The sequence below is a fragment of the Cottoperca gobio genome, chromosome 9, assembly GCF_900634415.1.
Source record: "Cottoperca gobio chromosome 9, fCotGob3.1, whole genome shotgun sequence".
NCBI classification, from domain to species: Eukaryota; Metazoa; Chordata; class Actinopteri; order Perciformes; family Bovichtidae; genus Cottoperca; species Cottoperca gobio.
Genome location: NC_041363.1, coordinates 16,645,963 through 16,930,962, shown reverse-complemented (window position 1 = coordinate 16,930,962; position 285,000 = coordinate 16,645,963). Strand labels below are relative to the sequence as shown.

The following is a 285,000-nucleotide window of genomic DNA, read 5'->3' as shown; positions in this document are numbered from 1 at the left end:
GCTATCATGTGGTTTTATAAACAAACATACTGGATACTGCAGTAGGCTTGTGCCAACTGACACATCAACTATGGACGACTGAGAAGATGGTTGCAGATTTCAGATGGCCGAGCCAATTTACTCAATGAAAAATGTTTTTATGAATTGTATAAAAATCTTTAACAGTCTGATGTAGTAATCAACTAGTAACTTCCTACATAAATGTGTGTTTTACATTTTGAACTGGAATATAATACCAAATAGTCTAAGCTCTGATCTCTTGCGGATGGTTTGAACATACAACAGTGGGCTTCTCTGTCACAGCATCAGTTATCACTCCGTTGGGTTTTTTACTATCCAAACAGCTCTGAACTTGAAGAAATATTTTTTTGTGGGGGGGCTAATAAGCATAATGTTAATCAGTGTGAGCCATGCTGCTTTTTGAGTTTTGTTTAATCAATCAATGGAGATGCATGCTTCTAGCAAAAGGCATGTGCTGTGTTATGAGGGAAGTTATGAAAATGCTCAAATTCTGACTATAAGATACATCAACTGCAGATAAACTGAACAAAGCTTCTTGTGGATTTAGTAACATGTCCCATTTCTCACACTTTGAGCAATTAGTGTTACATTGTTTATTGAATTAGTCTATCAATTTTTCCATGCAACTTTCAATTTTGTACTGTGATAGTTTGTTAAATAGATGTTTGAGGAAGCAACACTAACTTAGGTCAGCTGGGACGTCCGATTAGTCGATTGCTATTGACAAGCTTATTAAATGTTCTTGAAGACTATAGACTCCAGCTATATTGTCCATATACCACACAAGCCTATTTTAAAAATATGTCAACAGAAATAGGAGATGCAAGGTTGAGAAACCCTTCCTGTTACTGTTTTCTTTCTTTGAGACTAATAATCTGTCTGGTCTGATCATACTCCAAATGTTTGTAAAGTATGTAGGCTATACACTGGATGCTGTAATATGTCAATTTTTCTCCTCAAAGCAGTAGCACAACCCATCAGAGAGGAAGCTTATCTTAAGGATTTATTGTCCTAGTAATTCTGCAAACAGGAAGTACATGTATATCTACAGATTTATGGGCACAGGATGAGTATCATTGCATTAAAGTCCATATATTTGAAGGCAAAAACAGCCCTGCAGGACAGTAACTCATGTGACCTATATTTGCAGAGCTAAAACGCTGACACAAAGCAGCCATTTACAAACGATAGAAAAATATTCATCAAAATGTGTTATAACTTAAGTGTACAAAAATACAGGCCAGCAAGTGTAAGAGGGACGGGCTAGCTGTTAGCTAACCTAACCGTAGGATGCGCCATTACCTTTAGTTCAGAAATTTAGCAGAAGCATAATTTTTCAAGATACACAGGCATTGTGCTGTAATTAATAAACTAGAAGTCGAAAAGTCATGCCAAAAGCAGAGAGCTGATATTAAACTGTTAAAGTAAGTTATTAACATTTAGCATGCTAATTAACGTTAGCCATTTAATGCTAGCGTTGCAGTTAAAAAAACGCAAAAGCCAATGGAGCATTTTACCCTTACAGTTACAGAACAACGACAGGTTTACTAACCGGGTATAATAGCTCCTGGCCAAATATCAAATGTCCTGTGAGTAAAGATCTGGTCACATCTGTTAACCCGTCTGATGGTGTGAACCCGGCTGCCTGCATGGCACATGTGCTGAACAAGCCCTGTTTGTGCAATAGAATAACGTTACAGTATCCGTTTTTGTGACGCCTTGCCAAATTTTCTTGAACCCAGAAGATCGTTTAACAACACTTACTGCAGTTCGAAGATGTTTCCAGAATCGTAACAGGGTTAAATATTCCGTCCGCCGCTGCACCTTTTTTTTCGTTTGCTTTAATTAACAGTTTCTCAAAATCCAAACAAAGATGGTTACCGGAAGTGACCTATCATCGTGCTGATTTGTACATGTGAAGATTAAACGTTATATTATCAAATATATGTACATGAATTGATGTTGTTTTAAATTACTTTTATATATACTAATACGTTAGTATGTTATATTTATTCTTGTGTGGTATCACTTTACAGAAATTCTACATTGGTCCTCCTGCAGCCCAGCTGCCCTGACTGGGGCATGGCCAAATAGAGTGCACAAATCATTAATAGCCTAAGTGATTCAGAGATGTCACTGATCCAAATACAATAATAAGCAATGAAGCTTTGAAGTTTATTCTTGACCATGAAAATAAGTGTTTGACTAAACAGTCCCAATTCAAGGTCCACTTACAGACTTTTTCCGGTTTCAACCTCTTGGGCTACTAGAATTTCGAGCGCTTTAGACCTTTTTAGTTAACCTTGAAAATTATAGACATATTTAACATACATTTTGCAGACACAGAAAGTTTGTAAAAGGAGGAGAATGTGACTAACATCCTTTGGCATGTGTCCTTCATAATTTCATGTCAATGCAAAATGGTAAAATGTATAAATGTGTTGCCTGCAACTGCCAAAACAGTAAATTAAAAAGAGGAAAAAGTGTTATTGTGACCATTAATACATTGTATTATATGTTTGTTTCCTATCATATACAGAGTTTTGCTCGAAGCTTGTCTTATTAGTATGATCTTTCTCAGATCCCACCATGACTTCCAAAGCCATAAGAACTAAGTGTTAGTCCAACTGAAGCCAGATCTTGTGGACCTTGTATTTGAGCCTATTGTGGAGTTAGGCCACCCACTTGTTTGAGTTGTCTAAAGGAGAGGCTAAAAGAAGAATAGAGCCAGACAGATAAGAGACTCACAGGCAGTCAAATATTTACAAGTGCAGAAGCCATAGAGCTAAGACAATGCAAAACCGTACAGGAAGTTTAGCTGCCAATAAAATGCAATGGATTGTAACTTGATTGAATGGTAAGCCTCAAGATTCCCTTTGCGGATGCATCATGTCTGTAGGGCTGTAGTTTGCATATTACTGAGCCAGTTTAAACAGATGGGGAAATGAAGCGCTGCGTACACTTGATTGTGCAAACAACATCAAGCATTTACTGCATATCTCTCTTTGCTCCATTCCATTAGAAGATACTTGTTTCCCAACACCAGGGGAAGGATTTTCTCCATTGTTGGTGTTTCTATAAGTATTGACCAGGCCTTGAAGGATTTGATATTTATCCAAAGTAATTGTGCTGATTAGTTCTCCCTCCCCAGGTGAAGGTATGTTAATCTAAAAAATCACCTGGGGTGAGCCCAAAAGATCCAAAAATCAATCTTTCTCATCCTTTGATTGTGTGGCTCAGTAAAAGACGAGATAAGAGACGCTGCTGCACAGGTGTTTCCTCCCCAGGGAGACTTAATGGACATACACAACATACTGTATGATACCATTGACAAAACATAATTAACAAAACATTGACAAAATGTAAGAGCAAAACATTTTTTTTACTGTAGTAAAAGCTGTTTATTTCAAATTATTTAGCGCTGTGGAACAAAGAATTGACATATTTTCAACTTTTTAAATTTGTTATTTGGAATGCAATCATTTACCTATTTACACATCAACTAGATGCAGACCCACATTCACATTAATTTGGAGTCATGTCATGTCCACTTCATGAATCTAAATAGAATTATTTAATTAGATTTATTTTTAACTTAATATCCGACCCCTCAGCTAGTCGTTAACTTTGTCTGCCTGCTAATTGGTGCTGGACAAGTAACTAAACTAAATAGTGGGTTCAGAGGTTTTTAGCTGAAAACACCTGCTTGCTGCTGCTGAAAACAAGGTTGATTTGTTAATGACTGTGGGCCAGAAAACCAAAACAATGAGCTAAAAGAGGCAACCAAGATCCATTGAGCTGAGGTAAACTGCTGAGTAAATTGAAAATTCTCTGTGGATTCACATACACATAACAACGTAATCTATTAATTTTATTTTTTTAATTAATTATTAATATGAAAATGTTAGCTTTTGGGCTACGTTACTTATGACAGGGCCACTCCCTCAACAGCAGAATTCCTCTTTTGATTATGGTGTAGTAAACATATATATCCAGATGGCCTCCTCTTAAAAGGGATACCCTTCTCTTTTCCACGTTATTCCTTCTCTTGTCTTTACTATGTAGGAAGAGAGGAGTGGCACTGATGGCAAGGAGAAGCAGTGACAACTGCATCATGCTCTCAGCCCTCCATTGCATGACTACCCAATCCTATTGGAACTGATGATTAGCAATAACATCTAACCACAGAAATAAAGCAAGACCTATATGCTTACGGGTAATTATGTATTTAATAACACATTTATTGTAGGCGTGGAAATTTCACACGGTTTTTTAAGCCAAGTGTTGCGTCTCTCAACCATTTTTTTCTTGCAGACACATCACCGACTGACTCTGACTCACCATATATGCTTTGAATATCTTTAATTGGTATCTATCCCATTTGAGTATTTATCTGCACGTTACACATGATGTCAATAAGGTATTTAGTATCATTTCAGTCAAGCAGAATATTAAAATAATTAGGCATCCACCCACTTACAGGGCACACATGCCTACACTCACTAAAGCCAAACTGGTGCACGATGAGCCTTTTGAAGACGTATCAGAATATATGAGACAAAATTTACTTTGGTACAAACATGCCACAGTCGTCATTACAAGACTCACACATGTACACAAAATAACCTTGATAGCTAGTTACCGGACTCAGGGGTTCATTCCCGCAGTGCACCAGAGTAATATATCCGGTGATGCCATTACGTCAGGGATGACTCTTCAGTTGCATGCTTTGTATTTAATATGGCTGAGCTGAATTACGAGAAAAAAGTGTACGAGTAAAAAAGTATCTGTCTTAATGTGACTGCGTTCTGTGTATGTGAATGAATGAATGTTAAAAACACACACTCACAGGTACCCATATTCACCCAGACATATCCACCGATAGACTCTAAGCCAATTTGTGTTAGCCCTGTGTCATGTTTCATCATTGTTCATTCCATCACTCAGTGGCCACAATGCTTGATAAGCAATTTAAAGAATTTCTCAGCTGTCAATCAGTAACACCCGTCCCTATCAAATTACCCTCTGCTCTCCTGGCTCCCCTCTTGTCTCTGATCACACACTTAGCCGCTTTTGTCATCTGGCACGCAATGACAGCCACAGGAGGAGATCTGCCTTCAACAATCATATACTGCGAGGATCATGCATAAAAACATGAGCACACACACACACACACACACACACACACACACACACACACACACACACACACACACACACACACACACGCACACAAACACTTTTGTCTGTCTGAGACAGCAGGATATACTGTAAGTGCCAAGCTGTGTATTTGACTGTTGTTCTTCTGCTATGCAGTCTGGCTTTAGTGTCCTCAGGTGGCAGGGAAGTGTAACTAGAAAAAGTCTGTCACTTAAGTAAACTGTTTCATTTCACTCTGGCACATAGTTGCATTTATTTAAGTACCTCCTAAAATGTATATAATATAAACTCATGGGCATGAAAAAAAGGGGGGAAAAACATGTTTGAATTAATTAACCAAGTTACCAAGTAACCAAATTACACTGTGTTTGTAATTCTATCAAGGTAACGATAAAAAAGTAGTTTGGTTTCCAACACACACAATTAAAAAACAGGCTGTTTGGGAGTCATTATCTAATAATAGCATAATTAATGATCTCTGAATGATGTGTTGTTGGTAGCCTTGGCCCCCTCCCATAAAAAAAAGTAATTCTTAGATTTCGAATCAAGACTGTTTCTGGTTATTTACAAATGTCATTAAGACCCTTAAGGGGAGGAATTTGATACTGAATATCATTAATTGTTCCTTGTGTGACATCACCCTAAGGGTATTGGTTTCATACTTTTACATTGCTTATAAATATGAATTCATGGAAGAAAAATTCATTTTAAACTACATAAATGTTGTTGTTTAGCTGATAGTTAGTGGGGGTTTTCTGTCTCTACTTTGCAGTGTGTTTCATGGTTAAAAAATGGCTTTGACATTTGACATTCAACATTACCAATTGACTGGCATTGGAACACCGTAAATGCACTTCAACATCCTTGAATAAGTGGTACCCTTTTCTGGAAGATGGTTTACAGAGTGTTATCTACTTGGCAAAGCAAGGCTTACAGGAAATATTTATCTTAAACATCTCAGATGACTTGTCTCAAATGTCTGCCAGCATATGACAGATAGCAAACAAGGGATTCCTCTCTTTGTAGTTGGACTCACATTTCTACCGAAATGTTGCGGAGTGATTGATATCAGAAACACTCAAGAATTATAACAGAATGTGGCTATAAATGCCTGCAGGAAGGAGCTACTTCATCTTCACTCCATTTTATAACTTTTTTCAGGCAATGTCGAATAATCAGAAATGTAACAATACTATATTCAGTGCTGCCTGCACAAAAGTACACACACAAAAATATATGAATGTATTTGCTGGTTGAGTGCTTTATGAGTCGAGAAGACAATACAGGAGACCTTTGAATCTTCTAAAAGAGGTAGAAAAAGATCATCTATTTTGTGTCCAGAGTCGTTTGCCTGCTGGCCTCAATCTTGGTTTTCAAAGTGGACTAAAAAAATATTCCTATAAAACAGTGAAAAGCTTTGAAACCCCTGAAATGATATTCTTAAGTCAACCAAGGATTGAATGTTGAGTCTGTGATAAGAAAGAAATACCTCTTTCTCTTTGCTGTGCTGGATGCTCTCCTCCTGTTAGTCACATGGAGCTCTTCATCCACACTGATGATGAGCGGCCAACCACTGAAATCAGTCACTGTTAGGGCTTCAAAGTGGAGAGGAGAAACAGTGGGACGATGCCAGGAAAATAAGGTCAGCGGCCTCATTTAAATTAAATTTCTTCTTGATGAATGATGTGAGCAGAAACCCACAATCAGCAGTTACTGCATTTATAAAAACCTTTTTTCAAGCTATTCTGTATTTCAAAGAAAAAATCAAACTAGGCTTGAATAATTTCCTTCTACTGTTTAGTTGGGCTTCTGCAAAAGGGCAAATCTGTTAAAGCTTGGAGGAATTATTAATCAAATACAATCAGTTTTTGTTTAAAGATATGGTTCATGTTTATTCTATTTCTCACTGAGAGTTGGATGAGAAGATACCTCTCTCATGTTTGTTTGGTAAATATGAAGCTGAAGCCCAGATTAACATAAAGACAGGAAACAGCTAGCCTGGCTCTGTTAAAGGTAAAATAGTCTGCTTACCCGTACCTCTAAAGCTCACTAATTAACACACTATATTCTGTTTGCTTAATCCCATGAGGAACCAAAGAGTTATCAATACAACAAAACTACAGGAAGTCACTGTTCCTAGCCAAGAACACATAACGGCTGCAAACAAATACACATAAAAGTTCACATGAAGTTCATATATTGAAGGTAAAACATGCTCATGCAGCAGTTTTGTTTTGAGTGCTTTTTGTGAATAAAGCGTAGCCATCCATGGAAAGTGATTTTAAAGCTACATCTAAGTGTAAATCGAACGACACTTTCAGCATTTCATTGAAATAAAATGGTACATCATTCACCTGGTAGAAGTCCTAGACTGCAGACATCAGCAAAAATGGATGCAACATGGTGTCAAAGATGTGTGAACTCTTAACAACCCACTATATTGAAGGAAATGTGCGTTGTGATCATTTGTAATGGAAACTGTGCCTGTCAAGTCAAGTCAATTTTATTTATACAGCCCGATATCAGTATACAACACCATCTGTCCGTTTCGAATATTAAAAAGCTGTAATGGGGAAAAATTATAGAAACCTCAGGAAGAGCATCTGAGAATGGATCCCTCTCTGATGACGGACAGACGCGCAAAAAAATGTTGTGTGTACAGATTTAATGAAATTACATTAAAGACAATCTATACGACAAAATGATATGTAATATAATATATATAATATATAATGTGAACATGAATGGAAAAAGATGGATCCAGGAGAATGTCAAGCAGCTTCCAGGTGTCACCAAACAGCTGGAGCCTGAACCACACAGCTGCCTCTCCTGTTGTGTCCATTACTTAGCCTACTGTACTACTATAGCTCACATCCAGCCAGCACATCCTGTTCTCCTTACTGCGCCAAAAGTGACACACACAAACACACACACACACAAACACACACACACACAAACACACACACGCACGCACACACACACACACACACACACACACACACACACACACACACACACACACACACACACACATACACAAAAAACAGTTTTGCGTAAAAACAGGGGAAATAGATTGATGTTGTAGTAATTACTTGGGATCTATAAATATATTACAGAATATAGAATATAGACTCTATTACGATAGAGTGCTAAAATTGACAGCCAGGAGAATCATCTTTAAACTTGGTCTCTTTTTTGTTTTGTTGTTTTTGTTTTGTTGCTGTCTGCAATGCTGTGTGTGTGTGTGTGTGTGTGTGTGTGTGTGTGTGTGTGTGTGTGTGTGTGTGTGTGTGTGTGTGTGTGTGCTCATGTGACAGAATGTGTGACCATGTACAGTATGTGTGTGTCACTGTTTGTGCAGTTGAGTGTTAGTCATCTGTTTCTCTATTTTAGGCTTGAGTTTTTTTCTCATTGAGTGTATCCTGACTTGGTGTGTTTGTTTGTGTTTGCCTGAGAGTCTGCGCATGTGTGAGGGTATGTACGTGCATATCTGTGTGTCAAAAGGACCTTTGTAACCTTTTCATGATGGCCAGGCTAAATAAAGACACATTCTTTCTCCCCTCTTCATATTGGGCAACCTTGCTTGGAAGTCACACACAACTGCACCAGTAATCCATTTTATTGTGTGTTGATCCGTCAGTACATCAGCTGCAGATTTTCTTTGTTCGTTTCACAGCCTGCGCACAGATTTTTCAATCAGATGATTCAGTTCTGATTTGGATTCTCATCAGAGTTCTGGCTAGGCTTCGATTTTTGTAGGAAACATAGCACTAATAGAGTTATAACAGCAGAGGCTGATGCTGCCCACGATAATAATGGGGCAATTTGGCCTCTTGATTCTTTTCTTTACCAACACCAGGAGGCACAATAAGGCCTCAGCGTTTACACCTGTGAAAAACATGAAAGTAATTGTGTCCACAGGGAAAGCAGAAATGAGGATCATTCCTAATTCAATGGTGAGGCCATACTAGAATATTTCCTAAAAATCATAACACTTCCAGCTGGAACAGCTTATATTTTGACACTTCTTTTTTTTGTCAATTAGTGATCTTTCATTTTGTTTTTGAATCGTCTGTTCTTCCATATTTGTGAGGACTCTCATGGTTGCCTTCTCTAGCCCCTAAACCTCACACATTAAACTGCCTCAACCAAACAGCAATGCAATAAAAGATGTATCTGTGCGTTTGCCATAAACATACTGTATTTGATTTTTGAAGTTATTGAGTTGGAGCAATGATGATATTATAACTCAATTCAGTTCAAGTCAATACAACTTTATTTATCCTTGCAAGGGCATTTGTAGGCAGCTAATGTAAAAAAAAAAACTTTTTATAGCTGTATTGCATTGCTAAAAAAAAACTTCTTCAACATGGAAGTGATTCAACTTCATACAAATGTTACAATATTTCCTTGCATGCCAACGTGCACATTGGCATATATTAACAGTTAAAGCTTGGAGGAATAAATAGTCAAATCGCTCACATAGAAGAAGAGGAGAAAAACAATTAATCACAAAAGTAAAATGATCAAAGACTGCTGTGGATTGGTAATACATACATTAATTAATAATATAAATATTCAATAACACATACAAAGGCATCATAGTAACATCCTCAGGGCAGCAATGAGAATTAACTTGTTAAGATGTGTTCAGGAAGGTTAAATATGTATTATTTACTTATTTACTAGTGAATGTGAAAACCTTTGTTCATTTTGTATTTTCCTGACCCCAATAATAGCAGTTGCTGCCAAGGTAACAGCTAAAGCAGATCTATTAAACAAAAAACAACTACATGCCTAATCCAGAACCCTTTAAAAATGTCCTTATTTTCTCACTTTCAATAGAACTGCAACAACATGCGCACGTTCACACACTCACACACACACACACACACACACACACACACACACACACACACACACACACACACACACACACACACAAACTGACCATTACCACTCCGTGAAACGGCCACTCATACAGCGATTCTAATCATAATTGCCTGTGCCCCCCTAAAAATGACGTTTTTATCACAGATTTCACAAAGAGAAATGCTTTTTAATGTCTCCACCTTCAATAGGGAGAGAGCCTGTGTGTGTTCTGTTCCTTATAATTCATCCTGCCTCTTTGCTGTTTTCAACAGCTAAATTACGGAGTTAGGAAATTATTCTGGCATTATAAAGTGCTGGAGATTGGAAATGGAAAATGCTATGCGCTGGTACGCCCTCCAAACACATACATATTCATACAGGAGAATGCTACATCCATCATATAATTTCAAAACGAGAATAAATGTGTTTGTCTGTGTTTCTATATTTGTGGGTAAGTGTTTGCGTTTACACCTCTCCTTTTATAGGAGCTCGCATGTGCATGTTTCTTCTTCATAAGGCTACTATCGTGTGGGAATAAGAGGCTAATGAGTATGTTGTGTTTTTTGTTAGTCGGACTCTGTCCATCCACTCTCCGGAGGGTCCACTGCCACTAATCAAGCCTGCTTTATATTCCAGCTGAGGCTAGAGAATAAGCAGCTTAGGGACACTCTATCCAACTGGATATACAACACTGTAAACATACACATCATGGTTCCCTGTGCTTGGCTATGATAAGGTCTCAGTTCACCTCCTCGTGCACCTCAAACCACAGCACAGTCATGAATATGGAAATGAAACCGTGAGGATGTTATGGTGGGGCATCGCTTCGGTGGTGTAGCTCTCCAGCGAGTGGAAATATGTGTGGGTGAAGAAAAAGCACAACAGAGAGAGTTGATTCAGTGCTTAGAAATCCCCCAACTGCCCATCAGCATAAATCAATTACAATTCAGCGTCGACCTGCTGACCTCAAATATAACAAGCTGTCACTACAAGTGTGTGTGTGTGTGTGTTTGATGAGCCTATTTCATGACTTGAATACAGTATGTGACACTTGGCGCAGAATGACACATCCAATATGTGTGTGTATGTGTGTGTGCATATGTGATATTTGGCAACATGCTCCTATTCCTTATAGACTTCCTCTGTGTTTGTTGGCAGCAGGCAACATCACTGCTGCAGCCTACTTCTCATGTCCCACTGAGATAGGAGATTTTTCAATCACATCTTGAACTGCCATCAGCCCACAATGTTATGGACTACTTCCTGTAGTTATGTTGCCATTCAGGGCTATTTCAAAAGGCTGGGAATTACTTTTTAGTTCAATATGTAAGATAGAAATACATCATTCTGTTAAAGCTCTCATATTTGTGAAACAATTTATTAGTAATTGTGCTCCTGAAAAAAAATGTTATATTCCCTCATCCATGCTGTTGTATCATGTGAAGATATATGAAATAAACGAACAGGTGATTGACTCTTTCAATGACTTTTTCAAGTAGCTTTATTTCCAAACTGGAGAGGGATGATGACAGATGGGGGATAGAAGATTGTAAAGCTCAGACCATGTAGTTTGATCCAAACACAATAAGAGACAATACAGGCGGTTTCAGGGGAGAGGATGTTGATCAAGAGGCAGATTACTGCATCTGTCACCTTTAAGCCATAATTCATACCTTTTAAAATGAAACAAAAGCAGCAGTCTCACCACATAAAGCCATGGTTGGGAGGTTTGAACAGCATTGCAACTCATATTTATTGGAAATGGCCATGAATTCATGGTCTCTGTGGCTATTTTTGTAATAATTGTGTTGCTATAGCTGTTTGTATTTCTGGAGAGAAAATAACCATTTTGGATGAGGGCAGGGAACAGTTGTATAAATGCACGGCGCTCTTACTCTTCATCATTTTGTGTTATCAGTTATTTGAATCTCCAAGCAGCTCTGTGTGGTATGGATTGTAGCCTTAATGTCCTGCACAAAGCCTGCAAATCATCCAACTGAAACTGACTACGGGTGCTATTGACATTTCCATGTTCGATTTCTTTTTGAGGAAAAGTTTGACAACAGTGCTGAAGAGAGATTTTCATGCTGTAGTATGCGTGATTAATTGTACATTCATGAATGTGCTTGTATCTCTGATTGAACATTTTACTATAACTACATGACACAATGACACATGTTGCATTGTAGGTTCTGCATTATGCACATAACTCAAAGTTTATCTTCCTTCAATTCAACACAAATGCATACACCCCAAGCTCAGATCAAGGTCAATCTGCACAAAGCACGAGCTCAAAGGCATGAATCAATGTTGCTCTTATTCAAGATATTACAAATCTGTACAGTGTTCTCGCTCAATATCAATTTGACTTCCTTGACTTTCAGAATAAAAGCACAGTAGCTGAACAATAAATAGGTAACAGACAGAAAACACAAAATAGTTAGAAATAAATAATACAGTGTTTTCAATCTTTGCGTCCCGTCACATACACCAAATTTAAAGTAATACTTCATTAAAGCAACACAGAGCCAGATATCACAGAGTCAGGCTGGTGTCCTATAAGGCTCTTTGGTCCCTTGAGGATGATCACTTAAAAGCCATGAACTCAATATCACTGATAAACGCTGACTTTTGATTCAATAAGACTTTCTCAAAGTAATGATGTACTATTGATCTGTCCATCAAGTAGAAACATTCACAAAGTGATGCCGGCACCAGGAAATCTGGTCACTATTCTTACTAATATTACAGTAGATCTTTAGTACATAGCAGCCAGAGGAGGCACACTTCTGCAGAAAAAAACCATTAAAGTCAACACGCACACACACACACGCACACACACACTCATACAGGTCAGCAATATCAGACAATTAGAATAATTGAAATGTTGCTGCTGACAGCCCTTGTCCCATTGAGTCAATAAGCCTGTGTGCTGTTCACAGTCACACAGACACATTTTTTCTTTTCTTTTTTAACGACAGAGCCTCAGTCTCATGGTGAGAAAAATAAATGTACCATTCATCCTCTTGCCTCTCAGCTTTAAACCACATGTGCCATGTAGCGGTCCACTGCAGCTGATGTGCCACAAGCGTTGGTAAAGAGTGACTCAGCCTAATGGTTCTCAGAATAACCCATGTAGGCGAAATTAGACACATCCGAAATTACATTGTTCAACTGTCCTTTACAGTCAATGTAAATGTCTCCCTGCTTAATCAGGTTTCTGGAAAATAATGTTGTATAATAAGAATCTAGTTTTTTTCAGTCTTCAGCAGAGGCAACCCCTGTTAGATACTGTGAACGACCTCTGAAGCACTTTCAAGGGGCTAAAAACTGTTTAGATTTTTTTCCCAGTCCATTGGTGTGATAGTCCAGGGTAAGTTAAAAAGTAGGAAACAGCAAGCAAAGAGGATGAGTAGGGTCAAACTGTTTTACTTTTACATCTCAATAACATACATGTAGTCCAAAATCCCCCACACTTCAGCTTATTCTGTATGTCAAGAAAGGGGAAAGCCAAGAGTTTCATTACAAACGACCTGAGTGTCTCTTATGACCCACACCAAGCCATGAGCAAGGTGACTGCAGGCTTTCCTTATAAAAAGCCCACAAGTTCAGTTTGAAAGGGTGTCATTGTTTGTGCTATCACATTTGAAGTAGTCAGAACCTTCTCTTGTTGTTGCGACTTTAGATAAAAATCGAGGAACACATGTTTGCCCGGCAGCTGGGCAAATTAAGACTGCAAACGTAAGAAATCACCACTAACCTTGTGTGTTCCTTGTGCTGTTTATTGATAAATAAATGGCCCGAGGCTCACAGGAATCAAAGGTCACTTTTTCTTCTTTATATTTATTTTCTTTCACCATTAATCCTGGAGTATTTAATAACGACAAAACCTTAAATATAATACATTAAACTGTCTATATTCTGATTCAGGAGTTACTTATCTTATTTTCTTCTTCCCTCAGTTTTATAGAGAGTGTGTACATTTCTTATTCTGCACCACCCTGTGTCCCAGCGTTATCCATTATTCAATGTGATCTGGAGATAAAACTTTGCAATCAAAATCTTATCAGCAATACTGAAGTGCTAAGCAGTTAAGTGTCTATTGCTGCCTCTATTCTTTGTCCTGTCTCATCCCACACTATGTAAAAATATGTGCGTATCTGCTGCAAGCAGGGATTTCACAGTCCAAGTTGACTGTTTGCGCACACTGTGGCTGTAAAAGAGTGTCTCTCAGTTCTGAATTTAATGCTGGAATTTCCACACTTCATAGTTTTTTTTAAACAGCCCTTTGAGTTTTCTGAAAAATAGAAATGATTGATTTGTTATGCCTCAGAAATAGCATTTTTCTGTGTCCAGGTCCTGTACAGCAGATTTGTCTGCTAAAAGAAAGTACCCTTGGTGGTGCTGCACAATATCTTTTTGAAGGCCTTTCTGAAGTCTTTGTTGAAGATAGTGTATATAACTGGGTTGAGTGAGGAGTTGCAGTAACCGATCCAGAAGAAAAACGTGAAGAGTGGATCAGGGATGGCACACGTCTCCGGGCACACTGCCTGTAGAGAGTAGGAGAAGAAGAAGGGGAACCAGCACACCATAAACACACCGATGACCACCGCCAGTACAAAGGTGAAGCGCTTCTCTCTGTTGACCATTGCTTTACGCCTCGCCGCTCCAGGGTTGTTTTCTGTCTTTGACTTCCTCCCTGGCACCAACCGAGATCCCTTTGAAGTGGCCATCATATCTCGGTAGCGTTTGGCTGAGGCCGGGGAGTGGACCCCCCCTCCTGCAGGTGACCCTGGCATGCTGGTGCTGCCTCGGTCTCCTCCGTGGCTGTGCTCCATATCGCTCTCTGTGCTTGAGCTGTCGCCATTGTTATTGTCAGCTTTTTTCCCTCCCTTGCCCTTCTTCCCCTTCTCTTTAGTCTTGGCAGGAGCTGAGGGGCCACGCAGAGAGGTATCAAGGGAGGTTGTGACAGGGGTCATGGCTAGAGAAGGGGATGGAGGTTGCAGGAGATTTTTGGAAGTGGGATTTTGGGAGCTATGAGTGTCTCCTGAGGAAGGAGAAGGGGTGATGGCGAGGGTGGGGGGTCTGGCACGGGAGGTTTTGTTCGATGAAGGCGGTGTGATTTCTTCATCATCCTTCCCATTGGCTTGTACATGCCGTGGAATCTGACTTGGTGTAGCACAGCTGGCCCCATCTTTCCTTGGCTCTCCTGGCGGGCAACGCGTTCTCTGTTTGGCAATTTGGTAGATTCTTATGTAGACCAGGATCATGATGAGGCATGGAGCAAAGAAGGAGCCCATGGTGGAGTAAAGGATGTACCAGCGCTCATCATTCAACTGGCACTGGGGTCCTCTCTCACTCCCCTCCTCCCCTGCCTCGCGTTTGTTCAGTGACAGCAAGGGGGGGAAGGAGATAATGGCAGCGATGAGCCACACCACCACAATAGCGGCTTTGATGCGTTTGGGAGTGCGTTGACGCCCGTAAGTGACCCTGGAAATGGACAGGTAGCGGTCCAGTGAGATGGCGCACAGGTGCACAATGGAGGAGGTGCAGAAGAGCACATCCAGCGCCAGGTAGATCTCACACCACAGAGACTTGAAGTACCAGTAGCCCAGCAGCTCATTGGCCAGAGAAAAGGGGATGATGAGTGTGGCCACTAAAATGTCTGCAGCAGCCAGTGACACTAAGAACAGATTCTGCGGTCCTCTGAGAGACCTGCTGGTCAGCACGGCGATGATGACCATGATGTTCCCCACGATGGTGAAGAGGACCATCAAAGTTATGGCGGTGGCGAAGACCGCCGTGGCTTCAGGGGAGTAAGGGGCGAGCTTCAGGATGCTCTGGTTGCAGGGCACGGAGGCTCCGGCGCTGCTCGCACTGCTGTTCCAGCCGCTCAGCTCCATGGAGCAGCCGTTCTCCAGAACCGAGGCCATGCTGGGATTAGCTTTCCAGGAGTCTTTATAGACAAAAAATATGTTTGCTCACTGAATAAAATGTGGTTTTTAAAAACCGTATTTCACTTTTAAGGATCATAATTGTTGTTTCACAAGATCATCATGCATTGTTTGTGCACATACAAATACTGTGTTTACATTTTAAATAATATATGTGATTATAATAAATTATAATTTGTATAATATTTACCTTAGTTGCTTTCGTTTTGTCCCTGTGTTGTTTCCAAACGATAGCTCCCTTGCATCCTCCACGGCAGCTCAACCAAGTCCATTTTAGGCATACAGTCCTGGGCAATGCGTCAAGTCACGGATCACTGCTTTTTAATTAAAAAGAGTTGCCACTTCGTAGAACAGTTTTTACCCCCCTAAAAAACATAAGTCTTTTTGTGACGCTGACTGCTGTGCACCAACCTCTGCTAAATTACAACAAAGCCCGAAAAAACTAAAACTTCACGAAGTTGGATCCTTTTTTCTACTACGGTTTTGAACTCGGGGAATTTAGAAAAATTGTAATTTGGTGTCATTTATAGCGAAGCGGCATTAAATATAAGAGATCGGACGAGAGAAAATAATCTCGATCCCTGTTCGATCTCCGTGCGTCCTCGTTTGGAGACACGCGTATAATTGACAGTCTCATCTGAACAGCTAACACAGAATGGTTTAGATAAAGTGAAATGAATTTACTGTGCTACAATTATTTACTAATGAAAAGAAAACTAATCTTTCAATGCGAAGAATAGCAGCGTTTCCAGTCAATCGAAGAACAGAAAGAACAACGGTAACCTCAAGCTCTCCAGCTCTGCGCATGAAGTCAGATATAAAGTCAAAACGCGTTGTTTCTTCAGCGGTGAATCTATTCCTTCAGAGCAGCTTCTGTGTGTGAGACTCAGTAGCTATTACTCCCGTCCTTGGTTCTTCTGTCTTCTTAGAAGTTCATCAGTATGTCAAGAAACAGCCGCTCACAGGCTTCCTCACAGAGGAGCAGCAGCATCTTCACTTGTGAACAGGACCTTACGACGCAATCTAATGAGCGTGGTGCCTCCCATCTCCCTCTTGCGCTGCTTTTCAGACATGGTGATGTCAATGAGGAGCTGTGGGCGTCATGGGATCCTTACTTTCTCTCTCCCTGTAGCCCCCCTCCCTCCCTCTCACATCTCACCCAAGCAGCTCAACCAACGCAGTAGATTTTTAGAAATGGCTTGTTGGGTGGCACTGCTTTGGTCAATTAACTCCACGGGACACCGCTGTGAGTGCTGAGCTGATGCCATCTGCTTTAAAGAAAACACAAGTTTCATTCCAGGGACTCCTGCACTTTTAAAGCCACTCAGTCGTCATCATCCCCTTCAGTATGTGGCACAGCACATTTGGCTGATGAATGCTTTTTAATTAGATATCCCATGATATTCCTGGATCTTTAGACTTTGTTCTTTACACCATGTTTCCATGTAACATCCAACAATCCAGTCATTTAGGGCCAATGAACGCTTTCACTGCAGCAACTGAAGGTCGAATAAGTTACTGAAGGGCACTGATGATACTCACGTTTCAGCTGCCCAACCTGGTCACAAGCCTAATCTGATTTTTGATTAGGTTAAAGGTGAGACCAATGTTTGAGGTTGTACAGGCCAAACATGACAGGGGTACAATGTGTGTACATTCTGCAGTGTTGTGTTCTGTGTGTTTTATCATCTATTTCCTTATTACAGATCGCTAGAGCACTTCAGACTCATACCCAGCTGTGGGTAAGTAGTCAAATCTTTTAGGATTTTCAAAAAGGTTAAAGCCCTCATTTGAAAAAAACCCCGATCCCCTTCAGAGGGCTTAATAAATTATTAATGTTTCAATCTTTAGGTGGGCAGATTTTGCATCTAAAACTTTATTCTGCAAAGAAACCGATAATTGCAGCCATCACACACACATTGCCATAAAAGTGAATAATTTCCTTATGAAATATGGTCCAGTTAAATTATAAAGTCTCCCCATGCTCAGCTTCCTCTCCCTCACCACTGACTGGGTAAATGCACTGTGCTACCTTCCACTTCTGCTTATTGTGCGAGCTGCAGGGCAGACGTAAGGTACTTGCTTTCTGTGCTCATGCATTTACATCATCACTTGACTTCCCCATTTAAATCCCTCAGCATTTTGCGCCCTGCAACACTTCCTCCCCCAAGATGCACATGCCTACCTGAGATCAAGTGGTCGATTGTCCAATTATCGAGTGAAACCTACGTCATGCTGGCTGAGCCATAAATTAAAGAGTAGCAGAGTTTACATTGTTTTTAAAAGTAGGTAGGTGTATACCTGTGATATAAACTCACAGAAACAAACAATACACACACACATGCCAGCCTACACATGCACACACACACACAATCTTATGAATGGTGTGTGGGTAGGAGGTCTTGTTTACTTGTTTTTGTAGTGCGGCCCCCACACGCTGCTGCTTTAATGAGAGAGGAACCCAGCTCGCCGCCCATGGAATTACAATTGGGAGCCATGCTCTCTGATTGTGTGACCTGAACCGGCAGCCAATAATGGGTTGTACATTTTCCGCTCCAAGCTACACATTCTAAATATAAAGGGAAAGAGAATAAAGCTTTTAGCGGGAGAGTGCACTCCAATCAAGTGTCTCTGTTTCCATGGGTGAACCGTGCTTAGTTACACGCTGAAAATGCATTCTGGGGGAGAGGGGTGTGTCACTGATGCCAAGGTTATAGAAACTGAGCAGCACACAGCATACAGTGCACAGTACAGCGCCCCTGAAGTGCTTGTTGTGTAAGAGCATGTGGTATACAAATGTACACACACACACACACACACACACACACACACACACACACACACACACACGCACGCCTGAGATCCACACGTTTACACCATATCTTTAAAAGTGAATCCACACTTTGAGAACATTTTCTTCATTCGAAACACTTGAAGTCTGTTGGTACAGTATGATTTAACACAGCTAAGAAGAAGTGAAGATAAATCGTCTTTAAAGACTATTTCCAAAATGAGTGCCAGATAACTGCAGGTCAGCATTCTGCAGTGTTGTGGTGGGAGTCTGTGCACATTGTGGTTCAGGTCCAAATCAATTATAGCACAGTACCTGGCCTTTGGATGCTTTCAAGTTAGACCTTTTTTGAGTTATTGGCTTGCTTTTGCCTCCTGTTTACTGTGTATGTGTGTGCTCTTGCAACTCCAACTGTGAGGACCAGTTGGATTTTTATAAATTGAGAGTAAGTTTAGAAAGTGGGGAAATGTTGGCCACCGGCTGGGTAAGACGTGATGTTAGGGTAAAATGAAAATATATTTTAGGTTAAGTGAAGATACTGGTTGGGGACAAAGACAGCTGTTACAAACCTTTTTAGCTTTGGAATTTTTATATAAGAAGTAATGTTTACTAGCAACCACTTGTCGCAGGTTGTATTTGACTGTGAGTTTCAGGTAAACCAAATGGTGATTTTCTCTTCTTCTGTTGAGTATTTGAATGGTTTTAGACCCCTAAAGAGGTAAAAGTACTCAGTATTTCACAATAATAAACACATGAAGATTGGAAAGAAAGTCTGAAAAAAAATATATATAGCAGAATATGTATTCCTCTTATTTCCTATCTGTTGATATTCTCCACTGGACTCCTTGGAATGCATGATATCAGTGAGGACCTTCAGATGCATTACAAGTGTGAGTGTGTGTAACCTGCAAACAATTACAGGGAGCTCTCCCAGAGGCTCACAATGTCATTTTCCTCACTGCTTTTGTAATGATTACAATTGCCGCTTGTGTGTTTGCATGCAAGCCAGCGCGTGTGTGTTACATCACCACATTGAAATCCCCCAGCTAATAATATCACAGTTATTGCTCAGATTATAGTTTCTGTTAGCAGTTTTCCCCAACTGGGATTTCTTGTTTGAGTGACACAGTTTTCAGCTGTGAATAACAAATACTGTAAATGTAATGTCTGTGCAAATCCCTAATCTCCCATGCTCTTCTTTTTGTACATGCAGTACAGGCACAGGCACAGGCACTAACACACATACACACATACACACCTCTGGGAGGTACTGCCACATCCTAATGTTGTATGATTTATCCTGACAGTTGTTAATGTGTACGTGGAGTGTGAGTAAGGGTTTGAGTCTGTTTTCATCAAGGAGCCTTACCGACTGAAATGGAAGTAAATACAACAAATGAGATGAAACAGACGTCTGAACTGAAAGGAAGGTGGAGCAGTCTGCTTCCAGTGATAAATAAATGATCAAATGAGATGAAACCAAAAGTCAATTACATTTAATTAAATGTGTTAATGGACAATCATGTATTAGGAAACAGTACAGATAGGAATTCTGTGTGTGTGTGTGTGTGTGTGTGTGTGTGTGTGTGTGTGTGTGTGTGTGTGTGTGTGTGTGTGTGTGTGTGTGTGTGTGTGTGTGTGTGTGAGAGAGAGAGATGTGTACATGTGGCTTTTATGTGTACAACTCTATAATAAAAGGGCTGCCACAGATAACAAACAGTCTGCTGCGTCCTCTGGTGGATATTTTGAAATCATCTTGATTTCTCATCATTTCAAAAATTGTCACTAGAGAGCACTGTCTGACTACTAACTAATATCCAACGCTTGATGAAACTATATTACTTGAGTAAATGTACTTAGTTACATTCCATCTCTGCAATACAGGAAGTCATCCGGCTGATTGTTCTTTAAAAACTACCTGCAGTGGTGGAAGAAGTACTCAGATCATTAACTTAGGTAAATATACCAGTAAAACAATGTAAACAAATACTCCATTACAAGTAAAAATCCTGTAATAAAAGTACTACTTAAAGTTAAAGTAAGCATGTATTATCAGCTAAATGTAGGCTACTTGAAAGTATTAATAGTAAAAGTACTCGCACTGCAGAAAAATGGCTTGTGACTGAATAAATAATAATCATTAAGTTAACTTTGATGCATTAATGTGTAAGCAACATTTTACTGTTGTAGCTGGTTGGGGTGAAGCTAATTATAAATGATTTACTGTATATAGGTCGACAATTATATCGTTTAGTCCAGTGGTTCCCATCCTAGAATTCGACCCCCTTCCAATCGACCACAAGATAAATCTGGCTACATAAATTAGTATTATCTTTCAAGCTTTGCATTTAAATATTGGATACTTCAAACCTCTTCTGGCGTCAAAACTGTTATTATAATAAACCATTTGAGAAATTTGTAGAAGAAATGTCTCCTTGGTCAAACTGCAACTCAGACATCTGAAAAGTGCAGCTTGGTCTTTGTTTTGTTAACATAAAATCTGAAAAGGTACTAGGTAATCAAAAGATGTCACATAAATGTAGTGCAGTAGAAAAAAGTACAATATTATGTATGTTATATATATATATATATATATATATTATATATAAAGATATATAATATATATATATTTATAAATATTAATATATATATAGATATATATCTGTATATAATTTATAATTATATATAAAATATATATATAAGTATATAATATATATTAGTCATAAATTAAATCTGGTACATGTCACTAATAGTCTATGCTAAGAATATATTTATTTTTTATATATTATTTTTTTTTTTTTTTTATATATATATATATAATTCATATATATATATATATATATATATACATTAAAATATATCTTACTTCTCTTCTTCTTCTCCTCCATTTGATTTTTATGGAAAAGAAAAAGAAGATGCTAATTGCCATGTTGTCACCCTTCATCTGTCAAACAAAAATGTACGTTTGACAGATGAAGGGCAACAACATGCAACTAAAGGCTACACTTGAAATATCCAGTAAAACGTGTTTTTTTATGCATATATTTCAAATGATGTCATATCTAAGTGAACATAAACCAGAACAAAAGTTATTTTTCTGGGTTTCAGTATTAATCAAAACCTAAAAACTCCAAGGATGTGTTTTCTGTCTGGAAAACTGTGGCTAATAGAAGAAGTCAAGTATAACAGTCACGCTTGCATATATTTTAGGCAATGGATACTTGCAAATAAGAGGATTATTTAAACTATGGCTATGACAAGAGTGTGGGTGACATCAGGGGATGAGGTATTGGTGGCCGCTGGTATTTAATGCCCTATTCGTTATTAGTTATTTGTTATCTCTTTACTGCATTTTGCTTAAACTGTTAAATTAAAAAACATTACAACAATTCAATGTTTAAAATAGTGTGACTTGCTGTGGATTAAGTGAAAACTCGTGGAGAGTAGACCTCTACCCATGATAAAATAAAGTAAATAAACTGCGTCTGATATTCTTGTGACCAATGTGTTGTTTGCATGACCGAACGTGTGTCGGCGTGGATTCAATAATAGTTCAGATGGAATCTTGCAGAATGAGGAACCAGCATTTGGTCAAACTAAAGGTTTGTATGTAACAAGAAAGTATTGTTGCTATGCTTATGGGGTTACAAGTGTATGAAAGTACTTTCCAAACTTTGCAAATGTCCCTTGTGGCTTTCTTTAAGTTTTTTAAGTGACAAAGGTCCAAAGTTGGACGTGAAATGTATGTCAATGGATTTTGAGGTCAAAAGGACTTCAGACTGTAAAACCCATTCTCTGTGGATAATCCTCCAAAACACTCAGCTATGCATTTGTAATACTTTCAGGTTTAGCAGCAAAGTCGGTGTGTGAATGTATGCATTTGTAATGTGGAACAAAATATCGACTGTATCATTTTAGGATAGAAGAAGTGAAATGTGTCACAGCAAGTATGAAAGAAGAACATTATACAAAGAAAACAGTGTGCTCTCCAACATGTTTTTATTTTAGTGGAAAAAACAGCAGGAATCAGTCAAACCTTAAAGTGCAGTAACAGACAAATGCTGAAATAATAAATACAAATAAAAATTCTATTTACATAATAAAAACAACTTCTTCCAGCTTGAGTGCACAAAGTGTAATCCATCTCAGGATACAGAAGGACACAACACCAACAGCAGTTTGTGCATTTTCATCATTTACACTAGAAACATTGAGATTCCTCCAGTATTGCTTTAAGTACTTAACAGTGTTGTCATGTCACAGTGGTCGAAAATGTGAGGGAATGACTTTCAGTATGAAAATAAGACAGCCCTTGAAAACGACCAGGCACAAGTCAAACAAAATAACACAAACACACAGAATTAGACAATCAGGCATCATCCCCTCAAGTATAAAATGTCAGGGAAATGACCTCATATCCAACTTGCTGGCTCAGAATCACGATTGTTCATAACACGTTTATATTGCCATCTGCTGTTTGTTAGTTTTTCCTGAAAGTAGATGTCCAGATCCACCAGCCATGTGATGCCAGCAGCACAATTAGCTTTTATCTGACTGTACAAACTATACACTTGTGAAATGTACCAATTTCAATAACACAAATCAGCACATTTGTACATAAGAGTCCTGATAATGCTCCGAGTCAACGCCTGCACGAAGCAGGAGAATTAATTAAAAAAAGGAAAAGTCATGTAAATGTGCCTCTTCGGGGTCTTCAACCCTGGCAGAGGACGTCAGTTTCAAACTGCAGCAGCTGTCCCATGAAGGCCAGGTTGGGGGAGATGACCTGACGCCGTTGCTTCACAAAGTCAAAGGCCTCCTCCAGCTTGACGCGCCGCGTGTGCATGAGGTAGGCCAGACAGATGGTGGCAGAGCGGGAGATACCTGCCTGGCAATGCACCAGCACCCGACCACCACTCTGCTTCACTGAGTCTGTAGGTGGGGAGCAGAAAAAGACGAGACGGAAAGAGGAAGAGAGATCAGCATATTGCTTTCCATTTCACACTAGTTTCTTTGACATCAGTGAGAATGTTTTACAGGCAGAAATACATTGAAGGCTTTCCACTGAATGACCAGAAATGAAAGTGCAGACATTATTCACCATGAGTGAAGTTAGTTCTTATAAATCCAACTCGTCTGATCTAAACTTTACAAGGTTAAAGGTGTCAATTTTAATAAATTAAATACAGTTATTTTCTCCATCTTGTGCAGCGTAATCCAGTTGTTTTGTAAGCAGACGATTACACTGTTGGTCCACAAGTCTGGGCTACAGAATGGATTATAGTGTACAAGCTGCTTAGAGACATTTTTGGGATATTTTATGTTTCATCAAAAGTGTGAATAGATTACTCACTTAACTAAGACAAAACTAATTCACTGTGTGTTTGGTGGGTCTACCGACTTTTTTACATGACAATGATGAAATGATGACAGTACTTTCATCTTAAGGTTACACTGTACACAGGTCGGGGGGCAGTGGCTGTTTAGAGGAGGAACTCACCGATGAAGGCAATGGCTGTGGAGAAGCAGGCTCTGATGTCAGCAATGAGGCTGTCTTCTACAGTGAGCCGCAGGTACTGAAAATCCCCCTCAAAGAAGTTAGGGCATGTGGAGGAGACGTTGAGCACAGCTGTAATGCCCACTGCTGCGAGGGTCTCTCTGCGGGAGGAGTGAAGGGCACTGCCCAAAAACAGGAAGGGCAGCAGCTCCACTGGACCACCCTGCAATTTACAAAATCCAGACAAATCCCATGTTTAAAACCAAGAATAAAATCAAGCAGTGTGATCTTCTTTTTAATGCTATTTTTTCCAACTACTTAAAAGAGTTTTTTGATGAAAATTCTATAATGTTTATGTTGTAATACATTATGTGTTGTCTATTAAATCTTCAAAGTGAATTTGATCTTACCTGATCATATGCTGGTGTCCTCCGACCTGTCACTATTGGCTCTGGTTCCACTGCAGGGAGGTGATTGATGGCTGAGCTGTAGCAGAGCTCTGGATAGGCCTCTGAAAATCCCTCCAATCCACCTAAATAGAGGTCACATAGTATTAGCTAAACCCCAAGCTTTCCCCAAAGTCCTCCTTAAAAATCGGTCATGTATAAAACAACTAAAACAATTATCAGATAAAACAAGCCTGTATATAACTTTTTACAATATACTAATTAAAAAGTTTGTTTAGCCTTTAGGTTTGATTATGAACATTTACACAAGTTACACTCTTATACTTAAAGACATATTAGTATGGTCAGTGCACAGATATTAGTAAACACGTTAGTAGCTCATGTTTTTTCTTACAAAGTCAAAACCCCCAAAAGACTCCATTTCAACAGTAGCCTAAAATGACTGTTTTGGTGCGTAAAACCAGATTGAAAAAATCTTATTACCTTGTAAAAAGCAGATCTGCGTCTGAACTTCGTTTTGCAGGGCGGTGAGCAGCATTTGGGCCACGCTCTCTGCCTTCAGCTCGGCCACGGAGCGGCTGCTCTCATCCACCACCACTACTGGGGAGAACTCCCCGCGCCGTAGCCGGCCCAGGAGCGCCTTATCCGGGATCAGCCACTCCAGAGCCACCACCGAGCTCTTAGATCTACGACGCAGCATTGAGTTCCAATTGACATTTCGGGACTCGCTAATGTGCGCGAAAGAAAAATTGAGGAAAGGTCTGCAGTCGAGCACCACACTCCCAGCAGAGGTGTACTGCTCCCGGGGGGTCCTCAGTATGTGAACCAGCTCATTGCCACTTATTTCCAAAGGCTCACTGCTTGAAGTCATGGCTGAAAAAAGTGTTTAAAATAACTTAAAAGTAATAAATAATAAACGTTTTCTTCTTACCAACAGGAAATATCAAAGAATAAAAAATCTGGGTTAAGTGTTTTTCCTGTGAGAATCTTAAAAGGTTGATAAAGTAGACTACTTTTGGTGCCGATATTAAAATCTACTGTAAATGTATCTAGAGAGCACTTGTTGAATCCTCCGTCAGGTCTGTTAAAATCAGTTTTAGATTGAGATTTTCTCTTCTTCATTGATGACAGCTGTGAGAGGGGCGGGGTCACCACAACCCGCCTTTGTTTTCCACGGAAGAAACAACGTCACAGGCGGAACGACCATATATGGCCTGGCCGTAACTCCACATATGGACACTGACGTCAATTCTGATTTTCCTACCGCGCACGTGGTCATTTGGGGTTATCCTGTGTTTTTGTGTTGAATGACGTTATGCTCAGAGTTAAAAACATCGCTGTCCTGAAACAGCAGCATTTAGAATTGAGTTATTTGGGTTAGATTAAATCTGATCTTCTCTAGGCCACAGCACTACAGCTTCTGTGTTCATGCCACATGCACACTGAAGTAACTCTTTCCTCTCAAGGCTTTCACTTAGTTTGTTTCTTCTCACCTTCGGGGAAAGTAAGAATATCGCACTACTAAAATACCAGAACGGGGTTGAAGTGCTTTGTTGCTGCTCTGCTGGGAAATCATAACATCTGCATCTTTCTTCTCTCTTATGACATTATCGCCTATAACACTGCACACTAAACTAAATGTCTTTTTAGAAAAGTTACTCAAACAGGAATAAATACATTTATTGGGAACTATTTTCAGCTACAAATTTATAGTGAGCACATGGGTTGGAGTCAAAATAAACTATAGTGTTCATCCCAATGCGTATGGAGTAAGCATAGTAAGTATTTGTTTATAGTGTCTGGACAACAATGGAGGTAATGGCACAGAGGAATAAGATATATCAGATTTAGGATTGTTGACAATAAGAAAAGTATAGAATGTCACGAGAATATCCTTTAAGCAGGTTACTGATTAAATATTAGATTGAAGCCTTCAGTTCAGCAAACAGGATTTATTTTCCTTTTAAGTTTGCAGTGATCTTTTCTCCAAAAGTCAATTTGGTAGAAAACCTTCTAATAAGGAAACGATGGTCATCACTGATTATTAAACTCTAAAGACCATTAATGATTCAATAACGTGACATATTAAAGATTACACTTGACAAAGTTCTTGAATTAGAGAAGGTTGGTAGGGTGTTTTCATGATGAGGTGGTTAGAGTTAGGAAGCCACGTTGGCTCTTTCTTGGTGACATTCAAGGCCCTGAAAAAGTTGTTTTTTCAGTTTCTTGGTATGAACGTTGGGGTTCTACATAAACCTCAAAGTTTCAGTTGATGTTGGAACCATTATTTTACATGAGTGATTTCTATATTTGTGTTGTTGTCATCTTCTCATTGCTTTAAAGTAGGGGGGAGGGGCTCAATTTGGAAAAGGTAACGTTACATACAGTTAGTATTCTTCGGATGACAGTTGTTGGCGAGTGTTGTCCACTTGATCAAAACAATACCCACACATTCCTGATGAAGCAGATTCATTTTATTGACATTAAAACTCTTAATAAGAAAGAACTAAGGATGCTTAGAAAAAGAACTTCTACTTTGATTGTTGCTTATTAGTTGTGAATATTTAATTATAGAAACACCTCAGATTTAAAGTTTTAGGGGCTTAAAGTACATCTGAAGAATAGTCTTTTTGTGCTTTTACTTAAGTAGTTTTCAATACAACTTGTCCCAATCCTACATGAGTAATATTTAAGTCTAGTATTTCTAATTGAGGAGGATATTGATGTCTTTTCCACCCCTGGATACAGGACACATTGTCCTATAACCCACAGAAAAATATACTTTGTGTGCAGCGTGGGTTAGTTTGTATCAAAGTGTAATCTGACGTCTTTGTCTTCACTTCCTCATAACCCATGTTAAAATGACTCTGCCTTACCACATATGTCTCCCACTCAAACCTCTGTCTCCACTTTCTTCATGTCGCCACTTCCTCCTTTCCCTCCCTCACCGCTGTCTGCCTGCCCCTCAGCAGCACTCCCACTTTGTCATGCTCTCCTTCTGCAGAGGCTGCAATTTCAATCCACACAGACTTTGGTACACAGTTCATCACGGCTGTCAGCAAAGCCGCTGAGCATGCATTTACTGTAGCCTCAACCTGCACTTTAGGCTTGAACGCACACATATAAAACCCACAGTGAAGTGATGAGGTCTGTTGAGTTGGAGGAGTGTGACGCGAGTGTCTCTGTGTGAGGGAGTCTTAAAGAACGGGTTATTTTTTCAACATTCGCCCCCATCTCAGCACCCCGACAGGAAACAGCACCGCACATACATCCTGTCACCATCCACACCCACCCTCATACGGTAACACTCCACAGCCTTGTTGCAGTTGTCATAACCCAAACAGAATACCCCTGACTCAAAATCTTTATTAGAAATTACCCTGACAAACGATGAGCAACGATGAATGATTTCAGAGGTGACTTAGTTTCTGTCATCCTGGATGACTCATACATCAATCAATCACTAGTTTTCAGTTTTATTTGGTTCAGATGTTTCATTATCTTTCCTATGTTAGCACATCAGAGCGTCATGGTTGGCAAAGAATCAGCCAAGAATACATCTGCCCAGACACAATGCTGAGAGATGGGTGTGAATTTGTTGTTGTTGATGATGACATATTACTTCCTTTCCCAAGAAGCTTGGTGATGGCAATAGCACAAGGCATGAAAGATGAAAAAAGACAACAGTGAACAGAAATACGACACGTGCCGGACGTGTAGAGGAGCTGACGAGGAGGAGGCGGGGATGGAGATCATGACAGAACTTGTGTAAATAGTTTGTCATCAAAATGTACAGAGAGAATACTGTAGGCAGACGGAAACAGAGAATTAAAGTCGCAAGAAAACGGGGATTTCAGAATGAGAACATTATTGGTAATGCAAAAAGTTGCCCTTACTCTATCTCTCTCTCTCTCTCTCTGAATGAATATTTAGGTTAATATACATCAAAAGAAACCCTGATGAAAACATCTGTTTTACCCCTCCATGTCTCCCCCTGCCTCCCACATGGGGATTATCCAGGATTAGTTAAATGGCTGGGGCTATTAATCTCTGAAAAACCCCACTGTAATCCAGGAGATTTACCTCATCCCTGATTCCTCTTACGTGACAACGCCATCACTCTATTCAGGGTGAACGTGACCCTGCTGGGGTCAGGCCACTGATGTGTTCTGGCGAGCTTGTGCTTAATGTTACGGAAAGTTGAGCTGTTTCTGGGAGATTTTTAGTGGGTGTGTTTAAGTGGGTGTGTTTAAGTGTGTGTGTGTTGTTCGCTCTAGTTTCACTACACCACCAACTTTCTGTTTTATGAGTGAGATCTCAGTGTTTGATTCACCATAGTTGTCCATGTTTGAGCTCTTTTTATTGTCTAAGATAGGCAACAACATGTGGACACCCTTTATGCTTCATGTAGCTTCAATGTTGCCAACATGTTTTCTCACTTCTGTGGAGTTTTCTAGACATGACTTGAAACTTTGTGTTGGGAAATTTATTTAGCCACTGAGAAAAAAGTCCAACCTGAAGTGAGTAAAACCTCCCTGTCTTCTAGGTGTGTATTTACTGTTATACGGTATCTTCATCACACCGTGTTTTGTGTGTTTTTCCCCTCCGTCTTCATTCTCCTTGGCTCCTCCTTGGCTCTCCTCTGACTCATCAGCATTCTTTTCAAAGATCACAAGAAGAAGAGTAATGCTAATGTTAAATTCAAACTAAACACAAACTAATGACAGCAAAAGCATGAACCATCTTGTGTGTTAAAATCTAATCCAACACTTTTTTTTTAGATTAAGTAACTGACATCACTTGCTGGAAAAAGTGACAACACTTTCAGAGAAAACAGCTTGATGGCGTAATCTGTTCAATTGTAAACAATAAACGTATGTATAAATCTATTGTAGCTTCGTATTACATATACCTATGCCTCATAAATCATGATTCACTCCTCAAATATATGACTATGCGACCACTTCCCTCCTCTTGCATTATTTAGTTTGTCATGCTCTCTGACTGTTACGTGTCACCTCTTTCACATCAACCACTTCCTGCTAACCCCTACCCATCTCTTTCTCCCCTCCACCCACTCACCCCAGGACAACTGTGAGGCCTACGCTCGCTGCCAGACTCAGAGCAGTAACCATGGCGATGAGAGGCACCAGCAGGCCCGCAGGAGGTTGGAAAGGTGAGTAGTTGTGTCCATGAAGCAGGGAGGGCAGCGTGAGGACAGGGCGGAGAGTGTGGTCAGGCAAAGTGGCGACTGTGAAGACGGAGGATGAGAACAAAAGAGAATTGTAGAAAAATATTTGTGTGGAGCAAAATATAGAGGCAGGACGTGACACCTTTGAGTTTGTACTAGATCCACTATGAAGAGGAGTTTCCACATTGTCACCAACCTCCAAACAAACATGGCCATGGACGAGTTCAACAAAAGATTAATTTTGTTCATTGAGCAGGCAACTGTAGGCATTAGCTACTGATAGCAGTAGAAGTAGTTTTTATGCATCCTGTGGGGTTATTTTGTAATTTATATTATTTGCAATATATAGCACATTTCAATACAGGTAATTTACTCTGTATTTAAATCCATACAGCAATAAGGAACACATATGGAAGAATGCCCTATATAAAATAGGCTACAAGAAAGCCCACACAACGACAAAAGAAGCAAGCAAAAACCACCAACCCACTTAAAGTTATTGACACACCCTGCATCCACCTCACAGACACAAACCACAAACACAGGCACACACACACACACACACACACACACACACACACACACACACACACACACACACACACACACACACACACACACACACACACACACACACACACACACACACACACACACACGCAGTAACTACTTATAAGCCTTAAAGTCACCTTTTGAACATGTTGTGAATTAATTTTTTTGAAATGAACTGCTGTGTTTCTAATTTTGCCAGGATATCCTTTAACATCTCCATGGCCCTGAAGTCTAAAATTTAAGACCGAGCCATTTGATCTTTAAGTGTTTAATTTACTGCCGATTATTTAGAGTTGAAACATGTTTATTGGAGTGTTTGTTCTCTATGTGGCAACTGTTAAACTGTGCTAAATTAAATCGCATGTGATGTCGCCTTTTGCCCTTTCAGCGTTGAATTATCTGACAATTTTTCTGTGACGTCACGGCTAAGAGCTGTTCTCTACCAGTAAGTAGGAAAGTGACTCTGTAGAAGACGGTTCCATTTCGGCCCTGCAGAGAGCAGCGATATGTTCCTTGTTCGTCCTCATGCAGCTGATTTAAGACCACAGATGGGTCGTCTGTCACCACCAAGGCTTTGAAGTCACTCTCGCTCAGCTGCACACATAAATTAGGAAGTGATAGTTGTAAATTAGTGGGTGTGAGTAAATGTCCATATTCATGATGATACTGTGCAGCTAAATAAGGAACATAATGTAATACATGGGAATCAGGAAGTATGCAAAGTTGTTTGAAAGTGCTACTTATGCTTCTGTTTGTGGTAACGTTTGTGACAGAGCCAGTGATTGGGTGATAGCCTAGTGGTGGTACGCCTTCCAAACCAGAAGGTCGTGAGCAAGGTACTTAACCCTGAATTGTCCCTGTACTTAGTAAGTCGCTCTGGATAAGAGTGTCTGCTAAATGACCTGTAATGTAATGTAATGATTTGAAACAGACGTTTTTGGTTCCTGGCACACCGGGGGCCCAGGAGTAGTGATACTCCGGTCTTCCCAACAGAAGGCGATGCCACGGAAGGAAACAGTTCAACACTGCCTGGCCTCCCTCCTCAGCCTGCACTGGGTACTCTGGAGAAAGAGTGAGAGAAGCTTCATTCCTTTTGTGTCAGGATAATCTTTTTCATTAGCCGTGCACATTGTCTGCGGCGCCAGTGTCTCGCTTAGGAACACATTTACACACTCGTGACAGCATGTGTCCATGTACGCCGAAGAATGGTGCACTCCCAGTACGGAGTTATGACTATCCCCCACTCACCCACCAACAACATGCACACAAATACACACAAACAAATAAATACATACCGCCGCAGTCCTGCTGGCCTGAGGGAGAGGGACAGATGTATATCTTGTAGCGGCAAGAGAAGCAATCCATTACTCTTCGTTTCAAAAGCCCTAAAAAAAACATATATAGTATGTACGCATTGTGCCTCTACAATGATTTACACAGATACAGAGGGAAGGATCAGACAGTAGAAACTTACCACACTTGTTGGAGCACAATCCTGAAGGAGAGACAAACAAATGATCTGTAACTAAAGCACCACGTACAAGACAATGACTTACACAAAGTGCCCTGCCTCATACTGTGCAGAACACTCACTGTTGTTCATACGAATTACCATCACGGATGAATATGTCCAAGTGTTTTTCTAAGATCTTCCTGCCTTTCTCCAGGATCTGAATGGCTTCATATGTTACAGATCCTTTAAAAAAGAGCAGACTTTGTCTTAAAAATCTGGTCGACATTGAGTTTGTTACAGTGTCATATCTCTCAGTGATGATACACAGGAAAACAAATGATGTCTCTCACCAGTGTGTGGGGTTTTCAAAAAGTGGTCAAATTCACTCTGGTACTCAGTTCTGACTCTGTACAGAGTGGTGGGATCTGAGCGATGGGAAACAGACAGCACTATCTTACTGAATTATTTATGCATTTCACTCATACTTTTATACAGAACAAATGAGGGCCATAGCAGTAAGAGCTTCAATCGCCACATCATAAAACAATCCTAGTGGCCTGACAAGATTTAGGAAAAATGTAATGAAAACAAGAGACAAGAGACAAGATATCAGATATAAATTGCTTAACGGGAATTATCAGCATACTTCACACTCATGCCATGTTGTTTTGTGCTAAAACAGGTCTTAATCTCACCAATGACTCCTTTTCGCTCCTGGCTGGTCTCTCTGTAGGTCACATAGGCATTGTTACTAATTTTTTTCAATTCAATCTGGTCGTTCACAGTGGGACCAGACAGGATAAAGTCCTCGAGTAAAACCCTGATACTGCGGTCACACTGCAGACAGGCCTCGGCTGCAGGGACACAGCAGAGCAAGGACACCAGCATCAACAGCATCTGCCCTCTGCACCCTGAGAGTCACTTTTCCGTCAGTGCAGGTTCTGAAACAGAGTTGCCAATATTATTATTGCTGTTACAAATATCAACATAACCGTTACTGCAACCCTTATCACCACTCCTACACCTTAATCCCATCACTCCTGTTTCTACTTTATCATCAGGCCATATTTTCCATTGCCTAATAACCTATTAAAAAGCTTTACAGCATAGTTGATTGGTTGTGGTAATTTCATTTAACACAAATCTTTGTTGTATGTTTAAGGCTTAAACTAACATTTACTTTTATCATTGATTAGTCTGCTTTTTATTTCTTCGGATTAATCAACTAATTAAGAAAATGAATCTGAACCCAAGATGGCTCTGTGGATATCTGCCTCTGTGTGTTGATGCACATTGTTTTATATTGTACATATTGTTTACAGTATTTTTTCCATTTGATATTAATGCTGCTTTTGCAGTAGGCTACTTGCTTTTTATTTTATTTTCTCTTACTAAGTTTATTATTATTTTGTGTATAACAATGAACATAACATTCCTTGTATGTCAAAACCTAATTGGCAATAAACCTGTTTCTTATCTCTGAAAATAGTGATAAATGACCATCACAATTTCTCAAAGCCCAATGTGGCAAAATATTCAGTTTCATATCACATAAGACATCTAAGAGACTGCCAGTTGTGAAAGTCATTTTTACTTAAAATTCATTGATTAATTCATAAATAGTTTCTGATTAAATCGTTAACCGAATCGTTTTTTTAGTTTTAGTTTTTTTTGTTGCTCTAACCATGCTAGCCAACAAGAACAATTAAGCTATTTAAACTAGAATTTGAACCAGGGCAACCCCACAAGGACAACAGTTTAAGATCATTGCAAAATCCCAAACAATGTTGCGGTCATTAAATTACCAAAACCAACTGACACTCAGTTAACCTGGGCCTTGTCCCAGCTTTGGCTACCTTTTCTTCTCCTCTTACTTCTGCCGTTATACAACTACTTTTGTTGACGGTACTTAGGTTAACTGATTTAAACATTGTTTCTGTTAATGCTACTACAAGTGCTACTAGTACGGTATGTGTCATAGCTAACGTTATAGTTAGCTAGGTTAGCTTAATTCACCCGTTGGTGCCACCACCACTAATATTGCCAATTAAAAAAAACCAGTACTAAAGTTAACTACGAGCTAAATCACTCGACACTTTTCTACTGTTGCCAGTACTGCATCCGACTGATATTACAGTACATTGAACAACAATAACAAGAATATCTGCATGGCCAAGAATGTAAACAAGGATACAAAAGATGGAGTAACGTTACTTGCTGTACAATGCTCTCTCATTGTGTCATTCAGCTCCTCTGTTTATAGCTTGTTGCTGTCACCCACTGGATGAAAGCATGTCACGGTCACAACAACATTATTTGCTCTGGATGATCTCACCCCTGTAGTTTGTTCGGGACAGTTTTGCTCTTGTGTCAGATGATGATTTGGCACACAGTTGGTAACATTACATACTAATAGAAACTGCATCAAAATCGTCAGTTCAGCCTTCAAAGTCGTCAAAGACAAATAGTTAATAATAATAAAAACTAGGTTAAATCACATAGCCTATATTCACACACAGTATTTTATTTTTTTATTATAGGTTAATAAAAAACCGATAAAAGATAAAGTACCATGAAGTGATATTTGAATTGTTTCCATGGGCAACGGTACCTCATAAGATTAAAACTTATAAATACAGACGATCATTTTAAAAATAATGCAAAGAATAATTAACATTAGTTAATCTATTTTATCTCTGCCCTGCTGTGAGTTTGACAATTTCAGTTGCTGAACAGACTTGAAAGCCTTGAAAGCCCTTTTACCTTGTTCTCACACTACAGTTCCCAGAAGCCCATTGGATGAGTGACAGATACATGAACGAATCGTTCGTTGTTGGGCGGGACCGTTGAACTTCAAACCGCTCTGCAGCTGCGCAGTGGGCTACTGCGCTCACAGCTGTGTACACATTGACCCCAGAGAGTCAGATGCGGAGGTAAGATAACTCTGTTTTTATGAACACAACGCTAGAAATGACAGTTTTAATGTGTTACCTAACTTGATTGTGTGTTATTGGCATGACCAACATAGCTTTTAAATGTGAACATGACCGTTTTCAAACCTAATTCGTGACAACTGGTACAACCGGTTACAGTGTCACTTTAATGTCCCGATGCAGCGTCAATAGTCGTGTCGACGAGTGCTTGTGCGTTATCGATCAGGCACTGGCACATAGAAAATACTGGATCAGTTAGTTATACTATGTCACATTGACACTCTTGTGGAAAATTACATAAACATGTATCTGCATCTGGAGGCGCTGTGCGTGACCATCAATTCAACAAAGTCAGATGACAGTGCCTTTATGGAATATCTTAGGTATTTAGCTTCAACTAATGTGAGCACAAAACAATTATTAGTCACTATGGATTAAATGTATGAGCTTGCTGCTTGGTAAGGAAACACGCATAACGCACATAGTAAAGCTCATAGTACTGCACTGACCAGAATGGATATTTGCTGCTGTATATCAAAACACTAAGCACTTTGAGTTGCATACATTTGGTCCCTATAAGCAGCAAAAAATAAAAATAATTTCTGGTCACAGTTAAGAGGCCTTTGTTTTAAACTAGAATCTCCATAAAAGAATAGTTTATTGTCCATGCATGATAAAACATTGTGTGTGCAATAATTATTGTAAAAATTATTATTATAACTTCTTACAAAGCAGTTGGTGCTAATATTTAGGACTTCCAAAATTAAAGACTCTCACAACACAGTGTGTCATGGAATGGCCTGGGCCAACAAGGCAATTGATTTATTAACACAATGAACCAAGTTAAATTGATCCAATAAAGTGCAGGGGTGCAGTTTTGTCTGTAATTGTACACACAGAGGAGGCAAATGATCGTATCATAAAAGAGTGTGTAAACTGTCGTAAAGAGGAACACCGGTCACGCAGCAGTGTGTCTGTGAAGGGCTGCTTTAAGTTCAGGAACTCAGTTTTTTGCAGGGTATGCATTTACAAGGTTTCCTTTCCTCTCTGCTGCATTGCCACAAACGCTTCCTCATTCAGTTAAATATGGTTATTTTGTAGATGATTGACCTGTGCTCAATCTGAAAACTGTAGGCTTACTGCAGTGCCCTTATTTGAGGGCTGCTAGTGTTAAATATTATTTACTCTTTCCCAAGGTGCTCATAGCTGAGAGATAAATGTAATTGAACCAGACTGACATGGTGTCTGTACTTTCTCTGATCATACCCTGTTTTTATGGTGTCATTGGTTCTGTTACCATCGGTGTCTATGTGGCTACAGAGCCTATATACCTACCATTTACTAGATTAAAGCTTCTGTGCTCTCTCTCTGCTGAACTTCTGCAGGAGACACCTAGCAGCAAGTGCACACTGTACTGTAACATGTAGCTTTGTTGGAGAGATAGGGACACATAGACTACGCTACTGTGGTGGTGGTACACATATAGCAGCACTATAGGGAATTTTAATTAAACGTGTTTGTGTTTTACAAAATAAACTGTCTTATACAGAATCACTGTACAATACATTGTTATAGAGAGCATGCAGTGTGGAGAGCTCCAAAGCCATTTTAACTATACTTCCTGGAAACTGTCAGTGGTACTTAGAACTGGATTGTCTAGCACACCCCCTTTGTGATGGAATTGAACTAGTATGTTTGTCAATATATAATTATAATGCTTTACATATGCACATATTATGTTTATATTTAGGTGTCCTCCCATCCTTACTGGAAATTTAGTTTGATCTGTGTATGACATTAGGGCTGCAACTAACGATTACGATTAATAATCTTTCGATTATCCTCTAGATTAATCGTTTGGTGTATAAAATGTCAGAAAATAGTGAAAAATGTCCATCCTACTTTCTGATGGTCCAAGGTTATGTCTTTAAATGTCTTGTTTTGTCAGTCCAAGGAGGAAAGCAGGAAAGCAGGAAATCTCCACATTTTAGAGGCTGTAAACAGTATTTTTTGCTATTTTTGCGAATAAATTAAATTAATTTAACTCCTCAGATTATTTATGGTATTTGACATGTTTTACACGTTGGGCCATACTTTAACTGAATGTTGATCCCTGTCTGCCTTTGTCTATCTCGCAGGTTTGTACAAATCAGCCCTCATTCAGAAATGGAGACTTTTCTAAAGATCGACAGGTAAACATCAGACTGTCCTCCACCGCTATACTGCCAGTGTGAAGAAGTAATCTTCCATTTTCCCCAACACTGACAGCAAGTTAACAACAACTGTCCGCTCCTGCCACTTCTCCTCCAAACCTGCTTCTCTGCACACCTCACTGCTGTAAGTCTTCAGTATGTATCAGATCGTCCCGGTAGCTCCTAGTGAGCAGCAGACAGCCAGGGGAGCTGGTGGTTCTCCACTGAAGAAGAAACTGGCTCATGAAGGTCGGCCCCTGGTGATTGCAGGCATGTTAGGCTGTGTGTTGGTGCTGGCTGCTGTGGTCGCCTGGTGCTACTACTCAGCTTCCCTCCGTAAAGCCCAGCTGCTGAAAGCTGAGCTGTTGGACCTCAACAAGGATGGTTTTATCATTCATAACATGACGGGGGCTGTAGTCTTCAGTATGACCTTCAGGTTAGTTCACTGTGTGGATTATTTTAATTATTGATTAATTAATTAATCCTGCTGATGCCATGGCCATTTCAAAGCAATCAAAATACAAAGATCAGAAAAATAGGAATAGTTGTACATCGTAATGCAATCCAGTGCACTCCAATAATAAACACTTTGCTTGTGTAACTAACAGCCAGTAATTCTTGGCTAACAATAATCCTTGTAACATATATCACTTTTTATAGCCTCAGATCAGTTGTTTCTCTTTGTGTGCGAGCCCTACTAAAAAGCTGCCTGTCTGCAAATGTGTGGATGGATAATGGAAAGCCACACGAAGCAGACACATGATTACACCCTTAGGGAAAAGTGATTTAGTCATGTCCTTTATCACCAGAGCTCACATTGACACAAATAGCCATAGTGCAATCCCTGCATTTGCAGTGAAAAAGAGTAATACAATGCAGCATACATTATCTTTCTGTATTGTGATTGCATTTATTTTCTGTTATAGTACTCTTATAGCCTAATAATTATTATAGGCTCATAATACTTGCTCATTTAGAGTTGTGCTTAACAAGTTCATTTTTATTTTCTTCCCCTCTGCTGATGCTACCTTTCCAGGTCTGGCACTCTGGATCTGGACTCCTGCTCAAAGGAGGGAAATATTCTGAGCTGTACTCGGTCAAATTCTGGCAAACTCAACTTCTTTATCCAGACGGTTCGACCAAAGGACACGGTGATATGTTACCGTGTGCGCTGGGAGGAGCTGCAAAATGAGCGCCCGGTGGAGCACGCCATGGCCTATAATGACTCTCATTGGTACGGAGGGGCGGAGACGGCAACACAGTACTGGCCTATCAGGATACAGGGTGAGGAGGAACCGCAGCCTTTCATCACCAGTGATGTCTACTCAAATCGGAACGCTTTTGGAGGAATCTTGGAACGCTATTGGCTCTCTTCGAATGCCACTGCCATCAAAATTAATGACTCGGTGCCTTTTCATTTGGGCTGGTCAGAGAAGCACAGGACTCTCAGGTTCCAGGCCCGATACCAGGACTCTCCCTTCAAACCAGAAGAGGGTCAGCAGGCCTTACCTGAACTCAGCTATAGAGTGTGTGTGGGGTTGGATGTTACCTCCATCCACAAATACATGGTGAGTATAGACATGCTGTGGATTTAGTTTTGATGGTAAGAATGCGATTCTAACAATAACTTCTATTACTTATATAAGTACAGTGTAGTTAAGATTTTTAAAGTTATAACTTATTATGTGTTGAAACTAAGAATGTTAAAAGTAGTAAATACAAAGCTTCATATGTAACGGACTCATAATGGAGTTGTTTCTAACTGTTCGACTAACTCTTCCTCAGAAAACAAATAAGCATATTTTCCAAAATGTTAACCTTTTGCTTTAAACTAAATAAACCAAATACAAAAGAGAAACAAGGTTTTTCACTGTGCATTCTAAAAAAAAAAAAAAAAAAAAAACTGTCGATGTGAATATCCCTGTAGTAAGTCTCTGCTCTGTATGCATGTGTTGTGCTCAGGTGCGTCGGTATTTCCCAAAGCCTATCAAGGTCCCGTCTCCTGAAGTGTTCAAAAAGCCGCTGTGGTCCACATGGGCTCTCCACAAGACAGCTGTAACTCAGGAGAAGCTGCTGCGTTACGCCTCTGACATCACCAAGCATGGCTTCACATGCTCCCATCTGGAGCTGGACGACCGCTACACTGCCGACTATGGAGAGTTTGACTTTGACCCGCAGAAGTTCCCCAATGCTAGCGGTATGTTTGACAAACTCGGAGAGGACGGGTTTCAAGTGTCACTCTGGACACATCCTTTTATCAACTATGACTCCATTAATTTTGGCGTTGCTGTGGAGAAAGAACTGCTTGTTCGGGAGCCGAGCGGTGAGCTGCCTGCTCTGGTTCGCTGGTGGAACGGCATCGGAGGAATCTTGGACTTCACCAACCCAGAAGCCCGCGAGTGGTATTCCTCACATCTGCATATGATCAAAACTCGCTATGGCGTCACGTCCTTCAAGTTCGATGCAGGAGAGTCGAGCTACCTCCCACGGCAGTTTAGCACCCTGGTGCCACTGTCTGACCCGTCCACCTTCACCCGCCGCTACACAGAGATGGCCATCCCATTCAGTGAGCGTGCAGAGCTGAGGGTGGGTTACCAGAGTCAGGACATCTCCTGCTTCTTCAGGATCATTGACAGAGACTCCGTGTGGGGTTATGAGCTCGGCCTCAAGTCCATTATCCCGACTGTTCTGACTATTAGTATTCTGGGTTACCAGTTTGTCTTACCTGATATGATAGGAGGGAATGCCTACCCCAACCGCACCGCAGGTATGGTACTACATAACATATGGCTACAGAGAGTTTAAGGCTGCGGTCGAATAGTAAAAGATAAATGACATCCTATGTCTTTTCCTAACCAGTTTCTTCCATGACTTTGATGTAAAACGTCATCAGATCAAGGAAAGATGTGGAGGAGAACAGCAGATGTTACTGACGTACGTCGCTTTTAATGCTGCCGCAAGGAATTGTGGGGCAGCATCATCTCCTTTACTTTCTTTAAAGGTGGTCCAGTGTACCCTATGCTAAAGGAGATACAAAAAGAAGCTTTCCTTAGCATTTAGAGAATTCAACCAGCTCTAATGATGGCTGCCACCTAAATACTTCTGTGTCCTTTCACTGAGTTAGGACCTTTCCGAGGGCAAAAAAGACTATTCGACCAGAGCCTTAGAGTCCATAGTTGGCCCTCTTAAAGACACGTTTAGATCTTCAATATCGTTTTAGTCTGCAGTCTGACATCTGTTTTGTAATTTAGGTAGCTCAGATGGCAAAAATGTTCTGCCGGACAGAGAGCTATACATCCGATGGTTGGAGCTGTCTGCTTTCATGCCTGCCATGCAGTTCTCTATACCACCGTGGGCCTATGACAATGAGGTGAGCAAAGTAAAACAGGGTTGTATTAGTAGCAAGAAATACATGTTTCTGTGTTATTTCCTGTGCATGAATTTAATAATTAGAGGGGGCTACTATGAGTGTTTGTGATAATGCACACGCACATCTATCTTGTCAAGTTGTTGAGTCCAAATGATGATTTCAGCTAATCAAAGACTTTTCTAATTTATTACGTTAGGAAAGCATGATAACCAATTTAATCATAATTTATCATTTGCTAGATGATATAATAAATATAAATGGAGATAATAACTAATAATAATTTAATTTTTTTTTTTTTTTTCATCTGATTTTATTGAGCCCTCCCACACTTCTGAGACTTCCTTGCCCTTTAACAAGTTTTGATACCAGAAATCAAATAGAAAGTGTCCGAATTAGCCAGCCACCATGTTCTACTGTGATGCTAACACTTTGTCTTGGTGCAATAACCTGCAGGTGATACAGATAGCGCAGAAGTTCACAGAGCTCCATGAGACTCTGGTGGCCCCAAGGGTTCTCGAGCTGGCAGGCGAGGTTCTTGATACAGGAGACCCAATCATCAGGCCCCTCTGGTGGATCGCCATCAACGACGAGGCAGCCTACAAGATCGACTCCCAGTTCCTGATCGGGGATGACCTAATGGTGGCTCCGGTGTTAGAGCCAGGAAAGCAGGAGAGGGACATCTACCTGCCTGCAGGACGATGGAGAAGCTACAAGGGGGAACATTTTGATAAATGCCCCATGTACCTTACTGACTACCCTGTGGACCTGGACGAGATAGCTTTCTTCACATGGGTTCACTGAAGACATTCAAGACTAATAAACTTGCACACACATACTGTATGCACATGTACATTCTTGTGAGCAGCACACATGCCAAGAAGTAGCAGAAGAGTTTGTTGTTTAAAGGGAAATGACCACCAGGGGATCTGCTGCCACATCAGTGTGATTCTTGGTAAAGATGAACCTCATGTCTCCTCTGCCCTGCTCTTTGTTCGGACGTCTGCCTGCAGATTATAACCGTCCACTCAAAGAATCAGAATGAAACTTGTGTTCACTCCTGATTCTCTTGCTCCATCCTTAAGCTGATCCTCATCCTCATGTGCCTTCCACAGCCAATAGTAAAACCGATCTCAGATTGTATTGTCACCTAGTCTTCCACCATAGCTTGAATGATTTAATAATAGTTGTGTGTTTATTAAGACTGGACTCCGAGTTGGTAACTTCACGCGTTTCATCTGGGGTACTTGTCAAGATCACGACTGCAAAAATATTTTTATGTCAAAACTGCAGTGACCTGTTGTGCCATTCTGTCATTTCAGTGCCAGCTGCTTTATGCTTCTTTTTTTTCTTTCTTTTCTCACTTGGAGAAGTTCCCAGCTCAGGGTAGATTTAAAAGAAATGTATTTGTTATGTTAGAATTAATTTAGTTGATCGACAGCAAGAAATAGATTTAGGACACTCATGCTACTGGTTTGCCTTGGAAAACAGGGAATGTTCTCAAAGATGCCATATTATTACGTGCCGTCCATGTCTGCCTTGTGACTTTATTTGCCTTATCAGCTGAACTAAGCTATGCCATCTTTAGCACAGAGAACCAGTAGAACGAGGAAACACTCACCTCTGCACACAATGATATATGGTTGATGATTTGTACCTTTACATTTTTAAGCTCTGACATCGCAAAGTACGTGAGGATCTGCCATCTGAATACATGCTTGTCTGCTCTTACACAGTGATTTCTGGCATGAAAGTAAAGCACACTACTGGTTAAGTTATATAAATGCCTTGCTTGAAAATAATTATTCTATATAAGCTAGAGTCAAAACTGTTTTTTAAAAATGTTTATGTCACTATGTGTAGAGTTGTTATGGGATCAGTGAATTATTCTGATGGTTTTTGTTTGTTGAAAAATGAAACGATTGCTGACAATTGGAAGTCTTTGTGTCGCTTTCTTGCGTTTTTAAAACTAGCACCAGATGGCGCCATAGTCATTAATGTTCACATTTTACACACAGTGGCTTTGACTCGTAAATTAGACAGCAACATTTCTAGAAGAAATGAATGCATACTTATAAATAATATTACTAATATGTTGTTTGTGGCAATTGAATAATTGCTAATGTTTTATTGGTCTTTTTATTGCAGTGAATACTTCCTGCATTATGAAGTTAAACTGCCAAAGAAAACAAAATGGTTGTCGCACTTTCTGTACAACATGTTTGATATTGTGTGAAAAGCTTGACATCCATATATTTAGTTACCCTCAACATAACTATGTGATCCTTACAGTGAGTTGAAAACATGGACATAAACAAAACTACAGTTAGAAGTTTTCACATGACGGCAACAATATGCTTCATTTTACATTTTTCAATTAATAAAACATTTTTAAGCTCCTGCGAACAAACTGAACTAAATTTAGTTTATATCAGATTTGAGCAACTATGTACTTTTCTCTTGTAAACTATTAGCCTTTTGCATTATCTGTAGAGTTTCTTTATCTATAATTCCCCCTGTTCCACATACATCCCACATTGCCTAATTTTAAAAGAAAAAAAAGAAAGAAAGTGTAACCTAATGTTGTCTTTAAGAAAATATAAAATAATACGTTTTGCAGGTCCAAATGCGTAAAGAAATGCTATATTTAATCTAGCTTGATATCTGATACAGAATACAGTACACCAAATATTTCCTGCATTTCATTTGTGTTTAGTTGTGTTGGACTTCCTGGTTTGACACCGCTTTCAAAAATGTCAAATGAGGAAGTCCAAAAGTCTTAAAGTCTGTTTTTCTGTGTAATTATTGCCGAGGATCAGCAATTAACCATGTTCAGTGTTGATGTTGTTCCTGTTTTGTCATACATCTTTGTGTTTCGTGCTTCGTAACAAAGCTATGTGTTGCTGTAAACAAGGATGTGAAATGCAGAACCAAAGGAATTAAACAATTCAATGGTGGGTCATATTGTGTTTTATTGAGCAAATATCCATCTGCAGTCATTCACAACTTTTACATATTGGGAATGTGTTTATTCTTCCAGAGTTACAAATTGGGTAAGAAAGAAGACACACATTGTTAAGATGTAGCTGCTGCAGAGCCTCAGAGAAAGACAGTGATGATGGCTGAGGACAACAGCAGGAGGAGCACACTGGAGCCAGTCGATATGGCGCTGTTACACAAGTCCGTGGCACAGCAGTTATCATTACCGATACATAACAAGCTGGTCGTGCAGATCTTCTTGTGGACGTCTGCAAGGTATAAAAGAAAAGAAACAGTTTCATCGAGCCACCAGACATTTAGTACAGCAATATATCAGCTCAGAGAGATAGGTAATCTATTTGAAATGCTTAATATTAACTGAGGAAGAACAACTCACCGTCCACATATGTGATGGAACATTGGTCTAAATCCAGATCACAAGTAGCATGGCCTGTGCAGGTTTCGCCTACACATTGGTAGCATTTCAATGCATATGCTGTACAGAAAGAGAGAATAGACAGAAACTATTATACCTCAGTATGGATGTGTTGCAACTGGTATTTTTTCAAATCGTACCACAGTTTTAAAACATTTCCATTATTTCATTATTATTCAAAACAAATATAAATAAAAATCTTCAATCTTCATTCATAGCTTTAATAAAAATGAAAATAATGAGCCCTATCAAACTACTAGGACATTCTTCACCACCATAATAGCTTTCAAACATTAATAACTTTAATTTCTTTGTTTTACAGTGTCAAGCCAAAACATAAGCGGTTCTTACCTGCAGACAGAGTCATGAACAGGATCAGAGCTCCGTAGAACCGCATGTTGAACAGAGAGAAAATCAGACGTTTATTCAACCTAGTGAGAGGAGAACTGGAGGGAAGATGACGCTCTGCCAAAGTTCTTCCTTTTATAGTCACAAGTCTTCGTTCAAAACCTGAAATGTTTAATTTCCTCCCAAGGTCTCCTCCCTAAGTGACAGCCATGCCCCAAACGGTGTCCTGCGTCTGTCAGATGTTCTGAGGGAGAACAACTTGAAATATTGTAACTTTATTTTCATTCAATTATGTCTTTATTCTCAAAAACAGAATTCCTACTAGGTCTCTGTTCCTACTCGGAAACCTGTTGAAACACATCTATAAGCTATAATTACAATTCATTAATTTATCACTGATGTCATTATGTGTCACTTGCACATTTAAAGACTTCCAAGAGAAAGGGAGAGTAAATCATGCCTACATATGTGTGTTGAGTCAGCAGGGATAGGCTAACACTGTCTAAATATTTGACAGCAATGCAGAATGCCTGGCTGAGAGCTTTACTTCATTATGCTCCAGAAAAAGGACACTTCGTCTCTCAGAGGTTAAATCACAGGTTCTCAAACCCACCAAGGAGGTCTGCGTGCCATATGTGTACGTGTCGACAGAGAACAATACAGCTTTATACAGGAACTAAAAGTGACATGAGAGTTAGAAAGCAGTGGTGGCCCTACAGTCAAGATCTTACTTAAATAAAGGTAAAACAAAGTATTAACAGAAAAAGGTACTTAAAAGTATTAAAGTAAAACTATTGTTTGGGCAGAATGATCCCTTTCAGAGGGCTCTATTATTATATATATATATAATATTATTTATAATTACTGATGCTTTAGAACATAAAGAGCATTTCGATGTAATTTGAACTACTTTATATACCGTTGGATAGTTTATTCTAAAGCACAGTATTATATTTCATAAATTGATCATCTGTTTTGTTTGTGAAGTTGCGAGATATCCAGCAGACAGATATATATAGTGGATTAAAAAGTACAATAGTTCCCTCTGAACTGTAGTGGAGTAGAAAGTAAAGAAGAAGTACCTCACAATATAATACTTGAGTAAATTAACTAAATTACTTTCCACCACTGCCATCGAAAGACATCTGAGTGGCTTTATTCCAGATTATCCATTTGTTACCAGCCGCGACAGTGTGTGGGGGTGGTATGTTTTAATGTTGTGAGTCTGTGTGCTTGTCATCATAGCAATATGATGTATCTTATTGAATTGTTTTTAGATAACAAAACTTCACAAAGGGAACACATTTACAGAGCCTTGCCCAACAAGTATTAGATCCTATAATGTTCACAAAATGGTAATTTGTGTGCTTATTATTGAACCATCTGACTACTGTCACTGTGGCTCTAACCAAGCCAATGATAATCATGACTCCACCTCTTTGGTCTGAAATATCTCATCAACAATTGGATTGGGACCTAATTTGGTACAGACATTCATGGTCCACAGAGGATGAATCGTTGCTGTAGATGTGCGTTATGTGCTCTCCCCTGGTCTATATAAAGTCACCATCCAGACTATAGATTTTTATATGTAACTGAAGCACTATTGTTATCAATGGAATGTGACAGGTTGACAACGATGAACTCATGTAAACAAAAGTCTAAACCTGTCACAATGTCTACCTCAGGTGTGTTTATTCCTGATCATCTGGCCTCTCTGTTCGTCCTTTCTCCCAAATTCACACTTCCACTTTTTCAGATGTTCCAGTGACTTGACTTCCACATCCAGGCCTGCTATATCACCTTTCCCAGCATTCACATTATCTGAACAGCCTATTTCACCCATACACTTAGCCTGATTATGCAACCGTCTTAGCTTCCCAGCCTCTGTTTCTGCCTGCCTCACCTAGTTTCAAGTTTGAATTTTTGAGCTCTTTATTGTCATATCCACAACAATTAGAGAGGAGTTGTCCCTCCAAATAGGCTCATTAAATATGTATGAAATAATAATAATCATAATCTATCACGTAAAATAGTGCAAGTTAAATTGTAGGGATACATTATAGCTTTTAGAAAATATAAAGTAAAGTAATATAAATGTGTGGTAGACAGTAATTGCAAATTAATGAAGTGAATGGAAACAGGAGTGTAGTACTGTTTATGCATAATTATAAGTGTAAATATATACAGAGGTAAACAGATTGGCAACCCTTGGTAAGCATTTCATAACTTACAATATATGCACGATGGGAAAAGTGTATAATAATATTGAATCAGCTGTTTGATGATGGGTGTCGGTGTATGCCTGGAATCCTCAATATCAGCGATAGAAACTTTAATGTGAGAGAAAAACAGGAAGAAACAACGGATGAAGATGACAGGACAAGAATTGGTGTCTGTGCATGTTTAGAGAACTGTACAAAAATACAGTGTAGTATCACAGTTTGTTTAAGATACTCCAAATCTAAGTCTTGTTGTTTTACAAATGTTCACAAAACACCATCAGTTTAGAAAGATTGTCTTTTGAATGTGTGTTTGTTTGTATGTATGTGGTTTCTTGTGGTAAAACCCCCACACAAATGTTTCTATTAATGTAGGCTATAGTGCAACCACAAAACATTTCCAGTAAGACACTGTGCAGAGAAACATTAGTGAAAACAGACAAACAAACAAGTTGTCAATTATGAATCCAAAGACTGATTGATTTTATTTATGGGTTATCAGACAAAGAAATAAATATATACAACGTGTTAACATGTTAAAGTGAAAACATTTATTTCAAACATGGTCCCAAGACTTTAGAAGGCAAATTAAAGACATTCAACATTAAAAACAAGAACGAAAACAATCCTGAAATCCAGAAACACTATCACTACAATTTAAGAAAAACTGAACAGAAAAAACAAGGACATTTAAAATAACAACATCATTGCAAATGTCACAAAGAAACACCCTAAGCTGACTCTTAAATATAAAGACTTGATGTGAAGCGTGAGGCTGTTCGAACACCTAAATGAAATGACGCATTGTTCTGCAAATCAGGAACTTGAGTTTGCCTGCATACTTAGATAACATTTTAGCAGCAATAGATTCACAGGAAAGGGATTTTACTAATATTATCACTCAATATGAGACTTGTCTGAGATACAAGTTCAGCTCCATTACAAGAAACTTTCAATGTATTTGTTCTAAACAGCTTCTTCTTAGTTCCAAACAGGTTGGACTCGGTTTTACCCAATTGTATTGAAAATGAGTTATCTATGAGCCACTCTCTTATACTGTCATAATTCATTATTAAGAGTTTTCTTTTAATTCTCACTGACATTATTCTCAGATTCCAATAATGAAGAATTATCAGCATACAACAAGAGCTTGCATTTCACAGCTGCTGGCATATCATTTCTGATAGAGGTTCTGATATAACGTCTTCAACATCACACACTTGAGTTCTTCCTGTAATGTAAAAAGTTAACCACTTTACAGAAGTAGTATGTCTAAAACCCATGCACTGCAGTTTTGACACCACTGTCAAACGGCTGCAAATTGCAAGATCATGCCAGCATACTTTCCTTCATCAAGCTTTTGACAGACAAAAGCAAACACATCCTTTTATCAACTATGACTCCATTAATTTTGGCGTTGCTGTGGAGAAAGAACTGCTTGTTCGGGAGCCGAGCGGTGAGCTGCCTGCTCTGGTTCGCTGGTGGAACGGCATCGGAGGAATCTTGGACTTCACCAACCCAGAAGCCCGCGAGTGGTATTCCTCACATCTGCATATGATCAAAACTCGCTATGGCGTCACGTCCTTCAAGTTCGATGCAGGAGAGTCGAGCTACCTCCCACGGCAGTTTAGCACCCTGGTGCCACTGTCTGACCCGTCCACCTTCACCCGCCGCTACACAGAGATGGCCATCCCATTCAGTGAGCGTGCAGAGCTGAGGGTGGGTTACCAGAGTCAGGACATCTCCTGCTTCTTCAGGATCATTGACAGAGACTCCGTGTGGGGTTATGAGCTCGGCCTCAAGTCCATTATCCCGACTGTTCTGACTATTAGTATTCTGGGTTACCAGTTTGTCTTACCTGATATGATAGGAGGGAATGCCTACCCCAACCGCACCGCAGGTATGGTACTACATAACATATGGCTACAGAGAGTTTAAGGCTGCGGTCGAATAGTAAAAGATAAATGACATCCTATGTCTTTTCCTAACCAGTTTCTTCCATGACTTTGATGTAAAACGTCATCAGATCAAGGAAAGATGTGGAGGAGAACAGCAGATGTTACTGACGTACGTCGCTTTTAATGCTGCCGCAAGGAATTGTGGGGCAGCATCATCTCCTTTACTTTCTTTAAAGGTGGTCCAGTGTACCCTATGCTAAAGGAGATACAAAAAGAAGCTTTCCTTAGCATTTAGAGAATTCAACCAGCTCTAATGATGGCTGCCACCTAAATACTTCTGTGTCCTTTCACTGAGTTAGGACCTTTCCGAGGGCAAAAAAGACTATTCGACCAGAGCCTTAGAGTCCATAGTTGGCCCTCTTAAAGACACGTTTAGATCTTCAATATCGTTTTAGTCTGCAGTCTGACATCTGTTTTGTAATTTAGGTAGCTCAGATGGCAAAAATGTTCTGCCGGACAGAGAGCTATACATCCGATGGTTGGAGCTGTCTGCTTTCATGCCTGCCATGCAGTTCTCTATACCACCGTGGGCCTATGACAATGAGGTGAGCAAAGTAAAACAGGGTTGTATTAGTAGCAAGAAATACATGTTTCTGTGTTATTTCCTGTGCATGAATTTAATAATTAGAGGGGGCTACTATGAGTGTTTGTGATAATGCACACGCACATCTATCTTGTCAAGTTGTTGAGTCCAAATGATGATTTCAGCTAATCAAAGACTTTTCTAATTTATTACGTTAGGAAAGCATGATAACCAATTTAATCATAATTTATCATTTGCTAGATGATATAATAAATATAAATGGAGATAATAACTAATAATAATTTAATTTTTTTTTTTTTTTTCATCTGATTTTATTGAGCCCTCCCACACTTCTGAGACTTCCTTGCCCTTTAACAAGTTTTGATACCAGAAATCAAATAGAAAGTGTCCGAATTAGCCAGCCACCATGTTCTACTGTGATGCTAACACTTTGTCTTGGTGCAATAACCTGCAGGTGATACAGATAGCGCAGAAGTTCACAGAGCTCCATGAGACTCTGGTGGCCCCAAGGGTTCTCGAGCTGGCAGGCGAGGTTCTTGATACAGGAGACCCAATCATCAGGCCCCTCTGGTGGATCGCCATCAACGACGAGGCAGCCTACAAGATCGACTCCCAGTTCCTGATCGGGGATGACCTAATGGTGGCTCCGGTGTTAGAGCCAGGAAAGCAGGAGAGGGACATCTACCTGCCTGCAGGACGATGGAGAAGCTACAAGGGGGAACATTTTGATAAATGCCCCATGTACCTTACTGACTACCCTGTGGACCTGGACGAGATAGCTTTCTTCACATGGGTTCACTGAAGACATTCAAGACTAATAAACTTGCACACACATACTGTATGCACATGTACATTCTTGTGAGCAGCACACATGCCAAGAAGTAGCAGAAGAGTTTGTTGTTTAAAGGGAAATGACCACCAGGGGATCTGCTGCCACATCAGTGTGATTCTTGGTAAAGATGAACCTCATGTCTCCTCTGCCCTGCTCTTTGTTCGGACGTCTGCCTGCAGATTATAACCGTCCACTCAAAGAATCAGAATGAAACTTGTGTTCACTCCTGATTCTCTTGCTCCATCCTTAAGCTGATCCTCATCCTCATGTGCCTTCCACAGCCAATAGTAAAACCGATCTCAGATTGTATTGTCACCTAGTCTTCCACCATAGCTTGAATGATTTAATAATAGTTGTGTGTTTATTAAGACTGGACTCCGAGTTGGTAACTTCACGCGTTTCATCTGGGGTACTTGTCAAGATCACGACTGCAAAAATATTTTTATGTCAAAACTGCAGTGACCTGTTGTGCCATTCTGTCATTTCAGTGCCAAAATAGCTGCTTTATGCTTCTTTTTTTTCTTTCTTTTCTCACTTGGAGAAGTTCCCAGCTCAGGGTAGATTTAAAAGAAATGTATTTGTTATGTTAGAATTAATTTAGTTGATCGACAGCAAGAAATAGATTTAGGACACTCATGCTACTGGTTTGCCTTGGAAAACAGGGAATGTTCTCAAAGATGCCATATTATTACGTGCCGTCCATGTCTGCCTTGTGACTTTATTTGCCTTATCAGCTGAACTAAGCTATGCCATCTTTAGCACAGAGAACCAGTAGAACGAGGAAACACTCACCTCTGCACACAATGATATATGGTTGATGATTTGTACCTTTACATTTTTAAGCTCTGACATCGCAAAGTACGTGAGGATCTGCCATCTGAATACATGCTTGTCTGCTCTTACACAGTGATTTCTGGCATGAAAGTAAAGCACACTACTGGTTAAGTTATATAAATGCCTTGCTTGAAAATAATTATTCTATATAAGCTAGAGTCAAAACTGTTTTTTAAAAATGTTTATGTCACTATGTGTAGAGTTGTTATGGGATCAGTGAATTATTCTGATGGTTTTTGTTTGTTGAAAAATGAAACGATTGCTGACAATTGGAAGTCTTTGTGTCGCTTTCTTGCGTTTTTAAAACTAGCACCAGATGGCGCCATAGTCATTAATGTTCACATTTTACACACAGTGGCTTTGACTCGTAAATTAGACAGCAACATTTCTAGAAGAAATGAATGCATACTTATAAATAATATTACTAATATGTTGTTTGTGGCAATTGAATAATTGCTAATGTTTTATTGGTCTTTTTATTGCAGTGAATACTTCCTGCATTATGAAGTTAAACTGCCAAAGAAAACAAAATGGTTGTCGCACTTTCTGTACAACATGTTTGATATTGTGTGAAAAGCTTGACATCCATATATTTAGTTACCCTCAACATAACTATGTGATCCTTACAGTGAGTTGAAAACATGGACATAAACAAAACTACAGTTAGAAGTTTTCACATGACAGCAACAATATGCTTCATTTTACATTTTTCAATTAATAAAACATTTTTAAGCTCCTGCGAACAAACTGAACTAAATTTAGTTTATATCAGATTTGAGCAACTATGTACTTTTCTCTTGTAAACTATTAGCCTTTTGCATTATCTGTAGAGTTTCTTTATCTATAATTCCCCCTGTTCCACATACATCCCACATTGCCTAATTTTAAAAGAAAAAAAAGAAAGAAAGTGTAACCTAATGTTGTCTTTAAGAAAATATAAAATAATACTTTTTGCAGGCCCAAATGCGTAAAGAAATGCTATATTTAATCTAGCTTGATATCTGATACAGAATACAGTACACCAAATATTTCCTGCATTTCATTTGTGTTTAGTTGTGTTGGACTTCCTGGTTTGACACCGCTTTCAAAAATGTCAAATGAGGAAGTCCAAAAGTCTTAAAGTCTGTTTTTCTGTGTAATTATTGCCGAGGATCAGCAATTAACCATGTTCAGTGTTGATGTTGTTCCTGTTTTGTCATACATCTTTGTGTTTCGTGCTTCGTAACAAAGCTATGTGTTGCTGTAAACAAGGATGTGAAATGCAGAACCAAAGGAATTAAACAATTCAATGGTGGGTCATATTGTGTTTTATTGAGCAAATATCCATCTGCAGTCATTCACAACTTTTACATATTGGGAATGTGTTTATTCTTCCAGAGTTACACAGAGGAGGCAAATGATCGTATCATAAAAGAGTGTGTAAACTGTCGTAAAGAGGAACACCGGTCACGCAGCAGTGTGTCTGTGAAGGGCTGCTTTAAGTTCAGGAACTCAGTTTTTTGCAGGGTATGCATTTACAAGGTTTCCTTTCCTCTCTGCTGCATTGCCACAAACGCTTCCTCATTCAGTTAAATATGGTTATTTTGTAGATGATTGACCTGTGCTCAATCTGAAAACTGTAGGCTTACTGCAGTGCCCTTATTTGAGGGCTGCTAGTGTTAAATATTATTTACTCTTTCCCAAGGTGCTCATAGCTGAGAGATAAATGTAATTGAACCAGACTGACATGGTGTCTGTACTTTCTCTGATCATACCCTGTTTTTATGGTGTCATTGGTTCTGTTACCATCGGTGTCTATGTGGCTACAGAGCCTATATACCTACCATTTACTAGATTAAAGCTTCTGTGCTCTCTCTCTGCTGAACTTCTGCAGGAGACACCTAGCAGCAAGTGCACACTGTACTGTAACATGTAGCTTTGTTGGAGAGATAGGGACACATAGACTACGCTACTGTGGTGGTGGTACACATATAGCAGCACTATAGGGAATTTTAATTAAACGTGTTTGTGTTTTACAAAATAAACTGTCTTATACAGAATCACTGTACAATACATTGTTATAGAGAGCATGCAGTGTGGAGAGCTCCAAAGCCATTTTAACTATACTTCCTGGAAACTGTCAGTGGTACTTAGAACTGGATTGTCTAGCACACCCCCTTTGTGATGGAATTGAACTAGTATGTTTGTCAATATATAATTATAATGCTTTACATATGCACATATTATGTTTATATTTAGGTGTCCTCCCATCCTTACTGGAAATTTAGTTTGATCTGTGTATGACATTAGGGCTGCAACTAACGATTACGATTAATAATCTTTCGATTATCCTCTAGATTAATCGTTTGGTGTATAAAATGTCAGAAAATAGTGAAAAATGTCCATCCTACTTTCTGATGGTCCAAGGTTATGTCTTTAAATGTCTTGTTTTGTCAGTCCAAGGAGGAAAGCAGGAAAGCAGGAAATCTCCACATTTTAGAGGCTGTAAACAGTATTTTTTGCTATTTTTGCGAATAAATTAAATTAATTTAACTCCTCAGATTATTTATGGTATTTGACATGTTTTACACGTTGGGCCATACTTTAACTGAATGTTGATCCCTGTCTGCCTTTGTCTATCTCGCAGGTTTGTACAAATCAGCCCTCATTCAGAAATGGAGACTTTTCTAAAGATCGACAGGTAAACATCAGACTGTCCTCCACCGCTATACTGCCAGTGTGAAGAAGTAATCTTCCATTTTCCCCAACACTGACAGCAAGTTAACAACAACTGTCCGCTCCTGCCACTTCTCCTCCAAACCTGCTTCTCTGCACACCTCACTGCTGTAAGTCTTCAGTATGTATCAGATCGTCCCGGTAGCTCCTAGTGAGCAGCAGACAGCCAGGGGAGCTGGTGGTTCTCCACTGAAGAAGAAACTGGCTCATGAAGGTCGGCCCCTGGTGATTGCAGGCATGTTAGGCTGTGTGTTGGTGCTGGCTGCTGTGGTCGCCTGGTGCTACTACTCAGCTTCCCTCCGTAAAGCCCAGCTGCTGAAAGCTGAGCTGTTGGACCTCAACAAGGATGGTTTTATCATTCATAACATGACGGGGGCTGTAGTCTTCAGTATGACCTTCAGGTTAGTTCACTGTGTGGATTATTTTAATTATTGATTAATTAATTAATCCTGCTGATGCCATGGCCATTTCAAAGCAATCAAAATACAAAGATCAGAAAAATAGGAATAGTTGTACATCGTAATGCAATCCAGTGCACTCCAATAATAAACACTTTGCTTGTGTAACTGACAGCCAGTAATTCTTGGCTAACAATAATCCTTGTAACATATATCACTTTTTATAGCCTCAGATCAGTTGTTTCTCTTTGTGTGCGAGCCCTACTAAAAAGCTGCCTGTCTGCAAATGTGTGGATGGATAATGGAAAGCCACACGAAGCAGACACATGATTACACCCTTAGGGAAAAGTGATTTAGTCATGTCCTTTATCACCAGAGCTCACATTGACACAAATAGCCATAGTGCAATCCCTGCATTTGCAGTGAAAAAGAGTAATACAATGCAGCATACATTATCTTTCTGTATTGTGATTGCATTTATTTTCTGTTATAGTACTCTTATAGCCTAATAATTATTATAGGCTCATAATACTTGCTCATTTAGAGTTGTGCTTAACAAGTTCATTTTTATTTTCTTCCCCTCTGCTGATGCTACCTTTCCAGGTCTGGCACTCTGGATCTGGACTCCTGCTCAAAGGAGGGAAATATTCTGAGCTGTACTCGGTCAAATTCTGGCAAACTCAACTTCTTTATCCAGACGGTTCGACCAAAGGACACGGTGATATGTTACCGTGTGCGCTGGGAGGAGCTGCAAAATGAGCGCCCGGTGGAGCACGCCATGGCCTATAATGACTCTCATTGGTACGGAGGGGCGGAGACGGCAACACAGTACTGGCCTATCAGGATACAGGGTGAGGAGGAACCGCAGCCTTTCATCACCAGTGATGTCTACTCAAATCGGAACGCTTTTGGAGGAATCTTGGAACGCTATTGGCTCTCTTCGAATGCCACTGCCATCAAAATTAATGACTCGGTGCCTTTTCATTTGGGCTGGTCAGAGAAGCACAGGACTCTCAGGTTCCAGGCCCGATACCAGGACTCTCCCTTCAAACCAGAAGAGGGTCAGCAGGCCTTACCTGAACTCAGCTATAGAGTGTGTGTGGGGTTGGATGTTACCTCCATCCACAAATACATGGTGAGTATAGACATGCTGTGGATTTAGTTTTGATGGTAAGAATGCGATTCTAACAATAACTTCTATTACTTATATAAGTACAGTGTAGTTAAGATTTTTAAAGTTATAACTTATTATGTGTTGAAACTAAGAATGTTAAAAGTAGTAAATACAAAGCTTCATATGTAACGGACTCATAATGGAGTTGTTTCTAACTGTTCGACTAACTCTTCCTCAGAAAACAAATAAGCATATTTTCCAAAATGTTAACCTTTTGCTTTAAACTAAATAAACCAAATACAAAAGAGAAACAAGGTTTTTCACTGTGCATTCTAAAAAAAAAAAAAAAAAAAAACTGTCGATGTGAATATCCCTGTAGTAAGTCTCTGCTCTGTATGCATGTGTTGTGCTCAGGTGCGTCGGTATTTCCCAAAGCCTATCAAGGTCCCGTCTCCTGAAGTGTTCAAAAAGCCGCTGTGGTCCACATGGGCTCTCCACAAGACAGCTGTAACTCAGGAGAAGCTGCTGCGTTACGCCTCTGACATCACCAAGCATGGCTTCACATGCTCCCATCTGGAGCTGGACGACCGCTACACTGCCGACTATGGAGAGTTTGACTTTGACCCGCAGAAGTTCCCCAATGCTAGCGGTATGTTTGACAAACTCGGAGAGGACGGGTTTCAAGTGTCACTCTGGACACATCCTTTTATCAACTATGACTCCATTAATTTTGGCGTTGCTGTGGAGAAAGAACTGCTTGTTCGGGAGCCGAGCGGTGAGCTGCCTGCTCTGGTTCGCTGGTGGAACGGCATCGGAGGAATCTTGGACTTCACCAACCCAGAAGCCCGCGAGTGGTATTCCTCACATCTGCATATGATCAAAACTCGCTATGGCGTCACGTCCTTCAAGTTCGATGCAGGAGAGTCGAGCTACCTCCCACGGCAGTTTAGCACCCTGGTGCCACTGTCTGACCCGTCCACCTTCACCCGCCGCTACACAGAGATGGCCATCCCATTCAGTGAGCGTGCAGAGCTGAGGGTGGGTTACCAGAGTCAGGACATCTCCTGCTTCTTCAGGATCATTGACAGAGACTCCGTGTGGGGTTATGAGCTCGGCCTCAAGTCCATTATCCCGACTGTTCTGACTATTAGTATTCTGGGTTACCAGTTTGTCTTACCTGATATGATAGGAGGGAATGCCTACCCCAACCGCACCGCAGGTATGGTACTACATAACATATGGCTACAGAGAGTTTAAGGCTGCGGTCGAATAGTAAAAGATAAATGACATCCTATGTCTTTTCCTAACCAGTTTCTTCCATGACTTTGATGTAAAACGTCATCAGATCAAGGAAAGATGTGGAGGAGAACAGCAGATGTTACTGACGTACGTCGCTTTTAATGCTGCCGCAAGGAATTGTGGGGCAGCATCATCTCCTTTACTTTCTTTAAAGGTGGTCCAGTGTACCCTATGCTAAAGGAGATACAAAAAGAAGCTTTCCTTAGCATTTAGAGAATTCAACCAGCTCTAATGATGGCTGCCACCTAAATACTTCTGTGTCCTTTCACTGAGTTAGGACCTTTCCGAGGGCAAAAAAGACTATTCGACCAGAGCCTTAGAGTCCATAGTTGGCCCTCTTAAAGACACGTTTAGATCTTCAATATCGTTTTAGTCTGCAGTCTGACATCTGTTTTGTAATTTAGGTAGCTCAGATGGCAAAAATGTTCTGCCGGACAGAGAGCTATACATCCGATGGTTGGAGCTGTCTGCTTTCATGCCTGCCATGCAGTTCTCTATACCACCGTGGGCCTATGACAATGAGGTGAGCAAAGTAAAACAGGGTTGTATTAGTAGCAAGAAATACATGTTTCTGTGTTATTTCCTGTGCATGAATTTAATAATTAGAGGGGGCTACTATGAGTGTTTGTGATAATGCACACGCACATCTATCTTGTCAAGTTGTTGAGTCCAAATGATGATTTCAGCTAATCAAAGACTTTTCTAATTTATTACGTTAGGAAAGCATGATAACCAATTTAATCATAATTTATCATTTGCTAGATGATATAATAAATATAAATGGAGATAATAACTAATAATAATTTAATTTTTTTTTTTTTTTTCATCTGATTTTATTGAGCCCTCCCACACTTCTGAGACTTCCTTGCCCTTTAACAAGTTTTGATACCAGAAATCAAATAGAAAGTGTCCGAATTAGCCAGCCACCATGTTCTACTGTGATGCTAACACTTTGTCTTGGTGCAATAACCTGCAGGTGATACAGATAGCGCAGAAGTTCACAGAGCTCCATGAGACTCTGGTGGCCCCAAGGGTTCTCGAGCTGGCAGGCGAGGTTCTTGATACAGGAGACCCAATCATCAGGCCCCTCTGGTGGATCGCCATCAACGACGAGGCAGCCTACAAGATCGACTCCCAGTTCCTGATCGGGGATGACCTAATGGTGGCTCCGGTGTTAGAGCCAGGAAAGCAGGAGAGGGACATCTACCTGCCTGCAGGACGATGGAGAAGCTACAAGGGGGAACATTTTGATAAATGCCCCATGTACCTTACTGACTACCCTGTGGACCTGGACGAGATAGCTTTCTTCACATGGGTTCACTGAAGACATTCAAGACTAATAAACTTGCACACACATACTGTATGCACATGTACATTCTTGTGAGCAGCACACATGCCAAGAAGTAGCAGAAGAGTTTGTTGTTTAAAGGGAAATGACCACCAGGGGATCTGCTGCCACATCAGTGTGATTCTTGGTAAAGATGAACCTCATGTCTCCTCTGCCCTGCTCTTTGTTCGGACGTCTGCCTGCAGATTATAACCGTCCACTCAAAGAATCAGAATGAAACTTGTGTTCACTCCTGATTCTCTTGCTCCATCCTTAAGCTGATCCTCATCCTCATGTGCCTTCCACAGCCAATAGTAAAACCGATCTCAGATTGTATTGTCACCTAGTCTTCCACCATAGCTTGAATGATTTAATAATAGTTGTGTGTTTATTAAGACTGGACTCCGAGTTGGTAACTTCACGCGTTTCATCTGGGGTACTTGTCAAGATCACGACTGCAAAAATATTTTTATGTCAAAACTGCAGTGACCTGTTGTGCCATTCTGTCATTTCAGTGCCAGCTGCTTTATGCTTCTTTTTTTTCTTTCTTTTCTCACTTGGAGAAGTTCCCAGCTCAGGGTAGATTTAAAAGAAATGTATTTGTTATGTTAGAATTAATTTAGTTGATCGACAGCAAGAAATAGATTTAGGACACTCATGCTACTGGTTTGCCTTGGAAAACAGGGAATGTTCTCAAAGATGCCATATTATTACGTGCCGTCCATGTCTGCCTTGTGACTTTATTTGCCTTATCAGCTGAACTAAGCTATGCCATCTTTAGCACAGAGAACCAGTAGAACGAGGAAACACTCACCTCTGCACACAATGATATATGGTTGATGATTTGTACCTTTACATTTTTAAGCTCTGACATCGCAAAGTACGTGAGGATCTGCCATCTGAATACATGCTTGTCTGCTCTTACACAGTGATTTCTGGCATGAAAGTAAAGCACACTACTGGTTAAGTTATATAAATGCCTTGCTTGAAAATAATTATTCTATATAAGCTAGAGTCAAAACTGTTTTTTAAAAATGTTTATGTCACTATGTGTAGAGTTGTTATGGGATCAGTGAATTATTCTGATGGTTTTTGTTTGTTGAAAAATGAAACGATTGCTGACAATTGGAAGTCTTTGTGTCGCTTTCTTGCGTTTTTAAAACTAGCACCAGATGGCGCCATAGTCATTAATGTTCACATTTTACACACAGTGACTTTGACTCGTAAATTAGACAGCAACATTTCTAGAAGAAATGAATGCATACTTATAAATAATATTACTAATATGTTGTTTGTGGCAATTGAATAATTGCTAATGTTTTATTGGTCTTTTTATTGCAGTGAATACTTCCTGCATTATGAAGTTAAACTGCCAAAGAAAACAAAATGGTTGTCGCACTTTCTGTACAACATGTTTGATATTGTGTGAAAAGCTTGACATCCATATATTTAGTTACCCTCAACATAACTATGTGATCCTTACAGTGAGTTGAAAACATGGACATAAACAAAACTACAGTTAGAAGTTTTCACATGACAGCAACAATATGCTTCATTTTACATTTTTCAATTAATAAAACATTTTTAAGCTCCTGCGAACAAACTGAACTAAATTTAGTTTATATCAGATTTGAGCAACTATGTACTTTTCTCTTGTAAACTATTAGCCTTTTGCATTATCTGTAGAGTTTCTTTATCTATAATTCCCCCTGTTCCACATACATCCCACATTGCCTAATTTTAAAAGAAAAAAAAGAAAGAAAGTGTAACCTAATGTTGTCTTTAAGAAAATATAAAATAATACTTTTTGCAGGCCCAAATGCGTAAAGAAATGCTATATTTAATCTAGCTTGATATCTGATACAGAATACAGTACACCAAATATTTCCTGCATTTCATTTGTGTTTAGTTGTGTTGGACTTCCTGGTTTGACACCGCTTTCAAAAATGTCAAATGAGGAAGTCCAAAAGTCTTAAAGTCTGTTTTTCTGTGTAATTATTGCCGAGGATCAGCAATTAACCATGTTCAGTGTTGATGTTGTTCCTGTTTTGTCATACATCTTTGTGTTTCGTGCTTCGTAACAAAGCTATGTGTTGCTGTAAACAAGGATGTGAAATGCAGAACCAAAGGAATTAAACAATTCAATGGTGGGTCATATTGTGTTTTATTGAGCAAATATCCATCTGCAGTCATTCACAACTTTTACATATTGGGAATGTGTTTATTCTTCCAGAGTTACAAATTGGGTAAGAAAGAAGACACACATTGTTAAGATGTAGCTGCTGCAGAGCCTCAGAGAAAGACAGTGATGATGGCTGAGGACAACAGCAGGAGGAGCACACTGGAGCCAGTCGATATGGCGCTGTTACACAAGTCCGTGGCACAGCAGTTATCATTACTGGTACATGACAAGCTGGTCGTGCAGATCTTCTTGTGGACGTCTGCAAGGTATAAAAGAAAAGAAACAGTTTCATCGAGCCACCAGACATTTAGTACAGCAATATATCAGCTCAGAGAGATAGGTAATCTATTTGAAATGCTTAATATTAACTGAGGAAGAACAACTCACCGTCCACATATATGATGGAACATTGGTCTGAATCCAGATCACAAGTAGTATGGCCTGTGCAGGTTTCGCCTACACATTGGTAGCATTTCAATGCATATGCTGTACAGAAAGAGAGAATAGACAGAAACTATTATACCTCAGTATGGATGTGTTGCAACTGGTATTTTTTCAAATCGTACCACAGTTTTAAAACATTTCCATTATTTCATTATTATTCAAAACAAATATAAATAAAAATCTTCAATCTTCATTCATAGCTTTAATAAAAAAGAAAATAATGAGCCCTATCAAACTACTAGGACATTCTTCACCGCCATAATAGCTTTCAAACATTAATAACTTTAATTTCTTTGTTTTACAGTGTCAAGCCAAAACATAAATCAAATCAAAATCAAATCAAATTTATTTGTATAGCCCAATATCACAAATTATACATTTGTCTCAGTGTGCTTTACAGACTGTACAGGTTACAACATCCTCTGTCCTTAGACCCTCGCATCGCACAAGGAAAAACTTCCTAAAAGAAACCCCAAAATTAAAGGGGAAATACCTTCTTGTGGATACATAAGCGGTTCTTACCTGCAGACAGAGTCATGAACAGGATCAGAGCTCCGTAGAACCGCATGTTGAACAGAGAGAAAATCTGACGTTTATTCAACCTAGTGAGAGGAGAACTGGAGGGAAGATGACGCTCTGCCAAAGTTCTTCCTTTTATAGTCACAAGTCTTCGTTCAAAACCTGAAATGTTTAATTTCCTCCCAAGGTCTCCTCCCTAAGTGACAGCCATGCCCCAAACAGTGTCCTGCGTCTGTCAGATGTTCTGAGGGAGAACAACTTGAAATATTGTAACTTTATTTTCATTCAATTATGTCTTTATTCTCAAAAACAGAATTCCTACTAGGTCTCTGTTTTGAATGTACAGATAGTTTTAAACATCAGCGGAAACCTGTTGAAACACATCTATAAGCTATAATTACAATTCATTAATTTATCACTGATGTCATTATGTGTCACTTGCACATTTAAAGACTTCCAAGAGAAAGGGAGAGTAAATCATGCCTACATATGTGTGTTGAGTCAGCAGGGATAGGCTAACACTGTCTAAATATTTGACAGCAATGCAGAATGCCTGGCTGAGAGCTTTACTTCATTATGCTCCAGAAAAAGGACACTTCGTCTCTCAGAGGTTAAATCACAGGTTCTCAAACCCACCAAGGAGGTCTGCGTGCCATATGTGTACGTGTCGACAGAGAACAATACAGCTTTATACAGGAACTAAAAGTGACATGAGAGTTAGAAAGCAGTGGTGGCCCTACAGTCAAGATCTTACTTAAATAAAGGTAAAACAAAGTATTAACAGAAAAAGGTACTTAAAAGTATTAAAGTAAAACTATTGTTTGGGCAGAATGATCCCTTTCAGAGGGCTCTATTATTATATATATATATAATATTATTTATAATTACTGATGCTTTAGAACATAAAGAGCATTTCAATGTAATTTGAACTACTTTATATACCGTTGGATAGTTTATTCTAAAGCACAGTATTATATTTCATAAATTGATCATCTGTTTTGTTTGTGAAGTTGCGAGATATCCAGCAGACAGATATATATAGTGGATTAAAAAGTACAATAGTTCCCTCTGAACTGTAGTGGAGTAGAAAGTAAAGAAGAAGTACCTCACAATATAATACTTGAGTAAATTAACTAAATTACTTTCCACCACTGCCATCGAAAGACATCTGAGTGGCTTTATTCCAGATTATCCATTTGTTACCAGCCGCGACAGTGTGTGGGGGTGGTATGTTTTAATGTTGTGAGTCTGTGTGCTTGTCATCATAGCAATATGATGTATCTTATTGAATTGTTTTTAGATAACAAAACTTCACAAAGGGAACACATTTACAGAGCCTTGCCCAACAAGTATTAGATCCTATAATGTTCACAAAATGGTAATTTGTGTGCTTATTATTGAACCATCTGACTACTGTCACTGTGGCTCTAACCAAGCCAATGATAATCATGACTCCACCTCTTTGGTCTGAAATATCTCATCAACAATTGGATTGGGACCTAATTTGGTACAGACATTCATGGTCCACAGAGGATGAATCGTTGCTGTAGATGTGCGTTATGTGCTCTCCCCTGGTCTATATAAAGTCACCATCCAGACTATAGATTTTTATATGTAACTGAAGCACTATTGTTATCAATGGAATGTGACAGGTTGACAACGATGAACTCATGTAAACAAAAGTCTAAACCTGTCACAATGTCTACCTCAGGTGTGTTTATTCCTGATCATCTGGCCTCTCTGTTCGTCCTTTCTCCCAAATTCACACTTCCACTTTTTCAGATGTTCCAGTGACTTGACTTCCACATCCAGGCCTGCTATATCACCTTTCCCAGCATTCACATTATCTGAACAGCCTATTTCACCCATACACTTAGCCTGATTATGCAACCGTCTTAGCTTCCCAGCCTCTGTTTCTGCCTGCCTCACCTAGTTTCAAGTTTGAATTTTTGAGCTCTTTATTGTCATATCCACAACAATTAGAGAGGAGTTGTCCCTCCAAATAGGCTCATTAAATATGTATGAAATAATAATAATCATAATCTATCACGTAAAATAGTGCAAGTTAAATTGTAGGGATACATTATAGCTTTTAGAAAATATAAAGTAAAGTAATATAAATGTGTGGTAGACAGTAATTGCAAATTAATGAAGTGAATGGAAACAGGAGTGTAGTACTGTTTATGCATAATTATAAGTGTAAATATATACAGAGGTAAACAGATTGGCAACCCTTGGTAAGCATTTCATAACTTACAATATATGCACGATGGGAAAAGTGTATAATAATATTGAATCAGCTGTTTGATGATGGGTGTCGGTGTATGCCTGGAATCCTCAATATCAGCGATAGAAACTTTAATGTGAGAGAAAAACAGGAAGAAACAACGGATGAAGATGACAGGACAAGAATTGGTGTCTGTGCATGTTTAGAGAACTGTACAAAAATACAGTGTAGTATCACAGTTTGTTTAAGATACTCCAAATCTAAGTCTTGTTGTTTTACAAATGTTCACAAAACACCATCAGTTTAGAAAGATTGTCTTTTGAATGTGTGTTTGTTTGTATGTATGTGGTTTCTTGTGGTAAAACCCCCACACAAATGTTTCTATTAATGTAGGCTATAGTGCAACCACAAAACATTTCCAGTAAGACACTGTGCAGAGAAACATTAGTGAAAACAGACAAACAAACAAGTTGTCAATTATGAATCCAAAGACTGATTGATTTTATTTATGGGTTATCAGACAAAGAAATAAATATATACAACGTGTTAACATGTTAAAGTGAAAACATTTATTTCAAACATGGTCCCAAGACTTTAGAAGGCAAATTAAAGACATTCAACATTAAAAACAAGAACGAAAACAATCCTGAAATCCAGAAACACTATCACTACAATTTAAGAAAAACTGAACAGAAAAAACAAGGACATTTAAAATAACAACATCATTGCAAATGTCACAAAGAAACACCCTAAGCTGACTCTTAAATATAAAGACTTGATGTGAAGCGTGAGGCTGTTCGAACACCTAAATGAAATGACGCATTGTTCTGCAAATCAGGAACTTGAGTTTGCCTGCATACTTAGATAACATTTTAGCAGCAATAGATTCACAGGAAAGGGATTTTACTAATATTATCACTCAATATGAGACTTGTCTGAGATACAAGTTCAGCTCCATTACAAGAAACTTTCAATGTATTTGTTCTAAACAGCTTCTTCTTAGTTCCAAACAGGTTGGACTCGGTTTTACCCAATTGTATTGAAAATGAGTTATCTATGAGCCACTCTCTTATACTGTCATAATTCATTATTAAGAGTTTTCTTTTAATTCTCACTGACATTATTCTCAGATTCCAATAATGAAGAATTATCAGCATACAACAAGAGCTTGCATTTCACAGCTGCTGGCATATCATTTCTGATAGAGGTTCTGATATAACGTCTTCAACATCACACACTTGAATTCTTCCTGTAAGGTAAAAAGTTAACCACTTTACAGAAGTAGTATGTCTAAAACCCATGCACTGCAGTTTTGACACCACTGTCAAACGGCTGCAAATTGCAAGATCATGCCAGCATACTTTCCTTCATCTAAGCTTTTGACAGACAAAAGCAAACAGATGAATAAGACAGGTTTCAGTATACTATACTTTTCAATTCACATGAGAATTGAAAACTTATTACATTTACTATATGAGTAACTACGCTATACACGGGCACTATCCCTAAATATCTGTCTAGAATTCAGTATTTCTCAAAGAGTGGTCCGTGAGCGACCCCTAGTGGTCCGTGAATAAGACAGGTTTCAGTATACTATACTTTTCAATTCACATGAGAATTGAAAACTTATTACATTTACTACATGAGTAACTACGCTATACACGGGCACTATCCCTAAATATCTGTCTAGAATTCAGTATTTCTCAAAGAGTGGTCCGTGAGCGACCCCTAGTGGTCCGTGAATAAGACAGGTTTCAGTATACTATACTTTTCAATTCACATGAGAATTGAAAACTTATTACATTTACTACATGAGTAACTACGCTATACACGGGCACTATCCCTAAATATCTGTCTAGAATTCAGTATTTCTCAAAGAGTGGTCCGTGAGCGACCCCTAGTGGTCCGTGAGTCTATTGGTAAAATGAAATTAATACAAGTTATAAGTTTAAAGTGTTTCTCAAAGTGTTTAAAAATGACTAGTATAGATACAGCGTAGGTTCGTTTTACGATCTTTGAGCGCAAGAAAATCCACAGCCGAAGTTTGTGTCGTACTGAATGCGGTACAGCAGCATTTTGCGGATCTCTCAGTAGCAAACGCACTTGCTGTGGGTAAGTTTTGGCTCAGTCTGTTCGCTCGGACATAAACTCAGTTTTAGGAATGTGACACAAATGCTTGAACTCAATTGCACGACTCAGGACAAGGTTTCAAAAAACAAAAGGGTCTTTACTGAAGAACACAAAGTACAACACAAAATCACTCTAAGAGGAAAAACGTAGAAGAAAACTGCAACAACCTAAACTAAACTTGACTAAGACTAATAGCTTTCAAACATTAATAACTTTAATTTCTTTGTTTTACAGTGTCAAGCCAAAACATAAGCGGTTCTTACCTGCAGACAGAGTCATGAACAGGATCAGAGCTCCGTAGAACCGCATGTTGAACAGAGAGAAAATCAGACGTTTATTCAACCTAGTGAGAGGAGAACTGGAGGGAAGATGACGCTCTGCCAAAGTTCTTCCTTTTATAGTCACAAGTCTTCGTTCAAAACCTGAAATGTTTAATTTCCTCCCAAGGTCTCCTCCCTAAGTGACAGCCATGCCCCAAACAGTGTCCTGCGTCTGTCAGATGTTCTGAGGGAGAACAACTTGAAATATTGTAACTTTATTTTCATTCAATTATGTCTTTATTCTCAAAAACAGAATTCCTACTAGGTCTCTGTTTTGAATGTACAGATAGTTTTAAACATCAGCGGAAACCTGTTGAAACACATCTATAAGCTATAATTACAATTCATTAATTTATCACTGATGTCATTATGTGTCACTTGCACATTTAAAGACTTCCAAGAGAAAGGGAGAGTAAATCATGCCTACATATGTGTGTTGAGTCAGCAGGGATAGGCTAACACTGTCTAAATATTTGACAGCAATGCAGAATGCCTGGCTGAGAGCTTTACTTCATTATGCTCCAGAAAAAGGACACTTCGTCTCTCAGAGGTTAAATCACAGGTTCTCAAACCCACCAAGGAGGTCTGCGTGCCATATGTGTACGTGTCGACAGAGAACAATACAGCTTTATACAGGAACTAAAAGTGACATGAGAGTTAGAAAGCTGTGGTGGCACTACAGTCAAGATCTTACTTAAATAAAGGTAAAACAAAGTATTAACAGAAAAAGGTACTTAAAAGTATTAAAGTAAAACTATTGTTTGGGCAGAATGATCCCTTTCAGAGGGCTCTATTATTATATATATATATAATATTATTTATAATTACTGATGCTTTAGAACATAAAGAGCATTTCAATGTAATTTGAACTACTTTATATACCGTTGGATAGTTTATTCTAAAGCACAGTATTATATTTCATAAATTGATCATCTGTTTTGTTTGTGAAGTTGCGAGATATCCAGCAGACAGATATATATAGTGGATTAAAAAGTACAATAGTTCCCTCTGAACTGTAGTGGAGTAGAAAGTAAAGAAGAAGTACCTCACAATATAATACTTGAGTAAATTAACTAAATTACTTTCCACCACTGCCATCGAAAGACATCTGAGTGGCTTTATTCCAGATTATCCATTTGTTACCAGCCGCGACAGTGTGTGGGGGTGGTATGTTTTAATGTTGTGAGTCTGTGTGCTTGTCATCATAGCAATATGATGTATCTTATTGAATTGTTTTTAGATAACAAAACTTCACAAAGGGAACACATTTACAGAGCCTTGCCCAACAAGTATTAGATCCTATAATGTTCACAAAATGGTAATTTGTGTGCTTATTATTGAACCATCTGACTACTGTCACTGTGGCTCTAACCAAGCCAATGATAATCATGACTCCACCTCTTTGGTCTGAAATATCTCATCAACAATTGGATTGGGACCTAATTTGGTACAGACATTCATGGTCCACAGAGGATGAATCGTTGCTGTAGATGTGCGTTATGTGCTCTCCCCTGGTCTATATAAAGTCACCATCCAGACTATAGATTTTTATATGTAACTGAAGCACTATTGTTATCAATGGAATGTGACAGGTTGACAACGATGAACTCATGTAAACAAAAGTCTAAACCTGTCACAATGTCTACCTCAGGTGTGTTTATTCCTGATCATCTGGCCTCTCTGTTCGTCCTTTCTCCCAAATTCACACTTCCACTTTTTCAGATGTTCCAGTGACTTGACTTCCACATCCAGGCCTGCTATATCACCTTTCCCAGCATTCACATTATCTGAACAGCCTATTTCACCCATACACTTAGCCTGATTATGCAACCGTCTTAGCTTCCCAGCCTCTGTTTCTGCCTGCCTCACCTAGTTTCAAGTTTGAATTTTTGAGCTCTTTATTGTCATATCCACAACAATTAGAGAGGAGTTGTCCCTCCAAATAGGCTCATTAAATATGTATGAAATAATAATAATCATAATCTATCACGTAAAATAGTGCAAGTTAAATTGTAGGGATACATTATAGCTTTTAGAAAATATAAAGTAAAGTAATATAAATGTGTGGTAGACAGTAATTGCAAATTAATGAAGTGAATGGAAACAGGAGTGTAGTACTGTTTATGCATAATTATAAGTGTAAATATATACAGAGGTAAACAGATTGGCAACCCTTGGTAAGCATTTCATAACTTACAATATATGCACGATGGGAAAAGTGTATAATAATATTGAATCAGCTGTTTGATGATGGGTGTCGGTGTATGCCTGGAATCCTCAATATCAGCGATAGAAACTTTAATGTGAGAGAAAAACAGGAAGAAACAACGGATGAAGATGACAGGACAAGAATTGGTGTCTGTGCATGTTTAGAGAACTGTACAAAAATACAGTGTAGTATCACAGTTTGTTTAAGATACTCCAAATCTAAGTCTTGTTGTTTTACAAATGTTCACAAAACACCATCAGTTTAGAAAGATTGTCTTTTGAATGTGTGTTTGTTTGTATGTATGTGGTTTCTTGTGGTAAAACCCCCACACAAATGTTTCTATTAATGTAGGCTATAGTGCAACCACAAAACATTTCCAGTAAGACACTGTGCAGAGAAACATTAGTGAAAACAGACAAACAAACAAGTTGTCAATTATGAATCCAAAGACTGATTGATTTTATTTATGGGTTATCAGACAAAGAAATAAATATATACAACGTGTTAACATGTTAAAGTGAAAACATTTATTTCAAACATGGTCCCAAGACTTTAGAAGGCAAATTAAAGACATTCAACATTAAAAACAAGAACGAAAACAATCCTGAAATCCAGAAACACTATCACTACAATTTAAGAAAAACTGAACAGAAAAAACAAGGACATTTAAAATAACAACATCATTGCAAATGTCACAAAGAAACACCCTAAGCTGACTCTTAAATATAAAGACTTGATGTGAAGCGTGAGGCTGTTCGAACACCTAAATGAAATGACGCATTGTTCTGCAAATCAGGAACTTGAGTTTGCCTGCATACTTAGATAACATTTTAGCAGCAATAGATTCACAGGAAAGGGATTTTACTAATATTATCACTCAATATGAGACTTGTCTGAGATACAAGTTCAGCTCCATTACAAGAAACTTTCAATGTATTTGTTCTAAACAGCTTCTTCTTAGTTCCAAACAGGTTGGACTCGGTTTTACCCAATTGTATTGAAAATGAGTTATCTATGAGCCACTCTCTTATACTGTCATAATTCATTATTAAGAGTTTTCTTTTAATTCTCACTGACATTATTCTCAGATTCCAATAATGAAGAATTATCAGCATACAACAAGAGCTTGCATTTCACAGCTGCTGGCATATCATTTCTGATAGAGGTTCTGATATAACGTCTTCAACATCACACACTTGAATTCTTCCTGTAAGGTAAAAAGTTAACCACTTTACAGAAGTAGTATGTCTAAAACCCATGCACTGCAGTTTTGACACCACTGTCAAACGGCTGCAAATTGCAAGATCATGCCAGCATACTTTCCTTCATCAAGCTTTTGACAGACAAAAGCAAACAGATGAATAAGACAGGTTTCAGTATACTATACTTTTCAATTCACATGAGAATTGAAAACTTATTACATTTACTATATGAGTAACTACGCTATACACGGGCACTATCCCTAAATATCTGTCTAGAATTCAGTATTTCTCAAAGAGTGGTCCGTGAGCGACCCCTAGTGGTCCGTGAGTCTATTGGTAAAATGAAATTAATACAAGTTATAAGTTTAAAGTGTTTCTCAAAGTGTTTAAAAATGACTAGTATAGATACAGCGTAGGTTCGTTTTACGATCTTTGAGCGCAAGAAAATCCACAGCCGAAGTTTGTGTCGTACTGAATGCGGTACAGCAGCATTTTGCGGATCTCTCAGTAGCAAACGCACTTGCTGTGGGTAAGTTTTGGCTCAGTCTGTTCGCTCGGACATAAACTCAGTTTTAGGAATGTGACACAAATGCTTGAACTCAATTGCACGACTCAGGACAAGGTTTCAAAAATCAAAAGGGTCTTTACTGAAGAACACAAAGTACAACACAAAATCACTCTAAGAGGAAAAACGTAGAAGAAAACTGCAACAACCTAAACTAAACTTGACTAAGGGAAATGGTTCTTGGCTGGAAACCGCTGGCTCTCTTGATGACACAAGACGAACTGGCACAGGACAAAGGGAGATATACACAAGAGGTAATGGGACACAGGTGGCAACTATCAAGAGAGGGGCTTGACTGTAGTGTCTCAATTCAGGGGCTGCAGCCCTCGGGGGACGCAGCTGAACCGAGCGATCCATGAAATGAGACGGTCCAGTCTACGGGGGATTTCCTGGTACGTCTCCAGTTGTTCACGCCCCTACCTTTTGCCGATCCCGTCTAGAAACTCTCGGAAGTTATCAAGCACAGTTGACTGCTTACTTTAGCATTTTTACCCAGAGAATGGAGCAGAGATAATACTTTTCTTTTTTTCTTTTCAATCATGATTGAATATATGCTTTATGATAATACATAATGTATTTTAGACCGTGGAGGGGCATCTCATACACAGTCTGGAGACCACCCCAGATGATGCATCAGGAGACACCAGGGGCTTTATTTGTCAGGACAGACAGACGAGGACCCAGGAGCGCAATTTCGAGATCAAGGTTTTATTGAAACACACACACACACACACACACACACACACACACACACACACACACACACACACACACACACACACACACACACACACACACACACACACACACACAACAGGACCGAATGAGGCACGGCAGTAGTACAGTTCAGGGATATTCTAAACTCGTAGTCGCAAAGGGGGAAGGCAAGTCGGGTTTACCGGGGCTGGAGATCAGAGTAGTAGTAACAGATCACAGATCAGGAGTCAGAGTTGAAAGCAGACAGGCAGGCAGGCAGGCAGGCAGGATTCCGATGTAGGCTTGCAGATGATCTGACAAGTGTGGACTGAAAAACAGGGCTTTCTATACAGGGCATGATGAGTAGTAAATGCAGTGCAGCTGGTAAGTTAACGAGGGTGGAGCAGAGACAGGTGGAGGTAATTGAAAACAATTAGTGGTGTTACCAGGCAGGGAGAGGGCTCATGACAGGACCCCCCCCCCCCAAGGGACGGCTCCAGAAGTCCCCAATAAACACCACCAAGCCGGCGGAGGGTCAGAATTCCTCTGAGCGGTCAGAGTCCATATCCTCAGCGGCACCGTCTCCATCAGAAGACTCGACATCTGAGGGCCCCAGCTCAGAACCAGGTTCAGGGTCAGGACTAGACACCGGAGCAGGGGCAGCAGGGCCTGGAAGTGGATCTACATGGCAAGAAGACCTGCGCCGACCCCGTCGGAGAGATGGCTGGTCAGGGTGTTGGCGATGGAATTCAGTGATGAATTCTTCCAGCGGGAACCCAAGACCTCTCTTCAGGACCATAACCCTCCCAGTCCACCAGATATTGGATGCCCCTACCCCTTAGTGGAGAGCGGAGCAGTCGCCGGACCGTGTAGACGGGGCCACCGTCGAGGAAGCGCGGAGGAGGAGGCGGTGGTGCTGCTGGGACCAGTGGGCTCTCATGTACAGGTCTGAGCTTGGAGACGTGGAAGGTGGGATGTACCTTCATGGTCTTGGGTAGCAGTAGTCGGACTGCCGTAGGGCTGATGACCCTCTGTATGGGAAAGGGTCCAATGAAGCGAGGCGCCAGTTTCCGCGACTCCACCCGCAGTGGTATATCTCGAGCCGACAACCAGACCTTCTGTCCGACATGGTAAACTGGTGCTGGGGTCCTCCTCCGGTTAGCTCCGATAGCATAGCTTGCACTGGACCTCAGGAGTGTGGCGCGAGCCTGGGCCCATGTGCGGCGGCAGCGGCGGGCATAGGCGAGCGCAGAGGGACAGGTAGCATCTCCCTCCTGACTGGTAAACAGAGGTGGTTGATATCCATAAACACATTGAAAGGGGGAGAGTCCGGTGGCAGAACTGATGAGTGAGTTGTGGGCATATTCTACCCAGAGAAGATGTTGGGCCCAAGCACGGGGGTTGCGTGAGGTCACACACCTCAGTGCCTTCTCCAGCTCCTGGTTCATGCGCTCCGTTTGACCATTCGACTGTGGGTGGAATCCCGATGACAGACTGGCGGTGGCCCCAAGAAGGTTGCAGAATTCCTTCCAGAAGGCTGCAGAGAATTGAGGGCCTCGGTCTGACACAATATCCCTGGGCAGACCATGGACTCGAAACACATGTTCCAAGACCACCCGGGCGGTCTCCTTTGCAGTTGGCAGCTTTGGGAGGGGCACGAAATGGGTCATTTTACTGAAGCGGTCAACGATGGTGAGGACGACAGTGTTTCCTTCAGATTGCGGAAGGCCCTTAACGAAGTCCAGGGAGATATGGGACCAGGGTCGCATGGGCACTGGCAGAGGCTGGAGTAACCCAGCTGGGGGCTGACTGGGGGTCTTGTGCTTGTTGCAAGTGGGGCAAGCTCTAACAAACTCCTGGATATCTTTTCTCATCAACGGCCACCAGAAACGTTGGGAGAGCAGATGGAGGGTGCGTGTGATTCCGGGGTGACAGGCCAGGCGAGAGTCGTGCCCCCACTGAATCACCTGAGACCTCAGATCTGCTGGGACAAAGAGACGGTTAGAGGGGCATGCACTGGGGCCCGGCTGGTTCCGGATGGCTTCTCTGACCTGCTCCTCAATGTCCCAGGTCAAGGCAGCAACAACACAGGGGCTTGGGAGGATGGTTGTCGACTCCTCATTGGATGCCTCATCCTTCTGAAACATCCTGGAGAGTGCGTCGGGCTTGATATTGCGGGAGCCAGGACAATAGGAGAGCGTGAAGTTAAAACGGGTGAAGAATAATGACCACCGACGCTGGCGGGAGTTCAGCCTCCTGGCTGTCTGGATATGCTCCAGGTTTTTATGGTCTGTCCAGACCACAAACGGAACTTTAGACCCCTCCAACCAGTGGCGCCACTCCTCGAGGGCGAGCTTGACGGCCAGTAGCTCGCGGTTGGCGATGTCGTAGTTGCATTCTGCTGGAGTCAGTCTACGGGAGTCAGGCATTTGGAGAATAGGGCCTGAGGTGAAACGAGCTTTGAGGGTCTTGAAGGCTTTGTCAGCGGCTGCTGTCCACTGAAACGGCTGTTTCACGCTGGTCAGCGCAGTGAGTGGTGCTGCCACTGTGCTGTAACCCCGGATGAATCTCCTATAAAAGTTGGCGAACCCCAGGAACTGCTGCAGTTTCTTACGGGTCTCTGTAACCGGCCACGACACCACAGCAGACACCTTTGCAGGATCCATTTGAACGCTGCCTTCGGTCACCACATAACCCAGGAATGAGACAGACTTGGCGTGGAACTCGCACTTCTCTGCCTTCACGAAGAGAGAGTTCTCCAGCAACCGGCGTAGCACCAACTGGACATGGTGAGTGTGTTCTGTCTGAGTCTTTGAAAAGATCAAAATGTCGTCAAGGTAAACGAAAACAAACTTATTGAGCATGTCTCTGAGGATGTCGTTTACCAGTGCCTGGAACACTTCCGGGGCATTGGTGAGACCGAACGGTATGACGATATATTCGTAGTGTCCTGTTGGAGTGTTGAACGCAGTCTTCCACTCGTCACCCTCTCTCATCCGCACCAGATGGTAGGCATTCCGCAGGTCTAGCTTGGTGAACACTGTGGCCCCTTGCAGCAGTTCAAAGGCAGAGGAGAGTAGGGGTAGAGGATAACGATTCTTCACTGTAATGTCGTTCAAGCCCCGGTAATCGATGCACGGACGGAGAGAGCCATCCTTCTTTCCGACAAAGAAGAATCCTGCTCCCGCGGGGGAAGATGATGGACGGATTATGCCGGTGGCCAGTGAGTCGTTTATGTAGTCCTCCATGGCTTTTCTTTCTGGGGCGAGTAGAGACGGCCCTTCGGGGGTGTGGTGCCAGGCAGAAGGTCGATGGCGCAGTCATATGGTCTGTGTGGTGGCAGAGACGTGGCCTTGGACTTGTTGAACACCTCTCTCAAGTTGTGATAACAGGCAGGAACATTGGATATGTCGGGGGCGGTGCTGGAAGCTCCCCGGTTGATTGGCAAGATGGCTCCCTTTAGGCAGGTCCGATGGCAGCCCCTCCCCCACTCGCGTATTGTGCCTGTTTCCCAGTCAAGTTGGGGGTTATGAAAACGGAGCCACGAAAATCCAAGGATGAGTGGTCGGCTGGGTGAGGGTAGGAGATGGAACTGGATGGACTCCTGGTGGTTTCCTGACAGCAGAATTGTCACAGGGGCCGTGATGTGAGTGATGGTGCCGAGACGGTATCCATCCAGGGCTCGTGCAGGAACGGGTGGAGTGAGTTGTTGACAGCTCACGCCCAGTTGCCGCGCGAGCTCTGTGTCCATTATGTTTGTTTCGGCTCCAGAATCCACTAGGGCGGCCAGGGTGTGAGTTGTGTCGGAAAGTCGAAGGCGGAGCTGAAGCAGGGGTTTTCGGATGGGGGGAGACTGAAGATGTATTGAGCTCACCCGGATCTCCCCTACACCTGGTGAGCTGCGGCTTTTGACGGGCTTGACAGGCGGGGGGTGGAACGTGGAGGACTCCCCCCGAATGCGGATGGCTGGTTGACTCAGACGCCCTCTCTCTCTTCTGCGGGTCTGGATCAATGCGAACGGCAAGGGCAATGGCGTCATCAAGTGTCTTGGGCTGCTCATGAGAGACGAGCTCGTCTTTAATGTAGTCCGCCAGGCTGTGGAGGAAGGCGTGCACCAGTGCCTCGGAGTCCCACGAGCTGCGACTTGCCAGGGTACGAAAGTCTATGGAGAAGTCTGCCACCGTCCGATTGCCCTGGCGGGTGGTCAGCAGTGCCTGTGATGCTTCGGTTGTTGTTGAACCTAAGTCAAAGACCTTTAACATCTCCTCTTCGAAGGCACTGAAGGAGGCACAGGCTGGGGTCTGCCGGTCAAACTCTGCCGCTCCCCACAACCGAGCTCGGCCGGTGAGATGGGTAATGACGTAACCCACCCTGGCTCCCTCCGTTGAGAAGGTCCTGGGCTGTAATGCGAACTGCACTCGGCAGCTGGTCAGGAAGGCTCGAATCTGCTTCGGGTCACCATCAAAGCGTTCCGGATGGCCAATCCTCGGTTCTGGAGGCAGTACTGCCGGAACTGCAGCGTTGGACCCTGAAGCAGCTGGAGAAGACACAACAGCGGGAATGGAGTAGGGCAGACGGTACTGGAACAGACGAAGCAGGAGTGGCCGCATTGGTGAGTAGCAGCAGGACTTGGGCTAGTAGTGGTTGTTGCTGGTTAAATTGTTGTTGTTGTTGGCGGCTGAGTTGGAGCAGGGAAGCGATATCGCCGGTCATCCGATTGATGTCTCCCTCAGTGCGTTCCAGTCGCTGTAGGGCAGCCATTTCAGTCTCTACCTGCATGCTGGTCTGAGCGTGCGCTGGGTCCATGATGGTCAGATCATTCTGTCAGGACAGACAGACGAGGACCCAGGAGCGCAATTTCGAGATCAAGGTTTTATTTCTACTTCTTCTACTTCTGCTTAATAATAATAATAATAATAATAATAATAATAATAATAATAATAATACTATATTAAGTCAGATGGTCATTGTTCTGAAGCGGCTGCATGCGATTGCCTTGTTTAAATAATCCATTGGTGGAATGTAATATTCCACCAACACATCAAATAAAATATACTATAAAACAAACGTACACTACATATGACATAATCAATATACAGTTTTCACAATAAATGCAATAAAGTACAATGAATATACCATAAAGTATACAAATTTACAGTAGATATTAAACAATTCCAATTAAATAATATATAAAAAAATGTCATTAAAATGACACGGAAAACTCAACAGAAAGTAACCAAACAATATGATTTATATGATATAAAACAAGCGTATACTACAAATGACATCATCAATTGAATAGAATAACATAAAATGCATCCATCAAAAGTAAATACAAAGATGTCATGAAAAACAATAAAATACATTACAATAATGTCAAATTAAACTAAATAAATAAACACGTAAAAACAAAAATAAAGTTAAAATAAGTCAATATACAGTTTTCACAATAAATGCAATAAAGTACAATGAATTTACCATGTAAAAATAAACAGCAGAAAATAAACAATTAAATATAATATGAATAAATTACATTAAAATTGCAAAAACAACTTAACATCCATCCATCCATCGTTTATCGCTTATCCGGGGTCGGGTCGTGGGGGTAGCAGCTCCAGTAAGGAACTCCAATCTTCCCTTCTCCGGGCCACATCCGCCAGCTCCAACTGGGGGATCCCGAGGCGTTCCCAGACCAGTGAGGAGATATAGTCTCTCCACCGAGTCCTGGGTCTTCCCCGGGGTCTCCTCCCAGCTGGACGTGCCTGGAACACCTCCCTAGGGAGGCGCCCAGGTGGCATCCTTACTAGATGCCACCTGGGCGCCTCAACTGGCACCTCAACTGGCTCCTTTCAACGCAAAGGAGCAGCGGCTCTACTCCGAGTCTCTCACGGATGGCTGAGCTTCTCACCCTATCTCTAAGGGAAACGCCACCCGGCTGAGAAAACCCATTTCGGCCGCTTGTAACCGTGATCTCGTTCTTTCGATCATGACCCAGCCTTCATGACCATAGGTGAGGGTAGGAACGAAGATCGCCCGGAAGATCGAGAGCTTTGCCTTCTGGCTTAGCTCTCTTTTCGTCACAACGGTGCGGTAAAGCGAATGTAATACCGCCCCCGCTGCTCCGATTTTCCGGCCAACTTCTCGCTCCATCGTGCCCTCACTCACGAACAAGACCCCAAGGTACTTGAACTCATTCACTTGGGATAATGGCTCATACCCGGAGTAGGCAATCCACCGGTTTCCTGCTGAGAGCCATGGCCTCAGATTTTGAGGCGCTGATCCTCATCCCAACCGCTTCACACTCGGCTGCGAACCTATCCAGTGACTGCTGAAGGTCATAGACCGATGACGCCATCAGGACCACATCATCTGCAAAGAGCAACAATGAGATCCTCAGGCCACCGAACTGCAACCCCTCTCCTCCACGACTACGCCTCGATATCCTGTCCATGAAAATTACAAACAGGATTGGTGATAAAGCGCAGCCCTGGTGGAGGCCAACATTCACTGGGAACGAGTCCGAGTTACTGCCGAGTATCTGGACACAACTCTTGCTTTGGGCGTACAGGGATTGGATGGCCCTCAGAAGTGACCCCCTCACCCCATATTCCCGCAGCACCTCCCACAGTATCACCCAGGGGACCCGGTCATACGCCTTCTCCAGATCCACAAAACACATGTAGGGCGTAGTCCCAGGCCCCCCCCAGGATCCTTGCGAGAGTGAAGAGTTGGTCCGTTGTTCCACGACCAGGACGGAATCCGCATTGTTCCTCTTCAATCAAAGGTTCGACTACCGGCCGAACCCTCCTTTCCAGCACCTTGGAGTTGACTTTACCACGGAGGCTGAGAAGTGTGAAACCCCTGTAGTTGGCACACACTCTCTGGTCCCCCTTTTTGAATAGGGGAACCACCACCCCGGAACCAAAAGTGATGTAGCCATTCAACCCTGTTACTTTACGCAACCCTATTAATCTAATTTCAACCCTGTTACTATATCATTTTCTGTTAAAATAACCTTAAATAATTTTCTCAGCTCACAAATGTTTTAACTAATGTCCTTTTAAGTAGTAGACTTTACCGGGGTGGCTGAGAAGTGTGATACCCCTGTAGTTGGCACACACTCTCTGGTCCCTAGGCACTGCCCCAGACTTCCACACAATGTTGACGAGGCGCGTCAACCAAGACAGCCCCTCAACACCCAAAGCCTTCAGCATTTCTGGACGGATCTCATCAACCCCTGCGGCTTTGCCACTGTGGAGTTGTTTGACTACCTCAGTGACTTCCAACAGAGAAATTGACGATGGTCCCCCATCAGCTTCCAGCTCTGCCTCTACCATAGAGGGCGTGTTAGTCGGATTCAGGAGTTCCTCAAAGTGCTCCTTCTACCGCCCGATAACCTTCTCAGTCAAAGTCAGCAGGGTCCCACCCTTGCTGTACACAGCTTGGATGGTTCCCCGCTTCTCCCTCCTGAGGTTCCGGACGGTTTTCCAGAAGCACCTTGGTGCCGACCGAAAGTCCTTCTCCATAGCTTCTCCGAACTTCTCCCACACCCGCTGCTTTGCCTCTGCCACTAATATATGAAAGAATCTAAAGAATTCAATTAGTTCCATATTATGCAAATGAGCGCGCACACCGCTTCTCATGACATAATTGTAACAATATCGTCAAAGCGTATGGTTCAATTCATAAAATCAAAAAGATAGCGTAAAGCAAAATAGCTCTCTCCCTCTCTCTCAATTCAATTCAATTCAAAGGGGCTTTATTGGCATGAAGGTTTCAAGAAACAGTGTTAAACTACAAAGGCTCACTTCCCATTCCTTGTGCTTGACTTTTTTTTCAATACATTTATGCTGGCTTGCCTTTATTACTAAAAATGATGCTTAAAAATACATTAAATTGGTCATTTATTTTACATATTTATTTTTCTAGATAATATTGTGAAATTAAATAAAAATAACATGAGTTACATCTAACTAAAGTATATAAAAAGGTGACTTTTGATTTTATTTTAGCTCAATAAAAAACAAAGTTAAGATAAGTCAACATACAGTTTTCACAATAAATGCAATAAATTACAATGAATATACCATAAAGTATAAGAATCAACAGTAGATAATAAACAATTACAACTAAATTATATTAAAGAAGTTACATTAAAATGCCATGGAAAACTCAACAGAAAGTAACTAAACAATTTGATTTAAAGAAAATACATGAGATAAAATATACTATAAAATAGCGTATACTACAAATGACATGATCAAATTGAATACAATAACATAAAATGCATCCATCAAAAGTAAATAAAAAGATGACATAGAAAACAATGTAAAATCTAACTGAATAAATAAACACATACAAATTCAGGTCAGTCAATAGTTTTCACAATAAATGCAATAAAGCACAATGAATATACCATGTAAAAATAAAGGAAACGAAGTAAAGTAAATCAGAGAATAAGAACTTCAAATTAAACAAATTGAAAGTTAAGACAAGTCAATATACAGTTTTCACATCACCTATCATCTAAAATGACCTCCCTGTATCCCTCAACACTGCATTCATCCTACATCTAATCTGTAGCATGTCATCAAGTCTTGTGTTCTTGTGCAAGAACATGAGCCAAATGTTGCACACTGTCACTGCTCACAGTGGCAACCAGGTCAAGTACTCGTGGCTGTGCCTGCCTTAGGTTGTCCCGAGGTTTAGCAGGGGGATCTTACCCGTCATGGGCGAACCAGTCTTCCATACTTGCTTGTTGTTTTTAAATATTTACCGCTCAAGCTATTTCTCAATCAACCATTAAACCATGTCCTGTGTTCTTGCACGTTTACTGACCAATACACTGCACTCTAGTTACTTTTCAGATTGAAATTTTACATGAATATACATTTTCTCAGGAGGAGACCGAGCCGTAGGTTGGGAGCTACTGGACTATTTTTAAATCACAATAAAATGCGGCCTAAACATTGATACATCAGTATGAACAATGTCATTTATTTTAATGCAGTATATCAGTCAAAAGTCCTGAAAGTACTTTTACCTCCTTAACTTTTGTTGATAATAATTACTTTCGTATGACTTTAAATGCATGACTTTTTAATTGAGTATTATTAAATTGTACTATTGTTTTTTTTACTTGAGTAAAGAATATAAATACTTCTTCCATCACTGGTTTAAAGTGACGGTGTATCTATAGAAGGCAATACATACTTTTATGGCATTTTATGTGTAAGAATATAAGACTTTCTTACCAGAATCTAGGAGGGAGCGCTCTACCTGAATGGTTGATTCGATGTCTGTGGTGGCTGAGTCCCTCTGCTTAGTGAGAATGCAGATATTTATTCTCGAAAAAGCAGCTCGGCATCCTCTTTCACATGCTTCTGATACTCTCTCTTCTTCCTCTCCTTTTTCTTTTTTTGCCAACGTCTCAGCTTTCCTCTCCTCTCTTTTTTAGATCAACAACCCCACAAACAGTTTTATAAAAGACATTTAGGAGTCCTATTTAATAAAATATCTGTGAAATAATCTTTAGTTCACATGTGATCTGTGACGAAAGCTGCAGAAGGTCACAAGTGCAAGGACTACAAATATTTGTCTGTAAAGTTTCCTCTCGTGCATAGACACATTACAAATGCAGTCCATTTTGTGAATATGCAATTTAGACAACAACTAAAGCAATGTTTACTAATTAAAATAGTTTTGTGTAAGCTAAAATATACATTTGTATCTCCTGATTACAGTACATCTTACTCTACTGATATTTGGAATGTAACTAATGAAAAAAGTAATTTAGTTGTCATACAAATGTGGGGAAAGTAAATGTACTCTTTCCTAAAGACAATACAGTTCTACTAAACAGAAAAAGTCAAGTAAAACAGTGTTTTTTGCTCTGCTGTAAAGTGTGTCTTACCCCTGTAGTGGCTTGTGTGGGAATGAAGCTGGACCTCAGAGTCCCTGTAGAATATTACACGTGTTCCACACGGAACAGAACTTCAGTGTTCTAGTTCTACTGTCAATCATAATATAGAGGACTGTACTCAAGTACAAATATTACTTTTAAATAATAATAATAATTAAATTGTTTTAAATATAAAATTATTTAACAAAAAAACAAACTACCGGTAGATCAAATTAGAAACTCCAACATTTTAACTTTTCCGGGGCTTTTAACCAAATCTTCATCAGCAGATGGAATTGGCTTTAAAAGCATATAAACTATATATAACAATATTTCAGCTGTGCTATTGTTTATTATCATACAACCAGTTTGGAAGACATTTAACCCCCAGAATAAAACTTTAAAAACAGCTGAAATAATAATATCAATGTAACATCCAGATAAAATTCAACAACTTCACAACACTTTAAACTTCCCTGGATATTCCAATCCCATTAATTTTAATTAGTAGGCTATATGCAAAGAGGTGTTGGCACTAACTTCTGTGAACTTGACAACTTGAACAGTCTTCTCCCTCAAGTACTTCCTGTCTCTCACTCTGCTCTTGTTAATGTGTCATGTATGCTGCTACCTAGAGGTCAGGATACCATCAATCCTCATGACATCTTGTGTCATGAAACATTTATAATTCCTCAGCTCATCCAGTCACACAGATGAGTTCTGCTTCAGGTTTTAAAGCAGCACAAAGATGTTTATTAAAAAAAACCTAATTAAGATGCTGCAGATCCGTCTGACTCTGAATGTCTCACCATGAGTGCTATTACACACTAAACTGCCTCACACAAGAAACTCTCTGTTTGTAAGTTAGTTTTGGTTTTAGCTGCAGCAGGAGGCAGTTTAACTAGTTTCTATTCTGAATTTTAGCCTGAGATGAGAAACATTGTACTCATAATACATGCAGTGCTCCTGCAGTGGGAATGAATGAAATAATTTTATTAGAAGTGGCATATTGGGCCAAACATACATCCTGCTGGTTTAAGCAAACTTTGTTGCTTGGAAACAGTTATTAGATATTTGTCTGATTACAAGGACCAGTGTTCCCTCCTCCGCTAAAAGTACTTTTCTTTAAACAATTACGATCTCAATGAAACATCTTCTCATCAGCATTAGGGCTGCAAGTAATGATTATTTAAATTATTGATTAATATGCCAATTGTTTTCTTCATTCATTATTTAATCATTTTACCAGTAAAATGTCAGAAACTTGAGAAAAATATCACTCTCAAATGTCTTTTTGTCTGATCAATAGTCCAACATTTAAAGATAACGTATTTATTAATTAATACATTTGTATCTGATAAAAAACTAAGTTATTGATTTGAATATCAAAGATGTTCCATGTACAATGATATACACAGATAGAGACAATGTAAGAATCTGGTACCTGCAAATGTTTGGCTTTTTTGCTTGAAATGTGAAACTTAATCTTTTATCAGAATAGTTGCTGATTAATGTTCTGTTGATGGAATAGTTCCAGCTGTAACTCCAAAAGGCTCTTTTACATCTTCAAACACAAGATCTCTCACCTCCCAAACCCCTGACTGGTGCATCTCCTGCCAATGACACTGAACTCTTCCTTTTATTTTCTTCTGTTGCAGTTAAACCTCCTGCTGGATGCTAACTGTGACCAGACTAGGTTGATCTTTGTATCTATTCTTTCACATGACACCACGACGAGCCTCTTATTAAAGCTGCTACAATTCCTTCTGTACTGAGGCTCCTCAGATACTGTTGTCACATCTTTTACCCTATTTTGTCCCCAATCTGCTCAACTTCCATGTTAACCCTTTGTAAAAAGGGGATTTTCTATTTCTCCAGCAGCATCATTCATTCATTTTTAATTCATTGAACAGTTAAATACATAAAGACATGTAATGTTTAGCTTTTTATTTTATTTTGTGTCCGTATATTAGGCAAACAGTTCTTGGGGGGATTCACAACCTCAGTTATCTAAAGACCCTCTGTCCACTCATCTTCCATGAGCTTCTGTGTTAAAAGTTTACAGTATTAGATAACCAGATATGTAGAGTAGGGCCGATGCAAAAAGCAAAAACGTTTCAAAAGAAAGTCGAAACAGATTACGCTCCTCTTCTCACTAATCATCAGAGTGAAGATATTTTGTACTGTGTAATGAATGTGATGAAGTAAAAAACTTCTGTAAAACAAAAAAGTAATCCTGATTTAACCCATAAGAACCCGGACCCATTTCTACTAAAATGATGGGCAACATAACAGACTAAATAGACCACATAGAACACATCCCCACCCCCCTCTAGTGTCAGAGATCTGAAATGTTACATATATGTCACATTAGGCGTTAATGGTAAAGTTATTCTCTTTATGTTTGGTAACAAAGATTAGTCTTTTTATTTGCATTTTCACAAAATGTTAACTTTACTTCTTAGGTTTAACAAAAAAAGACAAAAAACAAAAATTAGCAAATTGAATTCACATAAATAAGACTGCCTCATATTGGAGGTATTTTTTAACAACTTACTGTGCCAGCAACAGACTGACATTTCTATTATCAGAACCATGTTTGAACCATTGTTTCCAGCATGTGTGGCAGTTTAGCCTAGGCCAAATGGAAACATTTGAAGCATTTACTTTTCTCAGTGAAGTACCGTATCGACAGAGGGTGGTGGTTGCATTGACTTTGCAGAATTTGCAACGGACACCCTTGTCACATTTCACAGTACAGTGTGAAACCTGGTCTGCCGAACATCATCTGGAACTCCAGCACCTACCCTCTGGTGGAGATGTAGGATTGAGTGACGGGCGGCCCCTTTGTGAATGCAGAAGAATAAGGCTACTTGCGATCTCTGTCTGGAAGCTCCTTTGTTCCAGTGGCTTGTGGTTACCAAGTAGTTTACGATCACGGCGGTAGATCAGCCTGAGTTGTGCAAGTGCAACTGTACATAGGGATATGCTGATTAGACTAAACTGTGACCTATAGACTGAAATCACCATAAGGAAAACAAGCAGCAGCATGGAAATATGCGTTTACATTTAAGTCTCTTTCCTTAAGAGTCCTTACCTCATATGAGATCACTGTCATGCTTCTCATTAATGAGAAGGACTCTTAAGGAAAGAGACCTCATATGAGGTAAGGACTCTTAAGGAAAGAGGCTTAAATGTAAACGCATATTTCCATGCTGCTGCTTGTTTTGAATCAAAAAGTGATATACAGCAAGAACAACACAAAAAAGGCCACTTTTTATGTAATAACAATAATGACTGGTCTATGATTTAATTTTTGTATGTTCCTTTTGGTGATAAGTGAGTGTCACAAAAATAAAAAATAGGAAATGTGTTTTAATTTTTCTTATTTCTGCCAAGGACACAGAAATGATGATAGTTGAAGAATCACCCAACTGCTAAAAGACAAAAAACATGCATAGGCAGAGACAGACAGCTGTTGAAGCATGATGGTAACAATACTGTGATGAACCTTATAACTATCATCACGTTTTCCCTGTTTATGTTTACTGCACTTTAATTTTGGTTCCTACCTTTAAGGTACAAATTCATAGAGGCGGAGCTAATCTGCGGCGTTTGTATAACACGGTTTATTTAAGCGACGCACTTGGGGATCGCGGCTCCAGATCAATGCAACATAGCGTGAGTTTGCGATCTCTTCAAGTATAAAGCTCAATACATTTTAAAAGACCCGAAGAGACTATACAAGTGGGTTCATGGCCGCTGCAGTGAGTGCACAGACAGACAGAGGTAGGCAGAGCAGATAGAGAGGAGGACACACCCACACGCGCAGTTTATTTTCACATGTCGGCTCTCTGTCATAGGGCGGCAATTTTCTTTAGCTAATTTAGGATTAGATAACACAGGTTATTTTACACACAAACGAGTGTCAGACACCGTTTTAGTAGTGTACAGAAGTGCATGTTTGCTACTTTAGTGAATAGGATGCTCGTATTCTCCTGCCGACCCGGTGCTGTTTGACACTTTTCCCCCTCCGAGCTGGATTCACTAACCGGTGTGTTTTCTTACCGGGGGGAAGTTCGGCTCATTTGAACTTTTCTGGCCGTAGCCTACTTTTGCCACGGAAATGGGACCGCGCCAACGGGAGAGCGTGTCCGCGCTTTGTAGTAAAAGTTTGCTTTGGACTGTGCTGATACTCTGGCTGACCATGTTTGTTGACGGGACCTGGAAGACGGGACAGCAGTCTCTCACTCCTCAGTCTATCAGAAAAGGTAAGGAAAGCAACCACTCTATAGTCACTTTAAATTTTTACAATGTACTGTACTGTATGTTAATCCTCAATTGTGCTTTTACATCCACACAATAACCCTTATTTGCCTCTGCAGTCTATTTTAAACCTTTTTGTATCCTCTTGCCAATGACTCTGCAGAGCTACTCCCATCTCCATCCATCTACCAGCTCCTATTGTCTTCCTGACAGTTGGTTTCCAGCACACATTGCCGACATCTGCCGACTCCCGTCCTTATTGTTATCCCTGTTCATTCACCCAACCACCCGCTTTGTGTGTGTGTGTGTGTGTGTGTGTGTGTGTGTGTGTGTGTGTGTGTGTGTGTGTGTGTGTGTGTGTGTGTGTGTGTGTGTGTGTGTGTGTGTGTGTGTGTGTGTGTGTGTGTGTGTGTGTGTCAGCAGCAATGACTCATCAGCTGCTCCTTCCCAGCGGTCAGGGTGCTCTTCAAAGCACCACCTTTGGTCCTCACATCTGTCCACGTAAAAAAAACCCTGCTCAGATGTGGATCCCAGTGGTGAAGACAGGATGCATCTTGAATCGTTATTGTTTTATAGTCCGTAAATGAGGGCGTGATGCCTGTAATAAAGGGCACAAGATTGATAGTTTAAGAAAAGATCATTGAATGAAAACGGGGATGAGATGGTGAAATTATTGTTCCCCTCTGCAATGGCGAGGGTGTTTCTGACAAAGAGTGACACTAAACACACAGGCAACCAGCTCTGCTCCCCTCCTGGACAGAGCCAGTGTTTGGCTCGGAGACTAGCCAGTGCTTAATGATGAGAGGACTTTTCCCATCTTACAAAATTTATGCTGTCAGGTTGAGAGTGTGTGCTGTGTGTGGGCCGAATGTGCCTGGAGGCTGAACCCTCTTCTCTCTCTGAGACCTTTTCTTCTGGGTGTGTCCAGGTGGCTTTTCAGCGCTCCCAGCCTCGCTCCACTGGCTCACCTCTCTGCTCAGCTCCCCTGTCACTAATGGCCAGCGGCTTGTGGACATGTTTACTAAACACAAGCAGCTGGGAATTCACCGCATCTGGGCTTGTTCTGGGAAGGGGAGATGAGTTTACAGCTTGCTGCTGTTTGTAATTGACAAACAGAAGGAATTTCAGGATAGACGGAGATGGAGCTGTTGTTGGTGTGAGTCAGCCACCGTCTTCAGATACAGAGAGGTCAGCGAGTGTAAGGTGACATAAGAGGAGCTCAGTCCACCTGCTGTCTAGCCTCATCTGTGAAAGCAGCAGTTTGTGTGTCAACAAAGCCAAACAGTGGCAGTGGGATTTCAGAGAGCAGAAGATTCCCTCATGGGCATTAGCAACTTGACATTGAATGAACTTGACTTGTCTTTGGGGTTCAGGCACTTCAAAGGAAATGGATATTAATTTTAGCAGACTGGGATTCTGTCACAGGAAAACCTCCTCTAAGAATCTCCTCCCGCACCAGCCCTGTCTTCACACAGTGTTTACCCAAATCAAAGGGGATTAACTACTCTTGAGTAATTTTGCATTTGCTCTGTAGAGGAGCTGATAAAGTGTTTGTTCATCCTTGTCGGTCTTAACAAGAGCTCAGTACACTGAGGGGTTACGGAGGTAGCTGCTTCTTTATTTCTTGTCTGGCCCACTTCTTTATCCTCTTGTCATGGTCTGAACCTTGTGGCCGCCCTCATTCCTCACCCATCTTAACCATATCCACGTTTTCTTTAAGCATGGGAATGAAGATGACAGAGATTCCAGTAGGCTGAGCCCTGAATGGCTTCAAGCAGAATGGCTTTAGATTTAAAATAACTTAAAATAATGTATGTGCTCAAGGACAATTTTCTATGGGTATTAAGAAGCAGTCACCAATTGAAAAACTCCATTAATCACTGGCGGCTGATACGTTAATCAGGATGATTCTCAGGGAGTGAATATACCAGAGTAGAGCTGCAGTGATTAGTCCAATAATTGTCCCTTTCTAAGCAAAACATTTCTCAAATTTGATTGTGCCATCTTCAATGTGAGGATTTGCTGCTTTTCTCAGTTTTAGATTATTGTAAACCGGATTTCTTTGGCTAGACAGAATAAGACCTTTTAACACGACTCCTTGGAAACATGTTGGGAAACTGGCTGACATTTTTCTGATGTTTTTTTGACCAAACAATTAATTAAAGAAATAAAAGATGAATTGATCATGAAAATAGTTGTCAGTTAAAGCCCTACACTTTTTAAGAATATTAAGAAATGCAATATGATAGCCCACCAGCCCTAATATTATCTATTAACTTCATTTAATAATGCTTCAAATTATTAGTGTGTTTTACACTATTCTCTTATAGGCTACTCTGGTTCTTTCGGTTTTTCCTTGAAGCTCCAGATTATTATGACTCCAGGAATGTCGTATTCCCTCTCTCATCATTAATGTTGCTGTACGCCTTGAGATTGCTTTTAGCTTTGAAAGGTGCTTTACAAATTCATTTTATTATTATTATTATTATTATTATTATTATTATTATTATTATTATTATTATTATTATTATTATTATAATATTTAGTTCTCTCCTCTCCTTTCTTCCTGTCTGTAGGTGTGTGCGCACGTGTGTGTGTGAGTCAGCTGCGAAGCCCCGCCCTTCGCAAAACGGAGCGCAGCGCCCCTCCAAGACAATGGTAGGGGAAACACTGATGTCTATGGAGTGGGCAATTACAGAGAGGTTAACCCCGGTGAGTGAGTGGGATCCTTTTGTTTTTCCTGTGATTTTTTTCTTTTTTGAAAGATGTGACCGCAACATGATTGTGATGCAGAAAAATGAAGATCCTTTTTTAATTGCAATTTTTACTTTTTATTTGTAGCTCCTTTCACAATCATCACTTTCCCATTCCTGTTCGCTGTGATGTTTGGGGATCTGGGTCACGGAGCTATCATGGCTGCATTTGCTCTCTGGATGGTGCTGTACGAGAACAACCGCAAACTTAAAAACACCAGGAATGAGGTAAGCGAGTGCTCCAACGCATTTATTTACACTAATACTCCTACTGTGGCATACAGTGTGTATAATGTGTAATGTGTATGTACGTGCAGATCTGGAACACATTCTTTGAGGGGCGTTATATCATCCTAATGATGGGCCTCTTCTCCATCTACACCGGCCTGATATACAATGACTGTTTCTCAAAGTCCCTTAATATCTTTGGTTCTGGATGGAGTGTGAAGGCCATGTTCAGAGAGGAGGTGTGGAAGTGAGTACTTCATCACGAGACAAGTGTATCATTGTAACGGTAAAGAAACAGAACAAATTGACCCGGTGAGTAGAATATATTGAAGGACTAGTCATCATGAATCACACGATTTGTCATAGAATACTTCAGATATATACTGTACATGTGCATCATTGCTTCTCATCATCGTAGTGGTTTTAAAGAGCCTATATCATAATCACAACCCCATTAAACATGTCACCAGCACGTGTGTATTTAAAGTCACACATGCACAAGCATGTTTTTGTGTACCTGCAGCCGAACCTTCTCTCTTCTGATACTAATCCCCCAAACTCAGGATATTTGCTAATACTATTTAACAATCTGATGCAGTGCATTTGAAAATCTTTATACATCTCTGTGTGGAACACATGATCTTCTTTTATGCTCAAGGCCGCATGAGTGCAGATATAAGTTCTAAGAGAGAGAACTATAATCTTCATATATTATTATTATATTAACAGTAAAGACTATGAAACGTATTGTACAGCAGCCATGCCTAGTGCTGGTGCAGTACATTGGATCAGGGCATCAGTATTAGAAACAGTAGGTAATGTTAATCGCTCAGTCGCACATTGTGTGGAAAAAATGAATTGAGTTGAATTCTTGCAATGAAAGTTATTGAATCACTTGTATAGAAATAAGAAATATTAGGTCCTCTCCATCCATGCATGACTGAAGCAACGCACAAAACACAGCTAGCTTTTCTCCATGGTATTTAAATAGCATTGCTGGACTTAATTTGTTGCCAATAAAACCTACCCATTATATAATAACGTATATGTCATCTTTCTGTGCACAGATTTGGAACTTGGCATCCAACCGTCTTACATTTCTGAACTCTTATAAAATGAAGATGTCAGTGATCGTGGGCATCATACAAATGAGCTTCGGGGTCATCCTCAGCACTTATAATCACTTGTAAGTACCAGTGTATTTAACCTTGTAATGCCCTTTTATGTTAGATGTTATAGTGTTTCTTTAATGGCCTGCTTTATTTTTGTCAACATAAAAAGGCACTTTAGGAAGAAGTACAACCTGTACTTGGTATTTCTCCCTGAGCTCCTGTTGCTGCTGTGTCTGTTCGGCTACCTGGTGTTCATGATATTCTACAAGTGGCTGGTCTTCACTGCCAAGGACTCCCGACATGCTCCAAGCATCCTCATCCACTTCATAAACATGATCCTCATGCAGGGTGACGCAGTGCAGCCCCTCTACCCAGGACAGGTGAGAAACTAGGATAGGATCTCTGTGCCTGTCTTACTGCTGGGGAAACCAGTCTACCTTCATTGGCTTCACAATGGGAGCCATCGCCTACGAATGTACAGGATGAGCATTCCAGATGCATTTCTGTCGGTGAATGTTTTACCTACTGTGTGAAATAAGTTTACAAATATTTGTTCACTGACTGTGAAATGTACAAAATGTGTAGTAGCTTCTCTGTGTGTTCTCAGGGGTATGAGCGTGTGCGCCGTAACAGTGAAGAGGAGCTCTACCTGATGAGGGCTAATGACCTGGAGGAGGGCAGCAGTCACAGTGATCTCTCCACTAGAGGAGAGCGCCAGACAGGAGGTCGGCACAGAGAAACTAGATGGTTGCCCATTAATCTTAAACTTTTGTAATAAGAAAATAGGATTTGCTATTTAAATAAAATAACATCCACCTTTTTTAAGATTCCTTATTTCCTTTGATTATCCTTATTTATTCATTTTGGTTTCCCATCCAATTCCTCTCTGTATGTAGTTATTTTTTGGCATAATTGTGTATATGAATGCGGTTATTTTTACTTTTCAGTTTTGGCAAATTTGGTTTCCATACGCTGGGTAGTGAGCCACCTTACACTTACATAGTTCTTGCTCAACTTTTTGTTACACTGACTGCCTTACAGAATTACAACCAAATGACAGCATACTGTATCATTCTTCAGTTCCCCTTGTGTTTTTACTTTGTGGTACCAAAATGGTGCAAAGGATCTTTGACTTGTCAGTATTGAAAAGTGTCTGGGCAGTTGTGTGATGATGAGATGTATATACTTTTACAGAATTATTTATTTATTTTAAAAATATTGTGTCAGAATTAAAGATGAATGTCAATGGGGATATGAGTTTTACTTTTATGCATTCACAGTGTTGCCTATTTGCCCACTTACTGTACAATTTAACGTTCCATGCATTTGCCCTTACTTTGAAAGATCCTTTATCCATATCCAACTCAGTGGCCGGGTTTTATTTAATCTCATTAGGAGAGCATTGAACAATGTACTAACATCATGCATTAGTAGTAATTGCTCATTTGTTTGTATTGTATGGGATTGATATTGGTATTTTTTGGTAAGGGAAGGAGACCTAATTGTTGTTTGTTGTGGTAGTCACGTTTCTTTTTTTATTGGGGCCAGTGATGTTTGATTAATAATTATTTGTAGTTGACAGCGGTTGAAGGGGTATTGTAATTTCTATTAATGCGGCCCAATTTTTGCAATTCGTTTTAATATTAAGAATTAAAAACATTTTAATTGACAAACACTCCATGTTCATGTTATTTTGAGAAAATCATCCTCATGTTAAGCCAAGAATGTGCAGTAACCGTTGTATCTTAAATACTATCTGTAATTCTGGAAAGGTGATCTTTTGTGTTGTTTGTTTTTTTCAATGTTGCTTTATTTGGATTTGAATTGAATACACACTCACTTTGGGTTATGTATATATTATGTATCATGCCTAATAACCTTTGTAAATATGGAGCAGTTTCTTCTTTATTAGCAAAAGTTATAGAGGGATATTAATTCTTTCAACCTGCCACAAAACGTAACCCCCCTCTATAATGCATAGCCTCTACCCTACCATTAAGTGTTTTATATACTTCAGATCCTGACTAATAACATAGGTGAATATGTAAGTTTTTTATTTTCTTAAAAAAGGTTACGGGATCATATTGATTACAGACTGTACTTTCAACCTACCACAAAACATATTTGTATACAACGTTTGCTTTACGATGAAAACGATAAGGTTGTCTTGGTTTTTCAGTGGACTTATTCAATTCCGTGCGGAAGAGGAAGTTCGATAACACGTACAGAATAATAAAAGCATTTATTTTGATATGAGCCATGTATTACTTTGCAAAACCTCGTTGATAAAACAACAATACTAAAAGGATACGATAACATCTGACATGTTGCTATTTTTAATTTGCTTTGGTGAAATTGAAGCTCAGTAAGTGACCGTAAAGCGTCACCATGGGAACACGTTTCCCATTTTTATCTCCCAACCATAAACGCCAAACGTTCGGTGGTTACCATGGCAACGCCAAACAGCTAAACTTCGGTAGGTGGCAACCGCAAGCTAATGTTGACAAACTTTAAAATGACGGGTAAACCAAACAATTGTTTACATTTTTACGTTCTTCAACTGCTAACTCATTGAAAAATATGGTTCACGACGATTTACGAGTGGAGTGGATCCGAGAGTGCGTCTCTGCCGGTTTCAGCTTGCCGTACGGTCCCAACTGCTTCGATGAACTACTCTGTTTGGGTGATGGAGAAGAAGAAGAGAAAATTATCCGCTTTTTGAACGTTGTCTCTGAGGAAGACTCGCAATCATGTCTTCTGTTTTTCAAAACTATAAGAGAGGAAGAAATTGAAGTTGAAATTCCAGGCGGTAAGTTTGCAAAGCTGTAGCCCCATTGTACGCCCCTCGTGCAGCTATCAGCATACATTCGGGTCACAGAGGTTGTATCTAAAAAGATTATGAATGCTAACTTGACGGTTGAGTGGTCATTTATTTTGAATTGTGTTAGCATGAGGACACTAATACTTTAACTACATCGTTTCTAGCCACAGAAAGGAGGACAGATGGAGACTCTTCAGATCCTGACTGTACCCAAAGTGGAGCAGAGATGACCTCAGGCTCAGAGGAGATATATGAAGCAAGTCCCAGCCATGTGAGATCAAACTTTAATTCCATCCCTCTTGTGGTAATTGCTTTCAAATTGTGGCTGTTTTATGAAATAATTTGTCGTTTGTTGATGGAGAGGGAGGAAAAAAAGTGCAACACATTTCTGGTATTGTGTTTTCAGGGGGTCGAGGTTAAAGTTGTCTATCACATTGAGCTTCATGTGGCAGTAAACAAATACCCAGAGAGATTTTTGAAATCCAGGGTGTTCTACTTTATGAGGAACACAAAGGGTGAGAAGCCAGATCTGTATCATTAAAAGCCTCTATTGCACATACAAAAAAATCATCTGACATGTTGTTTTTTGTGTTTGAAATAGAGACTATTGTTGAACCACTGGATATGACGGAGGCCAGGAAGCTGATGTCCAGTTTATTTGACATTGGCATGCATAGTGGAGACCCTCTTCTTGTGTTGCAGAACAAACTTGCCAATGTAAGTCAAATGAAAAACAACAAACAACCACTAACAGTCAGAGTAACGGTCTCCATCAACCATGTATATCCAGAACTTACTATTACTGAGTTTCAGAATAAAGAATACATGATGCATGTTTTCACTGTGTCTCTTGTCAGGTGTATATACCCTTGATTACTGCCCAGCAGATGAATATAACTAGTGCAGGTTATGAAAACGGGACAGTTTCTCTCCGGAAGGAGACCAATGAAGAGGGTGAAGAGGAGACTCCAGTGAAGTCAAGTGGGAAATTCACGATTCGTGACGAGTTGCTACACAGAACGTACAAGTATTTGGGCATGGTCAACACAACTCTCCAACACCTTCAGATTCAAGGTTTGATTTATTGGATATACCAAGGTTTTTAAACATTTTTATTACAGTATTATTAAAAAAACAAGTAAAGAATTTATTAAACTCTGCAGAATAATCAATTTGCAAACCCTTGAAATTCCCCATTTTCCCACTTTAAGCATATTTTGAGCTGTCTCTGCCATGAAAGGACTTTGTTTACTGTAAACTGTTCTGAAGAATGTCCTCTTGCAGCAGGAAAAAGAACAGTTTTTATTCAGGCGAACATAGAATATATTGGGGGTGGGGGGAAACAAGCCTGAAATATACTGCTCATGCTTGTTTTTAATACCAATTTCATAATAAACAGTACAATCTAAAGATTAGTACCTCTGTCGCAGATGAGGCTACGCTGAACATCCCTGAGCTAGACCTGGAGCCGGAGGTGCATGTACTGTTGTCTAATCCAGAGACGGTAGAGAAGTTGGAGCAGTGTTTGATGAACTGGCAGACTCAGATTACCATTGTAATGGAGGAGCAGCAAAACAAAACGCCACAGGTTTGTGACTCCCCCCTTATTCTGAGTTTCTGATTCAGGCTTGTTGATGTCAGCTGAAGGATTTGAGGTCAAGACCGGCATTAACATGTATCATTGCTGCTGAAATGTCTGAAATATTACCTAAAAATGGAACCGCTGTCCGCTCAAAATGAAACTATTACATAGACGAAAGCATAAAACATACACAGTGATATCCATAGACCAATGTGAAACATCGGTTTTCATTTTCCTCCAGGCACCTGGCCCTTTGGCCGAGATAACTTTTTGGCAGGAGCGTGCATCCATCCTGAGTGCTCTGAGTGAGCACCTCAAACAGCCCATAGTAAAGAAGATATTGGAGGTAATGACCAAAGCGGATGCTGCCATTGTTCAGACCCTGGAAGGAACGGTTGCTGAACTCACTAAATACCGCGTGGAGTCGGACGATAATTTACGCTTCCTCAGCACACTGGAAAGATACTTCATGGTGAGCTGCACTTTTTAAAAATAAATGTATTATTGCTGAATATTCTTTTACATTCACATCTTTTTTTCTCTGTTAACAATGAACAGTGTAACTGACAAAAGCTGGTGGTTACAAAAAGCACACTTGCCATATTGTTTTGTATCACAATTGTGACTGCAGAATTGTTTTGCTGTCCTCACCTTCACTTCTGTCAAAGTTACCGTTGTCTGTTATAGAATCTGTGTACTGGAGCAAATTTGGGAGTGATCCTGGAGACCATCTCTCCTCTGATGAGCAGCCTGCAAATTGTGTGGATAGTCTCCTGCCACTACAACACAAATGAGCGTATGGTCCCTCTAATGGAGCGTATCGCCTGGCAGCTGTGTGAACGTGTGGCTCAAGTAATTGATGTCCACACGCTATTCAAGTAAGCATGAATGCATTTAAATTTTACATTGGAGGTTCAGAGCTTAGATAGAGTTTAAATTAAATATATTTTTTAAAACATCAGTATATCCTTTATTAGAAATAGAATGTTTTGCGGTTTCAGTATAACTTAACAATGTGCTGTGCTTGGACAGAAATAAGAAGGAAGTGGCCAAATCCAAGGTGCATGATGCTAAGCAGGTCCTGGACCAGTGGAAGTCCGCCTACTTTGAGATGCGCGCTGAAATTGAAGAATCAGGCAGGAGTCAACGTTGGGAATTTGACCGTAAGAGGCTTTTTGAAAGGACTGATTACATGGCTTCCATCTGTCAGGACCAGTACAATGTTTTGCAGGTTTGTGTACATACACTTCATAAATACTGACCTTTCACTCATTAACTGAACTTGAGAATGTATTAAAAAGGAACTCAGGTTTTTTTTTTTAAAGAGTTCTTCCTGATTTGCATTGTGCAGATTTTGGAGGAATTCTATAACATCTTTGGTCCAGAGCTAAAAGGTGTGACCGGTGACCCAAAACGCATCGATGAAGTGCTGTGCAGAGTGGATAGTCTGGTTTTGCCTATTGAAGAAGTCAGTTTCAATCCTTTCAACATCTGTAAGAAAAACAACTGGAAAATGATCATGCAAGAATTCGACACGACCGTTCAGGTGAGTTTAAGACATGTGGAATGCAGAAGCTGGGAAAATATGAGTTCTGGAACAACGTAACAATTTAATAGAGCATGGTAGTATCAATGTGCTTGTCAGTTTGCACCAAATACAGTTGCATAATGTTTTACCTCAGTTATAAGGCTGATTCACTTCTCTCATGTGTCTGCTCAGGCTATCGAGGGAGAGGCCATCGACTTCATTGATCAGTCTTTTAAGGCACTGCGCTCTTCAGCTGCTGCCTTTGACATGCTCCTGAAATTCAAACACATCCGCTCCAGAGAGGCCGTCAACAACCATTTGATGAGAAAGTTTAATGACATCCTGGCTCAGTATTGCAAAGAGGTAATGTTCTGTGAAATCAAGACTGGTTGTTATTTGACTTCAGCTTCATGCATGTGTTTTGCAATGTGACTTACATTGTAAGCAAGGGTGCACACTTTATGTTACACTGCATTGCAACTAATTACGTGAAGTAATTACCTATGACATTTATTTTACATACCTTTGATACATCAAGGTTCAGCTTGTTAATCCAAATAAAACCTGGAAGTTACACTGCACACATCCTCATCACTCAACACGGTTTAAAAGAAAATATACAAAGAAGCAATATTTCATGTTGTGCCAGATTATCATTAGAATTTTAAATAGAGTGATCATGGTCTGCCACAAGCACTTTTGTAAAAATGTTTTTGTTGTAGGTGGACAGTATAAATGAACTCTTTGAGGCAAAGAAGGACAAACCACCACTCAATAAGAACGAGCCTCCTGTGGCAGGAGCCATCAGATGGGCTCAATCTCTTTGCCACCGCATTAAACACACCATCCTTCCGTTCCTGAAAGTGCCGGAGATGATGGAGAGTGAACAGAGCAAAATGGTGAGTTATTTCACTGTTGCACAGCTGTATAAGTCAGTGTTAATATTCAAATGTTTAGACACTTAAATGTTATTGAACGGCTTCATGCGACTCTTTCTGCTTAGGCCAAGGACAAGTACATTCAAATGGCAGTGCAGATCAGAGAATATGAGGGGAAGAAGTATAAGCACTGGATGGCTGAGACTGAATGCAGCTTGCCATTGCTAATGAAAGAAACCCTGTTGGTCATGAGTACTAGTGAAAACCAAATCCAGGCAGAACTGGTATGTGTCTCTCGCTGTGTAATTACTTAGAACTGTTACTCAGTATTGTGCAAAATACAGATACAGGAACTATCTCTCAAATTCCCTGCATTTGTCTCATTATAAGGATGTCCCGCCAACTGAAATCCGCCTACAGATTGACGTGAGATACATTGTGAACTTTGCTCCAGAGATCATGGAAATAATTTCCGAGACAAACAACCTTGTATTACTGGGATACTCTGTGCCTTATCTGGCTCAAAATATCGCTCTACAGGAGCACAAATTCATCCGGTAAGGATAATCACCAGTAACTAAATACCAAACCTCTGATTGATGTAACCTCTGGCCTGACCCGTTTCAATTGTGCTTTTAGATATGTGAAAGATCTGAAGGACCTTGTCAACTGCTGCCACTCTGTAATGGACGGCCTGAGTGAGGCAAAGTCCATTATGCTGGCTGAACAGATCAAAGCGGTCAAAAAAGAGATGCATTTTGGATGCAAAAGACTCAACTGGAATTCTTTGGGTAAGGTGCATACAGAGGCTGAAATATCTGTTTAGTCTGATATATGCAAACTCTGTGTTTGATGATATTAGTATTGTCTGTGAAATTGAAATAAGATCATTTGCGTTTGGTTTCAGGCATCACCGACTTCATCAACCGAGGTGTTGAGGCTGTCTCTAAGTTTAAGATCGTCGTCGGTCAGATTCAGAAGAATGAGAAGGACATTGAGTCCAAGTTGCAATCCATAGTGATGGCCAACTTACTGAAATTTCCAGTCCCCGATCAATCAAACGACTTACCGGGTCGGATATTATTGATAGTATATAATAATTTTTATAAAAAGAAACTTATTTTCATTGAGTTAATGCATGTTTTTTTTTTTTTTTAAGGTGTCAGGGAGTTCTGTGAACGTATTGAACGAGAGCGGGCCAAGACGGTGAATTTGCTGAGTAGGAAGTATGCAGACATTGGACCCCTCATCACTAAGACGGAACATTTGATCTTGGAAACCAGCAGTGGCAAATCCAAATGTATGGCTAATTATTACATGTACTGGGAACGCAAGGTGCACGACTCTCTTATAAAGATGGTGCTGAGGTAATCGCATTATGTTAAGGTTTTTGAAGTTATCTACTTTGTGAGCAGTAATAAATACAGTACTTTAGTAGTATTTGTCTCAACCACTGTGCCATCCCTCTTGTTGACTTTCACATTTAGGAACACCCAGGCCTTCAACATGGTACTGAGGGGAAGCACCGCTCTTTTCCAAATTGATGCTATCCTGTCTGCCCCTAAGATTGTGTTGCAGCCCCAAAGCACTGAGATCTACTGGCTGATCATGCAGTGTGTCAGAGACTGTGTAGAGAGCACCAAGGTAGCATGATTCTCCTGGTACACTGCATTAACAGGTTTTTATTTTTATTTTTAATAATTTATCACTGACTATGTGACTTGATTTTCAGCAATTTGTGCGTTGGATGCATGGGACCTGCATTGAGTGCCCTCCACAACGTGTGGATGGTGAAGATGAGGTGATGACATTTAGCTTCTGCAGTGACGTGTGGCATCATCCTCAGATAAATGAGAGCGCCATGGCAGTGTCTCAGAACATCCAGCGGCTGCTCTTCTCTGTGGATCAGTATCTTTTCCACTGGAAACGCTATCGACCTCTTTGGGAAAAGAACAAAACCATCGTCAACGAAAAGTTTGCCGCCAAAAAACCATCCTGTGTCATGTATGACGACAAGCTGCAGTTCCTTTCTTGTATCAATTCGGAAGTGATGCTGGAGCCTCTGTTTAAGAATGAGCACGTCATCCGTCTAAACCTGGAGCCTCTGGCTCACACAGTGCGGGAGACTGCGGAGTCCTGGATCAGTTCACTCGGTAGGCTGCTCAACCAGCCTGCCAAAGAGGATCTCTTCAACTTGAGAGATGAACTCATGGTATTGAATCAGGTTACACAGTGTCATATGTTTTAATAGTAAATGTTTTTATATGTGATTTATCCTTATGCTTCTTTTATAAAACAGCAATTATCTGAGAACCTGAAACAGAACCCTGACACTTTTGAAGACTTGAAGTCTGTCCTTGGCACCATATCAGACATCAGGGACATGTCTCTGGATGTGGAGATGAGATACATTGATATCCAGGAGAGATACAGAACACTGGCCATGTACAAAGTGGAGGTACTGTGTGTTTATGTTCAATTATTGCCCATTGAAAGCACAAGTTGGTTCCCTTATTTACTGACTTATGTTCTCTTTTCCATGTGTAGGTCGGAAAGGATGAACTGGAACTGGTGGGCAATATTGTCCAGATGTGGAATGACCTGTTTGCAGAATCCAGACAAGTGGACCGAAGTCTGACAGATGTTAAGAAATCCTTTACTCAGGTAAGACATCAAACCCACACAATCTGAAAAGTAGAGTTTTTTAGAAATGTAGAATTATAACTATCTTCCTATTCTCCATCCCTCACACTCAAAGACTACGAAGGAGAATATTGAAGATTTTAGGCAGGAATTGACTATCTTTGCTGAAAGCTTCAACATGCATGGACCTGGAGCTGTGGGAGATGATTTGGAGAGAGGTACTTGAGCACTTGAAGCCTGCCTTTAGTTATATATATGGTGTTAAAATGTTGTTTTTAAATGTAGTGGAAGAAACAGTCTCAAAATAGACATGGAAAAGACATTAATGAATCTCTCGTTTGTTCTTTGCAGGACTGACCATCATGGCAACATATGAGGAAGACCTTGCCAAGATAGTGGCAGGACGGCAGGAGCTAGCTAATGCTGAGAAGCTGTTGGACCTACCAGTCACCGTGTACCCAGATGTTATCGGCATGCAGAAGGACATGAAGGGCCTGAGACAGATATATGGTGTCTATAAAGCTGAAAAGGTCGGATGGGGTGGCATATTGGGACAAATTGAACATCATTGGGGTATAAGTATTTCATGTGTTTGTCCTTACATGTTTTAGGAGGCAAAGACGGAGTGGTCTCAGACGTTGTGGGTGGATTTGAACATCCAGCTGCTACAGGACGGTGTTGAGGGATTCATCAAAAGCTTGAGACAGCTGCCCAAAGACGTGCGGGCGATACCTGTGGCCTTCTTCCTTGATGGACGTATGAAGGAGTTCAGAGAGTCTCTGCCTCTTCTGCTGGACCTGAAGAACGAGGCCCTCAGAGACAGGTCAGTCTGCAGGTTGACACCAGAACCTGGAATAAATCTGACACCCAACACAAAATGGGATAAGAGTATGAAATGTTGAAAATGTAGATTGACCAGGTAATAATTATGATGACAATGATAACTTCCAATTAACATGTGTTTTTATATTTTGGGCCACAGACACTGGAAGGAACTGATGGAAAGGACCGGCACTAACTTTGAGATGAACCTTGACACCTTCACTCTGGAGAACATGTTTGCTATGGAGTTGCACAAATATGCAAATGTCATTGGTGACATTGTCACCTCTGCTGTAAAAGAGCTCAGTATTGAGAAGGCAAGCTTCCGTCTTTGTCAATTATCTCAAACTGGACTTTATCAGTGAAATCACAAATACTGATAAAAATACATTATTCATGTGTGTGCGTTTGTGCTTCCAGGGAGTGAAGGAGGTGGTTGAGACCTGGGAAAACATGAAGTTCAGTGTGCTGCCCTATTTTAAAGGCAGCCAGGAGTGCGGTTCTATTCTGGGTGCAGTGGACGAGATCCTGCTGAATGTGGACAACGATGCCATGAACTTACAGAGCATGGCGGGCAGCCGTTTTGTTGGACCTTTCCTTGGCACCATACAGCAATGGGAAAAAGACCTGTCCCTCATCAGTGAGACCATAGAGGTCAGTGGGAGGGGCCACATTTCCCATCACACTTGAATCCATAATACTTAAGAAAATATTTCTCGCACAGGTATGGTTGCTGGTACAGCGAAAATGGATGTACCTGGAGAGCATATTCATTGGTGGAGACATTAGCTCGCAGTTACCGGAGGAAGCCAAGAAATTTGATAACATTGACAAAAGGTTTAAAGAAGTGAGTGTTGCAATAATATTAGCCTGATGAAAACAAAGTACTGTTACTGGACATCTCAAAATAACATCGTCTTCTTCATTTTTCTGTGTAGATTATGAGTGACACAGTGAAGAGTCCAAACATTAAGCGCTATTGCTTGATTCCCAACCGGTTAACAGACCTGCAGGGCCTGAGTGATGGACTAGAGAGGTGCCAGAAGAGTCTCAATGACTACCTGGACTCCAAGCGGAATGCTTTTCCTCGCTTCTTCTTCATCTCAGATGATGAACTGCTCAGCATTCTGGGGAGTAGTGACCCTTCCTGTGTCCAGGAGCACATGATCAAGGTATCAGGCATTATTCTTCAAAGCAGGGATGAGGAGGATCACTGTTTGCCGTGTGTGTGAAACATTTTCTAGATTTAAATAAATGTTCTTGTCTATGTTCCACAAGATGTATGATAACATAGCATCTCTGAGGTTGGATGTGGAAAGCGATGGGGAGAAAGTAGCCGGAGCCATGGTGTCTGCTGAGGGTGAGTTGATGGAGCTGAAGAAGGCTATCCCGGTGGAGGGCAGGGTGGAGGAGTGGATGACGGGAATACTACTTGAGATGAAGAGGACTAATAGACTTATCACCAAGGAAGCAATCTACCGCTACTGTGAAGACAGGAGCAGGTGTGTGTAGATACTACATGTGTGTGAGCAATTTTGCCGGTGTCTGTGTGCGTGAATGAGCCACAGTAAATCATTCCCTTGTGTCTCAGGGTGGATTGGATGTTGCTGTACCAGGGAATGGTTGTGCTGGCTGCAAATCAAGTGTGGTGGACCTGGGAGGTAGAGGATGTCTTTAAAAATGTGAAGAAAGGAGAGAAGTACGCACTGAGGAACTATGCTAAGAAAATGCACCAGCAGATTGATGAGCTGGTAAAGCGCATCACACAACCTTTGAAGAATAATGACAGACGAAAGATAAACACTGTGCTCATCATCGATGTCCATGCAAGAGACATTGTAGACAGCTTTGTACTAAACAGGTAAACCTTTGCCGGTTTTAACATTTGTCATCGCACATGACGGTGTAACTCGTGTGTTGGGAGGTGAACTTAAATGAAGTAAAATGTCTTTCTTCTTCCAGTATAATGGACGCACGAGAGTTTGAGTGGGAAAGCCAACTCAGATTCTACTGGGTCCGGGAACATGACAACTTATTTGTGCGTCAGTGCAGTGCTTCGTTCTCTTACGGCTATGAATACATGGGGTTAAACGGTCGATTGGTTATAACCCCGCTGACAGACCGTATCTACCTCACCCTCACGCAGGTCTGAGAAGCTTTGCAAATTTGAAAAACCCAAGCAGAAATATGTAAATTGTGCTGTCAGTCTGTTTTGACAATATGATGTCTGTATGCGGGTGTTTATTTGTGATACAGGCCCTCTCCATGTACCTGGGCGGAGCGCCTGCTGGACCGGCCGGTACAGGAAAGACAGAGTCCACTAAAGATCTGGCCAAGGCGTTAGGCCTGCTCTGCGTGGTTACAAACTGTGGTGAGGCCATGGACTACATGGTAAGAAGCCTAAACTCGAAGAGCCAACAGCTACTTAAAAAACGTCTTAGTACCATAAAACTGTTCTGTGACATTTTCCATCAATTGTCTACATCATATTCACCCCTTAGACATTACTGTGTGTTGTTTTTGCCCAAATTATAAACTATTTTCATACACGTGCTGAAAAATACAACGTATACACAACTGCCTACAAATTGTTTCTTGCTGCCAAAGTGCTCACTTGCATCAGTCTGAAGAGTGACGTCCACATGTTTCTCTAATGATTTGCATGGTCTGTTGAGTGTGCACACTTTACTCTGTTGCACTCTGCTGGACAAAGTAGTCGCTCTCTGTTTTTTATTTGTAACTCGCTTTTTTCCCTTAATTCCTTTCCTCTTTGTGCGTAGACTGTGGGTAAGATCTTATCTGGCCTTGCCCAGTGTGGAGCGTGGGGCTGCTTTGATGAGTTCAATCGCATCGATGCCTCAGCGTTGTCAGTTATCTCCTCCCAAATCCAGACCATACGCTATGCTCTCATTCTGCACCTGGAAAGGTTTCATGTAAGTATGGTGTAGTTATGCAAAACAATCAACAATTATTCCAGTTTGATATAAATGTATCTATATTTTGACAAAGAAGGTTATTTCACTTAATAATAATAATTTAGGTTGATTGTTGATTTAGTTGTTTATTCCTCCTAAACCCCCTCCTTCTCACTATGCACATCAGTTTGAAGGGCAGGAGATCAGCCTGGACGGCCGCATGGGGATTTTCATCACCATGAACCCGGGTTATGCAGGACGCACAGAGCTGCCAGAATCAGTGAAAGCCCTCTTCAGGCCTGTGGTGGTCATTGTGCCTGACCTGCAGCAGATCTGTGAGATCATGCTCTTCTCTGAAGGCTTCCTAATGGCCAAGGTGAGTGACGCACACACAGAGCACAAATTACATTCTCTCAATTTGGCAGACGCTCTCATCCTGAGTAATGTATAATGAACCATGCATATACAATATCACTATAATGTACAATACTTATATTAGTGTTCTCAGGTAGTTATGAAATGCATCATTTATACTGAATTACTTGTAAAATGTTCTGATATTTCTGAGCGTAGAAAGACAACTTTTCATATGAACATTGAAAAATCTTTAACTCTACACTGCAAAGTGCTTACCGCTACACATATGTACACTTTTTTTCAATTCAGGTGCTGGCAAAGAAGATGACCATACTGTATAAACTTGCACGTGAGCTGCTGTCCAAGCAGTCCCATTATGACTTTGGCTTGCGAGCTCTGAAGTCTGTCTTAGTGATGGCAGGAGAGCTGAAGAGAGGCTCACCAGACATCAGTGAGGTAGACACCCAACAACATTTTTCATGTTTCATTTTCATATAGTGAATAAAACACTTCTCACATTCAATATGGAACTGATGAGTTGTGTATTTGTGATCCCTCAGGTTTAGACTAATGCTTGATTGCTGTTGGGAAAAAAAATTGTGAATTTGTTTAGTTTGCCAAATGCAAGATTTAGACGAGGTCTTTTAAGTGTCTACCTAGCAGCTTGCAAAATAAAGCAATACCTCTGGCATTATAGTATTTATTACAAGTTTCAGTCTGGCCTAAAAACTGACCATCACTCAGCACCATGTTGAAAATTCCAACACTTTTGCAAATCTTAATCAACTTAGGGAAGCGTAGGTTTAAGAAACATGAAAAGAAGAAAACTAGTGAGAGGTCTCACAGAACTAGAATTGTGATTAGGTTGGTGATTGTTGCTGTAAAAAGTTTGAATTTTTTTTTTTTTTTAAAGGGTTCATTTGATATTAGATATCAGATTCTCCATTTTTATTTAATTATTTATTTGACACGGACAGGTAATACAGGTAGGCATTGTTACATTTAAAATGAAAATATTTTTACTTTAATCCTGTTGTTATTTCCGTCTTTCCTCTCCACAGGATGTGGTGTTGATGCGTGCTCTCAGGGACATGAACCTACCAAAGTTTGTGTTTGAGGACGTGCCCCTGTTCCTCGGGCTGATCGCAGATCTGTTCCCTGGGTTAGACTGCCCTCGTGTTCGCTATCCCAACTTCAATGATGCTGTGGAAGAGATCCTGCAAGAGAACAAATACGTCATGCTGCCTAACCAGGTTTCTTATCTGGGTCTAGATTTGATTCTTTGATACACAGGCTTTCTTACTTAAAGATTGTTTAGTTACAGTGGCAAAGATTTAGTTACAGCATGTGAGCATTTAGACGCTGATATACCCTTTTCTTTATGCTGTCTGTGGTTTCAGGTGGATAAAGTGGTGCAGGTGTATGAGACGATGATGACCAGACACACTACTATGGTTGTGGGCCCAACAGGTGGAGGGAAATCGGTTGTGATCAGCACATTATGTCAAACTCAGACCAAGTCAGTTTAAATCAACTAGGTTTACACCATATTCCTGATATTTTATGTGGAGAATAGTGACATTTATTTGAATTCATCATCAGATTGGGATTTCAAACCAAGATGTATCCCCTGAACCCTAAAGCCATAAGTGTCATTGAACTTTACGGCTTTCTGGACCCTGAGACTCGAGACTGGACTGATGGGATCTTATCTAACATCTTCCGCGACATCAACAGGCCCACTGACAAAAAAGAGAGGAGGTATAAAACAAAAAGAAGAAAAACTAAAGGACACTTTTAATCAATCAGTCGATTCAGATGTGCAGTATGCCAGTGATGTCATTCATTCATACTACATGAACTCTGACTCACAGATACATCCTGTTCGATGGGGACGTGGATGCTCTGTGGGTCGAGAATATGAACTCGGTGATGGATGACAACAAGCTCCTCACTCTAGCCAACGGAGAACGGATCCGTTTACAGAGTCACTGTGCGCTGCTGTTTGAGGTTTGTCTCAATTTCAAGGTGGCTGTGGAAAATACCTTTCCTTACACTTTTATGCAAAGCAACTTTCAGAGCAATAACGTAAGGAAACTTCCCCATCCCAGGTTGGAGATCTGCAGTATGCTTCCCCTGCTACTGTTTCCCGCTGTGGGATGGTTTTTGTTGACCCCAAAAACCTGCGATACACCCCATACTGGCAGAGATGGGTGAACGACAGAACTGACGGGGTATGAGAAAAAACATATACACTATATAATAATTGCACTTGTTTGTAATTTGATAATGTCTCTACGCTGCTTTTTTGTTATTTTTCTAGGAACAAAAAGTGCTCAACCAGCTGTTTAAGAAATATGTGCTCAGCTCTATTGACATGATTGTGGAAGGTATTGTTGATGGCAAACAAGACCAGAAACTGAAGACTGTCGTCCCTCAGACAGATCTGAACATGGTAGGTTAATCTCACCCATCGTCAACCTACTCCCGTACCAGTGTTGTGGTATTTATGCATGAAGATTAGTTTAGTCCCATATTCAGACTACTTGGCCGTGTGTTCAGGTGACTCAGCTGTGCTTGACACTGGATGCGCTGCTTGAGAGTGACAGCAGCAGTGCTGAAGTGCTGGAGTGTTTCTTCCTGGAAGCTCTGTACTGCTCACTGGGGGCCACGCTGCTGGGGAGTGGCAGGATCAAGTTTGATGAGTTCATCAAAAAGCTCTCCTGCTTAACCACAGTGCATGATGAGACAGCCCTGGCTGGGCCTGGTGAGATCCCAGGTAAACATTTACTAAAATAACAAAGTTATGCATTTTTAATATACCCTTTTAGCTACAATATGATTTTGGGTAACATTTAATCTAGTATACCACATGATTGCTTTATGTTTTTAGGTAGAATGAATAAAAATGATGAAAACAAACCCACTTTCTTCTTTTTGAAAATTCTATTCCCCACATTTGTGTGTGCAAGTGTGTTTTATCATGTCACTTTTGTCATCTTATTATTGCTAACAAAATGTCTGCATCAATACAGGATACCTCCCGACTCTGTATGATTTCCATTTTGATGGAACACAGCAGAAGTGGGTTCCCTGGAGTTCCCTGGTCACCAAATACATCTACAACCCTGAGATGAAGTTTGCAGATATTCTAGGTAAAAAGGAAAAATCAAGTGTCCTGCATTTATACATCTGGATTTGAGCTGTTTAGGCCTCCTGAGCTCCTTCTTCCTCTTTGATTCACTGCTCCTTCATCTTTGCTTTAGTGCCAACTATCGACACCATGAGAGCCAGCTGGATACTAGAACAGATGGTGAAGATAAAGAGGTCGGTGCTCCTGGTTGGAGAGTCGGGCACTTCCAAAACTGCCACCATTCATAATTTCATAAAGAACCTCAGCACAGAAACAAGGGTGAGTCCACCATCTAACAATGTGTGTTCATTCTGTCTGTCACTCAAGTGAAATTCATTTATTCCCTTCTCTTTCTAGAATACTCTGATCATCAACTTCTCGTCCAGAACAACTTCAATGGACCTGCAGAGGAACCTGGAGGCCAACGTGGAGAAAAGAACTAAAGAGACCTACGGGCCTACTATGGGGAAGAGACTGCTGGTCCTTATGGATGACATGAATATGCCAAAGGTACCTGCTCCAAGCTCTCAACCGTGTATCTTATCTCCTTCACTGTGACAGCACTTGTATGTTTGACATTATTCTAATACACTGTATGCTCGTCCAGGTGGATAGTTACGGCACACAACAGCCCATCGCACTTCTGAAGCTGTTACTGGACCGAGGAGGCATTTATGACCGAGGGAAGGATCTTAACTACAAAATCCTCAAGGACCTTGATTTTATTGCTGCCATGGGACAGGCAGGAGGCGGGAGGAACGAGGTGGATTCCCGCTTCGTCTCGCTCTTCAGTGTCTTCAGCATCCCCTTCCCTGCAGTGGACTCCCTCCACCGTATCTATGCTTCCATCATCAATGGCCACACCAGAGTTAGTATATCTTTCCCACATAAATCAATACCAGAATCTCAATCCTCCATATCACTCAGATTTAATAAGCTTAATCAAATATTTTAGGCATTTGAAGACGCCATACAGAAGGTTTGTGATAAAGTCACCTTGTGCACACTGGAACTGTACAACCACATCATCAAAGATCTGCCCCCCACTCCCTCCAAGTTCCACTACATCTTCAACCTGAGGGACCTGTCAAGAGTTTACAACGGACTGACCCTCACCAAACCTGACAGGTGTGATCTAGCACATTCACTCAGACGTTATAGTTAGAAGTCTTTGTTTTAAAATGTAATTGCTTTACCTGATTTCTCTCTTAACAGGTTTTTGACTGTCACCCAATTTGTGCGTGTTTGGAGGAACGAGTGCCTGAGAATCTTCCATGACAGACTCGTTGATGAAACTGACAAAGCTTTGGTAATAATGATCAATTAAAGAAGTAGATATTTACTGTAGATTCTCCTTTGTATTGACTGCAGGGACAAATACAATATGTAGTAGTTGTTCCTCCAACTGTAATTACAAATGTTGGCTCAAAATGTTCTGCATTCAGCTTCTAAATGTTCCCAATGTATTTATTTTTTTGCCATCAGGTCCAAGGCCACATAAAGAACCTGATTGAGGAGCATTTTAAGTCAGACATGGAGGCAATCATGAGGGACCCAATTCTTTTTGGAGACTACAGGACGGCCCTCAGTGAGACTGAACCAAGGGTCTATGAGGACATACAGGACTATGACGCATCAAAAGCCCTGTTTGAGGTACTATCTAGTTATTAACTGTGTTAATAATCGCAAAGGCTGGTCTCAGTCTAATATTCTTTTTGGAATGCAATAGTCTAATAATACGACCAATTATTTACTGCCATATTCCGTCTTTAATTATACTGAAAGACCAGTTTGTTTTCTCGTATTCTGCAGGAAATTCTAGAGGAATACAATGAGAACAAGTCGAGGATGAACCTAGTGCTGTTTGATGATGCTCTGGAACATCTGACCCGAGTGCACCGCATCATCCGCATTGATCGTGGCCATGCACTGCTCGTCGGTGTGGGGGGCTCTGGGAAGCAGTCCCTCACCAAACTCGCTGCCTTCACTGCTGGCTGTGAGGTTGTAAACATAAGATCCATGACGGGTGGGGTGAAGGGCATTTGGTTTTGAATATTTGACTCAGTCCAATCTTAGCTTCAGTGAAGCATTGGAACAAGAAGATTTGGAATATAGTTATAAATGACACTTTCTTCCATTTTGGGAACAGCAGTCTTCTAAAGCTGCTAAATGGAAATGTAGTTCTTAACTCTTATTTCTATGTTGTAAAACATTATAGAGAAATATTTGCAAAGAAATCTCCAGCATCTAGTAATGTAATCTGCCTTCCCCAGGTGTTCGAGATAACATTAAGCAGAGGATACAGCGAGTCAAACTTCCGTGATGACCTGAAAGCACTGTACTTGAAGCTTGGCATTGAGAATATGAAGATAGTGTTCCTCTTCACGGATGACCATGTTGCTGAGGAAGGCTTCTTGGAACTCATCAACAACATGCTCACCTCAGGTTGGATATCACTCTAACCTCCTGGCTCACACTTTGTTTTTCTTAAAAGTTACAGCTGTAGTACTGATCATGCTCTTTCTTTATAGGCATTGTTCCTGCATTGTTCCCTGATGATGAGAAGGAGTCTGTTCTGAACCAGCTTCGTGATGAGGCTCTTACGATGGGAGCAGGTCCTTCTAAGGAGAGTGTGTGGCAATACTTTGTCAACAAGAGCGCCAACAATCTACACATTGTTTTAGGCATGTCACCAGTGGGAGACACCCTGAGGACACGCTGCAGGAACTTCCCAGGTGAACGGCGATGTCAATGCTGGGATTGTATTCTAATTTCTTGATTTATTTCACTAACTGTGTGCACTTTTGTTCTCAGGACTGATGAACAACACTGTGATAGACTGGTTCCTGCCATGGCCTCCACAGGCGCTACTTGCAGTGGCTCAGTCTTTCCTCGGTGTGTAATTACACACATTTCTGTCTTTTTTTAATGCATTTGTTGTGTAAAAAGTTCATTTTCAGGCAGACATTTAAAGGCTTTCTTTACTTTATTTAACTGTACTAAGACCTGTAGCTGGAATATTCTCCCTACATTTTGCAAATTTATTTTTTAAACTTCACGTTTAGTTTTTAATTGTTTTTTCTACAGGTGAAAGTCCAATGATTCCTGCGGCACACTGTGCAACAGTGATAGCTCATGTATGCATGGTGCACAGCTCTGTGGGGGACTACAGCCAGCTATTCCACCAGAAGCTCAGACGGTGTAACTATGTTACTCCAAAGAACTACTTGGACTTCATTAGCACCTATTCTAACCTCTTGGAGGAAAATGACCAATATATTCTGGGTGAGAAGATGGAACTATATATATATATTTAAATTCTATTTCTATTCTATTTAAATATTAAAGTGCCTCTGTGTGAAGGTTAGACTGGTGCCACACGGCTACTGTACATTAATATGTTTGTTTTGTGAACTTGTCCTCTCCTGTTCCAGCTCAGTGCAAGCATCTAGAGGGAGGTTTGTATAAACTGAAGGAGGCCAGTGTGCAGCTGGCTGAGCTGAATATCAAGCTAACAGAGCAGAAGGTGGTCCTCGCTGAAAACTCCACAGCTTGTGAGGTCCTGCTGAATGAGATCACCACAAACACGACAGTTGGTCAGTGAGAACCTGCATTTCTTAACTCAGGGTTATCTTAAACACAGTATATTGTTCTTCCGAAACTAAACACAGCTAGTACAAACCACTTATTGATATTGTTCCTTTCCTAGCTGAGGACAAAAAGTCTCTGGCTGAAGACAAAGCCAAAGAGATTGAAGAGCAGAACAAAGTGATGGCTGTGGACAAGAAAGAAGCTGAAAGTTCCCTGGCGGAGGCTTTGCCGGCATTAGAGGCGGCTCGCATCGCCCTGCAAGACCTAGACAAATCTGATATCTCAGAGATCCGGTAAATTCTCCTCCTTGCTCAGAGGATTGTTTTCATTCCATTGTTGAAAAAGATAGCGGCGGTGACCAAATTCAGCAGAATGAATGAATAGATAATCATGATCTGTAATGCAGACACCCATACTAAACCTCTGTAAAGAAAATGATAACTCAAAACATACTGTATGTTGGGTTTGGTTCATACCTGACCAAAACTTGCTTCATCAATCAATACTCTTCCTCCTATCTGCCTTTTTTCCTGCTGGTACATTGTGCAGATCCTTTGCAAAGCCGCCCAAACAGGTGCAGGTGGTGTGTGAGTGCATCATGGTGTTGCGTGGCTACAAGGAGATCAGTTGGCAGTCAGCCAAGGGGATGATGTCAGAGGCTAACTTCCTGCACTCGCTGATGGAGATGGACTGTGATTCCATACATAACAACCAGGTCAGGACTGTCAAAGGTATGTGGGCTTCATGATCTGTGAATAATAATACCCATGTACTGTATATGATAGTGGCATTTGACAAGTATACTACAGTTGTTTTCTTTGCCATTTCCCCTGGCTAGGCTTCCTAAAGAACCTCCAGACGAGCTTTGAGGAGATGCAAGCCATCAGTAAGGCCGGCTCAGGACTGCTCAAGTATGTTGAGGCTATCATGGGTTACTGTGAAGTTGCGAGGGAGATAAAACCTAAGAGAGAGAAGGTAATGTAAAGTGTTTCTACATGCTAACGTCATGCTCTATAAGAAGGAACGCACATCAAACAGCCATATTTCCAATGTTTTTTCAGTTGGCACGCCTAGAAAAGAACTTCTTTCGGAGTAAATGGGAGCTTGAGCGCATTCAGAGTGAGCTTAACGATATCCAGATAGAGTTGCAAGCTCTTGGAACGAAGTACCTAGCCGCTATCGAGGAGAAACAGCACCTACAGGAGGAGGCAGAGCTCATGGAGAGGAGGCTGATAGCCGCTGACAAACTCATCACTGGCCTGAGCTCTGAGAATGAACGGTGAGGTTACAAAAGATGCAACACATGGACTCACAACCCCCAACCAACCCTGCTAAAAGTTGCTTATTTGATTCGTTTATATCTTCTTTTTTATTCATCCCTTTGTGTTCCACCTATATTTCTTTACTACTCTCTCTTTTCAACTACCTCCACTCAGGTGGACACAAGATTTGGAGGAGTTAAAGCAGCGGCGCGTGCTTCTCCTCGGTGACTGTCTGGTCTCTGCTGCTTTCCTGAGCTATGTAGGAGCCTTTAGCTGGGACTTCAGGAATGAAATGGTATACCAAGTATGGGTAAAGGATGTGCAGGAGAGAGGCATCCCCTTGAGCCAGCCTTTCAAAGTGGAAAGCCTTCTGACCGATGAGGTAGAAATCAGCAGGTGAGAAGGAGTGTGTTCTCATGACAGATTTGAGAAGACAATAGACAATAAAAATATGTTCAATCAAATGATCGAAATTAGGTGTTGTGGTCGCAGGTTAGGTGCTTGTTGCGCATGTGTGGAATTGTCTTTATTTTGTCTGTACACTGACTATGGTGGCTAACTACGTGTCAAATAAACCCTGTGTGACAGATGGGGCTCAGAGGGCTTGCCTCCAGATGAGCTCTCAGTGCAGAATGGAATCCTCACAAGCAGAGGGAGCCGTTTCCCCATGTGTATTGACCCACAGCAGCAAGCCCTCAACTGGATTAAGAAGAAGGAAAACAAAAATAACCTCAAGGTACAAAACATTTTCGTACAAATGATGTGGCATTACTGCTCGCAAGTCCCAGAATGAGCGCTTTAGTTAGCTTCCCACTGCTGACAGCTCCAGAATCAGCATTTGAAAGAGTCCTGACAGTGTCATCACTATTTCTTCCCCTCAGATCTCATCATTCAACGATCCAGACTTCCTGAAGCAGCTAGAGATGGCTATCAAATATGGCTTCCCATTCCTTTTTCAAGATGTGGATGAGTACATCGACCCTGTGATTGACAATGTCCTGGAGAAGAATGTAAAAGGAGCAGAGGGCAGACAGGTCATCATGCTGGGTGACAAGGAGGTGGACTATGATCCCAACTTTAAGCTGTACCTCAACAGCAAACTGGCTAACCCCAAATACTCTCCATCAGTGTTTGGAAAAGCCATGGTCATCAACTATACTGGTAAGATTGTTTGGCATGGCTACCATATTGTTTCTTTGTAGTAGTTGAACTGCATGTTCTCAATGTCTGTCTGTGTCCATTTATTGTATCGATGTTACGTGTAGTGACCCTTAAGGGTCTGGAGGACCAGCTGCTGAGTGTTATCATGGGCTTTGAGAAGAAGGAGCTGGAGGAGCAGCGCGAGAGTTTGATCCAAGAGACTAGCAACAACAAGAAGCTGCTGAAGAACCTCGGGGACTCCCTGCTCAGGGAGCTGGCCACATCTTCAGGCAACATGTTGGATAACACGGAGCTGGTTCATACGTTGGAGGAAACAAAGTCAAAAGCCAGTGAGGTCAGTTTGGCAGCAGCAAGCATCAGTGAACTCATGGAATAAGTGCATTTTCACTGAATTTGTTAATACTAGTCTTTTCTTTGTTTGATATTGTAATCATCAGGTATTTGAGAAACTAAAGTTGGCTCATAAGACATCTGTGGACATTGATAAACTCAGAGACGGCTATCGACCTGCTGCAAAGCGCGGCGCTATCCTGTTCTTCGTACTGACAGAAATGTCTCTGGTGAACAGCATGTACCAGTGCTCTCTAGCCTCCTACCTCGAAGTGTTTGACTTTTCACTGCGCAAATCTCTGCCTAACTCCATCCTGCTCCAAAGACTGAAGAACATCATGAACACTCTGACATACAGTGTTTACAACTATGGCTGCACAGGTCAATAATAAATATTGAATAATGGAATGGATGAAAAAGGATTTTTAAAAGCACAGTATTTATGATATTATAACCTGAACTCACTACATATCCGTAGGTCTGTTTGAGAGACACAAGCTGCTCTTTTCCTTCAACATGACCATCAAGATTGAACAGGCAGAAGAGAGGTCACCTCAGGAGGAGTTGGAGTTCTTTATTAAGGGTGAGATATGCAGAGTTGAACTCCTCTAAAATGTTTAAGTAGATTACAGTGATCACAAACTCAGACACATGTGTATGCACACAATGTTTGAAGTAAATGTTCTTGTTTTTCCACCTCATGTGTAAAGGTAATATATCCCTGGAAAAGAGCACCCGCAAAAAGCCTTGTGACTGGCTTGCAGACCAGGGCTGGGAGGACATAATGAAACTAGCAGAGCTGTTTCCTGAGCAGTTTGGCTCTCTGCCTGATGACGTGGAGAAAAATTCCACTGACTGGAAGTCTGTAAGTGACCACGGTGGCAAGAATCGCCATAGGCATTTTACTTTATCGGTTGAGAGGTTAACCCTTTTCTTTTCTCTTCAGTGGTATGACTTAGACGCACCAGAACAGGCTCCATTTCCCATGAAATATGAAGAGAACCTGCCAGCCTTTCAGAAGCTGCTGCTGCTGCGCTGCTTCCGTGTAGATAGAGTCTACAGAGCTGTAACTGACTACGTTACTGTCACCATGGGCGAGAAGTGAGCCTGTTTCTATTGCAATAACAATTGCAATTAAGATATATACCGTATATATATATATATATATATATATATATATATATATATATATATATATACTGTATATACTGTATATATATATATATACCTTCACCATCACTATGTATACAGTATATACAGTGTATGTATATACACCACTGTGGTGCAGTTGCCTAAGCACAACTATTTGACAATGTATACAGAATATATAATTATTTATACAGAGAGGAATCAAACCCTGAGTTTCTACATGTTTTCTTGTGTATCTTCTCAGATATGTGCAGCCGCCTGTGATCAGCTTTGATGCAATTTATGAACAGAGCACACCTTTCTCCCCCATTATCTTCATCCTGAGCCCCGGATCTGACCCAGCCACGGATCTCATGAAACTAGCAGAGAGGTCAGGCTTTGGAGGCAACAAGTTCAAGTTTCTTGCTATGGGCCAAGGCCAAGAGAAGGTACTGAAGCCTTCTTTTCCATATCGCAGCCGCAAAGCTTTAAGTGTGCCCAAGTGGAATGAGACGTTGAGGGTAATTGTCTTCTGTACCTGTGATTAAGGTGGCATTGCAGTTGCTGGAGAGGGCGGTGTCCCGTGGTCAGTGGTTGATGCTACAGAACTGCCACCTGCTGGTAAAGTGGCTGAAGAAACTGGAGAAGTCCTTAGAGATGATCACCAAGCCCAATCCCAACTTCCGCTTGTGGGTCACCACCAACCCCATTAAGGATTTCCCCATTGGCATACTGCAAAAGTCTCTAAAGGTCAAACGCATTTCCTCTTTACCTTCAGCAGTATTTTCTTTAGATTAGTTTGTAGATGGCAGGGTTCGGATCAAGTAGCGGTCACAAGGATTTCCTTAAATAGGTGTTGTGTTTGATGTTTTTAATCTATATGTTGGGAATATGACAATGTTGCATTTCTAATACAGCAAAGTGACCATTTGTATTTAAATTGTGCACATCAGTGGAGGATAGTCACGAGCATGGAAGAGACATTCAACAGTTTTTCTATTGTTGTGAAAAATTGGATTTAAAAAAATGTCTGTTTGTTTACATGTACTTTAATATTGTGTGCGTGCAGGTAGTGACGGAGCCTCCCAACGGTCTCAAGCTGAACATGAGAGCCACGTACTCCAAAATCTCCCATGAGACCTTGACTGCATGTCCTCACCCTGCCTTCCGCAGCCTGGTGTACGTGCTGGCCTTCTTCCATGCTGTGGTGCAAGAGAGACGCAAATACGGCAAGATTGGCTGGAACGTCCTCTACGACTTCAATGAGTCTGACTTCTCTGTAAGTGGCACAAGAGCCATTTTAAATGAGGGATTTTGTTTGAATATTAGTCTCTATTTCTGTGGTATAATATCAATTTCACTATTCAATGGTTTGAACAATGTAACTGTGTTCGACAGGTGTGTATGGAGATCCTGAACACGTACCTGACCAAATCTCACAACCAAAGAGACCGCAATATTCCCTGGGGAAGTCTTAAATACCTTATTGGAGAGGTTAGGCCAACTTCCTTGTGTTTTAATAGATTGTATATTTATTACCTTGCTGGCTGATGCTGTACGTTGAGCACGTCTGTATAATGTTCTATAGGTGATGTATGGCGGGCGAGCCATCGATAGCTTTGACCGCAGGATCCTGACTGTGTACATGGATGAGTACCTCGGAGACTTCCTCTTCTACACCTTTCGTCGCTTCCACTTCTTCAGCAACACGGACGTAGTTTACAAGATCCCTCCAAATGGGACCAAGAAAATATATGTTGGTCAGTTGTTCTTTTCATTACTTTACATTCTCTTACTTTTAAGAGAAATAAAAGGTTTCTGTCATCACAGCTTCACCCTCTTATCTAACAGATGAGATTGAGATCCTGCCACTGGCAAACACACCGGAGGTAATGGGTCTTCATTCCAATGCAGAGATAGGATACTACACTCAGGCAGCTAAAGACATGTGGACTCACCTAATAGACCTGCAGCCTCAGACAGGTATGAGTTGGCATCTTTCATCTCTCTTGCCCCTTAATTGATTTCAAAGGGAGACATTGTAAAGTTGATGGCCTCCATATTGACTTCTGAATACCGAAGAGCATCCCCGGAAGTAATATGTACTATTTTCAGAAGGAGAAGCTGTTCCATACTGTTGAAGGATATTTGCTTTATTCTCTTTTGCTTTAAACGCTCTCTCACGCCTCAGGTGAATCGGGTGGAAGCATCAGTAGGGACGAGTACATCAGCCAGGTGGTCCAGGATATTCAGAACAAGCTGCCTAAGTTATTCAACATGGACGTGATCTGTAAAAAGTTTGGCACAGACATTTCCCCGACCTCAGTGGTGCTGCTTCAAGAACTAGAGCGCTTCAACAAGCTAGTGGTCCGCATGCAGCTCTCTCTGGCTGAGCTGCAGAGGGTGAGCAGGAGGGGCAGAGGGCAACAAGATATTGGGGAAACAAACAGGCAGGTGTTGCGTCTTTGTGCTTCACAGAGGTTTAGATTTGATCCGATTCTCTTGTGTCCCCTAGGCCTTGGCTGGTGAGGTGGGTATGAGCAGTGAGTTGGACGAGGTCGCTCGGGCACTTTTTAATGGTCACATCCCTGCCATCTGGAAGAAGTTGGCACCTGACACTCTTAAGTCTCTCGGCAATTGGATGAGCCATTTCAACAGGCGTTATGAACAGTATAGCTACTGGGTGAGGACGGACACACTCACGATCATATGTAGCCTTTTTGTGATCTGGCATTACAGAATGGTTAACAAACAAGTTGAGAATGTATCTTGACGTACCTGTGTATGTTGTGTCCCTGCAGGTGGATCAGGAAGAGCCAAAGGTTATGTGGCTATCAGGACTCCATATCCCAGAGTCCTACCTGACCGCCCTGGTCCAAGCCGCTTGCAGGAAAAATGGTTGGCCTCTGGATCTTTCTACACTGTACACACAGGTGACCCAGTACCGCAGTGAGGATGACATCAGTGACAGACCTGGACAGGGTAATGAAATAACACTCACCATTTGCAGCATGATTAGTGATGAGTTATAGAGACTGATGGTGTTATTCTCTGCAGGCTGCTTTGTGTCCGGCCTGTATCTGGAGGGAGCAGACTGGGACATGGAGAAGGGCTGCCTGGTTAAGAGTAAACCAAACGTTCTGGTTGTTGAACTGCCCATTCTCAAAGTCATCCCCATAGAGGCAAGCCGCCTCCGATTACAGGTGTGGACACCAGGCACTACAGGCCTGCATACAATACTTTACTTCACTATTTTTGATGGGTTTTTTTTCCTAACTTGTTTTTTTATGTGTTTTGCATCTGAAGAATACGATACGGACACCGGTGTACACCACGTCTCTGCGCAGGAATGCAATGGGTGTGGGGTTGGTGTTTGAGGCTGACCTGTTCACCACCATGCACATCTCCCACTGGGTGCTCCAGGGTGTCTGTTTATGCCTCAACGCTGACTAAAGACAGACCTCAGCCTCACTTTTAGTACCTCTGATTTATATTCAAACAAATAAGTTATGGTGAAAGATTGTACATATTTAAAAATATATCTTTTTTAATTGATAGAGACAAGAGAACTAGGTTTTTTAGTCATTGTCTACTTCATAGCTTTCATTATATTCTCACTAGATGGCAGCACTTCACTCTGGGCAGTAGCTCCAGGGATTTCTCTTTGCTGTTACAGTGGGCTGAAGTGCCAACAGGCTACAGTGGGGTAATCGTTCAGCCCTAAAGGTCTGCTACTTCTTTATTAATGAATAAACATTTTCATTTCAGTTCAATCATGTTGAATGTTTCTCTTTATTAAACAAAAATACTTAAGACTTCGGTCAATTCCTAAAAAGAAAAGTAGATGCAGAATATTTCTGCTGAGGTTGTAAAGGGAACACAATCTGCTGCATACAGTGCACAATGTACCATTGACCAAAGGCTGCTAAAGTTTTCCACTTTACCCAAGTAGCTTTTCAGCTGTTCTCTGCAGTATAGGTAGCAGAGTGTGCTTTACTGTAACATTTAATGAACAGATCTAGTGCAGCGCTGAGTAATCGAGGCTGCTGAGGTCAGCATGCCAAATCAGGTGAAGTTTACTCCTAAAATCAGACGGCCGTTGCGGATCTGGCAGCTGGCGTGGCAGTGAGGTCACAGAAACACAGATTTAAAAAAACTAAAAGTTTTAAATCATAACGCGTGCAACATACATATGCGTTAACAAGGCTTAGCATTATGGTTTGCCAGAACAGATATCGATACCACCTCTGTGACCTCATGTGGTACTTGTACCTTGCGACGCATGCATCTAGGAGGTCTATCCCCCCCATGAATGTGTTGTACTCTTTCACAATGTGTGGCCTGTTGACTTCCACAAATGCTTTGTCTGACTTGCTCCAGAGTCAAACTTTGTCTTGAGGTTCAACTGCGCAGTAGGATGAAATCAGAGTAACATAGCTGTTGTCATACGACTTGACAATGGCCATGCGTTCTTCTTTCTCCACCCTGGATTCTCCATCCTCTGCCTCTCTTGGCAAGACTTTTCTCATCTTCAAGCTGACGACCAGGTAAGCGATTGTTGCGGAGTGTTCTATGAACGAAATGCTTGTAGAATCCGTTGTTGTATTTGTATTGTTGATTTAATGTGTGAACGAGCGATATAGAGAAGGTCACATAAAGCTGTCATTATTAGGCTGTCATTTGTAATATATTGTTGGAGTGGTTAGCAGGCCTATTGTTTTTGGATATTTGGGGAGTCAGGTGGTCCGTGAGTGTTTTTTTATTGGTTAAGTGGTCCTTGGTCTGAACAAGTTTGAAAAACACTGGTCTAGAATAAGATCCAAGACAGTAGCTTTTTTTCACTGAAACAGGACTTATCTCAAATACATCAGGAAGAAAAATGTTGTCTTTGTAAAAATATTTCAGAAATGATAGGCCATATCTCCTTGAGCCACAAGGCACTACAGTTTAGCAATCCAACTAGCAGCAGTGGTTGTAAAAAGTATATTAAAATGACTACCTGTCATGTCTCGTTGAGTATGTTGAGTTTTTCATGTTGTCTTGTCACTTCCTGTTTTATTTTGTACCTACCTCTTGTTTCTCAATCCAGATCCCTTTACTTCCTGTCTTTGTGTGGTTTCCCGCTATCATCAGCCCCGCCCCTGATTGTTTCTACCTGTTCCCACTCACCTCTTGTATACATTGTCCTGTCTCCCCTTGTCTAGTGCCAGTTCGTCTTATCATGTGCAAGTATCAGTGTCATACCTGTCAACCCTCCCGATTTTCCCGGGATTATCCCGTATTTTTAACCTTTAAAATAAATAAAAAGGCCTAATTAAAAAAAGTGTAAAGTGTCCTCCAATAGAGCAGGTGGCAGTATTATGTTTAACTTTAGCTGAAAAACGTTATTAGCCAGTAAACACACAGCAGAAGAAAACAGGAACAATAACACAGAAGAAGAGAACAGGAACAATAACACAGAAGAAGAGAACAGGAACAATAACACAGAAGAAGAGAACAGGAACAATAACACAGAAGAAGAAAACAAGAACAATAACACAGAAGAAGAAGAGAACATATGATGAGAGTCACAGTGAACGGGAGATAGATGGAGACGCAGCTGTACCTGCCAAACAAGTTAAAACTTTATGTAAGTACCAAATGAGAGGAGACCTTCCATTATTTATTAAAAGCAGAGTCGGGCAAACTCATGCTTTTTGTAAAGTGTGCCATTCAGATGTTAGCATCGCACACGGCGGAACAATCAAAATAAAAGCATATTTAACTAAAGAAGACTCCTCGAAATAAATATACAAAAGGAGTATTATTACAACAAAATATGAACAAATGGATGTTTATGAAATATAAAACATGTTATCATTTATACATCGGTTACACATACTTCTTTCCCTTATTTTGAAATTCCAATGTTGACAGGTATGATCAGTGTATCAAGGAGTGTGATTTTTCAGAGAAGTTTGTATATCCTCCTACTGAGCGTTTTGAGTTGATAATCTGATTTATCGAAGTAAAGTATTGTATTTTTACACTTTACATTTGTTTCTGGAGTCGTGCGTTTGGGTCTTCCTTCCCTGTGTCCGAGTCGTAACACTACCAACCTTGCATTTATCAAAACACATCTTATCCTCAATGACTCGTCATATTTTGTACTTTTCACAACTTCTTTTGGATTGTGTGAATTTTCAGCAATAGCATCCATATAGAACTGGGGATTTGATTTATTTTTCTCATATCTGGCTTGATTTCTAAAATGAATATGTTTATCATAATCCATAGATCATTTAATAAACTTTCTAAAATATTAATCTTGTTGTCTAATAAGATTTAAAGTCCCTGTTGTCATCCAATTTGCAATTTTCTATTTAATTATAGTCTCCTTGGAGCTACAGCATCAAGGGCAGCTAAAATATGCTCGTAAAAAAGACTCCAAGCCTTATCAGCGTCTTTGCTACCCCAAACATCAACTCAATCTCTGCTAAATGTATTTGCATAAAATACAAACTATAAATATATAACATTTTAAAATCACACATTCAAAACAAAATTCCTGGCACAAACAAAACCTCACAGGAGAGAACAGTGTAGAGAAACAAGGAATACATTGATCACCACCGATAAGAATGAACAAGCTTTTGCAAAACTTGAAGTAGGCCTATCACAACAAAAAGGGAAATTCAAAATAGACACTGTCGCACAGATCAAAGTCATTCCAGAAAATCGATTTGACACATAGTATAAAGACAACTCCATAAAATCAGCTAAACGCAGGCTCACCTAATATGGAGGAGAATAATAATAATAAATTGTATTTGTAAAGCGCCTTTCAAAGCTAAAAGCAATCTCAAGGCGCTAAAATGCAGGACAACAACAACAACAACAACAACATAAGAGGTTACGGAAAGGCTTTTTTGAAAAGAAAGGTTTTTAGTTCTTCGGAGGTTGTGTGTGGAGGTTTGTTGAGGGAGGAGTTCCTTGAGGTACGGAGGAACATTTCCATGTATGCACTGATGGGTGAGTAGGGAGATTTTGTACTCAATCCTGAATGGGACAGGAAGCCAGTGGAGGGAGTGGAGACTGGGTGTGATTTGGTTATATTTTCGCACCCTCATCGGGATCCTAGCGGCGCTGTTTTGGATATATTGGAGCTTTTGAAGGCTCCCGCTTGGAATCCCGATGAAGAGAGCGTTGCAGTAGTCCAACCTTGAGGAGACAAAGGCGTGGGCGAGTTGTTCAGCATCTGACAGGGAGAGTGTGGGGCGGAGTTTTGCAATGTTCCTGAGGTGGTAGAAGGCGGTCTTGCACAGATTTTGATGTGGATGTCAAAGGTCAGATGAGGGTCAAATCTTACACCTAGGTTGGTGACTGATGGTGACAGGGGTATGTTTTGGCCAGAAAAAGTGATGTGGGTTATGGGGGAAGACTGGACCTGGTGTGGGGTGCCAACTAAAATAGCCTCTGTTTTTGAGCTATTTAGTTGAAGGAAATTTTCTTTCATCCAAGTCTTTATCTCCTCAAGGCAGGTGTTTAATGATGTTGATGTTGATGACGATGTGGACAGTGGTGCTGCATGTGGCATCGGGTCGGTTTTTATATATAGCTGTGTGTCATCAGCGTAATAATGGAATGGTATTCCATGCTGGCTGATGACACAGCCAAGGGGCAGAGTGTAGAGGGTGAACAGAGTGGGGCCGAGAACCGACCCTTGAGGGATACCACAGGTTACTGGGTGTATCTAGGAACTTGCACCTCCCAAGGATACATACTCTGTTCTTCCAGAGAGGTAGGACTGGAACCAGCTCAGGGCGGAGTCAGAGAGTCCGATGGTGTAGTGGAGGCGCTAAAGGAGGATCTGATGGTCGACCGTGTCGAACGCTGCAGTCAGATCCAGGAGGATGAGGAGAGATGGGGAAGCAGCGTCAACTGAATCCGGACTGGAATTTCTCAAAGAGGCAGTTGGTTTTGAGATGGTCCTGAAGCTGGGCTGCAACTAATTTTTCCAATACTTTTGATAAAAATGGCAGGTTGGAGAAACACAGAGTAAGGGGCACCTGCCATCACTTTGGATCTGAACTGGATAAAACTAGTGCCTACCTACACTACAGCACATCCTAGATGCTAGATCAGGTTATTGGGCCATAAAACTGAACACTAAATCATCACTGCATCACCATTCAGCAGATGTAGGTTTCTCAGACTGCCCTTCGGGATTAGCTCAGCCCAAGATGAATTCCTAAGGCGAGTGGATGAGACATATGAAGGTCTTGATGGTGTAGCTGCCATAGTAGATGACATCCTGGTGTTTGAAAAAACCAAAGCAGGAACAAAACGTCAACTTCAGAGCCATGCTGCGCCGCACAAGGGACAGAGAGATTAAACTAAACCCTGACCATGTATCTGTGTTTCAGAGCTCAACTACTTCAGTCACAAACTCTCACGCGAAGGCATCAGCCCAGAGCCACAGAAAGTGAAGGCAGTCTAAGAGATGCAACCACCACAGAGCAAAGCCGATTTGGAAACCAGAACTGTCAACTATCTGGCCTCTTCCTTTTACAGTCCAACCTATAGACACTTGCATTTCCTTACAAAGCCTCTTCACAAGTTGCCTGAATAACGCCAGCCCGATGGTTTGTTCAGGATACCTGGCTATTAACAAGCTTTTGACGGTGCTGAAAGGTTTCGCTCATTTTCTGAAAAATCAGGGAATTGTCTGTGTTATGGTTGAGCAAAGACATGTCCTCTTGGCAAGCATCCGCATCCAACTACCTTTCTACATTAACAGATCGTTGGACATTTGGGAGAAGTGTCCATAGGGCTATTTGGTGATGGTGCAGATCCTCGACAAATCTTTCGTTGATTGCTTCCAGACGCCAAGAAATGTATCCTGTGCTGCCTGCAGCATCATGGAAGTGAAATAAAACTAAAACTTATTTTGGTCGTACTTTAAAAGAACTCAAATGTCAATGTCATACAAACGCTGTTGTGTCATTATATGCACGTTTGATATGCAACTTTCATGTAAACAATAATAAGGAATATTACAGAGCCTTTCTTGGTATATGGATCCTTGAGGGAAGGGAACGGCGTCACTATCCCAAGAGCATACTCTTCTCTTATAGCTTTAGTGGGGATGTGCCCGAGAGGAGATATTAAATTCCTCATCAAAATGTGCACAATGGGCATGCAGTTATTTGGCACAAATGAAACACTCTAAAAAACACACTCGTGATTGTCAATCATGCGAGCTTGATTGGGTAATTGGGTATGTTAACCATTTGTCTTCTGGTGGCATCTTTTAATGTTTCTATTGTTTGGTATTCCTGTAGTACTTCTTCACCTCAGCACAGCTTCAATCAACTAATAAAGAAAACATGACAACGCAAAACATAATGATAAACAGCTTTTCTAGAGAAAGTGTCAAGAGACTAATGAGAAACAAGCTTTGTTATGACCTGTTTAGCAGACGCTGCATCAAGCGTATCCTCGATTCTTTGTCTCTTGCTCGGAACCTCATCGACATTTGCAGTTGATGCACTTGAGCTGAAGTTTGAATCGGACTTATCAGAAGCAGAGGGAAAAGGACCATTCGGAGAACTCTAAAGAAAAAGAAAAGATATTGATCATTTTATTTTGTTCAGTGAGGTGTTTGATTATACCTTCCTTTTTATCTTACAATCACCTGAGAAAACCGTCAGCACCATGTTGCCTCGTCCAATGAGGTCTCTGAATATTTCTGTATTAACTTCTGTTTCCGTTGCATCTTTGTATGCAACTTTTGCATCCTTGTATACAACTTTTGCATCAGGTGGCAGGCAAAATCTCTCAACGACTGGAAAAGACAGATCAGACTGAATGTGCTTTGAAGTAAGCAGTTTCTTGCCACAAAGCAAATTACTTTTCCTGTTAAATACATTGTTCACATAAAAACATGTTCACCATTGTATAATAATTACACAAATCAAGCATTTCCCCTTCACAAAACCCGTTCCCTCTTAACTCTGGATTTGCTTTTCTTTTCAACCTAAAGTACATCACATATTTCTTTTTTAAACACTTTTTTTCTTTATTGTTTTTTAGCATATATATAGACACTACATAAGGCAGTACACAAACTTCCACATCCAAGACATAACAAAATGAAGTACATTAAAAGTCACACAAATAACATAATTAAATTAACTACACAAACATGTGGGTAGGCTATGTAAGGAGATATACAAACATGTAGGCAGATATGAAAGGCTTCAATCCTTCTCCCAACATAGGAACATTAATGAAAAAACGTGACTTTGTCCTCAATAGGTCTCGAATCACAAAGACTGATACTGATCATCTAATTTCCACAAGCATAAGACACAAAGTTGCCACTGAACAATGCAAAGCTGAGATGAATTACTTCTCAAAACTGGAATAACATAAATTATTTAACTAACTCAAACACCCACACTTACAAGCCTCAAACTCAAATATAAAACTTATATCACTGAATAACCTGACAGCTTTGAAAGCTTTGAACAATTCCAATTTATTGCTTATTCTGAAATGCCTACATGGTCATGCTCCTTCCCTGTTTAATTAATTTGTTTCAATACACCAGCCAAGCAGCAGAACCGGGCCCTCACCGGGCCCTCACCATGCTTTTATTATGTGACTGATGACCTGATTCCGTTCAGCTGTCTGGCCTCCAGCTGGGACACTCCGATGTTGCATTGCATTACCCAAAACCTCATTTGGACAAGGTGTTAAAGGATGGCTAAAACAGAAACAACGTTGTTCTCACACCTACGTGTATATGAATTTGTGGACATCTTTTTTTGTATGTATCTGTGTAGGTGTCTTTGTGAATGTATTTGTGGATGCATTTTCTTTTGTATTTTAACTTTCACAAAAGAGCCTCCTGTAGACAGTTGTTGCAAAATCGTGTTTTGCAAACACTGAGCTGTCCATATCAAATAAATCTAACTTAACTGACTCATTTTTTAAAGATTATCTTTATTGGATTTTGTACTATAAAATAAATAAAATAACAATGTACAAGAAGGTAATCACATAGATGCCAGATCAGCTAAAGTATAATAATAAAATAAAGTAGTTACGGGGAGGCAACAGATAACAGACCATGTGTATCAATGTATCTAGTAATCTATTAATAATTAGTATATAACAGCAGATGAGAGCTTCTCGTTCAAATCATGCATTTTTTCTTTTCTTCTTTTAGAAGTGTTGCTTTGTCTGATTTATTTGTCAAAGCCACTTTTTTGCCATCTTGTGAACATCTGGTGGTTGTGAGTTTGAAACGCTAAAGTGGAAGTGTTGAAGTATAATAAGAATAATGGTCAATGTGGTTGTTTAATTGTCTGTCTACACACAGTATATGTTTGGTGTTTGTTAAGCTTGTGCTTAAAATGATCACACATTACAAATGATTGCACGTTTCAAAAGAGGTCACAGAATTGTATTAGCTCAAAAAACAATGGGGGGGGGGGTCAAACTCATTCATAGAGGGCCAACATTAAAAACTGGGACTACGTCGAGGGCCAAACACGGTCCACATTTATTGAACAGGGTACACATAAAGTGCAAAAAGATATGGAACATATTTAAGTCAACTGCAGACGGGTTGCTGAGCAGTTCAATTAAAATATCTGAGCAGCAAAGTCGGCAAATGCTCTCAGTTGATCAGCAGAATGCTGTCGGGAACACAGCGGTGGAGATGTTTGTCAGTGTTTGGAAATACGACCAAAGTTTACTTCTGCATCAGAGTCTCCCACAGGCAGCTTGGCATCATACATGTCTGTGATAACACGGCCCTGAAGCTGCAGGTTTAACAGTGAGATGCTTCGTTATGTTGCACAAACAGGCCAGCTCACATCGTCCCAGAGATCTGTGGTGTGTTTCCCTTTGCTTTCCAAAAACTTTCATTTCATTCACATATTTAGATTCTTCCTCAAATGTCTTTTCCCGTAGTTGTGCCATGCATTGATTTAATTACCAAAACTGGCGGGCCAGTTATGACAGACATATGATATTTTCTCGTGGGCCGGATATAATTGCCTTGAGTTTGACACCCGTGCAGTAAACACTGAAACGTGCACATAAATGACATAAATAACGTAAGCGTTTAGTTTATTTAATAAAAGAGCTCATGTTCAATGCAACACTGATACCTCTATTAGTACTCGGAGACGTGTTATTCTTAAAAAATGCACGCATAAAGTTGCATTCAAATTTATGTGGCTCTCAAGGAAATACATTAAAAACATATTTGGCTTTTATGGCTCTCCCAGCCAAAAAGGTTCCCGACCCCTGCGATAGACTGTAAGAAGTAAAGAGTAAGAGTAGCGATTTACACTGAGAACCACGAACAGCAGGTGTTATCATCCATCCCGCCTTTTTTAATGTGTTCAGTCTTTTGCTGTCCAAATCTTTTGTGATACCCTCATCCCCAAATGGCAGTGAAAGCTAGCTACATAATTGCTAACGAAATAGCATCAGCCTCAAAGCCGTACTCTGAAGGTGAGTTTGTAAAAACATGTATGCTGAAGGCGGCAGAAATCATTTGTAGCATTTTCAGTTGCAGTCGATGAGAGCACTGACATTACGGATGTTGCTCAACTGGCCATTGTTATTCGTGGGGTTGATGACACTTTAGCTTTCACAGAGGAGTTCCTTGAGTTGGTACCGGTACCTATGATGGACACCACTACGTCGTTGAAGTGCTGGACCGGGTCGGAGTGGACTGGAGCCGTGCTGTCAGTGTGGCTACAGACGGCGCATCAATGGTCAGGAGAAAAACAGGTGTTGTGACTAAATTCAGAGAGAAAGTACAGGCTGCAAATGGAGGAAATAGTTTTTGGACATTCCACTGTATTTTGCACCAGGAAGCATTGTGTTGCAAATCGTTAACAATGGATCACGTCATGAAAGTTTTTTTTTTATCTACGGGAGGAAATTGGACAGTTTATGGAGCAAAAGGGCAAACCAGTGCACCAATTAAAAAACCCAGAATGGCTGCAGGACCTTGCATTTATGGTTGAATAACCGGAACAAGATGCTGCAAGACCACAAGAAAGTTTTTAAGTTGAAGCTGACTTTGTGGGAGACACAGCTGTCAAGCGGTTCCAGGTCTTTGGTGATCTTGAGACAGTTGCAGTTAAGGTTGCGGGTCTGCCCGTCGACCTACAGCTTGAAATAATTGATTTACAATGTGATCAGAATTTAAAGGAGAAATTTGCCTCGTCAAACCTGGACACATTTTATCAGTATCTTTTGCCAGGATACCCCAAATTGACAGCCCTGGCAGCAAATGTTTTGAGCATGTTTGGGACCACCTAAGTGTTCTCTGTAATGAACATCACCAAAACAAAGCTGCGCTCAAGACTCACTCACAAGCACTTGAATGAGATTCTTAAATTAGCTGCTACTCAGGATTTTAGGCCTGATATTGACGCACTTGTGAGGGCTAAACGATGCCAAGTTTCAGGGGGAAATTAATCAGTGACTTTTGTTGTTTATACAATGTATAAATTGTATATGTTGAAAGGAAGTAAGGCAAGGTAACCATGCAATATTACTCCTGTTGCTGAGGCTCTAACTATGGTAATGTCGATCAGTGGGTCTTTGGTCCAGACTGAAATATCGAAAGATGTGTACACATCATTGGATAATCAGATCGAAACCAGTCAGAGTTTAAATCAAAATCTAAGATGATCTAATTGACTTAGACATAGAGGATTTGCAGTGCAGTTTAATATGGAAGTTGTTTATTCTTCTTAAGTTGTACAAGTTGGATCAGGAAAACGTACAGTATACGAATAAGAAAGTCCCAGAGCCTCAGAGAAAGAGCATGATGACGGCTGAGGATACCAGCAGGAGGATGGCACAGGGAGCTGTTGGTATGGCACTGTTACACAAGCTACCTTCACAGCAAGCTATGGCAGCTACACATGTTATGCTGTGTTGGCAGCCCTTGGTAACCATGTTATAACCTGAAAAACACAACGGGAACACTTAGAAAACTAATTACTGAAACATATCATGACATGTTTAATAGCCACTACAGCAGCATGTTGTATCAGGTTTGATGGTTGATTTTGATGTGTGAAATATAAGCTTTTGAAACTTTTAATGTGAATAAACAACTTACCGTCTATCTTGAGAGAGAAACAACGGTTGAAGAGAACAGGACAAGATTTGGTGTCAGTGCAGGATTTAGGGTCGGTGGCCGTGCATGTGTAGCATCTCAGTCCACATGCTGTGCAGAGACACATAATATATCAGGTGAAGACATGCCACATATACATTGTTGGGAGAGCTACTTTGAAAACATTACACTACAGCAAAGCTACCCATGGGAGAAATCTAATTGGGTAAACTAAAGCTACTTAGAAAAAGTAGTTCAAACTACTTTCTAGGAAAATGATCAAAGTAACAATGCACAAGTGATACGACATAACAAAATATTGTACAGAAAAGTCCCATGCCAGCAAAAATTGCCACTCAATTGAGTTTTGTAATGGAAAATTACTGCATTGCTTAACAATAAAATAGACACATACTGTATGCCAGTGGTTCCCAAACTTCTTCTGCAGGTTTGAATAAGATCACTGAATACAGGTATTGGGCCAGCATGGTGCGCTTTGCCTTCAACGGTTTTGTGTGAAGATGAAATGCTCCGTTATTGTTATTTATTGTTATTGTAAAAGACCCATTACCAACTCCAGCAGCTGAACAGCTGCATGACTTAAAACCAGGTGATTGTATGATGATAAAAGACCTGAGAAGAACAAAGTGGTGACATAAGAGGTGGCAGGGATCAAGTGCCCCTGACGACACAGACGGCAGTAAAGGTCACTGGTAGACCAACGTGGGTACACGCTAACCACTGCAAGAGAGTTCCATATCAACCCAGCAACTCATCATCTCCTACACATGACACACATTAGCATCCTACGCTGAACAACACAGTCCGAGGTGTACGCCGAAAGCTGCCTGAGACTGCACCGGTGAGATACAAATTACACGTTCCAGAGACGACACATACACCAAGAACCAAGAACCTCCAGCGTGGGATTCAACGATGGAACGCAGATCCAGACCTAAACCATGGCACCCCCTCAGACACCCAGGGCTCTGTGACTTTAGAGGGATAGTGTGTGTTATAGCTTTGGCAGCCTTTGTTGTTATGCTACCTGTCATGTGGATATATGAATATAAAACTGCTAGGAATACACAGTCACAAAATGACACTACTAACACAGAGGAGCACTCCAACAATACACGTATTAAAAGAGAGCTTGACAGCTCAGTCGTAGACCCATATACAGCAACATCGGGGCCTTCGTGGTTATGGAGACATTTGTGGTTCCAAATGATCAATTACACTGTTGGAACCATCTTCAGCTCCTTTTTCCTCAAGAAAACTGATTATTACAACCTGCGAAAACAGTGTCCTGCTTTTATAAACAGTACAATTTACAATGAAGATATGCTTTGAACCTTAGTAACAATGAATGTGTTGGATGAAAGCAATTGTATTTTTCTGTATTATAGTTCTTACATTTGTCAAAAAATTACAACAAGGACGGAAATGTAATGGAAAATACTGCATTACTTAAATTGCTTTAATGTTTTTATCGTCTTTGTAAGTTGCACATATTACCTCACAAAGTGTTTGTGAGTAAATTGAGAAGCCCTTAGTATACCAATGCTGAGATTGCTGATAGCATCCCTCCAATTTTGCATAATGTAGATATTTGCTGTTTTGCCTTTAGCCAATTTGCATGCTGTTTTTAATGTGCAAATATCTACATTATGCACAGGTGGCACACCCACCTCCAGACAGACCATTTGCAACAGTGCTTTTCTCTTTCCCTATTACTTGACCCCTATGGGTCACCTGAGGTGTATAAAGATGAGACCACATTCTTCTTGACAGTCCTTCGTGTTGCATGCTCTGATCCTTTCTGCAGAAAGCCTTCTTTATAATAAAATACTCAAACACAAACTTTGTACCTCTTGATTATCTTTGTTAACAGAATTTCCACCACAGTTTATTCCAAATATGGGCCCACTTGTTCAAAGGCCATACATAAACCAAAAAAATACCCTGCTATTCATGGGAAAGTGCAAGCAATGTCAGCTTTGGTTTTGTAAACAACTGTGTGACGTGGCTGCCTGACATGCATTGCCTGTGTGAAAGAAAAAGGGGACAGGGCCGGTCAGAGTGGTTTCAATTGCAGAAGAGAAGCAATGGTAAGATAAAAAACATTCCTATTCTTTCATGACCCATAATTGTTTGTAGTTTCAGTAGTTTTCTACACAAAAAAATGTGTAAAAAATAATCACAATACAGATATGAATGTAGTTGAAATACCAGCAAGCTACTGCAAAATGTAGTTAACCTAGTTTACATGTAGTTACTACTCCCCAACACTGCACTTACCACACATCACATTTGTTTAAAGAAAACAGTTTTCAGACAGTCTATGATCATTTGTGGGTATTTTAAAAGAAGTAGCCGACCACAGCAGTTTGCCATACATTTCCAATTAGAGAGGATAGAAAATGAGGGGAGGGAGCTGGGAAATGACTTGTAACAATAGTTCTCGTCAGCGCAGACAGTCCTGTTGACCTCCTGACTCTTATTGGGCAATATACTTATTGCTGTTCTTGGCATCTTTTTGCCATCATAAGGTTAACCAGTGAAGATTACATGTACACACATTACAGTGGGATCAATGTTCTCCTATTCGAATAAGCATGTTTCACAAAATGTCAATATATATTTTTCTGACTCCACTTATAAACCTATAAACATCAACACATTTCTTGTCTTTAAGTTACAATGTTCAGTCAATGCACATAAGTCTAACTTGAAAGTTGTTCTTACCTGCTGACAGAGTCATGAACAGGACCAGAGCTCCAAAAAGCTTCATCGTGAACGGAGAGAAAAACAGTTTGTTAATCAGCCGAGTGTGAGGAGGACTGGAAAGTAGCCTTCCTCTTTCAGCTCAACTTCTGCTCAGTCTTCTTTCAGAACCTGCATTTCCTCACAAAGCCTCTTTCCATGTGACCTGAATAATGTCAACACTAAAGTGACCTCATTTTCCCTGAGACAGCCATGAGAATTTATTGTCGTTAGATAGACATCATCTTTGGTAGCAGAAATATTTTTTATATTTTGTGTGTGATGAACGTAAACATGTACCTCAGCTTTTATTTTTCAGCTCTTTGCATATTTGCTGTCAAATGCAGGGACAAATGCAGGGAAGTCACTTTCACTTTGTTCTTGAGGTTAGAAATATACACTTAAGTGTGTGATTCACCAAGACAATTAAAGCTCTGAAAAAAATGATTAAATGGGCTGTTATTATTCTGTTAGATACAAGTAAGGTTATTTTTACAATGTGTAATAGCAATTTAAATGTCTACTGTTTTAATTATATACGTTTCCTATGTTAAACAAGCCAACTGCCATTTGATGCTAACATAGGAGTGCCGGTCATGTTAATACAAGACAGACGCATCCTGATTAGACTGATACTGAACTAACAAAAGACAGGACACACCCAAATGTTTCAAATCCTGATCAAACAAAAGACAGGACACACCCAAATCTTGATCAAACAGTTTAACATACTGAGAAAGAATATTGAGTGTATCACCCAATACTCTGTTTACATAACTATTACCTTACAAGCATCAAAGGGCAGTTTGGCTCGGCCCCCTGTGTTTTTTTCATCACCTCGCCTCCAAACCAAATTGTATAAAATGCCTATGTGTCTTCTTCCAACCTGTGCCCTTCCATAGACTACGCTGTATTCTGTGAAACTGGTGCCTATTTGTGGCCACAAATAAATGCAATAAATAGACAACTCTGTCTCTATCACCATGTATTTGATTTTATATACATCTCTCCAGAGTAAAGCAGGAAAACTTCCACAACAACTGATCGTTGAGGATCTCCAGCTTGACAATCTTCACAAGCAAGCTCTTGAAGCTTGGATGATTGCTTTCAAACATATACATCTTTTCTTCACATTCATGCATTATGTGGAACTATATGTCAGCATGTATTATCTAGGAACAATTTAAGATACACTACCAGTCAAAGGTTTGGACACACCTTAATGAGAAGGTGTGTCCAGAGATAAACCAGCTGATTGACATGACCTGTACACACACAGGTTTATAGCATCTGAGATCAGGACTTGGACTTTCTGCACATTGTCATCTTGACAGTTCAGTTACTGGAGTAACTAAATCCAAGCTTGGTGAAAGGGGAAAAACCCTGGGTGCATTGTTCCAGAATGTTTCACATTATGTGTTAATGCTATAATGTTTTGCATTGCCATTGTGTGTGTGTGTGTGTGTGTGTGTGTGTGTGTGTGTGTGTGTGTGTGTGTGTGTGTGTGTGTGTGTGTGTGTGTGTGTGTGTGTGTGTGTGTGTGTGTGTGTGTGTACAATACCAGTCAAATGTTTATGAGAAGGTGTGTCCAAACCTTTGACTGGTACTCTTATATAGAAGAATAGAGGTGGGTGTTTGTTTTAGATGTATTTACTGATAGAGACAACCTCTACGTGTATGAAGACTTTGTTCAGAATAAATATATGAATAACAATGTTATAAAGAGAATATCACTAAAGGCTGTTTTTCATCAAAAGTGCATTGTTATAGGGTTATAGGGGAGAGATCTATCTGACCGTATGTTCAATAATCGCCATATCATAAAGATACTGTCCTTTAAATCGACAATTTTATGGAAACTAACTTTTTCAGAAATGTTTGTTTTGTAGCTTATTCATATGTTCATTTATTTGATCCTCAACTGTCTTGTCAGCAAATATCAGAGTGCTTCAGATCACTAATATCCATCTGTTGTGTGTTGAACTACAATATCTCTCTGTTTCTAAGATAGCAACGAACAACAAAGCTATTAATAAAAATAAAATAAATAAGTTGTACAATATATGTTTATCTCACCCATACAGTTTGATGCTATCTGTATTGTTTTTTGTTTTCTTCGTTTGTTATGTTTGATATTGTTGTTTCATGTATAAATATAAGGGGTTAAAATAATATTTTTTTCAATATGATCAACTGAAATATATATTTTTCTATACAATGTGTTGTAATACTTAAAATAGGCCTATTATTATTATTATTATTATTATTATTATTATTATTATTATTATTATTATTATTATTATTATTATTATTATTATCAGTTTCACACATAATGAGACCGGAAGTCATTTAGTAAGTTTAATATAAAAGTTGCGACCACATTTAATTTGGAAAAATATAACAGAAACGTTCTTATGTTTTCATTGGCTCGACGCTAACTGCGTCATTTACGCGCCCGGGTGATCTCAGCACATGCGCCGCTATGTTTTGAAAACCCGGGCAGCCTAAAAGCCTCTCTGTTTTGCTTTACATGCGCACACATTTCCATACATTGTCTTCAAGATGCATCTTGTATAAGGGAAAGTTAAAACATGCCAAAGTCTCTGAAGAAGTCCTGCACCAGTCAGACCTCCATTAGCAGATACTTCGGAGGTCGGAGCAGCAGCGGTGTCTCCGACTCTCAGTGTGGGATTAACAAGATTCGTGCTGAGCACCAGCTTTCAAGAGGCAAGGTGAGGTGTACTTTATTGAATGCATGCTTGGGTCAGATATACTTAACTTAATGCTAATTAATGAACTTCAATCGTGTTTGTCCTGCAGAAGAAACTTTCCCATGATGTTGATTTTGGATTGCCAACGAAACGAGCCAAACTTTCTGTACAAGGCCAGCAGGTGGAGGATTCAGACTGTGAGCCAGCATCCTGTCAGAGCACTAAAAGTGAGTGTGTGCACCTCAAACAGTAATTTCAGCCATTTCCCTCACACATGTCACCCACATCCTCAGAGCCATTCCCAGCAATTAAATCCTTAAATCTTAAATCTTAATGTGAGTAGTATAGGAGAGATATAAGATGGAGCTGCTCATGATGCTTTAAACTTTAAAAATAGAGTTTTGACTGATGTGACATCATTTGTCTGACAAACTATTTATCCCCAAGTGCATCCAGATACTAATTATGTATGTATTTACAATCAGGATGTTTTATTATGGGTTTATATACCTTATGGTCAAACTTGATTTATATTTCTTCCCGCTCCAGAGACGACGCTGACATCAAGCCGAGGACCAGCCGGCCTCTGTTTCTCCACCTTGGAGAAGCTGAAAGGCTTCACCTGCTCTGCTGAGCCCAGTGATGGTGCTACCAGTAAAATCTGTGACAGAGGAAGCAGCATCTGGCCTCCTCTGGACGTTACAGATCATCTCAGCAATAAAAACAGACTTCCACAGCCAGAAGAGGAGCATGAGGATGAAGAGGAGGTTAAAGAAAAGGGGAGTTCAGGGCTGGCTGCTCTAAAACAGGTACCCAATATTTAAATGTCCTTCACATTACTGTTTTGCTACTTGTCCATCAGCAAGGCAGCACCACAGGAGCTGACTCTGACCTCTGACCTTTTTAAAGGAGGGCAAGTAAATGGTCAGTTTCGCCATGTAGGATGAATGATGTGTTAAACACAAGAGTTTGATCTGTGGAGTTTCATTATTTTGCTTAAATCTCTTTGAAAACAATGATGACACAAGCATTATGTAATTGTATGGCAAGCAGCATTCACTACATTATACTACATTTTAAAATAGTAGAAGAAGTAAGTAAGTATTGCAATAAAAACAACAATGGAGCTAGACTGATGAATCAGCTGATATGAACTGATTGCAGATAAATCTCGAAACCATCTTGTGATGGGATCACTCCAGCCGCACCATATCGTGCCGGGCCATAGTGTGGGGCCACTTCCCCACTTCTCATTTCCCTACTGCCCATGCTCGGACCACACCCATTTTTGAACACAGACTTCATTTTGACCAGTGGCGTTCAGTGGGGGGGCCAATGATACACACAGACTCACAAGGGGAAAACAATTCCAGCGCCGCTGTTGTGGCTGGTAACAAGAAGTTCCTATATAGACATGCCAATGATGTGTTTGAGGTAATTCAGGAACAGTGTCTGCACATACTTTGGTCACAATTTAGTCAAAAAAGTAAAGTTAGTGGGGAAGTAAAGTTAACTTTACCTTGAGCTAAAATCCAACAATTTATAAATCAAAAGGATGCTGAAAATCTAATCCATGCTTTTATCTCAAGCCGACTCGATTACTGTAATGCACTCTTTACCGGCCTCCCAAAAACAACAACGGAGAGACTTCAGCTCATCCAAAACGCTGCAGCGAGGCTGCTGACTACAACCAAGAGGAGAGACCACATCAGTCCAGTGTTAGCTGCTCTACACTGGCTTCCAGTAACTTTTAGAATTGACTTTAAGATCCTCCTTCTTGTATACAAAGCTCTAAACAGAACCGCACCAAGTTACACTGCCAACTCTGTGCCCCCAAGAACATTGCGATCATCCACTACTGGTTTATTAAATGTTCCCAGAAACATCCAAAAGGAAATTGGGGATGCAGCCTTTTGCAATTATGCACCAAAGCTATGGAACACTTTACCTGCAGACATCAGGGAGGCAAGCTCGCTCAATATCTTCAACAGTAAACTAAAAACATATCTTTTTACTTTAGCCTTTTAATAGTGATATTTCATATCTCTTTATCTTAGGCTTTTTATTTTATTTTATTTTCTTTTTACTTTCTTTTATTGTTTTCTTCAGAAATAACGATTACAAACATATAAACATTACATTTTAAATTGAACAGTGCCTGAATGGTGACATTCTACAATATAATCAAACAATACTTAGCGTTTTATGCCTCCTTTTTAGATATGTAACTTAACCATTTCCCCCAGCCCGCCAAATGCTGTCCAGGTCAGCCCGTGTCCAGCCACCGCTGTGCCAGCGCCAGGCGCCAGCTTGTCCCTCTCCCCATTATCACCATTCACTTCTCCACCTTGACCATCTATGCCTTTCCCAATCCTTGTCCCGGTTGATCCTCCGCTCATTGTCAACGGCCCAGCCTATCCCATGCTTCAATTTTTGAGTTTTGGCAGAGTTCATCGGCTGGCACAAGCACCTCTCAAGCAGCCATGCTGCCCAGCCGTCCACCGGAAGTCCTCATCTTAGCCTTTTAATGGTGAATTATTATTATTTTATAATGCTGCTACTCTATGCCACTTTAAACTAATTTAAATGATTTCATTAATTTTTGCTATACTTGGTTTAACATTGAATGTGTAAAGGTAACTGAGATACATTTCAGAGTGTGTATTTTTGAAAAGCCTGAGGTCAAATAGACCAATACTCATAAATGTGTATTGGAGAAAAACTGGCTTTAACCGAAGGGAGTAAACCAGTTGAAGGGCCACAGGGGCGCATTGTTGATCTCATGCTTTCAAAAGATGGCTCTGATAGCTTAAAACATTTACAAGAAGGGTGTAATGAATGTGATTTCCCGGCAGTAGGGTCGTTAAGTACGGAACAGATAGGGAAACTAGGCATGATTTCCAATGTTATTTTATACTATTTTAATTCTGCTATTTTTATAATGGTACTTACAGTGGTACTACAGACTTATTTACATCAACACTGTGATTATTGTACTGTAAATGCTCTTATTCTGTCTAATCTAAAAGCACTTTGAGCTGCAATTCTTGTATGAAAGGTGCTATACAAATAAAGCTTATTATTATTATTATTATTATTATTATTATTATTATTATTATTATTATTATTTAATTTTTTTCATACGAGTGGGATATAAAGAACCTAATGCTTTGAGTGGGGAACTGTTGCTAATGAAATTATGTTATTGTTTACTGTTGCAGGGGTTTCGCTTGTCTCAGTTTGCCAAGTCAGGAAGGGAAGGAAAGGGTGCAGAGCTGAGTCCTCCGTCAGACTCGAGCGTCCCCTCCAAACGCTCAAAGAACGTGTACACTCCCCTGGAACAGCAGGTCATCCAGCTGAAACAGCAGCACAAGGATGCGTTGTTGGCTGTGGAGTGTGGATACAAGTACAGGTTCTTTGGAGAGGATGCAGAGGTGAGAACTGAAAAAGCATCTGTGTTAAAGGTTCAATATATACACTATATGGACAAAGGTATTGGGCCACCTACACATTACACCTACAGGAGCTTTTATGACATCCCATTCCAAATTCATAGGCATTAATATGAAGTTGGTCCCTGTAGCTATAACAGCTTCCACTTTTCTGGGAAGGCTTTCTACAACATTTTGGAGCGTTTCTGTGGGAATCTTTCCACATTCATCCAGAAGAGCATCAGTGAGGTCAGACACTGATGTTGGACGAGAGCTCGCAATCTCCGTTCTATCCATCCATCCATCCATCGTCTACCGCTTATCCGGGATCGGGTCGCGGGGGCAGCAGCTCCAGTAAGGACTCCCAGTCTTCCCTTCTCCGGGCCACATCCTCCAGCTCCGACTGGGGGATCCCGAGGCGTTCCCAGGCCAGTGAGGAGATATAATCTCTCCACCGAGTCCTGGGTCTTCCCCGGGGTCTCCTCCCAGCTGGACGTGCCTGGAACACCTCCCTAGGGAGGCGCCCAGGTGGCATCCCTACTAGATGCCCGAACCACCTCAACTGGCTCCTTTCAACGTAAAGGAGCAGCGGCTCTACTCCGAGTCTCTCACGGATGGCTGAGCTTCTCACCCTATCTCTAAGCGTTCTAGTTCATCCCAAAAGTGTTCAATGGGGTTGAGGTCAGGGCTCTGTGCAGGCCAGTCAAGTTCTTCCACACCAAACTCATCACACCATGCCTTTATGGACCTTGCACAGTCATGCTGGAACAGAAAAGGGCCTTCCCTAAACTGTTTCCACAAAGTTGGAAGCATAGAATTGTCCAAAATGACTTGGTAAGATGAAGCATTAAGATTTCCCTTCACTGGAACTAAGGGGCCTAGGCCAACCCCAGAGAAACAACCCCATAGCATTGTTGAGTCGGCAGAGCTTTGGCAACGTTTACGCACTATAACTAGAAATTTTACAAACTGACTTGTTGCAACGGTGGCATCCTATTACAGCACCACGTTCAAATTCAGTGAGCTCTTTAGAACGAGCCATTCTTTCACAAGTGTTTGTAAAGGTAGACTAGGTGCTTGATTTTATACACCTATAAGGCAATAGGACTGAATGAAACACCTGAATTCAATGATTAAGACGAGTGGCCCAATACTTTTGTCCATATAGTGTATAAGATATGCCAGAATTAAAATTTAAAACATTCATAAAATGAACTCTCATTATGAACAGATTGTGAGGAGGTAACGGGGTTGATGTTGTGTTAAAGACGTCTCTCTGTTGTGTTGCAGATATATCTACTGAAGTTAGCGCTAACTAAAGCGCTAACTAAAGCGCCGTCCCCAGAGCGACTGCACATTTAGCGACGCTAAATATATCAACACTACAAGAGAGAGATGTAAAGCTGTAGAATACAATACACAATGTAAAGAATATATTAGAATACTTTGAAAGTTGAAATACAATAAATAGGACAAACTATAAACAGGATAACATACTGTAGTTGTTTTATTAACTGATGATTGATGAATTTAAATTGTATAAACCCAGTAGAGGTGATATATTGCCCCATATTTTCAGGCAGGTAGCTCAGAAATACACATTGAACCTTTTAATGATGGAGAAAGGAAATTAACAGTATTAAACCCAAACCATATAAAAAATGTTACTTTGTGAAAGTCATGTTTCAAATGGTTAATATCTTCATAGGGAAATTGTGTTTCTTTGCTGGTCAAAGGATATTTCCAAGTACCGGTAATGTTAATGTCATTTTTAAGTGTGTCCACTCTGTATAAAATGTGTGTATCTTTTGGTTTCTTATTGCTAGAGGCTAAATTTGAAATGCTCTACATTTAGACTCCAAAATAATTTCCCTGTACACGCAACATGGCCTCAATTATACTTAAAGCCATTACAGAGGTGATCTTTGTATGTGTGTGAACAGATTGCTGCAAAGGAGCTGAATATCGTCTGTAGCCTGGATCATAACTTCATGACGTGCAGCATCCCCACACACCGTCTGTTTGTTCACGTCAGACGGTTGGTGTCCCACGGACACAAGGTATGAAATAAATCTTGCATATTGTTCGTATTGAAAAGCTGTTTATAGTCAAGTTGTTTCTTATCTCGACATTATTGTCTTTATTTGTAGGTTGGGGTAGTTAAGCAGACGGAGACGTCTGCCATCAAGGCCTCAGGGGCCAATAGGAACGCTCTGTTCGCTCGTCAGCTGAGTGCTCTGTACACCAAGTCCACGCTGGTGGGAGAGGGTATCCTTATAGACCGTAAATATCTGTTTGTGTGTGTTTTCACTTAAAGCAGCTTTTTCTATCTCAGTATGTCTAAAGTGGAGTCCTTGACAGCTCTTCTGAGACGTGAACCCGGTCTGCAGACTGGGGGATGTGGAGGAGGGGGGCAGGGTGTTGGACCCCCCTGACTGCTTCCTGCTGTGTATCAGTGAGAGCTGGGACAAACTGAAGAAGCAGCTCACTGTGGGGCTGGTGGTGAGTCTGAAGAGTACAAAACTACAGATGCATTCAGGCAACATGCTGTTCGTACAGGTTGTTCAGTTGAAAGTAGATTCATGTTATAGAATAACACCTCAGCTGTAGTCAATGAGGTGCCTTAATCTCATCTGTGGAGAAGGATTGGGTGATTATAACAACATTCATATTGTTTAGGCTAGACGATAATCCAAAATGATAATTCATCGTCTTTCAATAGAATAATATTTTGATGAAATCACATATCGAGATATCGTTATACACAATTATGTCGTCTAAATTGATAATAACATTAATATTATTATATCAGTTGAAATATGCAGTTTTGTTTTTACATTTTGCAGGAAATACTCAGTATATTTTATTTGTCAAGTATTTATTTCACAAAGGAGGATACAAAAATAGGCTAAACACTTTCAGAAAACAGCTATATCGTGATAAATATCGTGTATCGAGATATGAAATTAACTATATTGGGATAGAGGATTTGGGCCGTATCGGCAGCCCTAACCGTGAGACAATAAAACATTGTCGGCAGCCAGAGATTCTTTTGACTTTCATACCAAATGAAATCTCCCCTTAACATCTTTAGTCTTTTAAATGACTTTGATGAAATTATATCCCTTCCCTTGCATCCACTAGATTAGCCAAAAACAGATATTCCTATTTTCCTATTTTATCCATAAAGAGTATCTTAATGTAATTCTTTCTCTCACCCAGCACTGATATGGAAAACTAAAGTGATGTTAGAGTAATTAAATACAAGTTAACGCTGGTCACAGCTGGTTGTAAAGAAAACATGACTCTTGTTTCTTGTTTATTACAGTTGTTCATTTGTCTTAGTTTAAGGCAGCAACATTATTTCATTGCATGTTAATCTTATTTCCCTCTTAATTACCTAATTTATCTTTTTGTGGTGCAGCTACAACAAAGTAAACTTTGAGTACAAGCTGTACGTCTTTGACATAAGTGTGTAAACATTTTATGCATGTGTTTGTGTTTGCAGGCGGTCCAGCCCAGCACAGGAGACGTGTTACTCGACTGTTTTCCTGATGGTCAGTCTCGGTCTGAGCTGGAGGGTCGTGTCTTAAAGATCAACCCTGTGGAGATCCTGGTGCCCTCTGACCTCTCAGAACAAACCCACAGACTCCTGCAGAGCATCGCTAATGCCAGGTAATCTGCTGTCAGGGCACTAGAGGGCAGTCTGTACCAATTTACTACATGACAGTATGTTCTCTGTGTGCTTACAAAAGTGATTGTGTGTGTTTGAGAGTTTAGTCTGCTTCATTCTGAAGTATTGTCCACTGGCAGCTAGACTCTGGGCTGAATGAGGAAATCAATGCGGTTATGTGACGGCTGGAGAGCTAAACAGGGTCTAACAAGCAAGGTTTATTTATTATATAAGTTCATAGTGACTTTCCCCCAAATCTGATGTTTTTATGATACTTGTTTTACAAAGACAGATATTTGTAAGGTGATGTTTCAAACTTATTTTCTTGGTCAAATGTGTAAAGCAGTTATAAATGTTGAAAGGTTACCAAAGGTTGGCTGGTGGCCCTGGAGGCTCCAGCAGGCTCTAGTGTCGATACATGTTTTGTGAGGCTTTAGAACTTTTAACTCGGGGCCAAAGAAATAAAGTCCATCGCTATTTTCCCAAACTACAGCCGCTGGGAAGTCCCATGGCGCAAACCTTTGATATATACAGTATGGGTATAAAATGTAACCTAGTTTTTCCAATCAACAGTACATAACATTTACTGTACAATATTTAGTTAGTGAATGCTATTACCCAGAGAAGTGATGGAAGAAGTATTCAGACTAATATTATCAACATATGCATTGAAAAATACTTCCATACTAGTGAATATGTTTGGATAAAGTAAACATTTTAGGTGTAAATACAGTGGAAACCGCTTATAGTGTTTACGTCTGACTGGGTCAAATAGATTTTTAAAGGTGATAATTATTTTAGTTTTTCTTTATTTCTCATGCAGATTACCTTCTAATTGACATTTGCATATTTATTACATGAATATAGAGCGATGATCCCTCATTAAGGGTGCAGATGCAGATGTCCTTTTGCTGGCAGGGGAGTGAGGAGCTCCGGGCGCCGTTCATCTACATGTGCTGCCCGTGCAGCAGTGGCGCAGGGCCCATTGGGGAGTTTCACTTTAAGGGGGCATTATGTGACCAGGCGTTATCAAACCACTTCAGCCACATGTGCTTTCTCTGTGTGCATTCGTTTTATGTAGACTACACAAAGTAGCCTGAGGAAGTTTCTCTGCTGCATCTTGTTGGGTCATTTATGGCAGTTTGTCATAAGCTTTGAGAAGACTGCGCCTTTCATTGAGAGAAAATGACTTTCTTTCTCACGTTATGATTTCAATGTGCACGCAGCACCATCCTCAGGTAGCCTGCCGGGAAGCAGACGGGCAAATTTTCAAAGGAGTAAAGTAAAAAAAAGGTAAAAGTTACCTTACCTTAAGAGATTCTTATCTTCTGAGATTCTGAATCGATTCACAACTTTCGAAAATCGATTTTATAAAAAAATATAACAATAATATGTGGATTCCGTCCTGGTCGTGGAACAACAGACCAACTCTTTACTCTTGCAAGGATCCTGGAGGGGGCCTGGGAGTACGCCCATCCGGTCTACATGTGTTTTGTGGATCTGGAGAAGGCGTATGACCGGGTCCCCCGGGTGATACTGTGGGAGGTGCTGCGGGAGTATGGGGTGAGGGGGTCACTTCTGAGGGCCATCCAATCCCTGTACGCTCAAAGCGAGAGTTGTGTCCAGATACTCGGCAGTAAGTCGGACTCGTTTCCAGTGAATGTTGGCCTCCGCCAGGGCTGCGTTTTATCACCAATCCTGTTCGTGATTTTCATGGATAGGATATCGAGGCGTAGTCGTGGAGGAGAGGGGTTGCAGTTCGGTGACCTGAGGATCTCATCGCTGCTCTTTGCAGATGATGTGGTCCTTATGGCATCATCGGTCTGTGACCTTCAACAGTCACTGGATCGGTTCGCAGCCGAGTGTGCAGCGGTTGGGATGAGGATCAGCACCTCCAAATCTGAGGCCATGGCTCTCAGCAGGAAACCGGTGGATTGCCTACTCCGGGTAGGGAATGAGCCATTACCCCAAGTGAAGGAGTTCAAGTACCTCGAGGTCTTGTTCGCGAGTGAGGGGACAATGGAGCGAGAGATTGGCCGGAGAATCGGAGCAGCGGGGGCGGTATTACAGTCACTTTACCGCACCGTTGTGACGAAAAGAGAGCTGAGCCAGAAGGCAAAGCTCTCAATCTACCGGTCGATCTTCGTTCCTACCCTCACCTATGGTCATGAAGGCTGGGTCATGACCGAAAGAACGAGACCACGGGTACAAGCGGCCGAAATGGGTTTTCTCAGACGGGTGGCTGGCGTCTCCCTTAGAGATAGGGTGAGAAGCTCAGCCATCCGTGAGAGACTCGGAGTAGAGCCGCTGCTCCTTTACGTTGAAAGGAGCCAGTTGAGGTGGTTCGGGCATCTAGTACGGATGCCACCTGGGCGCCTCCCTAGGGAGGTGTTCCAGGCACGTCCAGCTGGGAGGAGACCCCGGGGAAGACCCAGGACTCGGTGGAGAGATTATATCTCCTCACTGGCCTGGGAACGCCTCAGGATCCCCCAGTCGGAGCTGGAGGATGTGGCCCGGAGAAGGGAAGATTGGGGTTCCTTACTGGAGCTGCTGCCCCCGCGAACCGATCCCGGATAAGCGGTAGACGATGGATGGATGGATGGATGGACCATGTCAAAGCTGTGTTCACTATTATTATTATTATTATTATTATTATTATTATTATTATTATTATTATTATTATTATTATTATTATTATTATTATTATTATTATTATTATGTGATTAATTTTAGAAATCACACAAAATACCAGTTTAATAGTGTTTAATTTGTGTACAATTAATTTTTTTAATTGATATGTTTCTGAGAAATAACAGCAGCATCTTTTGGCATGAATTTATGTTCTGTTATGTCTTAGGTTTGCCTTTGTGTGTTTACATTATTGCAATCCGTTGATATAAAAAACACTTTGTTTAACACTTCACTCTGCTTTCATTCAGCACATAGCTGAATATTCACTTTCAACGTAACACAGTCGGTTCAAATGGTTACAGATATTTGGCAGCAGTCAAATCTTTCCAGTGATAAACTCAGCATACGCACACGAGGTACAACAGGGAGTTGCTTTCATGTTGCTACAACCGAGACTTCCATTTAACTCACGCAGGCTCCTGTGTGAACCACGAGATTAAACCGAGCTAAACATTTTGTCTTTGTTTATCGGCTGACTAACACGGCCATCGACAGTGACTGTTGAGCTGATGAATTCCAGAAGCTTGTTGCCTCTCATCGTGCCGCCATTCAGATCATCTTTGCTGACAATCTGCACCCAGCATGTTCACACCAGCTTCCTCTGTTCCTCTGGAGGCTGCCTGTGATTGCATTATGTTCTGAAAATGAAACGAGGTAGTGGAAGGGAGTGGGGTGGATTACATTAGAAGTTGGATAAATGAGAGGGCTGTCTGCTGCTTTCTGCCTCTTTTTGTCTTTGACTCCTGATTATGCACATTTCTCATCATCACCTTTTTTCTTCTTATTCCAGTGGCTTTCTTTGATTTTCCCCCGTCTCTGTTTAAATGCAATTCTAGAAAATGTGGTTCATTTGTATTCATTCCTCTCTTTCTTTCTTTCTCTCTCCCCCTCCTTTTTTCCACCGTACGTGTTGAGTGATTATAGCGGAGATGGGCCTGTAAAGGCCAGTCCAATTATTGTGTTTGAACAGCGCTGCTCTCTAGCATTGTGCTCATCAGAGACAAGACTCTTCTCAATTTGCAGCCTGTATCATACAAATACAGGGCAGCTTTGTCTGTTCAGCGCAGACGGAAAATTCATCACATTTATATTCAAACTGGCCCGTAACAAATCGCTACTCCTGCCGACCTCCCAGGATATTTTTATTTGTATGTGATTGATTCTTTTCCTCAATCATTCATCAGATTCATCAGACTGAAAAGAATGACACTTGAAATCCATAAATGATTGTGAAAAAGACGTTTCATTGACACTTTTGACACATTACAGTGATATCACTTCAACCCATTAGAAAAACACTAAAGCAAAGAGCCACCCAGGTGAGCATTTAAAACGGGGGATTTTTGTGTCCCTGGGGTGGGCTGACGAGACAGGCCCCCTGGCAACGGGATGTATGTGTGTCCATGGTGTGGCAGGTAATGAGTCCCTGGGAGGTTGGTAGTAGCTGGCTGCAGTATTACTTTACTCATCCACAGCCTGGAGTCATGAGTCAGGATCAGAGCAGTGACGTGGATTAAAGCGACTGAAAAGCTCACTGAATGATGCTGTCGACACAAATGTTCTCGCTCTTTCAAGGATTTTAAGTCGATGACTGACACTCTTGATAGATAATATTACATCCCCGGTATGTAGTTAGACCGTAGTCATGCATCAGGATGGAACCGCACGCACGCACAAATGATTTGTGTTTGTGTGGGGGGATTTAAAGGCCACACTCTGTGCTTTGTGTTTACCCTACAGCAATAGATACTAATCGAGCACCTTAATCTGTTGTGCACATTAACCTCTGCTCTCCGGGTCGCAACATCTCTGCCTTGACCTTTAAACATCCCAGCTTTTGATTGATTATCACCATCACTAGTGCTCTAAACATTTGAAGAAAAACAAACAAAACTCATCGCTCAATGTGACGCACCCACCCCTTCACGTCTGCAGTACCGTACTAAACCCAGTAATAAAAGGAAACATCTCACTTATCTTTAGTGGTGTCTAGCGGTGGAGATGGTTCCACATTTCCTTCCAGAAACAGCATGTGTTTGGGAACGGGAGATGCTCTACGGATGGCAATGTCGGTCGGTCCACCGCTTTGGTACAGGCTGAAGTACCTCAACAATTATTGCTTTAATCACGATGACATTTTGTGCCTACATTCATGGTCCCCAGAGGATGTATCCTAATCACGTTGGTGATTCTTACCTAGAGCCATCATCCGGTCAAAATGTCATTATGTACAACAGTTTAGATTTATTCTTCAAAACTAATATTCCCATCTGATACAGCTGTACTTGATGTTTAGTGCTAATTAGAACATGTTAGCATGCTAACAAGCTCAACCAAAATAGTGAACATAGCAAATATTATGCCCGCTAAACATCATCATGTTAGCATCGTCATTGTGAGCATGTTAGCTTGCTGACATTTGCATTGAATTCAAAACACTGTTGTGCATCAGTACTTTCTTCCTGTGAAGAGGAGTTTCTCCTTGACACGGTCGCACTGCTTGCTCCTGGGAGAAGGCTATGTTGAGTCTCTGTAAATTTAAGAGTACGGTCTAGACCAGTGGTTCTCAACCTTTTTTGGGCCTATCCATTATCCAGGTCTCTTACCCCCCCCATCAAATAAAATGTAGGCTTCCTGTTTGTCTCCCCTGAATTTTAATGTTGATTATTATTCTGTTTATATTTATAATTTATATTACATATTGATTATATTAATTTGGTATTTCAATTATAATATTTTTCTTATTGTTAGGCTGTTGTATTATGTTATTATAAAAACTCAAATTCTCTGAGATTGAAGTTTGAGATTGAAATATTATATTAAACAAATATTTTGTTGTTTTTACCTTCAATTGCCCTGATACACCATGTACCCAAGGAGCAAACAAAGTAAACAAATGCAACGGTAAGAGGTTTGAGAGTCAAACTTTAATCAGTGTCATAGACTGCAGCCAATCAGGGACAGACATTCAAACTGTAACCGGTGTTAAACACAGCAGCCTCAGTAATGTGAAACAATTTGCACTCTTAAGTGATCCAACGATAAACGAGCACAAAGGAACAAGTCTGAGGTGCTACCCCCCCCCCCCCCCCCCCCCAACGGAACCCCGTGTTTTATTTTATATAAATGTATAGCGCCAAATCACAACTCACTTTTCACATTGAACATGTGCTCTTTTAATAAATAAACTTATTTTAAAAGGCACACAGCCTGAATCCGCAGCAGTGATGCAGACGTTAGCTCTGCTGACGTTAGCTCTGCTACTACGAGCAGCCAGAGTGAAGCTCGTCTCTTGACCAGAGACACGCAATGTTAACTTTATCCAAACGCACTCGTCCTTTCAGCTCGTGCAGTTTGCCATGTTTCGTGCTGTAATTCAGCTTGAGAGCCTTTTTCATGACCGCAAGCGCGTCCACACAAACTACGCACACTGGCATTTTTCTTCCACAAAGAAATAATCGTTCGTCCATTTCTCCTGGAACATTCCGCATCCACATAACTCGCCATGCTGCGTTCACTGATGTCAATGACAGTTTAATATTGAGGTTTTTTGACATGACGTGACCACGTGATGACACGTTCCGCTCGTGTTGTGTTCAAGGACCCTGACCTTGGCCAGGAGAAACAGTCAGTCGCTGGTTTTATTCTATATCTGACTAGATTTGGATTCATTTTTTTAGAGTAGATTTTCTTGTGTGCTTATGAATTACCTCGCAGGCCGTACACATAAACGCCCCCCAAAGACACGTGAACGCCCCCCTTTCTAAATTATTGCTTCCAGCGCCCCCTCTGAACGCCCCCTGGGGGGCGCTGCCGGTCCCGTTGAGAACCCCTGGTCTAGACCTACGTTTGAATAAAAAATGTCTTGAGATAACTTCTGTTATGTATTGGCGCTATATAAATAGAATTGACTTGGATACCGTTCCACGGCCGGATCCCATGGCTGTCGATGAAATATAATTGCTGTGAGCACCAAAAAAAACATTCACCTTCATTGTATTGGGGTGTAATGCAATCAAAACTACAATATCTGCACGCTACTTACCAGAAGAGCTGAGCATATGTTTTTTGTAATTGTATATTAAGGTTAACTAATTCTTAACCAGATTCATGAGCAGAACTTAAACCTCTGGTCCGTTGTTTGCATAGTTTCCTGAACAAGATTTGTAGTTGTGAACCTCAAACTGAAACATTTCCTGAACACAGGTTTACTGCTTGGTCCTGCCAGGGTTTTGCAGAATGCTACACTGCACCACTGTGTGTGTGTGTGTGTGTGTGTGTGTGTGTGTGTGTGTGTGTGTGAGAGCATTAGGAAGCGGAAGAAAGAAAATGCTCTAGCACTGCATCCAAAGCCACGTGTTTGCCTTGGTTGCCCTGGCAACAACAGAGCGGACAAAGCAACTGAGTCCTTGAAAGCAGCAACGCCAAGCGAGTGAATGGAGAGACGGGGAGATGCAGGGAAATTGTGTGTGTGTACGAGCGTGTCCTTAGAGTCTAGTTGAACAAAAAGACGGCTGGAACATGGACTGCCACTGTGTCAAATCTTTCTCACAGACAGGAATATGATCAGATAGTGGATGCCACGTTTCCTTCATTTGTCTGTCCGCACAGTCACAAGCACCACTTGAATCAATGCTGTCATGTTGTTCCCCTCCAGCGCTCAGGCTGATGACCGAGTGAGAGTTGAGACGAGGGACAGCGCTCAGTTTGAGTTTGCCTCTGCAATGAACACAGCCACCGAGTTCTACTGCCACTCCCAGGAGAAAGGTGTGTTTGTTTGTGCCTCTGTGAGCCTTTTTTCTTTTCAGTCTCTTACTCTATATCCCTTCAGTTACTCACATACTCTCATTGAGACCAGGACAGCCATTCAGCTGTAACCCACTGGATATGTGTGAGGAGTGAGCCTGTGACTCATGGCTGTGTTTTATTTGTGAATAGGTGGCATGTTTGTGTTTGTGTGTCCTCCAGGCTCTCGCTCACTGTCGAGCGTAGCATCCTTGGAGAGCCCAGTGATCTGCTGTCTAGGGCCACTCATCCAGTACCTCCAAGAATTCAACTTAGAAAGAGTTCTTAGGAGTGAAAGGTACACGCACACTTAGCAACACAGGCTGCAAGCATAATTATCCAGTGTTCCCACTGGTCATTGAAATCCTGGGTGAAATGATTATACAATTAAATGATTAGTCGATCGTCATAATCCATTTATCGTTCGGAATTTTTCAAGCATAGTGAAAAAATGCCAAATGGTTACAACTTCTTCATGAGACTTTGCAGCTTTCTTTGTTATATATCATTATAAACTGAATCTCTTTGAATTTTGGACTTTTGCTTGAACAAAACAAAACAAGACTTTGACAAGACATTTATTCAACATTTAACACTTTATTTTCACAATGCATTTAGAAACTGATTTCAGACCTAATTTAAAATGTCGCCTTTAGCCCCTTATTTATCCCTATAATGACTTTGATGGGAACTCCAACATTTACAAGCCTGGAAAAGATTTGCTTTGATTTGAGTTATAGAAAGACCTTTTCATCATTCCAGTCATCACACTTTTCCTAATCAATACATTGATCATGCAGCTGTATTTTAATATGATTTTGTGCTTGACACAGCTCATTCCGGCCTCTGTCCCGTGAGTCGGACGGTATGATCCTCAGTGCCGCCACCCTCAGGAACCTGGAGATCCTCAACAATCAGGTAAAAGCACATCTCAGCCGGCTAATGGAGGGGCGGGGTCTGTTTTTTAAATTACATTTGCTAGAGCCAGGACTGTTTCCAATCTTAAGTCAAGTCTCAAGTGTGCAAAGGGAATTCATGTTAAGGTCTCTCAATACTGATCATAACATTTGAACATTTTCTTTTAACCATCATGAGATTGACATTTGTGGTTTTGAGTAAAATATCTCAACAACTATTGGTTGGTTGACATTCCCATCAGCCTCAGCAGTACTTTGTGTTTAGGGCTAATGAGCAGATGTTAGCATGCTAACACGCTATACTGAAATGATAACATGTCAACGTTATATCTGCTAAACATCCGAATGTTAGCATTGTCGTTTTTCTCTGGCGCCCCACCACGCACGCACTCACGGACACACACAAACACATTTAAACACCTGTACCACTAATTAAACACCAATCAGTCTGAGTCTTAGCGCTACAAATTAACATTCTTTCTTAAAAACGTATCAAACACGGAGGCAGTAAGAGGAAGAGAGTGAGGAGTAAGGGGGGCATTGAGGTGGGCTCAGTGCAGGGTTGGACACGGCATGCAAGGCGATTTTTTTTTTTTTTTTTTTTCCCCCGTTGCCTTGCTCGAGATGACATTGCTTGTAATGTGGATGAGGTGATGTAGCCAGCCCCTAACAGAAGGCAGGATCCATAAACCATCCACCTCATCCCTTACAATCCCTTGCAAAGCTTTTTATGCACTGAAACTTGACTGTAATTATTTTTGTTTCTTGAGTTTACAGTAACATATTGTATTGATCACTGTACTGTAATTCTACTTTTGTTTTGTTGTAAAAACAACAAACAATGTCAGTTTATTGTTGCTGCTTTGAAAGAACTGCTAGGTTTTGATTGCAGAGTTTCATTTTGACACAGAAGTGAGATGTTTATCTCAAAGTGCTGTGTCTTATTTGGGTTGTGTGTAGAGTTTTGACACAATGAGCCACACAAGTGTGTAAGCAATGACTTAAGTCTGAATTGTGTCAAGTCTTCTGCTCTGACTAGAGCAAGGCAGAGGGAGACTGCTGAACATAGGTGCATGTCAGTAATCACTTGCTGTAGAGTTGTAGTAATTAAGAAGCTTGAACATGATGTTTGCAACATTCATCTCAGTAAAACAAGAAAGAAGAAAAACCTGGGGAGAAGACCGGATGAGTTTTCCATTTTGTCAAGTGTTGACAGTTGCCCAGCTAGAAATGTCATGCAGCTTACCAGGTAGATGGACACCTTCCAGTGCAAATTCTTTTGTATATGTCAAGACTGTCCAGATGATGTCTGTACTACTAAATAAATCAGTTTGTCGTTGTGCTTGCACACTGGACTGTAAAGATTTAATGGGTGAGTTAAATTGTCATTTCTCTGATCACAAGAAAATGTTCAGTGACTACTCAGGCTTGCGTGGGTGATGGCTCAAAAGTTCAGCACGACTCCGCTGCCGTGGCATGTTTGTCACACATGGAGTTCAAGCTCAGTTCAAACCTCCTCACCTGACTACTTGTGGCTTCTGTGAAGGAACATCTTAATGAGCAGAGTACTGGAAACCAAAGAAGCTGCAGGAGACTCACGTGATGTCTTACGCTGAACGTTTGTTAGTTCTTGTACAAGGAGAACAGATGGCGAACAGTGCAAGCGAATCACATTGTCTGGAACCATCAATTCGGCCAACTGGCCGCTCTCCCTTGATATTTAAACCTAAACAAGGTATTCCATCAATCGTTTACCTAAAGATGGATCATCAAGGTAATGGCTCCTCAAACACATTCTAAGTAAGACAGCCATAGCATCTCCCAGACCTCGCCAGTCTGAACACACTGGGCCCATCTTAACTCTGATCTTGCAGCTGTGGGCCGTCAGCTCCGCTAAAAGACGAGCTTTATGTTTTAGAGAGATGACCTGACCAGAAAAAGAAACACTCAAGATGTTTGACCTAAGGCCTACTTAGATATCCTCTAACATGAAAAGGATAGTCTAGGATCAAACTATGTATAGACTCTAAGGTTTGAATAATAATAGATGGGAATTAATCCAAACATTATTTAACAGCTTCCATCACCTGCTTATTTTTATTTCATATATACATATATTCCTTCCTGTGATTTTGCACATTCAAATGCTGTACATGTAAACTGTGTGTGTGTCGCAGACAGATGGTGGGGTGAAGGGCAGTCTGTTGTGGGTGTTGGACCACACTCGCACTCCGTTTGGGAAGAGACTGATGAGGAAGTGGGTGAGCCAGCCCCTCACAGACCCGCAGTAAGTACAGGATATCCTCTGACCTCTGATGAAGCACGACTGTCACTGCTCAACTGTTCTGATCCCACTTCTTTCCCTCGTCTAGTCCTTCAGCTTCACAGTGTAAGAAAATATCGACGCACTAAAGTATCGCAATATTATGTTATTGTTTTATGTTTTGTGATACTCAAAAACACGATCAATTTATAATAAATAGTTTACGTGCAGAGATTTGTGACTCAGTTTGCACTATGATGTTACAGGGACTGTGAGGAATGCATATGGCAGTCTGTTATTTATAGTATGACAGTTTTCCTAAAATGTTATTCTAAAAATTGCAATGTATCGCCTCGCTGACAGTATCGCAGTATATTGCATTGTATTGTATTGTAACCCCTGTATCATGATACGTACTGTATCGCCATATTCTCGCCAATCCACAGCCCTGGTGTATTGACAATATAACATTGTATCTATTATATCCATTAAATGTGGGTTTAAAAACCTGCAACAGCAGATTTTGGTTAATATGAAGGATCAAAATGTCCATTTATGCTTCACTTACACTTATTGAGCTCCAAGTCGGATATATCTGCGTTTTGAGAAAAATGAGATTTCCCAGTCTTTATTATTATGGTTAATATGATCCTTTTGATATGACATGAATGCAGCAATATTCTGTTTACCATCGCTGAAATTCATGTCACACATAAATAAGTCAGGATGTAAGACGATGCCCATAATGTGAACACTTTTCACCCACCAGAGCAGTGTTTCTGAAAAGAGGAACAACTGCTCTGAGAAAACACATACAAAGTGTTCTGGTAGTGACCTCTTTAAATATAATGCACTGACTCACAACACTCTGCTACAAACAACCTCTTAGTTATATTATTGTAGTGCCATTCCACTTTTCTTCTCTGCAGCGTCATTTTATTATCCATATATTGTGAGTATTTTCTGTTTTTGTGTGTGTGTGTGTGTAGCTCCCTCCCTCCCACAGTGCAGGGATTATAGCTGTAGATTGGGCACTGCTCTCAGATTATACAGATAGCTCCCCTTCAAAATTTCAACATCAATAAAACCCAGATTACACGCAGGCACATTAATTCCAAGACACACAGGGCAGCAGCACATGACACACACACACACACACACACACACACACACACACACACACACACACACACACACACACACACACACATGTTTGAGTGTGAGTTTGTTGTCCTTTTCATTACATAACTAAGCTTGGATTTATCTGCTTTTTTCATTCTATTTTTCCCAGATGTTAATGTTCACAAAATAAATGTGTACTCTGTGTCTTTAATATAATGTATCTTCACAGGTTTGTGTAATTTAGACACGTGTCAGCAGTTTACAGATTTCTAGCACTTTATACTCTGATCTTAAAAAATACTAAAGTGCTGCCTACGGTATTCTATTTTTGTGACATTTTTCAAACCAATAAACGCATCTTGATACTCCAGTAATACACATTGAATCTGTCACCAGAAAGGACACCCTACAGATACTGTAAACTAATGGAAAGAATATCACAAACTAAAGAAATTGAACTTATTACACAGTAGATAACACTGTAATCACTTCCTTTTTATAGCTGGTTGGCTTTAAGTCGTTCAGGGTATTAATAAATCTCAGCACATCACAGAATTTATGAATAAGCTCATCCGTGGCAGTTAATTGCTCCAAGTTCAAAATGTGCAGTGCCTTTCAATCAAGTCCAATTCAGCTCCCCAAATAAGAAAATGTATTTTGCTGATAACTGAGATTGAACATTTTGATATCTTTGTCTCTTTTACTTCCGTCATTACTATCTACTTTCTGGTTTTCTGTCTTTCCTTCCTCTCCCCCTTGTCCTTTTCTTTCATCAACAGGTCTCTCTCAGAGAGGCAGGATGCTGTGCAGGAGATCCTGCTGTCGCACTCTCTCACTTTAAATTCTATCAAATCCCTGCTGTCACATTTGCCCGACCTGGAAAGAGGCATCTGCAGCATATACCACAAAAAGGTAAAAACGCAATAAAAAACACGCATCTCTTGCACCTTGGATAATATCAAGTTATTTTTTTACAACTGATAATCATTCCTGTCAGTCATGATAACAATTTATTTGCCATCTTAAGATGAGATCTGTGGGCGTAGTGACAGAAAAACATTGTGAAAACTACAAAAATCTGACAAAGGCAGTAAAAACAGCAGACCTCCTTTTTCTTGCCGTTATGCATAAAATGAAAACGAACACAATTTCCTCTCTCTCTGTTTCTGTCACCTTGTTTTTCTCTCTGTCTTTTTTATGGCATGCTTCTTGATTAACAACAGGGAGCAGTCCCCTCAGTGGCACTTACCTGATTGTCTGAAACAATCTCATTTCCCATCGGACTCATTTTTGAAATGTCAGAAGGCTTCATCCCACCTGTTTGTTTGTGTGTGTGTGTGTGCGTGTGCGTGTGTCTGTGTCTGTATCTCTGTGTGTTTTTGTGTGTGTGTGTGTGTGTGTGTGTATGTGTCTGTGTGTATGTGTGTCTCTGTATGTCTGTGTCTGTATCTCTGTGTGTGTGTTGAACAGAAATTAGAGAGGCGCTCTGGTTTGAGCTCATGTTCAACTTTCTGCCTTCGTCATATATTGCTAAAATAAAACGATCAAACGTCACTGACACACACTCATACGACACACACAGGGGCCTTAATTGTCACTTTGCCCATCTGTAGATAAATGTGTCTTTGTGTAATGGTCTGTGTCTCTATGGCTTCATTGACATAATGGGAGGGAGGGCATGCTCATGGTCTCCAGTCTGTTTGGGTTCATAAAAGAGCATCACAGGAGCTGCTGACATGAGGGAACATTAAAACTGCAGCATGTGATTAATGCCATAAACTGCTGTCAGTGTGACTCTCATTAACCTTTCATGACATGGTACTATACTGTGACATCACTAATGGCAATTTGAAGTCAATATAATCTACAATATCGGCTCTCTTCTGAGGTGTATCCATGCAGAGCATTGATAAATCATTAACTTGATTTCATTGTAAATGTTTACAGGTTTTGTGTTTATAGCTGCAACATTGATGTTAAAGAAACATAAAAGAAAAACTGCTATGTTTTAGAATATAGACAGCTATATTACTTCAAGAGCTGAAATATACACAAAATAACATAGATTATTTGTAGCCTTTTTTCATCACCTTATATAAAGGTGCAGTCTGCGCTTCTAATCCAATACACTTTTTGTCAAATTCAGCGAATATCTCCTCAGCGAGAAATCTAATGTTGTGAAGAAGCACTGACGGGCGTAGAGGGGTGTATCGCTCTTTAAGCTTTGCTGCCATACCCAGCGCTGACTAGATTTAGTGATCTAATCTTTCTGGCTTACAGAATCCCCCAGTAACACAACACAACACACACACACACACAACACACACACAAAGGAACACGGAAAAATAAGTTGCATTTTTGTGGAGAATAAAGACAGTATTTCCTATTTTTGTTTCATTATGTTCTAATCAATTACAACTTCCCTTAGTACCCTAATCACAGATTGCTCAACCATCTAATATTCTGCATGTCTTTGTGTGTTCCAGTCTTCCACGCAGGAGTTTTACCTCATTAGCAGTGGTCTTTCTCGCCTGGGGCTTGAACTGCAGGCCTTGCTCCCAGCTATCCAGTCACAGATCAGCTCTGCGCTTCTCCGCGGCCTCTTGCTGGACACTCCTGACCTGCTGGCTCCAGCACACAGCCACCTCAAGGTGCTTGATGAAAAGGCTGCCAAGTGAGTATCCAGCAGCATGAAAAGAAGTCTTTGAAGGTGAAAGAGGAGGGACTGAGAATTTTGCATGAGAAGCAATACAAAAAAAGTACCTAAAACAAATTAGAACACAGATACAGTATCTCCAGAAAATCAATGGCAATTAGTACAAACACGTTCATTCAGTAGTGATTCATTGTTAAAGCAGTTTTCTCACTGGTGTTGAACAAAGCCTTATAGGTGACTGATCAGAATGTGAAAGTCTTAAGATTTTGTCTGAGTGATCAATATTGTTCATAAGACGTTATCATTTAAATGGGTTTGTTGTATACACTCACTGGAGTCTGATTTACTTAAAGGACACATTATGCTCATTTTTCAGGTTCATACTTGTATTTAGGGTTTCTACTAGAACATGTTTACAAGCTTTAATTTAGAAAATAATATTTTTCTCATACTGTCTGTCTATTTGCAATGATATAAAACAGAGAAAAGCAGCAAGTCACATTTTGAGAGCCAAAACAAGCCATTGTTTGGCATTTTTGCTTGATGAGTGGCCCGATTATTTAACTTAATTAGGGTTTTGTTGCTCAATTAAATGGCAAATTGTATCAGCGGATCAGTGGAGGACTTAGAATAATACAGAATATTGTCTTGTCAGCATTTGTCAAGACTTTATTTAGCATATTTTTACATGCACATAAACCCAAGATCCACCATATATACACATGCACATTTGGAAACCATTGTTTGTTAAAGATATTTCAAATTTCAAATGTATAAATCTCTGTTGATGGAGAAATTCAATTTAATCGCTAATTGCATACAGTCGGATTGCTAAACACTGGTGTGATAAGTCTGGAATTACCACAAAATTAGGCGAAAGATACTGTGGTGGGTAATGCTGCATGCAAGATCAACAGTTGACATGGTGCTCCACAGAGAAGGATCTTTTTAGTGATCCCCCCCAGTTTTTACTGCTGAACAGGAAGGCTGTTGTTTTATGTCTCAGGAACTCTCCGGTATTGTGTGTCTGTCCTAAACATGTGTACTATGATTTGTTACCAGCTGCTGTCACATTTGGACTCTGTGTTTCTGTGTTTGTGGAGGTTGGGAAATAAGACAGAACTGTTCTCAGATCTGTCCGGCTTCCCGGTGCTGCAGGAAAGAAGGGAGCAGATCCAGACTGTCATCAACGAGATTCAAGACCACCGCAAAGAAATCCGGCTGATGCTGAAGGTCCCAGCATTCGACTACAAGACTGTCTCTGGACAGGAGGTTGTGTGTGTGTGTGTGTGTGTGTGTGTGTGTGTGTCAGTGTGTGTGTGTGTGTCAGTGTGTGTGTGTGTGTGTGTGTCAGTGTGTGTCAGTTTTAATCAAAAGTGACGCATTGTTTTGTCCATCTGCTCCTGTCACATTAATCAAAGTCGTCCTCCTCCTCTGCCCTCAGTTTCTCATTGAGGTGAAGAACTCGCTGTCGTCCACTGTTCCACCTGACTGGGTCAAAATCAGCAGGTGAGCTCACAGTTGCATCACACACACACCAGGGAGATATATATATATATATATATATATATATATATATATATATATATATATATATATATATATATATATATATATATATATATATATATATATATATATATATATATATATATATATATATAACATTTAATAATTAGAAATTACATTTTACAGGCAATGATCAAATTACTAAAACGGAAAACAATGATTCTATTGTTGATCTGGTCCTAACCCACTGACAAGTTGCGTCGTTCTAAAGCAGCTGCAGACCCAGCATGTGTTGAAGCTCGGTATATGATGTCATTAAAAAAATAAATAAAGGAAGATTCATGTGACATGGCGTATTTACTGAACACATTCTTTGCGCTGCTCCTCCACTTCCCCCTCTCTTCTGAAGCACCAAGGCAGTCGGCAGGTATCACTCTCCTTTCCTGGTGGAGCACTACAAGAAGCTGCTGCAACTCCGAGAGCAGCTGCTGTTGGACTGCCAGAAGGAGTGGACCAATTTTCTCGAGTATGACACACACACACACACACACACACACACACACACACACACACACACACACACACACACACACACACACACACACAGACAAACAGCTGATCATGAACTGAAATGATAAACTGCTAAAAACTTGTCAGTCTCTGGTTCAGAGAGAGGCCTGCCAGAATGATCCTGTTTTGGTCAAGTGCATCGTCAGTGCTGTCTGCTTAGAACACAGTATGCACTTACCTTAATTTACACTTGAAAACTCTTTCCTCTCTCTCTCTCTGCAGTCAGTTTGGGGAGCACTATCACACCATGAAAAGAGCTATTAGTCACCTAGCAACCATGGATTGTCTCTTTTCATTGGCCGAGGTGGCTAAACAAGGGGACTATTGCAGGTGATGTCCTCTCATGACGACTGTAAATATTGGTGTGTGTGTGCTTTTGTGTGTGCTTGTGTTTGTGTGTGGGACATTGTGTGTGTGTGTGTGTGTGTGTGTGTGTGTGTGTGGGTGTCCTGTGTCGTGTCCTATAGTCTCAGACAGGCTGTGTGTGGGAGTATGCACCAGGCTCAGCAGCGTGCTCAGCCAAAACGCCAACATCTCTCCCACTCACTCTCTCACACATACACACACACACACACACACACACACACACACACACACACACACACACACACACACATATCCATGTCTTCGTACTGCAGTCTTTCTTTTTTGCTGTGTTTGGACATTTAATTCATTCTATCCCCCGGCTGCTCTTTACATCATCGCCATTCACTAATTTCTTCTCCTTTCCTGCTTGTAAATATGTGTTTTCAAAGGAATAGTTCAACATTTTGCAAAATACACTTATTTTCTTTCTTGCCAAAAGTTAGGTGATAATATCAATTCTACTCATGTCTGTACGGTAAATACGAAGCTAAAGCCAGCAGCCGTTTAGCTTAGCATGCAGACTGGAAACGGGGGGGGGGGGGGGGAACAGCTAGCCTGGCTCTGTGCAAAGCTGTGAAGTGCAAAAACAACATGTTGTAGTTTAAAGAGGGGTTACAGTATGTGCCCAGCTATTGTTTTGGCTGGAAGCGGAAAACTCTTGGAAAGTTGGTCAGCGTATTTCCCAAAATATTCCCTAAAGGAAAGCAGGCATTCAGTGTGTGTGTTTGTGTTGGTGTGTTTGTGTTTTAGTATATGTTAGTAGAGCCTGGCCAATAGATCATTAGGCAAATATTACGAGCCAATGACAGGTTTATGACAGATGCATTGTATTGGTGTGTGTTTTGGCAGATCAATACAAGTTTCATTGGCGGCATATTTCACTCATTTTAGCTTTATTTCTTTCTAAAGACAAGTTTATTTTAATGTATGCGTTTTATTTGTATATATTATTTAAAGTTATATCAATGTATGTTACGTTCTCGCTGTTCAGGCCAGAGATGTGTGAAGGTCAGCGTCGGATTATGATCAGGGACGGTCGACATCCTGTCATCGACTTACTGATGGGAGAGCACAACCAGTATGTGCCCAACCTTACCGAACTACAGGTACACGCACACGCACACGCACACGCACACGCACACAAAGCCGTTTGTTTGCTCATTAACTCATTGAAGCAGTTCTGAAACAAAGTTGTAACAGCATATACACTCTATGCACACACACATACAGACTTGCATGGCACCACACACACTTCCTCGCTCAGTGCTGGAGTGGGAGTAGGTTAATTTTGCAACAGAAGCACAAGCCAATGAGAAGACAAGCCAAGCTTTCAATCCACCCACCTCCTCAGCTGTGCAGGACAGCATGCAAATATCTTATTCTGTCTCTGTCACTGTTATTATTCCTCTCCTCTCCTCTCCTCTCCTCCGTCCTACTCTCCTCTCCTCGGTTCTGTTCTCCTCTCCTCTCCCCTCCCCTCCCCTCCTCTCCTCTCCTCTCCTCTCCTCTCCTCTCCTCTCCTCTCCTCTCCTCTCCTCTCCTCTGCCCTACTCTCCTCGGTTCTGTTCTCATCTCCTCTCCCCTCCTCTCCTCTCCTCTGCCCTCCTCTCCTCTCCTCTCCTCCCCTCCTCTCCTCTCCTCTCCTCTCCTCGGTTCTGTTCTCATCTCCTCTCCTCTCCCCTCCTCTCCTCTCCTCTCCTCCGCCCTCCTCTCCTCTGCCCTCCCCTCCTCTCCTCTCCTCTCCTCTCCTCCGCCCTCCCCTCCTCTCCTCTCCTCTCCCCTCCTCTCCTCTGCCCTCCCCTCCTCTCCTCTCCTCTCTTCTCTTCTCCTCTCCTCCTCTGCTACAGGGTGATGGCAGGAGAACGATGATAATCACTGGTCCTAATATGGGGGGTAAGAGCTCTTACATCCGCCAGGTGGCCCTGATCTGTGTTATGGCTCAGATGGGCTCCTACGTCCCTGCCTCTGAGGCCCGCCTGGGCATGCTGGACGGCATTTACACCAGGTATGAACACAAGCACATTGAAATCTACCTGTGTGGTCATTACCATTTTAGAAATGATCGCACACTGCATGTGATAACTTGCTGGAAACTTACTGTCACCATATTTTCATGTTTTGAGATATAACTTGGTGCTTGAAGTTAGATCCCAACATGATATCAGTAGCAATCTCAGGAGAAAAAGGCAACCGCACACTGAATTGATGCTTCCAAAAAATGATGATTGATTTATCTTAATTGTATTAAGTTGTACAATACACCGGAAACAAACATTATTGTATCACATAATGAAAAAAACAAAACACACCAAAATATCAAAATGTATGGTCTCTGTTATTCTGCCTCGGCTGCACGATGTGATTAAACCTAACAGCTTGCAGATGTGTGTAATTTTTTTTTTTGTGTTTAAGCACGTTGTTATGTATCAAACCAATGAGTGTGTATGTATGTGTGTGTGCATTCTTACTTCTATTTAAGGTTATTAGAAGGACGGTTTGGTTTGAGTGGACAGAAGTAAAGAACTGATCATACAATTTGGAGATTTTATAATTGTAGTACATATCATATATTTTGTCATCCTGTAAAATGGAAGAACGAAAATAATCAAAAACTTCAGTTGGTCAAATTAATTGGATTTGTGACAAGGAATCAGTTTACAATGTAAATGTATGTATTTAATATAATCTTTTCTCATTTCACTTCAAAGAAAAAGGCTGTAAATATTACCAGAAATGTTTTAAATACCATCAACAAAACATTCTAGTTCAACTTGCTTTTGAAACTAAATCTGAAAGACATAATCAGATGATGAGAAGCTCATTTGTTCCCCACCTTCCTCCATATTGTTCTTCCCTTTCTATTATCTTAAACCTTTTCTAAGTTTTGCTCATTACAAAAAGTATTTTCATGGTAGACTAAGGTAATTGATGTCTTCTTCCAATTATAAATGATATCTTTGAGTACGGGGGCAGAAAATCTGAGTGAAAATAAGTTTAAATTGATCTGATTTGTTGGGATGTTTTATGCCTTTATATTAGCGAGTTGATCGAAAGATTACAGGAAATAAGGGCAGAGAGAGCTGCAACACAGGCTGAATTTGAACCTGCTTTTAAACATCTGGATATTTGTTGGAAAGAAAACAAACAAATGACTTTTGATTGGGGAGTAATTAGTGTCGGCTTTAGGTCAGGTTAGAGAATGAGGGTACTTGAGTCAGTGAAGGTCTACAAAAGTAAAGCAATAAAGAGTGTGTTTCCACGTGTGTCCCTCAGTTGTTTAGTTAGGTCTCTGATCAGGGTAAGAGGTTAATTAATGTCCACAGAGAAACCACACACACACCCTCACAGTCTCCGTTGTCCTCGCTTCACCTCCTCTGTTACCTCTGTCGTCCTGAGGAAAATCTGTTTTGATAATAATAATAAGTACTCAATCAATTCCTGTGTGTGTGTGTGTGTGATGTATTTTTATGAGCGAGAGGGGAAACAGACATGGAGTGAGAGCTTGTAAGTGGACTAAGCAGACTTAGTGGGTTGGGGGTAATGAGATGGCGCGTAGGTGTCTAATGGGATATCCTGTCTGAACTGATCCACATGATTGATTATCAATGAGGGTAAAGTGAATAATCTGGAGATTGGTTTAAAGCAGCCTCATATGTTTTATTTTCTTGCCCATTTGTGTGTGTGTGTGTGTGTGTGTGTGTGTGTGTGTGTGTGTGTGTGTGTGTGTGTGTGTGTGTGTGTGTGTGTGTGTGTGTGTGTGTGTGTGTGTGTGTGTGTGTGTGTGTGTCAGACGGATGCATATGTGCAGGTATGCAGCTGCTCTGTGTGTGTTTTATTGTCGGTATTGAGTCCTGAAGGTTATAGAGTACCTTCTTCCATGCCTTCGTGGTTGTTATGGAAACAGCAAAAGGAAGCAGACTGTAAACTGAGTTTTGAAAAGGACCTTTAATTGACCATGGACTCGTAGCAGTGATTATACCGTGTGTTAAATCTTTTCACAAGCTCCCCTCCCATCAGAAATTGCAGTGCTTATTCTTTTAATTTTCTGTGGCTAATATCCAGAAAGACCTCACACACGCTGGTCACCTTGGTGGGTGTTGTACAGCGATGTGAAACATGTTGAACATGTGGAAAAATGATACATCCTAAATCTACCAAATAGTTTGACAGAGTTTTTGTAGTGCCGCAGTTTCAGAGTGCCTGTGCCATTCTTTAGGCTGTATGCAAGCAGTATCTAAATGTTTGTGCTTTGTGTCTACCTAATGTAGCTGTAGTCCATATTTGGATCTTCGTTAGCATTAACAAAGTGTTTGCTAGTCCTCTGGTGTCCACATGAAATAATATAAAAAATAAAATGCAGTTATTTTTATCACACAGCATCAAAGACAGAACTAACCAAACATAAACACGACTTGTGAAAAATAAGTAATTTGATTTTGCAAATCAAATAGCCTCAGTACACGCAGTAAACAACAACAACAAAAGTCAATAAAACTTTTTAAAAAAGGCAGAAAGAAAGGCTTAGAAGGTGAAATCCACCATGAAATGATCAAACACTATTAAAGGTTTTCCATGATGTTCCCACCGCATGTTCTCACTCAATGTTGTATATGTATTTTTGAAAAGAAACTACCATGAAGTTTAATTGAGGTTTAAAAGGCATCAATGGTAAACATGCATATGAAACTGCAAAAGTTTATTTGCAAAATGTAACAATTGCACTTGAAGTTTTCTCCTCTGTCAGGACCCTCAGTGGGTGATATATGATGAAATGCAACAGGTTGAGAGGCAGTGAGTTCAGGTGACATCGAGAAGCCAACAATAAGCAGCATCCGTATTGTCACTTATTGATCATTGCAGGTTCTGTCATGTTTTTAATAGTGTGTTTTACATTAAGGTTGGTTTTCTGCCAAGAAACAAGATGCTTTGATCGATTCTATTGGAGCGATCTGAAAGCAACAAGGGAACAATGACTGTTAGAAAAACAATGGAAATGTAACTAAACATGTTTTCTGGAGAGGTGTGATAAATGGACTTCTATTTTCAGAAGCAGTTTATTTGGCGGGAAGGAGGGACTCGATGCAGAGCAGCAGGACACCCAGCTGGTGGAGCGAGTCTGTGCTTTTGCTGTGCATCCGCTCATCAGTGGACAGACGGAGTGTGTGAACAGAGCTTTTTATCTGATCCTGCCCGTCCTTTCTGCAACGCAGTATAGATCTGATTGTCTCACGCACACGCACACACGCCCTCAAATTGGCTAATTAAATGCAGACACCATGTCTGCCACGCCCCTCTCCTATATGGCTTGTGAGGTTACCATGGTAATGTGCTGTTGGTGGTTCATTTGTACTATGGCACTATGTGGAAGGACAATCGGGACAGGAAAATACAGATTTAGAGGTGAGAAAAGCTGACTGGCAGATAAATGTGGCATCTGTGATCCAGCTGGAGTCCCTGCTCTGTCTGTCAGTCTGTATCTGTGCGTCAGAGGAGCTCTCAAACTGGCTTTGAGGCTTGTGAAGAACTTGTTGATATTGTATCTCTGTAAATGTCTACTGACATGGACTCGACAGGTGGCAACACCAACAGTGTTTAATGTAGTTCCACATTTGATTTACTGTCATTGGCCTTAAATTCCTCCTCAGGCGACAGTTTAACATCAATCATAACTGTAATCGTGTTGTTTCTCATTACACACTCGGCCTCATGCGAGAACGTTTTTGCTTTCTTGTGTAGGGTGTTGTATCAGCAGATTATACCTCCGGACTGAGATTTAGACTTCCAAAGGTCGGGTCTAATGGGCCGAATAACAATTATCTTCTAAAACTACAAAAATAGTTGAATGCTAATGATGACCCAACTGATTATTAGTTTTCTATTTAACTATTGGGCGCTGATGAGGGTTGGTTTTAGCGATGGCATACTCAGAACAAGGGATGATGGTATCCGATTCTTCTGTGGCACCCTCCTCAGTTAAAAAATAAAGCGAGAATCAGCCGCACTTAAGGTTTTGCTTCCAAATTATGAATTGTCAGGAACATACACACAAAATAACATTTACAAATCTGCATTTGTTTTGTGTGAGCTGCTGCGGTCAATACAAAACCGAGTGAATTAATAATTGATGGTGCATCAAGTTTTTCCTTTTATGTGTTGGGCTATGTGAGTGTTGCAGAAAGGGTTTTGAACATTTTCATTCTGGGATGCTTTAGAGTGAATGAGGATAAATCCTGAATAATTGGAAAATAAAACGTAGAGGAATTTTGGAAATGGCTGGATGTTCAACTCAATTAACCAGAGACGGAAACAAAAACAAGAGACATTTTTACCCTTTCAGAAGTCACAATGTTAATAATCGAACAAGGTCTTTTCAAAAGAGCGTAATGTTGAGGGCTAGAGTTCAGACTGACGCGTATGATGCATGACGAGGAGTGAGAACGAGACTTGATCCTGATTTTTCTTTTGTTCGGTTTAAAAAAAGAACCTCAGGGTGTTATAGTTACTCTCTCACTTTCTTCACACCCCTCCTTTTCCATTTCACTTTTCTTAGAATGTAGTTTTGGAAGAAGAGGAGGAGGACGAGCAGGTTCACATATTGAAAAATGCTCAATTTGTCTGTGGGTGGTTTGGGTTTCTGGAGGAACAACAGAATTATTTCAGTGGCTTCAACTTTGACAACAAACATTTTAATAACTAGAAGAATCCAAACGTCAGATGACATTTTATAATCGAAGCATTGCCATGTATTCAAAATGATAACATGATCATGTCCTTATAGCACTTTCGTGTGTACAGACGAAAGTGTTTCAGTAATTACCAAAATGTTTATTTCTTCAAGACTAATGCACTTTTGCATTACTCATTTAATTTCTATCTTATTGCTTACAACTTGTACTGATGTTTTAAAGTGTAAATGTTATTTTCATTGACGAGTTCATCAAATGGTTAGATGGTTATATAAAACCTAAAACGAAATAAACTTTTCCAACTGTTGAATGCAACAAATGATTGTATTAAGGCCAACGGTAAACTTGAATTGTATTTCTTGAAGGAGTCCTACTTTCAATCTAACCCTGAAAACAGACTACACAATGAGTCACATTCACCCTCTCAAAAAACAAAAAGCATTGTGTAACCTGATCTCAGCATAACTCTTTCTCACCCTTTTACTTTTGACCTCTGACATTTTTTCTTTGTCTGATTATCAGGATGGGGGCTTCAGACAACATCTACAAAGGGCGCAGTACGTTCATGGAAGAGCTGACTGAAGCCTCGGAGATCATGTCACGCGCAACCGACCGTTCATTGATCATCCTTGATGAACTGGGACGGGGCACGAGCACCCATGATGGGATTGCCATCGCCTATGCCACCCTGGAGTACTTCATCAGAGATGTAAGTTTGTGTTTGTTAGTTTACGAATGGTCTCTCTGTACTAATGACATGGGAATTAGACAGATAAAGATTTAAAGATGGAAAGAAAAAGGGATGAAAAGCATAGGGAAGTCCTGATTGGACATTGAACAGTGTGGCTGTCAAAATCCCAATTAAGGTGAAATGCAGCCTGTTGTCATCCAAACACATTCATCTTGTTGCTGCTTTGTTGCATCTTGAAGACAGTCCAATTAACCATTAAGCTAATGGTCTAAAGAGGTGCGTGTATGTGTGTCCATGCAAGTGTTTGATTGTATGTACTTGTGTGATCTGCAGACTGCAGTGATTGTGTGTTTTGCAGAGAGAAAGACGAGGCTCCAGAGAGGCCTTTAGCAGCAGAGCAGCTCTTGAAAACTGAGCAGAACTGTGGACAGGCTTGATCTATAATGTCAATATTCTGTGAGATAGCCAGCTGCAATGGAAAAGCAGAGAGAGAGAGAGTGATCCCTAGGTACCTAGTTGTTCAAGAGATGCAAGTTGTATTACGGCATGCCTCATTTAATTCTCATGAAACATTCACTTAATAAAGGCAGATGACAGGTTTCCCAACGTCCATCTTAGCAATCTTAATGGTGTGTGTGTGTGTGTGTGTGTGTGTGTGTGTGTGTGTGTGTGTCCATTTTGACAGAACAGATGAGTAGTACCCTGAGAGAACGAGAGAGGAGGGTTTGTGTCAGTGAAGGAGATTATCAATACCGACATTGGCAAGTGAATCGTTGCAGAAGAAGTTAGAGTACTTGTTTGTACCAATTTGTGTTGAACAAACGGATCAATACTGCAATAGAGAACTGTTTTCCACAGTTTGACACGGGCTGCGTGTTTGAGTTTGTGGCATCAGTTAGGGCACACCGCTAATGAACGGCGGTGTGCCCTAATTGATGCCACAACTTCAAACACGCAGCCCGTGTCAAACTGTATAAGTGACTTCTCAGCTGTTCACACCTGTATATTATAAACTAAAGAAACATTAGGTGTCCTGTTGGTCTTCGTTACATATTTTCTAATTAGCCTGTCGCATTTGGATTGGAAGTTGTACCGGATGTTAGATATTATGTCTAATGGTGTGAATGAACGTTATTTATTTATATGTGCAACACATTCGGCCGACTCATCAGTTTTGAGCGGTACAATGGTCTAGTGTTCATGGTGCGTGTGGTATTAGTGCCCTCCAGGCTGTAGCTTCTCTGGGGAAAAAGGATTTATCAACTCAGATGGTCCACATTGACCTTAGGGAACATGATTTAATCCCGCACATGAGGAACTTTGTTTTGCTGGCTATAGCGGATAAGCACAACAACAGCTGTTTAGCTGACAGCTGATGAACTACACAAAACACTGATTCTCAATTTGGGGGCCTCCTGGTGGTTATGAAAGGATGAGCCCCAGGGTGCAGCTCCCACTTCAGTCCACAGTGACGGATACCATTGATGGGTTTCTGGAGTTTTACCACTTAAGTATACTTACTCCACTGCTGCCTTCTGGGTAATCTTACAAGCTGTATCCAATCTATGAGAGCTCTTATTTAGGTATTTGTTTATTTTCTGTTTTCCAAGGCCTTACTCAAAAAGCTCCAAATTGCCCCGAGTTACCCTTGTTCAAATATAGATGAATAAATATTTATTTTTTGAAAAACTCCTTCCCGTTTCCATGTTTATCCAGTTCCACATTAGTCTTTGGACAGAATCTCGGGGTTATGTAATCCTGCTAGAAAACATAGAATTAAAATGTGTAAGTAGCAGCTAATGCAGCAGGCAGCTGCTGTTGGCAGGAGAAGGGGGCTCTCGAACTACTGTTGTATAACAGAATTGATTTGTTAGAATAGCCTTGCTATTAAAGGAAAGCAAGAAGTTATGCTTTACAGCGAAAGGCCTCCTCAGTACAAACAGACCTGCAGAGTCTTTCATTCCTCATCCTCCTCATCCTCCTCATCCTCCTCGTCACCAGACTCAACTGTTCACGTCAAAAGTCAGACTACTCCTCTTTTACTTGGTTGTTATAGAAACACACCTTTGCCTGTCCCCCAGCACTCACCTGAGAGGTAGTTAAGAATGTAGATGGGTTTCATAACACCACTCAATAAAAGAGACAGCCTTGACACAGGAAGAGAAAAAGAAACAGAAAAGCAGAGGAGAGACGATCACGAAAACTAGGAGTCGCTTCTGCCAGAAGAGGCTGGTTTTTATGGTGAAATCACGAGCAGCACACGGTTGGTTGGTTCAGTACATGTTCCTTTCTAGCTGTGATGTTACCTCATACTCTCCTCTTCTTTAGCCATTACTCACTCTCACTTGGACTCACTTTTATTCACGCCAACAGCAGGTCCTCATCACTACACATCGCTCTCCACTCGTACCATGACTCAGGCTTGCACTAACGTTGTAACACTGCGCTGTAGAAACAGGCAGAATCCGGCCCAGCTTTACACTTGGAGTCACAGGAGAACTAGAACCCACTAAAACGTACTGTAGGTACCTAGTTGTTCAAGGGATGCATGTTGTATTGCGGCATGCCTCATTTAATTCTAATGACAGTTGTGTGCCCTAATTGATGCCACAACTTCAAACATGCAGCCCGTGTCAAACTGTAATAATGAGTTCTCAGCTGTGTAATATAAACTAAAGTGTCCTGTTCGTCTTTGTTAGACATTTTCTAATTCGCCTGTCACATTTGGATTAGGAGTTGTACCGGCTATTATATATGATGTCAAATAGTGTGAATGCACATTATTAATTTATAGACAGAGTTTGTTTTTCTTTGTGTGCAACACATTCAGCCGACTTGTCAGTTAGACTCACAGGAGAACTAGAACTCACTAAAACTTACTTTTGGTTGCACACTAATGGGAACATTTTCAGTAGGATGTATCGCTCCGCGTGGGCGTAAATGGTCTGATGTGCTCACGCTGATGCACAAAGCTCCTACGAAGACCCACATGTGCTCCACTGCACCGCGCTGCTCTGTTTCTGTACTGTATACTGCACATGGAGAAGATGCCAGTCAGTTTTTCTCTCAACTCACTGTGATTGCATTCCTTTGTCCTTTTCAAACTCTTGCAAGTTTGATTGTGAGAATTGTATTCAGAGCTTCATTGCATGCCATACATGGTTTAGAGCAGTGGTTCCTAACATGTGGGTGAGGACATCAGACAGGGATATCAACTCAGGATACAAATCGGAAGGGTTGCAAGATGATATAAGAAATATCTATTCTGTTCTATGTGTACTTTCTCTGATATAACTCCACTTTTTTCTTTTTTTTGTCGAATACAGGATACTTTCATCCCTTTCATTTTTAGTGTCTAAAAATCCTAAATATGGAAAATGTAAACTTCTCACAAGCTCTCGTCCACACTAAGCTTTGATGAGGGGTCACAAGTAGATTTCACTTTAAGGTTTGAGTTAGAGTTGCTTTTTCACAAGTGACTAGTTTACATGCTAATTTTAAAATAACAAAAAGCTAAATTGTCCTCCATACGGTCTGTTCACCCGATTTAACCAAAGCCCGCTTAAACGTGGTTTACCAATACACCGGACTACAAACTGAAACCAGAACGCTTCCGGTACTAAAATCTTGTCCCGTTGCCTACAGATTCTGCATTTATATGAACATGACATCTGTTTAGAGATAAGATGAAAAATACAACATAACATTGTCTAATAACTGAAATGCCCTGAGACACTGTAATGTACTATACTCTGTTGAACTCAGGTAATAAGGTCCATTAACAAGATTTCTATTGTTGATCGTTCATTATCCAATTGTTCATTTATCTACATTATATGGCTGAATGATTTCAGTGGTTATTCTCATATACCTGTCATTCAGGGTTATTTTCTAACTGTAATTATTGGTAAATTAAACTATTCTTATGTGATATTGGTACTAATAGAAGTCAACTTTGGGGTTTGGTGATTATTTTTAGGATTGATTGATTAAAACTTTTGTCTAAAACAATGTCAAATAGTAACAATTCCCAATGTCATCAAACTGCTCATCCTCTCCAAACCAACAGTTTACCGCCCAAAGATCACATTTTCAATCATCGTCAGTTTATCCTTACATTTTGAGGAGCTGAAAGTAGCGAAGGTTCAGCATATTCCTTTAACAATAATTTATTAAATTAATAGATTATCAGAATGGTTGCCCTGTGTAGCTTTAGATAGATTACTGAACTGCATCATTTTACCATAATACTTTATTAATTATAATTATTAATGTAGCCTCAATAAATAAAAGGTTGCATGAGTTCATTTGGTCCATTCTTACAGCTATATCACAAGTAATACAACATTTAATATAATCTTTTTTACTTGCACTGTCATGCCGTTTGGTCAACTTGCCTTAACATGTTTTAATCGGCCAGCCATTTAACAATCCAAGTCATAAATGTATAATATATAGAAGTAATTAGGGTGATTGATAAGCCAAGATTTAGGTTTGTTATGCTTATGCACCCCCCTCATTTTTAAACTCGTTGTCTTAAGGCTCAACTGACGATGACTCGAGAGACATCACTTGAGCCGGTTAGCATCTGATATCGTGACAACCCTAATACAAACTCTTACATTTCATAAATGAATGGATGCTAAATTAATGTTTCTCATTCACCCTTACCAGAAAAAAGCACAAATTCTGCACCAAGAATCTTTAAGCTTTTTTATTTGTTTCTAAAAAGTGTTTAATTGTTTCTAACTACAGATGTGAAAGCACCCTAAAGCCAGTGCTTAAAGTCAATTTAAGCATCTTAAACAGTCCTTATTCTTATACCCTGGATGTATTTCTATTTAAACAAAAGACTAAATATAATCTAAAGGGAAGTTCGTCCCCTATGCACCTGTCACTAACCCTCATTCGAATAATTTAAGCCAATTAGAAAACAAGATTGACTAAAGTCAGAGGACACACACACACACACACACACACACACACACACACACACACACACACACACACACACACAGCAGCGTATTTCACTTTCAAATATGGTTTTCTATCTCTGTAAATTTGTACACAGCATCTCCTCGCTCTAAAACAGAGCCTGCTGGGAGCTGAGTGCTGCTTAGCCTCCACCTAAGTAATCCTCACCATATGAAATATCTGACAACACACACACACTCTCTCTCTCTCACTCTCACTCTCACTCTCACTCTCACTCTCTCACTCTCACTCTCACTCTCACACACACAGCACCTCAGTGAGTGCCTTGTTAGTTGTGAGGTGAGAGCACGAATTGGAATTGGATTTGTGTCTAAAGGCCCTGTCACACAGTTCCGTATGGCAGAAACGTATGCTAGCGCATATGAAAATTAGCATATACAACGTATATAAACGTACACAGAGCCTATCGATAGCGTATCACGTATTTATACAAAATGTATCAGAGCGAATGGCCAACAGATGCATAACGCATTCCTGGTGTATACGGAATATCGGCAATACGCTGGTGTACGTTGTTGAGGCCGTGAAACGTTTTTCAGCATGTTACAAAACGTTTTCATATGCGCCAGCATACGTTTCTGCCATACGGAACTGTGTGACAGGGCCTTAATAGGATAGATTCCTCTGGATCAGATTCCTCTGGATCAGATTACTTCAATAACAGATCTCTACAGGTGTACAGTGAAACAGACACCAATTTGGAGCTCCTATTTAGAGGCGTATAGGAGAAGAAGAGGTGCGCAAAGTGACACAATGCAGTGAAAGTGTTATCCGGGAGCATGTGGCCAAACAGCAGTCTGTCAGGGATGCTGTTTTATTTGATCCTTGGTGTCAAATGAGCTGAACACACAGCCTGTCCCTTCTGGACTCATCTTCCTTAATATTTCTGTTTATGAATATACTGCAAATGTTAGCTTATATTAGGAGTTGATGTTTATAGATGATCCTCTTTTTCAATTCCCAGACTACAACTATTCATAATCAGCCTCCCCTCGTGTTTTTTTTCTATCTTCCAATTAAATATTTTTGTCTATATCGTAGTCATAAAGATCATACACACTTATTCATCATCATATTTCTGATCTTCAGCAGTGTTTCTTCTAGGGCCGCAACTGTTTTTAATTGTTCTTTTAACTTTCAATTAACTTAAAGCTAAACTAATTTTTAAATACACATTGGATCATATGATGAGGTGTTGCTTGTAGTGGCAAACCCACAGATAATTATCAAATGACTCTTCAGTTCCCCACCAGTCTATACAGCGTTTTAGTTTCTTTCAGCTCATTGTTTTGATTTTTCTTGCCTGCAACGTTATTGTTTTAGTTCCCTCGCAGCTCTCATCAGTGTTGTTTTCGTGCAGAAGCAGGCAGCTGTGTTAAGTGAAAAAGCTCTGCTAAACCAACTGTGTTGCATACAAATTAGCAGACACAGTTGGTGCCCTGCTGGTGCACATAGTGGAGCGTTCAGCAGCTACAGAGCCAGATATTTCTCAGGAGTTGCTCAAGAGTCATTTTCAAATGAACGCTAGTGTTGCTTCATATCTGTGGAAATAAGTCACTGCATGCGAACACGTTCACCACAACAACTTTACAAGGTGTTTTCAGCTTGTTCTGCCGCCCCCAAGTAACAAAAGGTCAAAACCTTAAAACTGCCTATTCGATCCAACCAGCTACATAAATATGGATGAGCATCTTGCTTTAAATGATTATTTGATTATTGAAATAGCCTGTGATGAATTTTCTGGTAACCGACTAATCAATTAATTAACTAATTGTATCAGCACTGATTTCATCAGATCGTCCAGCTCTGCAGAGCACAGCTGTCAGTTTACCCTGAGGTGGTCTGGTAATGAGCTGCCATTAGAACCTAATCAGACCATTAGTAAGGCTGCTGCCACCCTGTGACACGTTCCGTTTGTTTTTACCTTTCAGTGTAGGTGGACAGGAATGATTAAAGTAGCTTGCTTGTTTGTGTGTGTGTTTGTGCAGTTCTGTGTGTCTTTGTTCGAAGCATGTGGGAGTCACTATGTACGTGTCTTTCAGAGGGAGGTATTACTAGTGACGTGTGACCTTTCTTAGGCCGAGCAGTTAGTGGGCAGATCCTGGAGCCAGCCGAGTCCTGCAGCCGCCTGTCTGCTGGGATGATGCAAGACTCAGGCCTGCTTCACCAGGAGAGCTCATACACTATTTATCATTTACTGTCATCATCAGACTCAATGATTATTGATTCTAACATTTTTGGGATATTTAATCCAGCATCAGTGTTTCAACTGTTTGTTTTTCACATTGTCCAGAAAGTATTTTGTGTTAATGCGTCCTCCCTAATGCCACTCACATGTGAATGTGCTGTAAGTAAGCAGGGAAAGGAAATGCATTTGTTTTAGTGAAGAGCTCTAAGCAGCTGTCCTGAGAGTGCAGCGCTGAGAGGAAAAATGTTTGCATGCATTTGAGAGAAAGGTTGAGTGAGTGCCACACCCGCTTTTTGTGATTTTCACGTCTTGACCTTGATGCCAGAGTTCGATCATGTCGATTTTTGGGTGGCCTGACAGATTAGGGAAGAGCGGGATGAGTTGAAGTGCTTTCACTTTGCTCAGTCTCTCTCCAGAGCCTTAAAAAAGCTGGAATGATTGACTGCACACATCTTTAACAGAAAGAAACTACAAAAGACTGGGAAAAAGAGACACAATGCTGTATGTATGGGTTTGTACTGGAGGCAATATTCACAAAGCAAGTCTTCGTGTAATATTAGCTCAAAACACTGCAGAGTACAAAGGCGGTTAAGTAACAATGTGCCAAAGAACGGTAGATGTAGATGCTCTGCTCTTCGTGTTTCAACTACAACTTTTGCTTAGTTGTGGTAACACAGACAGTGTTACATAATGCAACATTTGTTATGATGCCTACCATTTGGTAGATGTATCACTTTATCTCTCTTTGTCTTTTGTCTTTCTGTTCTCTTTTTTTGTCTAAGAAATGGTCAAATAAATAATATGATTAATATTCACTGAGGTCAAAAGACAAAGAAAAACATTTAGTAGAATAGAATCAAGATACCAGTTTTAATTCAGCATATTAATCGTATAGTTGTAGTAAGGGCGAAGATGCATATAAGGGCTTACAAAACCTTTCTGTGTTTTTTTTATGAAGGGTTGGTAAATTGAGTTTGCTATGGGGAATATGTTGCATTGCAGATTAGTTTGTCTTTTTATGTTTTAAAGATGATTTTTTTTTGGGCCATTTCTTTTAATTTGACAGTGTAGAGACGTACTGGAAATGGGATTGCATCTATCATTATTCAATCAACATGACCTCTCTTACACCTGATAATAAAATGTGATGTGCATCTGGGTAACTGCAATATTTACTTCAGTTTTTATGTGATTATCTTGTCTACCTTCTGTACTCAGATCTCATTTTTCACAGGCACTCTGCGAAGCTGGTGAGTTGGTGGGAAGGTGGTAGTTATATTGTCAGTAAAACAAAAACATAGCAGATGGAGGGTCATCACACGTGACATTACTGTTCAGCCCGTACTTACTTTTCTTACTGTTGGCTGCCGTCTTCGATTGTCGGAAACAACAATAACATAAACGCTCCTCTGGACGGCCGGTATAGAGCAGTGACTGCAGTGCTTGTTTATACCCCACTTCTTTTCTTATCCAATGTGAGCACAATGTACAGATTGCATTTATAGCTGACTGATCCTGTTCATGCCATTTTCCAGATCCTTAACATCCAGAGAAGTCTAGTATACGGGGTCTCTGGCAGCTTTTCAGCCTTTTAGACCTGACATGTTAACACTGCCCTCTCTTCTCCTTTTCTTAGGTAAAATCCCTCACCCTGTTTGTGACCCATTACCCTCCTCTGTGTGAGTTGGAGCGGGTATATCCTGAACATGTGTCTAACTTCCACATGGCTTTCCTACTCAATGAACCTGACATTGCCACTGACACTGACGGTATGTGTGTGTGCGCATATGAAAATGATTTCAAAGTTTTTGTAATGGGAATTCTAGGCTTTGAATGTTGCCTTGCAGTTACATTTAGAAAATCTCACTTTTCTAGATTATTATCACTTGGCACTTGCAGATTTTAACGTATGCGTGTGTGTGTATGCTGACAGACGGAGAGGTTCAGCCAGAGTTCATCACCTTCCTCTACCAGTTAACTGAAGGCGCTGCAGGGCGGAGCTACGGCCTGAATGTGGCCCGATTGGCTGACATCCCAGACCCTATATTACGCACTGCTGCACGCAAAGCCCGAGAGCTGGAGAGTGTGGTCGACGCCAGGAGGTACAGTGAACATATTCACCCAGACTATTTCTTAAAGGGGGACTCCACTAATTTTACATAACAATATAATTTTGCTATTCATAGGGACTACAACTCAGCCTGTGAAAACATTTGCATCATATGTTTTGTGGCTCTTGAGACTAAAGTAATTATAACAGAAAACTGTGAAAGTGTTTACCTGGCAGGTGGGTCTTGGTGGGCGTTAAGACTGTAAACAACCCTGCATTAAACAACACAAGGGATTTCACAACTCCGGAAAGTTATCATGAAGGCAGTTATTTTCTTCTTCGTCCTGATGCATTCATAGTAAACAGCAGAACACAGTGCTGTGTTGTTTTATTGTTAAACCCCTGTACTGGTGCCCCTGCTGATTTGACAAACTGAGTATTTCACAGGGCTAAAGTTGGTCTGAACGCATTTTAACATATAAACACTATCAAGGAACTAAAACTTGAATCAGCTCCATCGACATTAAACTTCATGTTTATTTAACTTCTATCTTTTAAATGTACTAGAATTCATTCTTATGTAAACACAGACCAAAACCAGACGTGGTACAGATCACTTGTGCAGCTCAGACTTATACGTACAAGGTTATTAATAGGATGATTTCCAGTATGGAATTCCTCGACTGCTGCAAAACTTTGGCCCCTTTTTTAATCTGAGAGATGCAAAACAAGTTTTAGATGAGTCTAGTTAACTTTAAAAAATGTTTTTGTGTCAACTTCATTTTAGATGTTTTAAAAGACTTCTCATGACATTTTAAAGAGATGCAGCTTTAACAACCTCTGTACAGTTCAGCACCAAACAGCCAAAAAGGCTCAGACATGTAGTGTGGGTTGCCAATATCTTCTTGTTTTTTGCCGTGGTTGTAGTGCAATTTTCCTTTAGCAGAAACAGGATTTAAAATTAATGTTCTAATCCAATTGTAATTTTATTCAATGTGCTGAAGTAGCTAATTAAAAGCAAATTGAGTCAACGTTGTCACACTTGGACCATGGCACATTTCTTCCCAGGGGGTCCAAATTTTATTTTCCCTTTGCTAATTTAATATGGCAAATTCTTAGTCGTTTGCTGTCCGCGTATTTCACTTTCAAATATGGTTTTCTATCTCTACACATTTCTATTTGTACACAGCATCTCCTCGCTCTAACACAGAGCCTGCTGGGAGCTGAGTGCTGCTTAGCCTCCACCTAAGTAATCCTCACCATATTATCTGACAACACACACACACACACACACACACACACACACACACACACACACACACACACACACACACACACACACACACAGAGGTATGGCTCAATATAATCCTCCCTATATTAAATGTTTGTCCTTTGTTGACGTGAAGCCATGCTCAGTACACAATAATCGTACACAGAGGAGTTGAGCTGCTGGTTGGATGTTAAGAACAGCAATTTTATTGTACTCTCACACAGTTGTGTGTGAGAGTACAGTGTATTTAGGTTCAACACATACAGGGCTATGTGAGGATATACAATAGTTTTATATACAATGTTTAAGTAACACCTTTGTGTTTTTGTCTCCGTCTCTTTAGGAAGAATAATAAACATCTTTTAGATCTTTTGAGCATCTCGGACAGGTCATCCCTCATGGAGTGGCTGCAGTCGGACTCTTGACATCACTGCAACACCATGAGAACACACACATGGAGGAGAACCTAACTATCAGTGTATAAGCATGCTCAAAGAAGAGTATACAAAGAAGTTAAGAAGCAAAAACTTGTTTCAGAAGTGGTACAGCACTGAGTAGAGTGGCTTTTGCTGCTCTCTTTGTGTGTGCATGTGCGTGCATGTGTGCTTGCGTGCCACAGTTTTCCAGTTATCACCATCATCTGTACTGTAACTGTCAAAATATCAATTAATACCAAATTATCAAGATTTTACTTACCAAACTATATGTGAAATTAGTGTGATTAAATAAATAAAAAAAGACAAATTTGTGACAAAGCTGTTCTTTGATCCTAAAAGAGAACTCTACATATTTAGAATAAGCACCGCTATGTTATTGACAGTCACAATGTACTGTTGAAAAAAGGAAAGAAAATGGATGCAGCAGTACCTTCAGATCTTTTTTTCTTCCTTGTCAATATAGTGTACCTACATTACCCACAATGCAACTTGAGCGCTGGCAATTCAGTTGGATATAGTTTGGTACATTATGCTAGTAGCGGCTAATATAGCCTTAAGCTAAGAGGGGGCTAGGTCACTTCTTTATAACTCCACAACTCCAGATTTTTTATTCAAACTTGAAATCTTCAGCCCCAACCAGTTTCCTCAAGTGACCACATAAGGTGATGTTTTTTGCTTTGTGCAGCTCCATCTGTTGCCTCTAAAGGCTTTATACTATTTGTTTCATATATGCTGCTCTCCATGGCATGTAAATAGACTATAATGCGTAAAATCTATTTTAAATAAGAACTGTCTTCATGTTGGGCAGAAAGCCTGAAGGGAACAGGTTTTTATCATAAAGAAGCTTTAAACTGTTTACTTACATCAGGTTTTGTTAAGGTGGAATATTGTATTGTATCTTTATTCTTTATCCATTAATGTAACCTTTAGTGTGTGTGCGTGTGTGTTGTTTGAAGCAACGCTATAAGCCTAATATTTCAGAAACAAATCACAACATTTGCCGCCGAGAAAATCTGCATTTGGCCTTCATCTACGTATCTCACACACACACACACACACACACGCTCCGCCTTTAATTCCGCCAACTCCAAGATCAGCGCGCATAACCGGAGAGATGGAGAGAGAGAGTTAACCACTGTCAAAGCCGATTACAGTATTACAGGTCTGTGGTTCTGTCACTGTCCACTTGAGGGTTCTCCCCTTTGTGGACGACACGCCTCCTGCGTCCTCCGGCTTGTTTGTTTGTTTGCCGAGCAGCATGGATTTATTTTAGAGCTTGTGGGACTCGGACATCTTCACTATGAGTTCCTCTGCAGAAGCGCTTCCGGCAGCGGGGCAACTTTTTGGTGCGCCACGGTGCCGCTGAGCCGCGCGTCTCTCTGTGGGAAAGTTCACACGCATACCCCCGGCCAACATGGGCTCGCGGTGAAAGCTCCGCTTGTCCCACTTTCTTCTCTCTTCCCTCTTCCAAACCGTACGACAAAATGCAGAAGAGCGTCCGCTACAACGAAGGGCACGCGCTGTTTCTGTCGGTGGTCGCGCGTAAAGAGGGGACGAAGCGCGGCTACCTGAGCAAGAAGACGGCGGAGAACAGCCGATGGCACGAGAAGTTCTTCGCCCTCTACCAGAATATACTGTTCTACTCCGAGAACGAGCAGAGCACGAGACCCGCCGGGATTTACCTGTTGGAAGGATGCACCTGCGAGCGCTCGCCGGCGCCCAAGATGTCCACTACTGGGAAGGAAGCGCTGGAGAAACAGGTGAGAGTTTTAAAAAGAGCTAGAGGAAGTCAATCCACTAAACCCTGCTATGGATGCAAGTTCCTACATCTTTTATTATCTGATAGCACAACTTCCCAAAATCTGCAACCCATGACATCATTATGGCGCGGTCACTGATTGTAAGATAAAATGACAAATAATGAATTAACAGACATGCACTCCAAATAGATGCATATATGGAAGCTGATATGTCTTGTTTATCATACAACCCATGGTTCCAGGCGAGATCTATATAGACTATTGCTTGTTTGTTAAACTTTATGATATAATCATGAAAACTGCAAGTTGAAATCGTTTCATGGCACTCAAAGTGTCGCCCATGTAGGCTACAGTAAAAAAAAGAGCAAGTAGCTAATGCAGCATCAGGCTGAAGTGGCTGCAGCAGTTCAGCCTCCTTGCTTTCGGCTGTGTCAAGTGCTCTAAGTGCATCATTCCCAAGCAGCTGATCATCCCCCTCAGATTCAGATGTGCTAATGGGAGCAGGCTGGTAGGAGAGTTAGGTTTCCCACAGCATGTCTTTTTTCAATTTGAAAAAAGAAATGCAGGGCCTTTCACATACATGTATTTCTCTCTCTTCTCGTATCTCTCTGAGGTCATGAAATTTACTCACCGCAGCCACAAAAAGTACTTGATTTGAAACCTGTTGAAGGTGCCTCAAAAAGTCTGTCACATTTGTATCTGAACATCTTATTCAGTCACGGTTGACATTTCTTCTTAAGTCAAATTCATGTAGAGACGCTACGAAGCAACTATAGCAATGCAGCAACAGGTTCTTTTTATTTAACCTCATGTATGCTATAAAGTTACATATCAAATGCATAATTCATTATTTTCTTGATGCAGCAGTCTGTACATGTAATTACATATTAATTCCTAGGATGCCATGTTTTTATGGTTGTAACATTACACAATATAAATGTATTGTGCTTCATTTAGTTACACAAAGAGGTTCATGGCTTTAAAGCAGTGATACACAGGGAAATATTTTTGGCAAATCTGTTGATGATGTGCTCCTTGGAGCTGCCACAGCATTGTTGCTCTAACAGTTAGGTAGATCTTGTTGCTAGGAAACATTTGAATTAGGCCTTCCATGTGCACATGCATTTCATTGAGGAAAAATTAAACACGCATGCATGTATCATCATTCTTAATGTTATATCAAACAGAGAATGAATCTGTGAAAGCAATTACAGAGAAAACAGAACGATTTCTCTGTTTGATCCCAGTGTTCAGCCTCAGGGATGTGTGTGCACTGACATCATGTCCCTTAAAATGTTGGCCTGGGGATACACTGAAGCATTGACTCTTTTACAGTTTGCAAAATTAATTATATGAGAGGTACAAAAAACAAACACCAATCATTGTTGGTCATAAAATATCCATCCCCACTGAATCCCTACACCTACTCATACAGTAGGTGTCTGTCTCTTTAAATGTACAGTATGTGTAAAGACAATTCTTTCCAGAGTTAAGCAAATGGATAAAAGGCTTTAGAGGCCAGGAGATGGTAGAGTGTGCCTTTAATCAAGTCATGCACAAAGCAAGAAGAGGATGTCTTCATTCCTGTAATTAAGTTGTTATAAATGATGATGAAAGGAAAATAAATATGTCTTTTTGAGAGCAAATTTGCATGTGGTTCCAACCGCTAATATCGGTACTGATGTAAGCATAAACCGGTCTTTTTTCTTTTTATCCTCACTCACACTGACAGTCTCACTCTCTCTCCCCATCGGTCTCACTCTCGCACTACAGCTGTGATGTTTAATTAGGGTTATTTTCAATCTGCCCTCAGCTGAAACCTCATGTGCTGCAATGTAATGTTTAGCTACATAGCCAAGCTCACAGTGGCATAAACTAAATAACATTGTTTAAAAAAAATGTTATCTGACTTACGAGGCGGTGTGTGTGCTCGTGTGTATTTGATGATCGACTGTCAATCAGGGTGAATTTCGGAAGTTGTCTGCTCCTGGGTTTTATTCGTTGTGCAGGATAAAGGGAGAGGAGGCCTTCCCCCTCCGCATCAGTCGCTCTTCACTGTTTTCTGTGCAGTATAGTGAGTCTGCCAGCAACCTGCAGTATCACACCCCCACAGAGAGCCACAATGTACACACACAAATAACACACAGCTACTCTCTCTCTCTCTCTCTCTCTCTCTCTCTCTCTCTCTCTCTCTCTCTCTCTCTCTCTCTCTCTCTCTCTCTCCTCTCTCTCTCCTCTCTCTCTCTCTCTCTCTCTCTCTCTCTCTCTCTCTGTTTTACTCTCAGAAAGACAGAAACCCTTCAAATATTTTGGAGAGCATCCGCACTGGTCTGAATGGTTTTGTGTGTGTATAAGGCCAGTAGATTTAGCTGTATATAGTTGTCAAACTAACTCTCACCTGTTGTCAAACGTTGGGTTGGTTACTGATCCCAGTGTAGCCTGTGTCCAGATCGCCAACCATCTGGTAAGGAAAGGGTAGATAGAGTATTAAATACAAAAAGCTCAAAGGACTTCGTTTGGAGTAAATTTAGGAGTAATTTCTGGAGTAAATGGAGACCATTTTTTGTTGGGGGGGGGATGTACACGCTGCATTTACAGTTGCACTTTTTTTTGTGGTTTTGAAAATAGAGATGAAACACAAACTTGTTTGTTTTTATGACGGTGCCTGAAGCAGCATTGTTAAAAAGAAAAAAATCTGTATACCATTTTAGGAGCTTAATTTTGTATACTGCAGCAAAAGTTGTATCCACTGCCAAACTTATGATTCGTGTATGATGGCATGTGTAAAATAATTGAAACCAGCTGTTTATTTATTGAAAAGGAATCATACACTATGTTGTTCTTTGGCTTAACATGTCATTGATTCCTGAAATATTAGAACAAATAATAATAATTATAAATTGTATTTATAGGTGCACTTTTCATTTGAGTAAACAAAACTCAAAGTGCTATTTATTGTTTGTTGTTTTCTGAATTTGTTTTGCACCACAGGGCCACCGTACATAAGACATAACTGACTCTTCAGTCTCAGCATTAATATATATTAGGAAATACGGAATATCTTTCTGGTGTTACTCTAAGATATGGATGATTATTATGTTCAAGTGTTGTGTTTGCAGACTTTAAGGCTCAGTATCGTCATCAAGGATGCTTCAAAAGGGATAGACACCATAGCTGGGGATTGTAGAAATATAATCCTAATAATCATAGGTAATTCAATCATGTGCTTTTGTTGAGTTATAAGCACATACGGTTTCTTTTCAGCAGTTTCCTTCCTCATTAGACTTGATGCAAGAAAAGGTGGGGTGACACTTTAGAGTTGAAGTGTCAGTGCTGACTTTCTGATTCATGTATATGTGTAATTATTTCTCATTAGAAAGCTTGTCTAATTCTAAACGGTCCTCTCAGAGCCTCACGTTTTCTCTGTTGCTCACACTAATCTGGAGACTGCTCTCCTCCGCAGGCTGCTTTTCATTTTCCTCTTAAGTCTTTTGCCAAGCGTTTCAGCCATTATGGACCTCATTAGTGTCGGATAAGAGTTTACAGCTGGTATGCATCTTAAAATCTGTCTCGTGTTTGAAATACTGCACTAATCAAAGAATGGTAAATGAGGGTGGATCTTACTTTCAAGAAAACACTCCTGGTACAACAACAATGTTCTTATATATGTTCTGTCAGATGTTTATGATCTAAGAAAAACTGCTTATTTCAAAGAAGTAGTACAACATTTTGTACTGTGCCTTCTTTCAGTTAAGACAGTTAAGGCCCTGACACACCACTCCGATGGTCGTCCGTCATCCAATGTTGGGCTGTTGTTTAGCATCTGTTGCCCTAGTTTTTGCGGTGTGTCCTGCACCTTTTGGCACTAGTCAGCCCTTGTTGGTGGCTTTTCTGCCGATTCAGCATGTTGAATCGACAGCGGAGTCCGTCGGTGAGAGAAATCACTCTTAGCTTAAACAAATCCGATGCAGAGAAGAACGTGAAGAGAAGCAGACATGAGGAAAACAAACAATTGAATAAAGTCAAGAGGGCACACACAGAAGGCTCTTTTAATTTTTCATCTTCATGTCCTCTGATCATTCCAATACACAAATATTTTCACAACAATATGGCCCTCTGCAATGAAGCTAGAGTGGTCTGAGTATCTTCGGCAAACGCAACGGCTTGTTGATCCACAGGCCTACATTTTCAGGTTTCCCTTTTTGAATGACAAATACAGACTATCGCCGCCAGCTCGTATGGAGAGTTATTTCCTCTCATGCAGGGGCCAAATGTACGTGCTGGTTGGCCGTTGTTCTCCGAGGACCACTCTGCAAGATTGTTGATTTCCTCTGGAACGTAATCTGGTCTATGATGATAGTTTTGTCCACAAACTTCACAACAAAGATCTCTCCATGTCGGGGGGCTGCAGTCATGGGTGTACTGAATGAACAGGAGGGGGGCTGAGCACACAGCCCTGGGGGGCTCTGACATAAAACACTAGAATGAAGGAGGTGTGACCAGGTGAGTGTGGTACTTAAGCCCACTCTACGCTAAATCAAGCATACGACACCCTCTGTCCTTAGACCCTCTCACCGCACAAGGAAAAACTCCCTAAAAGAATCCCACAATTAAAGGGGGGAAACATGGAAGAAACCTCAGGGAGAGCAACGGAGGAGGGATCCCTCTCCCAGGACGGACAGACGTGCAATAGATGACGTGTGTACAGAATAAACAACAAAGTAAAAATACAACATAGACATGTGACAGAAATGATGATGTGATCGTATTTAAAAATAGAATCCAGGATGTCAAAAAAGCTTAATAGTGGCAACCTTCCAGATGAGAGACACAGAAACTCCGGGGATGATGCCCGGATGCGGAGTTAGTAACATGCATTTAAGGGACATGAATGCATACAGATAGAGAGGGAGAAGAGTAGAGGAGAGAGGTTTCCCCCGGCAGTCTAAGCCTAAAGCAGCGTTACTAGGGGCTGGTCAACGGCAAGTCTGAGCCAGCCCTAACTATAAGCTTTATCAAAGAGGAAAGTCTTCACCCTGCTCCTAAATGTGGAGAGGGTGTCTCCCGAACACAAACTGGGAGCTGGTTCCTACAGTAGCTTAATAGCTGAAGGTTCTGGCTCCCATTGTACTTTTAGAGACTCTAGGAACCACAAGTAACCCTGCATTCTGGGAGCAATGCTAATCAGTTTCATGGAGGTGGTTGTATTGAATGTTGAGCTGAAATCAAATCAAATCCAGCATTGCCTTCAGTTGACTTGAAAAAAAAATCACATTTGGTGCCATTATTGACCTACAATTTAAATGATTGCTGCATCAAATGTTCAGATAGTTTTTCTGCAAAATGCATAACATGAATATGTTGGCAACATATTGATCAGCCTGTCAGGGAAAGCTGAATTTGGCAGGGCTACAATTGTTTATAAAACTTGACAGTCACCGCACTGCCTCAGATTAGGCAGAGGAGAGGTGAGAATAATACATAAAACAAACCGAGCAGGTATGAGTTATTTCATCACATCTCCTCCTGAACCAGTGCTGGGCTGTTCATGGGGTGATAAAAGCTCTCGGGATATTGAGCCTCTGTACTCTTCAGTTGTGTTATTGTTATTGCTGGAGCTGCTCCCATATCTACTATACATGCTCCTCCTGTCGCCATCTACAGGTGGTGATGTAGAGTGGTGTGGCACAGAGAAAAGGAGACACACATATCCCACAAGGAGTGTATGAAATAGACTTTAGCGTCAGGTGATGGGATTGTCAAGTAGTATCATGTGTGTTTGTTGTTGTCAGTGCACAGTTTATGAGCAGTGTATTTTACAGGATCAGGCAATTCTCAAGCATATAGTAAAACAGATTTACGGTTTGTTTAGACACCTCTGCTTGCACTTGCACTGTGGGAGTCGTAGAGCAAACTTTCCAATCCAGCATGTAATGCATTAAGGCGGCAGGATGTTTCCCAACAATTCCTCCTGGTGATGGAGTGACAGAGCAACTGTGATAGCTATATATATTATATGTGTGTGTATTTATGTTTGTTTTTGATTTATGTAGAGTGGGAGGACACCCGTGAAAGTAAACTATGGAGGAGGGGAGCTATATGTTTAATCTCCAGAGAAAGAGACAGGTAATCCCTGATCAGAGTAAGGCAGACACAACAGTTATTAGTATACTAATATACAGTATGTGTGTGAGTTGTATGTATGTGTGAAGGTTTTGTATGCGTGTTTCTGAGAGAGAGAGAGAGAGAGAGAGAGAGAGAGAGAGAGAGAGAGAGAGAGAGAGAGAGAGAGAGAGAGAGAGAGAGAGAGAGAGAGAGAGAGACAACACGGCCCCATAATTTATTATAAAAACTTATTTGGAGGAAGTGAGCAGCATGGAGGGCAATGAAAAACAGCAGGATGTGGGATGTTGATTCAGTGATTGTCACATTAGCTGGTACATCATTAGTTTAATTCAGTGGTTACATAAAGCACTGCTGCTGCTGCCGCTGTAGGATTAATGTTTTGCATCCCTTCACAATGACAAGTCTACAAGAAATAAATAATCTGTTCTTGTTTTCTAATGGGAAGCTGTTTGGATTTCTGAATTACAGAATGGTTGTTATAGGGATATAAATATTCAAAGAGGGCAATTTAAACTGAACTTTTACATCTCATGTATTTTCTTTTGTCATGTTAGGCGATCTACTTCATATTTGTGCTATCTTGGGAAATATCCTTATCGTCTTACAAGAAGATTAATTATTTAAAGATATTTTTTGGGCTTTTTTTTGCCTTTATTGATACAGCCAATGATAGACAGGAAAGGGGGAGAGATAGGGGACGGCATGCAGCAAAGGGTAGCAGGTCGGATTCGAACGCTGGCCACTGCTAAGGACTCAGCATTAAGACGTGGGGCGCTTGCTCTACCAGGTGAACTGCCGTGGCACCTCGATACAGATGATATATGAAGGCGACAGCCAGGAGCTGGATAGTTTAGCTTAGCATAAAGACCAGACACTTGGGGAAACAGTCTGGCTCTGCCCAACAGTACGAAACCACTTACCGGCACCTCTGAAGCTCACTAATTAACCACATATATCATGTTTGTTTAATCTGTACAATAACCGAAGCATAAAACAAATATTATGGGTTTTTAACCCATAATTACCCGTTACTTACGTGACGTAGATTAAGTATGATATATTACTTGGTTAAGTTTAGGAAAAGGTTGTGGTTTAGGTTAAAAAATAAGTATGTTTTGTTACGTAAAACTATGCTACGTATGTGACACAACTTATTTTTATCGCTAGTTGTTTCACCCTCTTTGCAGTCTTTATGCTAAGCTATGCTAATTGGTTATTTTCTTATGGAAAATACAATGGATGACCATTTATTAAAAAAGATGCATGCATGTGCAGGTACTGCAGCCTACTGTACAGTAAATAAGATTACATTTATATCATTGAATGCACAAGGTTTTTATGACAATAGCGCTTTGTTTTTGTCGTTGGAGGATTTTATGAAGCTACATTTGGCACAAAAAAGACATTATAGCCCCTGTGGGAGCACGACAGGAGCTGAGAAATGAAAGGAATATAAAGAGGAGGGAGGCAGATTGTGAGTCTGATCCAGAAGACTGGTGGTTGGTACAACTGAACCCACATCCCTTCTACCCTATTTATCTCTCTAAAGCTTCTTTTCATAAATTACTTTTATTGTTTCAGTAACTGATTTAATCCTTATAATGGCCAATAACACATTTCTTACGGCCTATTGTGTACATGGCATCAATTTGAGTCTGTCTCGTAAGCCAAAAAGATTCTGTCTGCAATATAGCTTAGTTATTCTGAAAAACAACCTCAGTGTTAAAATATTATGTAACTTCAATTACTCTACATGTGTTTTTTTTGTTGTATCTCATGTTCTGTTTTCTTCTATTCTTTTAAGGGAAACACAAAATGACGTGTATATACTTCAACACGTACACATACAGGAAATCCAGTTTATGCATGATATCGGCTCCCTCTGTAGACACACACACACACACACACACACACACACACACACACACGTACACACAAATCTGGTCTCTTCGCTGTTGTATTTCTCTGTAATGGTAATTACCACCCTGCGGGACTCAGGATCTCTGAGCAGTCCCTGCTTCACCATCGCACTGCAGAGGTGGCAACGCAATAAACATCAGCATCCAGTGAAGCCTGTTGTGTTAAAACTACTAAGAAATGGGATGAGACAAAAACCCTCTGAAACACACATGACTAAGGACATATTATCAGCCAACCTGTGATTGCTTTCCCCTGCAGCACTTACATTATAAAAACTGTAGTAATTGACTTATTCATTGATGCTGTAGTAACCTTTACTTTCCTAGGCCTTCGTGCAAAAAAAATGTTGTGCTTGCACTGTTGCATACTTGCTTGCAGTACTTTTTGCTCACTGGTTTGAATGGTGTCTTTTCTAAATACTTGCTTTTATGAAAATCAAGTTTGAAAGAAATGAGGCCACATGAAGTGAGACACACAATACTGTATATGGAGGTGAGTCAAGGCAATAGCGGGATGATCTATTTCTCTGTCTGTTCTGATTGGATTGCGAGAGAAATATGTTGCATCTTTGCAAAGGTAGTTCTCAATCCGTGGGTGGAGAAACTCAGATGGGGGCCGGTATATTCTAATGAGCCTGCATGTGAGAGAGAACACCTTTATGAGAATACAGGGTCTTTAAAGATACTGATCTATTGGTTTTCATGCTGGGTGGAAATACATGAAAACAAATGGCTACCTGGAACAGCACGAAATAATACATAACAAAGATCCATAAGGGTATAGCATGCACTCAAAAGTACAGATGATTTGTTGTCAAGAAGCCAAACCTTAGCCAAACATACTGGTATGGTCTTTTAAAAGCCTGCGGTAGTAAAATGCTGTCGCTCTGAAAGGCTGAGCAAAAGAGTCAAGAAAAAAACAAGGCCCGTCTGTGGTACTGTACAACACCATTTGTCGTGCAGATACCAAAGCAGACAGCACTGTTGCATCATTAGATGCTATTCCAGCCCCCTAATCATCAGTGACTCCCAACATTCTGTCATCTCTGCTTTTAAATATTTATAACACGCAAGTATTTCTGGATCCCCCAGCCATCGTTTGCCTAATGAATCTATCACCACCAAGTCCAATTTCATCTTTGACTCTTTAATCTTTAATAAAGAAAAAAGTATTCCATCACAGCACCGCCATAAACGGGTGTGTTTGGTAGGTTTTCATATACTAAAGTTTGAAAAAGTATGAGTTTCACTCCTCACCTCTTCTTGCAGAAAGCAGTTTTAAATGACTGACCTGAAATTGTTCATGAATAATAAAATTTCCTTTCATTGTGTCGGTCTTGCTCGATGGTGGTAAAACACACTCCTTTGTGTCACGCTGTCAGTTTCACAGTCTCATTTTCTATAATAGCTGTTCCTCCGATTAGGCAAAAAAGGTGAGTGGTAAATTGGTTGTCGGTGACATAAAGAGGGAAAGAGTAGAAAAGAGTCTCTGTCTCTTTGTCTCTTTGTTTCTTTTGCTTTTCCTGTCTTTATTTGTTTAAATTAAATCTCTTACAGTACAGTGAAGGCCCTGAGGGATGAAGGGTACATTTGAGCTGATTTGAAGGGAGAGCGAGCCAGTAGACCTGAATGGTAGAGTTGTAGAGTTGGGAAGCTGCGTGTTCACAGCTCGGAGAGAGTCGGACCTCTTAATGCTTTTACTGTGTTCCTCTCTCGACTAATGAGGACACAGTTCAGTGTTACAATGCATTTCATTGCACTGCATTGTTAATGTTTCCAATGCCACAAGGTCCAGCATGATGCAAAATCTGCTACAAAGTGTGTGATACCATTAAACTTTAATGATTGCCTCTGGGCAATTGGGTCACTGATGCAGCAAATAGTAGTAGTAATGATACAGAAGGGGTAAAATAAAAGATTAATATAAAAGTAGGATACAAATATGTTGCAGATTTGACTTATTTAAACCTACAAACTGACAACTTTAAGGTTACATTTACATTATGTGTAAAGTATCCTGAAAAGGGAGATTATATGAAATCAAATCAGTATTAATTGTATGCAATATATTTGTGAAATGCAATCAAGTATGCTACATTTACTTCATTACTGTACTTTGAGGTGTTCTGTGGAGTTAGTTCTTTTAAAGAAACAAAGTTTACATTCAGTGTTTTTCACCAAAACACAGTGTACATTCTTGAGGACTTCCTTTATATGGCATAATGACAATATACTTTACAGAATAATATCTGACATACAAAACACATGATCACATTACAGAGTAGGATACTACTATAATCTCTAATTTTAGCATTAAAATGATGCATCAGTCATGTCATGTTCAGATGTCATATTACAACAGTCAAATATTACACTGAATAAGGACTGTCTGCCTGCATAATGAATACCTTCACTTTAGTTATTTTTATTAAGTATATTTATTAGAAACACTTTTACACTCTTACTTTAGTAACATTTTGACTGTAGGACATTTATTGCAGCAGAGTGGTATTGCTACTACCACTATTCTACCATTGAGCATACAATAGGAGAAGCAACTGCAGTCACTAACATTGTCATCACTGTATATGTGATAATAATGACAGGGCCATCTGTGTGATCAAAGCAACCATGTGAATCAATACCAACATTGTGTGAAAACGTTTGTGTGTATTCACTTCAATAAGAGAATAAAAGGCAGATTCATTATAAACCAAGAGATGTAATGTGCACTGTGAAAATCAATGACCATTAACACCATTAACATACTGTGTTATCTTGAATGTGCAGATAACATAGCCTCAGAATATCCATCAAGATCTCTAAAATCTGCAATAGCAAAATGTGTTCATTTTCTTCTTGCCACTGCTTCCTTCTCACATCTAAAATTGCAGAATGGATCAATAAAAGCATTAAATGAATAGAGGCAGCAGCACTGAACAGCACAAAACATGAACACGGCAGAAGCATCAGATATTGCGTTGCCATGGAAATGCTATCTTGTTAGGTGGTGACACAATTTAGAAATGTGTACTCGGTTAAGAAATATTATGTAACCAATCCCTCTCTCAACTCTCCTCTGTCTCTCGTTCTCCCTGTCAAAGACTGTTAGAGCTCACACTTTTGTTGATGTAATAAAATCCAGTCAGCCAGTGAATCAAAATGACAGATACATAAAAAGCAGGGATAGGAAGATGGAGATGAGATGGAGGAGGGTCTATGAATGTGTGTGCGTGTATGTATTCCAATAACCTTGGTGACTGTACCCAGCCCATCCCCACTGCATGGGCCGAAACCCGTCCATCCTCCTGCAGGGTAAACCTCTCCTCTCTAGACTCAGTTTGGTTCACTGAATCCTTACTGAGAGACACACAAAGAGAGGATGAAGGAATGTGGGGATGAAGGAGTGGGTTTTCGACAACAAGAGAAGTAAGGATGCTGGTTGAGCGGGGCAGAGGAGGCGGAGTGGGATGATAGGTGAAGTGAAAAGAGAGAGAGAGAGGAGGAGGACGAGGAGGAGGAAAGAGGTGGTTGGATGATGAGAAGAGGAGAAGAGAGAAAGTCCATGCAGAGCTCAGTCTTCTCTGTTTTCCCTGACTAAGAATAGCAGCTCTTCTGGTAACCCAGTGCCCCAGGACATGACCATTTGAATAAAAGCCTCTATCACTTCACATAATGCCTGGTGTGTGTGTGTGCTCTATTGTAGGTGTCTGTGCTTGCATGTGTTGGCATGTGACTGAGTGTAAGTGTGGGGAAGTGTTTTAAAGGCAGATACTCAGGGAAATGAATCAGAATAATAAGAGAGACAGACAGGAAACGAGAGCGAGACAGGGAGCGGGCTAATTGATGGTGATGATAATAGGCTGGTGGAGAAGGGAGGCACAGATGATACTTGATGCTTTATTTCAGTGAGCAAATAACTCTGTACCCTCCCCCGTTCTGTCTCACTCTCTGTCTGTGTGCTCTGCTACTTCATGTAAGGCCTGTGGAACTCTATATGAGATGAATCTGGGCAAGAAATGAGCGTGAAAAGCAAATGTAGTTGAAGGCCATGTTTCCATATGTGTGTGCCATATGACTGATGAGCTGTGGCTAGCATCTCAAATGAACCAGAACATCTTGTGCTGTAAAGTGAGAATGTTGGCACAACTGAGGGGTGGTGTTGTAGATGTGTTAGGTGTCAGGGTCACAAATATAAACAGCTCTTCTGTCTCTCTCTCTCTCTCTATTCAGCACTACTTTCTCATCGTGTTTGGTCACGACGGACAGAAGCCTCTGGAGCTGCGGACAGAGGAGGAGATTGAGTGTGATGAATGGGTGGAGGCCATCCAGCAGGCAAGGTACGCACGTAGTATTGCATAAAGGGTATTTGTGTGCTTTCCCCTCTCTTTTATACAGCAGGGAATATGACATCATATTGTTTAAGCACAGTTTGATGTGATGTGACAGAACATTAATATTAGAGAGCATTATTATGGCCATACTGGTGGTTTTTCCATTTTAAAGCCCATTAAATATACTAAATCATGTAGAATTTACTGCAACGCTGATTGTGTTCCAATGAACACTTCACTTTTTGCGCCTTGTTTTGCACGTTCCACCGAAGTCTTATTTTCGTGCACTATGAAATTGGCAAAGATTGGAAAATGTGAAAATCTTATTTTTAGTTACTGCTGCAACTTTTTAAAGATTTTCTTCGTTGTTGTGTTCAAAGATGCTCAGACAGTTTGGACACGGTTGCCCTGAAAAAGATAATGTGAATTTGATAGTTTCAAAAAGCGTGTATTGCTTGTATTTTATAGGTGTCGTACAATCTCAGCCTCATTAGTTGTTCCTCTGGTCATCTGTGCTTCCTGCAGATTCACACTGACTGGTCACTGCATATTCTGAACTTCTGACATTAAGAACTGAGAATAGACTTAATTCACATTACACTAAGTGCGGTTCCACCTTTTTGTTTTGTTCCATAAAAAAACAGTTGACATTCGGGAAAATCGGAAACATCTTGAAATATCGCAAAAACATTTGTACGCTAGGCTGAGGCGGAAAAGCTGATGTAACGATAAAATCAAAATGCAGCAAAGTATGGAAACTGTAATGGAAACTGCTAAACACAGATGGGCGGACTGAAATATGTGACATCACCTTTTCTAACCGAGCTATACTTCAAACCGGTGAGAACTGAAATTTGTGTGAAACAGCAAAACTGTTCGGACTTTGAAAATGTGTTCAATATGGACCCCTTTGCTCACAGTGAACACTGGTTGAGTTCACAGGCCTATACAATTTTAGAGCCTCACACTGGATGGATCATTTGAATCACCCCCTAGCATTCATTTCAATACACTTTCAAAAAGCATCAAGTGTTTTGTGTTATCTCCATATTTTCTGCCACAACCCACAATGGGGGACAGAAGCAACACATGTAAATATTTAGTATAGGCTGCTATGCAGTCATGTTTATTATAGAACTGCCTCATATAACTAATATCTCTGTATATGTTTCTTATACTTTATTTTCAGTTACTCTGACATCATCATTGAAAGAGAAGTGCTGATGCAGAAATACATCCACCTTGTACAGATAGTGGAGACTGAGAAGGTGGCTGCCAATCAGCTGCGCACACAGCTGGAAGATCAGGACACAGAAATCGAGAGGCTCAAAGCAGAGGTACAACATGCATATGTGCACACACAAACACACACCTGGAAGGTAACCATTCAGTAATTACCTTGTAAGTTTGGGCCATATGTTAAAATGTTCCAACAATCAGCAACTCTTGGTCAAAATAAACCCTTAATTCATTGAGCTACATGTGAAAATGTACTGGCTCTACAGCTGAAATCCTCCCGTTGTCTGTCTCTCTCTGCCCATTGACCAGCGACTCTCACTCTTCGGAGCAGACCATTAAATTAGCAAAATAAAATGACCAACAACCTCCGATATACTCCAATACGCCAATTGCTGATGGACGATACATTTGTCCAATTGCCCAACACTATTGCATCATTTAAGTTTTTATATTGCGATAAGAACTTCTTTCTGTGGACATTTCAATTGGGAACAGCTTTTATTTTAGCATCTTTCAGTTCTATTCGCCACCATTAACTATATATGATATATCATTAACGATATATACTGTATATACAGTATAAATATATATGTATATCCCGTATCCCTATGGGTATGCAGTGACTGTGTGTCTTCTCGCAGCTGTGTTTATTGCAGCGAGGAGTGGGTGTGAATGGTACTCATTCACCTCTGAGCGTAGGAGGAGAAGCCCAGCGCTCAATAAAGACAGTACACCAGCTTCCTTACCAACAGCTGCCTAACCATTACACTTATCGAACGTAACACAGTTCTGTTCTGCCATCACAGCACGATAAATCAGACGTTAACGCTCGCACAAAAAACACAGCTGACCTCATTGTTAATCAGAACTAATTAAAATTCACTCTCTCACACATTGACAGTGGGTAATTATTGGTTTATGGTAATTAGATCAATAGTTCTAATTGTTTCTGAGGTGTATATTAGGTGAGCTTACTTTGGATCCTGACATCCCTGTCAGTTATTTGATACTTTAGTTTCACACATTTTCCAACAGTTTGCTTCATGTAATGCAAAGCAGTGGAACACACTATTTTATACACTATTAAATGCAGTTAATTAGTGAATTATTTAGGTTTATCAACTGAACTAAATTACATAGTTCTTTATAGGAAACAAGGAAGTTGTTAGTACATTATTCACACACTATAGACCTGTAAAATAAAGCTTTACCATTGTCGTTTAAATTTGATTGATAATCTGAGATATGCTGTGATTTGCCAGATCATGTAGAGTCTCAGATAAGAAGTGATTCCTTCGTACACATTCTCTTAGGGCGCTGTAGAGTTTTTATGGATGTACAGGTGCTTGATTGAAATTGAATTGTGGTTTGAGCAGCAGCTACTGTATTTGCTTGTTGGGCCAGCTGCTAACATCTCCATAAATCACAGCTCCATTTCCAATTCTGTTTTGGCTCATTCGTGTCAATAACAGTTTTTATAAATATTTTGATTGTATTGGTTGTTTATGTATTCGTGAAGAAATACCATTATGTTTAATGGATTAGCCTGTTATGCTGCCTTTAGTTGTAATTCTCCTTTAGTGCAACACGTGGATGCTTCTCCTTGCCACACATTGTGATTGTATCTCATTGGCTGTGTACAGTGAGCCCTGTTGGTAATGAAAATGCTAACGAAAGACATTTAATATTAGGAAACATCTGCCTGTGTAATTGGACTGCTCATGAAAAAAGGATTAGACCAGAGAGCCAGTGTGCAGTTGGTGATCCATCTCATTAAAACATACCCTTGTTTGTTTGTTTATGTGTGTGTTGCTCCGTGTTTATGAATAATTTAACCAACTAGCCGCTGTAACTGTCAACAGTTGGCAGACCGGCTCCTCTCTGCTGCCATTTGCATGATAGCATTGGTGAATTAAAAAATGAAGATGAAAGTTTTGGCTGGAAATGGCTTTGGTTTCATCTTTCATGCTTTTCCCCATCTGTGATAAACTGATGTGCTCAAGAGGCTTGAAGGTAAGAACAAATAGGGGAAAGTAATATAGTACTAGAGCCAGTCTTAACCTCTGCTGGGTTCATTTCTTCACTGAAGAAAGTGTTGCCAAGAAAAACCTCTTACTAGCTATGTTTGAAGTTAGTCATCACTGTTATTTAAAGAGAAGTGGTGCTATCTATTATTAGGTTTACTATTTGAAATGATTTTTTTTTCTACAGCTTAATAACATTTTGAGTTTGGCATCTGCCTGACATATTCTCTTTGTGACGCCTCAGATTTAAAACCTGAAAGATGACATTAACTTTGTGGTAGGCAGCTGGTTTCTCTCACCTGCACTGAGTAAATGTCTGCAGAGGATTATACTTTGTCATCAGTACCTGCTGAGCCTTACAATGCACCGCAGATAATCAAGCACATCAAAGCCTTGATTTGCTTACTGTCACCAGCTGATAGCAGCCCTCCCCCTTTTCTGTCATTCTCTCTTTCTGAATGAAGGCCCCAGATTGTCAAAGATGAGGAAGTCTGATATCTACATGTTGCAAACACACCAGCAGTTCACTGAGCACACACTACATGACACATATCACATCAACCAAATGACTCTTAATCCCTTTAAGAATATAATAACCTTGTAAATGTTATCACTTCAAACTTTACATCAGAAGACCATTGTGATTTCACTATAATTTAATATGTCTTTTGTGCAGCCATTTAGTCACCCACATTATGCTCATATTGTTTGTGACATTTATTTATTTTTTCTTCAAAGATTATAGCTCTGAACAAAACTAAGGAGCGAATGCGGCCTTACCATGTCAACCATGAAAATGAAGATCCAGATATCAAAAAGATAAAAAAGGTAAATTAATATTTTTCTACTTAGCTTTCATGTGTTTTTCTCTTCTGTCACCCGTTTTTCCTAGAGTCTTACCTCGGATTTCATGTTGCATGAAATAATACGCTCCATGTTTATGACTATGCTATGCTACCTTGTTTGGACTCCTTCAGGTGCAGAGTTTCATGCGGGGCTGGCTCTGTCGGAGGAAGTGGAAGATCATCGTTCAGGACTACATCTGCTCTCCTCACGCTGAGAGCATGAGGAAGAGGAACCAGATCGTCTTCAACATGGTGGAGGCAGAGACAGAGTATGTACATACTTTATAGAGAAACAGCACACACTTTAGAAAAGCTTGCCATAACAAACATTTCCATCCCGTATTTCACCTTTAAGTGGTTTCTCAATAGAAATTTGGGAAAATGTAAATCATGATATATACTATTTATGGAGAGTTGATATCAAGTAACATACACTGAGATAGAAGATTTGGTAAATATCTGCCACCCCTCCTGTACATGTATTGCATTTAATTCAAATGTGAACCACAGTCAGATTACCAGACTAAACACAGGTCACAAGTATGGCATTTGTTTTGATTGTTGATCTTATTAGAGTTTAAAATATATTTTCACACCAACATGTTTTTTGTAATGTGTTTGTAACACTACTTACTATAATAAGTGTAAATTATATTATAAGGATTAAAGGATTTTAAAAGGAATACTATAAAATGTTAATAATGTCTTCATTAAACATAATATACTGTATGTGTTTTGAAGATAAATCCTCATTTCTATAACACTGCTGGGGAATCTGCTATATCACTGCTTAGGTTTAAACCCAGACATTATTATGTGATATATATTCTGTTTGTCCCTGTGTCCGTGTGTGTGTGTGATGACAGGTACGTCCACCAGCTCTACATCCTCGTCAACTGCTTCCTCAGACCTCTGAGGATGGCTGCCAGCTCCAAGAAACCCCCCATCAACCACGACGATGTCAGCAGCATCTTCCTCAACAGGTGTGTAGGTGTCCATCATCAAAACAACCAAACAAAAAAAAATCTATTTTAAGTTGAGTTTCTAATTTTAAATTAAAATTAAGGTTGTACCAAAATGTTGCTTGTGCCACACGAGTTCCATGCGTGTGCCAAAATACATTACAGATCAAAATTCATTACCTAAGGCTTTCGTTTTCACAGTTTTAGAGTGTGTGCAGTATTGTAGTGTGTCCTTGTAGGATTTTATATAGCACATGAAGACAGTAAGGTTGGGTTTATATTTTTCAAATTTGCTCGTGTGAATATGGAATTTTGCTAATAAGACAATAAGATTTATAATATGCATTTCATCATCAAAAAAATCAAACAAAAGAAATTCAATTTTAAGTTGCGTTTCAAATTTTCTGTTTAAAAAAAGCATTGCAATATCTGTTAATGCTTAGAATTTTCTACATTAAAAAGATATACAGATAGATAGGTTGGCTGGCTCTTAAAATATGAAGTAATAAAAATAAAAAGCAAATAGAAAACAAAATAAAATACATTATAATACATTACAAATCAAATGTGTTACATCTCATCGTCAGTCAATGTTTATATTGTTCTGTACTTCTTTGGTACAGACAGACAGACAGATGGTTGGTTCTTTAACTGATTCACTTGAGTGTTAATTAATCTGGAGGCAAAATCCGAGACAGATACTGAGGATTCAAAAGAGAAACAGACAATAAAATCTCTTTAGTCATTTTGTTTTCACACTGCGTTGACACTTTTTTTCTTCAGTGAGACCATCATGTTCCTACATGAGATTTTCCATCAAGGCTTGAAGGCGAGGATAGCCAACTGGCCAACTCTGGTGCTGGGTAAGCTGTTACTTAGCCTCACACAATACACAAAACACACACATTCACACTGTTTGCATACACTCTGCAGCCGCATCAAGGTCAGGTTTTCAGTGGTCCAGTTTGTTTCATTCAAACGTCAGTCTTGACGTCTTACTGCTCCATTCACACACATACACACACATGCTCATTTCCCTATCTCAGTCTGCAACAAGCACATTCATTGTCTTGATAGACAATGACCACCCAGACCAGAAGGCATCCTACAAATTCACGTCCTAAAAACAGAAGCCCCCTCGACAGATAAGCGTCACCTAGGAGACAGACAGAACAGCAAATTACTTGTGACAAATTCAAAAAGAAAGGGGTCGACTGATTAAACACCCTTATCTGACGCTCGGCTTCAGGCTGACGCTGAATGTAGATCTTGATCAACAATGTGATTTACATCAAGTCCATTTATGTTGTGTTTTCAGTGAAGATTGTTTGCTTCCTTTTAAATATTGTCATTCAAAGATTTAGCCTCCAATGCAGCATGCTTTTAACCCCACACAGATTATGTGCAAATGAATAGAAGCATCCATCTATGACTAATGTATTGAAGGATCTTTTTTTTGCTTCTATGGTTTTGGTTCTTTTATCCTTATAAAGGGAAGGCCTTTGAAAAGTCATTTGTTTCTGTGCAGTAAATCAGGAAATAACATCTACTTCATCCAGTGTTGTTTCAGAATGTCCCATAAATTAGGGTATATTCATTCTTTAAATATACTTTTCATGTATCTAACACAGGGATGATGCTTTTTAAAAAGGCAACATAATCTGTAAAGAAACACGTATAATTATCAAAGCAGTGTTTACTGAATTTGGTTTAAAAGAGTCAGTATCACAGTTACACATCCAAAAAGCTTTCATCAGTTTTGAAATATCTTCCCCAATTTCTCCCTAACATGACCCTGACCACATCCCTTCCACCTCTGTTAGTTTGCCTAGACTTGTGGCTAGATTTGAATGGATTTATGTCAAATGATGTTTCCCATTTTAGCCCATTCATTTTCTACCTTGGCCTTCTGCCCTCAGTATAAGTGTAGTTGCACAGCTGGGTAGCAAGCTAAGCTCACTTCCAATACAAGATGAAGACAGCCGTTGGCCTTTTAAGTTTTTAGTGGAAGCAATTGTGAAACTGTGGAAACAGTATTATACAATGAGAATAAAGTAATTATATAAATGAACACCAACACTAGCTGTCAAACTCGTTATACTGTCACCTGTGAAATATCAGCATTAAGTCCCCAAAGGAAGTACAAGACAGCAATGAATCTAGTAAACATACTCAAAGATACCACAAGAGTAAAAGTCTCAAAGAATGTAATTTAAATAAATATATATTATGTTACTATCTATCGCAGGATGAGGAAACTCAATGGCGATTGAGCCCATGGCCTACTGATGAAAGCCCTTTGCGTTTGCATTATTACAAACTGGGTGTCTGTGGTGACATTCATGTGAAAAATAACAAGCGGCCCACAATTATTGATCGTTTTCCTTCACCCAGAAGTGGTTGGTCCTCCAGAGAGGGTAGGCGGAGCTAACACAACAACCTGCTCTAAAACTCACTTGTGTTTGAAGCCACAAAAGAGAATACAACAGAGATCTACAAAATATGAATTTTAACAGTTAGCCCAACAGTAATCGAACAGTTAGCTGTATTAGCAATGCTAGCCTCAGATAAGCATAGAAATGCTACTACATCAGAAATCAATGTGACATTTATGGAGTACATAATAAGACCTGCGTCGATATTTGATCGGACAAAAGGCCCAAATGAAATATGTCAGTTAAACTGCCATGGAACTGTGCCAGTAGTGTTGCTATAGCAACATAATGTTCAGCCGAAACAAACTGCTTGTGGCAAATACTTGGGAACTGCATTCTGTCATGTGGCTTAAATATTGTTCATATACAGCATACATGTGTGTGTATTTTTGTTTCTAGCTGACCTATTTGACATCCTGCTGCCCATGCTGAACATCTATCAGGAGTTTGTGCGTAACCATCAGTACAGCCTGCAAGTTTTGGCCAACTGTAAGCAGAACAGAGACTTTGACAAGCTGCTGAAACAGTACGAGTCCAACGCCGCCTGTGAGGGAAGGATGCTCGAGACCTTTCTCACATACCCCATGTTCCAGGTAGATCATGGGCACCAGCTCACAAACATATCGTAACACAAATGCTACACCTCTATGTTCATGTCTACACTGTCACCATATAAACATATCATTTGAGTTTTTCATATACTATTTGAATACCCTTTTTTCTCCCCACATTGCTTCTCTCTACTACAAGATTCCTCGCTACATCATCACCTTGCATGAGTTATTGGCACACACGCCTCATGAGCATGTAGAGCGCAAGAGTCTCGAATTTGCCAAGTCCAAATTAGAGGAACTGTCCAGGTACGTGTCTGGACAGTTATCAGAAATATCATCTTTCCTGATACATTTTGATACTGAACACTGAACTAACTGCCGTGTTTATGTGTGGCCAGAGTAATGCATGATGAGGTGAGCGACACGGAGAATATTCGGAAGAACTTGGCCATTGAGAGGATGATAGTGGAGGGATGTGACATCCTGCTGGATACCAGCCAGACATTCGTCAGGCAGGGTAAGTCTTCGTCAGGTCACAGCACTGCTCACCAGACAGCAGAGCTCTGGAGGTTTTCCAGAACAGTAAGACCCTCCGGTGCCTGTCAGCCTGTGATCTGGGAGCACAGACACGGTACCTTGGTGGAGCTCACTGAATCATGACATTAGCTACTGTAATACTTTCCAATAGGGGAGATTAGGCTTTCTGTCAGCTTGCCAGTAAAAAAATGTGGTTCTACAAATTGGTTGTGGTTCTCCAAGGTAACTTCTCAAAGATATTATTCTGAGGGATAGTAACAACTAGCATAATTTAATGTAACAATATATTTCTAATGAATTATTCTCAAGCAGTTCAATACAGAATGTTGTACTATTTTTGTTTAATCACATTTCATGGTCATTTTTGCTGTTCCCTACATGAAAAAGTGAGATTAAACCACTTTCCCTTTACTAAATGAAAAACCTCTAAGCACTTGTACTGTCCTCCCTTTCAGTGCACTTATTGTAAATTTCCTTGGGCAAGAGTGTATGTCAAATTAATATAATGTAACATTGTAGATTTAAAGCCACTACAAGTTTTCATTCTCTTGGTGTGGAGATACAGGGATTGTCTGTGAATATTTTCTTGCTCACCTTTATCTCAGATGTACCACATACATTGTACTGTGTTATTTAGCAATTACTTCATGCAAGAAGTGGTTGGAGAGACAGGTCCAATAAAGGCACTGGTCCAAAACCTGCACAAATGTTTATACAGTTGATTTGCTCTTTAAAAAGGCACTAAACCATAGTTGTACCAGCATTCATTAAAAGTGTGGTAATTGCTTCAGTGTGCAAACCCTAATGAGCTACTGTATCTGATCTGTTGATTGGTCAAGGTCACTTATGCATGAAATGCTGACACCAGTTTTGACAGTGCACAACTTCTACTTGATCCAAGGTTACTGCTAAAGATAGTTTATTGGACTCAATCTGTCCCTTTTCAATGATCTCCTCCTGCATTGTCTCCTTATATCTCAGGTGCACACACACATTTCTATATGTGTGGAGGAATTAGTAGTTCAGAAATGTTGCTTTTTACACACGTATGTCTGTGCCACTGCAGATGCTTTGCAAACACACAGCCCTCAGTTTAGTGTCAGCTTAATGAAATGCAATGTAATCCCGTGCCACTCCTGCTCCTCAGGCTCTCTGATCCAGCTGCCGTCGGTGGAGCGAGGGAAGCTCAGTAAGGTCCGTCTGGGCTCTCTCTCCCTAAAGAAGGAAGGGGAACGGCAGTGCTTCCTCTTCACCAAACACTTCCTTGTCTGCACACGCACTTCTGGGGGAAAACTGCACCTTCTCAAGGTGAGATCACCTTATCTTAAGTTTAAGTAGATCTCAGTGCAGCAACTTTATAATTGGTCACAACTTCTAACACAAAAAAAACCGGTTAAAATTTGCTCTTGCAGCAAGGTGGCGTTTTGTCCCTAATTGACTGCACACTCATAGAGGAACCAGATGCCAGCGACGAGGAGTGTAAGTTTACCACTTCTATGAAGCACTGTGTCTACGCTGGTCGACATAACCAGGTAGCTCTTATTGGCTCTTTTAGGCCCTTTGCCACTCATGGAGGTTAATTAGGTGTCAGATGATAAGTGTCCAGAAATTACTTTCCTTTAAATATCAGATGCTCACCCCTTTAAATGTCAGGTTTTAATCTTTTGACATTGATGATCTTTGTTCATACATTTTTTTCTTCTTCCGAGGATTAATTTTGCAGTTAGGGAGATTGATGAAACACTTACACACATACACATAAAGTGCTGAGATATTCACATCCATGTGCACACTTCCACACACATTTACACTTAAGCCTCAGGGGTGCGTAGAATGGAGATAGCAGGTCTACTTAATTAACCCTCTGTGTGTGTGTATGTACAAAAACAAGCATTCTTTTTTTTTTTACTATGATTAATAGGATTGCTGTGCTGTAAAAAGCTCTTTCTTTCTTTTCCCTCAATCACACAGCTAAAGCTGGCGGTCAGGTATTTGGTCAGCTGGACTTTAAGCTCGTAGTCGAGCCGCCAGACACACCTTCATTCACCGTGGTGTTGCTGGCACCATCGCGGCAGGAAAAGGCGGCATGGACCAGTGATATTAGCCAGGTAATACTCAAAGCCACACAAATACACACTCAGACAAATACAGAATAACAAGAACCTCCTGATAGCGAGAGCGAGTCTCTGTGGGCATTGAGAAGGCTTAGTGATAAGTAAACACAGACACGGGTGCAGCTCCCCATGGGGCGAGTTCAGTTCACTGCCTCAGTACTTCAAAAACAGAGTAGCATCATACAAGCATGTCAGACTAGATTAATTTTTATCCGACGGAAATACATTGACAGTTTCAAATTCCAAAACAACCAGACTTTTAAAAACATTTCTCAGCATTTGTTAAATTCAATGCGAGCGCACAGATAAACAAATGAGTGCAAGAAAGATTATTTCAAAGTAAATCTATATTAGTAAAGTATTTTTCTCTCTGCCCGACTCCACCCATGGAGTCTGCTGCTTTAAATGCTTTAAATGCTGTCGGTCGAACAAACCCCCTCATACTGTCATCTTTGAATTGAATCTCTAATTACTTACCTTCCTTTTCTCTCTGTCTATGCAGTGTATAGATAATATCCGCTGTAATGGCTTGATGACCAGTGTATTTGAGGAGAACTCTAAAGTCACTGTGCCTCATATGATCAAGTAAGTATGTTTGTGTGAAGACGAACACCCATCTCTATATGCCAGTGTTGCAAAACATTTGATGTAGCATACCTGAAAATGTTGTGGTACATGTACATTAAATTATTAGGCTGTACGTTACGTATTATGCTTTTTTATATTTTTTTATGCTCAAAAGTATTCTTTGGTATTCCACTCTTATTTTTAGCTTCCTTCTTTGGAATATTTTTTGTATTTTTTTTGTATTCATTCCTCCCTATTTTACGTGGCTGTTTTTGCACAGCTACTTTCATAACCTTTTCCTTTCATAGCAGCCCAGCAGTCACCCATGCTTGGTTGTGTATGTGTGTACGTGTGTATCCATCAGATCCGATGTGCGTCTCCATAAAGATGATGTTGACATTTGCTTCAGCAAGACGCTCAACTCCTGCAAGGTTCCCCAGATCCGCTATGCCAGCGTGGAGCGGCTTCTTGAAAGGCTGACCGACCTGCGCTTCCTCTCCATAGACTTCCTAAACACCTTCCTGCACACATACAGGATTTTCACCACGGCAACGGTGGTCATGGACAAACTGGCCGACATCTACAAGAAGCCCTTCTCCTCAATACCTATCAGGTCATACGATGCAAACACACACATATGCATTCACTAACACGGAAACACAGAAAACTTGTTGTTTTTGTGTATCTGTATATATTTGTGTTTGTATGAGTGTGTGAAATATGCAAGGAGGTTTCTTTTTAATTCTATGTAGTCAGGTGTGGTTAGTGCTTTGGACTCTCCGTCCACAAGGTGGAATACATACTGGCTGAAATTCACACCAGCCTGCGTGTGGAGGCCAGCAGAACAGATGCTTGTTGGCAAAGCCATAGGAATATACTGTGTGTCAAAGGAGGAGTTTCTCTCTCTCTTCCCCCCCCCGCCCTCTCTCTCTCTCTCTCTCTCTCTCTCTCTCTCTCTCTCTCTCTCTCTCTCTCTCTCTCTCTCTCTCTCCCCCCCCCCCCCCTCTCTCTCTCTACTTTATTCATGCTCTCTCTTTCTCTTATTAGGTCTCTGGCTGCATCAGAATTGTGTGTTTATATTCCTACTTTGACTTTACTTAACTTAGCTTTTCAACTGGAAAAGCTTTTCCTCTGGCAGGTTTGTATGTAAAGACTAACTCACCGTGGCCTGTGGCTTCCTTCATTGGAATAGAACAGGGTTGAGTCATCCAAAGACCAAAGGTGTGCGGGCACATTTTTTAAACCTTTACTTAAACAGGATATGCTTAATTTTACCCCAGGGGTCAAAGTTAAAGTCTCCCTTTGCTTGGCTCAAATGCCCCTTAGTTTTTCCTTTTTCTTTTAATCAAAGAGGTGCCCCGGTTTAATTTTTGCCCCCTCCCTGTTAAGGCCCTGTCACACATATCCATATGCCGTTTTGTCTTCGTCCTTTCAAACGATCACAACTTACCCTTAATTTATATCAACGTATTGCCGATATTTCGTATGCGCCGGTATACGTTTCTGCCATACGATATGTGTGACGGGGCCTTTAGAGACTCGAATACACACAAAAACACATAAATGCATAAACACAGAGGTACACAGACTTCAACACAGCTCTCTGCGTCTGTTTCACACTGGATTATTCTCCCATGCAGTTATATCTGGGAGATTATAGTGCTGCTGTTCTCTCACCCACACGCTGCCTCCCCCCTCCTCAGACACACCTTTCCTCTACCAAGAGATTCATCTATCATCCTTCCATCATCTTCCCTCAAGACATCTTCCATCCTCCATCACATTTTGCATTTTCATGTCTCAATACAACGATCACCCCCATCCATTTAATCATTTTTCTGTGTCATCCATCCCCCCGTCTTTTCATGTCCCCTCTAACTACAGGGCGCAGTACCACTCATATGATCGTCTGTCCATCTCATCCATCTGTCCCGACTACAGTCTGAAGATCAAGAAGATAGCCATGGATCAGTCCAAGTAACCGACTCTTCTCTCTCTGTCTTCCTTTTTTCTGTCTCTTTCCGACTTCTCCTGCTTGTTCTTCCTCTCCTCTGGTCTTGGTCTGACACTTCACTGATGCATGACTTTCCCCTTTACATTTTTATCTACCTGCTATCTAGCTCTTATATGAATGGAGCAACTCACAGGGGTTGTAATTTCACCAGTTTGAAACGTTTTAGGTTGAATATACGTAGACAGGAATGGGAGAAGGGAAATGTTTTCTTTCTGTAGCATGTTCTCTCGCTGGAGAATCACTTCCTCAAGGCTGTTTTCTCTCTCTGTATTCATATTGATCCCTTTCTGTCATTTCTCTTTAGCATGCTTTATATCCTTCTCTTAAGCATCTTCCGCTGCTTGCTTCAAAGTTCTTCAGCATTCCCCCTCTCTGTTTTTCATGTATCTTTCCTTCTTCTATCTGCCTTTCATTTCTCACTCTCCTCTTTCAATCTGGGATGCAATTTGTTCCTCTATTTCCTGCTGAATAACTGGCTAATGTGAATAAATGATGGATGTGTTTATCTATGCATGATTACTCCTCCATTAATGTATCTCTGTACACACGACTCAGTGAGAAGTGTTAATGTCATCACGAAATGCTTACCAGCCAATGAACGAGCAAAAGCTTTAAATAACAGCGTTTGCACGTTCATTGCCTGGTAAATAAGGCGTTTAAATGTTGCAAATGTTATCAGCAATAAAAGATTGATGTTTTTTCTAATTCTAATCTATGAAGCGGATACTTTTTTGTTGACGATAATGATGTTCCTGTTTTAGGCTCATAATCAGGTAGTAAAATCATAGTCAGTTACTTTAAGCTTTAAGGGTTTTTGAGGCGGTTCACATTCACAAAACAGTTTTAGGTTAGGTTGAACACTTTTTATACATAGACCCGCAATTTTAAGGATAGTGCAGAAGAACAAGATCCTAAACAACAAAAACTATTCTACTCGTCGAGACACTCGAAATCAGAATCAGAACCAGAATTCGTTTTTTTTGCCAAGTACGTTTTCACATACAAGGAATATGCTTTGGTGTATAATGGTGCATACATAAACACAGTAAGATACATTAAAATGTAAAATCAATCAAACCGTACATAACTTGCTTACTTGTGGCAAAAACACCTTCTAAAGTTGATATGATAAACATGCAAGCAAGTTAGTTCTTTTTTTAAACATCTAGTATAGACGGAGCAACATTAGTCGTGTTATGTTCACTTGACAAATGTAAGTACGATATTCACTCTCGATGTAGCATACAGTGAAAACAGCTTCCTGAGACCAACACTGATGAGAGTGAATCAAAACAGTAAAGTTTTAGGCCATAAAACCAAAGCTGATAGAAGCGCCATAGAGCTGAGGGGAACTGCAGGGTTCCTCATTATGAGCGACCCCTTTTACCTTTCATGTAGTCATTGTATCTTTTAAATCTACAAAGTTACCAATTGGAGATTGCATTTAATGTTAACTATTCCAATTACTTCCTGTTCTAAAATCCATCTGATGTGGATGTAAACACCCTTAATTTAAAACTTAAAATCAGCATGGCAACCTCAGAGACACTATTTTATTTAACATTAACATTTGTGTTACTGTTCTGATATTTTCTGACTGCACAGTATATGCCTACTCATTATAAGTCCTCCTCAGCTGCTCTTCCTGAGGTTTCTTCCATTTTCCCCTCGTTAATTGTGGGGTTTCTTTTAGGGAGTTGTTCCTTGTGCACTGCAACTGGTCTAGGGACAGATGGTGTTGTATGTTGTACAGTCTGTAAAGCCCTGTGAGACAAATGTGTAATTTGTGATATTGGGCTCTATAAATAACATTTGATTTGATCTGATAAGACACTTGATGACTATGTTCGCTAAATGCCACAAATGTTACGTTGAATGTTTTGAAGTCCCCAGTGTGCCGTGAAATCTGACATTTTTCTGTAAGACACTGTTTTCTACTTCTTTTGAAATTCTGAAGACACAGTATTTTGACCCTAAACCAGATATACTGTTTGTCTATAATACATGAAATCTGACAATTTCTTTTCACTATTGAAATATTTACACTCAAGCCCTTCTTTTGAGCTTCTGCAATTACACATTTTCTTTTCATCCTTTTTAAAATATCCTCTTATTTTGTTAACAATTTGTTTTCTCCCTACCAGGTCCTTGGAGCTGTTCTTTGCCACCAACCAGAACAACAGAAGTGGCGAGCACATAAACGACAAATCTCCTCGTCTCTGCCGCAAGTTCTCTTCCCCACCTCCTCTGTCCATCCCATCCCGCACCTCCTCCCCTGTCCGAACACGAAAGCTTTCCCTCAACTCCCCCATCACTACCAGGGTCGGGGGCCTTGACCTAACCAGTCCTCTGTCAAACTCCAGCATAAACCATAGCACTTCCCAGTCTGCTGCCAGTAGCCCTACATCTTCCCATACCCCCCAAACCCCGACGTCTCAGACCCCGACTCCAACCACCTCCTCTCCCCCTCCTCCTCCCTCTTCCACCTCTCCCCCACCCAGCAACTCAAAGTCACCACAGGACCAAGTTCCTCCCATTCCCTCGTCCCTGGACCAGAGTCCCTGCTCGACTGCAGAGGGTGAGGAGGTGCCCAAGATCGAACTCTGCTGTGGCAAACTGAGACGGAGCATCCGCAGATGTATGTTATAGTTTCCACACAAATACAGAGCAAAAAAACATTTATTCGGCACAGAGCTGGGTTTGTTTAAATTGTATCTATATTAATGCAAAAGGAGTGTTGCACTGCCCTCTTTGGCTGCAAGTGTGAAGTCTGTTTCACCTCTGACCACACCCAGCATCACTGACATGTGGTAAGATATGGTTATAGGTGAGCTTTTTGCACCTTTAACCATAACGAACAGTGATATCACTGTGCACTACTGACACTCCCTGAAGTACACTTCTAGCAAGATGAGAAGTTATCCACTAAATAGCACATTTTCGAGATTTTAGTGGTGCGTTTTAGAAATGCTGTTAAAAGATGATTATTGTTCTTTTTAATCATACAGTAATTATGGTGGCAACAGCGATAAAGACCTAATTCAAAATGTTGTGGGTTTTTCAGGAGGGTTAAATTATACAAAAATGTAATGATTATAATTATTTTTTGGGGAGCTGTAAGAGCTGAATTGTAAAGCATTGGCAGATGATTTAAATCACCATTCTGTGCTTCTACTCTGGGCTTACATTTCTAAACTATACATCCCATGAGCATCGACATTAACAGTAGAGCTTTACTGGCGTACTGAAATGCTCATTTAGAGCTGGAGGTCACCCCTCAAATGGCAGAGTGTGAAATGTTCCCTGTAAGAGCAGAACAGGCACCTGGTGGGACATCAGTATCTCTTTACAGTTGTGTGCTTGAGTCAGCTAAGCTGACTTCCCACTGCACATGCTCAGATCTTCTAATAGTGGTGTTAAACAGCCCTCACTGACTGCAGAGAGATAGTGTCAGGCCATCTGAAGCATCACAGCAAGGACAAGCTGCAGTTAGACCCTCATTAGCATGTGTGTGTGTGTGTGTGTGTGTGTGTGTGTGTGTGTGTGTGTGTGTGTGTGTGTGTGTGTGTGTGTGTGTGTGTGTGTGGCAGCTGCTAACCGCTCACCAGGAGACAAAGAGCCATTAGCACTTGTACCATAAAGCCACTCTCACCTCCTCTGAAAACTGTCTCACAGTTTCTAATCAGACATTTGCGTGTTTATTTGTGTATATATACAAATAAACACGCACATGTCTGATTAGAAACTGTATACATACATGCAGTTATGTCCACATCTTCCTATTTGCCTGTTGATCTTTCCCTTTCTCTTGGCCTTTCTCTGTCACTGACATATTGCTAGTCATGTGACATTCTGAGCATATGTTGAAGAGCCATCAGATGAAATAGGAAATTACTGTCTGGCAACCAAATCCAAATTTGAATGAAACAACATATTTATTTCTAAAGCAAAACACCAGAATATATAGGTAGTCTCAATCGCATCTACAGTGTTTACTGTACTTAGGGGCCATATACAGATGGGTGGAAAATTAAAGGAAAAATTAGCATAGAAATGTAATGTATGCAGATGCACATTTTTTGAGTGCGAGCATAGCACTTGTGCTTGTCAGATTTTATGTGACAATCCAGTGCTTTACAACCCATTGTCCCAAGTTTGAATGTTTTGTAACAAAGTTAAAATTGCACCTCATATGAATCGCTGGATGGTTATTTGTGGTTCTCCAACCACATCTTTTGCAATTTGCGTTGATTTATCCATGGCTGAGCCTGCATTGCTTACTACAGGTACAACTTCGTGTTCTTGTTTGTTTCCCCTCAAATTAAAAAAAACTGGAAAATGCGTTCTTCTTGTAAGTTATAATGAGTGTACGCTACCTATTTAACGTACACACAAGTAGGTATTGGACGGTTCTGAATTGTTCATTTTTGTGAGATATAAAAAAAGCAGAGAAATAGACATGCTCATTCATTCTGCCTCAGATCCAAACACTTTAAGAGATCTTTTGACTGACTGAAAAACTGAATTCAAGATGTTTTAAGACTTTTTAAGGATCCACAGGATTCTCATGGTCTTCACAACCACCAAATCTAATCAACTGTTCACCTATGGTACATGTAAAGAACACTTCTTTGGACACAGGCTCACACAAATAAAAGTCTTGATTTTATCCACTGGCTATAGGCTACTGAGTGATCTCTGCAGGGGCTGTGAACTGATGTGCAATAAAGTTCTCCTCTCCAGTAGAGCAGCAACAGTACCATCATCATTATCATCATCATCAACCTTGTCCCTCTTCTCTCCTCCTGTCTAGCTGTGCTGGAGTCGGTGTCACTGGAGAAAATCATCCCAGAGTCTCCTCAGAGCAGTGAAGCAGGAGACATGTCTCCAAGTCGCTCCCCTTCCACACCTCGACACCTCCGCTACAGACAACCTGGAGGTAACGCTGTGTGTGTGTGTGTGTGTGTTTGTGTGGTTTTATGACTCATAACTAGACCACAGTGCCATAGCTGGAGGCCCTCACAGTGGGCAGTGCTGTGCCCACTGACAGGCCACTCTGCAAAGCCAGACAGCAGACATCTTTAGTACAGCAGCATAATATAAAGCTCAAATACAGCCAGGCCCTGGTATGAATGGTCCCGTGTGACTGAGGGAGTGTGACTGTAAGTGTCTTAGGATTGTTTTCCTTGATATGATCACAGTGAGAATTCCCGTATGGCTGTTGGAAATATTGTCAACAATGAGGAGTCTGTTTCTGGTCTGCGATGTGCCTGTAACAAGAATGATAATGTTAATGATTAGGAGTTTTACAAGTGATGGTAAAGCAATAAATGATCAAAAGTGAGTTTTTATATTTTCTTTGCAAATATAATTTATAGAAATTATATTCCAAACACTCAAAAACACTAGTACAGATATATAATTATCTTTTTTAGATGTATATGCCTGATGTAATAAGGACAAGAGCTAAATAAACATGGCCATTGTCAACAAATAACATATTCTCTTCATGCAAATTGCTAGTTTGTGGTTATTGTCACATAGCCATCAAATTTGTTTACACGTAGCATGTATTTAAAAAAAGAACGTTATATGTTATTTACATGAACAATAAGTCAAACTTTGATTGTTTGCCATGTTCCTACGTATGGGTATATTTGATCAGAAGGTTACCAAGCAACAACCAACTATTATTATTATTAATAGGGTTGGCACAGGACAATGGTGGTTGTTATGAAAAACATATTTCAATTAATATAATAGGCAATTTGACATTTAGGTAAAAAAAAAAAAACTGTGTCTCTGCAGTCCAGTCAGGGGAGAACTCACGCTGCTCAGTCTCTCCTGCTTCAGCCTTTGCTATCGCCACAGCAGCAGCAGGACATGGTTCACCACCAGGTACACACACACACACACACACACACACACACACACACACACACACACACACACACACACACAATCACACTCACACTCACACTCACACTCACACATACACACACACACACACACACACACACACACACACACACTTTCTTGTTTGCAATAGTTGTAATATGTGTATCTGATAACATTTACCTGAATCAAAATGAAGTATGAAGTAATGTGTATAGTAAAGTAAGTAAGTAAAGTAAAATGTATAGGTTACAAGCTTTAAAAGGTATATAAGTATCAAATGGAAATATAGTATTTTTTACTTTGTTAGCATGCAAGAATATAAACAGCTCATTATATGTATTGTGTTACTATAACCCACAGTGCATTATGTAGTTACATGTAAGTAGTAGAAATAGCAACGACTGGAAACTATTAAAATGTTAATGATGATTCACCCAAATAAAAAAACATCTGGCCAGATTTGAGGTTCCAGAGATCTCTGCTGCTACCCCAATATATGTAATGGAGATTAATTAAATGTGTGGTGGTCAAAGCATTGAACAATCTTATGAAAGAAATTCAACAGGAACATCTCTCTGTGGATTATCTGGACCCATTTTGGGTGAATTTACATTTTAAAACCCTAATTAAATGATTACTTGACATTAAAAATCAACAATCTTCAAAATATGTTCTGTTACTTTTAATAGTTAAGTACACTTTGCTTTTACTTCTGTAAGAGTTAGAACTATTTTATTGAAGCATTTTTTGTTTGCCATATTGTTGCTTTTTTCAATTTCAATTCGTCAATATGTCAATTCAACCATTTACAGTTAAGCTCCAGGTCATTATTGAACGTTTAATCTTATGACACAATAACAACATATTCCCTCTGTCTCTCCTTTTCCTTGTTGGTTTTTAAATTCTTCCTCTAGTGTTTGCGAACTCTGAAAGAACTTGTGATAAAGAGTTCATTATCCGCCGTGCTGCAACTAACAGAGTTCTCAACGTACTGCGGCACTGGGTTTCCAAACACTCACAGGTCTGTCTGCGCCCACCACTGTCTGTCTCTGTGTGTGTGTGTGTGTGTGTGTGTGTGTGTGTGTGTGTGTGTGTGTGTGTGTGTGTCTGTGTGTGTGTGTGTGTGTCTGTGTGTGTGTGGTCACCTGTTTTTGCTGAGGTGATCAAGTTTGTGGTCTCATTAAAGCAGGTGTCTGTTGTGTTCTCGCTCTGCTCCAGTGCCTTGACTTGAGCATGTAAACAACCATATGCACACAAACAGACACTGTACATTGTTGCCGTATCTATTGGAGAAGCAGCTCAACTCGCCTCAGTCCACCTACTCCTCTGCTAAACAGCCAGTGTTGCCTCTAATGAAGTGAATATCACAGTAATTGCCTGACTCCCCGCTCAGAGGTCCAACTGCATCGATCTGTTTCATGTATTTTTTTTTTTAATAACACAAAATGCTGTGATGACAGGCCAGCTTTAGTCGGCTTATTAACACCGATGCAAAGCACAAACATGCACCCACTCGCATTTTTCTTTATGAGGGCAAATAACAAAGAGCTTGTTAAAAGTGACCTTTGAACAAGTGTTGAACTGGGGTGGGATTGAAAGGGAAAAGGAGGAAGAAAAGAAGGTAAAGGCTGGAAGAAATGAGGAGGTTCAGGAGGAGGAAGAATTGTACAGCAGCGATTGATGGTTGCTTAGGCAAGTGTGTGGAGCCTAGAAAAACGTCATGAAGATATATACAATGAGACTTTATACATTTTTCAACCATACTGTTTATACTGTTGTGGTAGCTGTCCCTTTAATATCTCTGAGTGTATTAGGCTGTTAGGACCATGTGGCAAATCAAAGATTAACAGAGATTTATAGTAGGATTGTTGCATCAGTGTGTGATATCTTGGTAGTGTAAGTTTTTTCATTAATTTTGCTGGATTAGTTTAAGACAAACAATCCGATCTGGTTATTTTCATAACCACTCTGATCAATTCATTCTTAATTATTACTGTTAACTACTCAGTTACTGCATTACAACTGCTTTTGGGATGTGGGGAAGGTAAAAGCATGGGGGATAGTTTTGCAGTGAAGTCTACTTCAATGACCACCACAACAGTTGGCAGTATTGGTAATACATCTACTTCACTATCTTTAGTGTGTCGGTCCCAAAACTTTAACAATTACAAAAAACTATGGCAATGTGCACAACTTTACACAGAAAGACAGTTTAAAATATAAAATATTTATAATTACCAATCAAATTATCATCAGTAAAAAAATATAAAAAATATATCTAACATAGCTACAAATTATACAGTGTATCTTCTCACAATAAATATTAATGTAATGGTCTTAAATAAAATCATACCATGATTTAAAGAGTTTTAAAGTAAAGAGAAAAAAGAAGATGTTTTAGTTCATTTTCTCTTCTTTTGAGATTAGATCAGGTTTAGGTTAATGTTAGTGTAATAGTAGTGAATAGTGAAGTTCAGCATGTTGTGATGAGTGCTGGAGAAACATATGTCTATGAGGGACATTACAACTATAGAAATGTGTTTGTGTTTAGGACTTTGAGATGAACGGGGAGCTGAAGATGTCTGTGATCTGTCTCCTGGAGGAGGTGCTCAGAGATCCAGACCTTCTACCTCAGGAGAGAAAAGCTACTGCCAACATACTAAGGTACTGCTCACACTCAAATAAACACAACAACATGTAGCATGTGTATGAAACACTTCAATATGACACCTGAAGTTCAATACCATTGTCTTCCATATATTATTCAATTATCAATTATCAATTAACAGAAAGCATCTGTTATATTCTGTTCTGTTGTGTTCTGTTGTGTTCTGTTGTGTTCTGCTTTATTCTATGCTGTTCTATTCTATTATATTCTGTTCTATTCTATTCTATTCTATTTCTGTTCTGTTCTGTTCTATACTGTTCTGTTCTATTCTATTCTATTCTATTCTATGCTGTTCTATTCTGTTCTATTCTATTCTATGCTGTTCTATTCTTTTCTATTCTATTCTATTCTATTTCTGTTCTGTTCTGTTCTATTCTATTCTATGCTGTTCTTTTCTGTTCTGTTCTATTCTGTTCTGCTTTATTCTATGCTGTTTTATTCTATGCTGTTCTATTCTATTATATTCTGTTCTATTCTATTTCTGTTCTGTTCTGTTCTGTTCTATTCTATTCTATGCTGTTCTGTTCTATTCTATTCTATGCTGTTCTATTCTATTCTGTTCTATTCTATTCTATGCTGTTCTATTCTATTCTATTCTATTCTATTCTATGCTGTTCTTTTCTGTTCTGTTCTATTCTATTCTATTCTGTGCTGTTCTTTTCTGTTCTGTTCTATTCTATTTCTATTTCTGTTCTGTTCTGTTCTGTTCTATTCTATGCTGTTTTGTTCTGTTCTATTATATTCTATGCTGTTCTATTATTTTCTATTATATTCTGTTCTATTCTGTTCTATTCTGTTCTATTCTGTTCTGTTCTATTCTATTCTATTCTATTCTATTCTATTCTATGCTGTTCTATTCTATTCTATTCTATTCTATTCTATGCTGTTCTATTCTATTCTATGCTGTTCTATTCTTTTCTATTATATTCTATTCTATTCTGTGCTGTTCTGTTCTGTTCTGTTCTATTCTATGCTGTTCTATTCTTTTCTATTCTGTGCTGTGCTGTTCTGTTCTGTTCTATGCTGTTCTGTTCTATTCTGTGCTGTGCTGTGCTGTGCTGTTCTGTTCTGTTCTGTTCTGTTCTATGCTGTTCTGTTCTGTTCTGTTCTATTCTATTCTATTCTATGCTGTTCTATTCTATTCTATTCTATGCTGTTCTATTCTGTTCTATGCTGTTCTATTATTTTCTATTCTATTCTGTTCTATTCTGTTCTATTCTATTCTATGCTGTTCTATTCTTTTCTATTCTATTCTATTCTATTCTATTCTGTGCTGTTCTGTTCTGTTCTATTCTATGCTGTTCTATTCTTTTCTATTCTGTGCTGTGCTGTTCTGTTCTATGCTGTTCTGTTCTATGCTGTTCTGTTCTATTCTGTGCTGTGCTGTTCTGTTCTGTTCTATTCTATTCTATGCTGTTCTATTCTATTCTATTCTATGCTGTTCTATTCTGTTCTATGCTATTCTATGCTATTCTATTATTTTCTATTCTGTTCTATTCTTTGCTATTCTGTTCTGTTCTGTTCTATTCTATGCTGTTCTATTCTATTCTATTCTATGTTGTTCTATTCTATTCTATGCTATTCTATTATTTTCTATTCTGTTATATTCTTTGCTATTCTGTTCTGTTCTGTTCTGTCCTATTCTATTCTATGCTGTTCTATTCTATTCTATTCTATGCTGTTCTATTCTGTTCTATTCTGTTCTATTCTGTGCTATTCTATTCTATTATATGCTGTTCTATTCTGTTCTATGCTGTTCTATTCTGTGCTGTTCTATTATATTATTTTCTATTCTGTTCTATTCTGTTCTGTTCTGTTCTGTTCTGTTCTATTCTATGCTGTTCTATTCTATTCTATTATATTCTATGCTGTTCTATTCTTTTCTATTCTGTTCTATTCTGTTCTGTTCTGTTCTATTCTATGCTGTTCTATTCTATTCTATGTTGTTCTATTCTATTCTATTCTATTCTATGCTATTCTATTATTTTCTATTCTGTTCTATTCTTTGCTATTCTGTTCTGTTCTGTTCTGTCCTATTCTATGCTGATCTATTCTATTCTATTCTATGCTGTTCTATTCTGTTCTATTCTGTTCTATTCTGTGCTATTCTATTCTATTCTATGCTGTTCTATTCTGTTCTATGCTGTTCTATTCTGTGCTGTTCTATTATATTATTTTCTATTCTGTTCTATTCTGTTCTATTCTATTTCTATTTCTGTTCTGTTCTGTTCTGTTCTGTTCTATTCTATGCTGTTCTATTCTATTCTATGCTGTTCTATTCTTTTCTATTCTGTTCTATTCTGTTCTGTTCTGTTATGTTCTGTTCTGTTCTGTTCTGTTCTGTTCTATTCTATTCTATGTTGTTCTATTCTATTCTATTCTATTCTATGCTATTCTATTATTTTCTATTCTGTTCTATTCGTTTCTATTCTGTTCTGTTCTGTTCTGTTCTGTTCTATTCTGTTCTATGCTGTTCTATTCTATTCTATTCTATGCTGTTCTATTCTTTTCTATTCTGTTCTATTCTGTTCTATTCTGTTCTGTTCTATTCTGTGCTGTTCTATTCTATTCTGTTCTATTCTGTTCTATTCTGTTCTATTCTATTCTATTCTATTCTATTCTATTCTATTCTATTTTTATTTCTATTTCTATTTCTGTTCTGTTCTATTCTATGCTGTTCTATTCTGTTCTATTCTATTCTGTTCTATTCTATTCTGTTCTATTCTTTTCTATTCTGTGCTGTTCTGTTCTGTTCTATGCTGTTCTATTCTGTTCTGTTCTATTCTATTCTATTCTATGCTGTTCTATTCTATTCTATTCTATTCTATTCTATTCTATTCTATGCTGTTCTATTCTTTTCTATTCTTTTCTATTCTGTTCTGTTCTATTCTGTTTTGTTCTGTTCTGTTCTGTTCTGTTCTATTCTATTCTATGCTGTTCTATTCTATTCTATGCTGTTCTATTCTTTTCTATTCTGTTCTATTCTGTTCTATTCTGTTCTATTCTGTTCTATTCTGTGCTGTTCTGTTCTTCTCTATTCTATGCTGTTCTATTCTATTCTATTCTGTTCTATTATGTGCTGTTCTATTCTGTGCTGTTCTGTTCTGTTCTATTCTTTTCTATTCTGTTCTATTATGTTCTATTCTGTTCTATTCTGTGCTGTTCTGTTCTTCTCTATTCTATGCTGTTCTATTCTATTCTGTTCTATTATGTGCTGTTCTATTCTGTGCTGTTCTGTTCTATTCTTTTCTATTCTGTTCTATTCTATGCTGTTCTATTCTATTCTATTCTTTTCTTTTCTTTTCTATTCTATTATTTTCTATTCTATGCTGTTCTATTCTATTCTATTCTGTTCTGTTCTATTCTATTCTATTCTATTCTATTCTATTCTATTCTATTATTTTCTATTCTATTCTATTCTATTCTATTCTGTTTTTCTCTTCTCTTTTCTTTTCTGTTCTATTCTTTTTTGTTCTATTCTGTTCTGTTCTAATCTATTCTGTTCTTTTTCGGTTCAATGCTGTTTTATTTTATTCTATTCTATATATTGTACTGTATTTTATTATTATTATTATTATTATTATTATTATTATTATTATTATTATTATTATTATTATTATTATTATCTGTTCTTTTTCATTCTGTTTAATTCTATTTTTATTTTGTGTTCTATGTATTATGTTTTATTTCATTCTGTTTTTGGTCTATTCTACTCTGTCACCTAGTGCCCTTTCTCAAGACGAGCAGGACGATGCTCAGCTAAGGATAGAGGACATCTTACAGATGGTGAGAAAATTGCAATACATAAAGACCTCTGATACCTTTAATGTTTGTGCGGTATTGCAAACATATGGTTATGATTTTATTATAATTATGATATGATACTGCATCAATTGAGCAGCAGTAAACTTCAGAGAAAGGAAATGTTACCTTTTGCTGCATTACATAAACATGTTGTAATTGCAGACTGGCTGAGAGATGCAGCTTTTAAATTGAATCTGGATATAAAAGTGGTTCTCTCTGGGATGACCTAAAGTATTTACACACCTCCCTCAAGTACTTTACAAGTTCCCAGAGATGAAAATAATCAGGAGTCATGAGTGCCTCTGGTTTGTAATCTTGGCTTAATAATGACTGGGAATCACAAACACAAAACACACACACATTGCCTTTGTAAGATGCCTGGGTCAGCTCTTTCCTCTAGGCAGGAGGAGTAAATGCAATGTCTTCTGATTGTGACGGTCTTCAGGGAACTGTCAACTGTCATAAAACATATTCATCATAGCCAGTCTCTTTATTAGATATGTACAGTATATCTTCTTGTTCTCGGGTGTGAATATTTGTTTGTTTCTGTCTCTGTATGTGCGTTTGTTTAGGCGGACTGTCCGAAGGCAGAGTGTTTCGAGTCTCTCTCAGCGATGGAGCTGGCCGAGCAGATCACTCTTCTGGATCACATTGTCTTCAGGAGCATTCCTTATGAGTCAGTCCTCTCATAACACTCTCACACTGTGATCTGGCCAAACAAAACTAAATCCACTAATTCCCTCGGCAGCTCCGTAGAAAAGCATACCTTTAGAAGGACAACAAAGACAGCTGATGGCATTGCATTTTAACTTTAGTTTGACTTATTATTGAATTTACATTGACCTGTAAGATATGGACATCACTATCTGCTGCTATGATAAAGATTTCTCCCTCAGATCAGCTTTGTAAAACATCCACAACAACTGAAATTAAGTTTTAGATTCTTCACTGTGTATTTAGTCATTTAATTCTTTGATAATCGGTTCTGGAAATAATTTCCCCATTCAATAGCATTCATTTACGCCAGTTTCCTCTACTGCTGGTTATGTAAGGTGGGTGGAGAGGTGGAGGAAGAGTAATTAAACTCTGCATGATGTTATTTTTTAGGTTGTAAAATGTGTTTCTTCTATGTAATGACACATATTTACTAATGCCATAACAAATCATACAGCAGAGTAAAACAAGTTAAAAGCCGCATTGTATCTCCATTTAACTGTTTTGCCCTCTCTCAAAAATCTTTGGCCTTAGAAACAGTATCCAACTCTTCGGTTTGTTAAATTAAAAACCAGTAACTAAATTAGTTTAAGAAATCCTTATCAACCACTGCTGGAGATGTGATAATATCCTTAAATCACAGGCTTTGGCTAATGTAATATCTTGTGAGATTACTTTGCTATATTTTTGTGCGTAATCTCATTTGGATTTATTGCATGTCTCTGTCCCCCCCTCTCTAAGAGAGTTCCTGGGGCAGGGCTGGATGAAGGTTGATAAAACAGAGAGGACGCCATACATCATGAAAACTACTCAACACTTCAATGATGTAAGCTCTTTCAATATCTTTAAGAACCTTTTTTTCTGACCACTTCTATAAATATCCAACACTCGTTCTTTTATATTCTCTTTTCTTTTCCTTTTGAAGATGAGTAACCTGGTGGCCTCACAGATTATGACCCACACCGATGTGGGCTCGAGGGCCAATTCTATAGAGAAGTGGGTTGCTGTGGCGGACATCTGCCGCTGTCTCAACAACTACAACGGAGTACTGGAGATCACGTCTGCGCTCAATCGCAGTGCCATCTACCGTTTGAAGAAGACCTGGGCTAAAATCAGCAAACAGGTGGAGTAATTCTCCATCATTCCTCCTAGGAAACTTAAAACAACATTGTTTCCCCTAAGCATAGAAGATTCTCTTGGTCTATGCAATGTCTTTAAATGTATATAGAGTTGACGCCATTAGAGAGCTCAAGGAAAGACGATGCAGAGACGCATTCACCTGTAATGTTTAGAATCTGCTCTTCACAGAATTCTGATGAACACTAAAACATTTGTTGTAATCGTCATCACCAGACAGTCTGTCTCTCCACCAAGTCATGATGCCTATTCAGGAGCAAATTAGATTATGTCATGTTATTATGATCATGTTTTATTAAGAGTAAGTGGACCTTGGGTTAATGCAACTGTCTTGTTTGTCCCGTGTTGCTCATTATAGTCTTTATAAAATGTATTTAAAATGTGTATTTGTCCAGACTAAAGCCCTGATGGACAAACTGCAGAAGACGGTGTCCTCTGAGGGAAGGTTTAAAAATCTCAGGGAGACCCTGAAAAAGTGAGACTTTGCAAATCATATCACAAATAAAGAAAATAAGGTAATTTGTTAAGCAAATAATTTCTTTACACTTTATTTTCCAGCTGCAACCCTCCAAGTGTGCCATACCTGGGAATGTATCTTACAGATCTGGCCTTTATAGAGGAGGGGACGCCCAACTTTACGGAGGAAGGTCTTGTTAACTTCTCCAAAATGAGGATGGTAGGCACATAACTGAATACAAAAAGTATGCAAATGATCTGTACATGTATACTTGACTTTAATTGTCCACTTAAATTCCACATTTTCTTTAGATATCCCACATCATCAGAGAGATCCGACAGTTTCAGCAGACTCCGTACAGAATAGAGCATCAAGCTAAGGTACTTGTGAACTTATTGAATATATTTTCCCAATAGGAGTGCCTTTTCTCAAGAACATCACCAAAGCAGCCCTGAACATGATCGCATGTACAGTACATTTAAAGAAAAAATCAATTATAAACTTTATTAATATAGCACTGTTAAAAAACATAGTTACAAAGTGCTTTAAAAAAAACATAATCTGTGGGCCAAAAACATTAAAACTTTAAGATAAAACTAAAGAAAGTATGACATAAAATCATCAAAGATTAATTTAGAAGTTATTATGTAGAAGTGAGTTTAAAAATAGATTTAGAAATCAGTGACACAAAGTTTGTCTACACAGAACCTTTATGAAAGTGCTGGTCTGGTCTGCTGTTGTGAAATAATGATTAAAAATCCCTGATATATGTTAGTCTTTTGGAAATGTTAAATGTTAAACATCCACTGAGTATCAATTTAACCCAATTTAAAAATAACAAAATTAAGCTATAGATGTAAATATATTTTGCTGGTCTGAAACTTACAATACCCCTCCCCCCCCCTTTTATGTTTTCTTTCCAGGTGACCCAGTACCTTCTAGATAAGACTCTCATCATGGATGAAGATACACTCTATGATCTCTCGCTGAAGATCGAGCCCAGGCTTCCCGCCTGAGTTACAGCTGTTTGTGGCCGTGGGAGCCTGCCAAACCTGGACCCCCCCAAGGGCAACACGCCCACGTAATCTCATCAATCGAGAGGAAAGAGGAATGTTTTGAGAGCGACATGGAAATGAAGATAAGAAAGGTACTGGCTGAAGTGAGAGAAATCTTTAGAGTCAAGTATGAAGACGGATGAACAAGCTTTTACAAGAGACTGAGGGAGAATGAGAAGAGGACAGGCTGAGAAGGTGTTGACTGAATGTCTTCACGGAGAACAAGAAGAAAAGGTTTTGGTTGCACTGCGTGAGGGTTTTGAGGAAATGACATGTCGCTGTGTGCGCTCATCATTTCTAAATCGAGCTTGTGGTGCACATGACATCACACTTCCTCAGACAGCCTGAGAGTGCAGGAAAGGCTGAGAGCATGGATTGAATGGATGAAATACAGTGGATGTAACAGAGATGTAGCATATACAGATAGTGTGACAGAGAGATGTCTGAACGTATGTCTCTGTGCTGTTGTCTGTGTTCTGTTGCCTGTGCATTTCCGTGCCATGTCCTGGAGCAAGAGCCCCAAAAAATGCTTTATGTCATGATGGTCACTGCATAAAACTTGCATGATTTCAGCTTCGGATGTAACTGTCTAAATGGCCTTCAACCTGACCCCTGACCCTCAGCTTAGCATGCTTCACTCTTACCTGGGTGACTCTCTAAGCCACTATGCATCCTCAGTGGTCTAGGTATGGCAAAAACGTCTTTACGCCTTCAAATATAATTTAATTTACAAAGATAGTAAAATGAAGTTAATTTTAAATGGAAAATTAGATGTATTTTGATTATGGCAGATTTTTCCAGTGATGAAACATTCAATTCTGTATTTGTCTTTAGTCTGTATTTGCCTAAAGACGTCCCATGAGAATGCAAAGCTCTTTTAAAAACATGTCCTCATGAATGAACAAAATTAAACTTGTATCAGTGCCTTCCACTAGTGTAGGTCGATTTCCCAACAATTTGCAATTTACAAGCATAACGTTTTATATAAATCCTGCTTATCCTGCAATCTTAATATTTCCTTATAAAAATTGGACTATAGTTTCACTCATTCAACTTTTTTCTTCAGAAAATAGGTCATGTAGACTAAACAGTAGCATGTTAGTGTAAACACAGTAAAGTCATTGCAGCAAATATCTCCCTCTAGTGTTTAAACATTGTTATAACCTATACTGACCCAAAGCTTTTGCAACGTTTGGATTGTGTGCAGTTTGATTTACTTGGCTTTTACAAATTGTCAGATACTGACGTGTGTAGTCAGGTCCCAGTGTGTAACTCTTGGATGTAAGCTGGGACAGTTTTTGCACTCTCTGAGATGTAGCTTCGCTTGAGTGACAGTATGATCGTTATTTACCATGCTATTTATTTAATCAGATACTGTATTTATGTTATTTTTGTATATCGTGACTCCACACATATCATATGATTGATGAAGAAATACTTTGAATTGTTATGCTGTGAATATTGATTTTATTGTTGTTGTTTTTTGTCTCTCTTGCTTTTATGTTGAATTCTAGTTTTTGCATCCCAGGCTCTTGTATTGCAAGAAATCTGTTTAACTTTATTGAAAAGAAAAAAACGATGTAGGAGGTTAAAAAAAATGTAGCATTTGAAAAATGGGAATTTGTTTTCTGTATTGCTGATATGATGAACATAGTTTTCCTGCCTGTACACAACAGCTGCATGTTGTGCATGTTTGACTGAACGCTCCCTGTGCGTTCTCCCTCTGCTTCTCTATATTAATATTGTCTCTGTAGCTGTCAGGAGGCTCTGTTAAAAGGCATAGAAACAATATTTTGTCCATCCAATTTGGCACATTTGTCTCTTAGTGTCTCATTAAATCAAGCATAGTCTTTCGACTTGTGTCGTCTGCAAAACAGCCTGTTGTTATGGAGTAGCAGTGTTGGAAATGATGTAGTCCTCAGTGAAAACAGAGAACTTTCCTTATCAAACAATAACCTTGTTCCAGATTGATTAGAGGAAATGTTTTCAGGCTTTGCTTTTGGAAAAACTCATCCTTTGTACTGCATATGTAATTCTGAGTATCTGTTTTACATACAGGATGCTACATTTGTATTGTAACATCATTTTTGTGTATTTGTTTGCATTTTTCACTTGTAGGTGCAGGAGAAATAAATTCAACATGCCTTATGTGTTTCCTTGGACAATGCAATCATTTGGATGATATTAGTTTGCTTCTGCTTCCTCTGGCAACAGCTGCCCTTAATTTTAACCTCTATGTCCATCTTTCAACATAATGTAGGGCTCCATGGCGCATCAGCAAATTTCAACTACAATTTATTTAACCAAGAAGTCCTCTTGTACATCCGGGGGTTATCTGGTGCTGCGTCTAAGAGTAGACTTCACCAAGTTCAGGAATACATATTCTTCCCTTCCCTGTTCCCAGATATTAACCATCTTGTACACGCTCAAAGCCAGACACCAGAAAAAGGTTAATAATTATACATTCTCAACATTTCAAATGCTGCTAAAATTATGAACAATTTATGAGTTTTAGATTTTGTAGCTAAATGAATTGTGATGTTTGCAATGTTTGGACCTTGAATTATATTAACAGGTTAAAAGCCTTTTCCTGTTTTGATGGTTAAAGTGACAAGATGTGTATTAATATGAAAAGTATTCCATCTTTGGTCTACTGGTTTGAAAGGCAAACCCCAGTTCATACATATTTAAATGAAGAATTACAATATAAGACGGTAGACCGCTTATACTTTGACGGTTGTTACTGTACCCTTCATGAAACAGTTCCTCAAGCAGAGAGATGATTTCACATTCAAGTGTACAGGGAAATAATGTGTGCTTGTTTCTAAGAGCACTACAGTGGTCAAACCATGTGCCAAAGCCAAGAATATGAAAATGTTCAGTTTCATCAATATACTGCAGAGGCTACAAAGCACACACATGGGATGCATTGACAGATGACAGTTTGAACTGTAAGAACATAACACTGGAGGTTTATAGATTGCTTTGCTACATCCTCCACAACTTTGTCAGCCTTGTTGCTTTTTGCACTGAAGCACTGCTGAAAGGGTTTTAACCAGAGACGTGGACTTAAGTCATTGTGGCTTGGACTCGCGTCGACTCGACTCACTGTTTGGATGACTTGCAACTTGACACAAGATATATGGCTTGAGACTCCACTTGTACATGCACATTACAGTGCACTTTACTGCTTCTGTGCACTGCATTTTGTTGTCCCAGTGCTTGTACTCAATGCAGTGCAATGACAATAAAGTTGAATCTAATCTAAACTTGGAAGTTAAAGACCTCACATGAGACAGGATTACTCAAATTACTCTCTGTCTGAGTCTGTGTTCATTTTATGCTTTCAGTTTAAATATTTTCTGTTTGATTATATGTATTTCACTGAGTATCAATAATTATAATGTTGATTCAATTCATTGTCATACTTTTTGAACAGCTTTAAAAATTGGCGGACAGTATCATTATTAGAAAAGTTCTATTACCTTGTTTAGGACCGGATACTGCAGCTAAAAAAAATTACTTAGGACCTGCTTGAGACTTGGACCAAATGATTCGAGTCACATGTTTGGTTTGAACCTCTGTCTCCTGGTTCTGACATAGACCTCCACACTCATTGTCATGTAGTTTGACCCGGACCTGAGGCCGTCCTGCCACCCTGTGGTCATGAACAGCAATGTCACTTGTTGCTCCTGTAAAGGCATGGCCTGTATACATGAGCTGATCTGATACCTCCGTCTTACTAAAATGTCTTACTAAAATGTTTTAAATGTGAGAAATCAATCAATATACTGAGAGAATAAGTAATTCCATCCTTTATTGACTCTCATCGAACATATTTATCAGCTATGATATCAAAGTGAGGAAACGCTGTTGAATGTGCTTGTACAGTTAGAAAAACTGACATAGTCTTTGTATTTGTTGCAGGAAATAATATCAGAGTGAAGGAAAGGGAGAGAAAAAGAGTGGAAAGAGAAAAGTGGTACGCCTTAAATCTCAGACAAGTTGAGCAAGAATTGGATCTGCTGGTGGCAGTTGTAGGTTGTAAGCATTTGTCTCTCAGTGGGAGTTTTGTAGCAGATCAACCAACACGACTCCTGTTTCCGAGAGACAGATAGATGACAGGTTAGTCGAAGTTTAGCAGAACCCTGTGGGTGTGACATCTCAGCCCTTTCCAGTCAAATACAGCTACTCATTGGCATCGTGAAAATTAAGTAGAAGGTAGAAGTAGAAGGCTAGTATTAGGTTACACTCCCCATATTTATGTGCTATTGTCCCTCCTTGGGAAACTTTTGTCCACATGTCAAAAACTGGACTTTACACTGAGTGATCCAAACACAAGTGACGTACAGGAACATTATGAGGAGATGGATATATTCTGAGGAGGGCTGGTATTCCTCTCACCATTTAAGGTGACCCTGACCTACTTTTTGATCAGTTTTAGCACATGTAGCATACACAATATATTCATACTTACAGCTAATGAAGCAACAGTTAAACAGAGTTATGACTGTTTTGGGCACCATACAAAATACTGAATATTAGGGTTAAACCTCCAGCTTATTTTATCTTCTCACTCAATTTAAGATGTCATGGATAGGTGTTAGGAATTACTGCCTGACTATTGTTATGTTAACAATGTGTGTAAAGGAGCACATTATTTAAGGTTTTTGATGAGTGTCATGTGTATTTTAAACCATATTGTGAGTTTGATTGATTGTAAGTGTATGTGTGTGTGTGTGTGTGTGTGTGTGTGTGTGTGTGAGAGCATGCATGTGTTTGAGTGCATGTGTGAAGAGGCAGGCAGACATGCTGATTGACAGTAGAAAGAGGATTTTCTGTCTGTCGCCCAGTAAGAGGCTAATCCCGAGCCAGTGTGTCCCCATCTCTCTGATCCCATCTCTGTTCTTCACTCTGCTCTCATTCTGCAAACCGAGCGTCTCCAGACTGAGCTGCAGGAAACACAAAGGCCCTTCGCTGCCTCCACTCTTCAGACAAGCCTCAGGTGAGTGATGGACTTACCTTGCAGCTCTTTTTCTTGCAGCTATGCCATGTTTCTTGCCTCCTTATGCACACATGCTTCCCTTGGAAAAGTAAAGTAGTTTACACTTCCTCTCAAACATTATTCACCTCAAAGTAGAGGCTTTCTCTGAGAAAAGTGGAATATTCTGAAACGAGACAATGCATTTATATTGTTTGCATGAAGAGATAATTAGGATTAAATGTATGTTCAATATTTTTAATCGTCTAAAATAGAAATGTCAAAGAATGTATGCAGGTCAAGAGACTCCGATCGATTCCTCAGATGTCTCAGCCTTTTGTTTTTTACTTGCTCCATGGGTGAACATTTAAAGCACACTGTATAGCCTACACAGCATTATGGCTTCTTAATCTGCCTAATATCAACAGGATACAGCCACCTGTAAACAACTGCTCCCCTTTAATATGTCAAAGCAAAAATGTTTTTTTTACACCCATGACTCATTGTTGGTCTTACATTTAACATGTCTTTCCCCATTACAGAAAGGTCAAAGGGTACAGGTGCCTCTAGGTATTACTTTCCCTCTTCATTTAATCTTTTAGTCTAAGACACCCTCTAATTCTACCTTTCTTACCCTTTAAGCCATCATCATGACCTTAATGTGACCCTTAACACATCCTATACTCACTCCTCCTTCCTTTCTTCACCCCCCTCGCTTTGTCTCCTTTCCAAGTCTCTCTGTTTTTTCCCACAGTGGAAAGTCTTTCTCTGCATCCAAGGTATTTTTTTCCATAGCTCCTCTCAAACTCAATTTCCCCTCCCTTCCTTTCTCAATTTGACTCCCCCTTACTACTAGCCCACTCTCTGTCTCTATTTCCATTCCTGTTTAAACTCAGCTGACCATCAGAAAGGTTGTTCTGGGCTGATGCCAACTCTAAACTGGCACATCAGCTTAACCTCACCACTATAAATACTGTGTGTGTGTGTGTGTGTGTGTGTGTGTGTGTGTGTGTGTGTGTGTGTGTGTGTGTGTGTATGTGTGTGTGTGTGTGTGTATGGGGGAGGGGGGGGGTGTATTTATATCTACCAATAGGTGTTAGAAGGGCATCTCTCTCAGTATCCAATCACAAACCATCTGATCACCTGAGCTGGTGGCTCTCCTAAGGCGACCAATCAGAAGGCTTCTGTGTGCTTCCAGAATAATCTCATCACACAGACTGCTGCAGTATCTGTTACTTGAGCATTTGATAGGTTAATGCAATTAGTAGTTCAGTCTGAAGTGTGTTAATAAATCTTGATGTAAACTTAAGACGACTGTATGACAAACAGTGGGAAAATAATGACCAAATTCCATAATGTATCCTCACAAACTGTATCATGTCCTACTTTAATGTGACAATAGTCATTTAAAATTCAAAAGCCACAAACCCTGCTTCCTCCAAATATGTATTCACTAATATGTAATCACTGCAATCCAAAAACAATGTTTATACACATACGCAAAGCTCTCATGTCACTACGGTTAGTTGTACAACTACTCTGCTACAGATTGTTGTGTGTCTGCTCTCCTCTGTGTATGCGGGCAGTCTGGTTTAACAATCTGATTCCCAATTATCCGCTTCCTCTGAATGCCATCTGTGACATTCAGGCAGGATGCTGCGGTAAAGTTCAGGCTTAGTAGCTAAGTATGCTAAAATGTAGTGCAAATAAACATATACACATAACTTGACATTTATAACTCCCAAATGAGACTACAGCCAACTATAACCACAAGCAGTATAGGTATATACACGTCGGTATCCAATGGTACATTTAGTTACAGTACTTTCATAAGGGGGCGCAAATTTATTTTAGTTCACCCCTCTTTCCTCCACTCTGTCTCTGACTGTAGGTGTGTGTTTGCCACCCTTCGTGAAGTACAGCGGAGGAGGGAATGTGAATGCGCAAAGCAAAAAAAAGAAAATTGTAATACAATTTTCTTTTTTTATTGCTTTATCTACAAACAATTTTGCGACCCCCCTGCAGTACCCCCTGTTGAAGTCCTATGATGTCTATTATATTATTGGGTTATAATAATTGATGCAATAACATGGAGGCAAATTTGAATTACTTTATACTCTGCCGGGTAGCTTGTGAATTTCCCTGATGGGATCTATGAAGTCTAAATTTATCTTAAAGTATTATTATACCTAATCATTTATTTGTTGATTATATTTTGTATTATTAATCTGAATCTGCACAGTAACCAGCTGCTTAGCTTCTTAAATAAATACAATTGGGTAAAAAGTACAATGTTTGTCTCTGAATTGTAATGGAATAAAAGTATAAAGTATAAAACAATGCAAATATCCAAGTAAAGTACAAGTACTCTATAAATGTTTATTAAATATATAACACATAATGATGATGGAAAGTCAACTTTGCCCTCTGACCTTTCACCAGGTAATAGCCAAGACCACGTAACCATGGCAAACTCTTTCACCCGTATGATGTCTGGCCGTAACACGGCTGTGATTTTGGCCAGCGTGGGAGCCGGCACACTGACAACTGGTTACCTTCTCAGTGACAACATTGCTGCTGCTGCTGCTGCAGAGAGGAGGAAGCTCTATCCACCCAGGTACATGTGTGTGAGTGTGTATGTGTGAGGTGTTTCAATAATCACCTGTACAGCCAAAATACTGTTTCCATCAAAGAAGATATCAAGTCAGCGGATCATTTAGTTATCATTTTCAAACATTTTCGTGATAATATTTAAAGTTTTTGACACACAATGCATGTACAAAGAAAAAACCTCTTTGAAAACCATAAAAGACCATATAAAAAAATACCATATGTATTAAAAAAAACACATTTAGAAAACTGCATACATGTATGCTCATATTCTCTTAAATTGTATTTAAAAACATTATTTGTCTTAGAAAGGTTACGTACTAGACTGTGAATACAGCTCTACTAGTTTCTAGAGCTTCTTTGTCCAAACACTAATTTAGTTGTTGATAACGTTCTGCAGCGCTGATTTCCCTGACCTGAGGAAGCACAACAACTGCATGGCAGCAGCCCTGACCCCAACCATCTATGGACACCTGAGGGACAAAACAACCTCCACCAACTGGACCGTGGACCAGTGTATCCAGACCGGGGTGGACAACCCTGGACACCCCTTCATCAAGACTGTGGGCATGGTAGCTGGAGATGAGGAGAGCTACGAGGTTGGAGTTCATGTTTTCAGTGAGTTTTTGTGTCTTTGATCCTAAAATGAGATGGAAAACTGAATGTTTTATTTTCCCCATCAGGTGTTTGCCGAGCTCTTTGATCCAGTTATCAAGGATAGACACAATGGCTACGACCCTCGCACAATGAAGCACCCCACTGACCTGGATGCTTCCAAGGTTACACCTGCATTTCTCTAAACTCATTTGTTCTCTGTATCACATGGACGTGTCCATCCATCACTCCCTGCATCCACTCCTGCATAAAGTGACCTAATACTTTCTCCCAATCAGATCACCTCTGGAATGTTTGATGAGCGCTACGTGCTGTCGTCTCGAGTCCGTACCGGTCGTTCCATCCGTGGACTGAGTCTTCCCCCTGCATGCTCGCGTTCTGAGCGCCGCGAGGTGGAGCGCGTGACTGTGACTGCTCTGTCTGGCCTGAAGGGAGACTTGGCTGGTCGCTACTACAGCCTGGGAGAGATGTCTGACAGAGAACAGCAACAGCTTATTGATGTTAGTCCACAAACAAACACAAACTCACACAAGGTTCTGACATTTTTTTTATGGCCTTTGCTAACTAATTTCCCCGTTTCCTCTGTTCCTTTACTGGCCAATTAGGAGCACCTCCTGTTTGATAAACCTGTGTCACCTCTGCTCACGGCAGCTGGGATGGCCAGAGATTGGCCTGATGCTCGTGGGATCTGGTAAGACTAGGAGAATCTCAGTGTAGAAGAAACACTGCAGTATTTGTAGTATGGCTATAGTAACTGCATAGTTTGCATAGAGAGATTTGCTGGAGAATCGTGTATTTTTTCATTCACAACCATCACTAGTGTTTGGTTTGTGGAGGAATACCAGCCCTCCTTTGTGTATAGTGATAGAAACACATATAAAATGACTGCTAATCTGTGAACATCTTTATACCATAACCTCTCTTTCCTTTATTTATTTTTTATTTTTAGCAATGTTGCAGTGTCTTATTTGATTGCATTTATTTAGTGTTACTTAGGAAAGATTTGGGAATACTGTCTGACATCTGACACCATTAAGATCCAACACCGTACAGTACAGGATCAATATGACTGGAGAGAAGTGGCTCATACAGTAGAATTAAAATCACCAGAAAACAACAAGCTGATTCAGGATTACTACTAAAATTCAATGTGTTTTTCCATTTGATTTACAATAAATGGAAATGCTATTTTTCCTATGCATGTACTGCTTAATACATCACTCGTAGTATCCTGGCACACACTTGCAGCTCCTCCAGACCCAAACTAACAGGTTCTGTTTTAATTCCTTAATTATCCTTTTCACACTTTTCAAACAGCTGTTCTGTACTGATCAAATTTGACTCCCCTCTGCAAATTCTGAATGTTTTAATTTTTCCATTACCTTCATAACTCCGTCTTCGGGATCATTTCCAGTGCCTTCATATTCCATGACTGGCCTGACACTGCCGACATTTTCACTGCTGCATTATTCAATAGTGTCAGCATATCAGTACTAACCTGGATATCAAAACTGAATGGGAGTTTAATTCTGCCTTCCTGATTGTCCCAGGCACAACAACGAGAAGAACTTCTTAATCTGGATCAATGAGGAGGACCACACAAGGATCATCTCCATGGAGAAAGGAGGAAACATGAAGAAAGTGTTTGAAAGGTTCTGTAGAGGACTTAAACAGGTATGCATGTGTGGAGCGCACAAAATAGTTGCCTGCCATAATGTATTAAAACAAGACAATAGAATTATCACATAAAGAAATCACTTCAACCAGAGCCTTATCTGCTCTGTCAAAATATTAATAATATAATAATAGTATTTATTTCTCCAGTCTCTTGCATTTATATTTTAAATGTGTGTTTCAAAAAGTAAAATAAATTGTCTTTGTTGTAACTTTTAGGTGGAGCACCTAATTCAGGAGAGAGGCTGGGAGTTCATGTGGAATGAGCATCTGGGCTATGTCCTCACCTGTCCCTCTAACCTCGGCACTGGGCTCAGGGCTGGTGTGCATATCCGTCTGCCCATCCTCAGCAGGGTAATACAGGAAACACAAGTTCAATTCAAACAACACATATTTCCTCCAGTATTTTCAACATATTCTCATATCAAATGATTTAATGTGTGTACGGTTTATGATTTAGGACCCTCGCTTCAAAAAGATCCTGGAAAACCTGAGGCTACAGAAGAGAGGCACAGGAGGTGTCGACACGGCTTCTACTGGAGACACCGTCGACATTTCTAACCTCGACCGTCTGGGCAAGTCCGAGGTAAACACCCGAATAAGGCAGCAGCTGAAGTAAAAGTAGAAATGAGCAGCAGGCAAAGAGAGACAGAGTCAGACAGAGGACAGCAGACATCTCAACAGGTGAAGGTGTGAATAAGCGTACCCACTGCTGTTATTTAATCTGTAATCCAGGCGGGGATATGCCAGTTAAGGTTAAAAGACCTCTGTCTCCTGAGCTGAGGCTTTCCTGCTGCACTTCCTCACTAGCTGTGGTGACAGCCTCCAACAGGCACTACCAATTAAAGGCTGTTAAAGGTCAAAGATGGTTAAGGTTAGGGTCATGGCTGTGGTTAGAGTCTGCCAATCACAGTCAAGCAGAGCAAATCCTGCCTGAAAGGCTAAACTCAGGGAGCATAAGTCCCCTGGTGTTAGTTGAATTTGCCAGATATCTGCAGGTTATGGAGGAGTGGGTGGAGGCTTTCATGGCATCACAGCTGAGAACTGCAGAGAACTTAAACTGAAAGACTTATTGTTATTTTCAACAACCTGTCATGTAATTGAAAGAGTGCTAGTGTAGATATTAGATTAATTGTACGTAGAAGCATATGTACTTTTGTAAAACTCTTTATAATACAAGAGCAAAAGGTTCAAACTAAATTTGCATTGAAATGGATTTTATTTTTTTCAATATATACAAAATGCAATGCACACTGTGATCAACTGTCCACTTTTGATGTCCAAAAACACACACAGAAAATGACCCACACACATTTCCCAATTATTTTATTTTTCCAACAGATGGAAATGTGCATTGTTTTGTTGACTGCAAATGTATGTTTAAGTTAATTGTAAGTGAAAGGTTACTAAAGAAAACATATATACTGCATATACAGCATATTCACTTATTCACTTATTCAATCAAACCATCTTAAGTATAGTTCTTATACAATTAAATGAAGTCTTGCAGACTCTTGAGCCTCAGTGAGTAGAGAACCACTGAGTTAACTAAATGTCAGGACCATAGTCAATCATTTGTAATGGATATACATTCAAATGTAACCTGCACTTGTGTAACAACTATATACACATTGATCATATGATTTTTGACACTAGTTACCATGTATCCACAGGTCGAGCTCGTTCAATTAGTCATTGATGGCATAAACTACCTAATTGACTGTGAGAAGAGGCTGGAGAGGGGTCAGGACATCAGGATCCCCACCCCCATCGCTCAGTTCAGGAAGTGAACGTCACCTCTGCTGGGAATCCTGGAATAGAGCAGGCGCTCCAACCGCTGGTCGTTTAACTGTTGGTCTTACAAGATATTCGTTGCATGTATAGCACTGTGCTGACTGTACATGAATTTTAAACACAATAAACTCTCTTGATGAACTGAGTTGTATTATTGGCAAGTATGTTACAATGTTGGTAGTGTAACAACCTCTGTGGTGGGAATTAATAAGGATTTAAAGACAAATTCTCCAATATTTAATTAAAAAAAGAGGAAAGTCCCCCCTCCCCCCAAACAAAAAAGTAATAATCCAAATGTGTGTTCATTTTTCTTCTTTCCACTATAAATCATCTCTGGTCCCCCTGGACCTGCTACAACAGTAAAATGCTGTTTCTACATTGATGTGTCACTATGAATAATATAATATCTGACACAGACCATTTCTTATGCAGAACCAATACTTTTATTTTTCATACTTTAAGTACATTTAGCTTCTGTACTTCTTTTTAAGTAAGATTGTATTATTTTACTTACAATGGAGTACTTGTATCTTGTATTGGTACTTTTACCTAAGAAGAGGATCTGAATTCTGAACAAAATGTTAAATGAGATCAGAAAGTCTAAGTTATTAAACAAAATAATAAAATAGAGCTTTATATAGATAAAACAGAAAAGAAAGCACAACTCAAGTGCACACAACACATACTCAACACTCCCACTTCTATTTCCTTCCCTCCCCCAGACAGAGGCCACGGCCGACTGCCAGACCTAATAAGATGAGGCTATATTGGACAATAATGTCACAACCTTTGCAACTCTATAATCAAGTGCTGAACCGTTGCTTGTCCTGCCTCGCAAAGAAGATTGTAGCCACTGTTACTGCTGCAAATAGGTTCATACTATTCTTTGAAAAATAAATAAATATCATTAGGAATTAAAAAAGGAATAAGAAAATGTGCCCAAAGGATGGATAACTCCTCATCAGCTGGTGGCTAACCTGGCATTCAGAGCTCACCTGCCTCCTATACAAGGCCGGTAATCCTGGGGTAAAAGGTCAAGCTCATTACAGACACCAGACAGGCCAAACAGAGGTGGCTGGTTGACACTACAGTATAACATAGCCACTGTCATCTTATTTACATGCTTAGGAAAGAAGTAGGGATTATACTTTATAAATAAAGTCATACTGCCATGAGAAATTAGTGTTTTAATTATTTGGGTGAATGACCCTGTTAAATCCTGTTGCTTATAGAGTCTTTCTGAGTCGCTCTTCCTTTTCTGTCAGCAGATTAATGACGTAGATCTATTAATGCTATTAGAGATCTACACTAACGAGCTCAGAAACTGTGTGTATATAAGAGTGTGTGTTAGTAAAGATTAATGCTACAATTATTACAATCTGAATGCAGCTAAGATTTATCTGACAGATGCTCAAATTGGATTTTCTAAACAGAGATAGTAAATCGTCAGCTCGTACTTCACGAGAACCAATAGTGTTTAACTGGGACTTTCAACCACTCAAAGAGTATCATCAGCATATATGCAGAACTTCTAGGAAGATTACAAGAGGCAATGTTATAGCTATGCTATATTAATATTCTGCCGAGGTCATTTTGGCTGCGTAAACACTGATTAGTTACACATTGACATATCCAGGTGTGGCAGCTTCAGTCTCAGCTTCACCACAGATGGTTCAAGTGTTTTGGGTTAATGACTTACACACATACAGGACAAATATGTAGTTTCAACTCAAGTTAAACAAATTCCTATTGACACAGGAATTATTTTGAAAAATGAATTGATGATTAATTGGTGGGACTGTAGAGAGCCATCAACAGGTACAAAGAAATGTTCAACATTAAAGGATGGCTGGTGGACACGCCCTTAACGCGAACTGCCCAAACATAGTTGTTGATATTGGGCCAATGTTGTTGTTTTTTGATTGGCTATAAAACACACCAGGCTGAGGATTATGTTCATTTGACATCTGACAGGTTTTCAATTCTGTGTGCTTTCCCATTTGATCAACGCATTAAAATGAGGCTGTGTGTGTCTTTGGCGTTGATCTGTGTGATGCTGTCTGGAGGTAAGAGCAGTAAAGATGAACAATTAGCACAAACATTACTGCAAAGATTTGGTTTGGTTTGGTCGGCCTCTGTGAACATTTTCCATTTTGCTTTTCCTGCAGTATGTGGGTTAAAGTGTTTCACCTGCTGGAGTGCAAACCCCGGCACCTGCACTCAGGTATGGGACTGTGCTGCATATTATGACCGCTGTAGCACCACCATTGGTAAGTTGAATTTACCACCACTTGATCTGTTATTATTATTGTATTATATTTGTTCTATATAGTGTGATGTACGTTGTCTGAGCTGTACACTTGTGACTATTACACAAATCTTTTTCTGTTGCAGTTGCTGAAAATATGATCACAAAAGAATGCATGAGAAGTGATATATGCAATAACGTCGATTCTCTGGGTGTCAGATGCTGTGCTGAAGACCTGTGTAATGGAGCGAAACACACTGGAGTCTTTGTCCCTCTCCTTTTAGTGCCCATAGCCATCATTACACTCTTCATTTGAAGCCTAACGTCCTTTTACATTTTCATGCTGTAAGAATCTGAATCTGCTGTGGTGTGTTCAAATGTGGAGAAAACTGGTAGTCAAAGATTTTTCAAGGCAGTGGTGGTCTTTAAAAAAACATTTGGAGTCCTTGAAGGAAATCTAAAATCCTGGTGGACCATTAAGAAGAATTTGCTCTTTGCACTTAAAATCTTTAATTAATCTGATGATTACTGTTATAGTATAATTTCCTCTTATATTTGAAATGTACTTCCACATTAAATATTCACGGTGTATATTTTGAAATATTTGTATATATCGAAATTTTCCAAATTTAAACTTGTGTTGCAAAATAAATATTGACTTCTTTGCATTTACTGATTGCCAACTTTTGCTAATATTTAACAGCTTTGCCTACACCTTTTTTTTAAACTTCTTTTTGCTCCTTCAAAAAAATCTTAAATCCTACAAAAACAACAACAAAGCATTACTAGCTTGCTAACTTCCTAAACTGCATTTTAGAGGAAAGAACAATTTGTGTGGGAAATACTACAATTGGTAAGTAAACCATGCATCATGTGTGTAGTTAATGAAAGCAGGCAGTAGAGGGCAGTATAGGAGAAATCAAAACGTGACACACAAACTCTTTAGAATTGCGAGATTCTTAGTAAGTAAATATGTATCATGTAACAACCAAGTCCACAACTATGTGTTTGTGCATCACTGCTTATTTTTTGGAGATGTGTTACATAAAACATGTTAGTAAAGATTCTGTTAAAGTATTTATTTTGAAGGAACCTTCTTTTGAGATTCTTCCATTATTGATATGTTATTATGGAGCAGTGTTTGTGGTCCACTTTGGCAGAACATTGTTTTAAGAAACATTTATTGTATTCCACCCATGAAATATCAAAATGCTACTTAAAAGCTGCAAACCAGTTTGATTTATTGGGGTAATCATATTTCAATTATATAATTAATGGACATAGCCAAGAGATCACCGACTGACCTGGTCTGAAAGAGCAGATTAAAACCCCACCCAGCCGATGACCTCTATTCAAAGCGGTTGATTACACAGTGACTGCATATAAATAAACATACATTCATTTGTTCAGTCACTCTTGAGGTAATGTGGTCTGCAAAATAAAAGGTAAAACAAAGCAATGGGGTTTAACCCTTATGCAATCGCTCCAGTTTCAGGAAATGACTTCTCTATGGCCGTGTGTAAACTGTACTCATCACAGTTCACAGCGAGTAAGTCATTCTCTGATGTTTGTGGTTAATATTGCTTCATATAGTCAATAACAGGGTGTGAAAAATCTATTATTGTAAAAATCATCCATAAACCTATACAAAATTGTTTCAACAACACATTTTATATTAAAAATGTTATACAGTTGTCTGATAACTCTAGATTTCATTCATTTCTGTGAAGATTTTGTTTAAGGATAAGGGCACGGTGAAGACCTGAACACCATCTGCCATATTTATGGATCCTTCCCTCTCTGCTAAACACCTTTCTCCTGCATTAGAAAAGTATGCAGTTAAAACAACAAAAGAGCTTTCTTTTAAGGTTAATTTTATTCCAGAATCAGAATTGAGTTTATTTCCAAGTAGATTCTCGGAGAACTACTGTGGTCTTCAGGTAACGTCGAAACGTGAAAAGCCCTCTCGAGCCAGAGTTTGGGTTCTCATTGGTCCCGTTTAGAGTAAAATAGAAGATAACGCAGGGTATGTTGTAGAGCGGGGCTACCTTGTGATAGACAAATCTCTTCCACTGTGTTGTTCAGCGTTTAGTTTAATAAAACTCTAAGGAGTTGGCTGTTCATTCTTTCTGGTAAGTACTTTTAGTTTTAAGCATGTTTTTCGGCAAAACAAATTAGCATCCCAATTCATTTCACAGTTGACGGATCAATGACGGATGCACAAAAATGAGTGTGTTGTACAACTAACCTGTCTGAACATCATTCTGTGAGTCTTGTGCACCACAAAGTCCTTCTTAATCTGCTCCAGTTTCAACTTTTCTGCATATTTATTCACAAAGCCTAATATGTTCTCCTCAAAGTGTTCAAACGTTTTGAACTGAATGAGGCTCTGTAGTCATCAGGGTCTCACACACCTCACTGAAGGTAAAAGTTCCTCAGTTAACGTTGAAGTCACCGCTGGAGGATCCACCAGCTTACAGTAATGAACTATGTCGGGGTACAATAAGGCTAACCATTCTCACACGGTTTATCATGACTTACTTACTTACTCTGTAACAGATATGACTTGAACTCAAATACTTGAGACAAAAATACTTGAGCAGGTTAAAAGTAACATAGCAGTACAAGTACACAAAAAAAGACTTAGTAGTAGTAAAGTAAATGTAAATTGTTACTTTCTCCACTGGGGTATGTGACACAGGAATGTTTGTACTTTCTCATAGAGGATGAAACATTTAGTATGTATTGTACTTTTTGACTGTGGGAGAATGAAGGAGAATATACCCTCAGAGGAAGACCTAATGGCCTGTCCTAGATGTGTGGGAACTTGATTAGCTCTCTCTCTTTAATCAGGGGAATCTTGCTTTGCCACTTGTTAAAAAACAGTTACTTTTCAAATGTTCAACAAACGAACCAGTGTCTCCCAATTTACCAGGTGGCATTGTCATTGCACAAGCGTAAGATGTTGAGGATAATCAATAAAGGACCTCCTTCTTCCTGTAAGAACAAAAACGGAATGATTCCCGTACAAAACGTCTTGAACAATATGCCACTTTAATGTTACTCCAGTGTTGAGTCATTTATATAATAGCCCAAAACAAACTATCATAGTAAATACATTGATAGAGAACAGCACTTTGGGAAGGGAAAGTAGTAATGAAATAATAATGAAGTGGTAGTAACAGATTTTTCCCTCTGTGGTTTGTTCACTAACCAGTCCATTGTGAAAAATATCTTGAATAAACATAATTTCCTCTTTCTGTTACTTCAATGTTACTAATAACGCTAGCATGTCTCTTTCTGTACAGGGTTACATCTCATCCAAGAGGACTTCTGACTGTTTTGACCTGACAAGTGACAAAATAATTTCCAGTCCACCATCACAGGCCACTATAAATACATTACAGAGTATTCAAGACTACTGTGCCCAGTGCTAGAAACAAATAATGAGACTCTATCTCTTTCGATGGCATCCAAAGTGCGTCTCATTCTCTAATGAAGACTGAAAATTGCAACACATCGAGCGAAAAAAGACATCCGCTGGTTAATTGAATCATCACGGTTGAGCAGGTTTGAGATTAATTCCACGTAAGGAGAAGATCAAAAGAGAGCCAGTTAGAAGGAAGTCGAGGGGAATAAGAGCACTGAGGCTTGTGGGATAATCCCATTAAGAGATGAACATTCATTCAGACTGAGGATCCACAGCTGTATAGTATGTAAGAGATTAGGGTTATGATGGAGAGGGGTCACAAGCAAACCTGTATTCTCACAGTTTAAGAACATTGTGGTGTATTATTCTGTGCTCTCAGTATTAAGCCTTTTTAATTATGATTCAACCACTATGAAAGCTATTTCAGAGTTTGTCTCTGGAACAGATTGGATTACAAATACGAAGATAAATGCATGCGTCATTGCTTAATACTGATTGCCAAGGACATATTTTAATACATTGGAAAACACATACACATTTACATTGTCACATTTACTCACATGTCTTTGCAGGATATAGCAATGACGTCGTCTCTGACGACACTAGAGTCTTGGTTTAAGGTCTTTGTGTCTGTGCATGAATATTAACATTTTTAACACTGCAGAAGCTAGTTTTATAACCTGCCACAGAAACAAACTCTTCATTTTGTAAGGTCACCCACTCAATGTCCAAATAAGCAGTATCATATTAGTGATTTTATCATAGCACATAGTCCACAGCCATGTTAGCAGCTAAGTGAGACTGTTCTTAAGCTCTGCTGTGCTTTGAGCTAAATGCAAATGTTAGCGTGCTAACATGTTCTCAATGACAATGCTAACATGCTGATGTTCAGCAGGTATAATGTTAACCAGGTTCACCATCTTAGTGTTGTGCGTTTGCTAGCTAACATTTGCTAAATAGCACAAAGTGCAGTTGAGGCTGATGGGAATGTCACCACATATGAGATATTTCACTTAAAACTACAAATGTCAACTTCATGGTGGCGCTAGCGGAAAAGTAAGGGGACCACCAAAGTCATTCAAATTCATCCTCTGGGGACGGCAAATGTCTGTACAAAATATCTTGCCAATCCAATAGTAGATGAAATATGTTTCAGTCCGTACTATTCATCAATAACCTGGCAAAAAAAGCCAGATTTGAATCTCCTGACCAACTTTAAGATCTCTGCTCCCTCATCAAGGATTGTACCTAAATGAAGCTAATGTACTTGCAAGATTCTTGCTGTTCGGAGTTGTATCCTCATGATTGTTTACACTTTTTGTAAGTCGCTTTGGACAAAAGCGTCAGCTAAATGAACCGTAATGTAATCAACTGCCCTGAAATGACAGTGGGCAACAGTTGGTCCTCAAGGAAACTCATTGGAATATAAATGTGAATAAATCTTCTGCATGATAAATAAACTACCCAGTACCCCTCAAGCACATCATTATTGTATTTAGTGCTGGACTAGACTGAAAAAACATTTCAACGTTTTCAGATCTGTGGTTTTCAGTAAAATGGATAGATCTTGCAAAAGTAAAACTAGTAAAACGTAAATGTAAAGAAGGCTCATAAAAACATAGATTCACAAAAGCAGACTAATGAAAATGTGATTCATCATGCAAGTCATATTTATTTTTAAATTGTTGAGGTATTATAAACAGAAGAGACAGCAGATATGTAAAACCTCCAAAAGAATACTGAAACTGATATAAACTGAGAACAACAGAGGGAAGGTTTCAAATAATTCTCTTGCCAAGAAATATAATGTATCACAGATGAGTAAAAATCATTCATTGAATAAATATTCTAAGATCAAAGCAACATATTTTAGGAAACTAAATAAAATATTTGGCAAAAACAAAATATGTGTTGACGGCAGCATTAGACAAACTGGTTTATTTACAGCGAGATGGATGGCTGTGGGATTGTGTGTGTGCATGTGTTTATGTGTGTGTGTGTGTGTGTGTGTGTGTGTGTGTGTGTGTGTGTGTGTGTGTGTGTGTGTGTGAGTGTGTGTGTGTGTGTGTGTGTGTGATCTCATTCCACAGAGCAGAAGTTATCCAGAGCGTTCTCTTGGGTCCTGGGGAGTTTGCGTTGTTCCAGTAGTCTGTACTGGAAGGAAACACGGTTGATATAGTTCCCACTGGACACCAGCCTCACCACCGAGTTATCACAACCAATCTTCATCTGAGCTGAAGGGCGAGAGATAAAAACAGATACTTTACACTTGAGCACATAGAGAGCATTCTTGTTCTCTTGCCAGCCCGTCTTAGCTTGGCCATGACGTGTAAGTGTGTGAATTGTTTTGCATTGCAGCAATCCTCCCTGATCGAGGTAAGTCAATAAAGATCGTATAATATAGTAAAGTTAAGATTTATAGTATAGCATAAAATATTGGCATGCATTGGTGTTTATTTCTCCAATATTTAAACCTGGTGAAAATCCAGTTGTAAAATACAATGTGCCTTGCAAATATTTCACCACGATGGACGATCTTTTGATTTATTATTTTGGAGGACTGCCCTGCAGCATAGTCATAATATCTATTATTAGAAACATATAGAAACTGTCCTCAGCATCAGAGTAACATTGTAGTAAACAGTGTTTTGATGTGTGGATCATAATATGCAGCTGGAACTTAGTTTAATCTTTTTGTCAATACATATGGTGAAATGTTCCAAACTGTGTTAGAAACAAAAATCAAAGATTCCCATTGGAGGGAAACACGAGGGGCTCAGACTCACCAAGCCCACTGAGGGAGAAACAGAGGTCAGCTATGGGGAACATCATAGAGGTGTCCACCCCATTCCCCCCTAGCAGCTCCACATAGTCACCTGAGCCCGAACAGCCCGCCCACACCTTCCTCTGTAAAAAAAGAAAAAGAACAACAAAATATTCTGGTGATGAAGTGCAGCTAAAGCAAGCAGTTTATATAAGCAAGCAGTGTCCCAGTTTTCTTTGTATGTTGTGTTTACTAGCACGTACCAGAAAACACACATGTGACGCCAGAGAAATAGAATAAGAGTAGAACGTACATTTCCATTAAAATCTTGTGGCTACCATTGCAATCAGTGTAGCAGGCTTACGTCCTGATAAACTAAACTAAGTCACAGACTCACTGAGCTAAACGACTACAACGAGCAGTGGAGTAGTAACGTTATGAAGCATAGAGAGCCAAAGTAAATGAGTAAAATTTAACAACTTAATGCTTCATCCACACACTTTTCTTTCACAAGGTAGGAAAGCAAATCAGATGAGTGACAATTTTGTTCTGCACATTTTCTGTAACCAGTGTAGCATTGGCTAGCTAACTAATAGACACCTAGCTAGTTGGCTAGCTTGCTAATTCCACCATGCTTTAATGCTACACTAGTTACAGAAAATGAGCCAAACAGTGGGGTGGTGCTACACCTCACTCCCCGCTGCTCCGGAGAAGGACAAGCTACCTAGCAAACTAGCCAGCCATCCGTCTCCGGAGCTGGGTCCGATCTCTTGCCAGCCAGCTGCAACCACACTTTACTGCCCCACTGACGTGATCTATTTCTTTTGTAATAGTCAAATGACCACGGTAAACAGTTCAATGTCCGTTCTACTCCTATTCGTTTCCATATGTGATGCAATACATATCCCTGCTGGCTGGAGAGGTTGGTAATGTCCATGTGTAGTGGATGCAATCCATAAAACACAAGGAATAAGTAGATGACCAGGTGTTGAGGGGCAGAATTTCATATCACCGGGTCGCTGTAATACACCAACGGGGAAGCAAAGGTGAATAGATGCTAAAATGTAGATCAAGTATGAAAAACTGGACTTGGCAAATGTTTAATAGCAAAGAAAATGCTTTCAACACATTTGTCAGTTCTCGATGTGTTGGTGAGAAATAACTGTGTTTGTTTACAAGAAAGACATTCACAGGGTACCTTTAAATTCCAGTGTGGTCTGCACACTGTTGTTTTTATTGTTAGAGCAATAATTAGAAACCCTGCACATAGAGAGTTGAATGTAACTATCACAAAGGCAGTCTGATATTGTGTTGTTCAGAATAATGCTGTAAAGCTTGAGGGTACCTCAAGGTTCAATCCTTGGTCCATCATATTTTCTATTTTATCACATACTTCTTACATAAAATATGATTAAATGCAGCTGTGTTTTCTTGTAAAACGGTCAATACAAACTATCTTTGAATGTATAACACTTAAAACTTTCCTCAGAGTTTGAGTACACATGTCAGGTTGTTGTATTTGGCCCAGAAATGCAGCACTTGCAGTTTATCATAATATCAGCTGTCTGGCAGCCAGTAGTCAGACCAACTGCCAACATCTTCAGAAGTCATTTTGTTGTTTCAGTCTTTTATCAACATGATTTACAACATTTCTGTCCTTCTCTTAATAACAGAGATTAGGATTTCATGTGGCGTTTATTAGTGAAAGTTTTTGTAACTGGCTTTGAACCATTTATTGAATTGTTTGTCTAGAAGATGAGATAAAACTCATTATAAAGCTGCATAAAGCCGAGAGGAGCGGCACAATCGTGCACCATGAGCAACCATTTTACATTGTGACATTGTTTTCTCTTTGACATTGCTTTTTATAAAAGTATTGATTATAGCTGCTTTAAAAAAGTATTTTTCTTTACTACAATGCTGATGCCATTACATTACACATTAGAAACCGTTCAACTTCTTTATGGAACGTTCAATAAAAAGGGTTAAGAACGGCAACGTTTCAGACTTTGTTGCACCTGTTAGAGCACAAAAACAGCAAACTACTTTGACTATTATAGGCAAAAACAACATTGATTTTGAACAACTTTTTCAATGAAAATATCTTTAGAAGTTCAATGCCAACGTTTTTTTAGTTACAATACCCACACATGGTCTAAATCGGGCAAATACAGAGAATAATTTGTCATTTTGGAAAACATGCAATTCCAATTTCTTGCCAAGAGTTAGATAAGAAGATTGATAAAACTCTCGTACGGAAACATTATACATAGATATCCAGGTTTGCTGTTTATCTTCTGTTTCCAGCCTTTAAGTGAAAGTATGCTAACTGTCTCCTGTCTGTAGCTTCATATACGCCAGATATGGAGATAAGGAGATGCTGTTGATCTCCAAGTCTCAGCAAGAAGGCAAATGAGTATACTTCCAAAGAAATTTAACTTTTCCTTTAAGATTAGGACAATATTGTAATAGTGTGTGTGTGTGTGTGTGTGTGTGTGTGTGTGTGTGTGTGTGTGTGTGTGTGTGTGTGTGTGTGTGTGTGTGTGTGTGTGTGTGTGTGTGTCTCACCATTGGGCTGAGCTCATTGCTTTTGGCCTGCCCCAGACTGAGATCTGTCAGTTGAATCTCCACAGGGTAGATGATGGAGAAGCTGCAGTTCCTGCGCTGGTGTGGCATCACCATGGTGAAGCTGCCCTCTGGACTCTGAGACATGATGTTACAGGCTACACACACACACACACACACACACACACACACACACACACACACACACACACACACACACACACACACACACACACACACACACACACACAGGAGAAGAGGTTTCAAATGAACAGTTCCCCGTCACCAGAGAAACTCATTACTGACACCTCATGTCACAAATTGGACATGATCAAGGCTGACTGCAGGGAGGGGACGCAATTAGGTCTGAGCATGGAAATCCAATCCTAGTTCTGATGACAAAGATAAGAAAATAATGAAATTTGAATTGTTAACAGTTTGGTAGACTAGACAGGCACCAATTGGAGTCGGAACAGTTTACTCCTGCGGCATGTTGTTCATTTAGAAACATTTTCGTCAAGGAGCTGTGCCAATCAAAGCTTACGAGAGAATGTTAGAATAAATATGTTTGAGTGTTCTGTGTGTGTCCTTCTGTCACTCACATCATTTACAAAGGAAAATAATGAATATAAATTAAATCTGATATTTTTGATAAAAATTGACAAAAGCTGGTGAAATATTTGTTGACCAAGAAATACGTTGATGGACATAACATTTACATTTAACATTACATTATTTACATTAACTGTTGCTAATCTGTGCACTAGATTGTTGCGTGTGCACAGTTTTCCTATAGATAATCCATTCAAAATCCATTTTTTGTGTGAGTGCTCTTTCTTGGTCTGACCTTGTCTTACAGCCAGGCTGTGATTGTTATGTTGCTTGACACAGTGTTAACACCGTGTTTCTCAAGCAGCTGGAAAACAGGTGCATGTCTCTCATTCAATCTCTTCCTGTCGCTCTCGGCCTCTATTAATGCTCGACCAGGCGCAAATGTCCAGGAGGAGCACACATGCATGCACACAGGTCACCAGTCTAGCCAGTCAGTCATTTCAAAACACAAAAGGAAACAACACAAATCTGCAAATCTGCAAGTCCTTGGAGCTTGTTTAGAAAATAAATCTGTTTTTTGTTTGTTTACAATTGAGTTTTTATGGCTGTTGTTGGTGTTTATTTTTGCTTTAAGTCTTGTTAGACCTCAAGTGACTTCAAGGGCGTGCATCAGTACTTACGGAAGGGGTTGTGTAGCTTTTTGACAGCGAGGGTGAAGCCACTGTCAGGGCTGTGAATGCGGAAGAAGATCATGGCGACGTTCTGAGAGGAGCGGCTGCTGGCTCCTGGTGCTGGCGAGGAGCAGTAGTCCGTGTAGCGCTGGTGTAGAGGCAGCTCGTGGTCCTGCTTGCTGGGGAACTTCTCTCCCTTCAGAACCCAGCCGTCAAACATCTGTAGGAGGAAAATCAAAGTTTTGTCATTGTTTCACTCACACAATATCTTCACTTAGCTCATATTTCTCATATTACTTGGGGGAAAGCATCACATGTTGAGTACTTTGAGCCAGAAGTCATGCATTTAGACGATCTATACCAGTGCCACTCCACTGTCCCTTTGCATACACAGTATGGAGTAATCATTAACAATAAGTATTATCTTAAAAGTTAGAATAGGTACATGTAGCAGGCTTGAATGGTAAATGGAAGCTAATGGACATAAGGGCAACAAGTTTTGTTTAGAGGTGAAGACAGGTAAAAATGACCTGTCTTCACCATAATAGGCATTGGGCAGTTGGAGAATGTGTTCAGCTAATTTTTTCTACATAAGATGATTATGATTATGTGGTTGTTGAATTTAAATGTAAAAACAACAGTTTTACTGTACAATGAATCATGATAATAATCATTATGCCAGTCTGACAACAATCCTTCTATTAAACATGCTGTAACAGTACAAAACACTATTTTAGATATACTGTAGTTAATTAAGTAATACAGTGAACATCACTTTACTTTTGTCTTTTCTAGAGTATTAGTCTAATGCCGTTCACAGCACCATCTAAAATGTTGTGTTGTAAAATTATTAACAGCCATAATCCAACATAAATGTTGCTCTATCAATATTCTGTGAATCTCATGTATACTGATAATGTGTTCAGAAATAAAGGTCTATGCTGTTTGGTTATTGAGCATCTTTCCCCTCTCTAAATGGTGATCTGTGCATGTCAGATAAAACCTCGACCCAGCCTCTAACTCTAGTCTGTGTTATAAAGTTTCTTTCTGTCATGCCTTTTACCACTTTGGCCCACATGCAATGAAACTGCAATGTAACTGGAAGGCTTGGCTGCACAACTAAAGCCTTCCCACACTTGCTCTGAGTAATGTGACCAATGCATAGAGGATCCAGTGGGATGGTTGGCCCTTGAACGCCCACTTTAACCCTGTTTGGCACGATTATAATCAAACAGAAGAAGATGAAATAGAATTTAAAGAGTTTGAATTTCAAAGCCGTGAACTTCCTGTCGTCTACTCACAAAGTGGATGTGTTAGAGGATGTGTGTGTGGGTGTTATTTTTGGAGCCAACCTTGATGAAGTCTCCGGCACTGCAGTCAATATTAACGTCAGACAGCTCCAGGCTGATGACCTCACTGGGCTCAGCAATGATGAAAGCAGCACAGGCCAGCTGTGGCCGAGACACCACGAAGGTGTAGGAGCCATCAATGGCCAGCATGTCCAGACATCCTACAAACCACACACACACACATTATTTATACACAATGACAGAGAGGGGATTTTTACAACACTTTCTCTTTGCTTTTGGCATCAAGTTAACATCAAGGATTTGGTGTGATCCTCACAGTGTGATCAGCTTTATGGTCAAACACAACAAGTATTTCAGTGTTCATAATTCATGAACGTTAACTAGTGTTAACTGAAGAGATGTGTTCACCTGCTTGTACTGGGTGTTCATTGATTCTAAATAAAAGTGGATTAAAATAAAACATTGACACATTGTCAATTTCTGACATTTCTTAAAAAATAAGAAATTTCCTTCTAAATGGAATACCTATAGTTACTGCGGGAAAGTATTTTGTACACTAAACATGTAGTCATGGATTGATTAAGTGATACTGACCTTTTGATGGATAGAGTGTTAAAATGTGTTCATTGCCTGCAATGAACATCTCTGCACTGAATGTCTCCAATTCATCACTTACCACACTTTTAATTTGAATTATGTAAAGGGTTCACTTGTTGTTTGCCAAGTCGGTAAGCACAACCAGCTACTGAATAAAGCCATTGTTTACTGCAGCACTTACTCAGAGGTCGGCGGAAAATAAAATCCTCTGATTCTCTTTTCTGGTCCAAATTGAGCAGAGAATATAATCCATCTGCAGCTTCGTTTTCCTGAATAAAACATAATGAAAATAGACGTCAAATTTTAGTTTCCAGTTGTTCTTGCAGAAACTTTATAGACATCAGTGCCTGACACCTTGCCTGAATTAAACCGAAGCAATGTGGAATTACTGATTAACATTCAAAAGTCTTACCTCAATGTAGCGACTGAGCCCCATCCTTGATGAGAGGGAGATCAGAAAGAGGAACAGCTGTGCGCGCAGAGCCACCGACATACTGAAGTGCGTCTCTCGGTAAAGTGTGTCCTGAAGCAGAGGGGGGAAATAACGGCGCTGTGTGAGAGGTGGCAGCTTTTATAGCAGCACAGACAGACAGGCAGGCCTGCATCAGAGGGTCACTGACAAACACTGAGCCGTGCGGACTGAGTCATTTTTAATCATGTGTGAAAAGCTCTCATTCTTACCCGTATTAGAACACTTACATACATTATGATTGGCTGTGTAGGTACTAATAATAAGTGCGTATCGGTTTGTTAAAAGTAAAAATTACATAAATAATATTGCTGAGGGTCGTTTCCGGTGCATTTATTACATTATGATTGCGCTTTATTCATGAAAAATCTAGCAAACAAAACGGCACATTGGATTCTTACAACATATTTCACATCTGATGAATACTTTTTAATGTTAAATATTTGCTTTCTGCCGGATGACCTTATTGTCGAATTTACACGTTCTCTGAATGGGTATTGTCCCTTGTAATTAAACATAATTTAATGAAATTATAAATTCACATACAAGCACATATTTTTTAAAATATAAATTGCATATGTGAAATTGATCTAACATTGCACAAGTTAAAACATGAATTTCACATGTGACTATTTTGTAAGGGAGGACATGCTTATGTTGAACAAGGACTCACATGCAACCATGGGCTTACACCATGCAACGACTGGGTTCAGTTCTCAACAGCAGGACCTTCAGGCTTGATCAGGCATTCAAAATAAAACAAGGTGCAGTGCAGTGGGAGTGGGAGACCAGTGAGGGATCACAGGGCAGTGGTGATCTAAAAGTTAGAGAAGAGAATGCTTGTGACTGGAGCTTCACTTTGAGGCTAAGGTCTAACTTCTGTAGACCTGTTAATTCCTAATGTGCTATAACCCCTTTCTTATAAACGTCACTTCTAGGAGATAGGAATTGCCATCTGCCTCCACTGGTACACATGGAGCTGCTTCTTATTTTGCCTATTATCTACCCCTCCTCTCTTCCTTGTCTCTGCTCTGGGGTCAGAGACTTGTAGCTTCTACATAGACTTAATCAGTTTAGTTGCAAACTTCTCATTCACTCTAGGAACTTGGGCACGCATACTTTTAAAGAACTTTCAACATCTTCCTGTTGGAATCGTGGAAATTATTTTGCGACCTGTCTTTCCAAACCAAGAGTTAAGCTATATTGATACTGTGGAAAAATACATTCTGTAATCAGTTAGTTGGTAACACTACTTTTGTTTCACTGAAACACAAATATAACCACATAATCAGACCAGAGGATAAACATGCTTAAATAAACTAGCAGTTTTTTTACATTTGATAATTATGCTTGTGGTGTTTCCATTATTTTGGCAGGTACGGGTTTCATTCCAATCACACATTGGTCGTTTATTGTGTGGTTGTGTCGTTCTTTGCAAGTCTGTATGGAGAGATATTTACAATAAGGCCATTTGTTCAGCTGACCAGTGATGCTCCACCTAAGTATTTTTCTGCTAATGAAACAGCAAACAGCCAAAGCATTGAAACACACAGCTGTATTCAAAAGCACAGCATTAATGACAAAACAAGAACAAACTGTGGAGAACACAAAGAACAACAAGGACCAGAATGTAGATAAAGAAAAAGGAGAAAATGAGAAAGAATCAGCGAGAGAGAGAAACGCTGTGATGTAATCTGGTTTGTAGAGACATGGCAAATTAATTTAGATGAGACTAATCGTTAGTGTCCATGCTGCCGTGGTGAAAGGTCAAACTCATACGTCGCTGAGTGTAAGAGATGACGATCATCCTGTCAGCGTTCGTACACACTTCAGCCCACACTTTCTTTCATTCATCGGCAATACAGACAAGAGACTCTGCCCTGCAATTATCTTAAACTAATGATAGCTGACATGTTCTGACAGTGATGAAGGTCTGTGATGTCACACACAGGAGTACAAACCAAAACAAGAATGAACACAATGGTTAACATTTGTTCTAGCAGCCCCTCAGCCTGTTGACAATGCTGATGACCTATTCAAGGTGTATTACTTTCACTTAAAAGCTAGTGGTCAGTGATAATAATTAGTTGCCTTACAAAGTCCTTGTGTTGAGAAGATGTCTGAAACTATTAGCTGGGGTCTCGCTGCTAAAGTGTGCTTTGCTAATGTGAATGACAGCGGAGGAAAAGGAAAATGTTAGCAAACCGCTAGATGGTGTGTGTATGTGTGTGTGTTTCATGTGCTACCAGTGCCTGTCCTTTGGCGATTTCACACAAAAGCTGTGATGTGTGTGATGAGGTGCTGTGATACATATTGTAATTGTTTAAATACAATTTATTAAATGAATCGATAGATTTTAATGAACAAGTAACCCCACAGTCTCATTACACTGCTCTGAATGATAACCACATATATCAATTCACATTATCTATTTGCAGAGTTCATCTTCTAATCTTCTTTAATCATATCTAACCTCTCTTCCTATATTACCCTTTCACTGAAACTCTTGAATGAATGAATGAACATGCTGTGCTGCTCAGACATGAACTCTTGTGCACTTTCCTCATTTATGTTCACAATGCAGAATCAGGATGACTCAGCATGACAGCAAACAAAGTATTCCTCTAATGTGTGACATAAAAACACAGACACACACATACATATTAAATTAGCTGTTAGAATCATTGAATTTTGTTTGGTAGACAAAAGTTGGCAAATGTCCCTGCTCTGATGTTGCTGAAAATGTAACATGAAATGTATGATAATATGATAATGAAGTGAGAAAGCTTCATGTCCTCACTATTAAAATAAATCCAAGTGCCAGCTGCCTCTGTCTCTACAACACAAAAGACTACACCGCCATCTGGTGGCAAATGTAGGAACAGCTTTAATTTCTCAGGCTCTATGAAGCTTAATATAATGCACGATGTGCAGAAATTATAGTTCAAGAACCAAATTTACAATATAAAAAAGACGGGCCTAATTCTGCTCATCAGGATAATAGAAGCAGTGTGATTTTGGAGTGCCCTCTGTGTCTGTGATGATGGCCTCAGCTGGCCAGATGTGACAGTCAGCCCTCCATGTGGTCAAAGTTAAATCACAATGATTGTTGACTCCAAACTTTAGCTTCTTAACCTTGCCTCATATCCCAGCATGCAACCTCCTTCTGCACACCTGCTCCCTGGCAAAGATAGCACATATAGCGAGGTATTTTTTGCTTTGTTGTTTATTGTGTGTTGACTCCTCTTCACACACACTCGCACACACTTCTTGTGTGATTCTGTCTGTCAACGCAGCGGTCCAGCCTGGCTCTCCTTACTGCCTGACTGACCCATTCATCTCCTGCGGGGCCGTAATGAGCCGACCCTCCCCGTTTGGACCGACCTGACAGAGAGAGATTACTTTAAAGCCTGCATGGATTTTCTTCCTTGTCCCCTCCTCCCCATTCCTCTCCCCTGAAAGTGGTTAATTCAAAGTGCATTAATGAGGAGCGATGGATAACACACTCTTCTTTTAATTACCTTCCAACGGAGTTCTTCAGGGGAGGCCGTGGTGACTCCCATCTGATGTGGGTCTGTTTGTTTCGTTTGCTTTTAAAGTATTTTATCTAAGACATTTTGCTGTCAGTATAAATCATAACGAAGCATTTTAGGTCAGTCAGATACAGTAGGCCTATATAAAGGATATACAAAATACTTCTTTATAAAAATGGTCTTTGTTTGGCGTGCAACCTTGTTTAATGTCACACACTTTCAAGTATTAACTTAAGGTTATTGGACAAACCTTGGTTCTGTTTATTATTAAGAATATATTAATATCAGTCAAAGTGTATACTGATAATGCTGACATATTAGTCAGAGGGATCAGAAGAAAACAAACGAGGGTACTTTTAATGAGAACAAACCTGCTTCAGTATAGTGTATAATACCTGACGGGTTTAGGACCACTTCCACTTCCTTGTACAAAGTCTCAGGAGGCTCCTATATGTCAGACAGTTGCCTTTCAATTTATGTCTTGAAAACAATTCTTCCACGTGCAGACAGTGACCATCTCCAATAAAAACAGCATCAACTCCAGTGTTTGCGTCTTGAGGCTCCTGTTTGATGCTTTTATCCATGTGTGTCAGTGGCTTCTTGAAACACGTGTTGGCCAGCGTGGACTGTGTTAAGTAAGTGCAAGGAAGGATGAGTGCACCTGTGCCAAAAGAAAGAAAAACACTAAAGAGTCCAACAGCAGAAGCACCACAATAGACAATGGGACTAATTCAATGCATTTTCAGTATTGACTTTGTCTAAACAAAACTCTTCCTCTTTTTGCATAAATAATCTTATTCTTGGCTAATTGCAAAAACTCAGTATGGCAAGTGCCTGGATAGTATTTTACTCCTAACTCTGCATCCTTGTAAAGGAGCGAGGACATTCCTGCTGTATTTTTTAATGACTGTCAACAAAATGTGTTTATTTTTAACAACATTCTGATTGACCTTGTACATCCAAGTTGGACATATAAACTGCATGTTGTCCCCTTAACATACGGTTTTAAGTTTTCTGGTTGAAGTTCCCTCAAACTCTGAAACCCGTCTGCTCAGGGCAGGTGGGTGGGCCTCTGACACTCAGTAAATGTGTTCCTTCATCATTCAGCCTCCACTGTGGTCTGGCCAGCCTTATCCAGCCTAATAAACATTGATTAGTCCACATAATCAATGCACTCAATGACAATGATTCAGTGCACTGCATAAATGTATCGACTGCAATCAGCTATAAACAGCAGCCCTCTTTTTCATGCATTTTCTGCGTTTTATTATCTATGTTTTGATGGAACAATAATTGTACGATTCTCTGTAGAGTTAACAGACATATTTCATTAAGTGATTCCGAGATGAGATGAAAATCTATTGACCATCTGTCTACATTTTTAAGAAATAATTAAATAATTGTATGAATGAATAAAAAAAAAAAATCTGTGTGATCCTCTCGACAGCAACCAGAAGGTGGCAATGTTTAGCTGCTGTTGGCATCAAAGTACTGACAGCTCTTTGTTGCTGTCTTATCCTGAAGTGCACAATGAATTATATTTTCTGTACCTTAGAAGAGGTGGTTGAACTGAATAAAATGATAAATATGCAGAAATGTGACTTTCCATGCTTAAAATTAAATTATAATCAGGAGGTTTGAATCAGGAAATGGTGTAAAACAACTGTTGGATATTGTAACCAACAGTTTTGTAACACAAAACTAGTTAAGCCACCTGCATTCAGGTTCAAGATGTAACAGGACATCAGTCTGGGTGAGGAAAGTTTTTGGGGAATACCGCAACACATCTATATGCTCATATAAAAAACCATCTAAGAATTAAATGGGAGCCATGTGATGTATCATCTTTCACTAAACAGTTGAATTCAAAGAAAAGGTGCTCTAGGAAAACCCCAACGTGAAGCATGTAACTTTGCTGCTCCTGGTTTCCGTGGCCATGCATGACCAGGTCATATAATGAATGTTGATAAAGTAGAAAAGCCTGTTTAATCAGGACGGATCACTGTGCAGAGGTGGAGAATGTCAGAGAGAGCAGGCACAGCTGCTTAGTGAGAAATCCAATATTGACTGTCGGGATAAATGTCCTGCATATTCTCTCATCTGTCCCAGGGGCTGTGGTATTATGCCTCTCACGTTAGCACTCCTAATTGGATTAAAAATGGCTTGTTATTGGGAGAAAAATGACTGAGAAAACTATCATGATTATTGCCTCTCAACAATGTTGGCTCCCAGAGCTGAAGAGGTAAAGTAATTGTCATGGCTTTGGAAAATGTCAAAATCAGGCTGTTTCGAAACAAACAGTTGCTTTGATCGATTGTGTTATAAGATCAAACCAATGGGAGACAACGCAGACACATTCATTGTCTCATTCATTGTGTTATTCATTTAGTTATTCTGATACTATGAAGCAAGAAATGTCACATCAAAGTGTAGCATTCATGGCATTTATTCGCAACATGTTATACTTTTCAAATGGTTATATAATCAATTAGACTTTGTGTGTGTGTGTGTGTGTGTGTGTGTGTGTGTGTGTGTGTGTGTGTGTGTGTGTGTGTGTGTGTGTGTGTGTGTTTGTATGTAGACATGTACTGTATAAATGCACACATGGCAATGAATGCATTCATGAACAGAAATGAAACAGACAAATCCATCAGACGTCCACTGGGTTTTGGTTTGTATACCACCAGGAGCACCCATTAACAGAAAATAAATGCCTGACGCCATAAAGCTGACAGCTCATTCATACTGAGACTCTGGCTAAATTACACATAAAAGCACTGATAACATCATCATTAAATATTGATTTTAAGGATGGTTGAAACGAAAACACATCCACACATATTTTGCAGATGAGGGGATTTGGATGAGAGTCAAAGCAGATTAAGGGGATTTTAAATATGCAGCTACGGTGGCTTCTTGTGGGGAAAAAATGAACAGAAGCAAAGCGGAAGAAGAAAAGGAGAGAGTAAGAAAAGAGGGAGAGGGGGGGTGAAGAGTAGAGGGAGGTAAGGGCTTGGGAGGGGTAGAAAGAGATTTAAGGCTGAGGCTCAGAGCAGATGTTAGTGTTGATGATGATGGATGCAGGTTGTTGAGATGCAGAGTTGTTATCATGAGAGGCACTCGCAGCCTCCTCACAGCACACTTTCCCCCCAGATGTCACTGTGTGTGCTTACGTGTGTGTGTGTGTGTGTGTGTGTGTGTGTGTGTGTGTGTGTGTGTGTGTGTGTGTGTGTGTGTGTGTGTGTGTGTGTGTGTGTTGTGTGTGTTAGCACAGCAGTAGAGAGGGAGGTGCTGAAATGAGAATGCCACAAATTAGGTTAACACTAAATCTACTTTATCGATGTTGGTTTTTATGAAGAGATTAGATTGAAAATTCTTTTAACACAAGAAATTTCCTCTTCAGGCTAAACATGGATCAACTACAAGCAATCACAACAATGAACAGAAGCAATGAGATACAACAAAGGACTGATTGTTACAGATGAGGCTGATGAACAACTATCTTTTACGCTCTTAGGCACGGATACAGTGAAAAGCATCTTCCTCTAAAGGCCTAAATTGGATTGAATGGAAGATTTTTCACCTTTATCTCACACAGGAGAGACATTTTCATGCATTAAACCACGTATCACTGGGCTACAACATACATCCCTGCAATAATCCAAATTCACCAAAAACCACACACATTTTCTGCACACACACACACACACACACACACACACACACACACACACACACACACACACACACACAGGCAGCAGGTGGTGGTTTGTGTGTGTAAATGGGACATGCTGAGTGGTAACCTGCTCTACACTCTAACCAGATAAAAGGTGCAGGACAGAAACATGTCGGTAATTGATTGCTAATTAGTTCTTTTGTTGTCGTCCATTGTGACCTGACAGAGCTTTGCCCTGGGCTGTCTATTCACCCGCAGACTCTGTGGCCTCACAGCAAGGAAATAAGCATAGCCAGTCCATAATGAGACAGACTGATGTAACCCCAGCAGGCGACAGAAGCTGCTTTACTAAGCCTCTGTTATTGAACTCTTGCATGCAAATACAGAACGTGTAAACGGTGGATTTATTTTATTGCTATTCAATTCACAGACATTCTCAGACAGAAAAGCGTGCATGAAAATTTCATTCAATAATGAGATGATTCATTTCACCCTCAAAACAGCCCAGCTGCAGCCAGTGTCGCCCCTCAGCTGTATTCTGCTTTACAGTATGTGGTGCAGCAGACTATGAGTTGCTATACCCACATCTCTCTCCCTCTCTCATCAGTGCATAAGAAATTACCTAATGAGGAATGGGTCGCACATTTCCACAAACTCATTAACCCTCGAGCGAGTGAGACTAATTGCAGCGTTTGGGTAATGTGATTTCACATCTGTTACTGCAGCCCAGGACACAGTAGTCAGCATAGGGCTGGATCTAGTGGGCTGAGCCACACATAGAGCTAGAATTACCAGAACCACCGCGGCTCCACCCATCCAGGCTGGAGCTGCAGTGGTTCTGCAGTTTGGCTGTGGATGTAACATCAACTTTGGTCATGCCATACTGTGTAAATACACCTGCATTCATTCACGAGAAATTATAAGACTACTGCCAGAGCTGGGATGGGAGGTTTAGAGGTAAATATATAGCATATAATAAAATAGCAATGACATTGAGTTAGTGACCATCATGAAGCAAATTCATTAAAGTAAAAAACAATCTGTTTTCAACAATTTCCCATAACGAAATTGCTCAAACATGGATGAGTACAAATAATTGATAATCTGAGTTTTTTTCTACACATTCACTCTGACTTGACTATAAATTGTAGCCCTAATTAAGATTGTACCTCTTAGTTCTCTGATACTAGTCTTTATTTAATTTAATTATATTATATATTTTACTCTGTCTGTAAAATAATACATACGGCCTGTGTAATACATCAGTCTGTAAATGTAATCACAGTGTGACCCTGTGTTGTTGAATGGCACACTTGCAAATAGCTTGAAAAATAATGTACAAATTCTTGCAGATTGTATGTTGGAAAACTTCAGGCTATTTAATTCAGGCTAATTGCGTATAACGGAAACATAGGGTTTGACACACACACACACACACCCACACACACACACACACACACACACACACACACACACACACACACAAAGCGCGCGCACACACAAAGCATACACAAAGCACAGAGGAATAAATTAATTTTTCAGGGTCTTGACTTGGGTTGGGTATTTTCAATAATTCAGTAATTATTCAGTAATAGTTCAGCAAACAATTTTTGTTAATAGAAAAGGTGGGAACCAACTGTTTAATATGGGAAAAGTAATATACTTTTGTTAATTATGATTAATCCTTTGTTTAACCCCCCTGCATTGTTACAGAAACTCCAATTATAAGTTTACAGGCAGTGGGACTGCTTATGGTAATGCCATATCTCATCAATTACCATCCTGTGACCGTAAATTGGCCTCAGCGCTGACAACGAGATGAGGTTAACACGCTGATTAATTTGAGCTGCTGTGATTTCAGGCTCAAGTTGACACTTATAATCTTTGACACAGACAGTGAGGTCCGCTCACTTTGATAATGGAAAAATTGTATTTACTTCTCATTGAGATGCGTCTGAGTTTATAGACATTACACATCACATCAGGATAATTTGAAATGAAAGTAACACAAACAAGGTGAGAGTTTCTCTTAATACACAACAGATGGGAAAGTAATGAGGAACTTTAAATAAATGTCAAATGATCAAAAGGTGTATAAAGCCAAAGTGATTAACACTGATTATCTGTATTTTCGTTTTGCATGTAATGTAGTAAACTCTGTACAGGCCAGGTCTAAAAATAAATCAGAAATAATGAAAAAAATTATTTTCTGCGCTTTGTTTTAGTTGTTTCCTATAATTAGCTTTGGAAACACCCCAGAACAACATTTTTAATTATTTATTTAAATAATTGATATTTTTCTTATTGCTTGTTGGGTTTGTGCTTATCTCTTTTGGGGGTACTGATTGACAGGTGCGAGAGAGCTTCCTCCATAAACAGCATAAGAAGACTGAAGTAAGCAAATGTACGTGCTGATAATGCGTTATAGGAAAACAGTGCGGCAAAGTTTTGAGCACTGGTTATAACTCTTTATTATAGATTTGTAAAATGTAAGATAGCCTTAACAATGACTAACACAGAAGTGTAACTATTTGGCCTATATACTGTGTGTACAAATAGCCCTTTGGTACGGTTGCTTCACCGTGCTCCTAATACAAGATATAACTTGCAGATATCAGACTAAAGTTTGACCCAGGCTGATAGGTATAGTCAATAGGATTATTGATAGGTTGAAATATGATGGAGCTCCAGTTGGTTTATATCTCTGTAACATTCCCATGAGTACTGGGCAGCTTTGTATTTTCATGCCATATGGCATTTATATAATAACCCCAGTTGGATATTATAACAAGTTCAGTTTTGCTACAACTAATCGATTGTATCATATCTAGGCTAATTGCAGAGTTAGGATCATAGCAGTCAAGTTTTGCCTTCAAATACAAGTTATAGACACTATATATACACATACAGACACAAACAGGCCTGTGTGTGCTCCTGTTTAGTTACAGTCCATCCAGTCTGCTCAGTGGGATGACCGTCATGGTTAAAGGCAATGACCGTCACATCACTGCACTGACATCTTTACCGCTCCTGTCTGCCACACTAGGAGCAGTCACCCTTTACCCCTTTCACCTCAAGCACTGGCCACTGAGCAACGACCATCATTTAAGATTGTGCAACACAATTACTTCTTAGAATATGTTAGCAATCAAGCCAGTAGCGAACACTATAAAATTGGTCAAAAAAATATATATAGTAAAAGCCTCATTATAATTGTTGGTGGATATAATCCAAAGAAACTACAAGTACCATCAACAACCTACAAGAAGGGTAGGTCAGCCGGTCACATAATTATATAGAGTATGAGTTCCTCGTTAAACTTAATGGAGACATGAATCATTCTTGTTTTGACATTCTTGAAAATTACTTTTATTTGTTTGTTCATTTTAAATTGGTACAAACCCGTCAATGTGATGCATTTCGATGTAAGATCAAACATTTAAGAAATGTGTCAAGTAATAGCACATACAATAAGTTAAAACATGTCACAAAAAAGACCAGCGGGTACATAGCAAGAATGTTTTATCTACACAAAACATCCTAAAACAGCGTAGGCCTACTGAAAGATCATTGCTTTTTTTTCCTCTTTAGATTTATGCTCCCGTCTCATGCAGACGAGACTGAGGTCGCCTAACAAAAGTACCTCTTCAATCTGAGTGGGCACCATTTTCTCCTTAAATTATCCAAGCGTTTAAATCCACATGCACAGTGCATGCCCGAGACCCAGTTCAATAGGCCCGCCTACAGTATGGTGCGTGTGTGGTAGGCTGTTACCAAAATGTATACCCAATCTTATAAATAACCGTTTGACATAACACAACTTCACCTGAACACAATAACATGTGTGCGTAAAGACACAATCAATGAAAACGTAAATACGACGATTGTTTGGCTCTCAATAATTAGGGCCTATATACTATAGATCATTACAATGAGATTTATCATCAATAGTTGATACAATCCTTTTGAATTAATACGATATATAACCCCAAACCTAAGATATTTTCTTCCATTTGTCCATCAGTGTTGTCCTTTTCTTTTTTTCATTATTTCTAGATGAAGTCACATACAGTGCCCTTTTCTCACATTTCAGGCCTGATTAGCTCACTCGTTCTCTCGTTTTGATCTAATAGCGGGAATAAAATCAGAAAAAGAGCCGCACGGTGGGGCTGGGAGAGGGAGTTAGGAGGAGAGGCGTGCGGTGGGGTGTCTTTGAAAAGTCACTAAGTGAAACTCATGGACACTGTGTGCTCCAGCGCTTTGCGCCGCAGTGACGCGATGCTTGTCCCTCTCCACATGTCACTGTCCGGGGAACTACACAGCTGTGGGGAGCCCGATACGTTCGAGGGGCCGGAGAGAGAGGCCGACATTCCGGGGAAATGCGACTGGTAGAGGTGGGACTGCAGACCAGAGCCGTTGGACGAAAGGCCGTTGGAGAGCCCCATGGAGTTTGGTGGACCCGGACCCAGACTGCATTGTGACAGTGACTGCATGCCTGGCTGGCGACCCAGGGCCGGCGGGAGCTGCAGTTGGGAGACCCCCGGCATTCCCGTAGCCCAGCGAGAGTCGTTGGCGTGGAAGGAGCACAGGCTGTTCTCCATGGCGGCCGCGGCAGAGAACTGTTGCAGGCCTGGCGTTGGGAGCAGCGTTCCCGGGGAGCGGAAAACATTGGTGGTCTTCTTCCTTTTCTTCCACTTAGCGCGTCTGTTCTGAAACCAAACCTGCAAGCCGAGAGACAACACCGTTAGCCACCAGAAGGACATATGTCTGGAGCAGTATTTGTTTATTACACTGTGATGAGAGGAGCAAGGTGGATGTTGGAAACAACCCTACAGTAGGCTATGTGTTTGTGTAACTATGGGAGAAAAATACTATATTTACGCAAAATAATCCACCTAAAATCACGGAACACTCAGACTACCTTTAAGGCTCTAATAGGACATTAGGGTCTTTGTAATACAATTATGTACGTATGTATATATAGCCTATATGATCTGTGTTGTTGTATTAATAATCTATAAAATGGACAGAAATATAGCGTGCAAGGTTAGAGATTTCGTCCTTCATCCCCCGGTGTAATCCACCCTGCTGTCCTTGAGCTACACATATTTTCTACCATCTGTGTGGCCTGCTGAGTCTGAGGCTATGGCCTGTGTTGAGTCGGGGCAAACGAAATTAACAAGACATAAATGTAGACCTTCTGCAATTGGCCTAAGGACCTCTTATCAGAATATATTCCCTTCCACTATAGCCTAATAGGCTGGACTTTGATGGAGTCAGTCTAATAGCAGGTGTAATGCATGAATAATTCTAAATTGCATTAGTATAGCCTATATAACATTAAGAGAACCCCCTTAAAAGGAGGCTGTAAATACCAACCATTTGGCTACTGACAATATAATATCCTGTTTTTAAAACACTGCGGGGGAAATTTAAACAGTCAAAATGCCAGGGTTATGCATTTCATTGTAAATAAAATACACTATATAGAAGAGCTTTGAATACAAAGGCAGCCGTCATAGTTTTATAACTGGTGTTCTGCAACAGTGGGCCGAACAATTTATCTTTTCAACATCTCATTTACAAGCAGATTAACTGAAAGTTGCCCTAAATATCGTGTGGCCTTAACTACAAATAGCCCGCATTACTGTACACAATCCACGTGAAAATAAAATCATCCACACTCACGTGCGATAAACACAAACACACGTACCCAGCTAAAAACGCACGCTTGGGCTTTATAAAGATTTCATCATCTTCGGGCGTGATTAATGCGCGCACGAGGCCGTGAGTCGATGCCTCCGTATTAAAAGTGAAATCTCGCTCTCATTCCGCTCAGCCATCCGTGAAACGTCGCCCAAACCCATTACGCTCTGGGAGAAAGAAAATGCAATTTCTCATTCCATTAAAAAAAGTACAATATATTCTTGAGTCCTATTAAGACGTCGCTGATAGAGCATTTTAAAGGAGAGGCTGTGTAGGCACGCGCGCGGGCCAACACGCCCACTGAAGGCTGCACCTGCACGACCTGCACTAATGTTTACCAACAGCGAGCAGGAGCCGAGCTGCACTGAGCGCTGAGGATCCTGCACTACAAAGAATAAAGAATTGATTATTAAGGTGACTAATGATTATACTGGTTTTATTACTTTCAGTGGGATCATTTGCATGAATTTCACATCACTGGTTAATAACCCGTTCAGTTATAAATAAGACTGAAATTGGTTGATAATGTGTTTGGTTTATTAGAGCATGGTATGTTCCTACATGCTTGTTCAAACAATAAGCACTGCATGTCTTAGCCAGTTTAAAGGCTTTTAAAAGTGCGTCATGTGTTACATTTCCCAAAACAGAACTACAAAAACTATTAAATAAAAGTAGAAATGTAAAAACTATTAATTAGGCACAATAAATAAGTGCCACACATGCTCACCTTAATTGTTTTCTTAAAAAAAGGGAAGTCACATTAGGTAACTAGAAAATTCTCAAATATGTTCTCCATTATATGTTGTGAATTATTTTGACAAGGGAAACTCCCTCCCTACATTTGTAATGCAAATAAATTATAAAATAATTACCAAAGTCCTAATTGTATAAAATTGTTGCGGGTCCACAGAAACAAATAATAACCAAAATGAGGCAAATGTAAAGAAATAATGTGAAGAACTTTCACTCCCCCAATTTAAATATGTATGGGGACAGTCCCCACAGGTGGCGTTATACAATATATTTTTTTAATGTTTAAAAGCCACCTGAATATTTTGGAGTTTATGAGAATCGGATTCCTGCTCGATATCCGCAATTGAGAAATGTTCAGCACCTTGGACAGAGCCACCGGTATATAAAATGGGACACGGTCTCTAATAATTAAATATTGTTTACTCTCAGGCTAAATTTGTATACATTTTAGGATATTTTAATTATATAATTAAATTACAATAGGCTTGGGTTGGTTTATGTTATTAGATTATCAGAACAGAATCTGCTCTTCACATACACAGTGTTCACATGTGAGTATGCTGAGGCTGAATGTAGTGCTGAGTAGAAGTGATTAAATTACTTTAATTACAATCTGGACAATAGTACACTGTAAATCCGATTAATGTATCGTTGACTGCACAAGTGACGTCAATCCACCCGTTAGCTTTGATATTTCAAGCATTTGCACCCACATTTTACACCCAATGGTTACAACATTTTGGGACATAAGAGGACCAGTGGCTAATAACTAAAAATACATTATAAATGAAAAATGTTTAGAAGTGACCAAACTATATTTGACAAACGCACAGACTTAATCATCTTTTGATGTGAATCTATCTTATTTTTCCTCACTGCTTTCCAGATGGATTTAAAGGATTTGGACATCGTGCTGAAAAGCCCTACAAGATCAAATCTGGACCCAAAACCGCATCCTACCATATCACACCAGTGTTTTCATCCTGTAAAATCCACATTGCACAAGTGTTTACCTGAACTCTGGACTCGGTGAGGCCGATCCTCAGCGCCAGTTCCTCTCTCATGAAGATATCAGGGTAGTGGGTTTTGGCGAAGCTGCGCTCCAGCTCGTTGAGCTGCGCAGGGGTGAAGCGCGTCCTGTGCCGTTTCTGTTTGCTGGCGGACTGACTGGAGCTCTGCTGCGGTTGCTGCTGCTGCTGCTGCTTCTCCTGCTCCTTTCCGTTCACTGGCATGCCTGCAGAGTTGGATCCCACAGTGGCGATGTCTTCTCCCGGCAGGAGAGTGGTTCCCTCTACAGAGTCTGAACCAGGGGCCATGTCTCCCGGATGCCCCTGGTCTGGCACCCCACCACCCAGCCGGCATTTGAGAGACTCTCGGTGTCCGAGTAACTCTGCAGCATCCTTCATCCCTGAGAAGATTGAGGAGAGAGGCTTTGAGTAAATACATGGCACATTTTACAGCGCAGCATCTTAAAATGACAGTTACATGAAACAACTTTGCTTCTTTATGACAACACACAGATTAATTCAAAGAATACAACAAATAAACTCAATATAGCTTTGGTCGTAATTTTAGCTGTCAGATCATTCCTGATAAATGACTGTAAAAAATTGCTTCAAACAACGATAAAGCACTTATCTGTTAACACAATTAACTACACAGTATATATATCACATCACAAGGTTAAATAAGAAGTTGAAATCTTACACTGGAGTTTAGGTCCGGAGTTTAGTGACGATAACTCACCGAGCCGAGCATCCAGGAGGTCGGCGTGAGAGAGCATCGCGTACCGCTCCAGGGTGAAATACGCTCCAAACAAATCCCACAACTTTGGGCAATTTAAAAAGTATATATCGTCTAAATGAACGAAAATTCAGTTTGTGGTTAAAAAAAGGAGGTCCCTTGCATTATAATGTCCTTTAGAGCGATGGGGAGGCGCTTATTAGTTGAAAGAACCCGTGAGCTTCCTCAAATAAGAGCCAATCAGAGCTGGAGCTTGGAAATGTCAGCGACGTGACTCCCCCTCTTTCCTTACACACATACGCACGTACTCACGCAAGCACACACGCGCACAAACCCAAACGCGCACGAAACACTACAATTCAATTCAATCCTCTGCCATTCCGTCCTCTGATTTATTAGCTTTTCATGCTCAAATTATTCCACGTTAAACATCTTAATGTGTTTGTTTAATCTCATATAGCTTTGTGCCAAGACAGGACTCTTGTTTGTAGATAGATATAGGCTACATGTAAAATACTGGAGGTGAGCTCGTGCAAAGTGTGGTTTTATTTTTGCTCCAGGTGATAGGAATTTAAGTTGTTTTGAGCAAGACAATGTATTGCCACCAGATAATTAGGGCATATCAAAATCTCAACTTTCAAATTACTGGACTATGTCAATTAGCCTGTTTACAAAGACTAACCATAACACGTTTCAGGCTGATTACTCTTTGTACATTGATTTAAAATAACTGTTTTATTTCCTATTGAGATGAATAGCAGATTGAGTGTATTTTGTACTGATCACGGTGTGGACATATGTCAGAAATGAAAGAAAAATGTAGAAGATGAGAAGCCTTATAACGCCAGGCCTCCTTTCACCACCTCAGAGCCCCACTTCCCTCCCGTCCTTGGATCACAAACAAAACGAATATCGCTCCCATTCCCCCATGGCAGGTGATTTGTGGAGACAAATGGAGGAAATAAATAAATAAACGAGTACAGATGGATTTAGGCTCTGTTAGTGATCGGCCGCTTTAACTCTTATCGACTTTTCATCAACACGGACGCAATTAAAGGTATTTAGGCCTGTTTGGTTCAAACAAAATCAGACGTGGTAGACCCTAAACGATTGTGCCCCTTTAGCAGTGGTCCATAAGTAGGTCTATTATACAATTAACAGGACAGCCATTGATCTGCGCTCCACTCTTACTTCTCCAGACAGTGCTGGTTAGAGAGGGCTTTTGGCAGATGTCAGGGTGAGCCTGGTGAATAGACCACCGCCTGGGACTAAATAGGTTTCTTTGCAGGCGCACAAAGGAGGCGTCCGAGCGAGGACTCCTCTCTCTCCTGCTGCACCACATAGGCAGCTCATCTTTTATGCTCCTCAACCGCAATCTGCCGGGACGCAGGGAAGTAGCCTATGTGGCACAGCGTGAAAACTTAAGGAAATGGACTAGTTCATGGTCCACTGAGATGAGGAAAGCTGTGACCAGCTCCCGGAGGTTCAGGAGAAGCAATCAGCAGCAGCAGAGGCTCGATTCGTTTGATTCAGACGTGTAGACCAGGAGAGAGGAGAGGGACTCTGTGTGTTGGGAGTTGTAAGGCCAACCCTGCATGCGTTTGTGAAGGGCTTGAGCCAGGAGAGACGGTCTGTATGCTCTGGAAGCGGTTTGATTTCCAATTAGTGTAAGCGTGAAGACAACTGGTGTAATATACAATAAATAAATAAATAAATGAAACTTAATTGTGCGAATTAACTCATGAAGGTCAGAGATAATTTTCAGTTTCTCTAAAATACTAGGTCTTGTGCATTAATAAATATATGAATGAATGAATAATGTATGATACTATTATGTAAATTACGAATTAAATGAATGTAATTTATTATTACATTCAATATAATTCTAATTTAGGATTAGTTTTGAGGCCATTATTCAATTTATTATCTGAGTCCAATTTGATTTGATTTTTTTAACAGTTAGTTATTATTGTTGCCATTATTGTTATTAAAAATCGTGTTGGATAAATAATAATTGTTCTTTATTTCCTATTTTATTTCTACTGAAAAATAAATGGAGAAGATAAATAATTAGCATACAGATATTAACAATATTACAACAATATTATTAATACATCAAATGTGATTCTTCTTCTTAAAATTATTAATAGCTCTGCCTTTAAAGGACAAAGCCTAATTCAAAATCATTAATATGGACGTCCCCTGTTTACATAAGGTAAGGCACGTGTAAAATCAAAAGGTTACAGTTATTGTTGCCAGTCTACTTATCTGAAGACCTACATGATAAATATTGATATTGGGGTTTGTTGCAGTGAAAACAACCCGGATAGCAGACATCCCCTCAGCTGTCCGATCCTCATGCTGTAACTTATTGCTGTAATAAGAGGAACCCACTTGAAATGGGTCTATGTCTCACTCAGCCTCCCTAACTGGGCCGCATCAATCTTCCCCAGTAAAAACACACTCTCATACAATCCTCCCGGGTTAATGCGGCGCATCTGAGTGCGGAACGGCTGTTTACACGCGAGGAGACACTTTTAATGGAAGCGCACCAAAAACAAATGCAATTTTGTAGAGCAATTTCAAAGATCAAGAATTCCGTGTCCACCCTCTCCGCGGTTTTTTAGCAATCAAACTGCGTTAAATCCATTGCTCATATGGGCCTTTGCAGAACAGGTTAAAATAACACAAGTAACAGAAGGCAGATGCAGGGATAAGATCCTTTACACCACAACCAAATTGTAACATGGACCAGCAGGCGATCTGGTTGTTTCTTATGTTCAGGCCTTTTGCATCGCCTCGTGGACATCTGCATTCAATCAGTTATAGAAATCTTCAAGGAAAATCGATGTACCATCTGGAGAAACGGCTCTCTAACAAATCACACTGTAGTTTGGTGCAAGTGATTTGATGACAGTTGGATGAATAAGAAGCAGGCCAATAAGTGCGTTGCAGCCGAGCCCGAGAGATGTAGAGAGAGGCGAGAGCGGGAGAGCGGGGAGAGCGGGGAGCCACAGGCAGGCAAAACCATTAGAGGCTCTTCTCTTCGGCCACCCAGCCTGTCTGCACCCCCGTGCGCATCTCATGCCCCAATTAGGACCCTGTGCCCTCCGCCTGCTCTCCTTTACTGCGTGATCTGGTGGACAGGGCGGTAATCACGGCTTCAAATAAAATAATCAGCAAAGAAGAGCGATTTCCTTAATGAGGAAGAAGCGGCGTGCGTCACGGAGAGTGTGGTGTGGTGGTGGCAACGTGAGTGCGCGCGCGCGTGCGTGTACTTAAAGGTGTGTGTGTGTATGTGTGTTTGGTTGGTGGTGTTGGGGGGTTATTAAAATAGCAATGAAAGTCACAATAGGCGTCATTAAGACAGTGGTGTTCAGAGTCTCAGCAGCTTTAAAACTGTCTCATTACTTCTTCTGTTAATAGTTGACCCCGTGCTCTGGTGTTCTATGTTTAGGATCATTTGTCATGAAGAGAAACAGTCAGTGTGGACTTCTTAAAGTCAATGGAATTTGTGATGTGGTTCATTAACATTGAGTTCATGTTTACTAGTTCAAAAATATTTAAGGAAAAGTACATTAACGATTACACAGCATCACTTTCCCATGTAAGCTATTGGATGGACTTCTGTGGCTTTTATACATCTACTGTGACTTGTAGAGGCAAATTCAGGAGGTTTGTTTCCTGTTAGGCCAACAATGCCTCCAAAAGACTCAAATGTAAATTCCCCACTGTCTTACACAGCCTCATATATCAGAAATACACGTATCTACACTAAACATAACTAGAATAATCCTGGTTCCCTCTGCAGGTGAATGCAGAAGGGTCTTTTAAAACCTAGCTCTGTACCATATTTGTGCTGTTGTGATGATTTAATGACTAATAATAGCGCAAAGAGACCATAAATATTGACTATTCAGCAAAGATTCTCAGACAATTAAGAGACTTTAACGCGTGATTAGTCACCTAATTGACTAAAAGGTGGCGGCCCTAAGCATCACACACAGTCATTGATAGTCCCAACAAGAAAAAGGTCAGTGGGACTGCTGATGCTATTGGTTAATATGCATGTATAATCAGGATATACACCCACATCATATATGCATATATTAGATTATCATATCATTGAAACTAAAAGGAACTGGACCTGTCAATATATGGTGCCAACCCCAATTATGGAAATTTCCCAATTGTAGTTTAATTTATAGGATTTCTATAGTGTCACATTTCTGCACATTTAAAAAATAATACAATCCTTTAAATGTGTGGTGATCAATTGGAAATCAAAGCTGTTTTCCTCTCTGTCTAAAAACTGGACATTTTGGAAATACAGGACTTCAGCAAAACAAATCTTTTTTTAAAACTGTTTTGACAGCTTATTGGCTCAGAGTATTTACTGAGGTCTGCAGTGCAATTCTGATAAAAGCTTGATTCCACTTGATCGTGAATGCTGTATGTTTTCATTATTTCTCACTACTGGCAGCAGTGGAAAGCAGCAGTGCTTGAATGTGCATTTTTTCTGTGTGTCAATTTAATTTCTGTGCATGAATACCTATCTTAACTTAAAAACCTTTAAATCAAAGCACAATATTTAACTAACAAGGTTAGAATATTAAGCCAGTAATGTAGTGTGTTTACAGTCTGACCTCAGTCATTTAGGCTTCTCCAGCTGTCAGCTACAGATCTAATTCCTTCTCCTCCCCGACATCTTGACTTTCTCTCCAGACAGTTCTGCTCCAGCTATTAGAATATGTTCTTTCTTAAGTCCGGTCATTAGTTAGGTGCATTACTGTGGCTCCATCATTAGGAAGCTGTAATGCATCATTGAAGGTAATGAGTGCCTTACATTACAGGTGCCAGCGAGCCTTACACACACACACACACTGAGCGAGAGCCTTTTCTACACTGAAAACAACTCTAGTTTCACAAAACTGTCAGAGTGAGGTGATGGTGGCATAACAAGGAATAAATGATCTGATGTAATATTTAATGCACTATGAAATACTTATTTACATAACGAAGAGATGATGTGTGAGAATGTAGATGATTAAGTAAAACATAATTGATGATTTATTAGTTCTAGATGGTGAGAATAACTAGCAAATGTAGCAAACAGATATATTATCACACACACATACCTCCTGCACGTGTGCTCCTAAAATACCAGATAAAAGGGGAGGACTTGGGTCAGTAGTGTCTCTGAGTAGCTTGAAATTAGAAACATGTGCTGGTAATTATCAAACTGCAGCAAAGCCACGTCATGCAATTTAATGCCTCAGCAAATTAAAGAATAAATGGGATCAGTCTCTTTGACCTTGCTCACTCTGACTTGCCGAACTTGATCTACCTGATACTTCAAGTGTGTGATTCACTCACTCTGAGACACACACAGGAAGGCCACTTTATACTGTAGAGAGGGAGAAATGTGCACATAAACACACATCCTAAAACATGAGTTGATTGTGTGATGATAGGAACAATGTGAAAGCAATGCAGTAAAACCTATAAAATAAATCGAAAAGGCACACACACACTTGTTGTATTTCTCTGTCGCCTCGCAGCTTTCTCGTGTTTTCAGCGCGTTACTCACCCAGCCAGTTCAGCTCATCTCTCACTTCACAAATCCCACACTTTCCCATCCATCCATTCTCTTTATCAGCCTCTCCTCGTCTCCTCCCTCTCCCTCTCTTCCCTCCTCTCCATCCACTCCGCCACATTTCTGCTGCTTCTCTGCTAAACACGGCGCACTACCCCTCCCAAGATTAATTGATCATCAATTTAGCTCTAATTTGGACCAAGTCAGCTGGTAAATGGGGCAGTTTTCCCTGATTGTTAGTGAAATGTGTGCAAGTACATTGATAAATTTTGATTATTTATCAATTACAACCAAATGAACTAAATCTATTGAATAAATTCTAGCCTGATTGCCATAATAGAGTTTGAAAATATGGCTATTGATAATGATTCCGGCTAATAGTCTTTTCCGGCCGTGGTTGCCGGCTTGTCGGAATGACAACACAAAACTCATTTTTCACAGAATCAGCTGAGTGAGTGCGAGGCCGATCTTTCATTAATCAGTCACATTACGGAGCTGATACGCCGTAATACGCGACGCTTTTCTCACAAAGACTCAAACACTTTGTCATATTTTATGTCAATTACCAGTCATTTCGTTGTGTTCCATCAAGACATCATGTAATAGTTAACATATGCTAAGGTAAAGCTCCCCAGTCCCGCCCTACGGGAGCTCTATTGGAGGATGCCATCTCTGTGTTTGTGGGGAGACAGGGGGCTGATGATGAAATGGACCCTGCTCTTAATTTCTTATTTTCCTGAGCTGAGGCGTCTATGGGAAGGGTAGAGCATGGGCTTTTTTAAATGGACCTGCCACCATGTTTTCCCAAAGTTAATGGAAAAGCAGCTTGCTGGAAAATAGGAGAGGGAAAATTTGGAATTAGGTTCAGAGGCTTTCACACACAATAACAAGGGATAACTATGAGCCCATTTCAGCACAGACATACAAATTAAGGTTGTCATATTCTCACAGCCTCACGCTATTAACTAAAGGGATCTTTTAGTTTTTTTATTTAGAATTTATAAAAAACGATGTGACACGATTGCTCGGTCCGAGACCGTATTAAAAACTAAAATGACAAAATGCCATTAGATATAAAGCATGTAGAAATGGTAGCATGGGATATTGCTTCGTACTGTTCTGTGATTTGATCCTAAATGTGTCTTACCTCTGCAGCCGGACCGCTGGGAGAAGAGGAAAGGAGCTGAAATAACTGCGATATCAGCCTTCCTTTTTAATCAATTATATGAGCCCCTCTGCACCAATCATGGCTGCTGGAAGCAACTTAATGATCAGCATTTAGACTGGGCAGGTAAACCATCGCGCTTTAGAGCCAACACAGGGGCCAACTGCAGGTGAATTAACCCAGTCCAGATCTAATATGCTGGTGTCAGCTCTGGTTAGTTCATGGCTAACTGTGGCCTGTATTGGCAGTGGCATAGCATCCAACGTTGTCTCCCTCATATGCCAGCAGGCAGCTATCTATAATCGATGGCCACTTTTAATTGGACAGGCTGTCTGTTTGTGGACACCGAAGGTTGTGCAGGGGGAGCAGCACTGTATTTACCACATGGTTATTGTGGATAAATAGATCCGGGACGTTGGAGGTTTTCTCTTTAAAAAGCCAATCAAGGCTTCTGCTGTTGCATGACAGTCAATTATATTTGAAAATTTCACACAGTGACCCTCAACAATTTATTCCAGTCATAAATGCTGTGATAGGCATGAAACGCTATAGATTGAAATATTAATACGTTTATTCATCAATATGTTTCTTTTAAATGATCCAAACTAGGCACTGAATGTCATTATTTGTCTCGTGTTGAACCACTGTGCTCACATGCGTCATATAAATGATTGCTGAGTCAATGACAATATATTAAATCTGTAAACGACACATTTGTTTCCAGTGCAGCAAAATGTAATTTAAGCCTAATTAAACTGAGTGGGGCTATACAATTAAAAACAGCTAATTTTTACTCCTCCTAAAAATGTAGGTTGTGGTTTTTAAGATATCAAATCAGTACAGTTAGACAGAAATATCTTCAGTAATGTAGTCAATAAATGAAATCAGACGCTATTAGCCTCATTTCTATACCGAGGCTAGGAGGTTAGAGAAGAGGAGAAATGTGAATTAATTCTCTATAAGCCGGAACGACCTACAGATGCTGGGTTGAAAGGCTTTTCTTTCCGTTTCCACATACTATTCATTTTTTCCAAAATGAACTCCGCAGCGGTAGTCTACACTGCCTTGACTAATATGCCTAAGTGACTTTTCCTTTATTTTGCCTCTTGATTTGAACCTCTGAGGTGCGGGAGCCTGGGCACAGTCAGACATATCACAAAGATCTGCGGCTGCATACGTTTAAAAACGACCTACATGTTATTTGGAGTAGCTGAGGCACCATCTGATGAACATTGCCTTAACTGTCCTTTCTCATTTCTCCCTCACGGTTGATGATTGCTACCCCCACCAAGCTTCTACTCTGCTCTATTTTACTTTCTATTTTATTATCAGGCTTCTGTTTTTTAAAGCGCTGTGAGGAGACTGGAAGCAGGAGACTGAGGGCCACCGGTGGACATGCTGCTTTTGGCGCAGCCTCTAATTGATATTGAGCGAGCTGCTGGTGAGGAGCGCACAGGGCCACTGCTGGCTAATCTATGCTTTAATCAGCGTGTGTAATGAGAGTGGCGGCACGCTCCGAGAGAAAAGAGACTTACAAGCAACGTCTGTCAGGGTCCGGGGGAAAATATTGGCTCTAATTGTCGTGATTAAAGAAAACTAGAAGACTCTCGGCTGTTTTTGAAGAAGACGGTGTGAGGGAGTCTTCTTTTCCTTTAGCACCAGCTGAGCTGGGCACATAGGTGCTCTCCAAGGTGCTGAAGTTGTAGACGCAGGTATACAATTATGGATTTATAGTGAACATGTCTATGCGTCTCTTTTCAAACGTGGATTCTCGTAATTATTGTGCCTACATCTACATACGAGAACCTGATCACAATTTTGGTGAGGTAAGCTAATTAGTGAACGAGGCTGCTATTGTAACGGAACAATCCGTACCGAAGGGAGAGGCAGGAGGAAGGCAGGCAGGCCGTAGACTGAATAGCAAGCGGAACATTAGTAGAGGTGTGTGTGGGAACACTGTCTGGCAATTAACAGGGCATTAGAGATGACGCACACACACTCACTCACACGCATACACCGTGCATGCACACATCACATGACAAACACACACATAGAAATACACACACACTTCGGTGTTTGCGTGTGTGACCATAAAAATAGAAACCTCTGCACAATGTAATGCAATTTACACCAGCTGTGTAATAAATCCAATATGTGTTAAGCTTATAAGTGTTTAATTGTGTGCAGTATTGCATTGTATTATGCAAGTCATGCAGTAGACTATATAATATACTAGAAAACATTTTAACAAAATGTACCAAATGTGTTAAAAACAAATCAACAAAAACTAATACCAAACACTAATAGTTTTGCATGTCATCGTACAGGTGTTTCTATTTTTTCTGGTCAGTGTATGACAGAGAGTAAACAGCCGAGCGCCATTTTACACCCAGAGCCTCAGCAAAGCTGTCTGACAGTCTGCCTGCAGCTGAGATTAGCCTCATCTATCCGGTGTCAGTGACGGTCGTGTCCAGAAAATCACAGCATAAACGGGTCTGACTGAGGTGTGGTGTGTGTGCGTGTGTGTGTGTGAGAGAGAGAGAGAGAGAGAGAAAGGGGGGGGGGGGGGGGGGGTCATCGGATTATTCATACAGACTGAAATAGACTGCGGTGCTGTGGGAATATGCTGGGGGGGGGGGGGACCTCAGTCTTCCCCGGCCGGATCCACTTCCTGTCCTGTCCCCGGTGCTAACACTTTGTCCTTTCATCAATCACACCTGCATGAATTTGCAATGCACACACGCAGACACACACGCATACACGCTTTTGTATAAATAACGCTCTTAATGTGTAAGCATGTAATAGATAGCTCGTTTTTTTATTATCACATGACAGTCTGCAGAGGGATTTCCCAACCAACAAAATGAGATATCCATCCAGCCCACAAAAGTGACAACTTCTCTAACAAAATGATTGATAGCACAAACTGGGAAGAAATCATGGCACTTTTTAAAGGTTAGGAGGCACCTGCAATCATTGGCTGACAAAATGATTACACTTGCACACAATGGGTCCCTATAAATTTAGAAGATGATAAACATTGGCTGCTGTTGTTGTTATAAATTATATTGTGTTTTGTCTTATTTAACTGCCATCATTTGCAAACGACAACTGGGAAATTTAAAATTAGATGTTGTGAAATGTGTAAATGTTTGAGAAAAAAATATCTGGGGCTATAGGTTAAACAACATACTATAAATATAATCTAATACTAATTTCACTAGCAGTCATTTTCTTAATCAAACCAGTACTTGTGTGGACAATTGTAAAGGTTGTTATATATATATATATATATATATATATATATATATATATATATATATATATATATATATATATATATATATATAAAACATATATATTATAACATATAACATAATATATATACACAGTATATATCATAAAATAATATATATTATATATACTGTATATATATATATTATATTATTTTATAATAATAATTTGCCTAAATAAATAGAAAAACAAACACAGAGCGTTTCCTCTTAAATGTCCGGCTGGACGGAGAAATGGAGATATCAGGAGTGATCGTATTTATGAGGCTTTCTGACAAATAGGCGCAGTTACGCTCCGCCGACGCACTGCCTGTTTACATAGACCAGCTCTATTTCAGCACCAGGCGTTTATGGAGCGTGTATGTGCGTGTGTATCGACGTGCGTGAGCGTGTGCGTGTGTATGTGTGTCGACCACAGATGGCCTGATGACCTTGGAGAGGGTCACCTGTGAGGAGGTGATGCGTCCCGCAGAGACAGGAGACACACCAGAGCTTTGTGGACTCAAAAAAGATCCAGCAAATATTCCAACCTGTGAAGCTGCTGAAGTTTTGAAGGTGACTGCGTGATTCTCCCTCATGCATCTGGAAATACCAACGTCCTGTATGCACTCTGCCTCTCCCGGGCTCCCCTGCGCTCTAACTGCCTATTATAGCTCTTATTGGAACGACCCGGAGTTATTTCCTTTACAAATAAAGTGCCTTTGAAAGAGATTAGAGAAATATGTATGAATTTCAGCTTAATTTATTTGATCATTCCACATTACAAAGCAGCGTAGTGCTCAAATGTGATAACAAGTTTTCAGTTCCTTTCATTATGTAAGATAAATTAGACCTCAATAGGATTTCACTGGGGCGCGGTGGTCCCTGGATGAAATGTAATTTGTGGGGAGAATTTGTTGTATCTGTCACAAATATTCCCAATTAGCTGCGTAATTATTTGAGGGTTTCTGCAATTACGGCTTAAACCGGTAAATTTGAAGCCGTAGCTGTCCCTAATTGGTCTAGATTTGATATTTTGCATATATGCATAATGAGGAAATTGGGAGGAAATTGTGTTCATCCATTTGTGAAAAAATCTATGAATTTTATGAATCTGAAAGCCATCCCCTTGCGGTCGGTGACTTTGCCTCAGCTCCCAGAGGAAGCAGGGCGGGGGCGCGCATGGCACGGTCACGTCTCCATGTGCGCTCGAGACGCACTCAGGGTGAACGCGAGAACTCCACAGTACTCTCTGCAGGAAATGTTGCAGAAATCCATTATTTTCCACGTTGTAACTTGTAAATAATATGGTATTAAAACATATCATACAAAAACTATTTTGTTTTATATTTAGCCAAACCCATAAAAGCACAATAAAAAGCACAAAAAAGTGGGATGAATACGAATGTACATTTGTGAGGAAAGATATGTAATGGAATTTGCTTTAGGCCTCTGATCACTGATTTATTAAGCAGAAGCAGAAGGGCCACGGTTATCTTTTTCATTTCTATCAGTTAACAAACAATATGGTTATATGGTTTTATTAAGAAGTCTTTGATTTTGTCATTAGGTTTATATTAGATAATTCATCCAGATTGGTCTGTGAGAGTTAATTATGCATTATCACAGTGTGCTGATTGATATTGAGAAAGCTAAGTGTTCTATGTAATTGGTAATAAAGAAGGTAATTTTAGAAATTTGTCCAATCAGTAATGATTATGAGGCTGTGAGTAGGTAATGATGTTAACCCTAGTTGCCTCTCTGTCCACCTCTAGCATTTTAAATATTTAATATAATAAGGTCTACAAAAAGAGGAAACACCCTGTTCACACACATTAACTTTATTAGAAATTTGTGTAGTTTCTAAAGTTAATGAGAATTTAAAAAATGAGTTCAAGAGGCCAAACCTCAGGTACAGTAAGACACTTCACCTCTGAGGTGTTTCTTAGATACAATATTACATGAGGGCTCCACGTGGTGATAGTGGTGGTGCTGGAGTGTGTGTCCTCCTCATGTAAGGGCTTTAGCCCGCTGAGAGCCGTATATCAGAAAGCAGTAAAAGAGAGACGCTAAGAGCACTGATGAATGTCTGAGAGATAGATGTGTTAAGTGACCTTGGTACATTACACTCTCCTTCAAAGGCGCAGCAATGAAGATTAGTATAGTCTTATCTTGCCACGCCAAGTGTGCTTGTGTGTGTGTAGATGTGTGTTTGGAAGTCTATTTTTCCAAAAATGTCTTGTTAAGAGATCCCACAAAAGCTTTTTAATGTAACTAAAGACATCATCTTTTAATCTGTTGATTATTTTTCTCAATTAATTGCTTGATTACGAAATTAAAAAAAAAAAAAATATATTTTTTTCTTTTTTTTTTTTACAATATCTGGACCAACAGTCCAAAACCCAAATGCATTCAACTTACAATGATACAAAACAAAACAAAAAGCAACAATTCTCACATTTAAGAAGCTAAAAACAGAGAATATTTGGCAATGTGGCTTTATAAATGACTGAAAGAAATAATTAATTAATTACCAAAAAATTGTTTTTGATTAAGTTTATGGCCTAATTGTTCCCACTCTATTCTAAAATGTTGACATTTAAGCTTTATAAAGGTTGTTGGTGAACATTTGCTATTTGAACACAAGAACATTTGGCTCATGGAGAGCACAAATTTGGATCGAGTTGGTCAGTGGAGAGCCCGAATTACTGAAAGCGTGGTTTTATTAAGAGCGAAGAAAGCAAGCCAAAAATAAACACAATCACATTGATTTATGGGACGGATATCACACAAAATATCCTTCTTTAATATTCGCAGGGTGCTCATAAAATAGGCTGCATAATAATTTCACCATTTCATGGGATATTAGACCATAATGACCACAGTCCACCCCTCTACACCCCACAGCCCTACAGGCTACACACACATACAGATATACACCTCAACCCCTGGGCAGACCAGTGTCGGGGCTAATTTATAGATGAAAATGAAAGGCAAGCTTAATGTAATGGCTCCTAACAGCTATGAGATATTATTCGCACAATCACTCCATGGGTTCAGAAAGAAGAAGATTTGGAAATGGGAAGGAATGTGGATTAAAGGAGAGAGCAGTTCAAAACAGAGAGAGACAGAGATATTGAGATAGAGGCTAAACACATCAACACAGGGATTGGAGGGCTCACAGCACACATTCTGGGTTTTTTCCCAGGGAGAAACAACAGCAGCCATGAATGTGTTCCCAATGAATCTACAACTACAAGCCTGAACAAATAAAATCACACACACACACAAACACAGCGGCAACAACAACAGCAGCAGCTGAAACTGGCGTATTCTACTCTTTGAGTTAATGGGAATAAAATACCTCAGTGGATGAGTGCAGATGTGTTTGATACAAATAGTCATTTTCCTATTTGCTGCCTCATTGGGCATGATGAATGATGGAAGTCATGGAGGCGGTGTGATAAATGGCAGCACCTTGGCTCTACTGCATGGCCTATTGATTCTCCTTCTTTATTACCCCTCCAACCCAGCTGGCTGCTCTGCCCCCCCTTACACACACATGCACACACACATGCACACACACATGCACACACCCATGCACGCACACATGCACACACACCCACACACACATCCACACACACACCCACACCCACACAATGCATGCAACACATGCACATTTAGAAATACACTGAGCAGGGGACGGTGATGAGAGGCAGTGAGAAAAAGAGGCAAAGAACAGTGAAGAGAGCATAGCAGAACTGTGTTTTCATATCTGTGGTTTAACAAAGCCATGAGATGTCAGATGGAAATCTACATCTAGAGGATGAAACACAAACACAACAAATCTAAGAACATACAGATGACTCAATTAAAGTGTTTTGTGAAGGTGATTTAATGTTTGGTTCATTTCTAAAGCCCAATCTGTCAAAGACTGAATAGTTTGATGAGGGATTGGCCTGTGTGTTCAACACCATCAGTCACGCAGACAAAGCGGCAGGATAAATCAGTGATATGACCATCTACTGAGCTCTTCATCATGAGGTAATGAGAGTAATATCCTCCTCAGCACAGTAACATCCAAGCAGGTTTCAAATAGACTACCTTCTGCTGTACATATTTACACACACACACACACACACACACACACACACACACACACACACACACACACACACACACACACACACACACACACACACACACACACACACACACACACCCAAGGTAGAGTGATGTTTGAGTAGCAGTAACAGACATATTCTGTGTGACATGTGCAGAGGTGAGCATAGAGAAGACTACTTCTTGTTGGACAGCAGGAAGTGACACAGGTCAGAGGGAATGAGGTTAGATGTAGCTGAGGAGAGATCAGGCCTGTCAAAGATGAATCAAGATAATGTCTCTATCATCCCTGTCATAAAAAAGAAAGAAAACACCAGTCCTTTTTCTGGTTCTATCCCTCCAAAGGAGCACGAAGGAACAGAGTGATCAAACTGCACCGACCTCTCCGACTTCAATTTACCTGCTGCATCTCCTTGACCTTGAACCACTGAGATAATAATTCAGGGTCTTTCAGGCAGGTGATAAATGGTTTGTGTGCATGTGTGCACGTGCATGTGTCTCTCTGTGTGTCCATATCTAATTCACAAAAGCGAAAACAAATGGAGAGGCAGTGAGCTAGACAAACAGAGGCAAAGCACACACACATGATTAAAGAACACACCTGCTACTTGAATCGGTATTGTGTAATGTACTAGATTGTAACAGAAATTGCTGTTTTGCAATTAAGATCAACTTTGTTCCATTAGGCTGCAGAATAATTGAATCTTTTTTTGGTCTTTTGTATTATGTTGCTTTCAACTTTTCCATTATTGTGATTTAACTGTCAGTGCAGCTGTGGTTAAATATGTTGGTTGAAATGTTTAATGGGTATTAACAGTATAAAGTAACTAATGGCTTTACTGATAATTAACTAATAATTAACTAATGCTTTTAAGATCAGTCAGCACCTATTATCTTTTCTTTTTGGTAATAATTTAGTATGTTGGTCTCCCTTTCTAATAAACCGTCAAGTCTGCAGTTAATAAATCTTTTTAATATTTTCATATCATGAGTATTGATAAGCAAATGTGGCTGCAATATAAAAATACTCCATTGAAAGTCCTTCAATGAAAATGTTACTGCAGTAATGTATGTATTAAAAGCAAAAGTACTCATAATATATAAAAATGGCTTCTGTGAGCATTATAATAATATATATTATATTCTTAAATTATTATCACTGATATATTAATGAGTGAGCAGCATTTTCTTGTTGTTGTTGTTGTTGTTGTTGTTGTTGTTTGTAATGGAGACGGGGCTAATTTGAATATATATATATATATATATATATATATATATATATATATGAATAACAAATCTACAACGCATTAGTTGCAGCTTATAAAACCTCAATCAAACCCTAACATGTAACTACCAACTCACAGCCACCATTTAGCATTCATTAGTTGTGTATAGACATATTACAAAGAGTTTATAACACATTATTATGTAGTTGTAAGCAGATATATGTATGTAATAATGTATTTGTACAACTACTCCTGTGGGCACCCATAAATGGAGGCTGGTGTATAAACAGATAATGAATAACAATACAGTCAAACACAGTTGTAATATTAGAAAATGTGAGAAGTTTCAAATGTGGACAAATACTGAATATTAATAAACACTTAAAATGTCCTTATATCTTTTTACAACTACATTGTAGTGTTTTAAAATATATAATACATTGATTATAAATGCTTAATAGGGTGTTAAAGTAATATTTTTTGTGAGTATGTATATTGCACATGTCTACATAGGTCAACACAGCTTGATGAGGTCAGTACACCCAAAACTTTTTTTATGCTGACTGCATTTTTGCTTGTGTGTGTGTGTGTGTGTGCGTGTGTGTGTGTGTGTGTGTGTGTGTGTGTGTGTGTGTGTGTGCGTGCCTTGAGCATGTGCGTGCACATGTGCAGGCTTGATGGCTTCCACCTCACGCTCTCTGCTTTAAAAGTCCATTTGGACTCCTGCCTACAATCACCTTCTCCTTGTCGCTGTGGTAACGGAGCCAGGCCTAATTAGTATGCATTATCAATTAACAAACTTAATAGCCGGCAGATTGATTAGATCCTCAGTTATAGGGGCAGAACTCAGGCGAAACATGGAATGAAAAATAATCATACGCACAGGGTTGCATGCTCACTCTCTCTCACTCTCTCTCTTTCACTCACACACAGCTACACGTACACACAGCAGCGGCTCACCAACCTTCTCCTCCTCCTCACTTGTGTAATTACTGTATGCATATGGCGGTGAGTGGATTGGGAATGAGGCAGTGTGAGGTTTTAAATAAACCTTCAGCTTATAATGAGTCAGGCCGCCATGGCTAGTTTAGCTCTGATTGTGCTCCACTCTAATGAATGACAAACCTTCTCCACTGCACATGCATGCACACACATGCACACATGCATGCACACACACACACACACACACACACACACACACACACACACACACACACACACACAACACACACACACACACACACACACACACACACACACACACACACAGACACAGACACACACTGAAACTGTTTAACTGTGTATCAATACAATAAAGACATGTGCAGGGTGTGGAGAAATGTGTAGGGTGCATCTTTCACTCGCACATACATCCACACATTCCCCATGCACAAAGTGTATACGCACACACAGACATGGACACACAAACTCAAACCCACACACACTAAGAATGTAATCAGGCGTTAGGTTTACCCTCCTATCAGTCTAATGGAGGTTAATGAATGATTAGGTCTAATAATTTTAGAGTGGAGCTCTAGCTTAGCCACACAATGCATCAAATGCTCAACAGAGTGAGAGCAATAGGAAACAAGCTCACCGTCAGTGTTGTGATGGTGACATGAAAGCAAAGGAGTAAACGTGTAAAAATACAAATAAAACATTACTATTACATCGAAATTATCACAATAAATACAAAGTCACTCTATGTCCTGATCCCCAGTTATGCTGGTAAAATAAATGAGATAAGAATAATATATATTATCAAAAAGTTGTTTTGCTAGTTAAACTTGTATATACATTTGAAACAACAGGTACACACAGTGAATCAAACTGTCAAGGAGAGAAAGCCAATAGCTTATCGAAAGTGTTACACAATTTGAACCTACATTTTCTGGGTAAAATAAAATATAAATGATAATTCTCCTTGAAATCATTTATTATTCAGTCTCCCATGATGTGTTCGAGTTTGAATTCACATGTTTAAAGTAACATTTGGAGAAATAAATCATTAAAATTGTGTTTGACAAAATTACCATACAAGATAAACTAAATTATTGAATTTAAAATAAAACCTATTCCTCCTAAATTATCCAGATTGGATCTGGTCACTCTGAACTGCCAACTTGTAATTGTCATTGGAATATGTAAATATTTTTTGACAGGCCAATGAAAACAATACATCTGACATCAAAACATACTCTCTAGAATACAAGCCATGTATAATGGCACTATTTTTTTTAAAGGCCAATAACTCAATTTGTTTTGGAATATTGATGGTCTGCTGACATGTGTGCTCTTGGCAGTCAGAAGAACGAAGATAGTGAGGCAACAGTCAATCAATTAGCACTAGGATATGGTTTCCCTGGCTACTAAATGCACATAGGCCACGTATAGAACCAGTGACCTACCACATCAGTGAAAGGCCAATTCATGGGCATTAAAATGCAAACGTGCGCATATTTCACAGTGTTAAATTTTATGAAGCATTTAAAGCACCATCCCTCCAGTAGTAAATCCAAATGGTCTTATTTCCTATTCATAATATTCATACTCGCCACCTCTAAGCAGTGACATTAAAAATGTTTGCAACCAACTTAGAGGTTGAAATTAAACTGAGTTTGGCAGTGAAGACACATATTTACACATAATCACACAAACACACACACACACACACACACACACACACACACACACACACACACACACGCACACACACACACGCACACACACTCGCACACACACACACACACACACACACACAGTGTGACTTTAGTGCAGATGTGCGCCTGGTCTCCTCTGCTGCATTGTGGCCCAGTTTGCAGCCATCTCCCTCTGATGTATAACTCGTTGTCCAAGCCTTAATGTTGATTTATTATCCATCCATAAATTAGAAAAATATGTTTGAGAATTCCGTGGTGCAGCCAGGCTCTGCGGACCGTCTGGGGATTGGCTGACGTGTCAGAGGCGCATATTGGCTCGGCAGGCAGCCTTTTGTTTCCCTGCACCAGCAGGCATTTAATGAGTGCTGATGGCTTAAGGTAAATGTGTTAGGACAGACAGCAACAACAGCCACAAAAACAGCCTGCTACATGGGAGAGATGTAGACCCACTAAACAGCACAAACCTGCTCCTTTTCTTTACAGACGTTAAACAACAACATGCATTTCATTCTAAATCATTTGGCTCTTTTTTTGTGAACAGTCAAATAAAGTTTCACAAGCAGTTGATGACTATAAACTTCATGAGCAGTGTCTTTACACTACCTTAAAAGACTGCTGTGCTAATTTTACAAAGCTCCAGCCTTCCATTCAGCGGTTCAATAAAATGCCTCTCTAGAGCCAACTCATCATATTAGCTCTAGTTTCAGCAGTATGCAAGCCTATTTCTCTCTTATCCTGCTATTATCGAATAAGGTTGATTATTACTGGTGATGATTCTCCAGCCGGTCCTGGCTGACTTGTGTACCGACATACATACTAATTTCTAATAAAGCCTCAGACATCTCTGGGGGTAACATGTTGCAGCACAAACTAGACTGTGCCACGGTCCTATCAGAAATGTTTTTGTGCAGTTCGCATTAATCATAGACGTAATCGTAGGTCAAAGTTTAATTTTGTGACATAAAATGCTACCATGATGTACGCCGGAGCATCATTCCCCATTTATCCAAAACAGCCTCTAGATCTATGAGACACACTGTACAGTGCATAATCAACACACTGAGACAGAAACATCATTGTCATCTTGTCTTGAGCTGACACTGTCACTTCATTGTCATGGCTGTTAGGTCTGCTGTGCTGATGTCCTGCTCTACTGTTTATGTTACAGATGTTGCAGTAATCAGAGCAGCAGCGTGTGAAGGACTCAGCCTGCAACCCCGACCAACATCATGCCTGCAAAGGTCATTGTGGAAATGCTGGGTGATGGTGATGGCTGGGATAGAATGAGACATGGTTCCACTGAGATAACCCATTTCTCTCACATCGATACTGCCGCCATCAGTGGCTCTCTTAACTCTTTAGATGCTCATATTTCTCCCTGACAACGTTAAACACACAAAAAGACAAAAAATGCCTGACACCTAAACAAAAAAAAATGACTTGTTTTCATTTTTATAACTTTACGAGCTGCCTCAAAGTTAAGTATCTTGTCTTGGTGGCTTAGTGCAATAGCAGCAATTAGGCTAATTCAGTTGGACAATAATAAGCACAGTAAGGCACTCATGTGCGCTCAATGTTTGTTCATAAACCATTACCATCTTTTAATCATCTTGTTAGAATTCTGAACCAATTACAGTGCTTGTCACAACATTAGCTGGACAGTTTACTCTCGAAATAGCTTTATCCATTAGCTGGGATTTTGAGTGCCTTTTCTCATCTAGAAAACAATGAATCGTTCTCGTAGAAATCCATATCAGTCAAGACGCAATTGCTGTTTTGAAGCCAGCCTGGGTTGAGGAAACAACTGATGTAGGTTTTTTGAGGGGGAAAAAATGATGCCTGTGAGGCACACTGTGAGCATTTATCCTGGGCCATAATGGGGTGCTGAGTTGCTAGTGGCGGCCATTGTTTAATGATCTCCTTGGGCGCTGGGAGTAAACTACTGCGGTAATCAGAAGGGTAAACTCAGCTATATTTCAATTTGGAGAGCCGCTCTTCCGTTCAGAGAGGCCGCTCTGAGACGATAAATAATAGGACTATTTAGCCTATCCCACAGGCTGCCTCTCTGACACCTACCCAAACACACACACACACACACACACACACACACATACATATAAGTCAGCCTATAACAATTCATGTCCCTTCCATAAATCAGTCCCACTAAAAGCTGGTGATTAGCGACATCATTTAGCCCCTAAAACCCAAACAGCGACAATTGTTTCCTTCCCTGTTTTAGGGAGAAGATGGAGAGATGCACAGATGGTAAATTGGTTGGAGGGGAATGAACTGTAGCTGGATGACTGGATTTGGGGATGTAGAATAAATACAATGCAGGTTTCAGATGTGAAGTTGAGATTATTCGGGCTATTTATTGTGGCTAGTGACAGTTTTGACCTTGTAGATTATGAGACGATTGTGTTGTTTATAAAAAGCTCCAAAAATTGTTACGCTGAGTGTGGAAATAATTACACAGACTGAAAACTGTTAGTTGAATCAAAGATTTTCTAATTTTTATTATGTTTGTAGTTTATTTTTAACTCCATTTCCACTGAAATAAATCCATGTGCAGTTTACATCTAATGTTGGTTTTAAATCAGAAAGCAGCGACAATTTCTCTCCTTATTTCTAGAGCAAATCAACAGATAAACAACTGGACCTAATGTATCAAAATTATGCAAATGTCTTATTAAGAAAACATGTTTAGTGTAATTTCAGTACGTTAACACATTTACACATATCCACAGCTGCAGCATAAAGACTATAAAACTAAATATTAATAATAGACAAGAGATGTTTTGTCTCTTGTAAGGTTTGTAAAAAACATTGGAGCAACAAATGACGTTGTAATAAGACAAGACTTTTTGCTTTTTACTATTTGCATTGTATTTTGTTTGGTTAAAAAATAATAATCACAAAGGCACAAGAAAACAAACAAATACCGTAGTGTAGCATTACTGACAATCCTTCTAGATTTTTGACAATAAGTTCTTTAAGATAGATCGTTCGACATGGAGCTTGCATTAAGTATCACATTTCTTTTAACTAAAGACTTGAAATTTTTATTGACACATATTTGTCCACTCAAAAGATGCATGTAGCTGGCTAAAGACAAAAGAAAATGTTTTTCCACTCAATAATATCCTCATCCTTTGTTTTTTGAGAAACCAGTAATTTACAAGCACCAATAAAGTCAAAACAATTAAGCAACCTAACCCCACAATTTTCTCTCTGCCATCCTGCAGTACTGTTGTACTGGTCTCAGTGGAGAAGGATCAGACGTGTGTCTGATGATGGCTTCCTAAAGAGCTTCAATTAATGGCCTGTCACTTATCATTAGAACTGCTGAAAGGCGGGACACCAGGGAGCATGATGCAAACAAAGGCACGTTTTAGAACGTCAATTCTAAGAGCACCCATCGACTCTCTATTGTAGCGGCCGGCCTCTGAGGCCCTCGTCCCTGCTGGCCCAGAGCCCTGCTGTCCCTCCTGGGGGATTAGAGGGATCTGGGGAAATTAGCCGTTTGGATGACAAGCAGAGGCCAAAGGACGAACGGGTGTTAATGTCCCCTTTTACAGGAACAAAAGCAGTGGGGATTTTAAATAACACGTCTCCATTGCCGCCTGCGTCCACTCCAGTCGCAGTGTGAGTGTGGTAGGTTACTCAGTGCCGTTAATTGATTGAGGTCGTGTGCTAGCAGAAGGAATTGGTGTGTCTGATAGAGTACACCGTCCTGCATCTGTGGCTCAGAAATCCAGCTCATTTTCACAATTTTAATTTACATGACTGTTGCTAATTTCAAAGCAACACTACCCCATTATTGTGACAATTTCTCAAACAACAATATCTCAAAACTGTGAATTAGATTTAAATAAATGTTTGGATTAGGGCTTAAAGGTGCAAGATGTCAACATCAACTTGAAGTCATACGATTCCTAATGCAGCCCAACTATCTTCAGTCTGGAACTAGCAAGGATGTTTACTCTTCATTACAGTTTCAGACAGAGGCAGGGAGATCCTCAAAGAGAACATCCACAACAACATCCTCTTGACTGGGGCTCTGCAGTGCTGCTTTTGTCCATTACGCTTGGCCTCCTCATTGACAGCCAATAAATCATTCATTTAGAAGCAAAGCAGGGAGAGAATCAAACAGCCATTTCAGAGCCTGAGGCCTTTCACTGTAGTGGCTGCTGCAGGCCACAGATCTAATGTAGAGTGGCTAGGCTGCAAGCGGGTGGAAGGGCTCTTAAGAGACAGCAGCGCATTGTTTGGAGGGACGGGAAACGCTGCTCTCATTAGACCTGGAGCTGAAAACCAACCTGAAAGGCCTGCTTCAATTTACCTGCCCTGTGCTTGGAATAAATCACTGTGTGTGTGTGTGTGTGTGTGTGTGTGTGTGTGTGTGTGTGTGTGTGTGTGTGTGTGTGTGTGTGTGTGTGTGAGAGAGAAGAGAGAAAGTGTGTGTGTGGCATGCACACATTCACACACATGTACAACTGCTAACACATACACACTCATAAGCAGAGACTTACAAAAGAGCTTTATACATGCCTTTCAGAGCGCACCTCTTCAGGTTCAGAGTTGTTTTAGTGCAGCACTTGTTAAAGGTAAAACCTTTTACCTCTCTGCCTGCGTTGGCCCTTTTGTTAAGGTGCTTTCTTATTCAAATCAGAATCATAATTAAGTCCGTCCAGACTTTAGATTTTTCCCCCTTATCTGTTCTCCTGTAGATTTGAGTACATCTTTGCATACAGACTACTGTCATAGGCTTTCGGCTGTTGCAAGAGCTGCCTCTGGCCAGATAAGTATACGCTTACAAAGATATTAGTGGTTATCATTTCTGTGGAATATTGCCAGAATAATTGTGGATCATTTTGAACTCAGATTCAGCCTTTGGCTTGTTGCCACGCTGAATTTCACTAGAGCCAAAAACTCACTCAGCGCAGCCAAAGTAAAGAGAATCTAATACTTTACACCAGGTAGTCAGGCACAGCAGGTAACACTCTGTGACAAATCCCAACACACACTGAGACAAAACAAAAAGAAAGAGAATACATTTCACAGTCACTGATATAAAGTGCAGAAAAAGGAATTGACAGAGCATGAGAGCGGCATGGTGGAAGAAGAAGAAGAAGAAGAAATATGGATAGAAGGTAAGTAGAAGAACAGATGGATACAGGGCCAGATAAAGACAAGCTGGAAAAGTGGGAATGTAGAGCAGGAAGCCCCTGCAGAAATGTGGTGGCAGAGATGTCAGACTATTTAAATACTGATGAGGCCCTCTGTCTCTCCTCGTCTCTGCTAATGACATACTCGTCAAAGCCAGACAAAAGAACCTGCAGCCTGTCACAACACACACACACACACACACACACACACACACACACACACACACACACACACACACGCACACGCACACACACACACACCAGAGTACATCTGTGTTTATGTGTCTGGGGGATTCTCAAATTGCCGTTCTGTCCGGGTGTAAGGTACCACTGAGAGGTGATAAATCTCCTCAACTTGTCAGAGAGTGCTGGCACTGCATCCTTAGACACACACACAACAACAAAATCTTTACTTGTGTCACTTTAGCGTTTCTGTCTTTACTCTTTCTTTCTATTTCTCCGTTCCTTCTTCCCTCACTACCCTCATCCATTTGTTGTCTTGGCCTGCTGTGTCTCCACCAGCACTCAAAATTAACGTGTCGCACTCGAGCAGATGGATTACACACACATGCACAGAGTCACACACACAACTCATAAATGAGGTGAAATGAAATCAGACTCTTATTGAATGCCAGCTTGAAAAACTGTGTTTTGTTCATAAGCACTACACTCTGTTTCAACCTGTATCGATCTCTGCTTCTTATCCTCTTTGAAGTGAATAGTACGTACATGTTTGGACTAACGACCAAGTCTTTGTCTCTCGGGCTGCTGACAGGAAACAGCAGGTGATAGAGCAACATCATGAAAGGAACGGCCCGCTATAAAACAGGCAATGAACACCATGAAAATGGGTGCCTCACAAAACACATACGTCTGTTTGATACATGAGCACGGAGTCATGTCAGACAATAAAGTGTTCATGCAACAGACTCTCAACAGACAGGGGGAAATATATTTGTTTGGGTTTCACTGTGTGACTACATTTCTAATTGTTATTGCAGCTGGAAACTAAACTTTTGCTCTAAATTGGCTTTAAAAAGACATCATAAAACTGTCTCTCCAGCTTTCATCGCCTCTCGTCGTCGTCTTCTTTCGTCTCCTCTTTGTGACTTTAGCTCTAAAGCAGAGGAGAGTGTCAGAGAGTGTTCTGTTTGATTCAGTGCTATCTAACCTTGCTTTATGAAAGCATTAAATTGATGGTTCCAGACCAGCCCAGAGAAAATGCACATAAAACTGAGACTAACTGAGAGATAATAGTCCTCGTAAACTGGTCTAAGAGCTCTATAACTCACAACGTCCTCAACTTGTTCTGTCTTACACAGCACAAGCTGTCGCATCCAAAATACTGATGCGCCCAAAGGCACAAACCGCAATGCAAATGCAAATAAAAGGGAAACCACAAATGAGAAAAATACAAGACTGGAACCTGCAAAGACTCCCAAATCTATTGATTGGTATTTAAATACACAAACCAACACAAGACAACAAACTAATCTAAATATTTAACACTTGTGGGGTTGGTAATTGTTATTTACATCCAACGTAAAACATATGCTTTGCATGATTGTTAAAAAAACATACAAAAAATGCTTATTTATATCACTCAAACCTTGAAGGTAAAAGTTTGACAATTACAGAAATACCCATGTTCACTTTCTGGTGGAAAGTTAAATGTTAAGGTCGATAACACTCGACATGTTTGTCCATTATGAAGCTGGAGCTAGCAGCCAGTTAGCTTAGCACAAAGACTGGAAACAGCTGGCTTTGTCTGAAAGAAACACCGCTGGAGCTCTAGAAATAACCTATTATTGTTTGTTCAATCCATAAGTGTAAAAAACACAATTTGCAATATTATGTGGGGTTATATGTCAGACTATATTTCTGCAGTAACTAGCGTCTCAAATGATTGCTTAGCAGCTGTTCCTAGCTAAGAAATATATTTCTTAGATTTTTGTGGTGTGATGTAGTCGGGTTGTTTACCTCTGTTTTCAGGATTTGTGCTAACTTAATTGGGTTCAAGCTCCGGCTTTATATTTAACAGACAGACATCGAGAGCAGTACCAATCTTCTCATATGACGCTGCTAAAAAGTGAATATGCTAATTTCCTAAAATGTGGAACTATTCCTTTAAATTATGTCCAGTGTGTAATACAAAACACATTTGGTTTTAAAAGTTACAGATTGGGCCTTTCATACTGGAGCTTTTGATGTAATATTTGAGTACTCACGTTGTATCACTCAATAATTATATTATACAATAACAGGGATGCATTCTGTATATTTGCATAAATACAATATGATACAACAAGACAAACTTGAAATGTGTGTGAAAGTGTGTGTAGCTGTAGTAGCAGCTGCTGTCAGCTAGATGAGTGATGAGCCATGTAAGGGCAGCCTTAACTGTGGGAGTGTGTGTGTGTGTGTGTGTGTGTGTGTGTGTGTGTGTGTGTGTGTGTGTGTGTGTGTGTGTGTGTGTGTGTGTGTGTGTGTGTGTCTGAGAGAGAAGATAAAGACATTTTCCCTCCAGCATCCAACACTTTCAAGGTCTGCTCAGCTCCCAAAAACAAACTCTGCTTCTGGATCCTGGGCCTCCTGCGTGTAAAACCTACCAATCCTGTTTTGCCTCATTCTACCTTTGTAAGACAACACAAATCACACACAGTGCAAGACAAAGCAGGATTTCATCTGTAAATGAACATTTTGCAAAGTCCTCCAAAAC

At 40.1% G+C, this 285,000-nt stretch overlaps 16 protein-coding genes and 2 long non-coding RNA genes across 31 annotated transcripts in view; 9 read left to right on the top strand and 9 right to left on the bottom strand.

The window, feature by feature from the left end:
• gpat2 (glycerol-3-phosphate acyltransferase 2, mitochondrial) overlaps positions 1–1,894 on the bottom strand; it is a 104,546-nt gene extending 102,652 nt beyond the window's left edge. For 2 of the 5 annotated variants that reach the window (XR_003832865.1, XM_029440815.1), the window contains exon 1: positions 1,786–1,894. The gene's annotated coding sequence lies outside the window, so the exon portion shown is untranslated. Of the gene's footprint in view, positions 1–1,573; positions 1,694–1,785 lie in introns of all 5 variants that reach the window. The other 3 variants (XM_029440816.1, XM_029440817.1, XM_029440818.1) reach the window with 3 other exon arrangements.
• Positions 1,895–11,536: 9,642 nt separating this feature from the next.
• Positions 11,537–17,011, bottom strand: adra2b (adrenoceptor alpha 2B). The gene is made up of 2 exons (XM_029440159.1): positions 16,198–17,011; positions 11,537–16,009 (listed from the first exon to the last, which is right to left on the bottom strand). Exon 2 carries the CDS (start codon positions 15,984–15,986, stop codon positions 14,433–14,435), a length of 1,554 nt encoding a protein of 517 aa, XP_029296019.1. The 5' UTR covers positions 15,987–16,009; positions 16,198–17,011; the 3' UTR covers positions 11,537–14,432.
• A 5,764-nt stretch (positions 17,012–22,775) lies between these two features.
• Positions 22,776–25,840, bottom strand: dusp2 (dual specificity phosphatase 2). Its single transcript, XM_029440802.1, has 4 exons — positions 25,186–25,840; positions 24,706–24,827; positions 24,299–24,518; positions 22,776–23,730 (listed from the first exon to the last, which is right to left on the bottom strand). The coding sequence occupies exons 1-4, from the start codon at positions 25,571–25,573 to the stop codon at positions 23,513–23,515; spliced, it is 948 nt and encodes a 315-aa protein (XP_029296662.1). The 5' UTR covers positions 25,574–25,840; the 3' UTR covers positions 22,776–23,512.
• A 1,318-nt stretch (positions 25,841–27,158) lies between these two features.
• izumo1 (izumo sperm-oocyte fusion 1) lies at positions 27,159–34,472 on the bottom strand. The gene is made up of 10 exons (XM_029438852.1): positions 34,234–34,472; positions 32,594–32,839; positions 32,249–32,323; positions 32,058–32,141; positions 31,920–31,940; positions 31,741–31,830; positions 31,379–31,506; positions 30,889–31,039; positions 29,785–29,953; positions 27,159–29,360 (listed from the first exon to the last, which is right to left on the bottom strand). The coding sequence occupies exons 2-10, from the start codon at positions 32,793–32,795 to the stop codon at positions 29,279–29,281; spliced, it is 1,002 nt and encodes a 333-aa protein (XP_029294712.1). The 5' UTR covers positions 32,796–32,839; positions 34,234–34,472; the 3' UTR covers positions 27,159–29,278.
• Positions 31,220–33,054, top strand: LOC115012966 (uncharacterized). Its single transcript, XR_003832749.1, has 3 exons — positions 31,220–31,281; positions 31,377–31,517; positions 32,684–33,054. It is a non-coding gene; the product is annotated as an uncharacterized LOC115012966 (long non-coding RNA).
• A 239-nt stretch (positions 34,473–34,711) lies between the features above and the next one.
• Positions 34,712–50,818, top strand: LOC115012988 (myogenesis-regulating glycosidase-like). Of its 2 annotated transcripts, XM_029438905.1 has the most exons (7): positions 34,712–34,831; positions 36,970–37,459; positions 38,060–38,591; positions 38,986–39,271; positions 47,757–48,275; positions 48,760–48,878; positions 49,332–50,818. In XM_029438905.1, the coding sequence occupies exons 2-7, from the start codon at positions 37,182–37,184 to the stop codon at positions 49,677–49,679; spliced, it is 2,082 nt and encodes a 693-aa protein (XP_029294765.1). In that variant the 5' UTR covers positions 34,712–34,831; positions 36,970–37,181; the 3' UTR covers positions 49,680–50,818. The 2 variants fall into 2 exon arrangements, with proteins under 2 accessions (XP_029294765.1, XP_029294764.1); XM_029438904.1 differs by lacking the exons at positions 47,757–48,275; positions 48,760–48,878; positions 49,332–50,818 and adding exons at positions 40,275–40,393; positions 40,847–43,347 and having other exon boundaries at positions 38,986–39,790.
• Positions 43,341–44,312, bottom strand: LOC115012989 (lymphocyte antigen 6B-like). Its single transcript, XM_029438907.1, has 3 exons — positions 44,157–44,312; positions 43,767–43,865; positions 43,341–43,638 (listed from the first exon to the last, which is right to left on the bottom strand). The coding sequence occupies exons 1-3, from the start codon at positions 44,200–44,202 to the stop codon at positions 43,490–43,492; spliced, it is 294 nt and encodes a 97-aa protein (XP_029294767.1). The 5' UTR covers positions 44,203–44,312; the 3' UTR covers positions 43,341–43,489.
• A 2,352-nt stretch (positions 50,819–53,170) lies between the features above and the next one.
• LOC115012986 (myogenesis-regulating glycosidase-like) lies at positions 53,171–58,527 on the top strand. Its single transcript, XM_029438901.1, has 5 exons — positions 53,171–53,659; positions 54,260–54,791; positions 55,185–55,989; positions 56,474–56,592; positions 57,046–58,527. Exons 1-5 carry the CDS (start codon positions 53,382–53,384, stop codon positions 57,391–57,393), a joined length of 2,082 nt encoding a protein of 693 aa, XP_029294761.1. The 5' UTR covers positions 53,171–53,381; the 3' UTR covers positions 57,394–58,527.
• A 1,012-nt stretch (positions 58,528–59,539) lies between these two features.
• On the bottom strand, positions 59,540–65,250 carry LOC115012987 (lymphocyte antigen 6G-like). 2 transcript variants are annotated; one of them, XM_029438903.1, is made up of 3 exons: positions 65,162–65,250; positions 59,966–60,064; positions 59,540–59,837 (listed from the first exon to the last, which is right to left on the bottom strand). In XM_029438903.1, the coding sequence occupies exons 1-3, from the start codon at positions 65,205–65,207 to the stop codon at positions 59,689–59,691; spliced, it is 294 nt and encodes a 97-aa protein (XP_029294763.1). In that variant the 5' UTR covers positions 65,208–65,250; the 3' UTR covers positions 59,540–59,688. The 2 variants fall into 2 exon arrangements, with proteins under 2 accessions (XP_029294763.1, XP_029294762.1); XM_029438902.1 differs by lacking the exon at positions 65,162–65,250 and adding an exon at positions 60,545–60,666.
• Positions 65,251–83,416: 18,166 nt separating this feature from the next.
• Positions 83,417–87,038, top strand: LOC115012981 (uncharacterized). 3 transcript variants are annotated; one of them, XR_003832751.1, is made up of 4 exons: positions 83,417–84,062; positions 86,420–86,509; positions 86,634–86,769; positions 86,899–87,038. It is a non-coding gene; the product is annotated as an uncharacterized LOC115012981 (long non-coding RNA). The 3 variants fall into 3 exon arrangements; XR_003832752.1 differs by having other exon boundaries at positions 86,388–86,509; XR_003832750.1 differs by lacking the exon at positions 86,420–86,509.
• Positions 87,039–87,169: 131 nt separating this feature from the next.
• Positions 87,170–90,401, top strand: LOC115013756 (V-type proton ATPase 116 kDa subunit a-like). Its single transcript, XM_029440239.1, has 3 exons — positions 87,170–87,285; positions 88,320–88,530; positions 88,758–90,401. The coding sequence occupies exons 1-3, from the start codon at positions 87,170–87,172 to the stop codon at positions 88,923–88,925; spliced, it is 495 nt and encodes a 164-aa protein (XP_029296099.1). The 3' UTR covers positions 88,926–90,401.
• Positions 90,402–91,959: 1,558 nt separating this feature from the next.
• Positions 91,960–116,063, top strand: dnah10 (dynein axonemal heavy chain 10). The gene is made up of 73 exons (XM_029440469.1): positions 91,960–92,045; positions 92,402–92,559; positions 92,795–93,025; positions 93,241–93,431; positions 93,586–93,784; positions 93,905–94,099; positions 94,804–94,980; positions 95,085–95,249; positions 95,380–95,516; positions 95,599–95,750; positions 95,867–96,031; positions 96,119–96,326; positions 96,447–96,603; positions 96,692–97,171; positions 97,259–97,417; positions 97,507–97,623; positions 97,718–97,820; positions 97,954–98,132; positions 98,214–98,425; positions 98,585–98,745; positions 98,849–99,078; positions 99,149–99,271; positions 99,363–99,596; positions 99,703–99,926; positions 100,016–100,285; positions 100,387–100,570; positions 100,681–100,815; positions 101,205–101,357; positions 101,527–101,715; positions 102,006–102,152; positions 102,758–102,949; positions 103,097–103,215; positions 103,299–103,457; positions 103,571–103,706; positions 103,808–103,930; positions 104,020–104,151; positions 104,259–104,475; positions 104,732–104,851; positions 104,963–105,108; positions 105,187–105,339; positions 105,437–105,697; positions 105,785–105,957; positions 106,045–106,138; positions 106,315–106,482; positions 106,642–106,830; positions 107,103–107,274; positions 107,361–107,564; positions 107,644–107,724; positions 107,917–108,114; positions 108,264–108,425; positions 108,539–108,713; positions 108,970–109,151; positions 109,259–109,395; positions 109,482–109,699; positions 109,857–110,078; positions 110,271–110,418; positions 110,564–110,843; positions 110,948–111,177; positions 111,281–111,554; positions 111,652–111,756; positions 111,884–112,038; positions 112,120–112,274; positions 112,567–112,750; positions 112,851–113,051; positions 113,371–113,580; positions 113,700–113,795; positions 113,890–114,061; positions 114,153–114,284; positions 114,493–114,704; positions 114,817–114,984; positions 115,103–115,283; positions 115,359–115,504; positions 115,608–116,063. The coding sequence occupies exons 1-73, from the start codon at positions 92,009–92,011 to the stop codon at positions 115,752–115,754; spliced, it is 12,801 nt and encodes a 4,266-aa protein (XP_029296329.1). The 5' UTR covers positions 91,960–92,008; the 3' UTR covers positions 115,755–116,063.
• Positions 116,064–126,032: 9,969 nt separating this feature from the next.
• On the bottom strand, positions 126,033–129,321 carry LOC115013746 (prostate stem cell antigen-like). The gene is made up of 3 exons (XM_029440224.1): positions 129,190–129,321; positions 126,445–126,552; positions 126,033–126,286 (listed from the first exon to the last, which is right to left on the bottom strand). Exons 1-3 carry the CDS (start codon positions 129,233–129,235, stop codon positions 126,132–126,134), a joined length of 309 nt encoding a protein of 102 aa, XP_029296084.1. The 5' UTR covers positions 129,236–129,321; the 3' UTR covers positions 126,033–126,131.
• A 2,338-nt stretch (positions 129,322–131,659) lies between these two features.
• On the top strand, positions 131,660–174,529 carry msh3 (mutS homolog 3 (E. coli)). The gene is made up of 24 exons (XM_029438786.1): positions 131,660–131,939; positions 132,028–132,145; positions 132,468–132,727; positions 135,140–135,352; positions 137,293–137,409; positions 137,500–137,617; positions 137,721–137,851; positions 138,858–139,024; positions 146,371–146,480; positions 146,682–146,796; positions 147,332–147,416; positions 149,593–149,702; positions 151,580–151,712; positions 153,287–153,474; positions 154,560–154,728; positions 154,901–154,965; positions 155,375–155,491; positions 155,758–155,865; positions 156,893–157,007; positions 157,749–157,906; positions 163,110–163,296; positions 172,098–172,230; positions 172,395–172,563; positions 174,125–174,529. The coding sequence occupies exons 1-24, from the start codon at positions 131,799–131,801 to the stop codon at positions 174,204–174,206; spliced, it is 3,309 nt and encodes a 1,102-aa protein (XP_029294646.1). The 5' UTR covers positions 131,660–131,798; the 3' UTR covers positions 174,207–174,529.
• Positions 174,530–175,339: 810 nt separating this feature from the next.
• rasgrf2b (Ras protein-specific guanine nucleotide-releasing factor 2b) lies at positions 175,340–219,535 on the top strand. Of its 5 annotated transcripts, none has more exons than XM_029440305.1 (28): positions 175,340–175,978; positions 188,257–188,363; positions 189,547–189,694; positions 192,359–192,448; positions 192,598–192,734; positions 193,332–193,448; positions 194,211–194,290; positions 196,262–196,455; positions 196,613–196,722; positions 196,815–196,933; positions 198,101–198,261; positions 198,366–198,432; positions 198,925–199,061; positions 199,570–199,652; positions 200,170–200,247; positions 203,793–204,286; positions 206,462–206,587; positions 207,457–207,546; positions 208,461–208,567; positions 210,098–210,210; positions 213,940–214,000; positions 214,591–214,694; positions 215,474–215,558; positions 215,658–215,855; positions 216,265–216,344; positions 216,428–216,545; positions 216,638–216,706; positions 217,250–219,535. In XM_029440305.1, exons 1-28 carry the CDS (start codon positions 175,703–175,705, stop codon positions 217,340–217,342), a joined length of 3,642 nt encoding a protein of 1,213 aa, XP_029296165.1. In that variant the 5' UTR covers positions 175,340–175,702; the 3' UTR covers positions 217,343–219,535. The 5 variants fall into 5 exon arrangements, with proteins under 5 accessions (XP_029296165.1, XP_029296161.1, XP_029296163.1 ...); XM_029440301.1 differs by having other exon boundaries at positions 200,044–200,247; XM_029440303.1 differs by having other exon boundaries at positions 199,999–200,247; positions 203,793–204,226.
• A 2,822-nt stretch (positions 219,536–222,357) lies between these two features.
• LOC115013310 (creatine kinase U-type, mitochondrial-like) lies at positions 222,358–229,178 on the top strand. Its single transcript, XM_029439518.1, has 10 exons — positions 222,358–222,386; positions 224,805–224,979; positions 225,373–225,571; positions 225,656–225,751; positions 225,866–226,087; positions 226,193–226,278; positions 227,138–227,261; positions 227,481–227,615; positions 227,722–227,847; positions 228,935–229,178. The coding sequence occupies exons 2-10, from the start codon at positions 224,828–224,830 to the stop codon at positions 229,049–229,051; spliced, it is 1,257 nt and encodes a 418-aa protein (XP_029295378.1). The 5' UTR covers positions 222,358–222,386; positions 224,805–224,827; the 3' UTR covers positions 229,052–229,178.
• A 7,202-nt stretch (positions 229,179–236,380) lies between these two features.
• On the bottom strand, positions 236,381–244,359 carry LOC115013608 (corticotropin-releasing factor-binding protein-like). Its single transcript, XM_029440036.1, has 8 exons — positions 244,335–244,359; positions 243,605–243,715; positions 243,374–243,461; positions 242,638–242,795; positions 241,295–241,505; positions 240,066–240,220; positions 237,520–237,640; positions 236,381–236,967 (listed from the first exon to the last, which is right to left on the bottom strand). Exons 2-8 carry the CDS (start codon positions 243,683–243,685, stop codon positions 236,813–236,815), a joined length of 969 nt encoding a protein of 322 aa, XP_029295896.1. The 5' UTR covers positions 243,686–243,715; positions 244,335–244,359; the 3' UTR covers positions 236,381–236,812.
• A 9,867-nt stretch (positions 244,360–254,226) lies between these two features.
• Positions 254,227–259,322, bottom strand: LOC115013486 (homeobox protein orthopedia B-like). Of its 2 annotated transcripts, none has more exons than XM_029439827.1 (3): positions 259,076–259,322; positions 258,343–258,737; positions 254,227–255,591 (listed from the first exon to the last, which is right to left on the bottom strand). In XM_029439827.1, the coding sequence occupies exons 1-3, from the start codon at positions 259,110–259,112 to the stop codon at positions 255,094–255,096; spliced, it is 930 nt and encodes a 309-aa protein (XP_029295687.1). In that variant the 5' UTR covers positions 259,113–259,322; the 3' UTR covers positions 254,227–255,093. The 2 variants fall into 2 exon arrangements, with proteins under 2 accessions (XP_029295687.1, XP_029295686.1); XM_029439826.1 differs by having other exon boundaries at positions 259,037–259,318.
• Between the last annotated feature and the right edge of the window lie 25,678 nt (positions 259,323–285,000).

Coding starts and splice junctions, on each gene's coding strand:
- adra2b (XM_029440159.1), bottom strand. CDS start 15,986: ATGGCCTCGGTTCTGGAGAACGGCTGCTCCATGGAGCTGAGCGGCTGG.
- LOC115012988 (XM_029438905.1), top strand. CDS start 37,182: ATGTATCAGATCGTCCCGGTAGCTCCTAGTGAGCAGCAGACAGCCAGG. Junction 37,460..38,059: donor GTCTTCAGTATGACCTTCAG/GTTAGTTCACTG, acceptor CTACCTTTCCAG/GTCTGGCACTCTGGATCTGG. Junction 39,272..47,756: donor TCAAGTGTCACTCTGGACAC/ATCCTTTTATCA, acceptor AAAAGCAAACAC/ATCCTTTTATCAACTATGAC.
- dusp2 (XM_029440802.1), bottom strand. CDS start 25,573: ATGACTTCAAGCAGTGAGCCTTTGGAAATAAGTGGCAATGAGCTGGTT. Junction 24,828..25,185: donor GCAGATCTGCTTTTTACAAG/GTAATAAGATTT, acceptor ACCTCTATTTAG/GTGGATTGGAGGGATTTTCA. Junction 23,731..24,298: donor CACAGCCATTGCCTTCATCG/GTGAGTTCCTCC, acceptor CCCCACCTACAG/ACTCAGTGAAGCAGAGTGGT.
- LOC115013608 (XM_029440036.1), bottom strand. CDS start 243,685: ATGTCGGTGGCTCTGCGCGCACAGCTGTTCCTCTTTCTGATCTCCCTC. Junction 240,221..241,294: donor AAAGCTACACAACCCCTTCC/GTAAGTACTGAT, acceptor GTGTGTGTGTAG/CCTGTAACATCATGTCTCAG. Junction 237,641..240,065: donor GCAATGAGCTCAGCCCAATG/GTGAGACACACA, acceptor CTTTTTTTACAG/AGGAAGGTGTGGGCGGGCTG.
- dnah10 (XM_029440469.1), top strand. CDS start 92,009: ATGGTCAACACAACTCTCCAACACCTTCAGATTCAAG. Junction 97,418..97,506: donor TGGCCATGTACAAAGTGGAG/GTACTGTGTGTT, acceptor TTCCATGTGTAG/GTCGGAAAGGATGAACTGGA. Junction 111,555..111,651: donor TTACAACTATGGCTGCACAG/GTCAATAATAAA, acceptor ACATATCCGTAG/GTCTGTTTGAGAGACACAAG.
- izumo1 (XM_029438852.1), bottom strand. CDS start 32,795: ATGCTGTTGATGCTGGTGTCCTTGCTCTGCTGTGTCCCTGCAGCCGAG. Junction 31,941..32,057: donor GGACATATTCATCCGTGATG/GTAATTCGTATG, acceptor TCTCTCCTTCAG/GATTGTGCTCCAACAAGTGT. Junction 31,040..31,378: donor GTGTGCCAGGAACCAAAAAC/GTCTGTTTCAAA, acceptor TTATGTGTGCAG/CTGAGCGAGAGTGACTTCAA.
- msh3 (XM_029438786.1), top strand. CDS start 131,799: ATGCCAAAGTCTCTGAAGAAGTCCTGCACCAGTCAGACCTCCATTAGC. Junction 137,618..137,720: donor GTCCACGCTGGTGGGAGAGG/GTATCCTTATAG, acceptor AGCTCTTCTGAG/ACGTGAACCCGGTCTGCAGA. Junction 139,025..146,370: donor CAGAGCATCGCTAATGCCAG/GTAATCTGCTGT, acceptor GTTCCCCTCCAG/CGCTCAGGCTGATGACCGAG.
- LOC115013310 (XM_029439518.1), top strand. CDS start 224,828: ATGGCAAACTCTTTCACCCGTATGATGTCTGGCCGTAACACGGCTGTG. Junction 227,262..227,480: donor TCTGTAGAGGACTTAAACAG/GTATGCATGTGT, acceptor TGTAACTTTTAG/GTGGAGCACCTAATTCAGGA. Junction 227,616..227,721: donor GTCTGCCCATCCTCAGCAGG/GTAATACAGGAA, acceptor TTTATGATTTAG/GACCCTCGCTTCAAAAAGAT.
- LOC115013486 (XM_029439826.1), bottom strand. CDS start 259,112: ATGCTCTCTCACGCCGACCTCCTGGATGCTCGGCTCGGTGAGTTATCG. Junction 258,738..259,036: donor CTCCGGACCTAAACTCCAGT/GTAAGATTTCAA, acceptor CAATCTTCTCAG/GGATGAAGGATGCTGCAGAG. Junction 255,592..258,342: donor TCACCGAGTCCAGAGTTCAG/GTAAACACTTGT, acceptor CTCGGCTTGCAG/GTTTGGTTTCAGAACAGACG.
- LOC115013746 (XM_029440224.1), bottom strand. CDS start 129,235: ATGAAGCTTTTTGGAGCTCTGGTCCTGTTCATGACTCTGTCAGCAG. Junction 126,553..129,189: donor GTTCATGACTCTGTCAGCAG/GTAAGAACAACT, acceptor GTCTCTGCACAG/CATGTGGACTGAGATGCTAC. Junction 126,287..126,444: donor TTTCTCTCTCAAGATAGACG/GTAAGTTGTTTA, acceptor TGTGTTTTTCAG/GTTATAACATGGTTACCAAG.
- LOC115012986 (XM_029438901.1), top strand. CDS start 53,382: ATGTATCAGATCGTCCCGGTAGCTCCTAGTGAGCAGCAGACAGCCAGG. Junction 53,660..54,259: donor GTCTTCAGTATGACCTTCAG/GTTAGTTCACTG, acceptor CTACCTTTCCAG/GTCTGGCACTCTGGATCTGG. Junction 54,792..55,184: donor CCTCCATCCACAAATACATG/GTGAGTATAGAC, acceptor TGTTGTGCTCAG/GTGCGTCGGTATTTCCCAAA.
- LOC115012987 (XM_029438903.1), bottom strand. CDS start 65,207: ATGCGGTTCTACGGAGCTCTGATCCTGTTCATGACTCTGTCTGCAG. Junction 60,065..65,161: donor GTTCATGACTCTGTCTGCAG/GTAAGAACCGCT, acceptor CTTTCTGTACAG/CATATGCATTGAAATGCTAC. Junction 59,838..59,965: donor TTCCATCATATATGTGGACG/GTGAGTTGTTCT, acceptor TATACCTTGCAG/ACGTCCACAAGAAGATCTGC.
- LOC115012989 (XM_029438907.1), bottom strand. CDS start 44,202: ATGCGGTTCTACGGAGCTCTGATCCTGTTCATGACTCTGTCTGCAG. Junction 43,866..44,156: donor GTTCATGACTCTGTCTGCAG/GTAAGAACCGCT, acceptor CTTTCTGTACAG/CATATGCATTGAAATGCTAC. Junction 43,639..43,766: donor TTCCATCACATATGTGGACG/GTGAGTTGTTCT, acceptor TATACCTTGCAG/ACGTCCACAAGAAGATCTGC.
- LOC115013756 (XM_029440239.1), top strand. CDS start 87,170: ATGGGCCTCTTCTCCATCTACACCGGCCTGATATACAATGACTGTTTC. Junction 87,286..88,319: donor TTCAGAGAGGAGGTGTGGAA/GTGAGTACTTCA, acceptor CAACATAAAAAG/GCACTTTAGGAAGAAGTACA. Junction 88,531..88,757: donor AGCCCCTCTACCCAGGACAG/GTGAGAAACTAG, acceptor GTGTGTTCTCAG/GGGTATGAGCGTGTGCGCCG.
- rasgrf2b (XM_029440300.1), top strand. CDS start 175,703: ATGCAGAAGAGCGTCCGCTACAACGAAGGGCACGCGCTGTTTCTGTCG. Junction 210,211..213,939: donor GCTACTGCCAACATACTAAG/GTACTGCTCACA, acceptor TCTGTCACCTAG/TGCCCTTTCTCAAGACGAGC. Junction 216,345..216,427: donor CTCAGGGAGACCCTGAAAAA/GTGAGACTTTGC, acceptor TTTATTTTCCAG/CTGCAACCCTCCAAGTGTGC.